The 288358-nt window shown below is 44.2% G+C and overlaps 1 protein-coding gene across 1 annotated transcript; it reads left to right on the forward strand.

The window, feature by feature from the left end:
• Positions 1–24227: 24227 nt before the first annotated feature.
• On the forward strand, positions 24228–151876 carry LOC144890757 (uncharacterized). The gene is made up of 12 exons (XM_078772566.1): positions 24228–24427; positions 24576–24671; positions 36349–36459; positions 116827–116988; positions 119588–119677; positions 120286–120381; positions 130069–130164; positions 132313–132474; positions 144478–144555; positions 145219–145314; positions 149724–149915; positions 151550–151876. Exons 1-12 carry the CDS (start codon positions 24374–24376, stop codon positions 151874–151876), a joined length of 1560 nt encoding a protein of 519 aa, XP_078628692.1. The 5' UTR covers positions 24228–24373.
• Positions 151877–288358: the final 136482 nt, after the last annotated feature.

The raw sequence follows: 288358 nt of genomic DNA on the forward strand, positions 1-288358 counted from the left end.
AAGACCGTCTGGCTCACCCTTACATTAACTTTCAAAACAAACCTCTTGAAGATGTTATGTCACTCCACCTTACAGGCTTTACCATCAGCAAAGATCTTTCTTGGACAGCCCACATTTACAAGAGGGCCTCCAAAGGCAGGCGCCGACTGGGCATCCTCCATCGTGCAAGGTCTTTCCTTGGCCAATCTGAACTTTAAACAACCTACAAGGCCTTCATTTGTAGCTTGATAAAGTACTGCTCTCCCATTTGGACTGGCACCGCTGACTCGCAGCTTGCCTTTCTTGATGTCGTGGAAAGCAAGGCCCTCAAAATCATCGGGATCTCCTGTGATGAAGCTGTTTGTCCAGGCATGTTATCTCTTCATCACAGATAGGTTGTTGGAGAAGAAAATAAGAGTATATATTAAAAGATTGACGATTTTAGGTTTGAGCTTTGGTTTTAGGCTTGACCTTGACCTTTTGACCTCAAAAGCAAAAGGCTTCAGTGATCCAATATGCAAACCTTGCTCAAATTTCAAGGCAATCAAATGGAAATTGATGATTTTGTGAACTTGACCTTCGACCTTCTTGACAGAACACAGATTACACTCAATTAATTTGGTCATATTGGGTTAATGACATATTGATATGACTGAATGAATGAATGAATGAATATGAATGAATGATCGTTTTAAGGCCATTTTCCCCGCTAGAGCGGGGGTTAGCCTTGCGGTCCCCATGACAATCATGGTTCCCTGTTTGAGGCAATGTTTTTATGGCCGGATGCCCTTCCTGACGCCAACCGCCAACCCTTGGTCACGCTCTTCGATGCGCATGGATACGGTGTACCTATTCTGAATCGGGGTACACACCGTGATCATTCATCCCAGCAAGCTGGTACTCAATTTGCCGACCTCGGAGGGATGACAGGCTGAGTCAACCCCCCTGGCGTTAATTCAGCGATCGACCGGGATTCGAACCCAGGATCCTAGGATCCCAAGCCAACGCCCAAACCGCTAAGCCAATGCCAGGCTACATATTGATATGACTGATGTACTGATATTTATTTGACCTTTTGATCTAAAAAAAAAACAATTGGCTTCTAACTTTTGATTGATGAACTAATTTTAGTGACCCAATATGCAAATTCTTTAAATTTCAGGTCAATAGGATGGAAATTGAAGATTTTATATGACATTGACCTTTGACCTTTTGCCCAAATTATTAATTTGTCTTCTCAATATTCTCATTAAAAAAACTGTTGAAAATTTGATGACAAAAGCTCAAATGGTATAAAAAAGTTTATATTTCATTTCACACACCCTCCCACATGACACCTCTCAGATTTGCCGGGAAAAAAAATAGAAAATACCTCTTCATGCCAAACAAAGGAATCCAAAGTTTCAGCTCAATATCGCCAACAGTTTTCGAGGTATAGCCCCTCAAAATATTGGTACTACACTTCTTTTTCACACTCGTGAATTCCACATTTGTTTTATTTCCGTTTTTGAAGGCCCAGATCTTCTGTTCCAATCGAGACAGAAAGCTGAGAATTGGTTTCTGAGCTAATTCTGGCCCAGGCTTTTACATTCTACAGCCAGAAAATGCTAATCTCTTAGACTTTGGAAGTTATGGACCCCCAAAATCCTTATTTTGGTTTGGCGCTAAATTGATTTTTGAGATTTGGGGGGATCATAATATTGATCCTTTTGAAGTTTTTTTGATTACAAATGGTTTTTCCTATATATTTTGGAACTGGACTGTGCACCCAGAGTTTTAGGGTCAGCTCTGATTTAATGGGGCTATGGCAGACACCTAAACATCATCATGGGATAAAACCACCCTTACGGACCTCCCAATTCAGGTCACCGGTTGAGCCCTTGGGCACGTGTTCGGGGAACTGAGATTTTAACCACCTTACTTTCATTCACCAAATGTCTGTCCGTCCGTCCGTTCGAAGGTACCGCAAAAACGGCTCAACCGATCGCAACGATATTTTGGGTGGGTATTCCTGGGATCCCCTGGAGTAAAATAGGCGATATTGTTTTTCCAATTCTTCCAATTTTCCCAATTTTCCAGTTTTTCCAAACACGATGGAATAATATTTACCGATATGAACAGTGATGTGGCTTTTGTTGAAATTCTGCAAATACTGTTTATTCCACGTACCAGGAGAGAGCAGATCGACTCCTGACGAACTCTTCCTATATAAACGTGCGGCTCCGAAGTAACATGGCAGCGTGTGCAAAGCGACTGAGAAACAGGTGTAGCGGCGGCTTCCGTGTTACAGATTCGGCGTGCACTCTTCACACATAAACGTGCGACTGAGAAAGACGTGTCGCGGCCGCTTCCGTGTTACAGATTCGGCGTGCACTCTTCACACATGAACGTGCGACTGAGAAAGACGTGTCGTGGCCGCTTCCGTGTTACAGATTCGGCGCGCACTCTTCACACATAAACGTGCGACTGAGAAAGATGTGTAGCGGCCGCTTCCGTTTTGCAGAATTCAATCTTTTTTCAAAATGGGCGACATGTACTGTTTAGATTTTGATGATTTGCATGTGATATGATTCAACGGATGTTTATATGAATCGTTTAAAATTTTTTAAAAAGCCTTCAATTTCTGATATTTTGCCTTTTCATATGGACTTCCCAATTGAAGCCCCGCCCATAGGGTGGGTGCCGTTGCTAGTCTGATAAATACATGGTATAATAACAGTGTTTTAACCGAAAGGTTTTGAAGCCATCTTTTGCGCCCAGCAATGACATCATGTAACGCCATGAGATGGATTAGGGGGGGAACGGTGTACAAAAATGAACAAGATTGTAAATAATCAAACATTATATGTGGGAAAAGTTGTGGTTCAGGATGCAAAAACCAAAGTTTAAATCCCATATCCCATAGGCTTTTGTCCATTGTCGATTACAGGCCTTGGAATTCCTGCAATAGTACACCATCGTTAATGCGTGTCATGGTCTTTGTGTGTCATTGTTAATGCGGTCAAAGACTTATAGGTCTATAACTTGAGAACAGCTGAAGTGACCCAATTCAAACTTGGTACAGGTATTTATAATGATGAAAAGGTTAACTGATTACAATTTGGAGTCAAGAGTTCAAAGGTCAAAGTCTGTAATAGGTCTATAATTTGAGAACAGCTTAAGTAATCCAATTCAAACTTGGTACAAGTATATATAATGATGAAAAGGTTAACTGATTACAATTTGGAGTCAAGAGTTCAAAGGTCAAAGTCTGCAATAGGTCTATAACTTGAGAACAGTTGAAGTAATCCAATTCAAACTTGGTACAAGTATATATAATGATGAAAAGGTTAACTGATTACAATTTGGAGTCACGAGTTCAAAGGTCAAAGTCTGCAATAGGTCTATCATTTGAGAACGGCTGAAGTGATCTAATTCAAACTTGGTACAGGTATGTATAATGATGAAAAGGTTAACTGATTAGAATTTGGAGTCAAGAGTTCAAAGGTCAAAGTCTGTAATAGGTCTATAACTTGAGAACAGCTGAAGTAATCTAATTCAAACTTGGTACAGGTATGTATAATGATGAAAAGGTTAACTGATTACAATTTGGAGTCAAGAGTTCAAAGGTCAAAGTCTGTAATTGGTCTATAATTTGAGAACAGCTGAAGTAATCTAATTCAAACTTGGTACAGGTATGTATAATGATGAAAAGGTTAACTGATTACAATTTGGAGTCAAGAGTGCAAAGGTCAAAGTCTGTAATAGGTCTATAATTTGAGAACAGCTGAAGTGACCCAATTCAAACTTGGTACAGGTATGTATAATGATGAAAAGGTTAACTGATTACAATTTGGAGTCAAGAGTTCAAAGGTCAAAATCTGTAATTGGTCTATAATTTGAGAACAGCTGAAGTGATCCAATTCAAACTTGGTACAGGTATGTATAATGATGAAAAGGTTAACTGATTACAATTTGGAGTCAAGAGTTCAAAGGTCAAAGTCTGTAATAGGTCTATAATTTGAGAACGGCTGAAGTGATCTAATTCAAACTTGGTACAGCTATGTATAATGATGAAAAGGTTAACTGATTACAATTTGGAGTCAAGAGTGCAAAGGTCAAAGTCTGTAATAGGTCTATAATTTGAGAAAAGCTGAAGTAATCTAATTCAAACTTGGTACAGGTATGTATAATGATGAAAAGGTTAACTGATTACAATTTGGAGTCAAGAGTTCAAAGGTCAAAATCTGTAATTGGTCTATAATTTGAGAACAGCTGAAGTAATCGAATTCAAACTTGGTACAGGTATGTATAATGATGAAAAGGTTAACTGATTACAATTTGGAGTCGAGAGTTCAAAGGTCAAAGTCTGTAATAGGTCTATAATTTGAGAACGGCTGAAGTGATCTAATTCAAACTTGGTACAGGTATGTATAATGATGAAAAGGTTAACTGATTACAATTTGGAGTCAAGAGTTCAAAGGTCAAAGTCTGCAATAGGTCTATAATTTGAGAACGGCTGAAGTGATCTAATTCAAACTTGGTACAGGTATGTATAATGATGAAAAGGTTAACTGATTACAATTTGGAGTCAAGAGTGCAAAGGTCAAAGTCTGTAATAGGTCTATAATTTGTGAACAGCTGAAGTAATCTAATTCAAACTTGGTACAGGTATGTATAATGATGACAAGGTTAACTGATTACAATTTGGAGTCAAGAGGTCAAAGGTCAAAGTCTGTAATAGGTCCATAATTTGAGAACGGCTGAAGTGATCTAATTCAAACTTGGTGCAGGTATGTATAATGATGAAAAGGTTAACTGATTACAACTTGGAGTCAAGAGTTCAAAGGTCAAAGTCTGTAATAGGTCTATAATTTGAGAACAGCCGAAGTAATCTAATTCAAACTTGGTACAGGTTTGTATAATGATGAAAAGGTTAACTGATTACAATTTGGCGTCAAGAGATCAAAGGTCAAAGTCTGTAATAGGTCTATAATTTGAGAACAGCTGAAGTAATCTTATTCAAACTTGGTACAGGTATGTATAATGATGAAAAGGTTAACTGATTACAATTTGGACTCAAGAGTGCAAAGGTCAAAGTCTGTAATAGGTCTATAATTTGAGAACAGCTGAAGTAATCTCATTCAAACTTGGTACAGGTATGTATAATGATGAAAAGGTTAACTGATTACAATTTGGAGTCAAGAGTTCAAAGGTCAAAGTCTGTAATAGGTCTATAATTTGAGAACAGCTGAAGTAATCTAAATCAAACTTGGTACAGGTATGTATAATGATGAAAAGGTTAACTGATTACAATTTGGCGTCAAGAGTTCAAAGGTCAAAGTCTGTAATAGGTCTATAATTTGAGAACAGCTGAAGTAATCTTATTCAAACTTGGTACAGGTATGTATAATGATGAAAAGGTTAACTGATTACAATTTGGAGTCAAGAGTGCAAAGGTCAAAGTCTGTAATAGGTCTATAACTTGAGAACGGCTGAAGTGATCCAATTCAAACTTGGTACAGGTATGTATAATGATGAAAAGGTTAACTGATTACAATTTGGAGTCAAGAGTTCAAAGGTCAAAATCTGTAATAGGTCTATAACTTGAGAACAGCTGAAGTAATCTCATTCAAACTTGGTACAGGTATGTATAATGATGAAAAGGTTAACTGATTACAATTTGGAGTCAAGAGTTCAAAGGTCAAAGTCTGTAATAGGTCTATAATTTGAGAACGGCTGAAGTGATCTAATTCAAACTTGGTACAGGTATGTACATTGATGAAAAGGTTAACTGATTACAATTTGGAGTCAAGAGTTCAAAGGTCAAAGTCTGCAATAGGTCTATAATTTGAGAACGGCTGAAGTGATCTAATTCAAACTTGGTACAGGTATGTATAATGATGAAAAGGTTAATTGATTACAATTTGGAGTCAAGAGTTCAAAGGTCAAAGTCTGTAATAGGTCTATAATTTGAGAACAGCTGAAGTAATCTCATTCAAACTTGGTACAGGTATGTATAATGATGAAAAGGTAACCTGATTCCAATTTGGAGTCAAGAGGAGGTCCTCAATGCCAAACAGGAAATCAGAGCTGTCTCCCTCGACACATCACGTGCCTTCGATACGGTCTGGCACCCCGCTCTGCTCACCAAACTCTCCTCCTATGGTATCCATGGAAATCTCCACGCATGGCTTGCGGACGTCCTCTCTGGTCGTAGTCAACGTGTGGCCCTGAATGGATTTCTCTCATCTCCCCTACCTGTTCAGGCTGGAGTTCCCCAAGGCAGTGTTCTGGGCCCTATGCTTTTTCTGGTCTTTATCAATGATCTCTCCGACTCTCTGGAAAATCCTCTCTATCTTTTTGCTGATGACTCCACTCTCTGCCGCTCCATTCCTCTTCCCTCAGATCGGCAGTCTGCAGCCTCCTCACTCTCTGAAGACTTGGACAAAATCACAGACTGGTCAAACAAGTGGAACATGTCTTTCAATCCTGACAAATCTCACACTCTTACGATGTCTCTCCGAAAAGATCGACTGGACAACCCTCTCATCTACTTTCTCAACAATCCTCTCCAAGAAGTTCTGTCGCTCAAGCTTTTGGGTCTCACTATCTGCCATGATCTTTCTTGGGAAAACCACATTTCCAAGCTGGCCTCCAAAGCCAGTCGCCGACTGGGCATCCTCCGTCGTGCGAATTCCTTCCTCGGCACACCTGAGCTCCTCACCACATACAAGGCTTTCATCCACAGCTCAATGGAATACTGTTCTCCCCTATGGGCCGGTGCTCCTGCCTCACACCTAGCTCGGCTTCACGCTGTCGAAACCAAAGCTTTCAGAATTATTGGAATCTCTCGCGATGAAGCTATCTCTGAGGGCCTTTCACTCACTCACCGCAGGCAGGTAGGTGGTCTTTCTGTCTTCTACCCACTCCTCTCCGGCCTTGCACCCCCAGCTCTCTCTGTGCTCTGTCCCCCAAATATTCCTACAGGTCGCACAAGATCTGCCAGCAAGCCTCTGATGGTTAAACTGCCGAAATCTCGGCTCTCTCCTCACCTTCACTCTTTCATTCCTCTTTTCTCCCACCTCTGGAACAAACTCCCTCACTCCCTTCAATCCCACTGTCCCTCCAGGTCTTTAAAACAGCTGTTCACCACCATCTCTTATCTTCCCCCATCCAAAACCTTGATCTTTTCTACCCCCACTAATTCACCCCAGATCCACCTTGTTTGAAATTCCAACTTCTTTCCTGGAAGTCCTGGCAGTGTCCATATGTTTTATACCTCTCCCAACTCCCCCTTCCCATGCCCCCCCCCCCCCAATGCCCTCTCCCTCTCACAGATCTCTCGATGTTTCCATGTCTCTCGGTCCCTGCTCTCAAATGTTGTGTTTGTGTCCTTCCCCCTCTCTCCCCATCTTGTCTACCGCTCCCGATGTTATATGTTTTATGTGTCGGTTTGTCTTTCTGTGTGATTAATGTTCGCTCTTTCACGAGCCTCGATCTTGTATACAAAAAAAAGAAGAAATAAAAAAGAGTGCAAAGGTCAAAGTCTGTAATAGGTCTATAATTTGAGAACGGCTGAAGTGATCTAATTCAAACTTGGTGCAGGTATGTTTCATGATGAAAAGGTTAACTGATTACAATTTGGAGTCAAGAGTTCAAAGGTCAAAGTCTGTAATAGGTCCATAATTTGAGAACGGCTGATATGATCTAATTCAAACTTGGTACAGGTATGTATAATGATGCAAAGGTTAACTGATTACAATTTGGAGTCAAGAGTTCAAAGGTCAAAGTCTGTAATTGGTCCATAATTTGAGAACAGCTGAAGTGATCTAATTCAAACTTGGTACAGGTATGTATATTGATGAAAAGGTTAACTGATTACAATTTGGAGTCAAGAGTTCAAAGGTCAAAGTCTGTAATAGTTCTATAATTTGAGAACGGCTGAAGTGATCTAATTTAAACTTGGTACAGGTATGTATAATGATGCAAAGATTAACTGATTACATTTTGGGGTCAAAAGGTCAAAGGTAAAAATCTGTAATGGGTCTATAACTTGAGAATGGCGAAAGTGATCTAATTCAAACCTGGTACAGATATGTATAATAATGTAAAGATTAGCTCATTCGATTTTGGGGTCCCGATGTCAAAGGTCAGAGGCCATGTCAGGTAAAAATGTGATAACTTGAGAACAGCTGAATGGATTTAAAGCAAACTTGGTACAAGTATTATAATGATGTAATAATGTGGGCGGTGGCATTTCGGTCGACGTCGTGATGTCGAAGTGTGTTGTTCTAGTTCACTTTGTATCCGATTCAATATTTCTGGGCAATATTTCTTTCACAAAAACATTACGGGAAAAAATGTTTTATCAGTGGCATGCACATTCATATTTTCAAAATCATAATTTTATTGTGGAACTTATGAAACCTCCTAACTACCTTACAACATCCGCTGGGATTTCAAAACGTTCCACAGAGGGTTTGGCGTGGCTCGCTTCAAAACTGAGGGAGTAGTATCGGGGCAGACGGACAGATAGTCACTCCTGATTTATAATATAGATCTATCAATTAATACAAAACCCCTTAGAAACCGTCAACTGAATGGAAAAACAAAACCTACCAATGTGTAATGGTCAAATGTAATGTGTAATGTAAGGTCAAAGTCTGTAATAGGTCTATAATTTGAGGTAAATTCCATAAATCCGAGACGGCCTCTGGTGGCCACATTGCAAATTTAACTTTGGAACCGTTTGTCCTAGAATGATGTATAATACCTCTTTTAAGGGGTTTTGGGAAGTGTAGAATCCATTTCCGATGTTATTTTTTCGGTTCAAGGTGAAGATCAGGGCAAGATCAAAGGACAAGGTATGACATGGTCCTGTTTTTGACTCTCAGAGGACAAATCGTATTATTTTAGTCATTACGTGGATAATTTGATCAAATTTCAAGATGGCCTACATATGTCCCTATAATTTTGGGAGTACAGGTCAATGAAAGCTTCAACTAAATAATATTTTTGTATTTATTCATGCACAAGTCTTGAAACACATCCTAACATTTTACGCACTGTAAAATAAAGATTAAATTTTACGGATGTTAATGTATCCGGATGTTACAAGGATTGGTATCTATACTATCGGTACAAGATACTACCTACAGGTACTAAAGATGCTACGTGAATACTACAGATATCGCCTAATGATCTTCACCTTTCTCATTCTGCCACTCATCAACCAGGTAATCAGGATCAGCCAGACCATCCTCAACCTCTTCACGGCCTTCAGCCTCCTCCGCTTCCTCAAAATCATCCTCCTTAACATCCTCATCGTCAACATCCTCCATCTCAACACCCTCCCCGTCCCCAGCCTCAGCCTCTTCTGTTTTAGTGTACGGATTGCTGCAGCCCCTGCCAAAGCAGTTGCAGTATGATCTGCAAGAAAGATGTTCTTTGTGGCAGCCACAAACTTGAGTGCTGCACTTCTTGCCCTGTGCCATACACTGACACTGAATCACGTCAATCAGCTCTGGTGGAGCAGGGTTACCCTGAGCAATGACAGGAGCGGGACCGCCATCCCGGATCTCCCAGTCGAAGTGAGTGATATCGGCCGACTCTTCGGGAGGGGCTTGCTGGTTTGCCGCTTTCCACAGCATGACCTGCAGATGGGCCCGCAGTGCGTGCTGGAACAGGTTGGTGGATGTTGGAGGCAGGGCCATGACTTTGGGACTTTTCTTCTTCTTTATGAAGAGTGCGAAGTGTGCAGTCTCCATGAATGTCCCCGGTGGCTAACCATACACAGCGAGGAAGAAGGTTTTCGCCACCTCCCGTAGATCTGTCTGCGTGGTTCCACCTCCCCCAGCACATCAGCCAAACATGGGAAGTCCCCAGCAAGCAAGGTGTTCAGTGCGCTGATCTTGCCTTTGCCATACGGATATGAGACAGTATCGCACCCGCTGAGGGCGTGCATGCCAAGCAGCTGCAGACACTTTGGCCCTAGGTCAGCGCAGGTGGTGTTGATATCCAGCACTGTCCCATCCCACCGCTCCATCTGCACCTTGCACTCCAGCCCCTCCCGATACACATACACCAAATATACCAGTAGAACAAACACATCTGTGTCGTGGCTAAGTACACGGATTATGCTCTTGCCAGATTTTGCAGCCTGAAGGACATAGGAGATCATGGTGATGTCCGCCTCATCATGACCAAACCATCGTCCCGAGTATCCATCGTAACGTTCTCTCCTAGACTGAATGTACACAATACGCTTGCCAGCCTCTGCTTGTTATTCGTGCACTTCAAGACTGCATCCCTTTTGGGCAGAGGACTGGTGATGAGAGCTCGTAGTCGATGGTAACTTCACCAGCCTGCCGCATTCTCTTGTGATCCTTGGCAGATACATATTTGTACTTGTCGAAGACAATGATTTTCTCAGTACAATTTCGATAGTGACTCAGACGACCCTCAGTGGACGCGATCAGATCTCAGTGACTGTTGCCATGTGGCACACGATACAGTAGGGTAGCTGCTGAACATCCACGATGACAATGTCAGCAGCTGTTGGCGAGATCTCGAGCACAACGATGCGCTTGACCAGGCATGACTTGTTACCTTTGTGGAGACAACCATGCTCGTCGATGAGCGATGGAGGCACTGCACACAGCTCGAAGGTGGACAGAGGCCCAAGCTCCATCTGCCGCCGCTGACCAATTATCAAGAGCCGGAGAAAGATGTTTTCAAGGTCGATGACTCGCCTGACCTTGCTGCCCTTGACCTGCTTCTTGAGAACGTTCATCGTCTTGATGGGGACTACTGACAGGGTCGTAAAACCCATCAAGGAGACTGGTGCTGTACTTGCTCTCCATCTTTTCTCCAATCACAATCGAATCAGCCACATTTACTTCAGCAGGGGCAATTTGGCCGGTGACGGGATTGTACAGATGAGGGCGGTGATCATCCAGGGAGTGAGTGCACTTGTCCCCCTCCACATCAATGAGACCCCAATCCTCCGCATCCAAGACATGCCGGTGCTTCAACTTCTCCTTGTGCTGTTTCTGCGGAGACTGCTCAGGTGGATCAGCAAAGTAGATGTAGTCCACACGGTCTGACACATGCATGGTGATGGGGAAGGCGTCAATCCACTCACAAACAAGCTCAGCAGATAGAGTCATGCCTTTGAGAGCTCCTTTGCCAATTTTGATGGCAGTCTGCTCGCCAAACTGGTCACCAGAAACAGCGTTCCAGTATCCTTCATGGTGCTGACAGACAAAAGCGCCGGACACAAAGCCCGTATTGGCCTCAGCAGGGAGTGCATGCATCTCCAGCAGGTACTGGGTGAGATAGCAGGCGTACTGTACATGACCAGCGAGGAATAAGTACTTCAGCATGCGCTCCATGGTCAGCTGCTTTAGGTAGAAGTCACCCTCTCTCTCTGCACGCTCATACTGGTGGACAAGGAGTGTGGGGAGAAGGAAGTTGTCCACCCAATGCCGGCCAGTAGGATGGAGGCGAGCAGTGTCCAGATCCTTCTTTATCTGCTCAAAGGTCTTTCTTTGGCCCTGATGATAGAAACCGCATCAAGAGCATTGCTGATACGCCCCGAAAGGACCGCATGGCTTTCACCTAGGACTTCCCATTGAAGATACCTGTCGGTCCCCCATGTGCTGCGGATACATATACATCCAATGCTGAACCTTTCATCAGCTTTGCGATGCAGCCAATGAACGATTGTACAATATGCATCCCACCAGGATGGGCGATTACGTTCTGGAACTGCACGGGCTGGTACCAGCACACATGTTTGGTTACTACAAACAACTGCATGTCAATGGAAAGATGAACGTATGTCATTCCCATGTCAAGCAGTGACCTCTGCATGTATGTGAGTGTTGTGAGGATGGTGTCTGAGTGCGAGGGTGGCGCATCAATCAATGGACCGAACATATAGGTGCTCGCAGGTTTGAGTACGCCCTGGTTCCTGGCTAGCTGATTGTTGAATCCATTCCACTCCATGGCATAGCATGTTGCCCCTGGCTCAGGCTGTTGAGCCACTATGTGTCCTTCTGTTGGGCAGCCAATATATTGGCCTGTCGACCACTAGCCTCGGTGTAGCTGATCCCGGTGGTCTTGCCAGTGCGCAGTGCAGGGAGTTTCACCTTCTTAGGGCCAGTCCAGTGCATAAGTGGTGCGGGCCTGTTATTTCCCACAGACTTGGCCTGCTTTGACGTGAGGCGAGGGATTATGAGAGTACCGATGCCAGGCTGAGCACTGCCGGCCTCGATAAATCCCAGCTGGTTGCCTCGGAAACTCTGTTGCCATGGCGTGGGTCTCACGGCGACCATTTGGAGTTGACACCAGCAAGTCGAAGTTGTCATACCAGCCAAATACGATTCCGACTGTCTGACAGAGCCCCATCATCCGATGTAGCGTGGCAGCATTGTCACCGACATACTTCGCCGCCGACTTCCGGAACCGCAGAACCTCGTAATATGACACAATGTACCCATGCTCATATAAGATCCAGATGAGATCACTGCTACCAAATGTGTGGTGTAGTTTGACACCCAACCCAAGCGTTGTTTGGTTACGTTCATTGGTAATGTGAGATTGTATGGATTGTGACAGGCTCAGTGACGCTTTTGTGATTTCACCTTTTGAGATGAGCTTTGAGACAAACCTAAGCAGTGTAGCACTTGTCTGTTGCTTTGGGTGAAATCACCAAGATCAAAGTTGTTATCGTTGATTGGAATGCCATGTGCCTCGGTTCAGTCGGTTGTGATCTTTCTCACCAAAGCATCCTCTTTCTCCTCATCCATAGTGTCCACTTTGACAATCTTACAGATTTTACCTACAAGCTCTTTGAATCCAACAATGGATGCACAACCCTCTATACGAAGAACCACAGCATCATCACCCAAATGCGTAACCAGCCTGGTAAACATTTGCTTACGCGTCAACTGACCACCATAACTCACACACTTATCATTTAGTTCAATGGATGTCCAAGTACATATAGCTTTCGATTAGCAAACATCTCATCAACAAGCAATTTCATAGCTTCATCATCAATCATCGAGGTCTGGCATACACAGGGATGTTCCTGAACTCATCATAGCAGCGACGATGATACTGTGCTTCAGCTGCAGCTAAATCATGCACACCATTGAAGGTGGAGCATTTGCGACACCCTTTCTTTCACACTGCACTACCTTGTCCCACCTCTCAGGACGTTTAGGATCTACAGGTTTACAAACTTCAGCACAAAACAAGCATCGCGTTTTAAAAGCAAAATGTTTCACTTGCGACCTTCCAATTTTGACCACTGGTGGTTCATCGCTGTCATCCTTGTGTCTCTTCGCAACCTTTCTGACACGGTCCTTCGAGGTATGAACAAGAAGACTTTTTATGAAGCACGACTGATGCTTGCTCGCTTTGAGAATCCAAAAATAGCCCGCATTCTATTCCGGGTCTCATCTCATCCCTCTCTGTTGCACACTGAATCATTTTCTTGACTCTTAGCTTGAATGCTTGTCGTGGTCCAGACCTGCTGCAGGTTGGGACGAGGCACTCCCCATCATCAACAGCTGAATCAGTCATCTCGAACTCTACTGCCGCAGAGAAAGACTGAATTAAAAATTAGAACGTGGAATTGATACTTTTCATTCCACACCAGATACACACTTTTCACCAGATTACACACTTTTCATTCCACACCAGATACACACTTTTCACCACATTACACACTTTTCATTCCACACCAGATACACACTTTTCACCACATTACACACTTTTCATTCCACACCAGATACACACTTTTCACCACATTACACACTTTTCATTCCACACCAGATACACACTTTTCACCAGATTACACACTTTTCATTCCACACCAGATTACACACTTTTCATTCCACACCAGATACATGCTTTTCACCAGATTACACACTTTTCATTCCACACCAGATGCACGCTTTTCACCAGATTACACACTTTTCATTCCACACCAGATACACTCTTTTCACCAGATACACACTTTTCACCACATTACACACTTTTCATTCCACACCAGATACACGCTTTTCACCAGACTACACACTTTTCATTCCACACCAGATACACACTTTTCACCAGATTACACACTTTTCATTCCACACCAGATACACACTCTTCATTAGATTACACACATTTCATTACACACCAGATACACGCTTTTCACCAGATTACACACTTTTCATTCCACACCAGATACACGCTTTTCACCAGATTACACACTTTTCATTCCACACCAGATACACACTTTTCACCAGATTACACACTTTTCATTACACACCAGATACACGCTTTTCACCAGATTACACACTTTTCATTCCACACCAGATACACACTTTTCACCAGATTACACACTTTTCATTCCACACCAGATACACACTTTTCACCAGATTACACACTTTTCATTCCACCCCAGATACACGCTTTTCACCAGATTACACACTTTTCATTCCACACCAGATACATACTTTTCATTAGATTACACACATTTCATTACACACCAGATACACGCTTTTCACCAGATTACACACTTTTCATTCCACACCAGATACACGCTTTTCACCAGATTACACACTTTTCATTACACACCAGATACACACTTTTCACCAGATTACACACATTTCATTACACACCAGATACACGCTTTTCACCAGATTACACACTTTTCATTCCACACCAGATACACACTTTTCACCAGATTACACCCTTTTCATTCCACACCAGATACACACTTTTCACCAGATTACACACTTTTCATTCCACACCAGATACACGCTTTTCACCAGATTACACACTTTTCATTACACACCAGATACACACTTTTCACCAGATTACACACTTTTCATTCCACACCAGATACACGCTTTTCACCAGATTACACACTTTTCATTCCACACCAGATACACTTTTCACCAGATTACACACTTTTCATTCCACACCAGATACACACTTTTCACCAGATTACACACTTTTCATTCCACACCAGATACACACTTTTCACCAGATTACACACTTTTCATTCCACACCAGATACACGCTTTTCACCAGATTACACACTTTTCATTCCACACCAGATACACTTTTCACCAGATTACACACTTTTCATTCCACACCAGATACATACTTTTCATTAGATTACACACTTTTCATTACACACCACTCTTCCTAATGCGCCATATTGTGTGCTGACTTTGCGGGCAGGGTATTCCCATTAGGAAGAAATTTGCAGCAATTCGTGTCAGAATTGGCGAGAACATGAATCCGTGTAAAATTCCCCTTCATTTGATCCGAATCTGAAGCCTCGATGACAATTTTGAACATTTTACCCCTGCGACCGCCGAGGTATTTTGGGACGCATCTTTGATTTATGCACATTACGAAAGTTGCCCAAGGATTCGCAAGGGCAACCAAACTGAATTTGTTCGAGGACCCCGTATGAGTGCAAATCAACAAAAAAAACTTCATGGGATAGAACATTTCTCAGTTGGGTATTGGGTACAGAGGAACGTCAAACCGACCATATTGTTGCCATCTTCGTCTGAATCGCTCCCATTAGGTTCAAAACGATGCGGCTCCATAATTCCCCCGAAAGCATTTCCATCGCTAATTTTGTCTCCAATAGTTTCTTGAAGATCACACAAATCAGTTTGAACATACTAAGAACCTCCTCCAGAGTTGCTCATGACGGTGAAATCAACGTCGGCATCCGAGCTCGAAATGCACTTTCTTAACGTAAGCTGCCATTTGGATCAAGGTGAGTTCTGAGTGTGACATCACTGGTGGAAATTGTACATCGACACCTAAGGGATTTTTTCGGTACTTTGTGAATTAGACCGTAGTGTAGCAGCATAGCAAACCTGTTGTGCATTTTGTGATACAAGCACCAAATTTGGCACAAATGTACATTAATATGTTGCGAACATTTTCAGATATTGGGCCACTTGAAATTCCGTAATTATTTTTTCAATTTTTTTCAAATTTCGTAATTTCAAATTTTTCGGGTGACACCGTCACAATTTCGGTCTTCGAGGCCGGTCGATATAGTGGGGCGGCTTAGCCCAAATATTCAAAAGAATTGTGCATTTTGTGATACAAGCACCAAATTTGGCACAAATGTACATTAATATGTTGCGAACATTGTGTGGTCAGCAATGAAGACGAGAGTCTGAATTACATGTATGCAAAAGACCTTGTGAACCAGTGAAGCAAATACACGGGTAAGCATGAATTAAATCTAGGGCATGATATAATTTCCATGATGTTTACCTCTACACTCAATGGTGGAAGGAGGTAATGTTTTGATCCCAGCTTGTCTGTATGTCTGTTTGTCTGTTAGTCCACAAAATTCCAGACAAAGCTTGTAGTAGTGGTAGTTGTAGTGGTAGTGGTGATAACAGAAATTGTTATATAGAACTGAACTTATATTATTATTATATGCAGAAAATAACTTCATTTCTATATGCCCTGCAGTGGACAGGTTAATTGGTTTATGCACTGAAGGGGTCACCCTGGTGTGCACTGCTGTGTTCTGCCTCACTGAGTTGTTCAGGTATGATGTACTCAGCACAAGCTTCCGGTCGGCCCGGAGGTGGGGGTGCGGGGCCTGTCACGGAACGTCAAAACAAACGGCCTGCCGGGGCCGCCCAAAAGTCGGGCGTGAGGGGCGCGTCCACTAATGGAACGCCTCTCGCTTCCCAGATCGAGGGCCGCGTGGTCAGGAGAACCTCGTCCCTTCCGGTCACACTTTGCCTATCGGCCGGCCTCGAAGACCGAAATTGTGACGGTGTCACCCGAAAAATTTGAAATTACGAAATTTGAAAAAATTTGAAAAAAAAAATTACGGAATTTCAAGTGGCCCAATATCTGAAAATGTTCGCAACATATTAATGTACATTTGTGCCAAATTTGGTGCTTGTTTCACAAAATGCACAATTCTTTTGAATATTTGGGCTAAGCCGCCCCACTACCGTGATTAATGATTTTCAATGGTTTTTATAAATAAAAAAAAATATATTTTTTTGAGTTCGCCTTTAGGAGAAAAGAAGAGGGGAGTTAATACGGCAGCAAGGCAGGGGTCTTTCACTTCAAGAGTGTTGAATACATGGAACGGTCTCTTTGCAAGGGGAGTGACAGTAGAATCAGTGGACAGTTATAAATTTGAGTTGGATCAATATTATGGAAGCAGTGGGAATGGGGGTGGTGAGGGAGGAGTACTAAGATGTTGGCATGATTACACAGGCATGATGGACCTCCTGCCCTCCTACTGTGTTGAAGTTCCTTGTAATTCATTTTAAGTCCTTGTAAGTAATGAAATTGGAACAAAGTTATCTTATTTAACCATAACTATTGAAGAATTCACAGATTGTGTGCAGCATATGCGGTCACAGCAAGTGTTTCAAGATGAAATTTAAATATTTCTCTCAGGCTTTGCAGCGCACTTCAGACCACAGGCTTGAGCTATGCCCAGGCCATCTTAGTCATGATCTGGCTATTTGAGTCCATGGTCTGAGGTGTGTTGTGAAGCCTATGGGCCAGTCTAGCCTGCCCAGGTGGCCTTCTGCATGTATAGACAACGTTGTTTAATTTACCCGTAAGTTGATATTACACCATTAATGTGGAATATGTCCAAGTTAGCTGCACACATTTCTAATGGTAGGGCTATCGGGATACTCTCAGAGGTAGACACACTTGCTTCTGAGCTGTCTGGTCTGGGTTCAAATCTTGGCGTAGCTAGAAACTGACACCCTGGTGTTTCATGTGCAGGGTGATTCATCAGTGCGTGTGCAGTCCTTCGGGTGGACGCTAAACTGGGTATCCCACTTGTTATCATTAGTTAGTGGATGTCAAAGAACCTACGGTGTCCTTTGCAAAGAGTAGGTGAGCTATGGCTGGCACCATGGAAAAAGTCCAAATTCCTGCTCCCTCAGTCGAGTATCAGATCATCAGACCATCAGAGTGGTGACGTATCCAGGCATCAGAGTAACCCTAGCCAATGAACAATAGCTTGGCAGCCTTATGCATCGAACAGTGTGAGGACAAGCGCAAATGTAAACAAACATTCCTGGTGGTGTTTATCCACACCTACATCTACACCTGTAGTCTATACAGTTCATTGTGTAACATTAATAAATTAAGTCACGTGCAGTTTCCTTGTGTAGCAATGAAAATGTGTTATGAATTTTGCATTGAAAATGTAATCTATATCCCACGGAGAAGCTCTGCAGAATGCAGAATGCTGCTCCACCCTTGGATGCAGAATACGGTACCTTCATTATGGATGTTCCTTCAGCTCAGTGAAGTTCAACTTTGTGCTCACACCAGCATCATGTGAGATGGAAAGTTGAAATTCTTTGGTGTAATCCATATCTTAGTAAGGAGACAAGGATGATATGCGCAAGTTATCTGCTCAGACAGCACACCAATGTCCCAATGTTGTTTCTCAGCTTTAGTTGGTTGCTGGGGGTTTTATCCTCCATCTGACCTTCCTTCAGCATCTGAGATATCTTATTTTGGCTAACCTACTGCTGGATCTTCAGTAAGATTATCTTCAGATTCATTAGTTGTTTCTGACTCCCTTGAAATACAGGAAATCGAACAAAGCATAAGAAATGTTGGAGAAGTACACAGATTGGTACAGGAGCATAAATTGGACGGGAAGATGTTTAAAATGCATTTTCGCTTCACGAAGACCCAGTTTGAGGAGCTCATCAAACAGCTTGGATCTTTAATTTGTAAACAAAACACAAAGATCAGGAAAGCAATATCTGTGAAGCAATGGCTGGCGATATGTTTGAGGTGAGGACTTTCCTTAAAGTCTCTATTGAAGTGCAAAGTGGAGGATATCTCACTCAGCAGCGCTTCCTCAACTTGTCTAGTCTGCGATTTTTCCATTGGTATGTCCTTAGTGTTGATCATTGGAATTGATTTTAAGATTCTCTGTACAGACACAAGATTCTAGCCAAGCATGTACAATCAAAAGGGTATAGGTCCATCTACAGAGACCTTGATGTTCCTGTGTCCACCGTACGCAATGCTATCAGGAAGTTTGAGGCCCATAGCACTTTAGACAACCTCCCTGGACGTGGCCGTAAGAGAAAACTTGATCGAAGATTGCAGCGAAGGATTGTTCAAATGGTGGAGAAAGCACCTCAATCAACTGCCAAACAGATTCAAGCTGGCCTTCACACACAAGGTACGACAGTTTCAACTTGCACCATCCATCGCCAACTCAATGAAAGGGGGTTCTTTGTTAGGAGACCCAGGAGGACCCCACTGCTAAAAGCCCAAGTGGAGTTTGCCAAAACACACATGAACAAGCCAAAATCCTTCTGGGAGAATGTCATATGGACAGATGAGACCAAATTAGAGCTTTTTGGTAAAGCACATCATCTCTATGTTTACAGAAAACAAAATTAAGCCTTCAAAGAAAAGGACACCTTCCTTACAGTCAAACATGGAGGAGGTTCAGTGATGTTTTGGGGTTGCTGTGCTGCCTCTGGCACCGGGTGCCTTGATTGTGTGCACGGCATCATGAAAGCAGGAGATTACCAAGGTATTTTGGAGTGCAATGTTCAACTCAGTGTCAGAAAGCTGGGTCTCCGTCGAAGGTCATGGGTCTGGCAGCAGGACAATGACCCCAAACGCACTTCAAAAGCACCCAGGAATGGTTCAAGACAAAACGCTGGACTGTTCTGAAGTGTCTAGCAATGAGTCCAGATCTAAATCCCATTGAACACATGTGGGGAGATCTGAAAACAGCAGTTTGGGGAAGGCACCCTTCAAATCTGGGAGAACGGGAGCAGTTTGCACAAGAAGAGTGGGACAACCTGCCAGTAGAGAGGTGGAGGAAGCCCATTCATGGCGACAGGAAGTGCTTGACTGCAGATATTTTGTCCAAAGTCTGTGCAACCAAATATTAAGTCTTGGGTGTCAATAAGTTTGTCATGGCCATTTCTTTTTATTTTCTGACTTAAAAGGATATATTCAGTTCTGAATCAAAAACAAAGGTTCTGTAATATGAACAGTGAAATAAAGAATTGTGGAGACCAAATAGTTTCGTAAATTTCAACTTATTTTTAGAGAAAATTGTGAGTTATTTGAAAAAAGTGCAAGGGTGCCAATATTTGTGGCCACGACTGTATATTTTAATAATCTCTGAGATATTCTCAATAACATGCAGCAATGATCACACAGAACGGGTTTTTTCGATGATGACCACCACTTGAATATCATCCTCTCTAATTGCTTCAGATCTTCGTTGGTGAGCTCTTCTCCATGTGATTGCAGAAGTTGTGTAGCATCGGCTTCTTTCACCTCATCAAATCCCGCTTTATTGCCCAAGCCGAGGATAACTTTCTTCATAGCAGGGACGACGTCTTAAAATCCTTTCATGAGCCTGGTGTTGGCTTAGCGGTTAGGGTGCCGGCTTGGGATCCTAGGATCCTGGGTTCGAATCCCGATCGATCGCTGAATTAATGCCAGGGGAGTTGACTCAGCCTGTCATCCTTCCGAGGTCGGCAAATTGAGTACCCGCTTGCTGGGATGAATCCCGGTGTATACCCCGATTTAGAATAGGTACACCGTATCTCTGCACATCGCAGGGAAATCGAATTGACCCGACGGATAAATATGACGGCGATTGGGGAGGGGAAAAAAATGCAAGAAACAACAAATAACTATGTGCAATGAGGTAAAATATATCTGAAGAAATCTAAGGCATCTCACTCCAGATTCAATCACAAACAGGGAAAGGGAAAATAACCGAGTGACTTATCTCTGGTGGTGCACACATCGAAGGAGGTGGGAGGGCTGGGGGGGTCGGGGAGGTTAGTGCTGAAGCAGCTATGACAGGTGGGACGAGCATGTGATGAGGAGACGGGCAGATTGACCAATAGGCAGCAGACAAATGAGAACAGGTACAGGCCGAAGGCAGGCAGGAAGATCTCCAAATGCTTTCCTCTCAATGTGATCCAGAAACACTCTCGGACACTCTCCAAATCCCCTCAGAACTTCTCAGAATCAGCGCGATCCTTCCACGCCTTTCAAACTCCTCCCTCCTGGCACATTGCTGATTTTCCTCAAACCAGCACGATCCTTCAACACACCGAACCCACACGATACAGTCTCCCCCCTTCACTCTTCGGAAAACACTCTGCCCCCTGGAGGTGTGCAGAGGTCTGACCCTCGAGACGACCATCGATCTGGCCCTTCCCCCCCTTGCCTGACAGGGCCCCATCTCAGTGTGCATCGCTGGAGATGTGCAGAGGTCTGACCCTCGAGACGACCATCGATCTGGCCCTTCCCCCCCTTGCCTGACAGGGCCCCATCTCAGTGTGCATCGCTCTCCCCTGCTCTTCTGTAGCCATCCGGTGGATTACAAGAAGTTTTACACATGTCTGACTTATGTTAAACCCTCACTATTTATTACAACGCACCACCCTCCATATGGTGCACATTCATACAAGACAATCCTTAAGCTGACGTGTCCCAGCTTGTTACATCGAGATCGGCTAACTACTCGCACAAGGACCTTACTACTCTATACAGTTCTATCTGTTCTAAGGTAATCTTTAACATCCCCTCCCGTCCCCCCGCCCCCTTAAAATGTTGCAATATTTTGACCATTTCCCAATTGCTTTTGAGAATGGATTGGATTGCTTTGAAATAGTCGTGATTGTTTTGTTTACCTTTTATTGTTTGCTGTGTTTGGTAGAAACAGGATGTTCTATTGAAATCCAATTTAAGTAAGATGGTAAATTACCATGTCTTATTTTGAAAATAATTAAATTTAAGTTTAAAGGCTAGTTTTTGAATAAGGTACACATAAGGCACGGCATGCATTTGATTTCCGGGCATTGCCACGTAGGACAGTTTCGAAAAGAGTCGAGTAACGAAGGAGGTTCATTATTAAGCTGCTTGAAGAGCGCTCGCCAAGCAGTTTAAGCATTCAAGCAAGCACTCCAACATTACTGTCGAGATGCCCAGAGTGTCCAACAATGTTCGAATTACATAAATGAACATTTTTTAATTGTTTAATGGTTTAATGGTAAAAATTGAAATTTGGTTCAGGTGAAGAGATTCTCGAGCTTTGCGGAAATTAAATAAAGGCACGAATGCTGCTGTTTATAAGCACTGCGATGTATACAGGAATACAGGAATTTGAAGATATGAAGATCAGCTATATTACCATTCTTAGGTATTTAGATCAGCTATGTTATCATTCATAGATATGAAGCTTTATTGTACAGAAACCAACCTGTTCTGAGGCTAGGCATACTTGAGTTGACCGGACAAAATGGCAGAATTAAGACCCCTAGCTGAGCGACATGAATACAGGATGACCAAAGGTAAGCCTGTTGGTGTAAATGATTTTCAAAAACATACTCAAACACCCAGTTTTCATTCATGCAATCGCTTGGAGGTCGAGAAGTATCCATGCAAATTATGGGGCCGCTAGGTTTTATGGTTTTTGAGTTAGGAAGGAGACACACACAGACAGACACACACAGACAGACAGACAGACACACACAGAGACAGATACGCACGCGCACACACACACACACACACACACACACACACACACACACACACACACACAGACACACACGCACACACACACAGACACACACGCACACACACTCTTGTAGCATCGATCATGATGTAGCATCTACACACTCTTGTAGTAGACAGCACACGATCCATGCAAATTATGGGGCCGCTAGGTTTTATGGTTTTTGAGTTATGAAGGAGAGACACACACACACACACACACACACACAGACAGACAGACACACACACAGACACACACGCACACATGCACACAGACACACACAGACACACACGCACACAGACACACATTAACACAGACACACACGCACACAGACACACACGCACACAGACACACACACACACACACACACACACAGACAGACAGACACACACACAGACACACACGCACACATGCACACAGACACACACAGACACACACGCACACAGACACACACGCACACAGACACACACGCACACAGACACACACGCACACAGACACACACACACACACACACACACACACACACACACACACACCACACACTGCTTTTTATTATCATAGATGTACGTATTATGATTGACTTCATTTTTCACTTTGTTGGACCACACAATGCAGAAGCTAAAAGGTGCTATCTGTGATCATCTGATGGAATGGGGCGGAGCCCAACGTCTGGAGGGGTGGGGGTTTGCCAACAGCGTGTCGAGGAGCGTGAGTTTTGTGAGGAAAACTGCATGAGTTCTGAGGAGAATTGAGGTGGAGAGCTTTAAGGAGGTCGTCCTGCCTGCCTGTCTTACTAATACTCTTAGGCCTGGTGCTGTCTCGTCTTGCCCCGTCTCCTGCTATGTTTTCTTGTAATTGTATCACTATCAGTCATCGATGTTTTTTTGTGTCATCTGGTACTCATTTTCCGACCTTGATATGATGAGAGGCTGAATTAACCCACCTGGAATTATTTAATGGCACGATAGGGGCCCGAACGCAGGACCCAAGTACCTCAACACCACACCACGCTTCGCATTCCATTGTTTCCATGAGATACGCCATGTTGTTAAGCGGTGTCGAGCGCTCCGTTCCAGCCAGTGCTTGCTTGAGTGCTTTGAATCACGTAAGCTGCTTGGCAAGCGATGGCAAGCTGCTTGCTAAAGGAACACACCCCAGATAGCATGAACCATCCACACACGAGCAAGTCAAAAGTTATCACTTTGATCGACCTAATGTCCTTCCGTGTTGAAATTCCTTTGTAGAGAATTCATATTACAATAAAATATTAACACAGTGCTGTACATGCTTGGGAGTACTGTACACCCAAAAGCACGCTCCTCACATTCATGCCGTTTGACACTGCTGTGCATTATACCGACATGGCCGTTAGTGCCAGCTTCAACAGTTGGAATGAATATCCTCCCTCCACTTGCACTGACGTGAAAAACTCCATACGCGACAACTTACTGGAATTATTATATTAATATTAATAGCAAAAACAAGACAATTACAATGTTTGAGGTTATTGTCGACAGAAGAGATACCTTACGTTTTACATCCATTAATATAGCCAGGTAAAACGATTCAAAATAAAACGTTAATGACGTCATAACTGCATTGCGTTCGTCACAGATTGTTCGCACATTTGATCCCTGCTTCCGTCTGTAACTAAGGGAGACAAATGACAATCACTCTGCTGAGAACGTAATAAAGCCGCTGGTTCACAAGCCAAGCACTGGCTCATTCGAGCGTTTAACAGAGCGAGGGTGAAGAGCTCTATTGAGCAAAGTGACTGATTTTTCGCGGATATTTCGCGGATTTTCGGTAAATGCGAAGATGGCGACTCGTGGGCGCCGAAATGTTGCGACAGGTGGTCCTCAGCGAACCCACGTGAGTTTCTGTTTTGTTTTCTCTCAAATAACGAAAATGCGCTTATTGTGTGTTCGGTCGTGGGTCGTTTGATGACGGGAAATGCAACTCGTCTATTACGATATTTCTCCTCCCTCTGACCTATTGCGATATTTCTCTTGCTGTACAGGAAGAAAAAAGGAATATTCTGCCGAAGATTGCCAAGCAGTGTTTGGACCCAAGGCCACCTCCTGGTAGGCCTACTCGTGCTGGCCTTGCTCAAAAGGTAAGTCCACTTTTTTCTCTTTTTTTGCCCTCAACAGCTGTCAAGGCTCTTGGAAGAGTGAAACGACAGGATGTGGCAGGCAAACAATAACGAGCAGATGCATCAATAACTTGAGGGTTGGTCGCCAGAGGAGGGGTCTGTATTCATCCCAATGTTTTTTGTCCGGCTCGTTTGGCTGTGTCTTGGTGGGTTTGGGTTTTTTAGGAGCAGCAGCTGAAATCCGAATCTAATCCATGTTCGTCCTGATGACTTTAGCTTTGCTATTTGCTTAGTTATATAACTCAGGCTCACCGTTTTCAGCCTTCAGCCCAAATTGGGCGAAAGGTTATTGTCGTCACGAGCGTCGTCGCGGGCGTGGGAGGGGGAGGGGAGAGGGAGGGGGAGGGGAGAGGGAGGGGAGGAGAGGGGGGAGGGATGGGAGGGGAGAGGAGTGGGAGGGGGAGGTGGAGGGGGAGGGGGGAGGGGAAGGGTAGGGGGAGGGGGAGGGGGGAAAGGGAGGGGGAGGAGGGAAGGGGAGGGGAGGGATATAGATGGTTACTGGTAATTGATCACATCCAGAAATGATGTAATGTAATCCACACAATTTATGTACTTTACATAACGTTAATAGGAATACATGGCCGTGTAGATGGGAAATACAGTTTGTTTGAAATAAATCACAAATATCAGATGAAAGTGAAAAAAAACCTATGTGGTGTGAATGGCAATGTTCCTCGCTGAAATGTGAAAAACTGAATTACGTGCGAACGCATAACTGTGAGATTATGGCGGCAAAGTTGGAACATCACGTGATCCTAGCAGAAGTACCCGGCATTGCCGGGTGGGGGAGGGGAGACCCATACATTCCCAACCCGTACATTCGCCCTCTCGACTCAAGCTCGTATTCGATTCGTATTCGAAATCGAAAGGGGAAATCCTTCGTATTCGAATTCGTAAACACGAAATATGAATTAAAATTTAATTCATATCGCACAAAATCGACACAAAACACGGTCGCATAAAGGTGAAAAACGCAATCGCTTTTCGCCCTGAATCACGTGCAAACGTGTGACGTGTGACGGGATGGAACATCACGTGATCGCTCTGAGCGAATCAACGAGCTGCTCGCACTGGCTGAGATTAGCGGGTACTTCACTGAAATGCGCTGAGGTAAATATGAATAAAAAATATGGATCTCGTCAAATATGGTCTCAGCCATGTTCGTCCCAGGCTCAATGGCCATGTCTATGCCAAATATCAAGCACGTGAGCCTCTCCGTTTCGGAGTCTATCGGTAACATTACACACACACGCACACACACACACACACAAACTGTGTTTTATATATACTAGGGCATGCCCGTACGTGGGTGCCCGTTCCTTGCCAAAAAAAAAAAAAAACGCTACCCGTACGCTCTACCCCGCCCGTACGCCCGTAAACAAAAAAAACAACGCTCTTCGCTTCCGCCCTTCGCTCTGACTGAATTGGGAGAAATAATGCGCATAAGAAATCGAGAAATTATTATTTTCTCCGGAAGAAATCGAATTACGAACCGTAATGGCGCACGCGCTGGGCTCGGCTCGCTGCTCGCTCTCACATCGGCCACGCCTACGCAATAACGCGTTCTGTGATTGGCTGCCGGAAGTGCAGTCCTCACTGTCCGGAAGGTCGCAAATCGCAGTTACGATGAATCGCAAATTAGTTTTAATTAGTTTTAAAACATAGTTTAACGGCAACATAGTTTGCCGACGGGAAATAAATGAATACGCTCTCAAATGTGCCATCCGAGGCAGAGTCTGTTCGCCACGTTCGGCACACGTGATAGCTCGCTGCTCTCTGATTGGTTGAATCGTTTTTTGGACATAGCTCGGTAACTACTTCTGCGATTAATTTAAAACCTTGAAAAGGCACATCCTCGGGTCCCCAGCAATATACCTGGCAAGTTTCAAGTATATCGGACCGGTAGTTGTCGAGAAACAGCGGTCACAGACAAACATACAAACATACAAACATACAAACAAACATACACACAGAGATTAGTGGAATTATAGATACTAGGGCATGCCCGTACTATATCTATATCTAAAATTATATCCCCCCCTCTATTTACATGAAATGGTTTGGTCCATGAAATGTTTTGGTTCATTCGCAACGCCAAAGCGAACGGCGAACGCTTTACATGAAATGGTTTGGTCCATGAAATGTGTTGGTTCATTCGCAACGCCAAAGCGAACGGCGAACGGCTTGCGAGTACAGTGACAATCCCCCCCCCCTCTATTTAGATGAAATGGTTTTTATTAGTTTTAAAACATAGTTTAACGCCAACATAGCGCCAACATAGTTTGCAAACGTGAAATAAATGAATACGCTCTCAAATGTGCCATCCGAGGCAGAGTGTGTCCGCCACGTTCGGCACACGCGATAGTTCGCTGCTCTCTGATTGGTTGAATCGTTTTTTGGACATAGCTCGGTAAGTAATTGTCCGATTAATATGAAACCTTGAAAAGGCACATCCTCGGGTCCCCAGCAATATACCTGGCAAGTTAAAAGTATATCGGACCCGTGGTTGTCGAGAAACAGCGGTCACAGACAAACAAACGTACAAACAGAGATTACTGGAATTATAGATAGATATATATATATATATATATATATATATATATATATATATATATATTGTTACGGATCTCAGAGACGGCACTCCCCTTAGCAAGGGGGGGTTAATCCCCTTGGCATGTTAAGCTGGCCGTCTCTAGTCCTGGTACTTATAACGTCCTTCCCGGCGCGGCGTTAGGTAGGGTTTGCTAGGCCTAGGAGTTCGCTGCTACCTAAGTACTAACGCCAGCCGGAAACGAGGGAATAACTCCCGCTCGAACCACGGATATGGTGGAAAATGCCGAGCGGATAGCAATCCGCGATCTGAGCTATTAACAATCGGACTAAACCTGATTCTAGCGGTTTCAATCGTGCCACGTTTACCCAATGATGGAAAGGACGGATGTGATCGGATGGAGAGGAAACCAGAAGGTAGGAAGAACAAAGATGGCTTTATTAACAAATATACAGAAAGAAGAGGAAACGAAAGGAATATACAAGAAAGGAAGAGGAAGAAGGACACAGGGCAGTCTTAAAAACAGTCTTAACCTAGGACCCCAGACAAACATACACTCACACGGGGATTGTAGCTGGTAGATGGTCAGGTAGAGGGTCCAGGCTCCAGTCGACTCCCGTCCAGGCTCCGGTTCCGCGGGCGAAACCCGGCAGGCAGCTCCGCGTATCGTTGGACCTTGTATATAGCGGGGGGAAAGCTGGTGTCCTTCGTACGTAATATTTGTACGGTCGTGCTAAACGCACCCTCTCCAAGTTCTCTTAGCGCCAGCGAGTGAGTCCTCTTCCAAATGTGCGCTCCGTATCAGTCTTTTGAAGCAACCAGCGCTCCCGACAAGTAGTCCGTTTTCAATGCACTCTCCCGACCAAGTCCGTCTGTCATGCACGCTGCCGACCAAGTCCGTTGCAAAAGTGCGCTCCTGGATAAGTCCGTGAAAGGGCTTTGCACTCGCCTTTTTATAACGCTCCGCGCGATCACTCCGCGAGCCAAAAAGCCACGCCTGCCAGCAATGTTACATCAGCCCTGGTTGGCTGGTGAGGGCTTACAGGCCACGCCTTTGATGGCTGGTTGACATGCCCACACCTTCTTCTTGCCGGTCCGCCCCTTTTCTCGGGCCTAACCACATGGCTTATGGCGTCGTTTGAGCGAGCTTCAGCTCAAGGCAGCGAACGCTGCTAACGCAGGCGCGTAATGGCGTCGCTTGGAGAGAGAGGTTGGCAAAATGGCCGGAATTGGATTGGGGACCTACTCTTATTTGATTAACGCAACGCAGATTCAACTATTGGAAACCCGGCCTTATCTAAAACACATAATAATGAAATAACTGGAATTTCTAAGGTGGCCTACGTGTTGCTTGTGGCCTAACTAGGGGTGCTACCTTTAACCGTTAATGTCATATATACAAGTGATGTCATATTTACAAGTGTGGGTTCTAAAACCGCAACAATATATATACTGTATATGTTTATATATATATGTTTATATATATACACCACCGGTCAAAAGTTTTAGAACACCTCAATTTTTCCAGTTTTTATTGAAATTTACGCAGTTTAATGTCTCAATGTACTCTGAAATTAAGCATAGAACAAATAAACAATTGGAGATAAAAAATAAATCATAGAATCATTTTGTTTAACAAAATTTCATTTAAATTTTAGACTCGGCAAAGTAGCCACCTTTTGCAGATATAACTGCCGAACACACTCGTGGCATTCTTTCTACAATGGAAATCAAATATTGTTCGGGAAGTTCTTCCCAACACTGTTGCAGAAGTTCCCACAAATGTGTTGCACTTGTAGGTTGCTTTGCTTTCACCTCTCCTCTCCGCTCCCACCTTTTGTTCATATGTGTTCTGTACCGTCCTCCAAACAGTGATGACTCCATTTACATTTCACTGTCTGACAGCATGGACCAACTTCTATCCACTCATCCCAACTCTCTCTTCCTCATACTTACCTCAAATGGCTACACAGTTGATATCGCACGTGACAAAGCCGAATGCCTCAACTCTGTGTTTGCCTCAAAATCTTTAGTCCCAAACCCATCTCTCTCTGTTCCCACCTTTCCCAGTCGAACCCAACTGCTCATGGACTCTGTGTCCTTCTCTCCTGACAAGGTGGAGGAGTTTTTGTCTAACCTCGACTCTGATTCTGCAACTGGACCAGACGGCATCAGCCCACGGGTCCTAAAATCCTGCTCTCCCGCTCTATCTCACCCTCTCTCTGTTCTTTTCACCCTCTCTTTTGCTCAAGGTCATCTGCCAGCATCCTGGAAATCAGCAAACATTACCGCTTTACACAAAAAGGTGCAAAAACAGATCCTTGCAACTACAGACCAATCAGCCTGCTCCCAATTATCAGCAAAGTCATGGAATCCATCATTGCTTCGGATATGAAATCTTTCCTCTTCTCCAATGGCTTGATCTCTGATCATCAATTTGGTTTCAGACCAGGTCACTCTACTCTTGACATGCTGCTTCTGCTGTCTCAACAATGGATGGAGGTCCTCAATGCCAAACAGGATATCAGAGCTGTCTCCCTTGACATATCACGTGCCTTCGATACGGTCTGGCACCCAGCTCTGCTCACCAAACTCTCCTCCTATGGTATCCATGGAAATCTCCATGCATGGCTTGTGGGCTTTTTCTATGGTCGTAGTCAACGTGTGGCCCTGAATGGATTTCTCTCATCTCCCCTTCCTGTTCAGGCTGGAGTTCCCCAAGGCAGTGTTCTGGGCCCTGTGCTTTTTCTGGTCTTTATCAATGATCTCTCTGACTCTCTGGAAAAGCCTCTCTATCTCTTTGCTGATGTCTCCACTCTCTGCCGCTCCATTCCTCTTCCCTCAGATCGGCAGTCTGCAGCCTCCTCACTCTCTGAAGACCTGGACAAAATCACAGACTGGTCGAACAACTGGAACATGTCTTTCAATCCTGACAAATCTCACACTCTTACTACGTCTCTCCGAAAGGATCGACTGGACAACCCTCCCATCTACTTTCTCAACAATCCTCTCCAAGAAGTTCTATCGCTCAAGCTTTTAGGTCTCACTATCTGCCATGATCTTTCTTGGGAAAACCACATTTCCAAGCTGGCCTCCAAAGCCAGTCGCTGACTGGGCATCCTCCGTTGTGCGAAGTCCTTCCTAGGCACACCTGGGCTCCTCACCACATACAAGGCTTTCATCCGCAGCTCAATGGAATACTGTTCCCCCCTCTGGGCTGGTGCTCCTGCCTCACACCTTGCTCGGCTTCACGCTGTTGAGGCCAAAGCTTTCAGAATCATTGGAATCTCCTGCGATGTAGTCAACACCGAGGGCCTTTCACTCACTCACCGCAGGCAGGTTGGTGGTCTTTCTGTCTTCTACCGACTCCTCTCCGGCCTTGCTCCCCCAGCTCTCTCTGTGCTCTGTCCCCCCAATATTCCTTCAGGTCGCACAAGATCTGCCTGCAACCCTCTTATGGTTAAACTGCCAAAGTCTAGGCTCTCTGCTCACCTTCACTCTTTCATTCCCCTTTTCTCCCGCCTCTGGAACAAACTCCCCCACTCCCTTCAATCCCACTCCTCCCTCCAGGTCTTTAAAACAGCTGTTCACCACCATCTCTTATCTTCCCCCATTGAAAACCTTGATCTTTTCTACCCCCGGTAATTCACCCCAGAGCCCTTGCAGTGTTCATATGTTTTATTCCTCTCCCACCTCCCCCCAAGTCCTCCCGATGTCCCTGCTCTCAAATGTTGTGTTTGTGTCCTCCCCCCTCTTCCCCCTCTCTTTTGTGTCCTTCCCCCTCTCTCCCCATCTTGTCTGCCGCTCCCCTTGTTTTTTGTGTTTTGTGTGTCGGTTTGTCTTTTTGTGTAATTAAAGTTAGCTCTTTCACGAGCCTCGATCTTGTATACAACAACAACAACAACAACAAGAACAACAACAACAAAAACAAATAAAAAAATTAAGTGAAGCGCAGCTTAGTTATCGTTCGCGTTACAGTTCGGTGCACGTGCATATACAAATATAGAGATACGTAAACACACAAGCATATATTCATATACCATTTATATTCATATAATAAAGTTATATATTTATTTACATATTTATATAAATGACATAAAGGTAGAATGAAAGAATGAGTGAATGAATGAATGAATGGGTTACGGGTAATGATTTGATTGGGTTGATGTAGGAACATTCTTTAATCATCAAAATTTATGCCATGAGGGATTTTTGTCCGAAGTTTACGTATCCAAAAGGACTCGCGTTTCAGAATCGTGGTGTGTGATCGATTTGTGATTGATTCAATGGCAGAGATTTGAATGTCATTTATAGAGTGATCCGGTTGATTAAAGTGTATCGTGTAAGGTAGAGATTTGCCCTGACTGGTGTGGAAGTTATTGATTTCTGACCGGGTGTTATTAAATCGTGTGTAGAGTGTATTCTCAGTTTTTCTAACATATTGTTTGGTGCACTTTTGGCAAGTGATTAGGTATATGACCCATGTAGATTTGCAGTTCATATAGGAGGTGATGGGGAATTTTTACCAGTGCTGGAACTACAAAATTTGTTTACTTCTCGTAAATGCTTGTGAATAATACATTTTTTTGCTGTGCATTTATAGAAGCCAGGGATCCTAGTTTGTTTGTTGTGGGGCTGTGGGTGCTTTGCTTTTACCAAGAGGTCCCTGAGTGTCCGACCACGTCAAAATGATGTTAGTGGAGGGTGAGGAAATGTGGTGCCGAGTGTTTCTGATTGATGGAGGAGAAGAAGGGCCTTATTCAGAATACTTGGCAATTGGGATGAGGTCGGAGAGTAGGTGGTTACCAGTGGAACACGGTTAGTTGCAGGTTTGGGTTTGTAAATCAGAAGGTCTGCTCTCGGTATGCGTTTTGCTCGGTTTATTGCTTCTTTCACAGAGTGAGGGTCATAGTTTCTTGCAATGAAGTGTGTTTCTATTTGGCAGAGAGAAGTTTCTTCTGCCATTTTTGTTCAGCAAATGCGTCTTACTCTGAGTGCTTGACTGTTTGGTATGCTTGCAGTTGTATGTTTAGGATGAGATGAAGAAGGGAGAAGGTAAGAGTTTGGTGTATAGTTGTGTTTCGAGTCAGTTATTTTGAAGCGTGAGTGATGTGTCGAGAAAGTGAACTTCGGACTGTGAGCTGTTGAATGTAAACTTGATGGTCGGATGAATCAAATTTAATTCATTTTGGAATTGTGTGAGACCACGGGGGATTTTGACCAGATGAACTGGATGTCATCAATATAACGTACCCAGGATTTTTCCAGGATGCCGTGATGAGGTTGTGCATAGATCTTGGCCTCGATCATTCCCATGAAGATGTTAGCGTACGATGGTGCAACAGGGGTACCCACAGCGAGCGGTACCTTGAGTTTGAATGTAATGTTGTCCGTTGAATTGGAAATTATTCAGTTTGAGTGTCAGTTCTAATAGGCGCATAAGGTCTTGAGTAGGTGGTATTGGGACTTGTCGTGTATCTAGTGCTTTGTGGCATGCAGACAGGCCTTCTGAATGTGGAATATTAGTGTAGAGGGATGTAACATCTGCTGTGACTAAAATAGTTTGGGAGTTGAAAGGTGAGTATATTCTGTTCAATCCTTGGATGTGGGTCAGAAAACTGGTTGTGTCCTTGAGGTATGAGGAGAGATTCATCACGAGAGGACATAAATGACAACACAACAACATGCATTTTAAGGCCATTTTCCCTGCTAGAGCGGGGGTTAGCCTTGCGGTCCCCATGACAATCTTCTCCATCTTGCCCTATTTTCTGCATCTCTCCTTGTTAACCCCCTTGCCCGCATTTCTTCTTCCACAATCTTTAGCCAAGTCTTTCTCGGTCTTCCCCGTCCTCGACTTCCTTCTACATTCATTTCCACCACTCTTCTCAACCAGTCACTTTCATCCTTCCTCAACACATGACCAAACCATCTCAACCTGATCCTCTTCACAACATCAAGCACAGGCTCTATTCCCATCATTTTTCGCAATTCATCATTTGTCTTCCTCTCTCTCAACGATACATCGAACCATTCGCATTTCCACCCTTTCCAACCTTCGTTGCTGCTCTACGTTCATTACCCATGTCTCGCTCCCATAAATCAAAACACTTCTCACACATGCAGCATACACGTTTCCCTTCAGCTTCAACGACACTCCCCTCCTCATCAGCACGCCATTCAGTTCCCGAAACTTCTTCCATGCACATCTCACTCTAGCAACCGTTGCGGTGTCTGATCCACCTTCTCCATTCAGCATGTCTCCGAGGCAGCAAAATGTTTTCACACCTTCCAGCTTCACGCCGTCTCCAAGATCAACTCAACATTTCCTCCATCTGCAGCTCCCTCTGTGCACACCTTACATTTGAATGTAGCTGCCACACTGGTTAATGACCCTCTCAGACCACTACATTTTTGATGAACCCACTCAGCGCACATTGTACATTGAATGGAGTTCACTCCGACACCCTTCCTGCACACAGCACAGGGCCACTTCCCAGTTATTTCCACCTTCCCAGTTATTTCCACCAATCTGTGCATGAGAGGAAGAGGAGATGAGAGAAACCCATTCAGGGCCACACGTTGACGACGACTAGAGAGGAAGTCTGCCAGCCATGCGTGGAGATTTCCATGGATACCAAAGGAGGAGAGTTTGGTGAGCAGAGCGGGGTGCCAGACCGTGTCGAAGGCACGTGATATGTCGAGGGAGACAGCTCTAATTTCCTGTTTGGCATTGAGGACCTCCATCCATTGTTGAGACAGCAGAAGCAGCATGTCCAGAGTAGAGTGACCTGGTCTGAAACCAAATTGATGATCAGAGATCAAGCCATTGGAGAAGAGGAAAGATTTCATATCCGAAGCAATGATGGATTCCATGACTTTGCTGATAATTGGGAGAAGGCTGATTGGTCTGTAGTTGCTAGGATCTGTTTTTGCACCTTTTTTGTGCAAAGCGGTGATGTTGGCTGATTTCCAAGCAGATGGCAGTTGACCTTGAGCAAAAGAGAGGGTGAAGAGAACAGAGAGAGGGTGAGATAGAGCAGCAGAGCAGGATTTTAGGACCCGTGGGCTGATGCCGTCGGGTCCAGTTGCAGAATCAGAGTCGAGGGTTGACAGAAACTTTTCCACCTTGTCAGGAGGAAAGGACACGGAGTCCAGGAGCAGCAGGGTACGACTGGGTATGGTGGGTACAGAGAGGGATGGGTTTGGGACACAAGATTTAGAGGCAAACACAGAGTTGAGGCATTCAGCTTTTTCACGTGCGGAGTCAGCTGTGTAGCCGTTTGAGGTAAGGGAGGGGATGGAGGGGGAACAAACACCAGAAACGGATTTGACCAGACGCCACCAGGATTTGGAAGAGGGAGACAGATAAGAGAGTTCGGTCTTGAGAATGGAGAGATATTGTTTCCTGGCTCTCCTGAGGGTGGACACACACTTGTTTCGGGCTTTGTGAAAGGAAATGAGATTTCCTTCCGTTGGATTTGCTTTCCAGGAGACGAAGGCAAGTTGTTTCTGGGCAACAGCCTCACCACAAGATTCCGTGTACCATGGACGGGAGGAAGGGTATGACAACTGAAGACGAGATGGGATAAATCTGTGCATGAGAGAGAGCAATTTACTTTGGAAGAATTCCCAGGATGAGTTGATGTCAGAGGTGGTAGAGATGGGAGACCAGTCCAGATGATTGATGGCTGCTTGAAGACCATGCCAGTTGGCCTGAGTGAAATGCCAGACTCGTCGACGCTGAGCAGGCTCCCTGAGGATGGTCAGAGAGATGTCCACTTTAACAAGGACATGATCAGATGATCCGATCGGAGCAGAAGAAGAGCAGCAGACATTTTCAGGGAAGTTAGTCATAACCAAGTCCAGAAGAGAAGATGTTCCGTTGACTGAGATCCGGGTCGGGAAATTGACAGATTGTGTCAGTCCCAGTGAGTCGCAGAAGTCCTTTGCTGAAGAGCCATGGCTGGTGAGAGAGGTACCCACACCCAGCCAACTGGCATGGTGACAATTGAAATCACCACATATGAGGAAGAGAGAGTTGGGATGAGTAGATAGAAGTTGGTCCATATCATCAGACAGCGAGATGTAGATGGAGTCATCACTGTTTGGTGGACGGTACAACACACATATGAACAAGAGGTGGGAGCGAAGGGGAAGCCGTAGCCAGAGGTATTCCTGGGGGTGAGGTGGAGAGAGTGCAGTGCAGGGCGAGTGAGGAAGAGAGTTTTTGATAAAGATAGCAACCCCGCCTCCAGGACGAGGCTCAGGTCTATCATACCGGAGGAGGGAGTAGCCCGGGAGAGATACTATGGAATCAGAGACATCATAAAGGAGGAAAGTTTCTGTTAAGCAGATCACGTCTGGTTTGACAGAAGCAACCTGTATGGAGAGATCAGTTAAGTTTGAACGAAGGCCCCGGATGTTTGAGGTCCATACCGTTAATGAAGAGGAAGGGGGAGCATCAGATACAGAACAGGGGGGAGGAGGGGTAGGGTAAGATGTGGAAGAGGTGGAAGAGATAGGGAGAGCTGTTGAAGGTGTGTCAGAGATTTCAGAATAGCTCGGAGAAAGGGAAGGATGGGGCGGACAAAAGGTTTGATGGTGATTGGGTGAGCCACAATGAGGTGTTATTTGAGGAGGGGGAAGAGCGAGGCAGAAGGTTGGGGGAGATGGAGGTGAGAGTTTGAAGGGGGAAGAAGCGGGGAGGACGCTTTGAGGAGGGGGAGTGAGATGGGGGAAATTGAGAAGCAATGAGGGTGGGGAGATTTGAAGGGGAGGGGTGAGGGGGGAGTTTGGGAGGGAAGGGACAAGGGGAGGGATTTGAAAGGGATGGGATATGGGGGAGATTTGGAGGGGAAGGGTGAGGCAGGAGTCTAGGAGGGGAGGGGCGAGGGGGCGTCTTGGTGGGGAGGGGTTATGGGGAAGATTTGGAGGGGAGGGGTGAGATTGGATTTTTGAAAGTGTACGATTTATGGGAAAAAATTTGTGACAGAATTACCAAAACCCATAATTTTATCACTCCTGCCAAATTGCGTTTTTGTTATTTGTTCCATTGACTTAATGTAACATCCCTTTTGTGCCTTGCAGAAACAACCAATGCAATTTTTACCACCGTTGGTCAAGCAGCCAATAGGTGTGAAGGTGTCGGTGAAGCCGACATGGAAGACAACATTCTGTCGTGCTGGTTTGTCACACAAGGTAAACGAATATATTTTTTAATTCTGTCACTATCTCTCTCTATCTCCTTCTATCTCCCTCTATCCCCCTCTATCCTGCTCTATCTCTCTTTCACCAAATATATACAGTGCATTCAGAAAGTATTCAGACCACTTCACTTTTTTCACATTTTGTTATGTTGCAGCCTTATGCTGAAATCGTTTAAATTCGTTTTTTCCCTCATCAATCTACACTCAATACCCAATAATGACAAAGAGAAAACAGGATTTTAGAAAGTTTTGCAAATTTATTAAAAAGAAAAAACTGAATTATCACATTGACATAAGTATTCATACCCTTTGCTATGACACTTGAAATTTAGCTCAGGTGCCTCCCATTTCTCTTGATCATCTTTGAGATGTTTCTACACCTTGATGGGAGTCCACCTGTGGTAAATTCAATTGATTGGACATGATTTGGAAAGGCACACACCTGTGTATATAAGGTCTCACAGCTGACAATGCATATCAGAGCAAAAACCAAGCCATGAGGTTGAAGGAACTGCCTGCAGAGCTGAGAGACAGGATTGTGTCGAGGCACAGATCTGGGGAAGCCTACAAAAAAATCTCTGCTGCATTGAAGGTTCCCAAGAGCACAGTGGCCTCCATAATTCTTAAATGGAAGAAGTTTGGAACAGCCAGGACTCTTCCTAAAGCTGGCCGCCCGGCCAAACTGAGCAATCGGGGGAGAAGGGCCTTGGTAATAGAGGTGACCAAGAACCCGATGGTCACTCTGGCTGAGCTCCAGAGATCCTGTGTGGAGATGGGAGAAACTTCCAGACGGACAACCATCACTGCAACCCTCCACCGATCTGGGCTTAATGGCAGAGTGGCCAGACGGAAGCCTCTCCTCGGTGAAAGACACATGAAAGCCCGCTTTGAGTTTGCAAAAAAGCACCTAAAGGACTCTCAGACTGTGTGAAACAAGATTCTGTGGTTCTACCGAGTGCCCGTTCTAGTTTATAATATATTATTGTTTGTTTATAACCTGGTGTGGGTTTTTTTTTTTTTTTTTTTTTTTTGTATACAAGATCGAGGCTCGTGAAAGAGCGAACATTAATCACACAGAAAGACAAACCGACACATAAAACATATAACATCGGGAGCGGTAGACAAGATGGGGAGAGAGGGGGAAGGACACAAACACAACATCAGGGACCGAGAGACATGGAGACATGGAGAGATCTGAGAGAGGGCGAGGGCTTTGGGGGGGAGGGGGGGGGGCATGGGAAGGGGGCGGTGGGAGAGGTATAAAACATATGGACACTGCCAGGACTTCCAGGAAAGAAGTTGGAATTTCAAACAAGGTGGATCTGGGGTGAATTAGCGGGGGTAGAAAAGATCAAGGTTTTGGATGGGGGAAGATAAGAGATGGTGGTGAACAGCTGTTTTAAAGACCTGGAGGGAGGAGTGGGATTGAAGGGAGTGAGGGAGTTTGTTCCAGAGGCGGGAGAAAAGAGGAATGAAAGAGTGAAGGTGAGCAGAGAGCCGAGATTTCGGCAGTTTAACCATCAGAGGGTTGCTGGCAGATCTTGTGCGACCTGTAGGAATATTTGGGGGACAGAGCACAGAGAGAGCTGGGGGTGCAAGGCCGGAGAGGAGTCGGTAGAAGACAGAAAGACCACCTACCTGCCTGCGGTGAGTGAGTGAAAGGCCCTCAGAGATAGCTTCATCGCGGGAGATTCCAATAATTCTGAAAGCTTTGGTTTCAAAAGCGTGAAGCCGCATTATTGATTTGACTGTTTCATTTGCTGGTTCCATTGAGGGTTTCATTATTTGCTGGATTTCAACTAAGGATAACACATCTTTCTGCCGGGGACCCTCTCGGGGTTCGGAGGTCTACATCTACCAGAGGTAAGGGGGGGACCCCGTAACATATGTAACAAGCTTATTATCCCCTTTCTGGAACTGAGTGTTACAAATCAACAAATCAGCTCCATCAGCAAACTCCAAAATCCTTTCACCTTCTCCATTTCTCACACCATATCCGTAACCCCCATGAACTCCCTCAAAACCGTCCATACTCCTTCCCACATGTCCATTTAGGTCTCCTCCTCCCACAACAACTTCCTCATCTTTCACGTTTTCCATCAGCTTCTCTATCGCACACCAGAACTTGTCCTCTTCATCGCTCCGACCAACCTGCGGAGCGTATCCCGAGATGACGTTCAGCAAGAGCTTTCCAATCATCATTTTCACCATCCACAACCTATCACTCACTCTAGTCACATTCACCACACTGTCTACAAACTCCTCAGAAAACAGGACACCAACACCATTCACGCCCTCCGGGCACCCTTGCCACACAAACTTGTATTTCTGTCCCTGCCTACCCTTCACCATTCTCACACCACTTCCCTTCCATCTCGTCTCTTGCATTGATATAAATAAAAAAAAAACCACCGTTTAGAGGCCATTTTTCCCCGCAAAGCGGGTGTTGGCCTTTTCGGGGACCGTGGTAGTTGTTGTTTTATTTGGTCCCCTTTTTGAAGCAATGTTTTACGGCCGGATGCCCTTCCTGACGCCAACCCTTTTTGCCGCCTTCAACGACAAACAGGGAATTACCAGTGAGCTGGTACTCAATTAGCCGACCTCGGAAGGATGACAGGCTGAGTCAACCCCCCTGGCATTAATTCGGCGATCGACCGAGATTCGAACCCAGGATTCGAGGATCCTAAGCCGGCACCCTAGCCGCTAGCCCAACACCAGGGATTTCTTGCATTGATATAGATGTTTGAAAATTGATAATAAACTTATCAATGACAATTTGAAAATTATCGTTTTTTTTTTTTGCCCTTCACGTGACTCGTGGTGGTCCCTCTCGGCTCTCCCCCCGTTGGTATTTTTGTGCACATAAGATTGTTCACGGTTCTGTTTAAATATTATTTAAATATGTATAACCTTTCCCCTTCAGTGTTTTACTCAGTGGTATTTTACAACACGCTGTTTTTCTTCCTATTTAAAAGGCTTTTCTCAATTTCCTCTCCAACTCATTCCACCTCAAAAAAAAGAAATTCAATATCTTATACGTCTCCCTCACTACATGGTCTAAATTCACAATCATTCCATCCCTCCTCCATCATTCTGAACCGGATTGCTAACTTGAAAATCACAACAAACCCAATTTGTTTTCAATGTTCGTCTTTCATTAATCATCCACTTTCTAAACTCCTCTCTTGCCCCTCCCATCCAAATCCCCTCCCCTTGCACCTACACTCCTAAACTCCCCCCTTGCCCCACCACTCTTAAACTCCCCCCCTACCCCTCCACTCCTGAACTCCCCCCTTGCCCTTCCCCTCCTAAACTCCCCCCTTGCCCTTCCCCTCCTAAACTCCCCCCTCACTCCTCCCCTTCAAAACTCCCCCCCAACCCCTCCCATTCAAATCTCCCCCCATACCATTCCTCTCCAATTCTCCCTCCTCTCCCCTCCTCCTCAAAGCTGCCTCCTCCCCACTTTGTCTCCCTTCTATCTCATACTTCCACCCCCCCCAACCTTCTTCTTTCCTCTGCCCCCCCTCAAACAACCCCTCACTGTGCCTCATCCCTTCACCTTCAAACCTTTCATCCTCCTCATCCTTCCCTTTCTTGGAACTCTTCTGCAATCGCTGACACACTAACAACTGCTCTCCCTACCTCACCCTCTCATCCTTCATCTTACCCTACTCCTCCCCTCCCCTGTCCTGTACCCGATGCTCCCCCTCTCTCTTCATTAACGGTATGGACCTCAAACATCCGGGGCCTTCGCTCAAACCTGACTGATCTCTCCATACAGGTTGCTTCTGACAATCCAGACTTGATCTGCTTAACAGAGACTTTCCTCCTTCAAGATGTCTCTGATTCCTTAATATCTCTTCCTGGTTACTCCCTCCTCCGGTATGATAGACCTGAGCCTCGGCCTGGTGGTGGGGTGGCTATCTTTATCAAAAACTCTCTTCCTCACTCTCCTTGCACTGCCCTCTCTCCTCCTCACCCCCAGGAGTACCTCTGGCTACGGCTTCCTCTCCGCTCCCACCTTTTGTTCATATGTGTTCTGTACCGTCCCCCAAACAGTGATGACTCCATCTACATTTCACTGTCTGACAACATGGACCAACTTCTATCCACTCATCCCAACTCTCTCTTCCTCATATGTGGTGACTTCAATTGTCATCATGCCACCTGGTTGGGTGTGGGTTCCTCTCTCACCAGTCATGGCACCTCAGCAAAGGACTTCTGTGACTCACTGGGATTGACACAATCTGTCAATTTCCCGACCCGGATCTCAGCCAATGGAGTATCTTCTCTTCTAGACTTGGTTATGACTAACTTCCCTGCTAATGTCTGCTGCTCTTCTTCTGCTCCAATCGGTTCTTCTGATCATGTGCTTGTCAAAGTGGACATCTCTCTGGCCATTCTCAGAGAGCCTCCTCAGCGTCGACGAGTCTGGCATTTCACTCAGGCCGACTGGGACGGTCTTCAAGCAGCCATCAATCGTCTGGATTGGTCTCGCATCTCCACTGCCTCTGACATCAATTCTTCCTGGGAATTCTTCCAAAGCAAACTGATCTCTCTCATGCACAGATTTATCCCATCTCGCCTTCAGTTGTCTTACCCTTCCTCCCGTCCATGGTACACTGAATCTTGTGGTGAGGCAGTTGCCCTGAAACAACTTGCCTTTGCCTCTTGGAAGGCTAATCCAACTGAAGGAAATCTCAGTTCCTTCCACCAAGCTCGGAACAAGTGTGTGTCTACCCTCAGGAGTGCCAGGAAGCACTATCTCTCCTCACTCAAGAATGAACTCTCAAACCTGTCTCCTTCCTCCAAATCCTGGTGGCGTCTGGTCAAATCCGTTTCTGGTGTTTGTTCCCCCTCCATCCCCTCCCTTACCTCAAATGGCCACACAGTTGACATCGCACGTGACAAAGCCGAATGCCTCAACTCTGTGTTTGCCTCAAAATCCTTAGTCCCAAACCCATCTCTCTCTGTTCCCACCTTTCCCAGTCGAACCAAACTGCTCCTGGACTCTGTGACCTTCTCTCCTGACAAGGTGGAGGAGTTTTTGTCAAACCTCGACTCTGATTCTGCAACTGGACCAGATGGCATCAGCCCACGGGTCCTAAAATCCTGCTCTGCCGCTCTATCTCACCCTCTCTCTGTTCTTTTCACCCTATCTTTTGCTCAAGGTCATCTGCCAGCATCCTGGAAATCAGCAAACATTACCGCTTTACACAAAAAAGGTGCAAAAACAGATCCTTGCAACTACAGACCAATCAGCCTGCTCCCAATTATCAGCAAAGTCATGGAATTCATCATTGCTTCGGATATGAAATCTTTCCTCTTCTCCAATGGCTTGATCTCTGATCATCAATTTGGTTTCAGACCAGGTCACTCTACTCTGGACATGCTGCTTCTGCTGTCTCAACAATGGATGGAGGTCCTCAATGCCAAACAGGAAATCAGAGCTGTCTCCCTTGACATATCACGTGCCTTCGATACGGTCTGGCACCCAGCTCTGCTCACCAAACTCTCCTCCTATGGTATCCATGGAAATCTCCATGCATGGCTTGCGGACTTCCTCTCTGGTCGTAGTCAACGTGTGGCCCTGAATGGATTTCTCTCATCTCCCCTTCCCGTTCAGGCTGGAGTTCCCCAAGGCAGTGTGCTGGGCCCTGTGCTTTTTCTGGTCTTTATCAATGATCTCTCCGACTCTCTGGAAAATCCTCTGTATCTCTTTGCTGATGACTCCACTCTCTGCCGCTCCATTCCTCTTCCCTCAGATCGGCAGTCTGCAGCCTCCTCACTCTCTGAAGACCTGGACAAAATCACAGACTGGTCAAACATGTGGAACATGTCTTTCAATCCTGACAAATCTCACACTTTTACTATGTCTCTATGACGGAAGCCTCTCCTCAGTGAAAAACACATGAAAGCCCGCTTGGAGTTTGCAAAAAAGCACCTAAAGGACTCTCAGACTGTGTGAAACAAGATTCTGTGGGCTTTCTCTTTTACGTTTCCGTTTTACGATCCGTTTCTCTTTTACGTGTAACCTGTCCCGCTTTTACATAGTATTGTTCCCCCAGTGTGGTCGGTATTCTTCTTCCTCCTCTATCGTAGTGTTGTGGGTGGTAACTGAGACACGTGCATACAGTGCTGCACTGTACCTATCTCTCTCCACATCAACATTCCACTCCGTGGAATTCTAATAATTGCTTTATTTTCGGTTATTGTTGCCCTTTGTGATTTCAACCATGGCTGCCAAGTGGAAAACTGTTGTTAGTAATGGACCAAGGGCAAAAAGGTCGAGGAAAGTGATGTTTTTGATACAGAAAGTGGAGGTTTTTGATGAGCTTGGTCAAGGTGAGGGTGCAGCTTCACTGGGCAGATATTACGGTGTTGACGAGTCCAGTGTCATGAAATAAAGAAACACGCACAAAACGTAATGTGTCGTGAATGCTCTGGTTTTACGCTGTGCGTGAGGGTGACTCTCGTAATCCGCTCCAGCACCTGACAGGTTAGTTTATAGGTGAGGTCACTGAGTATGGAACCTAACCCCATTTTTTCCAGAGGTCCTTCGTCTTGTTTTATGTGGATTTTGGTTCCACGGGTTTCAAGAAATGTAGCCTTGGGTATAACTGTGCTGGGCTGCACTCTTGAGGGATTGGCCGAACGAGAGTAAGAAAACGGGCACTGGGTGAAAAAGCAAAAACAAAGTGTGATCCCAAGCCTGGTGTTGGTTTAGCTGTTAGGGTGCGGCTTGGGATTCTAGGATCCTGGGTTCGAATCCTGGTCTATCGCTGAATTAACGCCAGGGGGGGTTGATTCAGCCTGTCATCCTTCCGAGGTCGGCAAATTGAGTACCAGTTCACTGGTAATTCCCTGTGTGTCGCAAGAGGCGACTAACAGGGTTGGCGGCAGGAAGGGCATCCGGGCATGAAACATTGCTTCAACAAAGGCCAACCACCGCTCTGCGGGGAAAAATGTCCTCTAAAGGTGGTTCTTCTTCTAAAATGTGATCCCAACCTTTATACATTCATCGCCACTGCAATGATTTGATTTTTTTCAATATATTGATCATTTGATGACTAATCTTTTACAATTGTGTTTGTAATTTTCACCAATTTCAATTTGCCCTTTGAGGTGGAAATGCGGAAAGTTTTCCTTTCCTTTGTCTAAATACAGACTTGGCATTTAATATGGAATATTTTTTTGTGGGGGTGAACTTACTTTTCAAGATGACTTAGAACCAAAAGTTCATTGGAATTATGTTGAAATTATTCTAGATTTTGTTCATGTGACCTTTAAAAGAAACAAAAACGACATTTCACATTTCGAAGCAATTGTATTGATCCTTGAAAGTGATGTAAACTGATATCGAACTCAATTCATGGACAGTACTGTGTTAAACTTCTGTGCGTTTTCCAGAAGTATCTCTTTATTTTGCACATTAGCCAAAAAATTTTTTGAACAAAAACAAAAGTTAAATTACGACTGGGATTACATACAGTAAAATTACAGTTCAGTACTTCGTGTAACCCCCACGAGCATTCAGGAGAGCACGTACACGTTGAGGCATGCTGTTCACGAGTTTTCCAAGGTTTGGACAGGAATCGCTTGCCATGCAGTGATAATAGCCTGCTGCAATTCATGCACAGAGGTCGGCTGCTGGTCCAAGTGGTCGATTTGATGCATTAATTCTGCCCACAAGTTCTCTATCGGATTCATATCCGGGGACATGGCAGGCCACTCCATATGCTCTACACCACGGTCAGCAAGAAAGTGTTGGATCATGCGAGCACGATGAGGCCGTGCATTGTCATCTTGGAAGACAAAGTTTCCTCGAAAGGCTGCACGAGCAAATGGAAGCAATGTTTCTTCCAGAATGGCCCTGTACTTGAACTGGTTCAGGTTTCCATTCAGAACAACCAGGTCAGTTTTGCCCCCTGCATGAAAAGCAGCCCAAACGGTCACCCCACCACCTCCAGCTTGGACTCTTGGCACGATACAATCTTTGTTGTAGGCTTCATGCACTTGTCTGCGCACTCGGGCGTGGCCATCTTGACGATAGACCAGAAATCTAGACTCGTCACTGAAGATCATGTGATTCCAGTGTCCTGGCTGCCATTGATGGTGCTCTCTGGCCCACTGCAATCGGCCCTGGCGGTGTTGTCTGGTCAGGCGTGGCTTTCTCAGGGGACGCCTGGCACGATAGCCTGCTTGAACCAGTCGTTGGTTGACTACCCTTCTGGATACAGGCACATTTGTCAGTTGCTGCCACTCAGCCCTAAGCCGATTAGCTGACTTGGTACGGCCATTGCGGACTAACCGGTGCAGCTGATAATCATCCCTCCTTGTGGTTCTGTGGGGACGTCCTGACCTCGGTATTGGAGTAGGGACACCCCTCTGAGCATTTCGTTTCACGATTTTTGACACCTGACCTTGAGTGATGCCATACTGCCGAGCAATAGCACGCTGTTTCATGCCGTAATTTCGTAAAGCCACCACTCCAAGACAAACAGCATTGTCGAGTTGACGGACCATCTCCAGAGGAAGCGGCAATAACTTTTGGAGATGTGCAGCAGTTGTTTTCCACTAATACAGAACGCAACAACCCTTGTATACCCGACTGTGAAGCCCATCATCAAATGCACCTGTCCGTACATTTTGCCACGCCACCTGTGATATAATCCTGTTGTTGACTTCTTGCTGCGACAGACAATCAGTGACATGGTTCTTTTAACAAATAAATCACCAAAGTGTAAAAGAAACTCACCAGATTGATATACTGAGTTAAGAAAGTAAACCCAAGTCAAGAAAAAATATATAATCCATATTAAAGGCCAAGTCTGTAGAACAACAGAGTTTCCTTCATCAGGAGACGACATGAGGTGTTATTTTGCTTCTTCGTTGTGGGGTATACAACAACACAACACAACATGCATTTTAAGGCCATTTTCCCTGCTAGAGCGGGGGTTAGCCTTGCGGTCCCCATGACAATCTTCTCCATATTGCCCTATTTTCTGCATCTCTCCTTGTTAACCCCCTTGCCCGCATTTCTTCTTCCACCACCTTTAGCCAAGTCTTTCTCGGTCTTCCCCGTCCTCTACTTCCTTCTACATTCATTTCCATCGCTCTTCTCAACCAGTCACTTTCATCCTTCCTCAACACATGAACCATCTCAAACCATGAACTTCCCAAACCATCTCAACCTGGTCCTCTTCACAGCATCAATCACAGGCTCTATTCCCATCATCTTTCGCAATTCATCATTTGTCTTCCTCTCTCTCAACGATACTCTGCACATCCACCGAACCATTCGCATTTCCACCCTTTCCAGCCTCCGTTGCTGCTCTACATTCATGACCCATGTCTCGCTCCCATAAATCATAACACTTCTCACACATGCAGCATACACCTTTCCCTTCAGCTTCAACGACACTCCCCTGCTCATCAGCACGCCACTCAGTTCCCGAAACTTCTTCCATGCACATCTCACTCGAGCAACCGTTGCCGTGTCTGATCCACCTTCTCCATTCAGCATGTCTCCGAGGTAGCAAAATGTTTTCACACCTTCCAGCTTCACGCCGTCTCCAAGATCCAACTCAACATTTCCTCCATCTGCAGCTCCCTCTGTGCACACCTTACATTTTAATGTAGCTGCCACACTGGTTAATGACCCTCTCAGACCACTACATTTTTAATGAACCCACTCAGCGCACATTGTACATTGAATGGAGTTCACTCCGACACCCTTCCTGCACACAGCACATGGCCACTTCCCAGTTCTTTCCACCTCACCACATGCTTTACCACTTGCCATCACCTTCGTCTTTCCTATATTCACCTTCAGACCTTTTGTCTCAATACATTCCTTCCAGTTGTTCATCTTTTCCTTCAGTCCATCCATACTTTCCGCAATCAACACCAGATCATCTGCATTCAACAACTCCCACGGTAAACCCTCCTTTACGTTCTGAGCCAGCACCTCCATCACAACTACAAATAGTAGTGGACTTAGTACCGACCCCTGATGCACTCCCACCTTCACCTCAAACTCACCACTGTTCCCGTCCTTCGTCCTTACAGCTGTGCGCGCTCTTTTGTACATTGCCATCACTACTCTGATCAACCATTCCTCCACTCCTAACTTCCTCAATGCCCATGTCAATACTTCGCGTGGAACCCTATCGAATGCTTTCTCCAGATCAACAAACCCAAGAAACAACTTCTCCCTCTTCTCCATGTACTTCTCCTGCAACTGCCTCACAATAAAGAGCGCATCTGTCGTTCCTCTTCCTGGCATAAATCCAAACTGCATTTCGTCGATCTTCACCTTCTTCCTTATCCTCCTCTCCAACACCCTTTCCAACACCTTCATTCCATGCTCCAATAACTTTATCGCTCGGTACGAGCCACACTCCAGAGGGTCACCTTTCTCCTTGTATAGAGGGACGAGGGTACTCAGTTCCCAAGCCACTGGAATGCGGCCTTCTTTCACCACCAGATTACAGATCTCTGTCATTCTCTTCACACCCAAACTTCCTGCTGCCTTCAACATATCTCCCACAACTCCCGTCGGCCCTCCCGCTTTTCTACTCTTCATTGCTTTTATCGCTTCCTCAACTTCCTTCTCAGTTATCTTCTCTGCCGGTCCTAAAACTGGGTTACTCTCCATGTTGCCATCCCAATCATTCTCTGTATTCAACTGCATTTCCATATATCTTTTCCATCTTCCTTTAATTCCATCTGGGTCCACAACGATTTGTCCCACTTCATCCTTCAAGCAACTCACCCCCATCACATCACACCTCTCTTTCGCTATCTGCTTTGCCATCCTGAATACCGCTCTCTGACCCTCCACCGAATCCAAGCGTTCTCCGAACATTTTCCTGCATGCCTCCTGCGCCTTTGCTACCTCTTTCTTTGCAGCCTTCTTGGCTGCCTTATAACTTTCATGCTCTGCTTTTTCTGCTCCCGTACGCTTCGCCTTCTGCCACTCCTTGAACTTCTTCCTCTTCTCGTCAATCCTCTTTCCAACTTCATCATCCCACCACCATGTTTCCGAGTGCCTCGGTGGTCCTTTTGTCCATTCACAAACCTCACCAACGGCTCCCAACAGACTATCTTTCATTGACATCCAACCACGTTCAAGCTCAACCACATCATCCTCGACCCTACTCAGCCTCTCTTTTAATGCCTCCCTTACTGTCACCTGTTTCAACCTCCACACCTTCATTCTCGGTTGGTATTTCACCCGCCGAGCTCTCCTCGCACCTTTCACCCTTATGTCGCAGACAACCAAGTGTTGCTGTGAAACAGCCTCCTCCCCCGGGATCACCTTTGTGTCCCGGAGGTGCCCCCTATCTCGCCTACGCACCATCAGGTAGTCAACGGTTGTCGTCGACCCACCTGACGTGTATGTGTTACGGATTCGGCCCTAATGACTGTTGTTATGATTATTGTTGTTGGTTCGAAGTATTCTGGTGATTGTGGTTGAAGGGAAAGGGTTATTATAGTTAAAAGATTTAAAAGCGCTCCTGGAAAAATGTGGCCGAAAATCCGGATCGTGACAGGAAGAGGTGGAGCGAGGGGAAAAGAGGCGGGAGGAGATCGTGAACAGACGTTGTTGTTGAAGCTCCGGACTGAGCGTTCGACGTACAGTGCGAGTGAACTTTGCGTCCTTGAAGGGAAGTTCGGGCGATAAGAGTTATCGCCGGAGTGCGTGGAGCCTGTGTCGTCGGGTATCCTCATTGAAGCTCCGGAGGATCCTGGCCTCAAAGCCCGGGTTCGAGGGAAAGCCGTCCGCCATCTTCGCCATGCGAGCAACCGGCTGTGAACCGGTTTTGGTCGTGTCGGCTGGGCATTATTCCCCGGTGGTTTGCCGGGGACGGCTGTGCCAGAAAGGGCACGTGACAATTATACGGAGGCTCGCGGATTGAACCGCAACGAGTACGTCGGAGCGCGTCTTTATGAGGTTCCTTTCCACCGCTGTGTTGCTGGGTGCTGAACAAAGTGACCTCGGGGTCGTCTCACTCGCCTACGCCTCAATTGACCATCGGGCCTTGACTCCCCGATCACGGGAGCGCACAGACATTGGGACTTCGCCTTGGAGGGGTGCAGAGACATTGGGGAGGTGCCGTGAGTTTGGGGTTAAGGGGCTTGATAAGGATATCATCGTAAGATTTGAAAGTAGGGGTGATTGCCCCCATTGTTGTATGGCTCTTTGTGTGTGATTTATAATATATTATTGTTTGTTTATAACCTGGTGTGGTTGCATTATTAACGCACAGGTTGTAAACCTGTGCGTTATAGCGTTTGCCTGGGAATTTCGGGCGCTCAAAAGTGAAGCTAGTTTCTGTCACCCATTTCTGTCGCTCATTTCTGTCGCTCATTTCTGTCGCTCAGATGTGTAAACATGACGTCATCAAATCTATATTTATAGGATAGGTTATAGGAGATATATATGTTACTAGCGGGGTCACCCGTGGGAATCCCACGGGCATGGATGTGTGTGACATTTCGACATATTGAGTTCGATGCTGCACCTGCACATTCAGTTATATAAAATGGTTTAAAAAACTTTCTTCTGATATTTGTGATTTATTTCAAACAAACTGTATTTCCCATCTACACGGGCATGTATTCCTATTAACGTTATGTAAAGTACATAAATTGTGTGGATTACATCATTTGTGGATGTGATCAATTGCCAGTAACCATCTTATATAACTGAATGTGCAGGCGCAGCATGTAACTCAATATGTCGAAATGTCACACACATCCATGCCCGTGGGATTCCCGCATGGATGTGTATGGCGAATTTTAAATATATGTCGACTGTTATTTTAGGCGGTGTATTTTCGTTTATCATCATGGCGCGATTTAAAAAAATATGCATTTTCCTCTCCAATACCTCCTCACACTTTACACACACACCGGCCCATGTTTACATATACACACACACACACATATACACCCACACACATATACACATACACACATACGTACATCGACACACATGCACACACACACACACACACACACACACACACACACACACACACACACACACACACACACACACACACACACACGTACAGACACATATACACATATGCACATATGCAAATATGTATACACATATGTATCCACATATACACATATATACATCTCCACACACACACACACACACACACACACACACACACACACACACACACACACACACACACACACACACACACACAAAAACAGACACACACACACACACGTACAGACACATATACACACAAACACACACACACAGACATGTATATACACATACAACAACAACATGCATTTTAAGGCCATTTTCCCTGCTAGAGCGGGGGTTAGCCTACATACACATACACACACATATATACACACACACACATATTCACGCGCACACACACACACACACACACGTACACACGTACACACACGTACACATGTCCCACATGTATATATCCCACATCCCACATGTATATACATGTTTAAAGTGTACGTGCCCTTCCCCCCTCCCCCGCCCGGCAACGCTGGGTACTTCTGCTGGTAACGAATAAAATAAAAACGAAGAAATAGGTGGAATTGGCTGAAATTCGCTCGGTGAATTCACGCGGTGTATTCGATTCGGCTCGGTTCACTCGGTTTAAAGAAAAAGCGATAATGTCGACATGTTGCTGTCTGTGTCATGTTGGGCGGTGTATGATACTCGTTGGCTGTTGGGCGGTGTATGATACTTGTTGGCTGTTGGGCGGTGTATGATACTTGTTGGCTGTTGGGCGGTGTTGTGCGGTGATATGGTGTATTTTAAAAAATATATCTCTGCATTTTCCCGCGTTGGTGACACCGAGTCGTTCTTCATCGATCGTCTCATTCATTTTGGAAATGGAAGTTTCCACGCAACGCATGAATTGTCACGATCCTCAAGAGGAATTTGTCTCGTAATCATCAAATGATAAATGGCAAGTAAATTATATTGTGGAAAATTAAAGATTTCAAATAAACCTATTTAAAGTGTATGCGCACATAACTAATAAAAAAAACGAAGAAATATCTCTCGGTAATTTCCTGAAACATATTTTACTTCCGGCTAATATGTTGAATGAAATAAAAACGAAGAAATATATGTCGGCATCATTGTTGACGTTTTTGTGACGACTATCATCAAACGAAATAGTAATACAGTATATCATAACGGAAAAGCAAAAGCGAATTTTTAATATATATCGACACATTGCCGTCGGTGTCATGTTGGGCGGTGTATGATACCAAAGGTGGGCGGTCCGCTTCGAAAGTCCGCTTATCCGCTTATCCGCTGCAGCGGACTAACGTTTTCGAAGCGGATAAGCGAATCGGAACAACCCCCGGAAACCGAAGCGGATAAGCGTAAGCGGACTACCGAAAAATTAAAGCGCATCGCGATTCGCCAAATCAGCTGTTAGCCTGAGCCGTTACTCTAGAATTGTGAATATTTATTTAAGTGAATAATAAGTGAAAACTGAATATTTTATTGGACGCTAGAGCGGCAATAACGTCAAGATGGAGAGATTTCTGACTCTCCAGCCCAGCGGCAGTGCCAGGGACAGGCACACGAGCGACGCAAACCAGCAGTCCCAGCACAGCGACATCCACAACCCGGCGGTCAACATGATGGGGGACGTGGAGGACAGTCAGGAGATCTGCGCCCTGACCCCTCAGCTCACGCGCAGCGAGAGCAGGATGTCGCTGGACTCAATCGAGTCGGCTGAGATCAACGTGACAATGGACACAGACAATTCCAGCCTCAGCCAGAAGTGGAGGCACATCGCCCCCTTCTTCAAGGTCGTGGACAGCAAGGCCACGTGCACCAAGTGCTCAAAGACACTCAAAGCCCAGCCCGGATCAAGTTCAAACTTGAAGGTGCACAACCACGCCCTGGCTGCACCGAACTTCGAGGCCCTCGTCTTCATGAAGGGCAACCTCCAAATCCTCAAGAAGGCCCACGAGGTGGAGGAGGAAGACGAGGACTAGTCAACAGACTGCTAGTCTGTTGACTAGTAGACTCTCTTGTCAAAGAAAGGACGGGCAAATTGATTTTTCTTTAATGTAACTTGCATATATTAAAATTATATTTAAATTAACTGTAGAGTAGAGTAGAGTCGAGTGGAAAACTTTATTTCAATAAATTTTGAATAAATTTTATTTAAATAAAAATGTATATTTTTGATCTTAAAAGCTTTGTTTGTCTTTGTAGTAGTTAGAAATGGCTATTTAGGCTTAAAAAGCATTAAATTCCCTTTAGAAACGTCAAAAATCGCTTTAAAAACGTCGAAGCGCTTTTTAAAAATCGAATCGAAGCGGATAAGCGGATAACCGGTAAGCGGCCTAAGATTTTCGGCCGCTGAAGCGGATAAGCGAATCGGACTACACGGGCTGGCGGAGCGGATAAACGGGAAGCGGACTTAAAATTTTCCGAATCGCGCCCACCTTTATATGATACACCATGACGCGATTTTAAAAAATATATCTCTGCATTTTCCCGCGTGTGTGGATTGTTCTCAATTATTGCTGACACCGAGTCTAAAAGTAAAACCATCGATTAAAAATGAAATCATATGGTGAGTTAGATTGGAGATAAAGGCGTGAGAGAGACTCAATGGCCTTGAAGTTACAGGCCTTTGAGAATTCATTTCGTTCTATAAACGGCAACTTTCATCGGATTTTCTTCCCGTTTTTTTTCAACCGAGTCTAAAACTATGTTAGCGACTGTGAAAAATGAAATGATTTATCGAATTTGATTTGAAATAAAACTGGGGGAGAGCAAGACACCACGGGCCTACAAAACAGGACTCAAAGCTATGCGAGTTAATAAAATGGTGGATATTTGTTTATAGCCACTCCCAGAATGGGTGGAGCTATGGGTGGAGCTACTCTGCAAACCGAGTAAGCCACACCCCGGACAGACACCCAACAGATAGACAGACAGACAGAATCATCTACGGCTATTATAATAAATCATTATATATAAATCATCTACACCTCTACATCTACCAGAGGTAAGGGGGGGACCCCGTAACATATGTAACAAGCTTATTATCCCCTTTCTGGAACTGAGTGTTACAAATCAACAAATCAGCTCCATCAGCAAACTCCAAAATCCTTTCACCTTCTCCATTTCTCACACCATATCCGTAACCCCCATGAACTCCCTCAAAACCGTCCATACTCCTTCCCACATGTCCATTTAGGTCTCCTCCTCCCACAACAACTTCCTCATCTTTCACGTTTTCCATCAGCTTCTCTATCGCACACCAGAACTTGTCCTCTTCATCGCTCCGACCAACCTGCGGAGCGTATCCCGAGATGACGTTCAGCAAGAGCTTTCCAATCATCATTTTCACCATCCACAACCTATCACTCACTCTAGTCACATTCACCACACTGTCTACAAACTCCTCAGAAAACAGGACACCAACACCATTCACGCCCTCCGGGCACCCTTGCCACACAAATTTGTATTTCTGTCCCTGCCTACCCTTCACCATTCTCACACCACTTCCCTTCCATCTCGTCTCTTGCATTGATATAAATAAAAAAAAACCCACCGTTTAGAGGCCATTTTTCCCCGCAAAGCGGGTGTTGGCCTTTTCGGGGACCGTGGTAGTTGTTGTTTTATTTGGTCCCCTTTTTGAAGCAATGTTTTACGGCCGGATGCCCTTCCTGACGCCAACCCTTTTTGCCGCCTTCAACGACAAACAGGGAATTACCAGTGAGCTGGTACTCAATTAGCCGACCTCGGAAGGATGACAGGCTGAGTCAACCCCCCTGGCATTAATTCGGCGATCGACCGAGATTCGAACCCAGGATTCGAGGATCCTAAGCCGGCACCCTAGCCGCTAGCCCAACACCAGGGATTTCTTGCATTGATATAGATGTTTGAAAATTGATAATAAACTTATCAATGACAATTTGAAAATTATCGTTTTTTTTTTTGCCCTTCACGTGACTCGTGGTGGTCCCTCTCGGCTCTCCCCCCGTTGGTATTTTTGTGCACATAAGATTGTTCACGGTTCTGTTTAAATATTATTTAAATATGTATAACCTTTCCCCTTCAGTGTTTTACTCAGTGGTATTTTACAACACGCTGTTTTTCTTCCTATTTAAAAGGCTTTTCTCAATTTCCTCTCCAACTCATTCCACCTCAAAAAAAAGAAATTCAATATCTTATACGTCTCCCTCACTACATGGTCTAAATTCACAATCATTCCATCCCTCCTCCATCATTCTGAACCGGATTGCTAACTTGAAAATCACAACAAACCCAATTTGTTTTCAATGTTCGTCTTTCATTAATCATCCACTTTCTAAACTCCTCTCTTGCCCCTCCCATCCAAATCCCCTCCCCTTGCACCTACACTCCTAAACTCCCCCCTTGCCCCACCACTCTTAAACTCCCCCCCTACCCCTCCACTCCTGAACTCCCCCCTTGCCCTTCCCCTCCTAAACTCCCCCCTTGCCCTTCCCCTCCTAAACTCCCCCCTCACTCCTCCCCTTCAAAACTCCCCCCCAACCCCTCCCATTCAAATCTCCCCCCATACCATTCCTCTCCAATTCTCCCTCCTCTCCCCTCCTCCTCAAAGCTGCCTCCTCCCCACTTTGTCTCCCTTCTATCTCATACTTTCACCCCCCCCCAACCTTCTTCTTTCCTCTGCCCCCCCTCAAACAACCCCTCACTGTGCCTCATCCCTTCACCTTCAAACCTTTCATCCTCCTCATCCTTCCCTTTCTTGGAACTCTTCTGCAATCGCTGACACACTAACAACTGCTCTCCCTACCTCACCCTCTCATCCTTCATCTTACCCTACTCCTCCCCTCCCCTGTCCTGTACCCGATGCTCCCCCTCTCTCTTCATTAACGGTATGGACCTCAAACATCCGGGGCCTTCGCTCAAACCTGACTGATCTCTCCATACAGGTTGCTTCTGACAATCCAGACTTGATCTGCTTAACAGAGACTTTCCTCCTTCAAGATGTCTCTGATTCCTTAATATCTCTTCCTGGTTACTCCCTCCTCCGGTATGATAGACCTGAGCCTCGGCCTGGTGGTGGGGTGGCTATCTTTATCAAAAACTCTCTTCCTCACTCTCCTTGCACTGCCCTCTCTCCTCCTCACCCCCAGGAGTACCTCTGGCTACGGCTTCCTCTCCGCTCCCACCTTTTGTTCATATGTGTTCTGTACCGTCCCCCAAACAGTGATGACTCCATCTACATTTCACTGTCTGACAACATGGACCAACTTCTATCCACTCATCCCAACTCTCTCTTCCTCATATGTGGTGACTTCAATTGTCATCATGCCACCTGGTTGGGTGTGGGTTCCTCTCTCACCAGTCATGGCACCTCAGCAAAGGACTTCTGTGACTCACTGGGATTGACACAATCTGTCAATTTCCCGACCCGGATCTCAGCCAATGGAGTATCTTCTCTTCTAGACTTGGTTATGACTAACTTCCCTGCTAATGTCTGCTGCTCTTCTTCTGCTCCAATCGGTTCTTCTGATCATGTGCTTGTCAAAGTGGACATCTCTCTGGCCATTCTCAGAGAGCCTCCTCAGCGTCGACGAGTCTGGCATTTCACTCAGGCCGACTGGGACGGTCTTCAAGCAGCCATCAATCGTCTGGATTGGTCTCGCATCTCCACTGCCTCTGACATCAATTCTTCCTGGGAATTCTTCCAAAGCAAACTGATCTCTCTCATGCACAGATTTATCCCATCTCGCCTTCAGTTGTCTTACCCTTCCTCCCGTCCATGGTACACTGAATCTTGTGGTGAGGCAGTTGCCCTGAAACAACTTGCCTTTGCCTCTTGGAAGGCTAATCCAACTGAAGGAAATCTCAGTTCCTTCCACCAAGCTCGGAACAAGTGTGTGTCTACCCTCAGGAGTGCCAGGAAGCACTATCTCTCCTCACTCAAGAATGAACTCTCAAACCTGTCTCCTTCCTCCAAATCCTGGTGGCGTCTGGTCAAATCCGTTTCTGGTGTTTGTTCCCCCTCCATCCCCTCCCTTACCTCAAATGGCCACACAGTTGACATCGCACGTGACAAAGCCGAATGCCTCAACTCTGTGTTTGCCTCAAAATCCTTAGTCCCAAACCCATCTCTCTCTGTTCCCACCTTTCCCAGTCGAACCAAACTGCTCCTGGACTCTGTGACCTTCTCTCCTGACAAGGTGGAGGAGTTTTTGTCAAACCTCGACTCTGATTCTGCAACTGGACCAGATGGCATCAGCCCACGGGTCCTAAAATCCTGCTCTGCCGCTCTATCTCACCCTCTCTCTGTTCTTTTCACCCTATCTTTTGCTCAAGGTCATCTGCCAGCATCCTGGAAATCAGCAAACATTACCGCTTTACACAAAAAAGGTGCAAAAACAGATCCTTGCAACTACAGACCAATCAGCCTGCTCCCAATTATCAGCAAAGTCATGGAATTCATCATTGCTTCGGATATGAAATCTTTCCTCTTCTCCAATGGCTTGATCTCTGATCATCAATTTGGTTTCAGACCAGGTCACTCTACTCTGGACATGCTGCTTCTGCTGTCTCAACAATGGATGGAGGTCCTCAATGCCAAACAGGAAATCAGAGCTGTCTCCCTTGACATATCACGTGCCTTCGATACGGTCTGGCACCCAGCTCTGCTCACCAAACTCTCCTCCTATGGTATCCATGGAAATCTCCATGCATGGCTTGCGGACTTCCTCTCTGGTCGTAGTCAACGTGTGGCCCTGAATGGATTTCTCTCATCTCCCCTTCCCGTTCAGGCTGGAGTTCCCCAAGGCAGTGTGCTGGGCCCTGTGCTTTTTCTGGTCTTTATCAATGATCTCTCCGACTCTCTGGAAAATCCTCTGTATCTCTTTGCTGATGACTCCACTCTCTGCCGCTCCATTCCTCTTCCCTCAGATCGGCAGTCTGCAGCCTCCTCACTCTCTGAAGACCTGGACAAAATCACAGACTGGTCAAACATGTGGAACATGTCTTTCAATCCTGACAAATCTCACACTTTTACTATGTCTCTATGACGGAAGCCTCTCCTCAGTGAAAAACACATGAAAGCCCGCTTGGAGTTTGCAAAAAAGCACCTAAAGGACTCTCAGACTGTGTGAAACAAGATTCTGTGGGCTTTCTCTTTTACGTTTCCGTTTTACGATCCGTTTCTCTTTTACGTGTAACCTGTCCCGCTTTTACATAGTATTGTTCCCCCAGTGTGGTCGGTATTCTTCTTCCTCCTCTATCGTAGTGTTGTGGGTGGTAACTGAGACACGTGCATACAGTGCTGCACTGTACCTATCTCTCTCCACATCAACATTCCACTCCGTGGAATTCTAATAATTGCTTTATTTTCGGTTATTGTTGCCCTTTGTGATTTCAACCATGGCTGCCAAGTGGAAAACTGTTGTTAGTAATGGACCAAGGGCAAAAAGGTCGAGGAAAGTGATGTTTTTGATACAGAAAGTGGAGGTTTTTGATGAGCTTGGTCAAGGTGAGGGTGCAGCTTCACTGGGCAGATATTACGGTGTTGACGAGTCCAGTGTCATGAAATAAAGAAACACGCACAAAACGTAATGTGTCGTGAATGCTCTGGTTTTACGCTGTGCGTGAGGGTGACTCTCGTAATCCGCTCCAGCACCTGACAGGTTAGTTTATAGGTGAGGTCACTGAGTATGGAACCTAACCCCATTTTTTCCAGAGGTCCTTCGTCTTGTTTTATGTGGATTTTGGTTCCACGGGTTTCAAGAAATGTAGCCTTGGGTATAACTGTGCTGGGCTGCACTCTTGAGGGATTGGCCGAACGAGAGTAAGAAAACGGGCACTGGGTGAAAAAGCAAAAACAAAGTGTGATCCCAAGCCTGGTGTTGGTTTAGCTGTTAGGGTGCGGCTTGGGATTCTAGGATCCTGGGTTCGAATCCTGGTCTATCGCTGAATTAACGCCAGGGGGGGTTGATTCAGCCTGTCATCCTTCCGAGGTCGGCAAATTGAGTACCAGTTCACTGGTAATTCCCTGTGTGTCGCAAGAGGCGACTAACAGGGTTGGCGGCAGGAAGGGCATCCGGGCATGAAACATTGCTTCAACAAAGGCCAACCACCGCTCTGCGGGGAAAAATGTCCTCTAAAGGTGGTTCTTCTTCTAAAATGTGATCCCAACCTTTATACATTCATCGCCACTGCAATGATTTGATTTTTTTCAATATATTGATCATTTGATGACTAATCTTTTACAATTGTGTTTGTAATTTTCACCAATTTCAATTTGCCCTTTGAGGTGGAAATGCGGAAAGTTTTCCTTTCCTTTGTCTAAATACAGACTTGGCATTTAATATGGAATATTTTTTTGTGGGGGTGAACTTACTTTTCAAGATGACTTAGAACCAAAAGTTCATTGGAATTATGTTGAAATTATTCTAGATTTTGTTCATGTGACCTTTAAAAGAAACAAAAACGACATTTCACATTTCGAAGCAATTGTATTGATCCTTGAAAGTGATGTAAACTGATATCGAACTCAATTCATGGACAGTACTGTGTTAAACTTCTGTGCGTTTTCCAGAAGTATCTCTTTATTTTGCACATTAGCCAAAAATTTTTTTGAACAAAAACAAAAGTTAAATTACGACTGGGATTACATACAGTAAAATTACAGTTCAGTACTTCGTGTAACCCCCACGAGCATTCAGGAGAGCACGTACACGTTGAGGCATGCTGTTCACGAGTTTTCCAAGGTTTGGACAGGAATCGCTTGCCATGCAGTGATAATAGCCTGCTGCAATTCATGCACAGAGGTCGGCTGCTGGTCCAAGTGGTCGATTTGATGCATTAATTCTGCCCACAAGTTCTCTATCGGATTCATATCCGGGGACATGGCAGGCCACTCCATATGCTCTACACCACGGTCAGCAAGAAAGTGTTGGATCATGCGAGCACGATGAGGCCGTGCATTGTCATCTTGGAAGACAAAGTTTCCTCGAAAGGCTGCACGAGCAAATGGAAGCAATGTTTCTTCCAGAATGGCCCTGTACTTGAACTGGTTCAGGTTTCCATTCAGAACAACCAGGTCAGTTTTGCCCCCTGCATGAAAAGCAGCCCAAACGGTCACCCCACCACCTCCAGCTTGGACTCTTGGCACGATACAATCTTTGTTGTAGGCTTCATGCACTTGTCTGCGCACTCGGGCGTGGCCATCTTGACGATAGACCAGAAATCTAGACTCGTCACTGAAGATCATGTGATTCCAGTGTCCTGGCTGCCATTGATGGTGCTCTCTGGCCCACTGCAATCGGCCCTGGCGGTGTTGTCTGGTCAGGCGTGGCTTTCTCAGGGGACGCCTGGCACGATAGCCTGCTTGAACCAGTCGTTGGTTGACTACCCTTCTGGATACAGGCACATTTGTCAGTTGCTGCCACTCAGCCCTAAGCCGATTAGCTGACTTGGTACGGCCATTGCGGACTAACCGGTGCAGCTGATAATCATCCCTCCTTGTGGTTCTGTGGGGACGTCCTGACCTCGGTATTGGAGTAGGGACACCCCTCTGAGCATTTCGTTTCACGATTTTTGACACCTGACCTTGAGTGATGCCATACTGCCGAGCAATAGCACGCTGTTTCATGCCGTAATTTCGTAAAGCCACCACTCCAAGACAAACAGCATTGTCGAGTTGACGGACCATCTCCAGAGGAAGCGGCAATAACTTTTGGAGATGTGCAGCAGTTGTTTTCCACTAATACAGAACGCAACAACCCTTGTATACCCGACTGTGAAGCCCATCATCAAATGCACCTGTCCGTACATTTTGCCACGCCACCTGTGATATAATCCTGTTGTTGACTTCTTGCTGCGACAGACAATCAGTGACATGGTTCTTTTAACAAATAAATCACCAAAGTGTAAAAGAAACTCACCAGATTGATATACTGAGTTAAGAAAGTAAACCCAAGTCAAGAAAAAATATATAATCCATATTAAAGGCCAAGTCTGTAGAACAACAGAGTTTCCTTCATCAGGAGACGACATGAGGTGTTATTTTGCTTCTTCGTTGTGGGGTATACAACAACACAACACAACATGCATTTTAAGGCCATTTTCCCTGCTAGAGCGGGGGTTAGCCTTGCGGTCCCCATGACAATCTTCTCCATATTGCCCTATTTTCTGCATCTCTCCTTGTTAACCCCCTTGCCCGCATTTCTTCTTCCACCACCTTTAGCCAAGTCTTTCTCGGTCTTCCCCGTCCTCTACTTCCTTCTACATTCATTTCCATCGCTCTTCTCAACCAGTCACTTTCATCCTTCCTCAACACATGAACCATCTCAAACCATGAACTTCCCAAACCATCTCAACCTGGTCCTCTTCACAGCATCAATCACAGGCTCTATTCCCATCATCTTTCGCAATTCATCATTTGTCTTCCTCTCTCTCAACGATACTCTGCACATCCACCGAACCATTCGCATTTCCACCCTTTCCAGCCTCCGTTGCTGCTCTACATTCATGACCCATGTCTCGCTCCCATAAATCATAACACTTCTCACACATGCAGCATACACCTTTCCCTTCAGCTTCAACGACACTCCCCTGCTCATCAGCACGCCACTCAGTTCCCGAAACTTCTTCCATGCACATCTCACTCGAGCAACCGTTGCCGTGTCTGATCCACCTTCTCCATTCAGCATGTCTCCGAGGTAGCAAAATGTTTTCACACCTTCCAGCTTCACGCCGTCTCCAAGATCCAACTCAACATTTCCTCCATCTGCAGCTCCCTCTGTGCACACCTTACATTTTAATGTAGCTGCCACACTGGTTAATGACCCTCTCAGACCACTACATTTTTAATGAACCCACTCAGCGCACATTGTACATTGAATGGAGTTCACTCCGACACCCTTCCTGCACACAGCACATGGCCACTTCCCAGTTCTTTCCACCTCACCACATGCTTTACCACTTGCCATCACCTTCGTCTTTCCTATATTCACCTTCAGACCTTTTGTCTCAATACATTCCTTCCAGTTGTTCATCTTTTCCTTCAGTCCATCCATACTTTCCGCAATCAACACCAGATCATCTGCATTCAACAACTCCCACGGTAAACCCTCCTTTACGTTCTGAGCCAGCACCTCCATCACAACTACAAATAGTAGTGGACTTAGTACCGACCCCTGATGCACTCCCACCTTCACCTCAAACTCACCACTGTTCCCGTCCTTCGTCCTTACAGCTGTGCGCGCTCTTTTGTACATTGCCATCACTACTCTGATCAACCATTCCTCCACTCCTAACTTCCTCAATGCCCATGTCAATACTTCGCGTGGAACCCTATCGAATGCTTTCTCCAGATCAACAAACCCAAGAAACAACTTCTCCCTCTTCTCCATGTACTTCTCCTGCAACTGCCTCACAATAAAGAGCGCATCTGTCGTTCCTCTTCCTGGCATAAATCCAAACTGCATTTCGTCGATCTTCACCTTCTTCCTTATCCTCCTCTCCAACACCCTTTCCAACACCTTCATTCCATGCTCCAATAACTTTATCGCTCGGTACGAGCCACACTCCAGAGGGTCACCTTTCTCCTTGTATAGAGGGACGAGGGTACTCAGTTCCCAAGCCACTGGAATGCGGCCTTCTTTCACCACCAGATTACAGATCTCTGTCATTCTCTTCACACCCAAACTTCCTGCTGCCTTCAACATATCTCCCACAACTCCCGTCGGCCCTCCCGCTTTTCTACTCTTCATTGCTTTTATCGCTTCCTCAACTTCCTTCTCAGTTATCTTCTCTGCCGGTCCTAAAACTGGGTTACTCTCCATGTTGCCATCCCAATCATTCTCTGTATTCAACTGCATTTCCATATATCTTTTCCATCTTCCTTTAATTCCATCTGGGTCCACAACGATTTGTCCCACTTCATCCTTCAAGCAACTCACCCCCATCACATCACACCTCTCTTTCGCTATCTGCTTTGCCATCCTGAATACCGCTCTCTGACCCTCCACCGAATCCAAGCGTTCTCCGAACATTTTCCTGCATGCCTCCTGCGCCTTTGCTACCTCTTTCTTTGCAGCCTTCTTGGCTGCCTTATAACTTTCATGCTCTGCTTTTTCTGCTCCCGTACGCTTCGCCTTCTGCCACTCCTTGAACTTCTTCCTCTTCTCGTCAATCCTCTTTCCAACTTCATCATCCCACCACCATGTTTCCGAGTGCCTCGGTGGTCCTTTTGTCCATTCACAAACCTCACCAACGGCTCCCAACAGACTATCTTTCATTGACATCCAACCACGTTCAAGCTCAACCACATCATCCTCGACCCTACTCAGCCTCTCTTTTAATGCCTCCCTTACTGTCACCTGTTTCAACCTCCACACCTTCATTCTCGGTTGGTATTTCACCCGCCGAGCTCTCCTCGCACCTTTCACCCTTATGTCGCAGACAACCAAGTGTTGCTGTGAAACAGCCTCCTCCCCCGGGATCACCTTTGTGTCCCGGAGGTGCCCCCTATCTCGCCTACGCACCATCAGGTAGTCAACGGTTGTCGTCGACCCACCTGACGTGTATGTGTTACGGATTCGGCCCTAATGACTGTTGTTATGATTATTGTTGTTGGTTCGAAGTATTCTGGTGATTGTGGTTGAAGGGAAAGGGTTATTATAGTTAAAAGATTTAAAAGCGCTCCTGGAAAAATGTGGCCGAAAATCCGGATCGTGACAGGAAGAGGTGGAGCGAGGGGAAAAGAGGCGGGAGGAGATCGTGAACAGACGTTGTTGTTGAAGCTCCGGACTGAGCGTTCGACGTACAGTGCGAGTGAACTTTGCGTCCTTGAAGGGAAGTTCGGGCGATAAGAGTTATCGCCGGAGTGCGTGGAGCCTGTGTCGTCGGGTATCCTCATTGAAGCTCCGGAGGATCCTGGCCTCAAAGCCCGGGTTCGAGGGAAAGCCGTCCGCCATCTTCGCCATGCGAGCAACCGGCTGTGAACCGGTTTTGGTCGTGTCGGCTGGGCATTATTCCCCGGTGGTTTGCCGGGGACGGCTGTGCCAGAAAGGGCACGTGACAATTATACGGAGGCTCGCGGATTGAACCGCAACGAGTACGTCGGAGCGCGTCTTTATGAGGTTCCTTTCCACCGCTGTGTTGCTGGGTGCTGAACAAAGTGACCTCGGGGTCGTCTCACTCGCCTACGCCTCAATTGACCATCGGGCCTTGACTCCCCGATCACGGGAGCGCACAGACATTGGGACTTCGCCTTGGAGGGGTGCAGAGACATTGGGGAGGTGCCGTGAGTTTGGGGTTAAGGGGCTTGATAAGGATATCATCGTAAGATTTGAAAGTAGGGGTGATTGCCCCCATTGTTGTATGGCTCTTTGTGTGTGATTTATAATATATTATTGTTTGTTTATAACCTGGTGTGGTTGCATTATTAACGCACAGGTTGTAAACCTGTGCGTTATAGCGTTTGCCTGGGAATTTCGGGCGCTCAAAAGTGAAGCTAGTTTCTGTCACCCATTTCTGTCGCTCATTTCTGTCGCTCATTTCTGTCGCTCAGATGTGTAAACATGACGTCATCAAATCTATATTTATAGGATAGGTTATAGGAGATATATATGTTACTAGCGGGGTCACCCGTGGGAATCCCACGGGCATGGATGTGTGTGACATTTCGACATATTGAGTTCGATGCTGCACCTGCACATTCAGTTATATAAAATGGTTTAAAAAACTTTCTTCTGATATTTGTGATTTATTTCAAACAAACTGTATTTCCCATCTACACGGGCATGTATTCCTATTAACGTTATGTAAAGTACATAAATTGTGTGGATTACATCATTTGTGGATGTGATCAATTGCCAGTAACCATCTTATATAACTGAATGTGCAGGCGCAGCATGTAACTCAATATGTCGAAATGTCACACACATCCATGCCCGTGGGATTCCCGCATGGATGTGTATGGCGAATTTTAAATATATGTCGACTGTTATTTTAGGCGGTGTATTTTCGTTTATCATCATGGCGCGATTTAAAAAAATATGCATTTTCCTCTCCAATACCTCCTCACACTTTACACACACACCGGCCCATGTTTACATATACACACACACACACATATACACACACACACACATATACACCCACACACATATACACATACACACACACGTACATCGACACACATGCACACACACACACACACACACACACACACACACACACACACACACGTACAGACACATATACACATATGCACATATGCAAATATGTATACACATATGTATCCACATATACACATATATACATCTCCACACACACACACACACACACACACACACACACACACACACACACACACACACACACACACACACACACACACACACACACACACAAAAACAGACACACACACACACACACGTACAGACACATATACACACAAACACACACACACAGACATGTATATACACATACAACAACAACATGCATTTTAAGGCCATTTTCCCTGCTAGAGCGGGGGTTAGCCTACATACACATACATATATACACACACACACATATTCACGCGCGCGCGCACACACACACACACACACACACACACACACACACACACACACACACACACACACACACACACACGTACACACGTACACACGTACACACACGTACACATGTCCCACATGTATATATCCCACATCCCACATGTATATACATGTTTAAAGTGTACGTGCCCTTCCCCCCTCCCCCGCCCGGCAACGCTGGGTACTTCTGCTGGTAACGAATAAAATAAAAACGAAGAAATAGGTGGAATTGGCTGAAATTCGCTCGGTGAATTCACGCGGTGTATTCGGTTCGGCTCGGTTCACTCGGTTTAAAGAAAAAGCGATAATGTCGACATGTTGCTGTCTGTGTCATGTTGGGCGGTGTATGATACTCGTTGGCTGTTGGGCGGTGTATGATACTTGTTGGCTGTTGGGCGGTGTTGTGCGGTGATATGGTGTATTTTAAAAAATATATCTCTGCATTTTCCCGCGTTGGTGACACCGAGTCGTTCTTCATCGATCGTCTCATTCATTTTGGAAATGGAAGTTTCCACGCAACGCATGAATTGTCACGATCCTCAAGAGGAATTTGTCTCGTAATCATCAAATGATAAATGGCAAGTAAATTATATTGTGGAAAATTAAAGATTTCAAATAAACCTATTTAAAGTGTATGCGCACATAACTAATAAAAAAAACGAAGAAATATCTCTCGGTAATTTCCTGAAACATATTTTACTTCCGGCTAATATGTTGAATGAAATAAAAACGAAGAAATATATGTCGGCATCATTGTTGACGTTTTTGTGACGACTATCATCAAACGAAATAGTAATACAGTATATCATAACGGAAAAGCAAAAGCGAATTTTTAATATATATCGACACATTGCCGTCGGTGTCATGTTGGGCGGTGTATGATACACCATGACGCGATTTTAAAAAATATATCTCTGCATTTTCCCGCGTGTGTGGATTGTTCTCAATTATTGCTGACACCGAGTCTAAAAGTAAAACCATCGATAAAAATGAAATCATATGGTGAGTTAGATTGGAGATAAAGGCGTGAGAGAGACTCAATGGCCTTGAAGTTACAGGCCTTTGAGAATTCATTTCGTTCTATAAACGGCAACTTTAATCGGATTTTCTTCCCGTTTTTTTTCAACCGAGTCTAAAACTATGTCGGCGACTGTGAAAAATGAAATGATTTATCGAATTTGATTTGAAATAAAACTGGGGGAGAGCAAGACACCACGGGCCTACAAAACAGGACTCAAAGCTATGCGAGTTAATAAAATGGTGGATATTTGTTTATAGCCACTCCCAGAATGGGTGGAGCTATGGGTGGAGCTACTCTGCAAACCGAGTAAGCCACACCCCGGACAGACACCCAACAGATAGACAGACAGACAGACAGAATCATCTACGGCTATTATAATAAACTAGCGGGGTCACCCGTGGGAATCCCACGGGCATGGATGTGTGTGACATTTCGACATATTGAGTTCGATGCTGCACCTGCACATTCAGTTATATAAAATGGTTTAAAAAACTTTCTTCTGATATTTGTGATTTATTTCAAACAAACTGTATTTCCCATCTACACGGGCATGTATTCCTATTAACGTTATGTAAAGTACATAAATTGTGTGGATTACATCATTTGTGGATGTGATCAATTGCCAGTAACCATCTTATATAACTGAATGTGCAGGCGCAGCATGTAACTCAATATGTCGAAATGTCACACACATCCATGCCCGTGGGATTCCCGCATGGATGTGTATGGCGAATTTTAAATATATGTCGACTGTTATTTTAGGCGGTGTATTTTCGTTTATCATCATGGCGCGATTTAAAAAAATATATCTCTGCATTTTCCTCTCCAATACCTCCTCACACTTTACACACACACCGGCCCATGTTTACATATACACACACACACACATATACACCCACACACATATACACATACACACACACGTACATCGACACACATGCACACACACACACACACACACACACACACACACACACACACACACACACACACACACACACACACACACACACACACGTACAGACACATATACACATATGCACATATGCAAATATGTATACACATATGTATCCACATATACACATATATACACATATATACATCTCCACACACACACACACACACACACACACACACACACACACACACACACACACACACACACACACACACACACACACACACACACACACACACACAAAAACAGACACACACACACACACGTACAGACACATATACACACAAACACACACACACAGACATGTATATACACATACAACAACAACATGCATTTTAAGGCCATTTTCCCTGCTAGAGCGGGGGTTAGCCTACATACACATACACACACATATATACACACACACACATATATTCACGCACACACACACACACACACACACACGTACACACACGTACACATGTCCCACATGTATATACATGTTTAAAGTGTACGTGCCCTTCCCCCCTCCCCCGCCCGGCAACGCTGGGTACTTCTGCTGGTAACGAATAAAATAAAAACGAAGAAATAGGTGGAATTGGCTGAAATTCGCTCGGTGAATTCACGCGGTGTATTCGGTTCGGCTCGGTTCACTCGGTTTAAAGAAAAAGCGATAATGTCGACATGTTGCTGTCTGTGTCATGTTGGGCGGTGTATGATACTCGTTGGCTGTTGGGCGGTGTATGATACTTGTTGGCTGTTGGGCGGTGTTGTGCGGTGATATGGTGTATTTTAAAAAATATATCTCTGCATTTTCCCGCGTTGGTGACACCGAGTCGTTCTTCATCGATCGTCTCATTCATTTTGGAAATGGAAGTTTCCATGCAACGCATGAATTGTCACGATCCTCAAGAGGAATTTGTCTCGTAATCATCAAATGATAAATGGCAAGTAAATTATATTGTGGAAAATTAAAGATTTCAAATAAACCTATTTAAAGTGTATGCGCACATAACTAATAAAAAAAACGAAGAAATATCTCTCGGTAATTTCCTGAAACATATTTTACTTCCGGCTAATATGTTGAATGAAATAAAAACGAAGAAATATATGTCGGCATCATTGTTGACGTTTTTGTGACGACTATCATCAAACGAAATAGTAATATATCATAACGGAAAAGCAAAAGCGAATTTTTAATATATATCGACACATTGCCGGCGGTGTCATGTTGGGCGGTGTATGATACACCATGACGCGATTTTAAAAAATATATCTCTGCATTTTCCCGCGTGTGTGGATTGTTCTCAATTATTGCTGACACCGAGTCTAAAAGTAAAACCATCGATAAAAATGAAATCATATGGTGAGTTAGATTGGAGATAAAGGCGTGAGAGAGACTCAATGGCCTTGAAGTTACAGGCCTTTGAGAATTCATTTCGTTCTATAAACGGCAACTTTAATCGGATTTTCTTCCCGTTTTTTTTCAACCGAGTCTAAAACTATGTTAGCGACTGTGAAAAATGAAATGATTTATCGAATTTGATTTGAAATAAAACTGGGAGAGAGAGCAAGACACCACGGGCCTACAAAACAGGACTCAAAGCTATGCGAGTTAATAAAATGGTGGATATTTGTTTATAGCCACTCCCAGAATGGGTGGAGCTATGGGTGGAGCTACTCTGCAAACCGAGTAAGCCACACCCCGGACAGACACCCAACAGATAGACAGACAGACAGACAGACAGAATCATCTACGGCTATTATATTATAATAAACTAGCGGGGTCACCCGTGGGAATCCCACGGGCATGGACGTGTGTGACATTTCGACATATTGAGTTAGATGCTGCACCTGCACATTCAGTTATATAAAATGGTTACTGGTAATTGATCACATCCACAAATGATGTAATCCACACAATTTATGTACTTTACATAACGTTAATAGGAATACATGCCCGTGTAGCTGGGAAATACAGTTTGTTTGAAATAAATCACAAATATCAGAAGAAAGTTTTTTAAATTTAGAACTATTCTCAGAGTTAAACATCACCGTAATATTATGCGGTTGCTTCAACGTTTTCGGTGAATTATATGTCATTCCCATCTACACGGGCATGTATTCCTATTAACGTTATGTAAAGTACATAAATTGTGTGGATTACATCATTTGTGGATGTGATCAATTGCCAGTAACCATCTTATATAACTGAATGTGCAGGCGCAGCATGTAACTCAATATGTCGAAATGTCACACACATCCATGCCCGTGGGATTCCCGCATGGATGTGTATGGCGAATTTTAAATATATGTCGACTGTTATTTTAGGCGGTGTATTTTCGTTTATCATCATGGCGCGATTTAAAAAAATATATCTCTGCATTTTCCTCTCCAATACCTCCTCACACTTTACACACACACCGGCCCATGTTTACATATACACACACACACACATATACACCCACACACATATACACATACACACACACGTACATCGACACACATGCACACACACACACACACACACACACACACACACACACACACACACACACACACGTACAGACACATATACACATATGCACATATGCAAATATGTATACACATATGTATCCACATATACACATATATACACATATATACATCTCCACACACACACACACACACACACACACACACACACACACACACACACACACACACACACACACACACACACACACACACACACAAAAACAGACACACACACACACACGTACAGACACATATACACACAAACACACACACACAGACATGTATATACACATACAACAACAACATGCATTTTAAGGCCATTTTCCCTGCTAGAGCGGGGGTTAGCCTACATACACATACACACACATATATACACACACACACATATATTCACGCACACACACACACACACACACACACACGTACACACACGTACACATGTCCCACATGTATATACATGTTTAAAGTGTACGTGCCCTTCCCCCCTCCCCCGCCCGGCAACGCTGGGTACTTCTGCTGGTAACGAATAAAATAAAAACGAAGAAATAGGTGGAATTGGCTGAAATTCGCTCGGTGAATTCACGCGATGTATTCGGTTCGGCTCGGTTCACTCGGTTTAAAGAAAAAGCGATAATGTCGACATGTTGCTGTCTGTGTCATGTTGGGCGGTGTATGATACTCGTTGGCTGTTGGGCGGTGTATGATACTTGTTGGCTGTTGGGCGGTGTTGTGCGCACGGAGGTATATAATAAACTGGAGAGCCAATGACGGCTGTCGGCTGAAGCTAGCGGAAGTTGCATGGCGGCCATATTGGGAAGCCGATTGTGACATTCGTCCACATCCATCAGGGCAAGTAATACAATACACCGGACTCGAACATGCAACTAAATTGGAAGTTTATTGTTCAATAGTTGTTATTTTTCCTTAGCTATCTGATGCCAATAACTGCAAATGAGGGTTGTATAAATTACAGCACTAGGTGGTTTGCCATTGCCTTCCCACTTCGCAGTAGCAGTAGGTAGGGCAGGAAGTTGTTCAGGGTCCTGGTACGAATCCCGATCCTGGTATTTCACGGGCAGGGCGACTGATCATCCTGGCGAACGTTAAGCCGGCTGTCTTGTCTGCTAGTGAAGGAGCTGGGGCTCCCACGTCGATCGGGGAATCGGAATCGGGGAATGGAAGCTGAATGACAGTTGGAAAGTGCCTGTAGCATACTTTATGATAAATGGATTGTCGGGGAAGGAACAGGCGAATTTGGTGACACAATGTCTACTAAAATTGCATGATATCGGTGCAGAGGTGGTTTCCTTAACTTGCGATGGACCGTCCGCTCATTTGACAATGTTACGTGAGCTAGGTGCCGACATCACGCCGCAGAATGTGAAACCAACATTTCCCCACCCAGCAAATCCCGAAAAGAAAATTTGTGTTGCACTCGATGCATGTCACATGCTTAAACTTGCAAGAAACTGTCTTGGATCCATGAAAATGATGGAGGATGGCAACAAAAAAGTCATCGCGTGGAAATACATCCAGGCACTCTTTGATCTGCAGAAGAGGGAAGGCTTGCGTCTGGGAAATAAGCTCTCCCGGAAACACATCGAGTGGAAGAGCAATGTCATGAAGGTGGACACAGCTGCTCAGACATTGAGCACTAGTGTGGCAGATGCAATTCGGTTTTGCAGGGACACTTTGCAACAATCAGAATTTCAGGGCAGTGAGGCTACCTGCCAATACATTGAAACATTGGACAAACTGTTTGACATTCTAAATTCTCGCAATCCATTGGCACGAAACTACAAGGCACCACTCATGACATCACGAGAAGGACTTTTCCTGCCATTCCTGGATACTGCCTACAGTTACTTGTCCAACATCAAAAACATGAATGGTCAAGTTATGACCAATACGCGTTTGAAAACCCCCTTCATTGGTTTCATGATCTGCATAGAGAGTGTCAAAATTTTGTATTTCACATATGTCAAACCTGCCTCATCTCCCCTGCGATACCTGCTCACGTACAAAATGAGCCAAGACCACATTGAACTTTTCTTTGGAGCGGTCCGCATTGCATGTGGAAGTGGGAATAACCCAACGGCCCGGCAGTTTGTTGCCGCATATAAGCGCCTCTTGATGCGACATGACATCAAGTCTGCAAGTGGGAACTGTTCTGCACAGGACTCAACCAGAATCCTGAATGCGGCTTCCTTCAAGTGCGTTGCAAAGCAGGCTGTGCCTGACGAGAGTCACGACATGTTGGTGGCCAGACGATACGACCTGGAGTTGAGATCGCCGGCAAAAGAGGACCACGACTATGCGGATATTCCAAATTTTGAGCAACTTTCCATCTTTACAGAGTCATGTGTTGGCTCTATTGCCGGCTATGTGGTGAGGATGGTGAGGAAGACTCTGAAGTGTAGCCAATGTCTTTCTGCATTGACCAGTAACAACGAAGAATGGCAAACCACACCAATGTACAGCCTGATTGTTACCAAGAACAGGGGTGGCCTCATAGTTCCCTCGCACAGTGTTGTTCGTGTCTGTGAGGCGACTGAACGCTGTGTCAAGAGGCTCCTGGCTATAAGCAATGGCAAAATGCCTCGTGAAAGTGGGATAAGAGTGGCAATTTCCACTTCTGTCCTTTCTGAGGTCGGTCGGTCTACATTTGCTTCCTTGGATCGGCACATGTTTGACTGTGAGGCAGACAGCAACCATGTGTTTGCTTTAATACATTCTGTATCACAATCATACAGCAAGATACGTTTCCATCATGTTGTGAGAACACTCGATGATGACATGAAGGAAGAGCGCATCAGGAAAAAATATTGCAAACTGGTCCTGTTTGCTCACCAGTGAGGCAACACCAGAGCAAGCTGAAATATAAGAGCGACCTCATCTCTACATGGTGTGGGTGTGTTTTGTGGGTTAACTGTGAATTGTGTGGGTTAACTACATGACAGCGTTTCATGTCATTTATGTGACTGACTCACTGTTGATGTGTTGCTGACCCATGTCAGTGTAGAATAAACTCTGGTTATCATTATATCTGCGTGGTTTCTAACATCTCAGTAATAGAAACATACACATCTTAGTTACAATATAATGACTGAATTAAGTAACATCATATAACATGACAACAAATCAGATCTTTATATTGAGGAATATTATAGAACAAGCCAAAGAATGGCAAACGACGATGTACCTCAATTTTATAGATTTCTAGAAAGCTTTCGACTCCTTGCCCAGAGAAAGTCTGGGTCATAATGAAGAAATACAGCATACCTGGAAAATTAGTAAACCTTGTAAAAGCCCTTTACCAAGACTTTCAATGTGCGGTCGTCGACCAAGGTGAAACAACAGAATGGTTCCAGGTGAAGACAGGAGTTAAACAGGGGTGTAACATGTCAGGATTCTTATTCCTACTAGTGGGTGATTGGGTCATGAGAAGAACGATAAAGAACACCGAGCGGTAATTTTGGGCACTTTTTTTTCAAACAAGCTCTAAACCATTGGATTCCCCAGGAAAAATGCGTCTAGAACCAACTTCAAACTTAATGAACACCATTTCCTTAAAGAACGGGATTCTGAGCCCGAATATCAGTTCAAATATTAGTATTCTATATTAATTAAATAGTCGGCGGTCCTAAAATTCGCTCCAGCTGCAGCATCAGTGCGCCACGCCTTTGCTTTGACAGGCTTACGATCGGCTTCCCAATATGGCCGCCAGACTATTTCCGGTGGCTTCACGGCGGCTAATGCTGCGAGGTGGCCAATTGGCTCTCCATATTATATACCTCCGTGGTTGTGCGGTGATATGGTGTATTTTAAAAAATATATCTCTGCATTTTCCCGCGTTGGTGACACCGAGTCGTTCTTCATCGATCGTCTCATTCATTTTGGAAATGGAAGTTTCCATGCAACGCATGAATTGTCACGATCCTCAAGAGGAATTTGTCTCGTAATCATCAAATGATAAATGGCAAGTAAATTATATTGTGGAAAATTAAAGATTTCAAATAAACCTATTTAAAGTGTATGCGCACATAACTAATAAAAAAAACGAAGAAATATCTCTCGGTAATTTCCTGAAACATATTTTACTTCCGGCTAATATGTTGAATGAAATAAAAACGAAGAAATATATGTCGGCATCATTGTTGACGTTTTTGTGACGACTATCATCAAACGAAATAGTAATATATCATAACGGAAAAGCAAAAGCGAATTTTTAATATATATCGACACATTGCCGGCGGTGTCATGTTGGGCGGTGTATGATACACCATGACGCGATTTTAAAAAATATATCTCTGCATTTTCCCGCGTGTGTGGATTGTTCTCAATTATTGCTGACACCGAGTCTAAAAGTAAAACCATCGATAAAAATGAAATCATATGGTGAGTTAGATTGGAGATAAAGGCGTGAGAGAGACTCAATGGCCTTGAAGTTACAGGCCTTTGAGAATTCATTTCGTTCTATAAACGGCAACTTTAATCGGATTTTCTTCCCGTTTTTTTTCAACCGAGTCTAAAACTATGTTAGCGACTGTGAAAAATGAAATGATTTATCGAATTTGATTTGAAATAAAACTGGGGGAGAGCAAGACACCACGGGCCTACAAAACAGGACTCAAAGCTATGCGAGTTAATAAAATGGTGGATATTTGTTTATAGCCACTCCCAGAATGGGTGGAGCTATGGGTGGAGCTACTCTGCAAACCGAGTAAGCCACACCCCGGACAGACACCCAACAGATAGACAGACAGACAGACAGAATCATCTACGGCTATTATAATATAGACTAGCGGGGTCACCCGTGGGAATCCCACGGGCATGGATGTGTGTGACATTTCGACATATTGAGTTCGATGCTGCACCTGCACATTCAGTTATATAAAATGGTTTAAAAAACTTTCTTCTGATATTTGTGATTTATTTCAAACAAACTGTATTTCCCATCTACACGGGCATGTATTCCTATTAACGTTATGTAAAGTACATAAATTGTGTGGATTACATCATTTGTGGATGTGATCAATTGCCAGTAACCATCTTATATAACTGAATGTGCAGGCGCAGCATGTAACTCAATATGTCGAAATGTCACACACATCCATGCCCGTGGGATTCCCGCATGGATGTGTATGGCGAATTTTAAATATATGTCGACTGTTATTTTAGGCGGTGTATTTTCGTTTATCATCATGGCGCGATTTAAAAAAATATGCATTTTCCTCTCCAATACCTCCTCACACTTTACACACACACCGGCCCATGTTTACATATACACACACACACACATATACACCCACACACATATACACATACACACACACGTACATCGACACACATGCACACACACACACACACACACACACACACACAAATCATTATATATAAATCATCTACACCTCTACATCTACCAGAGGTAAGGGGGGGGACCCCGTAACATATGTAACAAGCTTATTATCCCCTTTCTGGAACTGAGTGTTACAAATCAACAAATCAGCTCCATCAGCAAACTCCAAAATCCTTTCACCTTCTCCATTTCTCACACCATATCCGTAACCCCCATGAACTCCCTCAAAACCGTCCATACTCCTTCCCACATGTCCATTTAGGTCTCCTCCTCTCACAACAACTTCCTCATCTTTCACGTTTTCCATCAGCTTCTCTATCGCACACCAGAACTTGTCCTCTTCATCGCTCCGACCAACCTGCGGAGCGTATCCCGAGATGACGTTCAGCAAGAGCTTTCCAATCATCATTTTCACCATCCACAACCTATCACTCACTCTAGTCACATTCACCACACTGTCTACAAACTCCTCATAAAACAGGACACCAACACCATTCACGCCCTCCGGGCACCCTTGCCACACAAACTTGTATTTCTGTCCCTGCCTACCCTTCACCATTCTCACACCACTTCCCTTCCATCTCGTCTCTTGCATTGATATAAATAAAAAAAAACCCACCGTTTAGAGGCCATTTTTCCCCGCAAAGCGGGTGTTGGCCTTTTCGGGGACCGTGGTAGTTGTTGTTTTATTTGGTCCCCTTTTTGAAGCAATGTTTTACGGCCGGATGCCCTTCCTGACGCCAACCCTTTTTGCCGCCTTCAACGACAAACAGGGAATTACCAGTGAGCTGGTACTCAATTAGCCGACCTCGGAAGGATGACAGGCTGAGTCAACCCCCCTGGCATTAATTCGGCGATCGACCGAGATTCGAACCCAGGATTCGAGGATCCTAAGCCGGCACCCTAGCCGCTAGCCCAACACCAGGGATTTCTTGCATTGATATAGATGTTTGAAAATTGATAATAAACTTATCAATGACAATTTGAAAATTATCGTTTTTTTTTTTGCCCTTCACGTGACTCGTGGTGGTCCCTCTCGGCTCTCCCCCCGTTGGTATTTTTGTGCACATAAGATTGTTCACGGTTCTGTTTAAATATTATTTAAATATGTATAACCTTTCCCCTTCAGTGTTTTACTCAGTGGTATTTTACAACACGCTGTTTTTCTTCCTATTTAAAAGGCTTTTCTCAATTTCCTCTCCAACTCATTCCACCTCAAAAAAAAGAAATTCAATATCTTATACGTCTCCCTCACTACATGGTCTAAATTCACAATCATTCCATCCCTCCTCCATCATTCTGAACCGGATTGCTAACTTGAAAATCACAACAAACCCAATTTGTTTTCAATGTTCGTCTTTCATTAATCATCCACTTTCTAAACTCCTCTCTTGCCCCTCCCATCCAAATCCCCTCCCCTTGCACCTACACTCCTAAACTCCCCCCTTGCCCCACCACTCTTAAACTCCCCCCCTACCCCTCCACTCCTGAACTCCCCCCTTGCCCTTCCCCTCCTAAACTCCCCCCTTGCCCTTCCCCTCCTAAACTCCCCCCTCACTCCTCCCCTTCAAAACTCCCCCCCAACCCCTCCCATTCAAATCTCCCCCCATACCATTCCTCTCCAATTCTCCCTCCTCTCCCCTCCTCCTCAAAGCTGCCTCCTCCCCACTTTGTCTCCCTTCTATCTCATACTTCCACCCCCCCCAACCTTCTTCTTTCCTCTGCCCCCCCTCAAACAACCCCTCACTGTGCCTCATCCCTTCACCTTCAAACCTTTCATCCTCCTCATCCTTCCCTTTCTTGGAACTCTTCTGCAATCGCTGACACACTAACAACTGCTCTCCCTACCTCACCCTCTCATCCTTCATCTTACCCTACTCCTCCCCTCCCCTGTCCTGTACCCGATGCTCCCCCTCTCTCTTCATTAACGGTATGGACCTCAAACATCCGGGGCCTTCACTCAAACCTGACTGATCTCTCCATACAGGTTGCTTCTGACAATCCAGACTTGATCTGCTTAACAGAGACTTTCCTCCTTCAAGATGTCTCTGATTCCTTAATATCTCTTCCTGGTTACTCCCTCCTCCGGTATGATAGACCTGAGCCTCGGCCTGGTGGTGGGGTGGCTATCTTTATCAAAAACTCTCTTCCTCACTCTCCTTGCACTGCCCTCTCTCCTCCTCACCCCCAGGAGTACCTCTGGCTACGGCTTCCTCTCCGCTCCCACCTTTTGTTCATATGTGTTCTGTACCGTCCCCCAAACAGTGATGACTCCATCTACATTTCACTGTCTGACAACATGGACCAACTTCTATCCACTCATCCCAACTCTCTCTTCCTCATATGTGGTGACTTCAATTGTCATCATGCCACCTGGTTGGGTGTGGGTTCCTCTCTCACCAGTCATGGCACCTCAGCAAAGGACTTCTGTGACTCACTGGGATTGACACAATCTGTCAATTTCCCGACCCGGATCTCAGCCAATGGAGTATCTTCTCTTCTAGACTTGGTTATGACTAACTTCCCTGCTAATGTCTGCTGCTCTTCTTCTGCTCCAATCGGTTCTTCTGATCATGTGCTTGTCAAAGTGGACATCTCTCTGGCCATTCTCAGAGAGCCTCCTCAGCGTCGACGAGTCTGGCATTTCACTCAGGCCGACTGGGACGGTCTTCAAGCAGCCATCAATCGTCTGGATTGGTCTCGCATCTCCACTGCCTCTGACATCAATTCTTCCTGGGAATTCTTCCAAAGCAAACTGATCTCTCTCATGCACAGATTTATCCCATCTCGCCTTCAGTTGTCTTACCCTTCCTCCCGTCCATGGTACACTGAATCTTGTGGTGAGGCAGTTGCCCTGAAACAACTTGCCTTTGCCTCTTGGAAGGCTAATCCAACTGAAGGAAATCTCAGTTCCTTCCACCAAGCTCGGAACAAGTGTGTGTCTACCCTCAGGAGTGCCAGGAAGCACTATCTCTCCTCACTCAAGAATGAACTCTCAAACCTGTCTCCTTCCTCCAAATCCTGGTGGCGTCTGGTCAAATCCGTTTCTGGTGTTTGTTCCCCCTCCATCCCCTCCCTTACCTCAAATGGCCACACAGTTGACATCGCACGTGACAAAGCCGAATGCCTCAACTCTGTGTTTGCCTCAAAATCCTTAGTCCCAAACCCATCTCTCTCTGTTCCCACCTTTCCCAGTCGAACCAAACTGCTCCTGGACTCTGTGACCTTCTCTCCTGACAAGGTGGAGGAGTTTTTGTCAAACCTCGACTCTGATTCTGCAACTGGACCAGATGGCATCAGCCCACGGGTCCTAAAATCCTGCTCTGCCGCTCTATCTCACCCTCTCTCTGTTCTTTTCACCCTATCTTTTGCTCAAGGTCATCTGCCAGCATCCTGGAAATCAGCAAACATTACCGCTTTACACAAAAAAGGTGCAAAAACAGATCCTTGCAACTACAGACCAATCAGCCTGCTCCCAATTATCAGCAAAGTCATGGAATTCATCATTGCTTCGGATATGAAATCTTTCCTCTTCTCCAATGGCTTGATCTCTGATCATCAATTTGGTTTCAGACCAGGTCACTCTACTCTGGACATGCTGCTTCTGCTGTCTCAACAATGGATGGAGGTCCTCAATGCCAAACAGGAAATCAGAGCTGTCTCCCTTGACATATCACGTGCCTTCGATACGGTCTGGCACCCAGCTCTGCTCACCAAACTCTCCTCCTATGGTATCCATGGAAATCTCCATGCATGGCTTGCGGACTTCCTCTCTGGTCGTAGTCAACGTGTGGCCCTGAATGGATTTCTCTCATCTCCCCTTCCCGTTCAGGCTGGAGTTCCCCAAGGCAGTGTGCTGGGCCCTGTGCTTTTTCTGGTCTTTATCAATGATCTCTCCGACTCTCTGGAAAATCCTCTGTATCTCTTTGCTGATGACTCCACTCTCTGCCGCTCCATTCCTCTTCCCTCAGATCGGCAGTCTGCAGCCTCCTCACTCTCTGAAGACCTGGACAAAATCACAGACTGGTCAAACATGTGGAACATGTCTTTCAATCCTGACAAATCTCACACTTTTACTATGTCTCTATGACGGAAGCCTCTCCTCAGTGAAAAACACATGAAAGCCCGCTTGGAGTTTGCAAAAAAGCACCTAAAGGACTCTCAGACTGTGTGAAACAAGATTCTGTGGGCTTTCTCTTTTACGTTTCCGTTTTACGATCCGTTTCTCTTTTACGTGTAACCTGTCCCGCTTTTACATAGTATTGTTCCCCCAGTGTGGTCGGTATTCTTCTTCCTCCTCTATCGTAGTGTTGTGGGTGGTAACTGAGACACGTGCATACAGTGCTGCACTGTACCTATCTCTCTCCACATCAACATTCCACTCCGTGGAATTCTAATAATTGCTTTATTTTCGGTTATTGTTGCCCTTTGTGATTTCAACCATGGCTGCCAAGTGGAAAACTGTTGTTAGTAATGGACCAAGGGCAAAAAGGTCGAGGAAAGTGATGTTTTTGATACAGAAAGTGGAGGTTTTTGATGAGCTTGGTCAAGGTGAGGGTGCAGCTTCACTGGGCAGATATTACGGTGTTGACGAGTCCAGTGTCATGAAATAAAGAAACACGCACAAAACGTAATGTGTCGTGAATGCTCTGGTTTTACGCTGTGCGTGAGGGTGACTCTCGTAATCCGCTCCAGCACCTGACAGGTTAGTTTATAGGTGAGGTCACTGAGTATGGAACCTAACCCCATTTTTTCCAGAGGTCCTTCGTCTTGTTTTATGTGGATTTTGGTTCCACGGGTTTCAAGAAATGTAGCCTTGGGTATAACTGTGCTGGGCTGCACTCTTGAGGGATTGGCCGAACGAGAGTAAGAAAACGGGCACTGGGTGAAAAAGCAAAAACAAAGTGTGATCCCAAGCCTGGTGTTGGTTTAGCTGTTAGGGTGCGGCTTGGGATTCTAGGATCCTGGGTTCGAATCCTGGTCTATCGCTGAATTAACGCCAGGGGGGGTTGATTCAGCCTGTCATCCTTCCGAGGTCGGCAAATTGAGTACCAGTTCACTGGTAATTCCCTGTGTGTCGCAAGAGGCGACTAACAGGGTTGGCGGCAGGAAGGGCATCCGGGCATGAAACATTGCTTCAACAAAGGCCAACCACCGCTCTGCGGGGAAAAATGTCCTCTAAAGGTGGTTCTTCTTCTAAAATGTGATCCCAACCTTTATACATTCATCGCCACTGCAATGATTTGATTTTTTTCAATATATTGATCATTTGATGACTAATCTTTTACAATTGTGTTTGTAATTTTCACCAATTTCAATTTGCCCTTTGAGGTGGAAATGCGGAAAGTTTTCCTTTCCTTTGTCTAAATACAGACTTGGCATTTAATATGGAATATTTTTTTGTGGGGGTGAACTTACTTTTCAAGATGACTTAGAACCAAAAGTTCATTGGAATTATGTTGAAATTATTCTAGATTTTGTTCATGTGACCTTTAAAAGAAACAAAAACGACATTTCACATTTCGAAGCAATTATATTGATCCTTGAAAGTGATGTAAACTGATATCGAACTCAATTCATGGACAGTACTGTGTTAAACTTCTGTGCGTTTTCCAGAAGTATCTCTTTATTTTGCACATTAGCCAAAAATTTTTTTGAACAAAAACAAAAGTTAAATTACGACTGGGATTACATACAGTAAAATTACAGTTCAGTACTTCGTGTAACCCCCACGAGCATTCAGGAGAGCACGTACACGTTGAGGCATGCTGTTCACGAGTTTTCCAAGGTTTGGACAGGAATCGCTTGCCATGCAGTGATAATAGCCTGCTGCAATTCATGCACAGAGGTCGGCTGCTGGTCCAAGTGGTCGATTTGATGCATTAATTCTGCCCACAAGTTCTCTATCGGATTCATATCCGGGGACATGGCAGGCCACTCCATATGCTCTACACCACGGTCAGCAAGAAAGTGTTGGATCATGCGAGCACGATGAGGCCGTGCATTGTCATCTTGGAAGACAAAGTTTCCTCGAAAGGCTGCACGAGCAAATGGAAGCAATGTTTCTTCCAGAATGGCCCTGTACTTGAACTGGTTCAGGTTTCCATTCAGAACAACCAGGTCAGTTTTGCCCCCTGCATGAAAAGCAGCCCAAACGGTCACCCCACCACCTCCAGCTTGGACTCTTGGCACGATACAATCTTTGTTGTAGGCTTCATGCACTTGTCTGCGCACTCGGGCGTGGCCATCTTGACGATAGACCAGAAATCTAGACTCGTCACTGAAGATCATGTGATTCCAGTGTCCTGGCTGCCATTGATGGTGCTCTCTGGCCCACTGCAATCGGCCCTGGCGGTGTTGTCTGGTCAGGCGTGGCTTTCTCAGGGGACGCCTGGCACGATAGCCTGCTTGAACCAGTCGTTGGTTGACTACCCTTCTGGATACAGGCACATTTGTCAGTTGCTGCCACTCAGCCCTAAGCCGATTAGCTGACTTGGTACGGCCATTGCGGACTAACCGGTGCAGCTGATAATCATCCCTCCTTGTGGTTCTGTGGGGACGTCCTGACCTCGGTATTGGAGTAGGGACACCCCTCTGAGCATTTCGTTTCACGATTTTTGACACCTGACCTTGAGTGATGCCATACTGCCGAGCAATAGCACGCTGTTTCATGCCGTAATTTCGTAAAGCCACCACTCCAAGACAAACAGCATTGTCGAGTTGACGGACCATCTCCAGAGGAAGCGGCAATAACTTTTGGAGATGTGCAGCAGTTGTTTTCCACTAATACAGAACGCAACAACCCTTGTATACCCGACTGTGAAGCCCATCATCAAATGCACCTGTCCGTACATTTTGCCACGCCACCTGTGATATAATCCTGTTGTTGACTTCTTGCTGCGACAGACAATCAGTGACATGGTTCTTTTAACAAATAAATCACCAAAGTGTAAAAGAAACTCACCAGATTGATATACTGAGTTAAGAAAGTAAACCCAAGTCAAGAAAAAATATATAATCCATATTAAAGGCCAAGTCTGTAGAACAACAGAGTTTCCTTCATCAGGAGACGACATGAGGTGTTATTTTGCTTCTTCGTTGTGGGGTATACAACAACACAACACAACATGCATTTTAAGGCCATTTTCCCTGCTAGAGCGGGGGTTAGCCTTGCGGTCCCCATGACAATCTTCTCCATATTGCCCTATTTTCTGCATCTCTCCTTGTTAACCCCCTTGCCCGCATTTCTTCTTCCACCACCTTTAGCCAAGTCTTTCTCGGTCTTCCCCGTCCTCTACTTCCTTCTACATTCATTTCCATCGCTCTTCTCAACCAGTCACTTTCATCCTTCCTCAACACATGAACCATCTCAAACCATGAACTTCCCAAACCATCTCAACCTGGTCCTCTTCACAGCATCAATCACAGGCTCTATTCCCATCATCTTTCGCAATTCATCATTTGTCTTCCTCTCTCTCAACGATACTCTGCACATCCACCGAACCATTCGCATTTCCACCCTTTCCAGCCTCCGTTGCTGCTCTACATTCATGACCCATGTCTCGCTCCCATAAATCATAACACTTCTCACACATGCAGCATACACCTTTCCCTTCAGCTTCAACGACACTCCCCTGCTCATCAGCACGCCACTCAGTTCCCGAAACTTCTTCCATGCACATCTCACTCGAGCAACCGTTGCCGTGTCTGATCCACCTTCTCCATTCAGCATGTCTCCGAGGTAGCAAAATGTTTTCACACCTTCCAGCTTCACGCCGTCTCCAAGATCCAACTCAACATTTCCTCCATCTGCAGCTCCCTCTGTGCACACCTTACATTTTAATGTAGCTGCCACACTGGTTAATGACCCTCTCAGACCACTACATTTTTAATGAACCCACTCAGCGCACATTGTACATTGAATGGAGTTCACTCCGACACCCTTCCTGCACACAGCACATGGCCACTTCCCAGTTCTTTCCACCTCACCACATGCTTTACCACTTGCCATCACCTTCGTCTTTCCTATATTCACCTTCAGACCTTTTGTCTCAATACATTCCTTCCAGTTGTTCATCTTTTCCTTCAGTCCATCCATACTTTCCGCAATCAACACCAGATCATCTGCATTCAACAACTCCCACGGTAAACCCTCCTTTACGTTCTGAGCCAGCACCTCCATCACAACTACAAATAGTAGTGGACTTAGTACCGACCCCTGATGCACTCCCACCTTCACCTCAAACTCACCACTGTTCCCGTCCTTCGTCCTTACAGCTGTGCGCGCTCTTTTGTACATTGCCATCACTACTCTGATCAACCATTCCTCCACTCCTAACTTCCTCAATGCCCATGTCAATACTTCGCGTGGAACCCTATCGAATGCTTTCTCCAGATCAACAAACCCAAGAAACAACTTCTCCCTCTTCTCCATGTACTTCTCCTGCAACTGCCTCACAATAAAGAGCGCATCTGTCGTTCCTCTTCCTGGCATAAATCCAAACTGCATTTCGTCGATCTTCACCTTCTTCCTTATCCTCCTCTCCAACACCCTTTCCAACACCTTCATTCCATGCTCCAATAACTTTATCGCTCGGTACGAGCCACACTCCAGAGGGTCACCTTTCTCCTTGTATAGAGGGACGAGGGTACTCAGTTCCCAAGCCACTGGAATGCGGCCTTCTTTCACCACCAGATTACAGATCTCTGTCATTCTCTTCACACCCAAACTTCCTGCTGCCTTCAACATATCTCCCACAACTCCCGTCGGCCCTCCCGCTTTTCTACTCTTCATTGCTTTTATCGCTTCCTCAACTTCCTTCTCAGTTATCTTCTCTGCCGGTCCTAAAACTGGGTTACTCTCCATGTTGCCATCCCAATCATTCTCTGTATTCAACTGCATTTCCATATATCTTTTCCATCTTCCTTTAATTCCATCTGGGTCCACAACGATTTGTCCCACTTCATCCTTCAAGCAACTCACCCCCATCACATCACACCTCTCTTTCGCTATCTGCTTTGCCATCCTGAATACCGCTCTCTGACCCTCCACCGAATCCAAGCGTTCTCCGAACATTTTCCTGCATGCCTCCTGCGCCTTTGCTACCTCTTTCTTTGCAGCCTTCTTGGCTGCCTTATAACTTTCATGCTCTGCTTTTTCTGCTCCCGTACGCTTCGCCTTCTGCCACTCCTTGAACTTCTTCCTCTTCTCGTCAATCCTCTTTCCAACTTCATCATCCCACCACCATGTTTCCGAGTGCCTCGGTGGTCCTTTTGTCCATTCACAAACCTCACCAACGGCTCCCAACAGACTATCTTTCATTGACATCCAACCACGTTCAAGCTCAACCACATCATCCTCGACCCTACTCAGCCTCTCTTTTAATGCCTCCCTTACTGTCACCTGTTTCAACCTCCACACCTTCATTCTCGGTTGGTATTTCACCCGCCGAGCTCTCCTCGCACCTTTCACCCTTATGTCGCAGACAACCAAGTGTTGCTGTGAAACAGCCTCCTCCCCCGGGATCACCTTTGTGTCCCGGAGGTGCCCCCTATCTCGCCTACGCACCATCAGGTAGTCAACGGTTGTCGTCGACCCACCTGACGTGTATGTGTTACGGATTCGGCCCTAATGACTGTTGTTATGATTATTGTTGTTGGTTCGAAGTATTCTGGTGATTGTGGTTGAAGGGAAAGGGTTATTATAGTTAAAAGATTTAAAAGCGCTCCTGGAAAAATGTGGCCGAAAATCCGGATCGTGACAGGAAGAGGTGGAGCGAGGGGAAAAGAGGCGGGAGGAGATCGTGAACAGACGTTGTTGTTGAAGCTCCGGACTGAGCGTTCGACGTACAGTGCGAGTGAACTTTGCGTCCTTGAAGGGAAGTTCGGGCGATAAGAGTTATCGCCGGAGTGCGTGGAGCCTGTGTCGTCGGGTATCCTCATTGAAGCTCCGGAGGATCCTGGCCTCAAAGCCCGGGTTCGAGGGAAAGCCGTCCGCCATCTTCGCCATGCGAGCAACCGGCTGTGAACCGGTTTTGGTCGTGTCGGCTGGGCATTATTCCCCGGTGGTTTGCCGGGGACGGCTGTGCCAGAAAGGGCACGTGACAATTATACGGAGGCTCGCGGATTGAACCGCAACGAGTACGTCGGAGCGCGTCTTTATGAGGTTCCTTTCCACCGCTGTGTTGCTGGGTGCTGAACAAAGTGACCTCGGGGTCGTCTCACTCGCCTACGCCTCAATTGACCATCGGGCCTTGACTCCCCGATCACGGGAGCGCACAGACATTGGGACTTCGCCTTGGAGGGGTGCAGAGACATTGGGGAGGTGCCGTGAGTTTGGGGTTAAGGGGCTTGATAAGGATATCATCGTAAGATTTGAAAGTAGGGGTGATTGCCCCCATTGTTGTATGGCTCTTTGTGTGTGATTTATAATATATTATTGTTTGTTTATAACCTGGTGTGGTTGCATTATTAACGCACAGGTTGTAAACCTGTGCGTTATAGCGTTTGCCTGGGAATTTCGGGCGCTCAAAAGTGAAGCTAGTTTCTGTCACCCATTTCTGTCGCTCATTTCTGTCGCTCATTTCTGTCGCTCAGATGTGTAAACATGACGTCATCAAATCTATATTTATAGGATAGGTTATAGGAGATATATATGTTACTAGCGGGGTCACCCGTGGGAATCCCACGGGCATGGATGTGTGTGACATTTCGACATATTGAGTTCGATGCTGCACCTGCACATTCAGTTATATAAAATGGTTTAAAAAACTTTCTTCTGATATTTGTGATTTATTTCAAACAAACTGTATTTCCCATCTACACGGGCATGTATTCCTATTAACGTTATGTAAAGTACATAAATTGTGTGGATTACATCATTTGTGGATGTGATCAATTGCCAGTAACCATCTTATATAACTGAATGTGCAGGCGCAGCATGTAACTCAATATGTCGAAATGTCACACACATCCATGCCCGTGGGATTCCCGCATGGATGTGTATGGCGAATTTTAAATATATGTCGACTGTTATTTTAGGCGGTGTATTTTCGTTTATCATCATGGCGCGATTTAAAAAAATATGCATTTTCCTCTCCAATACCTCCTCACACTTTACACACACACCGGCCCATGTTTACATATACACACACACACACATATACACACACACACACATATACACCCACACACATATACACATACACACACACGTACATCGACACACATGCACACACACACACACACACACACACACACACACACACACACACACGTACAGACACATATACACATATGCACATATGCAAATATGTATACACATATGTATCCACATATACACATATATACATCTCCACACACACACACACACACACACACACACACACACACACACACACACAAAAACAGACACACACACACACACGTACAGACACATATACACACAAACACACACACACAGACATGTATATACACATACAACAACAACATGCATTTTAAGGCCATTTTCCCTGCTAGAGCGGGGGTTAGCCTACATACACATACATATATACACACACACACACATATTCACGCGCGCGCACACACACACACACACACACACACACACACACACACACACACACACACACACACACACGTACACACGTACACACGTACACACACGTACACATGTCCCACATGTATATATCCCACATCCCACATGTATATACATGTTTAAAGTGTACGTGCCCTTCCCCCCTCCCCCGCCCGGCAACGCTGGGTACTTCTGCTGGTAACGAATAAAATAAAAACGAAGAAATAGGTGGAATTGGCTGAAATTCGCTCGGTGAATTCACGCGGTGTATTCGGTTCGGCTCGGTTCACTCGGTTTAAAGAAAAAGCGATAATGTCGACATGTTGCTGTCTGTGTCATGTTGGGCGGTGTATGATACTCGTTGGCTGTTGGGCGGTGTATGATACTTGTTGGCTGTTGGGCGGTGTTGTGCGGTGATATGGTGTATTTTAAAAAATATATCTCTGCATTTTCCCGCGTTGGTGACACCGAGTCGTTCTTCATCGATCGTCTCATTCATTTTGGAAATGGAAGTTTCCACGCAACGCATGAATTGTCACGATCCTCAAGAGGAATTTGTCTCGTAATCATCAAATGATAAATGGCAAGTAAATTATATTGTGGAAAATTAAAGATTTCAAATAAACCTATTTAAAGTGTATGCGCACATAACTAATAAAAAAAACGAAGAAATATCTCTCGGTAATTTCCTGAAACATATTTTACTTCCGGCTAATATGTTGAATGAAATAAAAACGAAGAAATATATGTCGGCATCATTGTTGACGTTTTTGTGACGACTATCATCAAACGAAATAGTAATACAGTATATCATAACGGAAAAGCAAAAGCGAATTTTTAATATATATCGACACATTGCCGTCGGTGTCATGTTGGGCGGTGTATGATACACCATGACGCGATTTTAAAAAATATATCTCTGCATTTTCCCGCGTGTGTGGATTGTTCTCAATTATTGCTGACACCGAGTCTAAAAGTAAAACCATCGATAAAAATGAAATCATATGGTGAGTTAGATTGGAGATAAAGGCGTGAGAGAGACTCAATGGCCTTGAAGTTACAGGCCTTTGAGAATTCATTTCGTTCTATAAACGGCAACTTTAATCGGATTTTCTTCCCGTTTTTTTTCAACCGAGTCTAAAACTATGTCAGCGACTGTGAAAAATGAAATGATTTATCGAATTTGATTTGAAATAAAACTGGGGGAGAGCAAGACACCACGGGCCTACAAAACAGGACTCAAAGCTATGCGAGTTAATAAAATGGTGGATATTTGTTTATAGCCACTCCCAGAATGGGTGGAGCTATGGGTGGAGCTACTCTGCAAACCGAGTAAGCCACACCCCGGACAGACACCCAACAGATAGACAGACAGACAGACAGAATCATCTACGGCTATTATAATAAACTAGCGGGGTCACCCGTGGGAATCCCACGGGCATGGATGTGTGTGACATTTCGACATATTGAGTTCGATGCTGCACCTGCACATTCAGTTATATAAAATGGTTTAAAAAACTTTCTTCTAATATTTGTGATTTATTTCAAACAAACTGTATTTCCCATCTACACGGGCATGTATTCCTATTAACGTTATGTAAAGTACATAAATTGTGTGGATTACATCATTTGTGGATGTGATCAATTGCCAGTAACCATCTTATATAACTGAATGTGCAGGCGCAGCATGTAACTCAATATGTCGAAATGTCACACACATCCATGCCCGTGGGATTCCCGCATGGATGTGTATGGCGAATTTTAAATATATGTCGACTGTTATTTTAGGCGGTGTATTTTCGTTTATCATCATGGCGCGATTTAAAAAAATATGCATTTTCCTCTCCAATACCTCCTCACACTTTACACACACACCGGCCCATGTTTACATATACACACACACACACATATACACCCACACACATATACACATACACACACACGTACATCGACACACATGCACACACACACACACACACACACACACACACACAAATCATTATATATAAATCATCTACACCTCTACATCTACCAGAGGTAAGGGGGGGGACCCCGTAACATATGTAACAAGCTTATTATCCCCTTTCTGGAACTGAGTGTTACAAATCAACAAATCAGCTCCATCAGCAAACTCCAAAATCCTTTCACCTTCTCCATTTCTCACACCATATCCGTAACCCCCATGAACTCCCTCAAAACCGTCCATACTCCTTCCCACATGTCCATTTAGGTCTCCTCCTCCCACAACAACTTCCTCATCTTTCACGTTTTCCATCAGCTTCTCTATCGCACACCAGAACTTGTCCTCTTCATCGCTCCGACCAACCTGCGGAGCGTATCCCGAGATGACGTTCAGCAAGAGCTTTCCAATCATCATTTTCACCATCCACAACCTATCACTCACTCTAGTCACATTCACCACACTGTCTACAAACTCCTCATAAAACAGGACACCAACACCATTCACGCCCTCCGGGCACCCTTGCCACACAAACTTGTATTTCTGTCCCTGCCTACCCTTCACCATTCTCACACCACTTCCCTTCCATCTCGTCTCTTGCATTGATATAAATAAAAAAAAACCCACCGTTTAGAGGCCATTTTTCCCCGCAAAGCGGGTGTTGGCCTTTTCGGGGACCGTGGTAGTTGTTGTTTTATTTGGTCCCCTTTTTGAAGCAATGTTTTACGGCCGGATGCCCTTCCTGACGCCAACCCTTTTTGCCGCCTTCAACGACAAACAGGGAATTACCAGTGAGCTGGTACTCAATTAGCCGACCTCGGAAGGATGACAGGCTGAGTCAACCCCCCTGGCATTAATTCGGCGATCGACCGAGATTCGAACCCAGGATTCGAGGATCCTAAGCCGGCACCCTAGCCGCTAGCCCAACACCAGGGATTTCTTGCATTGATATAGATGTTTGAAAATTGATAATAAACTTATCAATGACAATTTGAAAATTATCGTTTTTTTTTTTGCCCTTCACGTGACTCGTGGTGGTCCCTCTCGGCTCTCCCCCCGTTGGTATTTTTGTGCACATAAGATTGTTCACGGTTCTGTTTAAATATTATTTAAATATGTATAACCTTTCCCCTTCAGTGTTTTACTCAGTGGTATTTTACAACACGCTGTTTTTCTTCCTATTTAAAAGGCTTTTCTCAATTTCCTCTCCAACTCATTCCACCTCAAAAAAAAGAAATTCAATATCTTATACGTCTCCCTCACTACATGGTCTAAATTCACAATCATTCCATCCCTCCTCCATCATTCTGAACCGGATTGCTAACTTGAAAATCACAACAAACCCAATTTGTTTTCAATGTTCGTCTTTCATTAATCATCCACTTTCTAAACTCCTCTCTTGCCCCTCCCATCCAAATCCCCTCCCCTTGCACCTACACTCCTAAACTCCCCCCTTGCCCCACCACTCTTAAACTCCCCCCCTACCCCTCCACTCCTGAACTCCCCCCTTGCCCTTCCCCTCCTAAACTCCCCCCTTGCCCTTCCCCTCCTAAACTCCCCCCTCACTCCTCCCCTTCAAAACTCCCCCCCAACCCCTCCCATTCAAATCTCCCCCCATACCATTCCTCTCCAATTCTCCCTCCTCTCCCCTCCTCCTCAAAGCTGCCTCCTCCCCACTTTGTCTCCCTTCTATCTCATACTTCCACCCCCCCCAACCTTCTTCTTTCCTCTGCCCCCCCTCAAACAACCCCTCACTGTGCCTCATCCCTTCACCTTCAAACCTTTCATCCTCCTCATCCTTCCCTTTCTTGGAACTCTTCTGCAATCGCTGACACACTAACAACTGCTCTCCCTACCTCACCCTCTCATCCTTCATCTTACCCTACTCCTCCCCTCCCCTGTCCTGTACCCGATGCTCCCCCTCTCTCTTCATTAACGGTATGGACCTCAAACATCCGGGGCCTTCGCTCAAACCTGACTGATCTCTCCATACAGGTTGCTTCTGACAATCCAGACTTGATCTGCTTAACAGAGACTTTCCTCCTTCAAGATGTCTCTGATTCCTTAATATCTCTTCCTGGTTACTCCCTCCTCCGGTATGATAGACCTGAGCCTCGGCCTGGTGGTGGGGTGGCTATCTTTATCAAAAACTCTCTTCCTCACTCTCCTTGCACTGCCCTCTCTCCTCCTCACCCCCAGGAGTACCTCTGGCTACGGCTTCCTCTCCGCTCCCACCTTTTGTTCATATGTGTTCTGTACCGTCCCCCAAACAGTGATGACTCCATCTACATTTCACTGTCTGACAACATGGACCAACTTCTATCCACTCATCCCAACTCTCTCTTCCTCATATGTGGTGACTTCAATTGTCATCATGCCACCTGGTTGGGTGTGGGTTCCTCTCTCACCAGTCATGGCACCTCAGCAAAGGACTTCTGTGACTCACTGGGATTGACACAATCTGTCAATTTCCCGACCCGGATCTCAGCCAATGGAGTATCTTCTCTTCTAGACTTGGTTATGACTAACTTCCCTGCTAATGTCTGCTGCTCTTCTTCTGCTCCAATCGGTTCTTCTGATCATGTGCTTGTCAAAGTGGACATCTCTCTGGCCATTCTCAGAGAGCCTCCTCAGCGTCGACGAGTCTGGCATTTCACTCAGGCCGACTGGGACGGTCTTCAAGCAGCCATCAATCGTCTGGATTGGTCTCGCATCTCCACTGCCTCTGACATCAATTCTTCCTGGGAATTCTTCCAAAGCAAACTGATCTCTCTCATGCACAGATTTATCCCATCTCGCCTTCAGTTGTCTTACCCTTCCTCCCGTCCATGGTACACTGAATCTTGTGGTGAGGCAGTTGCCCTGAAACAACTTGCCTTTGCCTCTTGGAAGGCTAATCCAACTGAAGGAAATCTCAGTTCCTTCCACCAAGCTCGGAACAAGTGTGTGTCTACCCTCAGGAGTGCCAGGAAGCACTATCTCTCCTCACTCAAGAATGAACTCTCAAACCTGTCTCCTTCCTCCAAATCCTGGTGGCGTCTGGTCAAATCCGTTTCTGGTGTTTGTTCCCCCTCCATCCCCTCCCTTACCTCAAATGGCCACACAGTTGACATCGCACGTGACAAAGCCGAATGCCTCAACTCTGTGTTTGCCTCAAAATCCTTAGTCCCAAACCCATCTCTCTCTGTTCCCACCTTTCCCAGTCGAACCAAACTGCTCCTGGACTCTGTGACCTTCTCTCCTGACAAGGTGGAGGAGTTTTTGTCAAACCTCGACTCTGATTCTGCAACTGGACCAGATGGCATCAGCCCACGGGTCCTAAAATCCTGCTCTGCCGCTCTATCTCACCCTCTCTCTGTTCTTTTCACCCTATCTTTTGCTCAAGGTCATCTGCCAGCATCCTGGAAATCAGCAAACATTACCGCTTTACACAAAAAAGGTGCAAAAACAGATCCTTGCAACTACAGACCAATCAGCCTGCTCCCAATTATCAGCAAAGTCATGGAATTCATCATTGCTTCGGATATGAAATCTTTCCTCTTCTCCAATGGCTTGATCTCTGATCATCAATTTGGTTTCAGACCAGGTCACTCTACTCTGGACATGCTGCTTCTGCTGTCTCAACAATGGATGGAGGTCCTCAATGCCAAACAGGAAATCAGAGCTGTCTCCCTTGACATATCACGTGCCTTCGATACGGTCTGGCACCCAGCTCTGCTCACCAAACTCTCCTCCTATGGTATCCATGGAAATCTCCATGCATGGCTTGCGGACTTCCTCTCTGGTCGTAGTCAACGTGTGGCCCTGAATGGATTTCTCTCATCTCCCCTTCCCGTTCAGGCTGGAGTTCCCCAAGGCAGTGTGCTGGGCCCTGTGCTTTTTCTGGTCTTTATCAATGATCTCTCCGACTCTCTGGAAAATCCTCTGTATCTCTTTGCTGATGACTCCACTCTCTGCCGCTCCATTCCTCTTCCCTCAGATCGGCAGTCTGCAGCCTCCTCACTCTCTGAAGACCTGGACAAAATCACAGACTGGTCAAACATGTGGAACATGTCTTTCAATCCTGACAAATCTCACACTTTTACTATGTCTCTATGACGGAAGCCTCTCCTCAGTGAAAAACACATGAAAGCCCGCTTGGAGTTTGCAAAAAAGCACCTAAAGGACTCTCAGACTGTGTGAAACAAGATTCTGTGGGCTTTCTCTTTTACGTTTCCGTTTTACGATCCGTTTCTCTTTTACGTGTAACCTGTCCCGCTTTTACATAGTATTGTTCCCCCAGTGTGGTCGGTATTCTTCTTCCTCCTCTATCGTAGTGTTGTGGGTGGTAACTGAGACACGTGCATACAGTGCTGCACTGTACCTATCTCTCTCCACATCAACATTCCACTCCGTGGAATTCTAATAATTGCTTTATTTTCGGTTATTGTTGCCCTTTGTGATTTCAACCATGGCTGCCAAGTGGAAAACTGTTGTTAGTAATGGACCAAGGGCAAAAAGGTCGAGGAAAGTGATGTTTTTGATACAGAAAGTGGAGGTTTTTGATGAGCTTGGTCAAGGTGAGGGTGCAGCTTCACTGGGCAGATATTACGGTGTTGACGAGTCCAGTGTCATGAAATAAAGAAACACGCACAAAACGTAATGTGTCGTGAATGCTCTGGTTTTACGCTGTGCGTGAGGGTGACTCTCGTAATCCGCTCCAGCACCTGACAGGTTAGTTTATAGGTGAGGTCACTGAGTATGGAACCTAACCCCATTTTTTCCAGAGGTCCTTCGTCTTGTTTTATGTGGATTTTGGTTCCACGGGTTTCAAGAAATGTAGCCTTGGGTATAACTGTGCTGGGCTGCACTCTTGAGGGATTGGCCGAACGAGAGTAAGAAAACGGGCACTGGGTGAAAAAGCAAAAACAAAGTGTGATCCCAAGCCTGGTGTTGGTTTAGCTGTTAGGGTGCGGCTTGGGATTCTAGGATCCTGGGTTCGAATCCTGGTCTATCGCTGAATTAACGCCAGGGGGGGTTGATTCAGCCTGTCATCCTTCCGAGGTCGGCAAATTGAGTACCAGTTCACTGGTAATTCCCTGTGTGTCGCAAGAGGCGACTAACAGGGTTGGCGGCAGGAAGGGCATCCGGGCATGAAACATTGCTTCAACAAAGGCCAACCACCGCTCTGCGGGGAAAAATGTCCTCTAAAGGTGGTTCTTCTTCTAAAATGTGATCCCAACCTTTATACATTCATCGCCACTGCAATGATTTGATTTTTTTCAATATATTGATCATTTGATGACTAATCTTTTACAATTGTGTTTGTAATTTTCACCAATTTCAATTTGCCCTTTGAGGTGGAAATGCGGAAAGTTTTCCTTTCCTTTGTCTAAATACAGACTTGGCATTTAATATGGAATATTTTTTTGTGGGGGTGAACTTACTTTTCAAGATGACTTAGAACCAAAAGTTCATTGGAATTATGTTGAAATTATTCTAGATTTTGTTCATGTGACCTTTAAAAGAAACAAAAACGACATTTCACATTTCGAAGCAATTATATTGATCCTTGAAAGTGATGTAAACTGATATCGAACTCAATTCATGGACAGTACTGTGTTAAACTTCTGTGCGTTTTCCAGAAGTATCTCTTTATTTTGCACATTAGCCAAAAAATTTTTTGAACAAAAACAAAAGTTAAATTACGACTGGGATTACATACAGTAAAATTACAGTTCAGTACTTCGTGTAACCCCCACGAGCATTCAGGAGAGCACGTACACGTTGAGGCATGCTGTTCACGAGTTTTCCAAGGTTTGGACAGGAATCGCTTGCCATGCAGTGATAATAGCCTGCTGCAATTCATGCACAGAGGTCGGCTGCTGGTCCAAGTGGTCGATTTGATGCATTAATTCTGCCCACAAGTTCTCTATCGGATTCATATCCGGGGACATGGCAGGCCACTCCATATGCTCTACACCACGGTCAGCAAGAAAGTGTTGGATCATGCGAGCACGATGAGGCCGTGCATTGTCATCTTGGAAGACAAAGTTTCCTCGAAAGGCTGCACGAGCAAATGGAAGCAATGTTTCTTCCAGAATGGCCCTGTACTTGAACTGGTTCAGGTTTCCATTCAGAACAACCAGGTCAGTTTTGCCCCCTGCATGAAAAGCAGCCCAAACGGTCACCCCACCACCTCCAGCTTGGACTCTTGGCACGATACAATCTTTGTTGTAGGCTTCATGCACTTGTCTGCGCACTCGGGCGTGGCCATCTTGACGATAGACCAGAAATCTAGACTCGTCACTGAAGATCATGTGATTCCAGTGTCCTGGCTGCCATTGATGGTGCTCTCTGGCCCACTGCAATCGGCCCTGGCGGTGTTGTCTGGTCAGGCGTGGCTTTCTCAGGGGACGCCTGGCACGATAGCCTGCTTGAACCAGTCGTTGGTTGACTACCCTTCTGGATACAGGCACATTTGTCAGTTGCTGCCACTCAGCCCTAAGCCGATTAGCTGACTTGGTACGGCCATTGCGGACTAACCGGTGCAGCTGATAATCATCCCTCCTTGTGGTTCTGTGGGGACGTCCTGACCTCGGTATTGGAGTAGGGACACCCCTCTGAGCATTTCGTTTCACGATTTTTGACACCTGACCTTGAGTGATGCCATACTGCCGAGCAATAGCACGCTGTTTCATGCCGTAATTTCGTAAAGCCACCACTCCAAGACAAACAGCATTGTCGAGTTGACGGACCATCTCCAGAGGAAGCGGCAATAACTTTTGGAGATGTGCAGCAGTTGTTTTCCACTAATACAGAACGCAACAACCCTTGTATACCCGACTGTGAAGCCCATCATCAAATGCACCTGTCCGTACATTTTGCCACGCCACCTGTGATATAATCCTGTTGTTGACTTCTTGCTGCGACAGACAATCAGTGACATGGTTCTTTTAACAAATAAATCACCAAAGTGTAAAAGAAACTCACCAGATTGATATACTGAGTTAAGAAAGTAAACCCAAGTCAAGAAAAAATATATAATCCATATTAAAGGCCAAGTCTGTAGAACAACAGAGTTTCCTTCATCAGGAGACGACATGAGGTGTTATTTTGCTTCTTCGTTGTGGGGTATACAACAACACAACACAACATGCATTTTAAGGCCATTTTCCCTGCTAGAGCGGGGGTTAGCCTTGCGGTCCCCATGACAATCTTCTCCATATTGCCCTATTTTCTGCATCTCTCCTTGTTAACCCCCTTGCCCGCATTTCTTCTTCCACCACCTTTAGCCAAGTCTTTCTCGGTCTTCCCCGTCCTCTACTTCCTTCTACATTCATTTCCATCGCTCTTCTCAACCAGTCACTTTCATCCTTCCTCAACACATGAACCATCTCAAACCATGAACTTCCCAAACCATCTCAACCTGGTCCTCTTCACAGCATCAATCACAGGCTCTATTCCCATCATCTTTCGCAATTCTTCATTTGTCTTCCTCTCTCTCAACGATACTCTGCACATCCACCGAACCATTCGCATTTCCACCCTTTCCAGCCTCCGTTGCTGCTCTACATTCATGACCCATGTCTCGCTCCCATAAATCATAACACTTCTCACACATGCAGCATACACCTTTCCCTTCAGCTTCAACGACACTCCCCTGCTCATCAGCACGCCACTCAGTTCCCGAAACTTCTTCCATGCACATCTCACTCGAGCAACCGTTGCCGTGTCTGATCCACCTTCTCCATTCAGCATGTCTCCGAGGTAGCAAAATGTTTTCACACCTTCCAGCTTCACGCCGTCTCCAAGATCCAACTCAACATTTCCTCCATCTGCAGCTCCCTCTGTGCACACCTTACATTTTAATGTAGCTGCCACACTGGTTAATGACCCTCTCAGACCACTACATTTTTAATGAACCCACTCAGCGCACATTGTACATTGAATGGAGTTCACTCCGACACCCTTCCTGCACACAGCACATGGCCACTTCCCAGTTCTTTCCACCTCACCACATGCTTTACCACTTGCCATCACCTTCGTCTTTCCTATATTCACCTTCAGACCTTTTGTCTCAATACATTCCTTCCAGTTGTTCATCTTTTCCTTCAGTCCATCCATACTTTCCGCAATCAACACCAGATCATCTGCATTCAACAACTCCCACGGTAAACCCTCCTTTACGTTCTGAGCCAGCACCTCCATCACAACTACAAATAGTAGTGGACTTAGTACCGACCCCTGATGCACTCCCACCTTCACCTCAAACTCACCACTGTTCCCGTCCTTCGTCCTTACAGCTGTGCGCGCTCTTTTGTACATTGCCATCACTACTCTGATCAACCATTCCTCCACTCCTAACTTCCTCAATGCCCATGTCAATACTTCGCGTGGAACCCTATCGAATGCTTTCTCCAGATCAACAAACCCAAGAAACAACTTCTCCCTCTTCTCCATGTACTTCTCCTGCAACTGCCTCACAATAAAGAGCGCATCTGTCGTTCCTCTTCCTGGCATAAATCCAAACTGCATTTCGTCGATCTTCACCTTCTTCCTTATCCTCCTCTCCAACACCCTTTCCAACACCTTCATTCCATGCTCCAATAACTTTATCGCTCGGTACGAGCCACACTCCAGAGGGTCACCTTTCTCCTTGTATAGAGGGACGAGGGTACTCAGTTCCCAAGCCACTGGAATGCGGCCTTCTTTCACCACCAGATTACAGATCTCTGTCATTCTCTTCACACCCAAACTTCCTGCTGCCTTCAACATATCTCCCACAACTCCCGTCGGCCCTCCCGCTTTTCTACTCTTCATTGCTTTTATCGCTTCCTCAACTTCCTTCTCAGTTATCTTCTCTGCCGGTCCTAAAACTGGGTTACTCTCCATGTTGCCATCCCAATCATTCTCTGTATTCAACTGCATTTCCATATATCTTTTCCATCTTCCTTTAATTCCATCTGGGTCCACAACGATTTGTCCCACTTCATCCTTCAAGCAACTCACCCCCATCACATCACACCTCTCTTTCGCTATCTGCTTTGCCATCCTGAATACCGCTCTCTGACCCTCCACCGAATCCAAGCGTTCTCCGAACATTTTCCTGCATGCCTCCTGCGCCTTTGCTACCTCTTTCTTTGCAGCCTTCTTGGCTGCCTTATAACTTTCATGCTCTGCTTTTTCTGCTCCCGTACGCTTCGCCTTCTGCCACTCCTTGAACTTCTTCCTCTTCTCGTCAATCCTCTTTCCAACTTCATCATCCCACCACCATGTTTCCGAGTGCCTCGGTGGTCCTTTTGTCCATTCACAAACCTCACCAACGGCTCCCAACAGACTATCTTTCATTGACATCCAACCACGTTCAAGCTCAACCACATCATCCTCGACCCTACTCAGCCTCTCTTTTAATGCCTCCCTTACTGTCACCTGTTTCAACCTCCACACCTTCATTCTCGGTTGGTATTTCACCCGCCGAGCTCTCCTCGCACCTTTCACCCTTATGTCGCAGACAACCAAGTGTTGCTGTGAAACAGCCTCCTCCCCCGGGATCACCTTTGTGTCCCGGAGGTGCCCCCTATCTCGCCTACGCACCATCAGGTAGTCAACGGTTGTCGTCGACCCACCTGACGTGTATGTGTTACGGATTCGGCCCTAATGACTGTTGTTATGATTATTGTTGTTGGTTCGAAGTATTCTGGTGATTGTGGTTGAAGGGAAAGGGTTATTATAGTTAAAAGATTTAAAAGCGCTCCTGGAAAAATGTGGCCGAAAATCCGGATCGTGACAGGAAGAGGTGGAGCGAGGGGAAAAGAGGCGGGAGGAGATCGTGAACAGACGTTGTTGTTGAAGCTCCGGACTGAGCGTTCGACGTACAGTGCGAGTGAACTTTGCGTCCTTGAAGGGAAGTTCGGGCGATAAGAGTTATCGCCGGAGTGCGTGGAGCCTGTGTCGTCGGGTATCCTCATTGAAGCTCCGGAGGATCCTGGCCTCAAAGCCCGGGTTCGAGGGAAAGCCGTCCGCCATCTTCGCCATGCGAGCAACCGGCTGTGAACCGGTTTTGGTCGTGTCGGCTGGGCATTATTCCCCGGTGGTTTGCCGGGGACGGCTGTGCCAGAAAGGGCACGTGACAATTATACGGAGGCTCGCGGATTGAACCGCAACGAGTACGTCGGAGCGCGTCTTTATGAGGTTCCTTTCCACCGCTGTGTTGCTGGGTGCTGAACAAAGTGACCTCGGGGTCGTCTCACTCGCCTACGCCTCAATTGACCATCGGGCCTTGACTCCCCGATCACGGGAGCGCACAGACATTGGGACTTCGCCTTGGAGGGGTGCAGAGACATTGGGGAGGTGCCGTGAGTTTGGGGTTAAGGGGCTTGATAAGGATATCATCGTAAGATTTGAAAGTAGGGGTGATTGCCCCCATTGTTGTATGGCTCTTTGTGTGTGATTTATAATATATTATTGTTTGTTTATAACCTGGTGTGGTTGCATTATTAACGCACAGGTTGTAAACCTGTGCGTTATAGCGTTTGCCTGGGAATTTCGGGCGCTCAAAAGTGAAGCTAGTTTCTGTCACCCATTTCTGTCGCTCATTTCTGTCGCTCATTTCTGTCGCTCAGATGTGTAAACATGACGTCATCAAATCTATATTTATAGGATAGGTTATAGGAGATATATATGTTACTAGCGGGGTCACCCGTGGGATTCCCGCATGGATGTGTATGGCGAATTTTAAATATATGTCGACTGTTATTTTAGGCGGTGTATTTTCGTTTATCATCATGGCGCGATTTTAAAAAATATGCATTTTCCTCTCCAATACCTCCTCACACTTTACACACACACCGGCCCATGTTTACATATACACACACACACACATATACACCCACACACATATACACATACACACATACGTACATCGACACACATGCACACACACACACACACACACACACACACACACACACACACACACACACACACACACACACACACACACACACACACACGTACAGACACATATACACATATGCACATATGCAAATATGTATACACATATGTATCCACATATACACATATATACATCTCCACACACACACACACACACACACACACACACACACACACACACACACACACACACACACACACACACACACACACACACACACACACAAAAACAGACACACACACACACACGTACAGACACATATACACACAAACACACACACACAGACATGTATATACACATACAACAACAACATGCATTTTAAGGCCATTTTCCCTGCTAGAGCGGGGGTTAGCCTACATACACATACACACACATATATACACACACACACATATTCACGCGCACACACACACACACACACACGTACACACGTACACACACGTACACATGTCCCACATGTATATATCCCACATCCCACATGTATATACATGTTTAAAGTGTACGTGCCCTTCCCCCCTCCCCCGCCCGGCAACGCTGGGTACTTCTGCTGGTAACGAATAAAATAAAAACGAAGAAATAGGTGGAATTGGCTGAAATTCGCTCGGTGAATTCACGCGGTGTATTCGGTTCGGCTCGGTTCACTCGGTTTAAAGAAAAAGCGATAATGTCGACATGTTGCTGTCTGTGTCATGTTGGGCGGTGTATGATACTCGTTGGCTGTTGGGCGGTGTATGATACTTGTTGGCTGTTGGGCGGTGTTGTGCGGTGATATGGTGTATTTTAAAAAATATATCTCTGCATTTTCCCGCGTTGGTGACACCGAGTCGTTCTTCATCGATCGTCTCATTCATTTTGGAAATGGAAGTTTCCACGCAACGCATGAATTGTCACGATCCTCAAGAGGAATTTGTCTCGTAATCATCAAATGATAAATGGCAAGTAAATTATATTGTGGAAAATTAAAGATTTCAAATAAACCTATTTAAAGTGTATGCGCACATAACTAATAAAAAAAACGAAGAAATATCTCTCGGTAATTTCCTGAAACATATTTTACTTCCGGCTAATATGTTGAATGAAATAAAAACGAAGAAATATATGTCGGCATCATTGTTGACGTTTTTGTGACGACTATCATCAAACGAAATAGTAATACAGTATATCATAACGGAAAAGCAAAAGCGAATTTTTAATATATATCGACACATTGCCGTCGGTGTCATGTTGGGCGGTGTATGATACACCATGACGCGATTTTAAAAAATATATCTCTGCATTTTCCCGCGTGTGTGGATTGTTCTCAATTATTGCTGACACCGAGTCTAAAAGTAAAACCATCGATTAAAAATGAAATCATATGGTGAGTTAGATTGGAGATAAAGGCGTGAGAGAGACTCAATGGCCTTGAAGTTACAGGCCTTTGAGAATTCATTTCGTTCTATAAACGGCAACTTTCATCGGATTTTCTTCCCGTTTTTTTTCAACCGAGTCTAAAACTATGTTAGCGACTGTGAAAAATGAAATGATTTATCGAATTTGATTTGAAATAAAACTGGGGGAGAGCAAGACACCACGGGCCTACAAAACAGGACTCAAAGCTATGCGAGTTAATAAAATGGTGGATATTTGTTTATAGCCACTCCCAGAATGGGTGGAGCTATGGGTGGAGCTACTCTGCAAACCGAGTAAGCCACACCCCGGACAGACACCCAACAGATAGACAGACAGACAGACAGAATCATCTACGGCTATTATAATAAATCATTATATATAAATCATCTACACCTCTACATCTACCAGAGGTAAGGGGGGGACCCCGTAACATATGTAACAAGCTTATTATCCCCTTTCTGGAACTGAGTGTTACAAATCAACAAATCAGCTCCATCAGCAAACTCCAAAATCCTTTCACCTTCTCCATTTCTCACACCATATCCGTAACCCCCATGAACTCCCTCAAAACCGTCCATACTCCTTCCCACATGTCCATTTAGGTCTCCTCCTCCCACAACAACTTCCTCATCTTTCACGTTTTCCATCAGCTTCTCTATCGCACACCAGAACTTGTCCTCTTCATCGCTCCGACCAACCTGCGGAGCGTATCCCGAGATGACGTTCAGCAAGAGCTTTCCAATCATCATTTTCACCATCCACAACCTATCACTCACTCTAGTCACATTCACCACACTGTCTACAAACTCCTCAGAAAACAGGACACCAACACCATTCACGCCCTCCGGGCACCCTTGCCACACAAACTTGTATTTCTGTCCCTGCCTACCCTTCACCATTCTCACACCACTTCCCTTCCATCTCGTCTCTTGCATTGATATAAATAAAAAAAAACCCACCGTTTAGAGGCCATTTTTCCCCGCAAAGCGGGTGTTGGCCTTTTCGGGGACCGTGGTAGTTGTTGTTTTATTTGGTCCCCTTTTTGAAGCAATGTTTTACGGCCGGATGCCCTTCCTGACGCCAACCCTTTTTGCCGCCTTCAACGACAAACAGGGAATTACCAGTGAGCTGGTACTCAATTAGCCGACCTCGGAAGGATGACAGGCTGAGTCAACCCCCCTGGCATTAATTCGGCGATCGACCGAGATTCGAACCCAGGATTCGAGGATCCTAAGCCGGCACCCTAGCCGCTAGCCCAACACCAGGGATTTCTTGCATTGATATAGATGTTTGAAAATTGATAATAAACTTATCAATGACAATTTGAAAATTATCGTTTTTTTTTTTGCCCTTCACGTGACTCGTGGTGGTCCCTCTCGGCTCTCCCCCCGTTGGTATTTTTGTGCACATAAGATTGTTCACGGTTCTGTTTAAATATTATTTAAATATGTATAACCTTTCCCCTTCAGTGTTTTACTCAGTGGTATTTTACAACACGCTGTTTTTCTTCCTATTTAAAAGGCTTTTCTCAATTTCCTCTCCAACTCATTCCACCTCAAAAAAAAGAAATTCAATATCTTATACGTCTCCCTCACTACATGGTCTAAATTCACAATCATTCCATCCCTCCTCCATCATTCTGAACCGGATTGCTAACTTGAAAATCACAACAAACCCAATTTGTTTTCAATGTTCGTCTTTCATTAATCATCCACTTTCTAAACTCCTCTCTTGCCCCTCCCATCCAAATCCCCTCCCCTTGCACCTACACTCCTAAACTCCCCCCTTGCCCCACCACTCTTAAACTCCCCCCCTACCCCTCCACTCCTGAACTCCCCCCTTGCCCTTCCCCTCCTAAACTCCCCCCTTGCCCTTCCCCTCCTAAACTCCCCCCTCACTCCTCCCCTTCAAAACTCCCCCCCAACCCCTCCCATTCAAATCTCCCCCCATACCATTCCTCTCCAATTCTCCCTCCTCTCCCCTCCTCCTCAAAGCTGCCTCCTCCCCACTTTGTCTCCCTTCTATCTCATACTTTCACCCCCCCCCAACCTTCTTCTTTCCTCTGCCCCCCCTCAAACAACCCCTCACTGTGCCTCATCCCTTCACCTTCAAACCTTTCATCCTCCTCATCCTTCCCTTTCTTGGAACTCTTCTGCAATCGCTGACACACTAACAACTGCTCTCCCTACCTCACCCTCTCATCCTTCATCTTACCCTACTCCTCCCCTCCCCTGTCCTGTACCCGATGCTCCCCCTCTCTCTTCATTAACGGTATGGACCTCAAACATCCGGGGCCTTCGCTCAAACCTGACTGATCTCTCCATACAGGTTGCTTCTGACAATCCAGACTTGATCTGCTTAACAGAGACTTTCCTCCTTCAAGATGTCTCTGATTCCTTAATATCTCTTCCTGGTTACTCCCTCCTCCGGTATGATAGACCTGAGCCTCGGCCTGGTGGTGGGGTGGCTATCTTTATCAAAAACTCTCTTCCTCACTCTCCTTGCACTGCCCTCTCTCCTCCTCACCCCCAGGAGTACCTCTGGCTACGGCTTCCTCTCCGCTCCCACCTTTTGTTCATATGTGTTCTGTACCGTCCCCCAAACAGTGATGACTCCATCTACATTTCACTGTCTGACAACATGGACCAACTTCTATCCACTCATCCCAACTCTCTCTTCCTCATATGTGGTGACTTCAATTGTCATCATGCCACCTGGTTGGGTGTGGGTTCCTCTCTCACCAGTCATGGCACCTCAGCAAAGGACTTCTGTGACTCACTGGGATTGACACAATCTGTCAATTTCCCGACCCGGATCTCAGCCAATGGAGTATCTTCTCTTCTAGACTTGGTTATGACTAACTTCCCTGCTAATGTCTGCTGCTCTTCTTCTGCTCCAATCGGTTCTTCTGATCATGTGCTTGTCAAAGTGGACATCTCTCTGGCCATTCTCAGAGAGCCTCCTCAGCGTCGACGAGTCTGGCATTTCACTCAGGCCGACTGGGACGGTCTTCAAGCAGCCATCAATCGTCTGGATTGGTCTCGCATCTCCACTGCCTCTGACATCAATTCTTCCTGGGAATTCTTCCAAAGCAAACTGATCTCTCTCATGCACAGATTTATCCCATCTCGCCTTCAGTTGTCTTACCCTTCCTCCCGTCCATGGTACACTGAATCTTGTGGTGAGGCAGTTGCCCTGAAACAACTTGCCTTTGCCTCTTGGAAGGCTAATCCAACTGAAGGAAATCTCAGTTCCTTCCACCAAGCTCGGAACAAGTGTGTGTCTACCCTCAGGAGTGCCAGGAAGCACTATCTCTCCTCACTCAAGAATGAACTCTCAAACCTGTCTCCTTCCTCCAAATCCTGGTGGCGTCTGGTCAAATCCGTTTCTGGTGTTTGTTCCCCCTCCATCCCCTCCCTTACCTCAAATGGCCACACAGTTGACATCGCACGTGACAAAGCCGAATGCCTCAACTCTGTGTTTGCCTCAAAATCCTTAGTCCCAAACCCATCTCTCTCTGTTCCCACCTTTCCCAGTCGAACCAAACTGCTCCTGGACTCTGTGACCTTCTCTCCTGACAAGGTGGAGGAGTTTTTGTCAAACCTCGACTCTGATTCTGCAACTGGACCAGATGGCATCAGCCCACGGGTCCTAAAATCCTGCTCTGCCGCTCTATCTCACCCTCTCTCTGTTCTTTTCACCCTATCTTTTGCTCAAGGTCATCTGCCAGCATCCTGGAAATCAGCAAACATTACCGCTTTACACAAAAAAGGTGCAAAAACAGATCCTTGCAACTACAGACCAATCAGCCTGCTCCCAATTATCAGCAAAGTCATGGAATTCATCATTGCTTCGGATATGAAATCTTTCCTCTTCTCCAATGGCTTGATCTCTGATCATCAATTTGGTTTCAGACCAGGTCACTCTACTCTGGACATGCTGCTTCTGCTGTCTCAACAATGGATGGAGGTCCTCAATGCCAAACAGGAAATCAGAGCTGTCTCCCTTGACATATCACGTGCCTTCGATACGGTCTGGCACCCAGCTCTGCTCACCAAACTCTCCTCCTATGGTATCCATGGAAATCTCCATGCATGGCTTGCGGACTTCCTCTCTGGTCGTAGTCAACGTGTGGCCCTGAATGGATTTCTCTCATCTCCCCTTCCCGTTCAGGCTGGAGTTCCCCAAGGCAGTGTGCTGGGCCCTGTGCTTTTTCTGGTCTTTATCAATGATCTCTCCGACTCTCTGGAAAATCCTCTGTATCTCTTTGCTGATGACTCCACTCTCTGCCGCTCCATTCCTCTTCCCTCAGATCGGCAGTCTGCAGCCTCCTCACTCTCTGAAGACCTGGACAAAATCACAGACTGGTCAAACATGTGGAACATGTCTTTCAATCCTGACAAATCTCACACTTTTACTATGTCTCTATGACGGAAGCCTCTCCTCAGTGAAAAACACATGAAAGCCCGCTTGGAGTTTGCAAAAAAGCACCTAAAGGACTCTCAGACTGTGTGAAACAAGATTCTGTGGGCTTTCTCTTTTACGTTTCCGTTTTACGATCCGTTTCTCTTTTACGTGTAACCTGTCCCGCTTTTACATAGTATTGTTCCCCCAGTGTGGTCGGTATTCTTCTTCCTCCTCTATCGTAGTGTTGTGGGTGGTAACTGAGACACGTGCATACAGTGCTGCACTGTACCTATCTCTCTCCACATCAACATTCCACTCCGTGGAATTCTAATAATTGCTTTATTTTCGGTTATTGTTGCCCTTTGTGATTTCAACCATGGCTGCCAAGTGGAAAACTGTTGTTAGTAATGGACCAAGGGCAAAAAGGTCGAGGAAAGTGATGTTTTTGATACAGAAAGTGGAGGTTTTTGATGAGCTTGGTCAAGGTGAGGGTGCAGCTTCACTGGGCAGATATTACGGTGTTGACGAGTCCAGTGTCATGAAATAAAGAAACACGCACAAAACGTAATGTGTCGTGAATGCTCTGGTTTTACGCTGTGCGTGAGGGTGACTCTCGTAATCCGCTCCAGCACCTGACAGGTTAGTTTATAGGTGAGGTCACTGAGTATGGAACCTAACCCCATTTTTTCCAGAGGTCCTTCGTCTTGTTTTATGTGGATTTTGGTTCCACGGGTTTCAAGAAATGTAGCCTTGGGTATAACTGTGCTGGGCTGCACTCTTGAGGGATTGGCCGAACGAGAGTAAGAAAACGGGCACTGGGTGAAAAAGCAAAAACAAAGTGTGATCCCAAGCCTGGTGTTGGTTTAGCTGTTAGGGTGCGGCTTGGGATTCTAGGATCCTGGGTTCGAATCCTGGTCTATCGCTGAATTAACGCCAGGGGGGGTTGATTCAGCCTGTCATCCTTCCGAGGTCGGCAAATTGAGTACCAGTTCACTGGTAATTCCCTGTGTGTCGCAAGAGGCGACTAACAGGGTTGGCGGCAGGAAGGGCATCCGGGCATGAAACATTGCTTCAACAAAGGCCAACCACCGCTCTGCGGGGAAAAATGTCCTCTAAAGGTGGTTCTTCTTCTAAAATGTGATCCCAACCTTTATACATTCATCGCCACTGCAATGATTTGATTTTTTTCAATATATTGATCATTTGATGACTAATCTTTTACAATTGTGTTTGTAATTTTCACCAATTTCAATTTGCCCTTTGAGGTGGAAATGCGGAAAGTTTTCCTTTCCTTTGTCTAAATACAGACTTGGCATTTAATATGGAATATTTTTTTGTGGGGGTGAACTTACTTTTCAAGATGACTTAGAACCAAAAGTTCATTGGAATTATGTTGAAATTATTCTAGATTTTGTTCATGTGACCTTTAAAAGAAACAAAAACGACATTTCACATTTCGAAGCAATTGTATTGATCCTTGAAAGTGATGTAAACTGATATCGAACTCAATTCATGGACAGTACTGTGTTAAACTTCTGTGCGTTTTCCAGAAGTATCTCTTTATTTTGCACATTAGCCAAAAATTTTTTTGAACAAAAACAAAAGTTAAATTACGACTGGGATTACATACAGTAAAATTACAGTTCAGTACTTCGTGTAACCCCCACGAGCATTCAGGAGAGCACGTACACGTTGAGGCATGCTGTTCACGAGTTTTCCAAGGTTTGGACAGGAATCGCTTGCCATGCAGTGATAATAGCCTGCTGCAATTCATGCACAGAGGTCGGCTGCTGGTCCAAGTGGTCGATTTGATGCATTAATTCTGCCCACAAGTTCTCTATCGGATTCATATCCGGGGACATGGCAGGCCACTCCATATGCTCTACACCACGGTCAGCAAGAAAGTGTTGGATCATGCGAGCACGATGAGGCCGTGCATTGTCATCTTGGAAGACAAAGTTTCCTCGAAAGGCTGCACGAGCAAATGGAAGCAATGTTTCTTCCAGAATGGCCCTGTACTTGAACTGGTTCAGGTTTCCATTCAGAACAACCAGGTCAGTTTTGCCCCCTGCATGAAAAGCAGCCCAAACGGTCACCCCACCACCTCCAGCTTGGACTCTTGGCACGATACAATCTTTGTTGTAGGCTTCATGCACTTGTCTGCGCACTCGGGCGTGGCCATCTTGACGATAGACCAGAAATCTAGACTCGTCACTGAAGATCATGTGATTCCAGTGTCCTGGCTGCCATTGATGGTGCTCTCTGGCCCACTGCAATCGGCCCTGGCGGTGTTGTCTGGTCAGGCGTGGCTTTCTCAGGGGACGCCTGGCACGATAGCCTGCTTGAACCAGTCGTTGGTTGACTACCCTTCTGGATACAGGCACATTTGTCAGTTGCTGCCACTCAGCCCTAAGCCGATTAGCTGACTTGGTACGGCCATTGCGGACTAACCGGTGCAGCTGATAATCATCCCTCCTTGTGGTTCTGTGGGGACGTCCTGACCTCGGTATTGGAGTAGGGACACCCCTCTGAGCATTTCGTTTCACGATTTTTGACACCTGACCTTGAGTGATGCCATACTGCCGAGCAATAGCACGCTGTTTCATGCCGTAATTTCGTAAAGCCACCACTCCAAGACAAACAGCATTGTCGAGTTGACGGACCATCTCCAGAGGAAGCGGCAATAACTTTTGGAGATGTGCAGCAGTTGTTTTCCACTAATACAGAACGCAACAACCCTTGTATACCCGACTGTGAAGCCCATCATCAAATGCACCTGTCCGTACATTTTGCCACGCCACCTGTGATATAATCCTGTTGTTGACTTCTTGCTGCGACAGACAATCAGTGACATGGTTCTTTTAACAAATAAATCACCAAAGTGTAAAAGAAACTCACCAGATTGATATACTGAGTTAAGAAAGTAAACCCAAGTCAAGAAAAAATATATAATCCATATTAAAGGCCAAGTCTGTAGAACAACAGAGTTTCCTTCATCAGGAGACGACATGAGGTGTTATTTTGCTTCTTCGTTGTGGGGTATACAACAACACAACACAACATGCATTTTAAGGCCATTTTCCCTGCTAGAGCGGGGGTTAGCCTTGCGGTCCCCATGACAATCTTCTCCATATTGCCCTATTTTCTGCATCTCTCCTTGTTAACCCCCTTGCCCGCATTTCTTCTTCCACCACCTTTAGCCAAGTCTTTCTCGGTCTTCCCCGTCCTCTACTTCCTTCTACATTCATTTCCATCGCTCTTCTCAACCAGTCACTTTCATCCTTCCTCAACACATGAACCATCTCAAACCATGAACTTCCCAAACCATCTCAACCTGGTCCTCTTCACAGCATCAATCACAGGCTCTATTCCCATCATCTTTCGCAATTCATCATTTGTCTTCCTCTCTCTCAACGATACTCTGCACATCCACCGAACCATTCGCATTTCCACCCTTTCCAGCCTCCGTTGCTGCTCTACATTCATGACCCATGTCTCGCTCCCATAAATCATAACACTTCTCACACATGCAGCATACACCTTTCCCTTCAGCTTCAACGACACTCCCCTGCTCATCAGCACGCCACTCAGTTCCCGAAACTTCTTCCATGCACATCTCACTCGAGCAACCGTTGCCGTGTCTGATCCACCTTCTCCATTCAGCATGTCTCCGAGGTAGCAAAATGTTTTCACACCTTCCAGCTTCACGCCGTCTCCAAGATCCAACTCAACATTTCCTCCATCTGCAGCTCCCTCTGTGCACACCTTACATTTTAATGTAGCTGCCACACTGGTTAATGACCCTCTCAGACCACTACATTTTTAATGAACCCACTCAGCGCACATTGTACATTGAATGGAGTTCACTCCGACACCCTTCCTGCACACAGCACATGGCCACTTCCCAGTTCTTTCCACCTCACCACATGCTTTACCACTTGCCATCACCTTCGTCTTTCCTATATTCACCTTCAGACCTTTTGTCTCAATACATTCCTTCCAGTTGTTCATCTTTTCCTTCAGTCCATCCATACTTTCCGCAATCAACACCAGATCATCTGCATTCAACAACTCCCACGGTAAACCCTCCTTTACGTTCTGAGCCAGCACCTCCATCACAACTACAAATAGTAGTGGACTTAGTACCGACCCCTGATGCACTCCCACCTTCACCTCAAACTCACCACTGTTCCCGTCCTTCGTCCTTACAGCTGTGCGCGCTCTTTTGTACATTGCCATCACTACTCTGATCAACCATTCCTCCACTCCTAACTTCCTCAATGCCCATGTCAATACTTCGCGTGGAACCCTATCGAATGCTTTCTCCAGATCAACAAACCCAAGAAACAACTTCTCCCTCTTCTCCATGTACTTCTCCTGCAACTGCCTCACAATAAAGAGCGCATCTGTCGTTCCTCTTCCTGGCATAAATCCAAACTGCATTTCGTCGATCTTCACCTTCTTCCTTATCCTCCTCTCCAACACCCTTTCCAACACCTTCATTCCATGCTCCAATAACTTTATCGCTCGGTACGAGCCACACTCCAGAGGGTCACCTTTCTCCTTGTATAGAGGGACGAGGGTACTCAGTTCCCAAGCCACTGGAATGCGGCCTTCTTTCACCACCAGATTACAGATCTCTGTCATTATCTTCACACCCAAACTTCCTGCTGCCTTCAACATATCTCCCACAACTCCCGTCGGCCCTCCCGCTTTTCTACTCTTCATTGCTTTTATCGCTTCCTCAACTTCCTTCTCAGTTATCTTCTCTGCCGGTCCTAAAACTGGGTTACTCTCCATGTTGCCATCCCAATCATTCTCTGTATTCAACTGCATTTCCATATATCTTTTCCATCTTCCTTTAATTCCATCTGGGTCCACAACGATTTGTCCCACTTCATCCTTCAAGCAACTCACCCCCATCACATCACACCTCTCTTTCGCTATCTGCTTTGCCATCCTGAATACCGCTCTCTGACCCTCCACCGAATCCAAGCGTTCTCCGAACATTTTCCTGCATGCCTCCTGCGCCTTTGCTACCTCTTTCTTTGCAGCCTTCTTGGCTGCCTTATAACTTTCATGCTCTGCTTTTTCTGCTCCCGTACGCTTCGCCTTCTGCCACTCCTTGAACTTCTTCCTCTTCTCGTCAATCCTCTTTCCAACTTCATCATCCCACCACCATGTTTCCGAGTGCCTCGGTGGTCCTTTTGTCCATTCACAAACCTCACCAACGGCTCCCAACAGACTATCTTTCATTGACATCCAACCACGTTCAAGCTCAACCACATCATCCTCGACCCTACTCAGCCTCTCTTTTAATGCCTCCCTTACTGTCACCTGTTTCAACCTCCACACCTTCATTCTCGGTTGGTATTTCACCCGCCGAGCTCTCCTCGCACCTTTCACCCTTATGTCGCAGACAACCAAGTGTTGCTGTGAAACAGCCTCCTCCCCCGGGATCACCTTTGTGTCCCGGAGGTGCCCCCTATCTCGCCTACGCACCATCAGGTAGTCAACGGTTGTCGTCGACCCACCTGACGTGTATGTGTTACGGATTCGGCCCTAATGACTGTTGTTATGATTATTGTTGTTGGTTCGAAGTATTCTGGTGATTGTGGTTGAAGGGAAAGGGTTATTATAGTTAAAAGATTTAAAAGTGCTCCTGGAAAAATGTGGCCGAAAATCCGGATCGTGACAGGAAGAGGTGGAGCGAGGGGAAAAGAGGCGGGAGGAGATCGTGAACAGACGTTGTTGTTGAAGCTCCGGACTGAGCGTTCGACGTACAGTGCGAGTGAACTTTGCGTCCTTGAAGGGAAGTTCGGGCGATAAGAGTTATCGCCGGAGTGCGTGGAGCCTGTGTCGTCGGGTATCCTCATTGAAGCTCCGGAGGATCCTGGCCTCAAAGCCCGGGTTCGAGGGAAAGCCGTCCGCCATCTTCGCCATGCGAGCAACCGGCTGTGAACCGGTTTTGGTCGTGTCGGCTGGGCATTATTCCCCGGTGGTTTGCCGGGGACGGCTGTGCCAGAAAGGGCACGTGACAATTATACGGAGGCTCGCGGATTGAACCGCAACGAGTACGTCGGAGCGCGTCTTTATGAGGTTCCTTTCCACCGCTGTGTTGCTGGGTGCTGAACAAAGTGACCTCGGGGTCGTCTCACTCGCCTACGCCTCAATTGACCATCGGGCCTTGACTCCCCGATCACGGGAGCGCACAGACATTGGGACTTCGCCTTGGAGGGGTGCAGAGACATTGGGGAGGTGCCGTGAGTTTGGGGTTAAGGGGCTTGATAAGGATATCATCGTAAGATTTGAAAGTAGGGGTGATTGCCCCCATTGTTGTATGGCTCTTTGTGTGTGATTTATAATATATTATTGTTTGTTTATAACCTGGTGTGGTTGCATTATTAACGCACAGGTTGTAAACCTGTGCGTTATAGCGTTTGCCTGGGAATTTCGGGCGCTCAAAAGTGAAGCTAGTTTCTGTCACCCATTTCTGTCGCTCATTTCTGTCGCTCATTTCTGTCGCTCAGATGTGTAAACATGACGTCATCAAATCTATATTTATAGGATAGGTTATAGGAGATATATATGTTACTAGCGGGGTCACCCGTGGGAATCCCACGGGCATGGATGTGTATGGCGAATTTTAAATATATGTCGACTGTTATTTTAGGCGGTGTATTTTCGTTTATCATCATGGCGCGATTTAAAAAAATATATCTCTGCATTTTCCTCTCCAATACCTCCTCACACTTTACACACACACCGGCCCATGTTTACATATACACACACACACACATATACACCCACACACATATACACATACACACACACGTACATCGACACACATGCACACACACACACACACACACACACACACACACACACACACACACACACACACACACACACACACACACACACACACACACACACGTACAGACACATATACACATATGCACATATGCAAATATGTATACACATATGTATCCACATATACACATATATACACATATATACATCTCCACACACACACACACACACACACACACACACACACACACACACACACACACACACACACACACACACACACACACACACACACACACACACACACACACACACACAAAAACAGACACACACACACACACGTACAGACACATATACACACAAACACACACACACAGACATGTATATACACATACAACAACAACATGCATTTTAAGGCCATTTTCCCTGCTAGAGCGGGGGTTAGCCTACATACACATACACACACATATATACACACACACACATATATTCACGCACACACACACACACACACACACACACACGTACACACACGTACACATGTCCCACATGTATATACATGTTTAAAGTGTACGTGCCCTTCCCCCCTCCCCCGCCCGGCAACGCTGGGTACTTCTGCTGGTAACGAATAAAATAAAAACGAAGAAATAGGTGGAATTGGCTGAAATTCGCTCGGTGAATTCACGCGGTGTATTCGGTTCGGCTCGGTTCACTCGGTTTAAAGAAAAAGCGATAATGTCGACATGTTGCTGTCTGTGTCATGTTGGGCGGTGTATGATACTCGTTGGCTGTTGGGCGGTGTATGATACTTGTTGGCTGTTGGGCGGTGTTGTGCGGTGATATGGTGTATTTTAAAAAATATATCTCTGCATTTTCCCGCGTTGGTGACACCGAGTCGTTCTTCATCGATCGTCTCATTCATTTTGGAAATGGAAGTTTCCATGCAACGCATGAATTGTCACGATCCTCAAGAGGAATTTGTCTCGTAATCATCAAATGATAAATGGCAAGTAAATTATATTGTGGAAAATTAAAGATTTCAAATAAACCTATTTAAAGTGTATGCGCACATAACTAATAAAAAAAACGAAGAAATATCTCTCGGTAATTTCCTGAAACATATTTTACTTCCGGCTAATATGTTGAATGAAATAAAAACGAAGAAATATATGTCGGCATCATTGTTGACGTTTTTGTGACGACTATCATCAAACGAAATAGTAATATATCATAACGGAAAAGCAAAAGCGAATTTTTAATATATATCGACACATTGCCGGCGGTGTCATGTTGGGCGGTGTATGATACACCATGACGCGATTTTAAAAAATATATCTCTGCATTTTCCCGCGTGTGTGGATTGTTCTCAATTATTGCTGACACCGAGTCTAAAAGTAAAACCATCGATAAAAATGAAATCATATGGTGAGTTAGATTGGAGATAAAGGCGTGAGAGAGACTCAATGGCCTTGAAGTTACAGGCCTTTGAGAATTCATTTCGTTCTATAAACGGCAACTTTAATCGGATTTTCTTCCCGTTTTTTTTCAACCGAGTCTAAAACTATGTTAGCGACTGTGAAAAATGAAATGATTTATCGAATTTGATTTGAAATAAAACTGGGAGAGAGAGCAAGACACCACGGGCCTACAAAACAGGACTCAAAGCTATGCGAGTTAATAAAATGGTGGATATTTGTTTATAGCCACTCCCAGAATGGGTGGAGCTATGGGTGGAGCTACTCTGCAAACCGAGTAAGCCACACCCCGGACAGACACCCAACAGATAGACAGACAGACAGACAGACAGAATCATCTACGGCTATTATAATAGAGAAGATAGGAAGATAGGATAGGATAGGATAGGATAGGAATATAGGACCCAAATGACCCAGAGGACCCAAATGACCCAGAGGACCCAAATGACCCAGAGGACCCAAATGACCCAGAGGACCCAAATGACCCAGAGGACCCAAATGACCCAGAGGACCCAAATGACCCAAATGACCCAGAGGACCCAAATGACCCAGAGGACCCAAATGACCCAGAGGACCCAAATGACCCAGAGGACCCAAATGACCCAGAGGACCCAAATGACCCAGAGGACCCAGAGGACCCAAATGACCCAGAGGACCCAGAGGACCCAAATGACCCAGAGGACCCAAATGACCCAGAGGACCCAAATGACCCAGAGGACCCAAATGACCCAAATGACCCAGAGGACCCAAATGACCCAGAGGACCCAAATGACCCAAATGACCCAAATGACCCAGAGGACCCAAATGACCCAAATGACCCAAATGACCCAAATGACCCAGAGGACCCAAATGACCCAGAGGACCCAAATGACCCAGAGGACCCAAATGACCCAGAGGACCCAAATGACCCAGAGGACCCAAATGACCCAGAGGACCCAAATGACCCAGAGGACCCAAATGACCCAAATGACCCAAATGACCCAGAGGACCCAAATGACCCAGAGGACCCAGAGGACCCAAATGACCCAAATGACCCAGAGGACCCAAATGACCCAAATGACCCAGAGGACCCAAATGACCCAAATGACCCAGAGGACCCAAATGACCCAAATGACCCAGAGGACCCAAATGACCCAAATGACCCAAAGGACCCAGAGGACCCAAATGACCCAAATTACCCAAATGACCCAGAGGACCCAAATGACCCAGAGGACCCAAATGACCCAGAGGACCCAAAGGACCCAGAGGACCCAAATGACCCAAATGACCCAAATGACCCAGAGGACCCAAATGACCCAGAGGACCCAAATGACCCAGAGGACCCAAATGACCCAGAGGACCCAAATGACCCAGAGGACCCAAATGACCCAGAGGACCCAAATGACCCAGAGGACCCAAATGACCCAGAGGACCCAAATGACCCAGAGGACCCAAATGACCCAGAGGACCCAAATGACCCAAATGACCCAGAGGACCCAGAGGACCCAAATGACCCAAAGGACCCAGAGGACCCAAATGACCCAGAGGACCCAAATGACCCAGAGGACCCAAATGACCCAGAGGACCCAAATGACCCAGAGGACCCAAATGACCCAGAGGACCCAAATGACCCAGAGGACCCAAATGACCCAGAGGACCCAAATGACCCAGAGGACCCAAATGACCCAGAGGACCCAAATGACCCAGAGGACCCAAATGACCCAGAGGACCCAAATGACCCAGAGGACCCAAATGACCCAGAGGACCCAAATGACCCAGAGGACCCAAATGACCCAGAGGACCCAAATGACCCAGAGGACCCAAATGACCCAGAGGACCCAGAGGACCCAGAGGACCCAGAGGACCCAAATGACCCAAATGACCCAAATGACCCAGAGGACCCAAATGACCCAAATGACCCAGAGGACCCAAATGACCCAAATGACCCAGAGGACCCAAATGACCCAAATGACCCAGAGGACCCAAATGACCCAAATGACCCAGAGGACCCAAATGACCCAAATGACCCAGAGGACCCAAATGACCCAGAGGACCCAAATGACCCAGAGGACCCAAATTCTATGTATGTTTCTATGATGATGTATGTTTTGGTGAAAGTACATAATGTGAATACTAGTAGCAATTTTACAAAAACCATGGCATAATTTCAAATTTTGACCCGAGATGATAATTATGCTACATCATAATTTCCATGTGCCAACCTGGGCGGAATCCAAGTGGATTCACTTGACTTGTTGATTTGACTGTTTCATTTGCTGGTTCCATTGAGGGTTTCATTATTTGCTGGATTTCAACTAAGGATAACACATCTTTCTGCCGGGGACCCTCTCGGGGTTCGGAGGTCTACCGAGACCAGAGGTAAGGGGGGGACCCCGTAACATATGTAACAAGCTTATTTTCCCCTTTCTGGAACTGAGTGTTACAAATCAACAAATCAGCTCCATCAGCAAACTCCAAAATCCTTTCACCTTCTCCATTTCTCACACCATATCCGTAAACCCCATGAACTCCCTCAAAACCGTCCATGCTCCTTCCCACATGTCCATTTAGGTCTCCTCCTCCCACAACAACTTCCTCATCTTTCACGTTTTCCATCAGCTTCTCTATCGCACACCAGAACTTGTCCTCTTCATCGCTCCGACCAACCTGCGGAGCATATCCCGAGATGACGTTCACCAAGAGCTTTCCAATCATCATTTTCACCATCCACAACCTATCACTCACTCTAGTCACATTCACCACACTGTCTACAAACTCCTCAGAAAACAGGACACCAACACCATTCACGCCCTCCGGGCACCCTTGCCACACAAAGTTGTATTTCTGTCCCTGCCTACCCTTCACCATTCTCACACCACTTCCCTTCCATCTCGTCTCTTGCATTGATATAGATGTTTGAAAATTGATAATAAACGCTCGTTCTTTTGTGTTTTATTTTCCTCCTTCAACATTGATCCTTCAGCAAGATTGCCAACATCATGACCACTCACTCATTCATTCGTAACATCCCGGATGAGTTTTTCCACTTTTTCAAAACTTGAAGTTGAAAGTCGCAAATGTAATTTATTTTCTGGAGGAAAGGAATTGCATCAAGATGAACCACCTTTAGACCCCATTTTTCCCCGCAGAGCAGGGGGTTGGCCTTTTTCGGGCACCGTGGTCCCCTTTTTGAAGCAATGTTTTATGGCCGGATGCCCTTCCTGCCGCCAACCCTGTTAGTCGCCTCTTGCGACACACAGGGAATTACCAGTGAACTGGTACTCAATTTGCCAAGCTTGGAAGGATGACAGGCTGAGTCACCTTCCCTGGTGTTAATTAAGCGATCGACCGGGATTCGAACCCAGGATCCTGGATCGCAAGCCGGCACCCTAACCGCTAAGCCAACGAACCCAGGATCCTGGGATCCCAAGCCGGCACCCTAACCGCTAAGCCAACGAATCCAGGATCCTGGCATCCCAAGACGGCACCCTAACTGCTAAGCCAACGAACCCAGGATCCTAGGATCCCAAGCCGGCACCCTAATCGCTAAGCCAACGAACCCAGGATCCTGGGATCCAAAGCCAGCACCCTAACTGCTAAGCCAACGAACCCAGGATCCTGGGATCACAAGCCGGCACCCGAATCGCTAAGCCAACGAACCCAGGATCCTGGGATCCCAAGCCAGCACCCTAACCGCTAAGCCAACTAACCCAGTATCCTGGGATCCCAAGCCGGCACCCTAATCGCTAAGCCAACAAACCCAGGATCCTGGGATCCCAAGCTGGCACCCTAACTGCTAAGCCAACAAACCCAGGATCCTGGGATCTCAAGCCGGCACCCTAATCGCTAAGCCAACAAACCCAGGATCCTGGGATCCTAAGCCGGCACCCTAACTGCTAAGCCAACAAACCCAGGATCCTGGGATCTCAAGCCGGCACCCTAATCGCTAAGCCAACAAACCCAGGATCCTGGGATCCCAAGCCGGCACCCTAACCGCTAAGCCAACAAACCCAGGATCCTGGGATCCTAAGCCGGCACCCTAACCGCTAAGCCAACACCAGGCTAATTGCATCAAGATGGACGGATTGAAAACGATGACGTGTTTCTGTGCGGAGTTGACGATCTTGGGCTGCGACTGCAAAATACAGGAGGTGGATCACATGTTCAATACATATCGCACTTTTGTAACATGTGTGCACATCCAAATGTTTCTTTGTCATCCATGTGCAAAACAGCCATTTGGAAATTAAATCTTCATTCAAGGTTTTAAAATGTTTAAAATGATCTTCCAGCTTATTTATGAATTTTTTTTCTTCATAATGAGTAAGAAAAACATTGTCCATGACATGGCGGAATAATTTTAACTGTGCTTCTTCCACACTTTACAGCTTTACAAGCCTTCAAAAGAATTCAACCTGGAGGATCCCACCATGCTGTTGTTGAAGCCAGAATACAACGGCTTGCATGATCCAATTCTTGAAAATTATTTCAAGGAACCATGGCGGCTGAAGCATCTGAAAAAGGAAGGCTATATAACAAGTGATAACCAGGTGCGATAGCATACCCGACCCACCCTCCCTCCCCTGCACTAACAATAATGTGCGACTACTTCATGTGAATTTCAGTTTACATTTCCAGATTTTTAGGCCACCCAGAACGAAGTTCAGGGAAGCTTATGCGATGGCTCGTCGTCGTCCGTCAGTCTGTCCGTAAACACTTGCAACTTCTTATCCGAAACCGATGATGGGATTGCGACCAAATTTGGCACAAATTATATTTGTTTTGTTGTGACTAAAGTTTGTTCACGGCGTAAAAAAAATCGGGTTCTAAGGGGGTTTACCGGGGTCAAAGTGGATCCAGGTTTGACCCTCCAAAATAGGAATTTGCTTTTTCCACTGAGACTACAAACACTATTTCAATGAAACTTGACCACAACCTTCATCACCCGTGATGTACCAAAGTTTGTTCACTGCACTGAGAAAATTGAAGTCTATGGGGATATATGGGGAGTCAAAGGGGGTCTAGGTTTGACCCCTCAAAATAGATATTTCCTTTCTTCTCTGAAACTACACACACTATTTCGATGAAACTTGACCACAACCTTCACCACCCATGCTGTACCAAAGTTTGTTCACGACATAAAGAAAAATCTGCCCCTTTAGGGGTCTACAGGGGGGGGGGGGGGGTGGTTGCCCCCTGAAATAGGTATTTGCTTTCTTCTCAGAAACTACACACGCAATTTCAAGGAAACTTCACCACAACCTTCATCACCCATCATGTACCAATGTTTGTTCAAGGCATTAGAAAAATTGGAGTCTGAGGAGGTATGTGGGGTTAAAGGGGGTGCGGGGAGGGGGGAGAGTGGGTCCCCAAAATAGGTATTTTTTGGTTTGTCTGTTTAAAGTCTTATGATTATGTTAGTATGATTCTATATGCTCCCCTGTCTTCTAGCAATCATTGAAATTGGTTGAACATACCTTTAGTCAGTGCAGTATATTGTTTGTTCTACCAGGTGAGTGCCAGGGGTATTGCCCCTATCTTTGGATGTGTGGTTATGTTTATTGGAGAGGGGTGTGGGGAGGAGGTGGGCTGTGGAGGGTTGTTTAGTGGCAGTTATTGGAAGTAACGCGTTGGCACCAGATATGTTCATGTCAGGTTTATTAGCGCTGAGGAAGCGCCTCTAGCGAATGACTTCCAGCCAGTGTAACGCGAATTCCTGTCACAGGAATTCTGAGATCATATAAGTGTGACGTGGCAGTTCCTGATTGGTTCGTGTTGGGGAACCCCTTCTCGCTGCCGACGTGACGTAAATTCGCGCACGCGCACTGGTGAAGCGCGAGGTTCGGCCCAAGGTTCTTATTATTATTATTATTATTATTATTATTTTTGTATACAAGATCGAGGCTCGAACCATGATCGAGGCTCGAAATTCCATGCCCGAACCTCAGCGCAATCCAAGAGGATTCACTTGTTGTCCGCTAGCAAAGGTACCCGGCTGGCAATAGAGTCGCTTCACTGACGGGAATACTAAGGGAGGCGGGGAGGGGGATGAGGGCACCGGTAAGGTGGAGAGGAGGGGAAGTGTAGGACTGGGGGTGGGGGGGGGGGGGGAGGGGAGAGAGCAGGACATGGGGTGAGCAGAGAGCAGAAGGAATGGTGAGCAGAGAGCAGAAGGAATGGTGAGCAGAGAGCAGGATGAGATAGTCAGGTGGATCGGTGAAATTACCGTTACCGGGCAGATAAAAGCACAATATTTGGAATGAGGCTCCCCTTGGGGCCTACTAATTAATGTTAGCCTAGGAGCCCTCCAGAGTTTAAAAAAGAAATTCATGTAAAACACTAAAATTCAAGATGGCCGAAATAGATGACAAAATATAGTTTTTCTCGAATCCTGGTAATCATAAGAAACCCAGGGTGGTTGCCAAATTTGGGATTTTGAGGTCGTTGAATTTTATTGTGGACATTATAATAGTACCCAATACATTGTGAAATATTATAAAGACCGTTATTATTCCAATAAATGGCAAATTTCAAATAAACATCCACCCTCTTCTGGAAGGGAAATATTATCACCCAATAAAGTGAATAATAGTGAATCATGTATTTCAGTAACTGGCCTTGTGCTCGTCAAGACGATATTAAAAAGTCCAAGGCATTTATTGGAATAACTACAGTAATTTGAATTGTACAGACAAAACTCAATTTTCAAGCAAATAACATCACTATGCTTTATTCGTCGGTCTCCAAGTAGTTCTCAATTTCCCTTACTCCCTCACATTATGGAGACAATAGTAGGCCATTTCATGGAGTTGAGTTGGAATGCAATTTATTTTTAATAACAGTCACAGTTTCTTACAAAGTATGTGGCATTGTCCTGTGATGTCTCTTGCAGTAACACACAGTTTGCAATGCTCTATGGAGTACATTTGCACTTGCAAAGTGGTGAGCAGTGCAGTGGTGAGAGTCCAGAATGTGGTATTGTGATAGGTGGTCTGCTTTGAGAATGAAAACCTTCCTGAACTGATAAAAACATCGCTCTCCCATAATAGTTAAACTGTGAATGCAACAGTATTCGGCATAAGTGGTGCAATGTGTATTCAGAGTAAATGTGCATATTCCCTGACACTTTTGGAACCTCCTTTATTTCAGGTCACTTGCTCTTTGGAGGAATACAACAAGTATTGCGACTACTCGAAGAGGGTGGGCATGTTTAATGCGAAAAAATGTGGTGAAACTAAGGTGAGTTAAAACTACTATTTTTACCTCTGCCACCAGAGGTGGACGGAAGTTGTGTGTTCATCTTCATTTGTCTGTTTGTTTGTGAGGATATCTCAAAAATGTAGGGAGGAATTCGGCCGAGACATGGTGGACAGGTTGGGTGTGTGAAAAGGCCGATTTGTTTCAATTTTGGTGAAGATCTGGATCTGAATCTGGATAGAAGAATTTTTTTGGGTGATTCTTCGCCATTGAGAGATGGGGCCAAAATCGATATATAGCACAATATCTCAAAAAGTTGTGGACGGATTATGACAAATCTTGGTGGATGAGTTGGGGAGGTGACAATAACGAGCTGATTCCGATTTTGGTTAAGGTCTGGATTCAGATCAGGCCCATCAGTGGGATACAAAATGTAAACTGTTCAGCCTGGTGGAGGTATGCGCTCCACTGTGTGCTGTTATAGTTAAAACATGCATTCTCCCCAAATGTAGGGTTGAAAGTTTATGGAGCTCGTGCTAGACCGTCAGTGTGACCTGTTTTTGTGTGAATGTAATGCTTAAGCAAACATTTTGTTGATACTTAACGATGAGATGCTGTTGGTTTATATATAAAGCTTGCTTCCATTACAGAATGACTGCCATTTGGCGATGGCGAGAGAGAATGAGGCTTTGAAAAAGAAGGCTCTTTCAAACAAAGAGAAGAAAAGTGCAGAAATGAATGTCACGGTAAAATGAGAGGGCACTGTCATATTCTATGGCACTGCTTTAGCCTCCCATCCCTTTACGCGTCCCGCTTCCCTCTTCCCAAACCCCTCCCCTTCACCCACCCTTCATCCATCCTTGTTCAACTCTCCTCTCCTCTCCCCGCCCCCATTTTCCCCTTGCCTTCCACCTTTTGCCCTGTTCAAGTGACTCGTGGTCGTCGCGCTAGGCTTCCTCTCCCCATTGGTATTTTTGTGAATATACGATTGTTCTTCACAGTTCTGTTTAAATATGTTTCAACTATCCCCTTCATTGTTTTATTCAGTGGTTTATTACAACACGCTGTTTTTCTTCTTATTTAAAAGGCTCCTTTCAATTTCCTCTTCATCTCATTCCATTTCAAAAAAATATTCAATCTCTTATGATTCCAAATCACTCCATGCTCTAAATTCTCATTCATTCCATCCCTCCTCCATCGTTCTTAAACGAATCGCTAACTTGAAAATCACAACAAACCCAATTTGTTATATATGTGCATCTTTCATTAATCATCCACTTTCTAAACTCCCACCTTGCCCCTCCCCTTCAAATCTCCCCCCCAACCATCCCTCCCAAATTCTCCCTCCTCCCACCTCCTTCTCAAAGCTGCCTCCTCCCCACTTCCTCTCCCTCCTATGTCATACCCCCACCTCCCCCAACCTTCTACTTTCCTCTGCCCCCCCTCAAACAAACTCTCACTGTGCCTCATTCCATCACCATCAAACCTTTCGTCCTCCTCATCCTTCCCTTTCTTGTAACTCCTCTGTAATCTCTGACACACTATCAACTGCTCTTCCTACATCCCCCTCTCACCCTTCATCTGACCCTACCCCTCCCCTCCCCTGTCCTGCACCCGATGCTCCCCATCTCTCCTCACTAACGGTATGGACCTCAAACATCCGGGGCCTTCGCTCAAACCTGATTGATCTCTCCATTCAGGTTGCTTCTGAAAATCCAGACTTGATCTGCTTAACAGAAACTTTCCTCCTTCAAGATGTCTCTGATTCCTTAATATCTCTTCCTGGTTACTCCCTCCTCCGGTACGATAGACCTGATCCTCGTCCTGGTGGTGGGGTGGCTATCTTTATCAAAAACTCTCTTCCTCACTCTCCCTGCACTGCCCTCTCTCCACCCCACCCACAGGAGTACCTCTGGCTACGGCTTCCTCTCCGCTCCCACCTTTTGTTCATATGTGTTCTGTACCGTCCTCCAAACAGTGATGACTCCATTTACATTTCTCTGTCGGACAACATGGACCAACTTCTATCAACTCATCCAAACTCTCTCTTCCTCATATGTGGTGACTTCAACTGTCATCATGCCAGCTGGCTGGGTGTGGGTTCATCTCTCACCAGCCATGGCACCTCAGCAAAGGACTTCTGCGACTCATTGGGACTGACACAATCTGTCAATTTCCCAACCCGGATCTCAGTCAATGGAGTATCTTCTCTTCTGGACTTGGTTATGACTAACTTCCCTGCAAATGTCTGCTGCTCTTCTTCTGCTCCAATCGGTTCTTCTGATCATGTGCTTGTTAAAGTGGACATCTCACTGGCCATTCTCAGAGAGCCTCCTCAGCGCCGACGAGTCTGGCATTTCACTCAGGCCGACTGGCACGGTCTGCAAGCAGCCATCAATCAACTGGACTGGTCTCCCATCTCTAATGCCTCTGACATCAATTCTTCCTGGGAATTCTTCCAAAGCAAACTGCTCTCTCTCATGCACAGATTTATCCCATCTCGTCTTCAGTTGTCTTACCCTTCCTCCCGTCCATGGTACACTGAATCTTGTGGTGAGGCAGTTGCCCTGAAACAACTTGCCTTTGCCTCTTGGAAGGCAAATCCAACTGAAGGCAATCTCAGTTCCTTCCACCAAGCTCGAAACAAGTGTGTTTCTACCCTCAGGAGTGCCAGGAAGCACTATCTCTCCACACTCAAGTTTGAACTCTCAAACCTGTCTCCTTCCTCCAAATCCTGGTGGCGTCTGGTCAAATCCGTTTCTAGTGTTTGTTCCCCCTCCATACCCTCCCTTACCTCAAATGGCTACACAGTTGACACCGCACGTGACAAAGCCGAATGCCTCAACTCTGTGTTTGCCTCAAAATCTTGTGTCTCAAACCCATCTCTCTCTGTTCCCACCTTTCCCAGTCGAACCCAACTGCTCCTGGACTCTGTGTCCTTCTCTCCTGACAAGGTGGAGAAGTTTTTATCAAACCTCGACTCTGATTCTGCAACTGGCCCAGATGGCATCAGCCCTCGGGTCCTAAAATCCTGCTCTGCCGCTCTATCTCACCCTCTCTCTGTTCTTTTCACCCTCTCTTTTGCTCAAGGTCATCTGCCAGCATCTTGGAAATCAGCAAACATTACCGCTTTACACAAAAAAGGTGCAAAAACAGATCCTTGCAACTACAGACCAATCAGCCTGCTCCCAATTATCAGCAAAGTCATGGAATCCATCATTGCTTCAGATATCAAATCCTTCCTCTTCTCCAATGGCTTGATCTCTGATCATCAATTTGGATTCAGACCAGGTCATTCTACTCTGGACATGTTGCTTCTGCTGTCTCAACAATGGATGGAGGTCCTCAATGCCAAACAGGAAATCAGAGCTGTCTCACTTGACATATCACGTGCCTTCGATACAGTCTGGCACCCAGCTCTGCTCACCAAACTCACCTCCTATGGTATTCAGGGAAATCTCCACTCATGGCTTGCGGATTTCCTCTCTGGTCGTAGGCAACGTGTGGCCCTGAATGGATTTCTCTCATCTTCCCTTCCTGTTCTGGCTGGAGTTCCCCAAGGCAGTGTTCTGGGCCCTGTGCTATTTCTGGTCTTCATCAATGACCTCTCCGACTCTCTGGAAAATCCTCTCTATCTCTTTGCTGATGACTCCACTATCTGCCGCTCCATTCCTCATCCCTCAGATCGGCAGTCTGCAGCCTCCTCACTCTCTGCAGACCTGGACAAAATCACAGACTGGTCAAACAAGTGGAACATGTCTTTCAATCCTGACAAATCTCACACTCTTACAATGTCTCTCCGAAAGGACCGACTGGACAACCCTCCCATCTACTTTCTCAACAATCCTCTCCAAGAAGTTCTGTCGCTCAAGCTTTTGGGTCTCACTATCTGCCATGATCTTTCTTGGGAAAACCACATTTCCAAGCTGGCCTACAAAGCCAGTCGCCGACTGGGCATCCTCCGTCGTGCGAAGTCCTTCCTTGGCACACCTGAGCTCCTCACCACATACAAGGCTTTCATCCGCAGCTCAATGGAATACTGTTCCCCCCTCTGGGCTGGTGCTCCTGCCTCACACCTTGCTCGGCTTCACGCTGTTGAGGCCAAAGCTTTCAGAATCATTGGAATCTCCTGCGATGTAGTCAACTCCGAGGGCCTTTCACTCGCTCACCGCAGGCAGGTTGGTGGTCTTTCTGTCTTCTACCGACTCCTCTCTGGCCTTGCTCCCCCAGCTCTCTCTGTGCTCTGTCCCCCAAATATTCCTTCAGGTCGCACAAGATCTGCCTGCAACCCTCTTATGGTTAAACTGCCAAAGTCTAGGCTCGCTGCTCACCTTCACTCTTTCATTCCCCATTTCTCCCGCCTCTGGAACAAACTCCCCCACTCCATTCAATCCCACTCCTCCCTCCAGGTCTTTAAAACAGCTGTTCACCACCATCTCTTATCTTCCCCCATCGAAAACCTTGATCTTTTCTACCCCCGGTAATTCACCCCAGAGTCCTTGCAGCGTTCATATGTTTTATTAACGCACAGGTTGTAAACCTGGTGCGTTATAGCGTTTGCCTGGGAATTTCGGGCGCTCAAAAGTGAAGCTAGTTTCTGTCACCCATTTCTGTCGCTCATTTCTGTCGCTCATTTCTGTCGCTCAGATGTGTAAACATGACGTCATCAAATCTATATTTATAGGATAGGTTATAGGAGATATATATGTTATAGGATAGGAATATAGGACCCAAATGACCCAGAGGACCCAAATGACCCAGAGGACCCAAATGACCCAGAGGACCCAAATGACCCAGAGGACCCAAATGACCCAGAGGACCCAAATGACCCAAATGACCCAGAGGACCCAAATGACCCAGAGGACCCAAATGACCCAGAGGACCCAAATGACCCAGAGGACCCAAATGACCCAGAGGACCCAAATGACCCAGAGGACCCAAATGACCCAGAGGACCCAAATGACCCAGAGGACCCAAATGACCCAAATGACCCAGAGGACCCAAATGACCCAGAGGACCCAAATGACCCAGAGGACCCAAATGACCCAGAGGACCCAAATGACCCAGAGGACCCAAATGACCCAGAGGACCCAAATGACCCAGAGGACCCAAATGACCCAGAGGACCCAGAGGACCCAAATGACCCAGAGGACCCAAATGACCCAGAGGACCCAAATGACCCAGAGGACCCAAATGACCCAGAGGACCCAAATGACCCAGAGGACCCAAATGACCCAGAGGACCCAAATGACCCAGAGGACCCAAATGACCCAGAGGACCCAAATGACCCAGAGGACCCAAATGACCCAGAGGACCCAAATGACCCAGAGGACCCAAATGACCCAGAGGACCCAAATGACCCAGAGGACCCAAATGACCCAGAGGACCCAAATGACCCAGAGGACCCAAATGACCCAGAGGACCCAAAGGACCCAAATGACCCAGAGGACCCAGAGGACCCAAATGACCCAGAGGACCCAAATGACCCAGAGGACCCAAATGACCCAGAGGACCCAAATGACCCAGAGGACCCAAATGACCCAGAGGACCCAAATGACCCAGAGGACCCAAATGACCCAGAGGACCCAAATGACCCAGAGGACCCAGAGGACCCAGAGGACCCAAATGACCCAGAGGACCCAAATGACCCAGAGGACCCAAATGACCCAGAGGACCCAAATGACCCAGAGGACCCAGAGGACCCAGAGGACCCAGAGGACCCAGAGGACCCAAATGACCCAGAGGACCCAAATGACCCAGAGGACCCAAATGACCCAGAGGACCCAAATGACCCAGAGGACCCAAATGACCCAGAGGACCCAAATGACCCAGAGGACCCAAATGACCCAGAGGACCCAAATGACCCAGATGACCCAAATGACCCAGAGGACCCAAATGACCCAGAGGACCCAAATGACCCAGAGGACCCAAATGACCCAGAGGACCCAAATGACCCAGGGGACCCAAATGACCCAGGGGACCCAAATGACCCAGAGGACCCAAATGACCCAGAGGACCCAAATGACCCAGAGGACCCAAATGACCCAGAGGACCCAAATGACCCAGAGGACCCAAATGACCCAGAGGACCCAGAGGACCCAAATGACCCAGAGGACCCAAATGACCCAGAGGACCCAAATGACCCTCTGGGTCAATAAAAGTTGAAACTGGGCAAATGTCAATGAAAATTTGCCAGACCCAGACCAGAAAATGACCCAGAGGACCCAAATGCCCAGAGGACCCAGAGGACCCTGTGAATGTGAATGAATATGAACATAATGTGAATACTAGTCGCAATTTTACAAAAACCATGGCATAATTTCAAATCTTGACCCGAGATGATAATTATGCTCCATCATAATTTCCATGTGCCAACCTGGGCGGAATCCAAGTGGATTCACTTGTTCCTCTCCCACTTCCCCCCAAGTCCTCCCGATGTCCCTGCTCTCAAATGTTGTGTTTGTGTCCTTCCCCCTCTCTCCCCATCTTGTCTGCCGCTCCCCTTGTTTTTTTGTGTTTTGTGTGTCGGTTTGTCTTTTTTGTGATTATTGTTAGCTCTTTCACGAGCCTCGATCTTGTATACAAAAAAAAAGAAAAAAAAAAAAGTGTTTGTGCCTTTATTTAATTGCAACTAAATTCGCGAAACTCTGGAATATCTTAACCTGAGCTAAATTTCGAAATTTAAACTGTGGGAATGAGCTTGGCAACAGTTCTGACTTCTCAAAAAAAAGTGTTCATTTGATAAATAAATTCCAAAAAATAAAAATAATAAGTGTTTCTGGGCATCTGCAGGTGGTGTTTTGTATGACTGGGCATATCTTAATACTAGAGTAGCTCATGGTGGTTGAGTATGCACTTTATTGTACAGACCTAAACTCTTCAGGAATCCACTAATTGAAGGTCCAGGAACAATATTTGGTTGGTAACACATTTGCCACTGACGGCGAAATAGCTGAAATGGCCACACCCCTTTTTGGGCCACGCCCCCTTTTTTGCCGTGACTGTATCTACAGAACCGTTGGACCTAGGAGGTTGCTCGACCACTCAAAATTTGCGCAATGGCCACATTATGGGGGGTCAGTAATACATTTTCATATCCAAAAGTCAATGGTTTTTAAGATAATTGCCAAAAACCGATTTCAACATGTTACGAACTACAATATTATTCGTAATTGTTCCTGTTCCTGTTCCTATTGCTCAATTACTTGATTCCTGAAGAGTCTAGACTAGACTAGAGTCTAGACTAGAGTCAAGACTAGAGTCTAGACATGGCTAGAAATTCCGGTCATGGGTGTTTTGTCGTTGAGCCTGCATGCAGGCAGCGGTATCCCATAAAACAACATGGCGTCGCACCGAGAAGCAAGTAGAGGCCGAAGAGGCCTAGATTACAGGCAATTTAACTCTTTCTCCTCTGTTCTTAGGTGAAGGTGTTTAGGTGAAGTGTTAAAGTGTTCTCTGATGGCCCGGGTATCTACAGATGCTTTACAGATGGTGGATGGGTGATGTACCACACTACCCGACAAGGCAGTGCAGTAGGATTTGACATGGCACTCGAGAAGTGTTACAATAAACCCGCCAAGGTTGCTGGAGGTATCATTGGGATGACCAGACAGAAAGAAGCAGTAGCCTTATGGAATCTCCTAAAGCATGAGAAAGATCTTCATGTGGCACAGCTGCTGGAATGGTGCAACTTGGGAGACAAAGATGACAGTGAGCTGAGCCTACACCATGAGTTCAATCCAAGTTCTACGAAGATTGGCCATGTTCGTGCAAAGGCCCTTCTGGATTACATAAAATCCATCAACAATCCGTTCGACGCTGGAATCAGACTTCAGAACATCTCTACTGGAGCTGACATTCCCCAGGAGGTTGTCGACGGATTACTTGAATGCCTGGAAATTGGTGAGAAGAGTTATGAAGAGTTTGTTGAGACCAGATTTCAGGATAAGGAGAAGCACCTACATGATACAATCCCTACCAACCGCAAGACTGTTTTCGTGAAACGTACTTCTACTCCGTTCACAGCGAAGAAATCGATGGCGAAAAAGGATGCAGCGGAAACGGTTAGGTACATTGACTATGCTAGAGAAAGAGGGTACAGCATGCTAGAACTCCTGAAGTATGAATTGACCAGCACATCCCAGTTCCTCACCACTGAATGTAAAGATGGCATCAAATTGAAGAAGCCCGATAAAGCCTCCTTAGCCAGGGAACTTGTCAGTCGCCTTCCACAGGAGACGAGGAATGTAAAGAGTGACGCTCAGATGACAATAGTGGACTTCATGGCACTTGTGCGTAAACTACCGATGAAAAAGATGGGCCTTCACACATTCGGGGAATTGGCTGAGAGTCTTTCCAACAGGATTCTTGCTACAGGCTCCGTGTCCACAAGAATAGACATTATTTTTGATGTTTATCAAAAATCATCAATCAAGCAAATGGAACGGGCACAGCGAAGTTCCTCAGAACAAATCACAATCACCATTGGGTCTGACAATCAGAAACTCCCTGTCGATCTTGATATGTTCTGGAGCTCAATGTTGAACAAAGTTCGGTTGCAGGAGTATGTCTTCAAGTGGATGCTGCAGAATGTCGAGTCGGACAAGGAAATATTCTTTGGAGGAGTATATGGGGGTGAATGCAGGAAACTGTTAGCTGGCACTGAAACACAGATCGCAGAGCTCTCAAGCAACCAAGAAGAAGCCGACGACAGAATCATGTTCCATATTAATGATGGTGTTGTGAAACACGGGGTTCAATCAGTCTTGGTCGACTCGCCTGACACAGATGTCTTTGTCAACCTCATCTTCCACTTCAACACAACCTGGCAACTACAAAAGCTGTACGTGAAGCTTGGTAACCGGAAAACAAAGAAAACTGTACCAGTCCACATGTTGGTTGATCAACTGGACAACGGTTTGGTGTCGTGTCTCCCAGCCATTCATGCTCTCAGCGGTTGCGACAGTACCAGCAAGGTGGGTCCAAAGCTGTCTGGCCTGAAAGCATCCATCGATCTCTCCCTACTGGAAGGGTTTGGTGTAGAAGAACTGTCACCACAGATAACAAGCAATGCTGAAAAGTTCCTTGTGTCTGGATTAAAGAAGACCGACTGTTCCACTTTCGATGAATATCGATGGGAGCAGTACCACAACTCCAAGAAAGAACTGGACTTCAACCAGCTTGTGTGCTGTTCATCAACGCTACGAGAACACATAAAGCGAGCATTTCTTCAGTGTAAGATGTGGTTGCAAGCCCCAACTCCTGCCGTCACCAAACCAGATCCACTCCAGTATGGGTATGAAGCAACGGACGTTGGCATAACACCAGTGATACTGCCAGTATCGTGCAGGCCCGATGACCTGCCTCCTCCATGCAAATGCCCAAGAGCATGTATGAGTACCAAAACGTGCACTTGCAGAGACAGGAACATTAAATGTGTCACGTTTTGTGGCTGTAGTAAAGGCGAAAAGTGTAGAAATCCAAATAAGTAAATTCCAAAATAGGATGATGCAAAAGGTATAAGTGTCATATAATGTTGTGGCCTTGGTGGTATCATACAATTGTAGTTCGTAACATGTTGAAATCGGTTTTTGGCAATTATCTTAAAAACCATTGACTTTTGGATATGAAAATGTATTACTGACCCCCCATAATGTGGCCATTGCGCAAATTTTGAGTGGTCGGGCAACCTCCTAGGTCCAACGGTTCTGTAGATACAGTCACGGCAAAAAAGGGGGCGTGGCCCAAAAAGGGGTATGGCCATTTCAGCTATTTCGCCGTCAGTGGCAAATGTGTTACCAACCAAATATTGTTCCTGGACCTTCAATTAGTGGATTCCTGAAGAGTTTAGGTCTGTACAATAAAGTGCATACTCAACCACCATGAGCTACTAGAGTACTAGTATTCTGTGTTTGCTTGTTCATTTGATTTATTAATACATTGGTGACTGTTAATTGTCTGTTCAAAAAGATAGTGCAGAGGAAGCACACTGATCTTTGCACTGTCTTGTCTGAGTTTGATTCTGTTTCAACTATCGAAATGGTGCTTCCCAAGCAAGGTTCACCGTCCCTTGGATGGATGTTAGCTTGGGGAGATGTCTGCTAGCATTTGGTGTTGGATATACAGTATGTGATCCCACAGTATCTTTATATACAGAGTTGTGAGTTATTTATAGCACCTTTTCTTCATTCAGAAACTGTATAATTAGTTACTCAAGTTAAGTATTTACCTGAAGTGGCAATGATTTAACAATTGTTTACCGTTTCTGTGATTGTTTTATCGTCTCAGCTATGAACTGTCATTTTGATGTTTCACAAGCAGGGCGAGGTGTCAGTGTGACCTGTTTTTGTGTGAATGTAATGCTTAAGCAAACATTTTGTTGATACTTAACGATGAGATGCTGTTGGTTTATATAAAGGTTTTTGCCATTACAGAATTATTGCCATTTGGCGATGGCGAGAGAGAAGGAGGCTTTGAAAAAGAAGGCTCTTTCAAACAAAGATAAGAAAATTGCAGACATGAATCTCAAGGTAATGAGAGAGAGCCAGATTGTGGATTGAGATGAGGAAATGTGTTTTTGTATTTATTTCTTGCAAATTGTTATTTATGTGAAAGTATTTTATTGTACACCATTCCATTCCGATTCCATCTCCAGGCGCTGCATGACGTCATCACCGGGCACCAAAGGGAGGCCGGTGATGTGAAGCATGCCAAAAGCGACGACTCGGTTTTCACTCCGTTTGTTTGTTTGTTTGTCCGGGTGATATCTCAGCCCCTTCTTTGAGCTCGGAAGCTGAAATTTGGGCACAATAGTGAGCAAGTACTTTGGGGAAAATGGTATTTTTTTGTTTTAGAATTGCTCTTATTTGCCCGATTTGTGCAGCGGGCGCGGCTACCGCGGCCACGTGTGAGGCGCCGCCATCTTGTGCTGCCGAGACCACGTGCGAGGCGCCGCCATCTTGTGCGCCTGCAACCCCCTCTACCGCACCTTCTTCAACCTCCTCCTCTATCTCTCCCATCTCCTCCCTGGGTTGACTAACCCCTCTTCTATCTCCCCCACCGGCATCTGACCGCCTTGATCATCCATGGCACGATTATAATTTGGATATTATAACAAAATTTCGGCCGCTCGTAATTTTGACCAAATCTTTTCCGATGGATTAAAATTTGGTTCGGGCTTCAAATCCCACTCCCCGACACCAATTGTTACGGATCTCAGAGTACGGCACTCCCGTTAGCAAGGGGGGGTGTGGGGGGGGTTAATCCCCTTGTCTTGTTAAGCTGGCCATCTCCGGTCCTGGAACTATCCCGCTTCTTTGCGGGGTGAGATTTGCCAGGGTGATTGGTCAACGGTTTCCCAAATACCTTCACCAATCTCTCCGCAAAGCAGGGAGATGAGTCCCTGCTCGAACCCGCGGATGTGATGGTAATTGCCGAGCGGATGGCAATCCGCGATCCGAGCCGTTAACAATGAGACTAAACCCGATTCTGAGCGGTTGCGATCGTGCCACATTTACCCAATGGAAGAAAGGACGGATGCGATCGGATTAGGGAAAACCAAGAAAGAACAAGGTAATTTATTTACAAATATACAGAAAGAAGAGGAAACAAAAGAATGTAAAGGAAAGGCAGAGGAAGAAGCAGGACACAGGGCAGTCTTAAAAACAGTCTTATCTTATTACCCCGGACAAACACACACACTCACACGGGGATTGTAGCTGGTAGGGTGGAAGGTCCAGGTAGATGGGGTCCGGGCTCCAGTTGGCTCCAGTCCAGGCTCTGGTTCCGCGGGCAAAAACCCGGCAGGCAGCTCCGCGTATCGTGGAACGCGTGTGGACCTTACATATAGCGGGGGGACTGGGATGCTTCGTACGTAATAACTGTACGTTCGCGCCAAACGCTCGCCCTCTCAAAGTCCTTTCAATGTGCGCGCCTCCAACAAGTCCATTAAGTTCTTTGCAAATGTGCGCGCCTTCAACACCGCGTAAGTCCTCCGAAAGAAGTCCGTGAAAGGGCTTTGCGCTCGCGCTTATATAACGCGCGCCAAGATCACTCCACGCTCTGCCAAGCCATGCCCGTCGGTCATATTACATCAGCCCTGGTTGGCTGGTGGGGGCCACGCCTTTGACGGCTAGTTGACAGGCCACACCTTGTTCTTGGCGTCCCGCCCCCTTTTTCCTCGGGCCTGACCGCATGGTTAATGGCGTCGTTTGAGCAAACGCTAAGGCGGCTGCTGCTGGCAGAGGCGCGTAATGGCGTCGCTTGGAGAGAGAGGTTGGCAAAATGGCCGGAATTGGGACCTACTCTTATTTAATTGACGCAACGCAGAATCAACTATTGGAAACACGGCCTTAACTAAACACATAATAATGAAATAACTGGAATTCCTATGGTGACTTACGTGTTGCTGTGGCCTAACTAAGGGTGCTACCTTTAACCTTTAATGTCATATTTACAAGTGATTATTTATTTACAAGTGTGGGTTCTAAAACCGCAACAATATATATATATTTGATATTTGTTGTTCTGATGTTCCATCAATCAATTTGCATATTTGAGTTTATGTACATTGACATCACATGATTCAGAACAATCGGGTGTCCATGTCATCACAGAGTGATTTTTTTTCAACCTTATGCTCCTGTTCACTGAGTCTGTGTGCACCTTTCACACATCAGCTTTGCCAGCTTTCAGCGACTATGAATATTGAAGACCCCAACATGCATTTTCTGAGACCTGATTACCACTGCTTGCATGACGAACAACTCACCACGTTTTTCCAGAATCCAAGCCGACGGAAGCGTCTTATAAAAAACGGGGAGTTGACACATGATAACCAGGTAAGCGACTATAACTCTCCATCCACCTTTGTGGATAAGAATGTGCTTTTTATTCTAGGTTATCCGGTGTCATTTATATTTCCAGACCTTCACTATTTTTCGTATTTAATTTGTAGAAGAGCTGAATAAAAATAGATGTGAACTTGGAATCATAAGCAGGTTCATTTTTTATGTGTTTGTAAACAATCCTGGGTCATGATTGAGTAGGGTTAGAAAATGGAAATGATGTCGTGTGTGTACCCCCCTCCCCACTCCCCGCTATGCGATACAATCGGGGTACTCCCCCACCCTAAGACATGGGTCAACTTTTTGTCTGACTTAGTGGGGCATTTCAGCAGGAGGAATCTTTAGGTCCTCAACCCTCCCCGAACCCTCCTCCCCAGGTTCAACCCCCAACTTTCAACGCGTTGTATTGAGCAGTTCTGGAGTGCAAAGGAGTCAAATAGACATATGCGAACACACGCACAAGCAAACGTACGCTTATCAAAAACAAGACCGAAAGTCTAACAGCGGCGTAGCCGGGCTTGTTTGATACTTTAGTTGAAGAGGATAGTATGACCTGGGTGGAGATACCAGTTAGCAAATAATGTAATTATTAAATTATTTTTAAGTACTGTAAATCTCCAAGCTGTCTGTCACCATGGAAGTGAAGAGATTGTATTGAGACCCTTGTTTATTCTTTATGTTTTGAGTCAACAATGGACCAAACATACACCGCTTCAATCCAGTAACTTTGCAGTCAAGACAAAAGGATTGCATTGTTATGATTATATTTACTATATTATTATTATTATTATTATTATTATTAATACTAGGGCATGCCCGTACTATATCTATATCTAAAATATATCCCCCCCTCTATTTACATGAAATGGTTTGGTCCATTAAATGTTTTGGTCCATTCGCAACGCCAAAGCGAACGGCGAACGCTTTACATGAAATGGTTTGGTCCATGAAATGTTTTGGTCCATCCATTCGCAACGCCAAAGCGAACGGCGAACGGCTTGCGAGTACAGTGACAATCCCCCCCCCCTCTATTTACATGAAATGGTTTTAATTAGTTGTAAAACATAGTTTAACGCCAACATATGGCATGCACGTACCCGTACTATCCGTAATGGCGCACGCTCTCACAGGAGCTCCGGAAGGTCGCATATCGCAGGAAAGCGAAAGAATCGCAAATTCGTTTTAATTCGTTTTAAAACATAGTTTAACGCCAACATAGCGCCAACATAGTTTGCCGACGGGAAATAAATGAATACGCTCTCAAATGTGCCATCCGAGGCAGAGTGTGTTCACCACGTTCGGCACACGTGATAGCTCGCTGCTCTCTGATTGGTTGAATCGTTTTTTGGACATAGCTCGGTAACTACTTCTGCGATTAATTTAAAACCTTGAAAAGGCACATCCTCGGGTCCCCAGCAATATACCTGGCAAGTTTCAAGTATATCGGACCCGTGGTTGTCGAGAAACAGCGGTCACAGACAAACAAACATACACACAGAGATTACTGGAATTATAGATAGATTACTATTATTATGATAACAATAATACTGTACTAAGAAATCTGGGCTAATTTTTCAAAGCGACCTGAAGGTGAGGCATGTAGGCATGAAGGCCTATATGTACTATGTAGTTGGAAGACCCGTAACACCGATTCTTTTGATATTTAATGGTCATTTTAAGAATCGGGTTGTTTGTATTTAACACTGAATGAAAAACATAACGGTAGAGCATGGCGTCTGTGACATGTGTTACATATTTATGTGAAGGTATCGTAGTTCAAAGTTCAAAAGATTGAAAGAACACCTGGAGGGAACAAGGTGAGTTAAAATGATCTATTTTGAAATAATTTACTTTGATGATTTTTATAATCATTTATTATGTCCAAAACCAATATTGAATAACCCTGAAGTCTTCAAGAGTGATGCCCATCCTCCACTGAAATTCTTCTGTAAAAATTGAGCATTTGTGGGAAGTTGCCAAAAGCAAAGAAAAGGTTAAATTTGGTTGCTGAGGATTTTCATTTCCCTAACCATGGTAACATATCAACACATATCAATGTAATTGCTGAAATTTGAGCATGGATTGTTCAATATTTGGTAAAATCAAGTGTATTTGGTAAAAAGTATACAAATAATGTGTGAAAACACCAAAGGATGAAATGAGGTCACAGGTGTACACCTCGATGTCTTCACACAGGGATTGTGAAACATTAAATGGTATCCCTAACTTCTCAAAAGTGGAGCAGTTCACTTTGCTTGTGATAAGTACCTTCACTCTCCTCACATTCCCCATTCCATATGGAGCACTTACTTTGTCACAACCTGAGAGATATTGTGAAATTCATGGGGTGCAGCACATACAGGTAGTGCACAAAATGCGCCGTGGTATGGAATCTACCCTCATATGGAATTCCGCAGGAGGGATGCGGCACCATTCTTCCATGAGAAAGTCGGTCAACTCACACCTGTTTTGAGGTGGAAATCGCACTCTGGCGTCGTTCCAGCATGTCCTATAAATGCTCGATTGGGTTCAGATTTGGTGACTGAGAAGGCCATGACCTATGGATAACATCAGTGTTATGCTCATCAAACCATTGGGTGAGCACACATGCTCTGTGGATGGGTTGTTCGGGCGTAGGGTCTCCTCTTGCAGCCACTCCAGCCATAATTTTTGGCAACCAAGCCTGTGCAGCATTTTTATATATGACCCTAAGCAGGCTGGGATGTTATTTGCATCTTAGCACATGGACCACAACGTTGTGGAAGACGTTGCTTTCAATATACTTGGTGTCCTTCGTTTAACCAGGTGTTTACTTTTTTTCGTCCACTACCTGCACAACTTTGCTAAAATGGTCGAAGATTAGAGGAACATCAACTGTGTGAGTGTTGTCTCCTCTGCCCATTTGGAAGTAGTTCGGCTTCAAAGTCCTGGCAGAATGCCATGTACAGCACAAAGACATCCATGTCCGGACTGTTAATGATGACGTGCCCACTGAAATTAGCAGCATATGCACTGTGAAGCAGCAGTCTCCTTCCTCCTTGATGGAAAGCCATTCTGGGATTTGTACTTCGTACACCGCTGTTCTTGCAGGTATTCTGAAAGATTGGATGACACTCCTTCCATGTCCAACAAAGATGGTGATGTCATCAATCGGCTCCTTTCCAGAATTACACAATCTTTGAAAGCAGAATCTGACAAGATTTTCCTTGTTTCCCCACTTGTCAGAAATGTTTTCCAATGCTTTGGGATTTATTTGGTCAGGAGAGAATATCTTTGTGATTTGTGTGTCGGGAGACCCCCCCCCCCCCCACCCGCCCCCTGGAACTCAAGAAGAGGCACCTTTGAAGCAGCAAGTGAGGTTTAATAATCGAGCAAACACAATTGTGGAGCACGTCTTGAAATCGCAGGGCCTTGTCACACAAGACCGTGCAAGTCCAAGCCGCACTGAAAACTCAAGAAAAGACAAGTTGTTTTATAGATGGAATAACAGAAAAAACGCTGCGCTGAAGTAATGACCTCAGACAAGAGAGATTACGTTTGAAGGCACAGATGTGTGAAAGTAAGATATTTCTCAAGCCACTTTTCCCAACAAGCTGGGCTTTCAAGGCCCAGGGATGTGTTTCTCATAATAAAGTTCAATGGTGTGAACATTTGGCAGTAAAACATATTGAGCCAAGCACATACAAACCAAAAGAACAAATCAATGGATACATCTTACATCATACTCTGTTCGAGGTTAACTGGCATCTATTCCCATAACTTTCTCCCTTTAGAAGATGCTGAAAAAACGTCTCCCAGGCTGGATCTGACCGAGCCGTAAAACAACATGTTTTGCAGTTCAATCTAGCTTTTTTGAAGCAAGCAAAAGAAAGACACAATTAAATATATATATTTCAGGTGCCCTGTGTCACGTGGTGTGCCCCCCCCCAACCCCCCTGCTGCTGACCGACATATATCTCCCTTTTGTCTTTGAGACAACACCTCGAAAAATACAATGTATCAACCCCAGTGGGTCAGCACCCTCCCCCCCCCCCCCCCCCCGTCACATGCCAGGCGCGCAATGCGTCACGCATGCTCGGGGAGGGATACCGGCCCCTGTTTGTGGCCGTCTGACATTTAACGCATGAATTGTTAGCCATAATTCGCGACGAAGACCCCTGGTTCGGAGATAGCTGAGGCCCGGCTAGGTTCCGAATCCACCCTTCCTCCAGCGTAGGTGCGACCCAGTCGCCGGCCTGATTAGGGGCGCTCCTTACGCAGGTGCGATCCTCGCGAATCAGGGCAAACGATCCACGTCCAATGCCATCAAGCCTTGCACATGTGATTGTTCTGTGGGAGAGAGGGTGGCACATCCATCATCACAAATCTCCTTCTCATTGTCTGAATCAGCGTCAGTATCCGTGGTGTCGGGTGACTTATACAGAGGGGGTAATCCAAAAATGTTCTTTACAAATGGTGGTACCCCTGGACATTCATTCGTCTTTTCGTCCTCGCTGTTTGCATAATAGCTCTTAAAATAACCTCTACTATTAAAATCAAAGGAATTCCAGTCAGGATCGGCATGGTCATTGGTGCCATGCCAGGAGTCGTAGAAAGCCATATCCTCCTGCCATGAGTCGTCTAGGTCGACGATCCAGTCGTGGGTGTTCGAATCTTGCCACGAAGTGACAGAATTGGCCGGTTCGCCGAAGGCCTTTGGGTCCTTTCCATGTGGCGAGAGGACCATCTCGGTAGCAGCAGTTGGTGTGGTCCATCCTGTGAAACATTTTCTCACACACACCATGATCAAGGCCTTTATTATAACCAGGGTGAGTACGATTCCTGCGATTATGGCCAGGCCTGTCAACAGCCATTTTACTACGATTCCCGTCCATCCCTGGAACCAGGCTGCTATCCCGGACCTTACACTGTTGGCTTTTTCCTTTCCCTCTGCCCTCTTCCTTACCACTATTGGGGCCCGTGGTGTCACTATGTATGTGACGCATGGTGGCCGGGAAGTCAATAATTGTATGGTCGTAACTTCACATATCAATATCAGGGTGGTATTTCTGTCTAGTAAAGCGTGCGTGGTTAAATTGTTCGAGCCTTTTCCCCATTCGAATCCTGCGTTGGCGGAACTTGCTGTTGGTCCAAACTTTCCTCCCCGTTGCACTTGCCTCTGACGAGTGAGGGCAACTTGTGTTGACTTCGTTCCATTTGAATTTGCCATGACAGCCCTCCATACTATATAAATCCACGGGGGGTCCTTTGATGGTATTAGACAACATGGTACGTTTATCTCCTGGCCCCAGATAGCGCTTTGATAGTGGACGTGTGACTTAGAGGTTAGGTTGTCATATAATCCTTCAACATATGTCACCATGTCCGCCCACTTGGGGTGTGGCGTGGTGGGCGCGGTGCTGGCGAGGTGTTTTAAACATAGCAGTGCAAGTGTAATTATTCCTCTATGTCTATGGCATATCGGTTGGTGCAGCTCCTGCCCCATCCTATGTGACGATGGGTGTGGTCGGTGGGACTTCAGTGACCGTGGGTGCAGGGAGGGCCAACTTACAATGCGTGGCGTGTACCCAGGACGACTTGCCCTCACAAAACACCGCTGTTGGTGTGGTCAGGAGAACCTGGAACGGTCTCGTCCACCTTGGTCCTTGTGGGTGAGGTGCTCCACGAGCACCTGGTCACTGGCTGGTGGAGTTCTGTTCACCTGGTCTGCAGAGCCGTGATCCAATCTGCACCAGCACCCAATCACCTCTTCGATTGGGGTCAACCTGCCTGTAGCAATCTAACGCAATTTTGTTAAACGAAATTCACAACTTTACATTCATTGGTCCCCCCAGGGCAAGCCAACCACTTGTATCACCTTCTTATCACAAAAACAACATTCCACAACCACTTTCTCTTATTCCCTGCCTTTGCCATCAACTTTTACCAACCTTTTCCCCTTCTTCCTCAGCAAATCTTGCAAAGTCACTTGTCATTGACAAATAATCCATCTGATCCGACTTTCCTTTATCATCTTCGCACTTTCCCAAAACATTATTCACACTTACTCCAAAACCATGTCTTCAGACACAACCCAGACGGGTTGTGAATACACTTTCCCTTTCCAGGCGCATCTGCCTAGCCATTCACGGATTGTCCACAAGACAAAATCACCATATTTCACACCTCAGCTCTCGAGACCACCCAGGGGTCCCTTGAGAGGTGCATCCTAATGTTAAAATCACCTCAGCTCTCGGAGCTCAATTTTGGCCCATGAGCTCGCTCCATGGACTTCATGAACACAAATTGGACAGACAGACAGGGGTGAAACCAGGCACGGGGTAGGGTGGAATCAACAACAACCACAATTACCTTCTGCCAAGCAAGAGGCAAGAGCAGTATCACTCCCTCTTCCCTCTGCCCACCATAACTGGCAGACAGACAATGGCGAGCCACAAGCCCAACCCAACAAGGCTCCAGCTCCCATCCAAAGGACACAACCACCCTATTGCACCCTATTGGCAGAATTCACTTCAGCTCTCCACCACTCCTGTGTCGAGTGGTGCCCCAAAATGACATTGCACGAACCCTTTCAATACCTGTCTCAACCTACTGCCATTTAACTACTTCCCAAATGACGGTTCCCCATACGCTATTCTGGCACAAAATTGTTGCATGCCACAGATGCCACGATTATTTTAACAAACCCATTTTCCTAATCCACATTTTCAATTTAATTTCAATTTAAAGTCAATTCAATGTCCTCTAATACCTCTCCTCTTAGCATCACATGCACCTGTTGTAGGCACCTGTTTTAGCCTCTGGCCCAATAGCTGCCCAATATTATGAATATTCCCAATATCCCAATAAACAAATAATAAAAAGAAAATAACCTGATCTATTTATTGAAATAAAAATAGTTCTCATATGTCTTACTGTCTGGCCAATTTTTCTCACCCACTGTGACTCACTCAAAATAGATTCTCACTGTTGTTATGTCTGAAATTCGTCTCATGAAAACCCATCCAAGAGTCCAGTGTAACAGACAGACAAACACATAGACACACTGAAGATCCCAGGGTCCCATTAAACTAGCTTGTCCCAAGATTGTCATTCCCTGTGCAAATTAAAGCACTCCGGACAATGTGCAGCCAACGTCCTCAACTGAACTCCCAAGACAACAACGATAAAACATCCAATCCACCTCAATGGCTCGCCAAGCAGCTCATTGTGTCCCTGTCTCTCTTCTTGCATCTACACTGTTCACAATCACAATTACTCACTCATACACTGCTTCATCACCTCCTTCCCACACACTGCATCATCTAAGCTGACTACTCCCTTCTGAGACTTGCGCTTCCCAGTCACCCCTTATACTATTGCGCTCCCCCGTCATTATAATCCACTAATCTGCTACGTCCCCTACTACAGGTAACTTTCCCTCGGCGAGCTTACACTGCCATATTTCCATGACCTATAGCTTATGCTATATTTCACACCTTATCTCCATGGAACAGCTGGTGGACCTCCGAAAGGTGCATTCCGATGTTAATCACTTCAAAACTCTCAACCCTCCTTGGAATCGCACCTTTAACACCACCGGCACTGCCCTCTCTTGGATCAAATCTTACCTCTGACAGACACCAATTCATCTCTATCAATAACTGCAAATCCTCCACTGCTCCCATTCTATCCTGACAAACTGCAGCACTGAAATAAAATCCTGGCTTCAAATCATCTTCCTCAAACTTAACTATGATAAATCTGAAATTTAACACAAGGCCTCCACCACGAACAACACGGTTCACACCACCTTCCAACCACCGCAGGTGCACCTGAGCTCCGTGGCACACCCGGAATCCCCTCAAAATCAGTGTTCAGAAACATGACTCCATGGACGGCCAGAAAGCCAGACAGACACGGATACACACACACAGGGATAGACATAGGTGGGTTATCGCCGGCATTCTGAACAAATTCCCCATTCCTGCCCTAATTTCTGTTGTAAACGGCAACGGCAGCCCATCACCTTGAGTATCTCCCTTTTGTCCAACGCATTCCACAATCCCAAGTCGGTCGAGTACAAGACCCGGCCATGCCGTTGAATGAACACCCAGTCGGTTGACTCAGCCTATCATCTTTGACTTTTACTCCCATGCTAAATCTGGAAAGCTGGTAATGTGGGGATGTAATTAAATACTTGTTTTAAAACCCTGTCTACACATGCTCTCCATACAGGCTCATTTTTGCCTGCCATTTTCCCAAGCAGACTGAATCCCACATTGAATCTCAATAAAGTCAATTCAAACTGACATCTTTTATTTCTTAGCCCCCATATTTACTCAATTTAATTTTTTACATCATATAATATCATTCCATCATACCCAATGTGGTCAGGTTGCAACAACAGGATATCTCACCCTTGACCTCTGACCCAAAAATGCATACTCATCCAATACACATATACAATACACAAGTAGCCAGTACTCACCGACCTTGCCTAATTGCTGCAGGCAATGTAGGGAACCCCTCGTCAATCAATCACACGTCAATGAAACACATCAATGACACACACACAATAAACACAAATACACACTTCAATGACAGACACTTCGTACCGGCTCGCATTCCACACCACTGCGCACACCCAGTGTTGTCGACTCGTAAAATTCAAAGCACGTCGACTTGAATGAGTCGTGTATGACACGCCTGCCCGACCAACTTGTATACATTCTCCATAACATACAGCATAAATTCACGCACACGGGATTGTTCTCAATCTTGTTCTCATGCACACTCATGCACACTTTGTACAATCTTGTTCTCAATATTTCAAGAACCTCTCCAATCCTTCCTACCTGTGAACTTACCTGGCCCCTTGCTGTGAGCCTATTCACCCCCTCTTCAGGCTCACCTGTCCTGTTTCCTGCGCTCCACCTGCCTCAGCACTTCTCCTGCCTACCAGGTTTCTCCCACCTGGTACCTGCGCTCTTCTGATTCCAGTGTAATTTATCCTTCTCCAAAAATCACATAAACATTTCCAAATATTACAATCACCGAAATCTCCCTCGAAATGCAAAACAAAAACGCTTCCAACTCTGGCATCCCACAGCCCTCCTTGGAAGCATGCTCTACAATGCAGCACCACTTCCACTCAGCACACAACATACATGTGCTCACTCCACACAATGTTATCACTCACGTTGTTCACAAAGGTGCAACCACAATGCCTGGCTGCATCATTTTCCTTTCATGTCTCACGGTTTTAATCATTGTCTCTGGCTTGTTATAATCCGCCCTCGCCTGCCTCGGACAACACGAATGCATTCATGCCGTGCACAGCATGGGATATCCGCATTCCCGTCTCGCTTCCCCCTGCCTCGCGGTTCACCGCGGGGGCCGTTACCCCGTTGCCACGGCGACCTGCCTGCACGTCTCGGCTCGCGTGTTCACAGCTGGATTCCACACACCTCGTGCATTATAATCCTCTCTGTTATTTCTCCAGATCTAACCTCATCTCTTGTCTGGAAAGAGCTAATACCTGCTGCCTGTGGCATATTGTCAGAACTCCCTCCTTTGGGTAAAACGCACTGGATGTGCATGCCTTAAATCCTGGGACAGGACGAAGAAGGCCTTGGGAGAGGTGGGGATTCCTTAAAGGGGTTCTCCCTTCTTTTCCTAGCTTAACTTACTTATCCAACCCTACGCCGGGGTCTAGTCTTTATACCTATGACTTATTCTTATCCACCCACGCTAGTCTAGGCTAGCTACTCCTACGCCGGGGTCACTATACCTTAACCTGAGGGCTATCCCTCCTTGCTCGATTCATTAATCCACCGGTGGTTCGAGATACATGCTCAGGTACAGTCGACAGAGGCCCCACACATCCAAAGGGAAGGGAAGAGGCTTTAAATTTAGGTGTGCAAATATGCTTACCTCAGCCCATTATTGCCAGCGCTGGCCTTTTGCCTCTCCCCGACCTGAGGAGCATGCCCCCCTCGACCTGCAGCTGGATGATCCTACTTCTGACACCAGATTGTTGGGAGCCCCCCCCCCCCCGGAACTCAAGAAGAGGCACCTTTGAAGCAGCAAGTGAGGTTTAATAATCGAGCAAACACAATTGTGGAGCACATCTTGAAATGGCAGGGCCTTGTCACACAAGACCGTGCAAGTCCAAGTCGCACTGAAAACTCAAGAAAAGACAAGTTGTTTTATAGATGGAATAACAGAAAAAACGCTGCGCTGAAGTAATGACCTCAGACAAGAGAGATTACGTTTGAAGGCACAGATGTGTGAAAGTAAGATATTTCTCAAGCCACTTTTCCCAACAAGCTGGGCTTTCAAGGCCCAGGGATGCGTTTCTCATAATAAAGTTCAATGGTGTGAACATTTGGCAGTAAAACATATTGAGCCAAGCACATACAAACCAAAGGAACAAATTAAAGGATACATCTTACATCATACTCTGTTCGAGGTTAACTGGCATCTATTCCCATAACTTTCTCCCTTTAGAAGATGCTGAAAAAACGTCTCCCAGGCTGGATCTGACCGAGCCATAAAACAACATGTTTTGCAGTTCAATCTAGCTTTTTTGAAGCAAGCAAAAGAAAGACACAATTAAATATATATATTTCAGGTGCCCTGTGTCACGTGGTGTGCCCCCCCCCCACCCCCACCCCCTGCTGCTGACCGACATGTGTTCCACCAACTCACCTTTGTCATCTTTTACTATTTTTACCTCTGCCACCAAAGGTGGACAGAGGTTATGTTTTCACCTGTCTGTGGTTTGTTTGGTTGTCTGTGAACAGGATATTGCAAGGAGTTGTGGACAGATTCGGACGAAATTTGGTGAACAGGTTCGGTGTGTGACAGGGACTAAATAAATGATTAGACTTTGGTGAGGATCTGGATCCGAATCCCAAAAAATAAAATAAATTTGTATACGTTGTCGAGGCTCCATAAGAGCTAACACAGAACATATACCAAAGGGAGCAGGAGACAAGAGTGGGTGATAGAGGGAAGCACCACAACAGTAGGGACAACAGGGACATGAAGAGATTGGTGGAAGAGAGAGCTGGGACAGCTTACACAGGATAAACAAGATGAACACTCTAGTGACTTTCAGGAGGAAAACAGGGAATTTGACCGAGGTGGGTTTTGGGCAGAATAATGGGGGTAAAAAGGATCGTGGAATTGGATGGCAGAAGATAGGTGGTGGTGGTGAACAGCTGTATTGAAAACCTGGAGGGAGGAATGTGATTCAAGAGAGTGTGGGAGTTTGTTCTGGAGGTGGGAAAAAAGAGGAATGAAAGAGTGAAGGTGAGCAGTGATTCTTTATTGTCGCAGTTTTTCCTTGAGCACCCTGCAGAAATGTTGAGGCGGTTTTGGGGGGGGGGGGGGGGGGAGAGCAGTGGGAGCAAGGCCAGAGAGCAGTCGGCAGATGTCAGAAAGACCATCGATCTGCCTGCAGTGAGAGAGTGAAAGACCCATTGACTCAGCCTCAGAGCAGCAGATACCAATGATCCTAACATATCAGCATCGGTTACCACAGCGTGAAGCCGAGCTAGATGTGAGACTGGAGCACCAGCCCAGAAGGGATAGCAGTCCATCAAACTGCGGATGAAAGCATTGAATGTGGTTGAGAGCTCAGTCGTGCCAAGGAAGGATGTTGCATGACAAAGTACGCCTTGTCGGCGACTGGCTTTGGGGCCATCTTGGAAATGTGGCTTTCCCAGGAAAGAGCATGTGAGACCCAAAGATAGTGAGACCCAAAAACTTGAGTGACAGAACTTCTTCAAGAGGATTGTTGAGAATGTATATGGGAATAGGGGGGTGGGGGGGGGGGGGGGGGGGGAAGAAGGGGAAAGAGTACGCTCGGTGTGTGTGCTTCGCTCCCGTCCTCCATTTTACTTTTCACTAATAATGATTTAGAATCTAAAATGAATGTTTTTTTTGTTTGCTTGTTTTTTTTTGACTTTTGGGTGGTGTTGATTTCTATAATGTTTGCTTACATTGCAGAACTATTGCCATTTGATGATGGCAAGGCAGAAGGAGTTGCAGAAGAAGAACGCTGTTCCGCAACAAAAGGACTCTAAGGTAAAGTGAAAGGGTCTGGAAAAATGAAATGAGATGGATAAATGTAGTTTTGCATTTTCCATTCAGTACACTGAGCACAGCAACCTAAATAGTTTATAAACACCTGAAAGGATGATACAGAAAAATAAGGAAATAAATAAGGGTTTCGGGTTTCCTCGGGTTTGAAATATGGTTTCCCTTGCGGTCCTTTTGGAGAGAGTGAGGGAGTCAGGGTGTGAGATTTATCAGGATTGAAAGACATTCCAAGAGTTAATTGACCAGCTTGTTATTTTGTTCTTCTGAAGAGAGGGAAGAGGCTGCTGCTTGCCGACCTGAAGGATAGAGGGATGTCTATTCAGAGAGTGCAGTCTTCAGTGATGGTCAGTCGTGTGATGAGCGATGGTCAGTTGTTTGATATGGGGAAATGGTCGGTCGTTTAATGAGGGGCGATGGTGGGTTATGTGCTGAGGGGCGATGGTCGGTCGGAATAGAAATCGAACAATATTTTGAGAGGAATGTATCGGCCTATCTCATGGAGTGGTGTCAGTCGTATGACCGTCACTGATGCTCTGAGGTCATGTGATTTTCATGCAACTCATCTATTTCAAATTCATCTTTCTCTGTAATGATGATACTTTGATGTTTGTCCCACTGACCTATTGCTATGTTTCTCTTGCTGTACAGGAAGAAAAAATGAATATTCTGCCAAAGATTACCAAACAGTCTTTGGGCCCAAAGCCACCTTGTGGTACCATGTCTCGTGCTGGCCTTTCTCAAAAGGTAAGTCCTCTTTTTTTCTTCTTCTTTGCTTTCAACAGCTGTCAAGGCTCTTGGAAGAGTGAAACGACAGGATGTTGCAGGCAAACAATAACGAACAGATCTATCAAGAACTTGAGGTCAAGAGGTCAAAGGTCAGAGTCTAATAGGTTTTTGTTACCACGATAACTTAAGAACAGCTGAAGCGAACTCGGTCAAACTTGGCACAAGTAATGTATAATGACGCAAAGGTGAACTGATTAGATCATGGGGTCACGCAAAGCGGTAAGAGGTCATGGCTGGTAAACATGTGATACATGAAAACAGCTGAAGGGATTTAAATCAAACTTGGTACAAGTATGTATAATAATGTAATAATGTGGGCGCATGCATATCGGTCATTGTCACAAAATCAGAGTGCCGTTCCAGTTCTCAATTCCGTGAACAAATTTAGTCCATCACGGGAGATGAAGGCTGTGCTCAAATTCCACTGAAATTGTGTAGTTTCGGAGAAGAAAGCAAATAGCTGTTTTGGGGGGTGAGGGGGTCAAACCTGGACCCACTTTGACCCTCCGCAAAGTACCCGAGACCCTGATTTTAGCACACTTTGGTACATCATAGATGATGAAGGTTGTGGTCAAGTTTCATTGAAATTGTGTGTTTAATTTCAGAGAAGAATATCCGAGTGATTACATTCCACTGACTGACGACTAACTGACTCATTTATGGACACGGCGTGATACGAATACCTCACCTGAACAATTTTTTGTTCCAGGTTAGCTAAAACTTGATGGATGAGTCATGCTTACTTGACACCCAAGATGACATCTTCTGGTTTTGCACTTGTCAAGCAACTCAAAGTTATTGAATTAGAAGAGAAGCATGAGTGAACTGTTAAATAAATAGTCCTCGCAAAATAGTGAAAGACCTTATGGTCATCAAAACTCAAATTCAGAACATTTTGGACAAAAATGCAGTCTTCTCAAGAGCGACGTGTCAAACCATGTCTCCTGTGACCAAAACAGATGACCAGTGTGTTCAAGATGCAGTAGCCATGCAACAAAATGCTACTGCACAAATTGCTGAAGGATAAGGCCTCAGTTTGCCACTGAATTAGACTTCACAACATTTAAGGTTTTGAACGGATTATTGGACTCATTTTTGGGAACACACAACATAATGTTTGGGAAAAGGAGTGGTGAGAGAGAGGAATAAGTCAATGACAGCCATGGGTTGGGTTCCTATGTTTGTTTTTCCCTTTTTTTTTTTGCTTGCCTCGACAGATAGGTTTCAGCTTGCTTGGAATAATAATTTCTTTTTTGCCTTGGCTGTATTAGGAGACCACCTGCATTCAAATACCACATTTTGGGGTTCCCTTTGCACTGCTCTCTTTCCTCCTCACCCGCAGGAGTACCTCTGGTTACGGCTTCCTCTCCGCTCCCACCTTTTGTTCATATGTGTTCTGTACCGTCCCCCAAACAGTGATGACTCCATCTACATTTCACTGTCTGACAACATGGACCAACTTCTATCCACTCATCCCAACTCTCTCTTCCTCATATGTGGTGACTTCAACTGTCATCATGCCACCTGGTTGGGTGTGGGTTCCTCTCTCACTAGTCATGGCATCTCAGCAAAGGACTTCTGTGACTCACTGGGATTGACACAATCTGTCAATTTCCCGACCCGGATCTCAGCCAATGGAGTATCTTCTCTTCTAGACTTGGTTATGACAAACTTCCCTGCTAATGTCTGCTGCTCTTCTTCTGCTCCAATCGGTTCTTCTGATCATGTGCTTGTCAAAGTGGACATCTCTCTGGCCATTCTCAGAGAGCCTCCTCAGCGTCGTCGAGTCTGGCATTTCACTCAGGCCGACTGGGACGGTCTTCAAGCAGCCATCAATCGTCTGGATTGGTCTCCCATCTCCACTGCCGCTGACATCAATTCTTCCTGGGAATTCTTCCAAAGCAAACTGATCTCTCTCATGCACAGATTTATCCCATCTCGCCTTCAATTGTCTTACCCTTCCTCCCGTCCATGGTACACTGAATCTTGTGGTGAGGCAGTTGCCCTGAAACAACTTGCCTTTGCCTCTTGGAAGGCTAATCCAACTGAAGGAAATCTCAGTTCCTTCCACCAAGCTCGGAACAAGTGTGTGTCTACCCTCAGGAGTGCCAGGAAGCACTATCTCTCCTCACTCAAGAATGAACTCTCAAACCTGTCTCCTTCCTCCAAATCCTGGTGGCGTCTGGTCAAATCCGTTTCTGGTGTTTGTTCCCCCTCCATCCCCTCCCTTACCTCAAATGGCCACACAGTTGACATCGCACGTGACAAAGCCGAATGCCTCAACTCTGTGTTTGCCTCGAAATCCTTAGTCCCAAACCCATCTCTCTCTGTTCCCTCCTTTCCCAGTCGAACCCAACTGCTCCTGGACTCTGTGTCCTTCTCTCCTGACAAGGTGGAGGAGTTTTTGTCAAACCTCGACTCTGATTCTGCAACTGGACCAGACGGCATCAGCCCACGGGTCCTAAAATCCTGCTCTGCCGCTCTATCTCACCCTCTCTCTGTTCTTTTCACCCTATCTTTTGCTCAAGGTCATCTGCCAGCATCCTGGAAATCAGCTAACATTACCGCTTTACACAAAAAAGGTGCAAAAACAGATCCTTGCAACTACAGACCAATCAGCCTGCTCCCAATTATCAGCAAAGTCATGGAATCCATCATTGCTTCGGATATGAAATCTTTCCTCTTCTCCAATGGCTTGATCTCTGATCATCAATTTGGTTTCAGACCAGGTCACTCTACTCTGGACATGCTGCTTCTGCTGTCTCAACAATGGATGGAGGTCCTCAATGCCAAACAGGAAATCAGAGCTGTCTCCCTTGACATATCAAGAGCCTTTGATACGGTCTGGCACCCAGCTCTGCTCACCAAACTCTCCTCCTATGGTATCCATGGAAATCTCCATGCATGGCTTGCGGACTTCCTCTCTGGTCGTAGTCAACGTGTGGCCCTGAATGGATTTCTCTCATCTCCCCTTCCTGTTCAGGCTGGAGTTCCCCAAGGAAGTGTGCTGGGCCCTGTGCTTTTTCTGGTCTTTATCAATGATCTCTCTGACTCTCTGGAAAATCCTCTCTATCTCTTTGCTGATGACTCCACTCTCTGCCGCTCCATTCCTCTTCCCTCAGATCGGCAGTCTGCAGCCTCCTCACTCTCTGAAGACCTGGACAAAATCACAGACTGGTCAAACAAGTGGAACATGTCTTTCAATCCTGCCAAATCTCACTCTCTTACTATATCTCTCCGAAAAGATCGACTGGACAACCCTCCCATCTACTTTCTCAACAATCCTCTCCAAGAAGTTCTGTCACTCAAGCTTTTGGGTCTCACTATCTGCCATGATCTTTCTTGGGAAAACCACATTTCCAAGCTGGCCTCCAAAGCCAGTCGCCGACTGGGCATCCTCCGTCGTGCGAAGTCCTTCCTCGGCACACCTGAGCTCCTCACCACATACAAGGCTTTCATCCGCAGCTCTATGGAATACTGTTCTCCCCTATGGGCTGGTGCTCCTGCCTCACACCTGGCTCGGCTTCACGCTGTTGAATCCAAAGCTTTCAAAATCATTGGAATCTCCCGCGATGAAGCTATCTCTGAGGGCCTTTCACTCACTCACCGCAGGCAGGTAGGTGGTCTTTCTGTCTTCTACCGACTCCTCTCCGGCCTTGCTCCCCCAGCTCTCTCTGTGCTCTGTCCCCCAAATATTCCTACAGGTCGCACAAGATCTGCCAGCAACCCTCTGATGGTTAAACTGCCGAAATCTCGGCTCTCTGCTCACCTTCACTCTTTCATTCCTCTTTTCTCCCGCCTGTGGAACAAACTCCCACACTCCCTTCAATCCCTCTCCTCCCTCCAGGTCTTTAAAACAGCTGTTCACCACCATCTCTTATCTTCCCCCATCCATAACCTTGATCTTTTCTACCCCCACTAATTCACCCCAGATCCACCTTGTTTGAAATTCCAACTTATTTCCTGGAAATCCTGGCAGTGTCCATATGTTTATACCTCTCCCACCCCCCCCCCCTTCACATGCCTCCCCCCCTTCACATGCCTCCCCCCCAAAGCCCTCTCCCTCCCACAGATCTCTCGATGTCTCCATGTCTCTCGGTCCCTGCTCTCAAATGTTGTGTTTGTGTCCTTCCCCCTCTCTCCCCATCTTGTCTACCGCTCCCGATGTTATTTGTTTTATGTGTCTGTTTGTCTTTCTGTGTGATTAATGTTCGCTCTTTCACGAGCCTCGATCTTGTATACAAAAAAAAAACAAAAAAAAAACAAAAAAAAAAAAAAAAAAAAAATCCCTGTGTGGAAGTTTAAACCATGTTTGACTGTATCTTGTCCTTTGCCATTAATTTACAAAAAAAATGTTTGTTTTTCAGAAAGAAAAGAGCGACTTTTCAAAATGTAAAAATGCTCTCTTACTGAGAGATAAACAAAAAGGGTTTCTTCGAAAACATTTCCATGATAACAAGAATATCAAGAACGATGTAGAAAAAGAGCTGGAAGACTATTTGAAAGCTCGATTGAAGGAAACAACATTTTCCCCTCTCGACCACTTGAAGTTTGCAAGGGTAGGAAGGCTTTGCTCAAAAACTACATGCTGTTATTTATGTGAATGTGCTGTGTTCAAATTTCAACACTGAAACCTAAAAAACTTGTAAGTCTTATAACTTAGATATATTAGAATGAATTTGTGTGTGAGTTGTCGGAAAGTGATCAAATTGTGCTCGTTAATGTCCATTTAGATGCTGTTACAATGGTAAGAGTCAGACCAGAGTTCTGATCCAAATCCTGACTACCGATGTTGCGGTGGACCGTAGGTCGACGTGTGTGTAGTTTCAGAGAAGTTAAATGTTCCACCCGGACAGATGGAATTTAGCGATGCACAGTCTTCAGGGACCGTACGCCATCCACCAGGAAAGCGAAACAAATCTTTACTTCGAATTCTAAGATGTATAGAAGCTGTAACGAGATATCTCACTTCGTCTGAAAGGACAGGGGCTGAGTGATGACCCAGGACAAACTGTTTGTTTTAAACCTCCTAACGAGGGTTTGGCCTTTGGTGACTCTTACCTTTGCAGGGTCGTGCTTTTTCCCTTCTTCTCAGAAAGAGACACGTGTGTCACGCCTCGCCTCGTTGATAAACCCGCAAGGTCGCTCCGTGGAGCAGCCTGCACGTATTGCACTGTGTGAATTATATAAATTGTTACCAACTCACGGTCTGAGGTACTAGCGATTCAAGAGATATCCATTTTTTTTTTTTTCCTTTAATTAACGATATCTGCCAAATCACGTGCCCTATCGCAAATTCCAAAAGGACATTTTAGTAGACTGACATGCTGAACAGATTTGTGAAGTTTCCCCTCAATTGGATCACAAATGAGGGAGGAGCTCGGCTTTAAAGGTTCATGCTTAAAAACGTCATAACTCTGAAACCATGAGACGCATGACGTCATGCTCGCTGACTTTTTTGTTCGTCATGGGTATGCGATTCTGCCTGCAAAGTTTGGCCTCGATCTGTTCTGCCGTTGCAGAGAAAAAGGAAAAAACAATATGGCGGCCGAACCACGTGACCTGTGACGTCATAATTACCATTAAAATATTCTACAGACCGAGTCCATCATATGGTGAAAATTTTATCTCAATCAGTCCTATTATTGCAGAGAAAATGTTTTTTAAAGGAAATTAAAACTTAAAATGGCACTGAGTTAAAGATCATCAGAATTATCAGAATTCCCAAAGTTCAAAGTGCCATAACTTTGTTAAAAATGATCGAAACGTCGTGAAGTTCGAACTTGATCTGTATCTTATCATGAGGAAACCATGTGCCAAGTTTGAAATCATTAGTATTAAGCGTTTAGAAAGAAAGTCTGGAAAACTGTTCTTTGCGTGACGGACTGACAGACTGACGGACAGACTGACGGACTGACTGACGGACTGACTGACGGACTGACTGACGGACTGACTGACGGACTGACGGACGGAGGGACGGCGTGCAAACCTATAGTCCCCTCCGGTGTACACCGGTAGGGGACTAATAAGCCACTCAAACTTTTGTGCCTCACCATCAGCCATGATCTTTCTTGGACCGATTATATTTCCAAGATGGCCTCCAAAGCCAGCCGACCAGGCTTATCTTTCGTCTTTGAAGGTCTTTCCTTGGCCAATATGAACTTTTGACAACACATGAGTCATTTATTTCCAGTTTGATGGAGATCCCCTTTGGGCTGGTGGCCTTATCTCACACCTTTCGCTTCTTGATGCCGTGGAAAGCAAGGCCCTCAAAATAATTGGGAATGCCCATGACAAAACTGAGTGTTTATGCCTGTTACTCTCACATGAGCTTGGTGGCATCCCTGCATTCCACTGCCTTCCTTTTGGTCGTGCACCCTCTGCCCTCTCTTGGCTTTGCCCCTCCCAGGTTTTTACAGGGTGTACCAAGTCTGCCAGTAACCCTATTCTTCTTAAACCACGAAAGTCCAGGCTCACTGGTCACCTCGACTCATTTGTTCCTCTTTTCTCTCACATGTGATACCATCTTCCAGAATATATTCAGTCCCATTCTTCCTTCCAAGGCTTTAATACATCTGTTCACCACTATCTCAGGCAAGGGGGGGGAAAGATTCCGGCAAGTATGTTGATCTGTTCGTTTGTTTGTTACTTGCCGGAAAAGATTCCGGCAAGTATGTTGATCTGTTCGTTTGTTACTTGCCGGAAAAGATTCCGGCAAGTATGTTGATCTGTTCGTTTGTTACTTGCCGGAAAAATTTTCCGGCAAGTATGTTGATCTGTTCGTTTGTTACTTGCCGGAAAAGATTCCGGCAAGTATGTTGATCTGTTCGTTACTTGCCGGAAAAGATTCCGGCAAGTATGTTGATCTGTTCGTTTGTTTGTTACTTGCCGGAAATTTTTTTCCGGCAAGTATGTTGATCTGTTCGTTTGTTACTTGCCGGAAAAGATTCCGGCAAGTATGTTGATCTGTTCGTTTGTTACTTGTCGGAAAAATTTTCCGGCAAGTATGTTGATCTGTTCGTTTGTTACTTGCCGGAAAAGATTCCGGCAAGTATGTTGATCTGTTCGTTTGTTACTTGCCGGAAAAATTTCCGGCAAGTATGTTGATCTGTTCGTTTGTTACTTGCCGGAAAAAAATTTCCGGCAAGTATGTTGATCTGTTCGTTTGTCTGTTTGTCTGTTTGTCTGTCTGTCTGTCTGTTTGCAGCACTGCGTCTACACCGTTGCACGTAGAATCGCCAAACTTTGCACACATATTGGTCTTGCCCTGGAATAGACTGTGCCCAATTGATGACGTCATCGGTGACGTGGTTCGGCCGCCATCTTGGAAAAACCGAAAAACTTTGCACCTCTATATCTCCGAAAGTACTGAACAGAAAAAATTGAGACATGGCTCATTGTAAAGAACTCTCCATGGGGAATAAAATATGTTAATGATGACGTCATCAGTCACGTGGTCGGCCACCATCTTGGAAAAACAGCAAAACTTTGCAGCACTATATCTCCAAAAGTGCTGAACAGAAAAAATTGAGACATGGCTCATTGTAAAGAACTCTCCATGGGGAATAAAATATGTTAATGATGATGTCATATGTCACGTGGTCGGCCGCCATCTTGGAAAAACGGCAAAACTTTGCACCACTATATTTCCAAAAGTGCTGAACAGAAAAAATTGAGACATGGCTCATTGTAAAGAACTCTCCATGGGGAATAAAATATGTTAATGATGACGTCATATGTCACGTGGTCGGCCGCCATTTTGGAAAAACGGCAAAACTTTGCACCACTATATCTCCAAAAGTGCTGAACAGAAAAAATTGAGACATGGCTCATTGTAAAGAACTCTCCATGGGGAATAAAATATGTTAATGATGACGTCATCAGTCACGTGGTCGGCCGCCATCTTGGAAAAACGGCAAAACTTTGCACCACGAAATCTCCAAAAGTGCTGAACAGAAAAAATTGAGACATGGCTCATTGTAAAGAACTCTCCATGGGGAATAAAATATGTTAATGATGATGTCATATGTCACGTGGTCGGCCGCCATCTTGGAAAAACGGCAAAACTTTGCACCACTATATCTCCAAAAGTGCTGAACAGAAAAAATTGAGACATGGCTCATTGTAAAGAACTCTCCATGGGGAATAAAATATGTTAATGATGATATCATCGGTCACGTGGTTCGGCCGCCATCTTGGAAAAACCGAAAAACGTAGCACCTCCATATCTCCAAAAGTGCTGAATAGAAAAAGTTGAGACATGGCTCTTTGTGAAGAACTCTCCATGGGGAATAATATATGTTAATGATGACGTCATCTATCACGTGGTTCGGACGCCATATTTGTCTTAAATGGCCGATAAAAGAGTACATTCCGGCAAGTCCTCGGTCTCTGACCGATTTTTCATCTGTTTGTCTGTTTGTCTGTCTGTCTGTCTGTTTGCAGCACTGCGTCTACACCGTTGCACGTAGAATCGCCAAACTTTGCACACATATTGGTCTTGCCCTGGAATAGACTGTGCCCAATTGATGACGTCATCGGTGACGTGGTTCGGCCGCCATCTTGGAAAAACCGAAAAACTTTGCACCTCTATATCTCCGAAAGTACTGTAGAGAAAAAATTGAGACATGGCTCATTGTAAAGAACTCTCCATGGGGAATAAAATATGTTAATGATGATGTCATATGTCACGTGGTCGGCCGCCATCTTGGAAAAACGGCAAAACTTTGCACCACTATATTTCCAAAAGTGCTGAACAGAAAAAATTGAGACATGGCTCATTGGAAAGAACTCTCCATGGGGAATAAAATATGTTAATGATGACGTCATCAGTCACGTGGTCGGCCGCCATCTTGGAAAAACCGAAAAACCTAGCACCTCCATATCTCCGAAAGTGCTGAATAGAAAAAATTGTGACATGGCTCATTGTAAAGAACTCTCCATGGGGAATAAAATATGTTAATGATGATGTCATCGGTCACGTGGTTCGGCCGCCATCTTGGAAAAACCGAAAAACTCTGCACCTCCACATCTCCAAAAGTCCTGAATAGAAAAAATTGAGACATGGCTCAATGTAAAGAACTCTCCATGGGGAATAAAATATGTTAATGATGACGTCATCAGTCACGTGGTTCGGCCGCCATATTTGTCCTAAATGGCCAATAAAAAAGTACATTCCGGCAAGTCCTCGGTCTCTGACCGATTTTTCATTTGTTACTTGCCGGAAAAGATTCCGGCAAGTATGTTGATCTGTTCGTTTGTTACTTGCCGGAAAAGATTCCGGCAAGTATGTTGATCTGTTCGTTACTTGCCGGAAAAATTTTCCGGCAAGTATGTTGATCTGTTCGTTACTTGCCGGAAAAATTTTCCGGCAAGTATGTTGATCTGTTCGTTTGTTTGTCTGTCTGTCTGTCTGTCTGTCTGTTTGTCTGTCTGTCTGTTTGCAGCACTGCGTCTACACCGTTGCACGTATAATCGCCAAACTTTGCACACATATTGGTCTTGCCCTGGAATAGACTGTGCCCAATTGATGACGTCATCGGTGACGTGGTTCGGCCGCCATCTTGGAAAAACCGAAAAACGTTGCACCTCTATATCTCCGAAAGTACTGAACAGAAAAAATTGAGACATGGCTCATTGTAAAGAACTCTCCATGCGGAATAAAATATGTAAATGATGACGTCATCAGTCACGTGGTTCGGTCGCCATCTTGGAAAAACGGCAAAACGTTGCGCCACGATATCTCCAAAAGTGCTGAACAGAAAAAATTGAGACATGGCTCATTGTAAAGAACTCCACATGGGGAATAAAATATGTTAATGATGACGTCATCAGTCACGTGGTCGGCCGCCATCTTGGAAAAACGGCAAAACTTTGCACTACGAAATCTCCAAAAGTGCTGAACAGAAAAAATTGAGACATGGCTCATTGTAAAAAACTCTCCATGGGGAATAAAATATGTTAATGATGTCATATGTCACGTGGTCGGCCGCCATCTTGGAAAAACGGCAAAACTTTGCACCACTATATCTCCAAAAGTGCTGAACAGAAAAAATTGAGACATGGCTCATTGTAAAGACCTCTCCATGGGGAATAAAATATGTTAATGATGATGCCATCGGTCACGTGGTTCGGCCGCCATCTTGGAAAAACGGCAAAAACTTTGCACCACTATATCTCCAAAAGTGCAGAATGGAAAAAATTGAGACATGGCTCATTGTAAAGACCTCTCCATGGGGAATAAAATTTGTTAATGATGACATCATATGTCACGTGGTTCGGCCGCCATCTTGGAAAAACCGAAACCTCCACATCTCCGAAAGTGCTGAATAGAAAAAATTGAGACATGGCTCATTGAAAAGAACTCTCCATGGGGAATAAAATATGTTAATGATGACGTCATCGGTCACGTGGTTCGGCCGCCATATTTGTCCTAAATGGCCAATAAAAAAGTACATTCCGGCAAGTCCTCGGTCTCTGACCGATTTTTCATTACTTGCCGGAAAAATTTTCCGGCAAGTATGTTGATCTGTTCGTTTGTTTGTCTGTCTGTCTGTTTGTCTGTCTGTTTGTCTGTCTGTTTGTCTGTTTGCAGCACTGCGTCTACACCGTTGCACGGAGAATCGCCAAACTTTGCACACATAATGGTCTTGCCCTCTAATATACTGTGCCTCAATGATGACGTCATCAGTGACGTGGTTCGGCCGCCATCTTGGATAAACCGAATAAATTTGCACCTCTATATCTCCGAAAGTACTGAACAGAAAAAATTGAGACATGGCTCATTGTAAAGAACTCTCCATGGGGAATAAAATATGTTAATGATGACGTCATATGTCACGTGGTCGGCCGCCATCTTGGAAAAACGGCAAAAATTTGCACCACTATATCTCCAAAAGTGCTGAACAGAAAAAATTGAGACATGGCTCATTGTAAAGAACTCTCCATGGGGAATAAAATATGTAAATGATGACGTCATCAGTCACGTGGTTCGGTCGCCATCTTGGAAAAACGGCAAATCGTTGCGCCACTATATCTCCAAAAGTGCTGAACAGAAAAAATTGAGACATGGCTCATTGGAAAGAACTCTCCATGGGGAATAAAATATGTTAATGATGACGTCATATGTCACGTGGTCGGCCGCCATCTTGGAAAAACGGCAAAACTTTGCACCACTATATCTCCAAAAGTGCTGAACAGAATAATTGAGACATGGCTCATTGTAAAGAACTCTCCATGGGGAATAAAATATGTTAATGATGACGTCATCAGTCACGTGGTCGGCCGCCATCTTGGAAAAACGGCAAAACTTTGCACCACAAAATCTCCAAAAGTGCTGAACAGAAAAAATTGAGACATGGCTCATTGTAAAGAACTCTCCATGGGGAATAAAATATGTTAATGATGACGCCATCGGTCACGTGGTTCGGCCGCCATCTTGGAAAAATGGGAAAACTTTGCACCTCAACATCTCCGAAAGTGCTGAAATGAAAAAATTGAGACATGGCTCATTGTAAAGAACTCTCCATGGGGAATAAAATATGTTAATGATGACGTCATATGTCACGTGGTCGGCCGCCATCTTGGAAAAACGGCAAAACGTTGCGCCACTATATCTCCAAAAGTACTGAACAGAAAAAATTGAGACATGGCTCATTGTAAGGAACTCTCCATGGGGAATAAAATATGTTAATGATGATGTCATTGGTCACGTGGATCGGCCGCCATCTTGGAAAAACCGAAAACCTCTGCACCTCCACATCTCCAAAAGTGCTGAATAGAAAAAATTGAGACATGGCTCATTGTAAAGAACTCTCCATGGGGAATAAAATATGTTAATGATGACGTCATCGGTCACGTGGTTCGGCCGCCATATTTGTCCTAAATGGCCGATAAAAAAGTACATTCCGGCAAGTCCTCGGTCTCTGACCGATTTTTCATTTGTCTGTTTGTCTGTTTGTCTGTCTGTCTGTCTGTTTGCAGCACTGCGTCTACACCGTTGCACGTAGAATCGCCAAACTTTGCACACATATTGGTCTTGCCCTGGAATAGACTGTGCCCAATTGATGACGTCATCGGTGACGTGGTTCGGCCGCCATCTTGGAAAAACCGAAAAACTTTGCACCTCTATATCTCCGAAAGTACTGTAGAGAAAAAATTGAGACATGGCTCATTGTAAAGAACTCTCCATGGGGAATAAAATATGTTAATGATGATGTCATATGTCACGTGGTCGGCCGCCATCTTGGAAAAACGGCAAAACTTTGCACCACTATATTTCCAAAAGTGCTGAACAGAAAAAATTGAGACATGGCTCATTGGAAAGAACTCTCCATGGGGAATAAAATATGTTAATGATGACGTCATCAGTCACGTGGTCGGCCGCCATCTTGGAAAAACCGAAAAACCTAGCACCTCCATATCTCCGAAAGTGCTGAATAGAAAAAATTGTGACATGGCTCATTGTAAAGAACTCTCCATGGGGAATAAAATATGTTAATGATGATGTCATCGGTCACGTGGTTCGGCCGCCATCTTGGAAAAACCGAAAAACTCTGCACCTCCACATCTCCAAAAGTCCTGAATAGAAAAAATTGAGACATGGCTCAATGTAAAGAACTCTCCATGGGGAATAAAATATGTTAATGATGACGTCATCAGTCACGTGGTTCGGCCGCCATATTTGTCCTAAATGGCCAATAAAAAAGTACATTCCGGCAAGTCCTCGGTCTCTGACCGATTTTTCATCTGTCTGTTTGTCTGTTTGCAGCACTACGTCTACACCGTTGCACGTAGAATCGCCAAACTTTGCACACGTATTTGTCTTGCCCTCTAATATATTGTGCCCAAATGATGACGTCATCGGTCACGTGGTTCGGCCGCCATCTTGGAAAAACCGAAAAACGTTGCACCTCTATATCTCCAAAAGTAATTAACAGACAAAATCGAGACATGGCTCATTGTAAATAATTCTCCATGGGGAATAAAATATGTTAATGATGACGTCATCGGTCACGTGGTTCGACCGCCATCTTGGAAAAACGGCAAAACTTTGCACCACTATATCTCCAAAAGTGCTGAACAGAAAAAATTGAGACATGGCTCATTGTAAAGAACTCTCCATGGGGAATAAAATATGTAAATGATGACGTCATCAGTCACGTGGTTCGGGCGCCATCTTGGAAAAACGGCAAAACGTTGCGCCACTATATCTCCAAAAGTGCTGAACAGAAAAAATTGAGACATGGCTCATTGTAAAGAACTCTCCATGGGGAATAAAATATGTTAATGATGACGTCATATGTCACGTGGTCGGCCGCCATCTTGGAAAAACGGCAAAAATTTGCACCACTATATCTCCAAAAGTGCTGAACAGAAAAAATTGAGACATGGCTCATTGTAAAGAACTCTCCATGGGGAATAAAATATGTTAATGATGACGTCATCAGTCACGTGGTCGGCCGCCATCTCGGAAAAACCGAAAAACTTTGCACCTCCATATCTCTGAAAGTGCTGACATGGATCTGGTGTTACAGGATCTGGTGTTACAGGAAGACTGACAGGAGCTGGTGGGAAGACTGACAGGAGCTGGTGGGAAGACTGACAGGAGCTGGTGGGAAGACTGACAGGAGCTGGTGGGAAGACTGACAGGAGCTGGTGGGAAGACTGACAGGAGCTGGTGGCAAGACTGACAGGAGCTGGTGGGAAGACTGACAGGAGCTGGTGGGAAGACTGACAGGAGCTGGTGGGAAGAATGACAGGAGCTGGTGGGAAGATTGACAGGAGCTGGTGGGAAGACTGACAGGAGCTGGTGGGAAGATTGACAGGAGCTGGTGGGAAGAATGACAGGAGCTGGTGGGAAGAATGACAGGAGCTGGTGGGAAGAATGACAGGAGCTGGTGGGAAGAATGACAGGAGCTGGTGGGAAGAATGACAGGAGCTGGTGGGAAGAATGACAGGAGCTGGTGGGAAGAATGACAGGAGCTGGTGGGAAGAATGACAGGAGCTGGTGGGAAGAATGACAGGAGCTGGTGGGAAGATTGACAGGAGCTGGTGGGAAGAATGATAGGAGCTGGTGGGAAGAATGACAGGAGCTGGTGGGAAGAATGAATCATTTGTCTGGCTGTCTGTCTGTTTGCAGCACTGCGTCTACACCGTTGCACGTAGAATCGCCAAACTTTGCACACATATTGGTCTTGCCCTGGAATAGACTGTGCCCAATTGATGACGTCATCGGTGACGTGGTTCGGCCGCCATCTTGGAAAAACCGAAAAACTTTGCACCTCTATATCTCCGAAAGTACGGAACACAAAAAATTGAGACATGGCTCATTGTAAAGAACTCTCCATGGGGAATAAAATATGTTAATGATGACCTCATCAGTCACGTGGTTCGGCCGCCATATTTATCCTAAATGGTCGATAAAAAAGTACATTCCGGCAAGTCCTCGGTCTCTGACCGATTTTTCATCTGTTTGTCTGTCTGTTTGTCTGTCTGTTTGTCTGTCTGTCTGTTTGCAGCACTGCGTCTACACCGTTGCACGTAGAATCGCCAAACTTTGCACACATATTGGTCTTGCCCTGGAATAGACTGTGCCCAATTGATGACGTCATCGGTGACGTGGTTCGGCCGCCATCTTGGAAAAACCGAAAAACTTTGCACCTCTATATCTCCGAAAGTACTGAACAGAAAAAATTGAGACATGGCTCATTGTAAAGAACTCTCCATGGGGAATAAAATATGTTAATGATGACGTCATCAGTCACGTGGTCGGCCGCCATCTTGGAAAAACGGCAAAAAGTTGCGCCACTATATCTCCAAAAGTGCTGAACAGAAAAAATTGAGACATGGCTCATTGTAAAGAACTCTCCATGGGGAATAAAATATGTTAATGATGACGTCATATGTCACGTGGTCGGCCGCCATCTTGGAAAAACGGCAAAACTTTGCACCACTATATCTCCAAAAGTGCTGAACAGAAAAAATTGAGACATGGCTCATTGTAAAGAACTCTCCATGGGGAATAAAATATGTTAATGATGACGCCATCGGTCACGTGGTTCGGCCGCCATCTTGGAAAAACCGAAAACTTTGCACCTCAACATCTCCAAAAGTCCTGAATAGAAAAAATTGAGGTATGGCTCATTGTAAAGAACTCTCCATGGGGAATAAAATATGTTAATGATGACGTCATCGGTCACGTGGTTCGGCCGCCATCTTGGAAAAACCGAAAAATTGTGCACCTCCATATCTCTGAAAGTGCTGAATTGAAAAAATTGAGACATGGCTCATTGTAAAGAACTCTCCATGGGGAATAAAATATGTTAATAATGACATCATAGGTCATGTGGTTCGGACGCCATATTTGTCTTAAATGGCCGATAAAAGAGTACATTCCGGCAAGTCCTCGGTCTCTGACCGATTTTTCATTTGTTACTTGCCGGAAAAGATTCCGGCAAGTATGTTGATCTGTTCGTTTGTCTGTTTGTCTGTTTGTCTGTTTGTCTGTTTGCAGCACTACATCCACACCGTTGCACGTAGAATCGCCAAACTTTGCACACGTATTTGTCTTGCCCTCTAATATACTGTGCCCAAACGATGACGTCATCAGTCACGTGGTTCGGCCGCCATCTTGGAAAAACGGCAAAACTTTGCACCACTATATCTCCAAAAGTGCTGAACAGAAAAAATTGAGACATGGCTCATTGTAAAGAACACTCCATGGAGAATAAAATATGTTAATGATGACGTCATAGATAACGTGGTTCGGCCGCCATTTTGGAAAAACCGAAAAACTTAGCACCTCCATATCTCCGAAAGTGCTGAATAGAAAAAATTGAGACATGGCTCATTGAAAAGAACTCTCCATGGGGAACAAAATATGTTAATGATGACGTCATCAGTCACGTGGTTCGGTCGCCATCTTGGAAAAACGTCAAAAATTTGCACCACCATATCTCCAAAAGTGCTGAACAGAAAAAATTGAGACATGGCTCATTGTAAAGAACACTCCATGGAGAATAAAATATGTTAATGATGACGTCATAGATAACGTGGTTCGGCCGCCATTTTGGAAAAACCGAAAAACTTAGCACCTCCATATCTCCGAAAGTCCTGAATAGAAAAAATTGAGACATGGCTCATTGTAAAGAAATCTCCATGGGGAATAAAATATGTTAATGATGATGTCATCAGTCACGTGGTTTGGCCGCCATCTTGGAAAAACCGAAAAACTTTGCACGTCCATATCTCCGAAAGTGCTGAATAGAAAAAATTGAGACATGGCTTATTGAAAAGAACTCTCCATGGGGAATAAAATATGTTTATGATGACGTCATCGTTCACGTGTTTCGGCCGCCATATTTGTCCAAAATGGCCGATAAAAAGTACATTCCGGCAAGTCTTCGGTCTCTGACCGATTTTTCATCTGTCTGTTTGTCTGTTTGTTACTTGCCGGAAAAATTTTCCGGCAAGTATGTTGATCTGTTCGTTTGTTTGTCTGTCTGTCTGTTTGTCTGTCTGTTTGTCTGTCTGTTTGTCTGTTTGCAGCACTGCGTCTACACCGTTGCACGGAGAATCGCCAAACTTTGCACACATAATGGTCTTGCCCTCTAATATACTGTGCCTCAATGATGACGTCATCAGTGACGTGGTTCGGCCGCCATCTTGGATAAACCGAATAAATTTGCACCTCTATATCTCCGAAAGTACTGAACAGAAAAAATTGAGACATGGCTCATTGTAAAGAACTCTCCATGGGGAATAAAATATGTTAATGATGACGTCATATGTCACGTGGTCGGCCGCCATCTTGGAAAAACGGCAAAAATTTGCACCACTATATCTCCAAAAGTGCTGAACAGAAAAAATTGAGACATGGCTCATTGTAAAGAACTCTCCATGGGGAATAAAATATGTAAATGATGACGTCATCAGTCACGTGGTTCGGTCGCCATCTTGGAAAAACGGCAAATCGTTGCGCCACTATATCTCCAAAAGTGCTGAACAGAAAAAATTGAGACATGGCTCATTGGAAAGAACTCTCCATGGGGAATAAAATATGTTAATGATGACGTCATATGTCACGTGGTCGGCCGCCATCTTGGAAAAACGGCAAAACTTTGCACCACTATATCTCCAAAAGTGCTGAACAGAATAATTGAGACATGGCTCATTGTAAAGAACTCTCCATGGGGAATAAAATATGTTAATGATGACGTCATCAGTCACGTGGTCGGCCGCCATCTTGGAAAAACGGCAAAACTTTGCACCACAAAATCTCCAAAAGTGCTGAACAGAAAAAATTGAGACATGGCTCATTGTAAAGAACTCTCCATGGGGAATAAAATATGTTAATGATGACGCCATCGGTCACGTGGTTCGGCCGCCATCTTGGAAAAATGGGAAAACTTTGCACCTCAACATCTCCGAAAGTGCTGAAATGAAAAAATTGAGACATGGCTCATTGTAAAGAACTCTCCATGGGGAATAAAATATGTTAATGATGACGTCATATGTCACGTGGTCGGCCGCCATCTTGGAAAAACGGCAAAACGTTGCGCCACTATATCTCCAAAAGTACTGAACAGAAAAAATTGAGACATGGCTCATTGTAAGGAACTCTCCATGGGGAATAAAATATGTTAATGATGATGTCATTGGTCACGTGGATCGGCCGCCATCTTGGAAAAACCGAAAACCTCTGCACCTCCACATCTCCAAAAGTGCTGAATAGAAAAAATTGAGACATGGCTCATTGTAAAGAACTCTCCATGGGGAATAAAATATGTTAATGATGACGTCATCGGTCACGTGGTTCGGCCGCCATATTTGTCCTAAATGGCCGATAAAAAAGTACATTCCGGCAAGTCCTCGGTCTCTGACCGATTTTTCATTTGTCTGTTTGTCTGTTTGTCTGTCTGTCTGTCTGTTTGCAGCACTGCGTCTACACCGTTGCACGTAGAATCGCCAAACTTTGCACACATATTGGTCTTGCCCTGGAATAGACTGTGCCCAATTGATGACGTCATCGGTGACGTGGTTCGGCCGCCATCTTGGAAAAACCGAAAAACTTTGCACCTCTATATCTCCGAAAGTACTGTAGAGAAAAAATTGAGACATGGCTCATTGTAAAGAACTCTCCATGGGGAATAAAATATGTTAATGATGATGTCATATGTCACGTGGTCGGCCGCCATCTTGGAAAAACGGCAAAACTTTGCACCACTATATTTCCAAAAGTGCTGAACAGAAAAAATTGAGACATGGCTCATTGGAAAGAACTCTCCATGGGGAATAAAATATGTTAATGATGACGTCATCAGTCACGTGGTCGGCCGCCATCTTGGAAAAACCGAAAAACCTAGCACCTCCATATCTCCGAAAGTGCTGAATAGAAAAAATTGTGACATGGCTCATTGTAAAGAACTCTCCATGGGGAATAAAATATGTTAATGATGATGTCATCGGTCACGTGGTTCGGCCGCCATCTTGGAAAAACCGAAAAACTCTGCACCTCCACATCTCCAAAAGTCCTGAATAGAAAAAATTGAGACATGGCTCAATGTAAAGAACTCTCCATGGGGAATAAAATATGTTAATGATGACGTCATCAGTCACGTGGTTCGGCCGCCATATTTGTCCTAAATGGCCAATAAAAAAGTACATTCCGGCAAGTCCTCGGTCTCTGACCGATTTTTCATCTGTCTGTTTGTCTGTTTGCAGCACTACGTCTACACCGTTGCACGTAGAATCGCCAAACTTTGCACACGTATTTGTCTTGCCCTCTAATATATTGTGCCCAAATGATGACGTCATCGGTCACGTGGTTCGGCCGCCATCTTGGAAAAACCGAAAAACGTTGCACCTCTATATCTCCAAAAGTAATTAACAGACAAAATCGAGACATGGCTCATTGTAAATAATTCTCCATGGGGAATAAAATATGTTAATGATGACGTCATCGGTCACGTGGTTCGACCGCCATCTTGGAAAAACGGCAAAACTTTGCACCACTATATCTCCAAAAGTGCTGAACAGAAAAAATTGAGACATGGCTCATTGTAAAGAACTCTCCATGGGGAATAAAATATGTAAATGATGACGTCATCAGTCACGTGGTTCGGGCGCCATCTTGGAAAAACGGCAAAACGTTGCGCCACTATATCTCCAAAAGTGCTGAACAGAAAAAATTGAGACATGGCTCATTGTAAAGAACTCTCCATGGGGAATAAAATATGTTAATGATGACGTCATATGTCACGTGGTCGGCCGCCATCTTGGAAAAACGGCAAAAATTTGCACCACTATATCTCCAAAAGTGCTGAACAGAAAAAATTGAGACATGGCTCATTGTAAAGAACTCTCCATGGGGAATAAAATATGTTAATGATGACGTCATCAGTCACGTGGTCGGCCGCCATCTCGGAAAAACCGAAAAACTTTGCACCTCCATATCTCTGAAAGTGCTGACATGGATCTGGTGTTACAGGATCTGGTGTTACAGGAAGACTGACAGGAGCTGGTGGGAAGACTGACAGGAGCTGGTGGGAAGACTGACAGGAGCTGGTGGGAAGACTGACAGGAGCTGGTGGCAAGACTGACAGGAGCTGGTGGGAAGACTGACAGGAGCTGGTGGGAAGACTGACAGGAGCTGGTGGGAAGAATGACAGGAGCTGGTGGGAAGATTGACAGGAGCTGGTGGGAAGACTGACAGGAGCTGGTGGGAAGATTGACAGGAGCTGGTGGGAAGAATGACAGGAGCTGGTGGGAAGAATGACAGGAGCTGGTGGGAAGAATGACAGGAGCTGGTGGGAAGAATGACAGGAGCTGGTGGGAAGAATGACAGGAGCTGGTGGGAAGAATGACAGGAGCTGGTGGGAAGAATGACAGGAGCTGGTGGGAAGATTGACAGGAGCTGGTGGGAAGAATGATAGGAGCTGGTGGGAAGAATGACAGGAGCTGGTGGGAAGAATGAATCATTTGTCTGGCTGTCTGTCTGTTTGCAGCACTGCGTCTACACCGTTGCACGTAGAATCGCCAAACTTTGCACACATATTGGTCTTGCCCTGGAATAGACTGTGCCCAATTGATGACGTCATCGGTGACGTGGTTCGGCCGCCATCTTGGAAAAACCGAAAAACTTTGCACCTCTATATCTCCGAAAGTACGGAACACAAAAAATTGAGACATGGCTCATTGTAAAGAACTCTCCATGGGGAATAAAATATGTTAATGATGACCTCATCAGTCACGTGGTTCGGCCGCCATATTTATCCTAAATGGTCGATAAAAAAGTACATTCCGGCAAGTCCTCGGTCTCTGACCGATTTTTCATCTGTTTGTTACTTGCCGGAAAAATTTTCCGGCAAGTATGTTGATCTGTTCGTTACTTGCCGGAAAAATTTTCCGGCAAGTATGTTGATCTGTTCGTTTGTTTGTCTGTCTGTCTGTTTGTCTGTCTGTTTGTCTGTCTGTTTGTCTGTTTGCAGCACTGCGTCTACACCGTTGCACGGAGAATCGCCAAACTTTGCACACATAATGGTCTTGCCCTCTAATATACTGTGCCTCAATGATGACGTCATCAGTGACGTGGTTCGGCCGCCATCTTGGAAAAACCGAATAAATTTGCACCTCTATATCTCCGAAAGTACTGAACAGAAAAAATTGAGACATGGCTCATTGTAAAGAACTCTCCATGGGGAATAAAATATGTTAATGATGACGTCATATGTCACGTGGTCGGCCGCCATCTTGGAAAAACGGCAAAAATTTGCACCACTATATCTCCAAAAGTGCTGAACAGAAAAAATTGAGACATGGCTCATTGTAAAGAACTCTCCATGGGGAATAAAATATGTAAATGATGACGTCATCAGTCACGTGGTTCGGTCGCCATCTTGGAAAAACGGCAAATCGTTGCGCCACTATATCTCCAAAAGTGCTGAACAGAAAAAATTGAGACATGGCTCATTGGAAAGAACTCTCCATGGGGAATAAAATATGTTAATGATGACGTCATATGTCACGTGGTCGGCCGCCATCTTGGAAAAACGGCAAAACTTTGCACTACGAAATCTCCAAAAGTGCTGAACAGAAAAAATTGAGACATGGCTCATTGTAAAAAACTCTCCATGGGGAATAAAATATGTTAATGATGTCATATGTCACGTGGTCGGCCGCCATCTTGGAAAAACGGCAAAACTTTGCACCACTATATCTCCAAAAGTGCTGAACAGAAAAAATTGAGACATGGCTCATTGTAAAGACCTCTCCATGGGGAATAAAATATGTTAATGATGATGCCATCGGTCACGTGGTTCGGCCGCCATCTTGGAAAAACGGCAAAAACTTTGCACCACTATATCTCCAAAAGTGCAGAATGGAAAAAATTGAGACATGGCTCATTGTAAAGACCTCTCCATGGGGAATAAAATTTGTTAATGATGACATCATATGTCACGTGGTTCGGCCGCCATCTTGGAAAAACCGAAACCTCCACATCTCCGAAAGTGCTGAATAGAAAAAATTGAGACATGGCTCATTGAAAAGAACTCTCCATGGGGAATAAAATATGTTAATGATGACGTCATCGGTCACGTGGTTCGGCCGCCATATTTGTCCTAAATGGCCAATAAAAAAGTACATTCCGGCAAGTCCTCGGTCTCTGACCGATTTTTCATTTGTTTGTCTGTCTGTCTGTTTGTCTGTCTGTTTGTCTGTCTGTTTGTCTGTTTGCAGCACTGCGTCTACACCGTTGCACGGAGAATCGCCAAACTTTGCACACATAATGGTCTTGCCCTCTAATATACTGTGCCTCAATGATGACGTCATCAGTGACGTGGTTCGGCCGCCATCTTGGAAAAACCGAATAAATTTGCACCTCTATATCTCCGAAAGTACTGAACAGAAAAAATTGAGACATGGCTCATTGTAAAGAACTCTCCATGGGGAATAAAATATGTTAATGATGACGTCATATGTCACGTGGTCGGCCGCCATCTTGGAAAAACGGCAAAAATTTGCACCACTATATCTCCAAAAGTGCTGAACAGAAAAAATTGAGACATGGCTCATTGTAAAGAACTCTCCATGGGGAATAAAATATGTAAATGATGACGTCATCAGTCACGTGGTTCGGTCGCCATCTTGGAAAAACGGCAAATCGTTGCGCCACTATATCTCCAAAAGTGCTGAACAGAAAAAATTGAGACATGGCTCATTGGAAAGAACTCTCCATGGGGAATAAAATATGTTAATGATGACGTCATATGTCACGTGGTCGGCCGCCATCTTGGAAAAACGGCAAAACTTTGCACCACTATATCTCCAAAAGTGCTGAACAGAATAATTGAGACATGGCTCATTGTAAAGAACTCTCCATGGGGAATAAAATATGTTAATGATGACGTCATCAGTCACGTGGTCGGCCGCCATCTTGGAAAAACGGCAAAACTTTGCACCACAAAATCTCCAAAAGTGCTGAACAGAAAAAATTGAGACATGGCTCATTGTAAAGAACTCTCCATGGGGAATAAAATATGTTAATGATGACGCCATCGGTCACGTGGTTCGGCCGCCATCTTGGAAAAATGGGAAAACTTTGCACCACTATATCTCCAAAAGTGCAGAATGGAAAAAATTGAGACATGGCTCATTGTAAAGAACTCTCAATGGGGAATAAAATATGTTAATGATGACGTCATATGTCACGTGGTTCGGCCGCCATCTTGGAAAAACCGAAAAATTGTGCACCTCCATATCTCTGAAAGTGCTGAATAGAAAAAATTGAGACATGGCTCATTGTAAAGAACTCTCCATGGGGAATAAAATATGTTAATGATGACATCATAGGTCACGTGGTTCGGCTGCCATCTTGGAAAAACCGAAAAACGTAGCACCTCCATATCTCCAAAAGTGCTGAATAGAAAAAGTTGAGACATGGCTCTTTGTGAAGAACTCTCCATGGGGAATAATATATGTTAATGATGACGTCATCTATCACGTGGTTCGGACGCCATATTTGTCTTAAATGGCCGATAAAAGAGTACATTCCGGCAAGTCCTCGGTCTCTGACCGATTTTTCATCTGTTTGTCTGTTTGTTACTTGCCGGAAAAATTTTCCGGCAAGTATGTTGATCTGTTCGTTTGTTACTTGCCGGAAAAATTTTCCGGCAAGTATGTTGATCTGTTCGTTTGTTTGTCTGTCTGTCTGTTTGTCTGTCTGTTTGTCTGTCTGTTTGTCTGTTTGCAGCACTGCGTCTACACCGTTGCACGGAGAATCGCCAAACTTTGCACACATAATGGTCTTGCCCTCTAATATACTGTGCCTCAATGATGACGTCATCAGTGACGTGGTTCGGCCGCCATCTTGGAAAAACCGAATAAATTTGCACCTCTATATCTCCGAAAGTACTGAACAGAAAAAATTGAGACATGGCTCATTGTAAAGAACTCTCCATGGGGAATAAAATATGTTAATGATGACGTCATATGTCACGTGGTCGGCCGCCATCTTGGAAAAACGGCAAAAATTTGCACCACTATATCTCCAAAAGTGCTGAACAGAAAAAATTGAGACATGGCTCATTGTAAAGAACTCTCCATGGGGAATAAAATATGTAAATGATGACGTCATCAGTCACGTGGTTCGGTCGCCATCTTGGAAAAACGGCAAATCGTTGCGCCACTATATCTCCAAAAGTGCTGAACAGAAAAAATTGAGACATGGCTCATTGGAAAGAACTCTCCATGGGGAATAAAATATGTTAATGATGACGTCATATGTCACGTGGTCGGCCGCCATCTTGGAAAAACGGCAAAACTTTGCACCACTATATCTCCAAAAGTGCTGAACAGAATAATTGAGACATGGCTCATTGTAAAGAACTCTCCATGGGGAATAAAATATGTTAATGATGACGTCATCAGTCACGTGGTCGGCCGCCATCTTGGAAAAACGGCAAAACTTTGCACCACAAAATCTCCAAAAGTGCTGAACAGAAAAAATTGAGACATGGCTCATTGTAAAGAACTCTCCATGGGGAATAAAATATGTTAATGATGACGCCATCGGTCACGTGGTTCGGCCGCCATCTTGGAAAAATGGGAAAACTTTGCACCACTATATCTCCAAAAGTGCAGAATGGAAAAAATTGAGACATGGCTCATTGTAAAGAACTCTCAATGGGGAATAAAATATGTTAATGATGACGTCATATGTCACGTGGTTCGGCCGCCATCTTGGAAAAACCGAAAAATTGTGCACCTCCATATCTCTGAAAGTGCTGAATAGAAAAAATTGAGACATGGCTCTTTGTAAAGAACTCTCCATGGGGAATAAAATATGTTAATGATGACATCATAGGTCACGTGGTTCGGCTGCCATCTTGGAAAAACCGAAAAACGTAGCACCTCCATATCTCCAAAAGTGCTGAATAGAAAAAGTTGAGACATGGCTCTTTGTGAAGAACTCTCCATGGGGAATAATATATGTTAATGATGACGTCATCTATCACGTGGTTCGGACGCCATATTTGTCCTAAATGGCGGATAAAAAAGTACATTCCGGCAAGTCCTCGGTCTCTGACCGATTTTTCATCTGTTTGTCTGTTTGTCTGTCTGTCTGTCTGTTTGCAGCACTGCGTCTACACCGTTGCACGAAGAATCGCCAAACTTTGCAAACATATTGGTCTTGCCCTGGAATAGACTGTGCCCAATTGATGACGTCATCGGTGACGTGGTTCGGCCGCCATCTTGGAAAAACCGAAAAACTTTGCACCTCTATATCTCCGAAAGTACTGAACAGAAAAAATTGAGACATGGCTCATTGTAAAGAACTCTCCATGGGGAAAACAATATGTTAATGATGACGTCATATGTCACGTGGTCGGCCGCCATCTTGGAAAAACGGCAAAACTTTGCACCACTATATCTCCAAAAGTGCAGAACAGAAAAAATTGAGACATGGCTCATTCTAAAGAACTCTCCATGGGGAATAAAATATGTTAATGATGACGTCATCAGTCACGTGGTCGGCCGCCATCTTGGAAAAACGGCAAAACTTTGTACCACGAAAGCTCCAAAAGTGCTGAACAGAAAAAATTGAGACATGGCTCATTGTAAAGAACTCTCCATGGGGAATAAAATATGTTAATGATGATGTCATATGTCACGTGGTCGGCGGCCATCTTGGAAAAACCGAAAAACGTTGCACCTCCATATCTCCGAAAGTGCTCAATAGAAAAAATTGAGACATGGCCCATTGTAAAGAACTCTCCATGGGGAATGAAATATGTTAATGATGATGTCATCAGTCACGTGGTTCGCCCGCCATCTTGGAAAAACCGAAAAACTTTGCAATTCCAAATCTCCAAAAGTCCTGAATAGAAAAAATTGAGACATGGCCCATTGTAAAGAACTCTCCATGGGGAATAAAATATGTTAATGATGACGTCATCAGTCACGTGGTCGGCCGCCATCTTGGAAAAACGGCAAAACTTTACACCTCCATATCTCCGAAAGTGCTGAACAGAAAAAATTGAGACATGGCTCATTGTAAATAACTCTCCATGGGGAATAAAATATGTTACTGATGAAGTCATCAGTCACGTGGTTCGGCCGCCATCTTGGAAAAACCGAAAAACTTTGCACCTCCATATCTCCGAAAGTGCTGAACAGAAAAAATTGAGACATGGCTCATTGTAAAGAACTCTCCATGGGGAATAAAATATGTTAATGATGACGTCATCAGTCACGTGGTCGGCCGCCATCTTGGAAAAACGGCAAAACTTTGCACCACGATATCTCCAAAAGTGCTGAACAGAAAAAATTGAGACATGGCTCATTGTAAAGAACTCTCCATGGCGAATAAAATATGTTAATGATGACGTCATATGTCACGTGGTCGGCCGCCATCTTGGAAAAACCGAAAAACTTTGCACCTCCATATCTCCGGAAGTGCTGAACAGAAAAAATTGAGACATGGCTCATTGGTAAGAACTCTCCATGGGGAATAAAATATGTTAATGATGACGTCATTTGTCACGTGGTCGGCCGCCATCTTGGAAAAACCGAAAAACTCTGCACCTCCACATCTCCAAAAGTCCTGAACAGAAAAAATTGAGGTATGGCTCATTGTAAAGAACTCTCCATGGGGAATAAAATATGTTAATGATGACGTCATGTATCACATAGTTCGGCCGCCATATTTGTTCTAAATGGCCGATAAAAAAGTACATTCCGGCAAGTCCTCGGTCTCTGACCGATTTTTCATCTGTTTGTCTGTTTGTCTGTTTGTTACTTGCCGGAAAAGATTCCGGCAAGTATGTTGATCTGTTCGTTTGTTACTTGCCGGAAAAATTTTCCGGCAAGTATGTTGATCTGTTCGTTTGTTTGTCTGTCTGTCTGTTTGTCTGTCTGTTTGTCTGTCTGTTTGTCTGTTTGCAGCACTGCGTCTACACCGTTGCACGGAGAATCGCCAAACTTTGCACACATAATGGTCTTGCCCTCTAATATACTGTGCCTCAATGATGACGTCATCAGTGACGTGGTTCGGCCGCCATCTTGGAAAAACCGAATAAATTTGCACCTCTATATCTCCGAAAGTACTGAACAGAAAAAATTGAGACATGGCTCATTGTAAAGAACTCTCCATGGGGAATAAAATATGTTAATGATGACGTCATATGTCACGTGGTCGGCCGCCATCTTGGAAAAACGGCAAAAATTTGCACCACTATATCTCCAAAAGTGCTGAACAGAAAAAATTGAGACATGGCTCATTGTAAAGAACTCTCCATGGGGAATAAAATATGTAAATGATGACGTCATCAGTCACGTGGTTCGGTCGCCATCTTGGAAAAACGGCAAATCGTTGCGCCACTATATCTCCAAAAGTGCTGAACAGAAAAAATTGAGACATGGCTCATTGGAAAGAACTCTCCATGGGGAATAAAATATGTTAATGATGACGTCATATGTCACGTGGTCGGCCGCCATCTTGGAAAAACGGCAAAACTTTGCACCACTATATCTCCAAAAGTGCTGAACAGAATAATTGAGACATGGCTCATTGTAAAGAACTCTCCATGGGGAATAAAATATGTTAATGATGACGTCATCAGTCACGTGGTCGGCCGCCATCTTGGAAAAACGGCAAAACTTTGCACCACAAAATCTCCAAAAGTGCTGAACAGAAAAAATTGAGACATGGCTCATTGTAAAGAACTCTCCATGGGGAATAAAATATGTTAATGATGACGCCATCGGTCACGTGGTTCGGCCGCCATCTTGGAAAAATGGGAAAACTTTGCACCACTATATCTCCAAAAGTGCAGAATGGAAAAAATTGAGACATGGCTCATTGTAAAGAACTCTCAATGGGGAATAAAATATGTTAATGATGACGTCATATGTCACGTGGTTCGGCCGCCATCTTGGAAAAACCGAAAAATTGTGCACCTCCATATCTCTGAAAGTGCTGAATAGAAAAAATTGAGACATGGCTCATTGTAAAGAACTCTCCATGGGGAATAAAATATGTTAATGATGACATCATAGGTCACGTGGTTCGGCTGCCATCTTGGAAAAACCGAAAAACGTAGCACCTCCATATCTCCAAAAGTGCTGAATAGAAAAAGTTGAGACATGGCTCTTTGTGAAGAACTCTCCATGGGGAATAATATATGTTAATGATGACGTCATCTATCACGTGGTTCGGACGCCATATTTGTCTTAAATGGCCGATAAAAGAGTACATTCCGGCAAGTCCTCGGTCTCTGACCGATTTTTCATTACTTGCCGGAAAAATTTTCCGGCAAGTATGTTGATCTGTTCGTTTGTTTGTCTGTCTGTTTGTCTGTCTGTCTGTCTGTTTGCAGCACTGCGTCTACACCGTTGCACGTAGAATCGCCAAACTTTGCACACATATTGGACTTGCCCTGGAATAGACTGTGCCCAATTGATGACGTCATCGGTGACGTGGTTCGGCCGCCATCTTGGAAAAACCGAAAAACTTTGCACCTCTATATCTCCGAAAGTACTGAACAGAAAAAATTGAGACATGGCTCATTGTAAAGAACTCTCCATGGGGAATAAAATATGTAAATGATGACGTCATCAGTCACGTGGTTCGGTCGCCATCTTGGAAAAACGGCAAAACGTTGCGCCACTATATCTCCAAAAGTGCTGAACAGAAAAAATTGAGACATGGCTCATTGAAAAGAACTCTCCATGGGGAATAAAATATGTTAATGATGACGTCATATGTCACGTGGTCGGCCGCCATCTTGGAAAAACGGCAAAATTCTGCAGCACGAAATCTCCAAAAGTGCTGAACAGAAAAAATTGAGACATGGCTCATTGTAAAGAACTCTCCATGGGGAATAAAATATGTTAATGATGATGTCATATGTCACGTGGTCGGCCACCATCTTGGAAAAACGGCAAAACTTTGCACCACTATATCTCCAAAAGTGCTGAACAGAAAAAATTGAGACATGGCTCATTGTAAAGAACTCTCCATGGGGAATAAAATTTGTTAATGATGATGTCATATGTCACGTGGTTCGGCCGCCATCTTGGAAAAACGGCAAAACTTTGCACCACGATATCTCCAAAAGTGCTGAACAGAAAACATTGAGACATGGCTCATTGTAAAGAACTCTCCATGGGGAATAAAATATGTTAATGATGACTTCATCAGTCACGTGGTTCGGCCGCCATCTTGGAAAAACCGAAAAACTTTACACCTCAATATCTCTGAAAGTGCTGAACAGAAAAAATTGAGACATGGCTCATTGTTAATAACTCTCCATGGGGAATAAAATTTGTTACTGATGACGTCATCAGTCTCGTGGTTTGGCCGCCATCTTGGAAAAACCGAAAAACTTTGCACCTCCATATCTCCGAAAGTGCTGAATAGAAAAAATTGAGACATGGCTCATTGTAAAGAACTCTCCATGGGGAATAAAATATGTTAATGATGATATCATCGGTCACGTGGTTCGGCCGCCATATTTGTCATAAATGGCCGATAAAAAGTAAATTCCGGCAAGTCCTCGGTCTCTGACCGATTTTTCATTTGTCTGTTTGTCTGTTTGTCTGTTTGTCTGTTTGTCTGTTTGCAGCACTGCGTCTACACCGTTGCACGGAGAATCGCCAAACTTTGCACACATAATGGTCTTGCCCTCTAATATACTGTGCCCCAATGATGACGTCATCGGTGACGTGGTTCGGCCGCCATCTTGGAAAAACCGAATAAATTTGCACCTCTATATCTCCGAAAGTACTGAACAGAAAAAATTGAGACATGGCTCATTGTAAAGAACTCTCCATGGGGAATAAAATATGTAAATGATGACGTCATCAGTCACGTGGTTCGGTCGCCATCTTGGAAAAACGGCAAATCGTTGCGCCACTATATCTCCAAAAGTGCTGAACAGAAAAAATTGAGACATGGCTCATTGGAAAGAACTCTCCATGGGGAATAAAATATGTTAATGATGACGTCATATGTCACGTGGTCGGCCGCCATCTTGGAAAAACGGCAAAACTTTGCACCACTATATCTCCAAAAGTGCTGAACAGAAATAATTGAGACATGGCTCATTGTAAAGAACTCTCCATGGGGAATAAAATATGTTAATGATGACGTCATCAGTCACGTGGTCGGCCGCCATCTTGGAAAAACGGCAAAACTTTGCACCACAAAATCTCCAAAAGTGCTGAACAGAAAAAATTGAGACATGGCTCATTGTAAAGAACTCTCCATGGGGAATAAAATATGTTAATGATGATGGCATCGGTCACGTGGTTCGGCCGCCATCTTGGAAAAATGGGAAAACTTTGCACCACTATATCTCCAAAAGTGCAGAATGGAAAAAATTGAGACATGGCTCATTGCAAAGAACTCTCAATGGGGAATAAAATATGTTAATGATGACGTCATATGTCACGTGGTTCGGCCGCCATCTTGGAAAAACCGAAAAATTGTGCACCTCCATATCTCTGAAAGTGCTGAATAGAAAAAATTGAGACATGGCTCATTGTAAAGAACTCTCCATGGGGAATAAAATATGTTAATAATGACATCATAGGTCACGTGGTTCGGACGCCATATTTGTCTTAAATGGCCGATAAAAGAGTACATTCCGGCAAGTCCTCGGTCTCTGACCGATTTTTCATCTGTCTGTTTGTCTGTTTGCAGCACTGCGTCTACACCGTTGCACGGAGAATCGCCAAACTTTGCACACATAATGGTCTTGCCCTCTAATATACTGTGCCCCAATGATGACGTCATCGGTGACGTGGTTCGGCCGCCATCTTGGAAAAACCGAATAAATTTGCACCTCTATATCTCCGAAAGTACTGAACAGAAAAAATTGAGACATGGCTCATTGTAAAGAACTCTCCATGGGGAATAAAATATGTAAATGATGACGTCATCAGTCACGTGGTTCGGTCGCCATCTTGGAAAAACGGCAAATCGTTGCGCCACTATATCTCCAAAAGTGCTGAACAGAAAAAATTGAGACATGGCTCATTGTAAAGAACTCTCCATGGGGAATAAAATATGTTAATGATGACGTCATCAGTCACGTGGTCGGCCGCCATCTTGGAAAAACGGCAAAACTTTGCACCACAAAATCTCCAAAAGTGCTGAACAGAAAAAATTGAGACATGGCTCATTGTAAAGAACTCTCCATGGGGAATAAAATATGTTAATGATGACGCCATCGGTCACGTGGTTCGGCCGCCATCTTGGAAAAATGGGAAAACTTTGCACCACTATATCTCCAAAAGTGCAGAATGGAAAAAATTGAGACATGGCTCATTGCAAAGAACTCTCAATGGGGAATAAATATGTTAATGATGACGTCATATGTCACGTGGTTCGGCCGCCATCTTGGAAAAACCGAAAAATTGTGCACCTCCATATCTCTGAAAGTGCTGAATAGAAAAAATTGAGACATGGCTCATTGTAAAGAACTCTCCATGGGGAATAAAATATGTTAATAATGACATCATAGGTCACGTGGTTCGGACGCCATATTTGTCTTAAATGGCCGATAAAAGAGTACATTCCGGCAAGTCCTCGGTCTCTGACCGATTTTTCATTTGTCTGTTTGTCTGTTTGTTACTTGCCGGAAAAATTTTTCCGGCAAGTATGTTGATCTGTTCGTTTGTTTGTCTGTCTGTTTGTCTGTTTGTCTGTTTGCAGCACTGCGTCTACACCGTTGCACGTAGAATCGCCAAACTTTGCACACATATTGGTCTTGCCCTGGAATAGATTGTGCCCAATTGATGACGTCATCGGTGACGTGGTTCGGCCGCCATCTTGGAAAAACCGAAAAAATGTACACCTCTATATCTCCGAAAGCACTGAACAGAAAAAATTGAGACATGGCTCATTGTAAAGAACTCTCCATGGGGAATAAAATATGTAAATGATGACGTCATCAGACACGTGGTTCGGTCGCCATCTTGGAAAAACGGCAAAACGTTGCGCCACTATATCTCCAAAAGTGCTGAACAGAAAAAATTGAGACATGGCTCATTGTAAAGAACTCTGCATGGGGAATAAAATATGTTAATGATGACGTCATCAGTCACGTGGTTCGGCCGCCATCTTGGAAAAACCGAAAATTTTTGCACCTCGATATCTCAAAGTGCTGACAGAAAAAATTGAGACATGGCTCATTGTAAAGAACTCTCCATGGGGAATAAAATATGGTAATGATGACGTCATCAGTCACGTGGTTCGGCCGCCATCTTGGAAAAACCGAAAATTTTTGCACCTCCATATCTCCGAAAGTCCTGAACAGAAAAAATTGAGACATGGCTCATTGTAAAGAACTCTCCATGGGGAATAAAATATGTTAATGATGACGTCATCAGTCACGTGGTTCGGCCGCCATCTTGGGAAAACCGAAAAAATTTGCACCGCTATATCTCCGAAAGTACTGAACAGAAAAAATTGAGACATGGCTCATTGTGCAGAACTCTCCATGGGGAATAAAATGTGTTAATGATGACGTCATCAGTCACGTGGTCGGCCGCCATCTTGGAAAAACGGCAAAACTTTGCACCTCCATATCTCTGAAAGTACTGAATAGAAAAAATTGAGACATGGCTCATTGGAAAGAACTCTCCATGGGGAATAAAATATGTGAATTATGACGTCATCAGTCACGTGGTCGGCCGCCATCTTGGAAAAACGGCAAAACTTTGCACCACTATATCTCCAAAAGTGCTAAATAGAAAAAATTGAGACGTGGCTCATTGGAAAGAACTCTCCATGGGGAATGAAATATGTTGATGATGACGTCATCGGTCACGTGGTTCGGCCGCCATCTTGGAAAAACTGAAAAACCTTGCACCTCCATATCTCCAAAGGTGCTAAATAGAAAAAATTGAGACGTGGCTCATTGGAAAGAACTCTCCATGGGGAATGAAATATGTTGATGACGTCATCGGTCACGTAGTTCGGCCGTCATATTTGTCCTAAGTGGCCGATAAAAAAGTAAATTCCGGCAAGTCCTCGGTCTCTGACCGATTTTTCATTACTTGCCGGAAAAATTTTTCCGGCAAGTATGTTGATCTGTTCGTTTGTCTGTTTGTTACTTGCCGGAAAAATTTTTCCGGCAAGTATGTTGATCTGTTCGTTTGTTACTTGCCGGAAAAATTTTTCCGGCAAGTATGTTGATCTGTTCGTTTTTACTTGCCGGAAAAATTTTCCGGCAAGTATGTTGATCTGTTCGTTTGTTACTTGCCGGAAAAGATTCCGGCAAGTATGTTGATCTGTTCGTTTGTTACTTGCCGGAAAAATTTTCCGGCAAGTATGTTGATCTGTTCGTTTGTTTGTTACTTGCCGGAAAAATTTTCCGGCAAGTATGTTGATCTGTTCGTTTGTCTGTTTGTCTGTTTGTTACTTGCCGGAAAAATTTTCCGGCAAGTATGTTGATCTGTTCGTTTGTTTGTCTGTCTGTCTGTCTGTCTGTCTGTTTGTCTGTTTGCAGCACTGCGTCTACACCGTTGCACGTAGAATCGCCAAACTTTGCACAAATATTGGTCTTGCCCTGTAATAGACTGTGCCCAATTGATGACGTCATCAGTGACGTGGTTTGGCCGCCATCTTGGAAAAACCGAAAAAGTTTGCACCTCTATATCTCCGAAAGTACTGAACAGAAAAAATTGAGACATGGCTCATTGTAAAGAACTCTCCATGGGGAATAAAATATGTAAATGATGATGTCATCAGTCACGTGGTTCAGTCGCCATCTTGGAAAAACGGCAAAACGTTGCGCCACTATATCTCCAAAAGTGCTGAACAGAAAAAATTGAGACCTGGCTCATTGTAAAGAACTCTCCATGGGGAATAAAATATGTTAATGATGACGTCATATGTCACGTGGTCGGCCGCCATCTTGGAAAAACCGAAAAACTTTGCACCTCCATATCTCCGAAAGTACGCAACAGAAAAAATTGAGACATGGCTCATTGTAAAGAACTCTCCATGGGGAATAAAATATGTTAATGATGACGTCATCAGTCACGTGGTTCGGCCGCCATCTTGGAAAAACCGAAAAAATTTGTGCCACTATATCTCCGTAAGTACTGAACAGAAAAAATTGAGACATGGCTCATTGTAAAGAACCCTCCATGGGGAATAAAATATGTTAATGATGACGTCATCAGTCACGTGGTCGGCCGCCATCTTGGAAAAACGGCAAAACTTTGCACCACTATATCTCCAAAAGTGCTGAACAGAAAAAATTGAGACATGGCTCATTGAAAAGAAATCTCCATGGGGAATAAAATATGTTAATGATGATGTCATATGTCACGTGGTCGGCCACCATCTTGGAAAACGGCAAAACTTTGCACCACTATATCTCCAAAAGTGCTGAACAGAAAAAATTGAGACATGGCTCATTGTAAAGAACTCTCCATGGGGAATAAAATATGTTAATGATGACGTCATCGGTCACGTGGTTCGGCCGCCATATTTGTCCTAAATGGCCGATAAAAAAGTACATTCCGGCAAGTCCTCGGTCTCTGACCGATTTTTCATCTGTCTGTTTGTCTGTTTGTTACTTGCCGGAAAAATTTTCCGGCAAGTATGTTGATCTGTTCGTTTGTTACTTGCCGGAAAAATTTTCCGGCAAGTATGTTGATCTGTTCGTTTGTTTGTCTGTCTGTCTGTTTGTCTGTCTGTTTGTCTGTCTGTTTGTCTGTTTGCAGCACTGCGTCTACACCGTTGCACGGAGAATCGCCAAACTTTGCACACATAATGGTCTTGCCCTCTAATATACTGTGCCTCAATGATGACGTCATCGGTGACGTGGTTCGGCCGCCATCTTGGAAAAACCGAAAAACTTTGCACCTCTATATCTCCAAAAGTACTGAACAGAAAAAATTGAGACATGGCTCATTGTAAAGAACTCTCCATGGGGAATAAAATATGTTCATGATGACGTCATATGTCACGTGGTCGGCCGCCATCTTGGAAAAACCGAAAAACCTAGCACCTCCATATCTCCGAAAGTGCTGAATAGAAAAAATTGAGACATGGCTCATTGTAAAGAACTCTCCATGGGGAATAAAATATGTTAATGATGACGTCATCAGTCACGTGGTCGGCCGCCATCTTGGAAAAACGGCAAAACTTTGCACCACGAAATCTCCAAAAGTGCTGAACAGAAAAAATTGAGACATGGCTCATTGTAAAGAACTCTCCATGGGGAATAAAATATGTTAATGATGATGTCATATGTCACGTGGTCGGCCGCCATCTTGGAAAAATGGCAAAACTTTGCACCACTATATCTCCAAAAGTGCTGAACAGAAAAAATTGAGACATGGCTCATTGTAAAGAACTCTCCATGGGGAATAAAATTTGTTAATGATGACGTCATATGTCACGTGGTTCGGCCGCCATCTTGGAAAAACCGAAAAACTTAGCACCTCTATGTGTCCAAAAGTGCTGAATAGAAAAAATTGAGACATGCCTCATTGTAAAGAACTCTCCATGGGGAATAAAATATGTTAATGATGACGTCATCGGTCACGTGGTTCGGCCGCCATATTTGTCCTAAATGGCGGATAAAAAAGTACATTCCGGCAAGTCCTCGGTCTCTGACCGATTTTTCATTTGTCTGTTTGTCTGTCTGTCTGTCTGTTTGCAGCACTGCGTCTACACCGTTGCACGTAGAATCGCCAAACTTTGCACACATATTGGTCTTGCCCTGGAATAGACTGTGCCCAATTGATGACGTCATCGGTGACGTGGTTCGGCCGCCATCTTGGAAAAACCGAAAAACTTTGCACCTCTATATCTCCGAAAGTACTGAACAGAAAAAATTGAGACATGGCTCATTGTAAAGAACTCTCCATGGGGAATAGAATATGGAAATGATGACGTCATCAGTCACGTGGTTCGGTCGCCATCTTGGAAAAACGGCAAAACGTTGCGCCACTATATCTCCAAAAGTGCTGAACAGAAAAAATTGAGACATGGCTCATTGTAAAGAACTCTCCATGGGGAATAAAATATGTTAATGATGACGTCATCAGTCACGTGGTCGGCCGCCATCTTGGAAAAACGGCAAAACTTTGCACCACGAAATCTCCAAAAGTGCTGAACAGAAAAAATTGAGACATGGCTCATTGTAAAGAACTCTCCATGGGGAATAAAATATGTTAATGATGACGTCATCAGTCACGTGGTCGGCCGCCATCTTGGAAAAACGGCAAAACTTTGCACCACGAAATCTCCAAAAGTGCTGAACAGAAAAAATTGAGACATGGCTCATTGTAAAGAACTCTCCATGGGGAATAAAATATGTTAATGATGATGTCATATGTCACGTGGTCGGCCGCCATCTTGGAAAAACGGCAAAACTTTGCACCACTATATCTCCAAAAGTACTGAACAGAAAAAATTGAGACATGGCTCATTGTAAAGTACTCTCCATGGGGAATAAAATATGTTAATGATGAGGTCATATGTCACGTGGTTCGGCCGCCATCTTGGAAAAACCGGAAAACGTTACACCTCCATATCTCCGAAAGTCCTGAATAGAAAAACTTGGGACGTGGCTCAATGTAAAGACCTCTCCATGGGGAATAAAATATGTTAATGATGACGTCATCAGTCACGTGGTTCGGCCGCCATATTTGTCCTAAATGGCCAATAAAAAAGTACATTCCGGCAAGTCCTCGGTCTCTGACCGATTTTTCATCTGTCTGTTTGTCTGTTTGCAGCACTGCGTCTACACCGTTGCACGGAGAATCGCCAAACTTTGCACACATAATGGTCTTGCCCTCTAATATACTGTGCCCCAATGATGACGTCATCGGTGACGTGGTTCGGCCGCCATCTTGGAAAAACCGAATAAATTTGCACCTCTATATCTCCGAAAGTACTGAACAGAAAAAATTGAGACATGGCTCATTGTAAAGAACTCTCCATGGGGAATAAAATATGTAAATGATGACGTCATCAGTCACGTGGTTCGGTCGCCATCTTGGAAAAACGGCAAATCGTTGCGCCACTATATCTCCAAAAGTGCTGAACAGAAAAAATTGAGACATGGCTCATTGGAAAGAACTCTCCATGGGGAATAAAATATGTTAATGATGACGTCATATGTCACGTGGTCGGCCGCCATCTTGGAAAAACGGCAAAACTTTGCACCACTATATCTCCAAAAGTGCTGAACAGAAATAATTGAGACATGGCTCATTGTAAAGAACTCTCCATGGGGAATAAAATATGTTAATGATGACGTCATCAGTCACGTGGTCGGCCGCCATCTTGGAAAAACAGCAAAACTTTGCACCACAAAATCTCCAAAAGTGCTGAACAGAAAAAATTGAGACATGGCTCATTGTAAAGAACTCTCCATGGGGAATAAAATATGTTAATGATGACGTCATCAGTCACGTGGTCGGCCGCCATCTTGGAAAAACGGCAAAACTTTGCACCACGAAATCTCCAAAAGTGCTGAACAGAAAAAATTGAGACATGGCTCATTGTAAAGAACTCTCCATGGGGAATAAAATATGTTAATGATGACGTCATCAGTCACGTGGTCGGCCGCCATCTTGGAAAAACGGCAAAACTTTGCACCACGAAATCTCCAAAAGTGCTGAACAGAAAAAATTGAGACATGGCTCATTGTAAAGAACTCTCCATGGGGAATAAAATATGTTAATGATGATGTCATATGTCACGTGGTCGGCCGCCATCTTGGAAAAACGGCAAAACTTTGCACCACTATATCTCCAAAAGTACTGAACAGAAAAAATTGAGACATGGCTCATTGTAAAGTACTCTCCATGGGGAATAAAATATGTTAATGATGAGGTCATATGTCACGTGGTTCGGCCGCCATCTTGGAAAAACCGGAAAACGTTACACCTCCATATCTCCGAAAGTCCTGAATAGAAAAACTTGGGACGTGGCTCAATGTAAAGACCTCTCCATGGGGAATAAAATATGTTAATGATGACGTCATCAGTCACGTGGTTCGGCCGCCATATTTGTCCTAAATGGCCAATAAAAAAGTACATTCCGGCAAGTCCTCGGTCTCTGACCGATTTTTCATCTGTCTGTTTGTCTGTTTGCAGCACTGCGTCTACACCGTTGCACGGAGAATCGCCAAACTTTGCACACATAATGGTCTTGCCCTCTAATATACTGTGCCCCAATGATGACGTCATCGGTGACGTGGTTCGGCCGCCATCTTGGAAAAACCGAATAAATTTGCACCTCTATATCTCCGAAAGTACTGAACAGAAAAAATTGAGACATGGCTCATTGTAAAGAACTCTCCATGGGGAATAAAATATGTAAATGATGACGTCATCAGTCACGTGGTTCGGTCGCCATCTTGGAAAAACGGCAAATCGTTGCGCCACTATATCTCCAAAAGTGCTGAACAGAAAAAATTGAGACATGGCTCATTGGAAAGAACTCTCCATGGGGAATAAAATATGTTAATGATGACGTCATATGTCACGTGGTCGGCCGCCATCTTGGAAAAACGGCAAAACTTTGCACCACTATATCTCCAAAAGTGCTGAACAGAAATAATTGAGACATGGCTCATTGTAAAGAACTCTCCATGGGGAATAAAATATGTTAATGATGACGTCATCAGTCACGTGGTCGGCCGCCATCTTGGAAAAACGGCAAAACTTTGCACCACAAAATCTCCAAAAGTGCTGAACAGAAAAAATTGAGACATGGCTCATTGTAAAGAACTCTCCATGGGGAATAAAATATGTTAATGATGACGCCATCGGTCACGTGGTTCGGCCGCCATCTTGGAAAAATGGGAAACTTTGCACCACTATATCTCCAAAAGTGCAGAATGGAAAAAATTGAGACATGGCTCATTGTAAAGAACTCTCAATGGGGAATAAAATATGTTAATGATGACGTCATATGTCACGTGGTTCGGCCGCCATCTTGGAAAAACCGAAAAATTGTGCACCTCCATATCTCTGAAAGTGCTGAATAGAAAAAATTGAGACATGGCTCATTGTAAAGAACTCTCCATGGGGAATAAAATATGTTAATAATGACATCATAGGTCACGTGGTTCGGCTGCCATCTTGGAAAAACCGAAAAACGTAGCACCTCCATATCTCCAAAAGTGCTGAATAGAAAAAGTTGAGACATGGCTCTTTGTGAAGAACTCTCCATGGGGAATAATATATGTTAATGGTGACGTCATCTATCACGTGGTTCGGACGCCATATTTGTCTTAAATGGCCGATAAAAGAGTACATTCCGGCAAGTCCTCGGTCTCTGACCGATTTTTCATCTGTCTGTTTGTCTGTTTGCAGCACTGCGTCTACACCGTTGCACGGAGAATCGCCAAACTTTGCACACATAATGGTCTTGCCCTCTAATATACTGTGCCCCAATGATGACGTCATCGGTGACGTGGTTCGGCCGCCATCTTGGAAAAACCGAATAAATTTGCACCTCTATATCTCCGAAAGTACTGAACAGAAAAAATTGAGACATGGCTCATTGTAAAGAACTCTCCATGGGGAATAAAATATGTAAATGATGACGTCATCAGTCACGTGGTTCGGTCGCCATCTTGGAAAAACGGCAAATCGTTGCGCCACTATATCTCCAAAAGTGCTGAACAGAAAAAATTGAGACATGGCTCATTGGAAAGAACTCTCCATGGGGAATAAAATATGTTAATGATGACGTCATATGTCACGTGGTCGGCCGCCATCTTGGAAAAACGGCAAAACTTTGCACCACTATATCTCCAAAAGTGCTGAACAGAAATAATTGAGACATGGCTCATTGTAAAGAACTCTCCATGGGGAATAAAATATGTTAATGATGACGTCATCAGTCACGTGGTCGGCCGCCATCTTGGAAAAACGGCAAAACTTTGCACCACAAAATCTCCAAAAGTGCTGAACAGAAAAAATTGAGACATGGCTCATTGTAAAGAACTCTCCATGGGGAATAAAATATGTTAATGATGACGCCATCGGTCACGTGGTTCGGCCGCCATCTTGGAAAAATGGGAAAACTTTGCACCACTATATCTCCAAAAGTGCAGAATGGAAAAAATTGAGACATGGCTCATTGTAAAGAACTCTCAATGGGGAATAAAATATGTTAATGATGACGTCATATGTCACGTGGTTCGGCCGCCATCTTGGAAAAACCGAAAAATTGTGCACCTCCATATCTCTGAAAGTGCTGAATAGAAAAAATTGAGACATGGCTCATTGTAAAGAACTCTCCATGGGGAATAAAATATGTTAATGATGACATCATAGGTCACGTGGTTCGGCTGCCATCTTGGAAAAACCGAAAAACGTAGCACCTCCATATCTCCAAAAGTGCTGAATAGAAAAATTTGAGACATGGCTCTTTGTGAAGAACTCTCCATGGGGAATAATATATGTTAATGGTGACGTCATCTATCACGTGGTTCGGACGCCATATTTGTCTTAAATGGCCGATAAAAGAGTACATTCCGGCAAGTCCTCGGTCTCTGACCGATTTTTCATCTGTCTGTTTGTCTGTTTGCAGCACTGCGTCTACACCGTTGCACGGAGAATCGCCAAACTTTGCACACATAATGGTCTTGCCCTCTAATATACTGTGCCCCAATGATGACGTCATCGGTGACGTGGTTCGGCCGCCATCTTGGAAAAACCGAATAAATTTGCACCTCTATATCTCCGAAAGTACTGAACAGAAAAAATTGAGACATGGCTCATTGTAAAGAACTCTCCATGGGGAATAAAATATGTAAATGATGACGTCATCAGTCACGTGGTTCGGTCGCCATCTTGGAAAAACGGCAAATCGTTGCGCCACTATATCTCCAAAAGTGCTGAACAGAAAAAATTGAGACATGGCTCATTGGAAAGAACTCTCCATGGGGAATAAAATATGTTAATGATGACGTCATATGTCACGTGGTCGGCCGCCATCTTGGAAAAACGGCAAAACTTTGCACCACTATATCTCCAAAAGTGCTGAACAGAAATAATTGAGACATGGCTCATTGTAAAGAACTCTCCATGGGGAATAAAATATGTTAATGATGACGTCATCAGTCACGTGGTCGGCCGCCATCTTGGAAAAACGGCAAAACTTTGCACCACAAAATCTCCAAAAGTGCTGAACAGAAAAAATTGAGACATGGCTCATTGTAAAGAACTCTCCATGGGGAATAAAATATGTTAATGATGACGCCATCGGTCACGTGGTTCGGCCGCCATCTTGGAAAAATGGGAAAACTTTGCACCACTATATCTCCAAAAGTGCAGAATGGAAAAAATTGAGACATGGCTCATTGTAAAGAACTCTCAATGGGGAATAAAATATGTTAATGATGACGTCATATGTCACGTGGTTCGGCCGCCATCTTGGAAAAACCGAAAAATTGTGCACCTCCATATCTCTGAAAGTGCTGAATAGAAAAAATTGAGACATGGCTCATTGTAAAGAACTCTCCATGGGGAATAAAATATGTTAATGATGATATCATAGGTCACGTGGTTCGGCTGCCATCTTGGAAAAACCGAAAAACGTAGCACCTCCATATCTCCAAAAGTGCTGAATAGAAAAATTTGAGACATGGCTCTTTGTGAAGAACTCTCCATGGGGAATAATATATGTTAATGATGACGTCATCTATCACGTGGTTCGGACGCCATATTTGTCTTAAATGGCTGATAAAAGAGTACATTCCGGCAAGTCCTCGGTCTCTGACCGATTTTTCATCTGTCTGTTTGTCTGTCTGTCTGTCTGTTTGCAGCACTGCGTCTACACCGTTGAACGTAGAATCGCCAAACTTTGCACACATATTGGTCTTGCCCTGGAATAGACTGTGCCCAATTGATGACGTCATCGGTGACGTGGTTCGGCCGCCATCTTGAAAAAACCCAAAAAATTAGCACCTCGATATCTCCGAAAGTGCTGAACAGAAAAAATTGAGACATGACTCATTGTAAAGAACTCTCCATGGGGAATAAAATATATAAATGATGACGTCATCAGTCACGTGGTTCGGTCGCCATCTTGGAAAAACGGCAAAACGTTGCGCCACGATATCTCCGAAAGTACTGAACAGACAAAATTGAGACATGGCTCATTGTAAACAACTCTCCATGGGGAATAAAATATGTTAATGATGACGTCATATGTCACGTGGTCGGCCGCCATCTTGGAAAAACGGCAAAACGTTGCGCCACTATATCTCCAAAAGTGCTGAACAGAAAAAATTGAGACATGGCTCATTGTAAAGAACTCTCCATGGGGAATAAAATATGTTAATGATGACGTCATCAGTCACGTGGTCGGCCGCCATCTTGGAAAAACCGAAAAACCTAGCACCTCCATATCTCCGAAAGTGCTGAATAGAAAAAATTGAGACATGGCTCATTGTAAAGAACTCTCCATGGGGAATAAAATATGTTAATGATGATGTCATCGGTCACGTGGTTCGGCCGCCATCTTGGAAAAACCGAAAAACTCTGCACCTCCACATCTCCAAAAGTCCTGAATAGAAAAAATTGAGGCATGGCTCATTGTAAAGAACTCTTCATCACGCTGGGAACATCTCCATCATCACTCCATGGGGAATAAAATATGTTAATGATGATATCATCGGTCACGTGGTTCGGCCGCCATATTTGTCCTAAATGGCCGATAAAAAAGTACATTCCGGCAAGTCCTCGGTCTCTGACCGATTTTTCATTACTTGCCGGAAAATTTTTTCCGGCAAGTATGTTGATCTGTTTGTTTGTCTGTCTGTCTGTCTGTCTGTCTGTTTGCAGCACTGCGTCTACACCGTTGCACAGAGAATCGCCAAACTTTGCACACATATTCGTCTTGCCCTGGAATAGACTGTGCCCAATTTATGACGTCATCGGTCACGTGTTTCGGCCGCCATCTTGGAAAAACCGAAAAACTTTGCACCTCTATATCTCCGAAAGTGCTGAATAGAAAAAATTGAGACGTGGCTCATTGTAAAGAACTCTCCATGGGGAATAAAATATGTTAATGATGATGTCATATGTCACGTGGTCGGCCGCCATCTTGGAAGAACTGCAAAACTTTGCACCACTATATCTCCAAAAGTGCTGAACAGAAAAAATTGAGACAAGGCTCATTGTAAAGAACTCTCCATGGGGAATAAAATATGTTAATGATGATGCCATTGGTCACGTGGTTCGGCCGCCATCGTGGAAAAACGGGAAAACTTTGCACCACTATAACTCCAAAAGTGCAGAATGGAAAAAATTGAGAGATGGCTCATTGTAAAGAACTCTCCATGGGGAATAAAATATGTTAATGATGACGTCATCTATCACGTAGTTCGGCCGCCATATTTGTTCTAAATGGCCGATAAAAAAGTACATTCCGGCAAGTCCTCGGTCTCTGACCGATTTTTCATTACTTGCCGGAAAAGATTCCGGCAAGTATGTTGATCTGTTCGTTTGTTACTTGCCGGAAAAGATTCCGGCAAGTATGTTGAGCTGTTCGTTTGTTTGTTACTTGCCGGAAAAATTTTCCGGCAAGTATGTTGATCTGTTCGTTTGTCTGTTTGTCTGTTTGTCTGTTTGTCTGTTTGCAGCACTACGTCTACACCGTTGCACGGAGAATCACCAAACTTTGCACACGTATTTGTCTTGCCCTGGAATAGACTGTGCCCAAATGATGACGTCATCGGTCACGTGGTTCGGCCGCCATCTTGGAAAAACCGAAAAATTTTGCACCTCCATATCTCCGAAAGTACTGTACAGAAAAAATTGAGACATGGCTCATTGTAAAGAACTCTCCATGGGGAATAAAATCTGTTAATGATGACGTCATATGTCACGTGGTCGGCCGCCATCTTGGAAAAACGGCAAAACTTTGCACCGCTATATCTCCAAAAGTGCTGAACAGAAAAAATTGAGACATGGCTCATTGTAAAGAACGCTCCATGGGTAATAAAATATGTTAATGATGACGTCATCAGTCACGTGGTTCGGCCGCCATCTTGGAAAATGGCAAAAATTTGCACCACTATATCTCCAAAAGTGCTGAACAGAAAAAATTGAGCTCATTGTAAAGAACTCTCCATGGGGAATAAAATGTTAGTGATGACGTCATTGGTCACGTGGTTCGGCCGCCATCTTGGAAAAAGTTTGCAACTCTATATCTCCGAAAGTGCTGAACAGAAAAAATTGAGACATGGCTCATTGTAAAGAACTCTCCATGGGGAATAAAATATGTTAATGATGACGTCATCAGTCACGTGGTTCGGCCGCCATCTTGGAAAAACCTAAAAACTTTGCACCTCCATATCTCTGAAAGTACTGAATAGAAAAAATTGAGACATGGCTCATTGTAAAGAACTCTTGATGGGGAATAAAATATGTTAATGATGACGTCATCAGTTACGTAGTTCGGCCGCCATCTTGGAAAAACCGAAAAACCTACCACCTCCATATCTCCCAAAGTGCTGAATAGAAAAAATTGAGATGTGACTCATTGTAAAGAACTCTCCATGGGGAATAAAATATGTTAATGATGACGTCATAGGTAACGTGGTTCGGCCGCCGTCTTGGAAAAACCGAAAAACGTTGCACCTCCATATCTCCAAAAATGCTCAATATAAAAAATTGAGACATGGCTCATTGTAAAGAACTCTCCATGGGGAATAAAATATGTTCATGATGACATCATCGGTCACGTGGTTCGGCCGCCATATTTGTCCTAAATGGCCGATAAAAAAGTAAATTCCGGCAAGTCCTCGGTCTCTGACCGATTTTTCATCTGTTTGTCTGTTTGTCTGTTTGTCTGTTTGCAGCACTACGTCTACACCGTTGCACGTAGAATCACCAAACTTTGCACACGTATTTGTCTTGCCCTCTAATATACTGTGCCCAAATGATGACGTCATCGGTCACGTGGTTCGGCCGCCATCTTGGAAAAACCGAAAAATTTTGCACCTCGATATCTCAAAGTGCTGAACAGAAAAAATTGAGACATGGCTCATTGTAAAGAACTCTCCATGGGGAATAAAATATGTTAATGATGACGTCATCGGTCACGTGGTTCGGCCGCCATCTTGGAAAAAACGAAAATTTTTGCACCTCCATATCTCCGAAAGTCCTGAACAGAAAAAATTGAGACATGGCTCATTGTAAAGAACTCACCATGGGGAATAAAATATGTTAATGATGACGTCATCGTTCACGTGATTCGGCCGCCATCTTGGAAAATCCGAAAAACTTTGCACCTCCATATCTCCGAAAGTGCTGAATAGAAAAAATTGAGACATGGCTCATTGTAAAGAACTCTCCATGGGGAATAAAATATGTTAATGATGACGTCATATGTCACGTGGTCGGCCGCCATCTTGGAAAAACGGCAAAACTTTGCACCACTATATCTCCAAAAGTGCTGAACAGAAAAAATTGAGACATGGCTCATTGGAAAGAACTCTCCATGGGGAATAAAATATGTTAATGATGACGTCATATGTCACGTGGTTCGGCCGCCATCTTGGAAAAAAATTGCACCTCCATATCTCTGAAAGTGCTGAATATAAAAAATTGAGACATGGCTCATTGAAAAGAACTCTCCATGGGGAATAAAATAAGTTACTGATGACGTCATCTATCACGTGTTTCGGCCACCATATTTGTCCTAAATGGCCGATAAAAAAGTACATTCCGGCAAGTCCTCGGTCTCTGACCGATTTTTCATTTGTTTGTCTGTCTGTTTGTCTGTCTGTCTGTCTGTTTGCAGCACTGCGTCTACACAGTTGCACGTAGAATCGCCAAACTTTGCACACATATTGGTCTTGCCCTGGAATAGACTGTGCCCAATTGATGACGTCATCGGTGACGTGGTTCGGCCGCCATCTTGGAAAAACCGAAAAACTTTGCACTTCTATATCTCCGAAAGTACTGAACAGAAAAAATTGAGACATGGCTCATTGTAAAGAACTCTAGATGGGGAATAAAATATGTTAATGATGACGTCATTGGTCACGTGGTTCGGCCGCCATCTTGGAAAAACCGGAAAACTTTCTATATGTAGAATCTTTCTATACGTAGAATAGCCAAACTTTGCACACTTATTTGTCTTGCCCTCTAATATACTGTGCCCAAATGATGACGTCATCGGTCACGTGATTCGGCCGCCATCTTGGAAAAAATTTGCACCTCCATATCTCCGAAAGTGCTGAATAGAAAAAATTGAGACATGGCTCATTGTAAAGAACTGTGCATGGGGAATAAAATATGTTAATGATGACGTCATCAGTCACGTGGTTCGGCGGCCATCTTGGAAAAACCGAAAAAATTTTGCACCTCTATATCTCCGAAAGTACTGAACAGAAAAAATTGCGACATGGCTCATTGTAAAGAACTCTCCATGGGGAATAAAATATGTAAATGATGACGTCATCAGTCACGTGGTTCGGTCGCCATCTTGGAAAAACGGCAAAACGTTGCGCCACTATATCTCCAAAAGTGCTGAACAGAAAAAATTGAGACATGGCTCATTGTAAAGAACTCTCCATGGGGAATAAAATATGTTAATGATGACGTCATTGGTCACGTGGTTCGGCCGCCATCTTGGAAAAAGTTTGCAACTCTATATCTCCGAAAGTGCTGAACAGAAAAAATTGAGACATGGCTCATTGTAAAGAACTCTCCATGGGGAATAAAATATGTTAATGATGACGTCATCAGTCACGTGGTTCGGCCGCCATCTTGGAAAAACCTAAAAACTTTGCACCTCCATATCTCTGAAAGTACTGAATAGAAAAAATTGAGACATGGCTCATTGTAAAGAACTCTTGATGGGGAATAAAATATGTTAATGATGACGTCATCAGTTACGTAGTTCGGCCGCCATCTTGGAAAAACCGAAAAACCTACCACCTCCATATCTCCCAAAGTGCTGAATAGAAAAAATTGAGACGTGACTCATTGTAAAGAACTCTCCATGGGGAATAAAATATGTTAATGATGACGTCATAGGTCACGTGGTTCGGCCGCCATCTTGGAAAAACCGAAAAACGTTGCACCTCCATATCTCCAAAAATGCTCAATATAAAAAATTGAGACATGGCTCATTGTAAAGAACTCTCCATGGGGAATAAAATATGTTCATGATGACATCATCGGTCACGTGGTTCGGCCGCCATATTTGTCCTAAATGGCCGATAAAAAAGTAAATTCCGGCAAGTCCTCGGTCTCTGACCGATTTTTCATTACTTGCCGGAAAAGATTCCGGCAAGTATGTTGATCTGTTCGTTACTTGCCGGAAAAAATTTTCCGGCAAGTATGTTGATCTGTTCGTTACTTGCCGGAAAAATTTTTCCGGCAAGTATGTTGATCTGTTCGTTTGTCTGTCTGTTTGTCTGTCTGTCTGTCTGTCTGTCTGTCTGTCTGTTTGCAGCACTGCGTCTACACCGTTGCACGTAGAATCGCCAAACTTTGCACACATATTGGTCTTGCCCTGGAATAGACTGTGCCCAATTGATGACGTCATCGGTGACGTGGTTCGGCCGCCATCTTGGAAAAACCGAAAAACTTTGCACCTCTATATCTCCGAAAGTACTGAACAGAAAAAATTGAGACATGGCTCGTTGTAAAGAACTCTCCATGGGGAATAAAATACGTAAATGATGACGTCATCAGTCACGTGGTTCTGGCGCCATCTTGGAAAAACCGAAAAACGTTGCGCCACTATATCTCCAAAAGTGCTGAACAGAAAAAATTGAGACTTGGCTCATTGTAAAGAACTCTCCATGGGGAATAAAATATGTTAATGATGACGTCATATGTCACGTGGTCGGCCGCCATCTTGGAAAAACGGCAAAAATTTTCACCACTATAACTCCAAAAGTGCTGAACAGAAAAAATTGAGACATGGCTCATTGTAAAGAACTCTCCATGGGGAATAAAATATGTTAATGATGACGTCATCAGTCACGTGGTCGGCCGCCATCTTGGAAAAACCGAAAAACTCTGCACCTCCACATCTCCAAAAGTCCTGAACAGAAAAAATTGAGGTATGGCTCATTGTAAAGAACTCTCCATGGGGAATAAAATATGTTAATGATGACGTCATGTATCACATAGTTCGGCCGCCATATTTGTTCTAAATGGCCGATAAAAAAGTACATTCCGGCAAGTCCTCGGTCTCTGACCGATTTTTCATTACTTGCCGGAAAAATTTCCGACAAGTATGTTGATCTGTTCGTTTGTCTGTTTGTCTGTCTGTCTGTTTGTCTGTCTGTCTGTTTGCAGCACTGCATCTACACCGTTGCACGTAGAATCGCCAAACTTTACACACATATTGGTCTTGCCCTGGAATAGACTGTGCCCAATTGATGACGTCATCGGTGACGTGGTTCGGCCGCCATCTTGGAAAAACCGAAAAACTTTGCACCTCTATATCTTCGAAGGTACTGAACAGAAAAAATTGAGACATGGCTCATTGTAAAGAACTCTCCATGGGGAATAAAATATGTAAATGATGACGTCATCAGTCACGTGGTTCGGTCGCCATCTTGGAAAAACGGCAAAACGTTGCGCCACTATATCTCCAAAAGTGCTGAACAGAAAAAATTGAGACATGCCTCATTGTAAAGAACTCTCCATGGGGAATAAAATATGTTAATGCTGACATCATCAGTCACGTGGTCGGCCGCCATCTTGGAAAAACGGCAAAACTTTGCACCACAAAATCTCCAAAAGTGCTGAACAGAAAAAATTGAGACATGCCTCATTGTAAAGAACTCTCCATGGGGAATAAAATATGTTAATGATGATGTCATATGTCACGTGGTCGGCCGCCATCTTGGAAAAACGGCAAAAATTTGCACCACTATATCTCCAAAAGTGCTGAACAGAAAAAATTGAGACATGGCTCATTGTAAAGAACTCTCCATGGGGAATAAAATATGTTAATGATGACGTCATATGTCACGTGGTTCGGCCGCCATCTTGGAAAAACCGAAAAACCTAGCACCTCTATGTGTCCAAAAGTGCTGAATAGAAAAAATTGAGACATGGCTCATTGTAAAGAATGCTCCATGGGGAATAAAATATGTTAATGATGACGTCATCGGTCACGTGGTTCAGCCGCCATCTTGGAAAAAACAAAAAACCTTGCACCTCGATATCTCCAAAAGTGCTGAATAGAAAAAATTGAGACATGGCTCATTGTAAAGAACTCTCCATGGGGAATAAAATATGTTAATGATGACGTCATCGGTCACGTGATTCGGCCGCCATCTTGGAAAAACCGAATAAACTAGCACCTCCATATCTCCGAAAGTGCTGAATAGAAAAAATTGAGACATGGCTCATTGTAAAGAACTCTCCATGGGGAATAAAATATGTTAATGATGACCTCATCGGTCACGTGGTTCGGCCGCCATATTTATCCTAAATGGTCGATAAAAAAGTACATTCCGGCAAGTCCTCGGTCTCTGACCGATTTTTCATTTGTCTGTTTGTCTGTTTGTCTGTTTGTCTGTCTGTTTGCAGCACTGCGTCTACACCGTTGCACGGAGAATCGCCAAACTTTGCACACATATTGGTCTTGCCCTGGAATAGACTGTGCCCAATTGATGACGTCATCGGTGACGTGCTTCGGCCGCCATCTTGGAAAAACCGAAAAACTTGGCACCTCTATATCTCCGAAAGTACTGTACAGAAAAAATTGAGACATGGCTCATTGTAAAGAACTCTCCATGGGGAATAAAATATGTTACTGATGACGTCATATGTCACGTGGTCGGCCGCCATCTTGGAAAAACGGCAAAAATTTGCACCACTATAGCTCTAAAAGTGCTGAACAGAAAAAATTGAGACATGGCTCATTGGAAAGAACTCTCCAGGGGGAATAAAATATGTTAATGATGACGTCATCGGTCACGTGGTTCTGCCGCCATCTTGGAAAATCCGAAAAACTTTGCACCTCCATATCTCCGAAGGTGCTGAATAGAAAAAATTGAGACATGGCTCATTGGAAAGAACTCTCCGTGGGGAATAAAATATGTTAATGATGACGTCATCGGTCACGTGGTTCGGCCGCCATCTTGGAAAATCCGAAAAACGTTGCACCTCTATCTCCAAAAGTGCTGAACAGAAAAAATTGAGACATGGCTCATTGTAAAGAACTCTCCGTGGGGAATAAAATATGTTAATGATGACGTCATATGTCACGTGGTCGGCCGCGATCTTGGAAAAACGGCAAAAATTTGCACCACTATATCTCCAAAAGTGCTGAACAGAAAGAATTGAGACATGGCCCATTGGAAAGAACTCTCCATGGGGAATAAAATATGTTAATAATGACGTCATCTATCACGTGGTTCAGCCGCCATATTTGTTCTAAATGGCCGATAAAAAAGTACATTCCGGCAAGTCCTCGGTCTCTGACCGATTTTTCATCTGTCTGTTTGTCTGTCTGTCTGTCTGTTTGTCTGTCTGTTTGCAGCACTGCGTCTACACCGTTGCACGTAGAATCGCCAAACTTTGCACACATATTGGTCTTGCCCTGGAATAGACTGTGCCCAATTGATGACGTCATCGGTGACGTGGTTCGGCCGCCATCTTGGAAAAACCGAAAAAATTTGCACTTCTATATCTCCGAAAGTACTGAACAGAAAAAATTGAGACATGGCTCATTGTAAAGAACTCTCCATGGGGAATAAAATATGTTAATGATGACATCATCAGTCACGTGGTCGGCCGCCATCTTGGAAAAACGGCAAAACTTTGCACCACGAAATCTCCAAAAGTGCTGAACAGAAAAAATTGAGACATGGCTCATTGTAAAGAACTCTCGATGGGGAATAAAATATGTTAATGATGACATCATCAGTCACGTGGTCGGCCGCCATCTTGGAAAAACGGCAAAATTTTGCACCTCCATATCTCTGAATGTGCTGAATAGAAAAAATTGAGACATGGCTCATTGTAAAGAACTCTCCATGGGGAATAAAATATGTTAATGATGATGTCATTGGTCACGTGGTTCGGCCGCCATCTTGGAAAAACCGAAAAATTCTGCACCTCCACATCTCCAAAAGTCCTGAATAGAAAAAATTGAGGCATGGCTCATTGTAAAGAACTCTCCATGGGCAATAAAATATGTTAATGATGACGTCATCGGTCACGTGGTTCGGCCGCCATATTTGTCCTAAATGGCCGATAAAAAAGTACATGCCGGCAAGTCCTCGGTCTCTGACCGATTTTTCATCTGTCTGTTTGTCTGTTTGCAGCACTGCGTCTACACCGTTGCACGTAGAATCGCCAAACTTTGCACACATATTGGTCTTGCCCTGGAATAGACTGTGCCCAATTGATGACGTCATCGGTGACGTGGTTCGGCCGCAATCTTGGAAAAACCGAAAAACTTTGCACCTCTATATCTCCGAAAGTACTGTACAGAAAAAATTGAGACATGGCTCATTGTAAAGAACTCTCCATGGGGAATAAAATATGTTTATGATGACGTCATCAGTCACGTGGTTCGGTCGCCATCTTGGAAAAACGGCAAAACGTTGCGCCACTATATCTCCAAAAGTGCTGAACAGAAAAAATTGAGACATGCCTCATTGTAAAGAACTCTCTATGGGGAATAAAATATGTTAATGATGATGTCATATGTCACGTGGTCGGCCGCCATCTTGGAAAAACGGCAAAACTTTGCACCACTATATCTCCAAAAGTGCTGAACAGAAAAAATTGAGACATGGCTCATTGTAAAGAACTCTCCATGGGGAATAAAATTTGTTAATGATGACGTCATATGTCACGTGGTTCGGCCGCCATCTTGGAAAAACCGAAAAACTTAGCACCTCTATGTGTCCAAAAGTGCTGAATAGAAAAAATTGAGACATGCCTCATTGTAAAGAACTCTCCATGGGGAATAAAATATGTTAATGATGACGTCATCGGTCACGTGGTTCGGCCGCCATATTTGTCCTCAATGGCCAATAAAAAAGTACATTCCGGCAAGTCCTCGGTCTCTGACCGATTTTTCATTACTTGCCGGAAAAGATTCCGGCAAGTATGTTGATCTGTTCGTTACTTGCCGGAAAAGATTCCGGCAAGTATGTTGATCTGTTCGTTTGTTTGTCTGTTTGTCTGTTTGTCTGTTTGTCTGTTTGTCTGTTTGCAGCACTGCGTCTACACCGTTGCACGTAGAATCGCCAAACTTAGCACACATATTGGTCTTGCCCTCTAATATACTGTGCCCAAATGATGACGTCATCGGTCACGTGGTTCGGCCGCCATCTTGGAAAAACCGAAAAAATTTGCACCTCGATATCTCAAAGTGCTGAACAGAAAAAATTGAGACATGGCTCATTGTGAAGAACTCTCCATGGGGAATAAAAGATGTTAATGATGACGTCATCAGTCGCGTGGTTCGGCCGCCATCTTGGAAAAACCGAAAAAATTTGCACCTCCATATTTCCAAAAGTACTGAACCAAAAAAATTGAGACATGGCTCATTGTAAAGAACTCTCCATGGGGAATCAAATATGTTAATGATGACGTCATCAGTCACGTGGTTCGGCCGCCATCTTGGAAAAACTTTGCACCTCTATATCTCCGAAAGTGCTGAACAGAAAAAATTGAGACATGGCTCATTGTAAAGAACTCTCCATGGGGAATAAAATATGTAAATGATGATGTCATATGTCACGTGGTCGGCCGCCATCTTGGAAAAACGGCAAAAAATTTGCACCACTATATCTCCAAAAGTGCTGAACAGAAAAAATTGAGACATGGCTCATTGTAAAGAACTCTCCATGGGGAATAAAATTTGTTAATGATGACGTCATATGTCACGTGGTTCGGCCGCCATCTTGGAAAAACCGAAAAACCTAACACCTCCATATCTCTGAAAGTGCTGAATAGAAAAAATTGAGACATGACTCATTGTAAAGAACTCTCCATGGGGAATACAATATGTTAATAATGACGTCATCGGTCACGTGGTTTAGCCGCCATCTTGGAAAAACCTAGCACCTCCATATCTCCGAAAGTGCTGAATAGAAAAAATTGAGACATGGCTCATTGTAATGAACTCTCCATGGGGAATAAAATATGTTAATAATGACGTCATCGGTCACGTGGGTTAGCCGCCATCTTGGAAAAACCTAGCACCTCCATATCTCCGAAAGTGCTGAATAGAAAAAATTGAGACATGACTCATTGTAAAGAACTCTCCATGGGGAATAATATATGTTAATGATGACGTCATCGGTCACATGGTTCGGCCGCCATATTTGGCCTAAATGGCCGATAAAAAAGTACATTCCGGCAAGTCCTCGGTCTCTGACCGATTTTTCATTTGTTTGTCTGTCTGTTTGTCTGTTTGTCTGTCTGTTTGTCTGTTTGCAGCACTACGTCTACACCGTTGCACGTAGAATCGCCAAACTTTGCACACGTATTTGTCTTGCCCTCTAATATATTGTGCCCAAATGATGACGTCATCGGTCACGTGGTTCGGCCGCCATCTTGGAAAAACCGAAAAACGTTGCACCTCTATATCTCCAAAAGTAATTAACAGACAAAATCGAGACATGGCTCATTGTAAATAATTCTCCATGGGGAATAAAATATGTTAATGATGACGTCATCGGTCACGTGGTTCGACCGCCATCTTGGAAAAACGGCAAAACTTTGCACCACTATATCTCCAAAAGTGCTGAACAGAAAAAATTGAGACATGGCTCATTGTAAAGAAGTCTCCATGGGGAATAAAATATGTAAATGATGACGTCATCAGTCACGTGGTTCGGGCGCCATCTTGGAAAAACGGCAAAAAGTTGCGCCACTATATCTCCAAAAGTGCTGAACAGAAAAAATTGAGACATGGCTCATTGTAAAGAACTCTCCATGGGGAATAAAATATGTTAATGATGACGTCATATGTCACGTGGTCGGCCGCCATCTTGGAAAAACGGCAAAAATTTGCACCACTATATCTCCAAAAGTGCTGAACAGAAAAAATTGAGACATGGCTCATTGTAAAGAACTCTCCATGGGGAATAAAATATGTTAATGATGACGTCATCAGTCACGTGGTCGGCCGCCATCTCGGAAAAACCGAAAAACTTAGCACCTCCATATCTCCAAAAGTGCTGAATAGAAAAAATTGAGACATGGCTCATTGTAAAGAACTCTCCATGGGGAACAAAATATGTTAATGATGATGTCATCGGTCACGTGGTTCGGCCGCCATCTTGGAAAACCCGAAAAACTCTGCACCTCCACATCTCCAAAAGTCCTGAATAGAAAAAATTGAGGTATGGCTCATTGGAAAGAACTCTCCATGGGGAATAAAATATGTTAATGATGACGTCATCGGTCACGTGGTTCGGCCGCCATATTTGTCCTAAATGGCCGATAAAAAAGTACATTCCGGCAAGTCCTCGGTCTCTGACCGATTTTTCATTTGTCTGTTTGTCTGTTTGTCTGTTTGCAGCACTACGTCTACACCGTTGCACGTAGAATCACCAAACTTTGCACACGTATTTGTCTTGCCCTCTAATATACTGTGCCCAAATGATGACGTCATCGGTCACGTGGTTCGGCCGCCATCTTGGAAAAACCGATAATTTTTGCACCTCGATATCTCAAAGTGCTGAACAGAAAAAATTGAGACATGGCTCATTGTAAAGAACTCTCCATGGGGAATAAATATGTTAATGATGACGTCATCGGTCACGTGGTTCGGCCGCCATCTTGGAAAAAACGAAAATTTTTGCACCTCCATATCTCCGAAAGTCCTGAACAGAAAAAATTGAGACATGGCTCATTGTAAAGAACTCTCCATGGGGAATAAAATATGTTAATGATGACGTCATCAGTCACGTGATTCGGCCGCCATCTTGGAAAAACCGAAAATTTTTGCACCTCCATATCTCCGAAAGTCCTGAACAGAAAAAATTGAGACATGGCTCATTGTAAAGAACTCTCCATGGGGAATAAAATATGTCAATGATGACGTCATCAGTCACGTGGTCGGCCGCCATCTTGGAAAAACGGCAAAACTTTGCACCACGATATCTCCAAAAGTGCTGAACAGAAAAAATTGAGACATTGCTCATTGTAAAGAACTCTCCATGGGGAATAAAATATGTTAATGATGACGTCATATGTCACGTGGTTCGGCCGCCATCTTGGAAAAACCGAAAAATTTTGCACCTCCATTTCTCTGAAAGTGCTGAATAGAAAAAATTGAGACATGGCTCATTGTAAAGAACTCTCCATGGGGAATAAAATATGTTAATGATGATGCCATCGGTCACGTGGTTCGGCCGCCATCTTGGAAAAACGGGAAAACTTTGCACCACTATATCTCCAAAAGTGCAGAATGGATAAAATTGAGACATGGCTCATTGTAAAGAACTCTCCATGGGGAATAAAATATGTTAATGATGACGTTATCGGTCACGTGGTTCGGCCGCCATATTTGTCCTAATGGCCGATAAAAAAGTAAATTCCGGCAAGTCCTCGGTCTCTGACCGATTTTTCATTTGTCTGTTTGTTACTTGCCGGAAAAATTTTCCGGCAAGTATGTTGATCTGTTCGTTTGTTTGTCTGTCTGTCTGTCTGTCTGTCTGTCTGTCTGTTTGTCTGTTTGCAGCACTACGTCTACACCGTTGCACGTAGAATCGCCAAACTTGGCACACATATTGGTCTTGCCCTCTAATATACTGTGCCCAAATGATGACGTCATCGGTGACGTGGTTCGGCCGCCATCTTGGAAAAACCGAAAAACTTTACACCTCCATATCTCTGAAAGTGCTGAACAGAAAAAATTGAGACATGGCTCATTGTAAATAACTCTCCATGGGGAATAAAATATGTTACTGATGAAGTCATCAGTCACGTGGTTCGGCCGCCATCTTGGAAAAACCGAAAAACTTTGCACCTCCATATCTCCGAAAGTGCTGAACAGAAAAAATTGAGACATGGCTCATTGTAAAGAACTCTCCATGGGGAATAAAATATGTTAATGATGACGTCATATGTCACGTGGTCGGCCGCCATCTTGGAAAAACCGAAAAACTTTGCACCTCCATATCTCCGGAAGTGCTGAACAGAAAAAATTGAGACATGGCTCATTGGTAAGAACTCTCCATGGGGAATAAAATATGTTAATGATGACGTCATATGTCACGTGGTCGGCCGCCATCTTGGAAAAACCGAAAAACTTTGCACCTCCATATCTCCGAAAGTGCTGAATAGAAAAAATTGAGACATGGCTCATTGTAAATAACTCTCCATGGGGAATAAAATATGTTACTGATGAAGTCATCAGTCACGTGTTTCGGCCGCCATCTTGGAAAAACCGAAAAACTTTGCACCTCCATATCTCCGAAAGTGCTGAACAGAAAAAATTGAGACATGGCTCATTGTAAAGAACTCTCCATGGGGAATAAAATATGTTAATGATGACGTCATATGTCACGTGGTCGGCCGCCATCTTGGAAAAACCGAAAAACTTTGCACCTCCATATCTCCGGAAGTGCTGAACAGAAAAAATTGAGACATGGCTCATTGGTAAGAACTCTCCATGGGGAATACAATATGTTAATGATGACGTCATATGTCACGTGGTCGGCCGCCATCTTGGAAAAACCGAAAAACTTTGCACCTCCATATCTCCGAAAGTGCTGAATAGAAAAAATTGAGACATGGCTCATTGTAAAGAACTCTCCATGGGGAATAAAATATGTTGATGATATCATCGGTCACGTGGTTCGGCCGCCATATTTGTTCTAAATGGCCGATAAAAAGTACATTCCGGCAAGTCCTCGGTCTCTGACCGATTTTTCATCTGTCTGTCTGTTTGCAGCACTGCATCTACACCGTTGCACGTAGAATCGCCAGACTTTACACACATATTGGTCTTGCCCTGGAATAGACTGTGCCCAATTGATGACGTCATCGGTGACGTGGTTCGGCCGCCATCTTGGAAAAACCGAAAAACTTTGCACCTCTATATCTTCGAAAGTACTGAACAGAAAAAATTGAGACATGGCTCATTGTAAAGAACTCTCCATGGGGAATAAAATATGTAAATGATGACGTCATCAGTCACGTGGTTCGGTCGCCATCTTGGAAAAACGGCAAAACGTTGCGCCACTATATCTCCAAAAGTGCTGAACAGAAAAAATTGAGACATGCCTCATTGTAAAGAACTCTCCATGGGGAATAAAATATGTTAATGATGACGTCATCAGTCACGTGGTCGGCCGCCATCTTGGAAAAACGGCAAAACTTTGCACCACAAAATCTCCAAAAGTGCTGAACAGAAAAAATTGAGACATGGCTCATTGTAAAGAACTCTCCATGGGGAATAAAATATGTTAATGATGATGTCATATGTCACGTGGTCGGCCGCCATCTTGGAAAAACGGCAAAACTTTGCACCACTATATCTCCAAAAGTGCTGAACAGAAAAAATTGAGACATGGCTCATTGTAAACAACTCTCCATGGGGAATAAAATATGTTAATGATGACGTCATATGTCACGTGGTTCGGCCGCCATCTTGGAAAAAACGAAAAACCTAGCACCTCTATGTGTCCAAAAGTGCTGAATAGAAAAAATTGAGACATGGCTCATTGTAAAGAATGCTCCATGGGGAATAAAATATGTTAATGATGACGTCATCGGTCACGTGGTTCAGCCGCCATCTTGGAAAAAACAAAAAACCTTGCACCTCGATATCTCCAAAAGTGCTGAATAGAAAAAATTGAGACATGGCTCATTGTAAAGAACTCTCCATGGGGAATAAAATATGTTAATGATGACGTCAACGGTCACGTGATTCGGCCGCCATCTTGGAAAAACCGAATAAACTAGCACCTCCATATCTCTGAAAGTGCTGAATAGAAAAAATTGAGACATGGCTCATTGTAAAGAACTCTCCATGGGGAATAAAATATGTTAATGATGACGTCATCGGTCACGTGGTTCGGTCGCCGTCTTGGAAAAACCGAAAAATTTTGCACCTCCACATCTCCAAAAGTCCTGAATAGAAAAAATTGAGACATGGCTCATTGTAAAGAACTCTCCATGGGGAATAAAATATGTTAATGATGACCTCATCGGTCACGTGGTTCGGCCGCCATATTTATCCTAAATGGTCGATAAAAAAGTACATTCTGGCAAGTCCTCGGTCTCTGACCGATTTTTCATCTGTCTGTCTGTCTGTTTGCAGCACTGCGTCTACACCGTTGCACGTAGAATCGCCAAACTTTGCACACATATTGGTCTTGCCCTGGAATAGACTGTGCCCAATTGCTGACGTCATTGGTCACGTGGTTCGGCCGCCATCTTGGAAAAACTTTGCACCTCTATCTCCGAAAGTGCTGAACAGAAAAAAATTGAGACATGGCTCAATGTAAAGAACTCTCCATGGGGAATAAAATATGTTAATGATGACGTCATCAGTCACGTGGTTCGGCCGCCATCTTGGAAAAACCGAAAAAATTTGTACTTCTGTATCTCCAAAAGTGCTGAATAGAAAAAATTGAGACATGGCTCATTGTAAAGAACTCTCCATGGGGAATAAAACATGTTAATGATGACGTCATCAGTCACGTGGTCGGCCGCCATCTTGGAAAAACGGGAAAACTTTGCACCACTATATCTCCAAAAGTGCAGAATGGAAAAAATTGAGACATGGCTCATTGTAAAGAACTCTCCATGGGGAATAAAATTTGTTAATGATGACGTCATCTATCACGTGGTTCAGCCGCCATATTTGTTCTAAATGGCCGATAAAAAAGTACATTCCGGCAAGTCCTCGGTCTCTGACCGATTTTTCATTTGTCTGTTTGTCTGTCTGTTTGTCTGTCTGTCTGTCTGTTTGCAGCACTGCGTCTACACTGTTGCACGTAGAATCGCCAAACTTTGCACACATATTGGTCTTGCCCTGGAATAGACTGTTACCAATTGATGACGTCATCGGTGACTTGGTTCGGCCGCCATCTTGGAAAAACCGAAAAACTTTGCACCTCTATATCTCCGAAAGTACTGAACAGAAAAAATTGAGACATGGCTCATTGTAAAGAACTCTCCATGGGGAATAAAATATGTAAATGATGACGTCATCAGTCACGTGGTTCGGTCGCCATCTTGGAAAAACGGCAAAACGTTGCGCCACTATATCTCCAAAAGTGCTGAACAGAAAAAATTGAGACATGGCTCATTGTAAAGAACTCTCCATGGGGAATAAAATATGTTGATGATGACGTCATATGTCACGTGGTCGGCCGCCATCTTGGAAAAACGGCAAAACTTTGCACCACTATATCTCCAAAAGTGCTGAACAGAAAAAATTGAGACATGGCTCATTGTAAAGAACTCTCCATGGGGAATAAAATATGTTAATGATGACGTCATCGGTCACGTGGTTCGGCCGCCATCTTGGAAAAACTGAAAAGCGTTGCACCTCCACATCTCCGAAAGTGCTGAATAGAAAAAATTGAGACATGGCTCATTGTAAAGAACTCTCCATGGGGAATAAAATATGTTAATGATGACGTCATATGTCACGTGGTCGGCCGCCATATTTGTTCTAAATGGCCGATAAAAAGTACATTCCGGCAAGTCCTCGGTCTCTGACCGATTTTTCATTTGTTTGTCTGTCTGTTTGTCTGTCTGTCTGTCTGTCTGTCTGTCTGTCTGTTTGCAGCACTGCGTCTACACCGTTGCACGTAGAATCGCCAAACTTTGCACACATATTGGTCTTGCCCTGGAATAGACTGTGCCCAATTGATGACGTCATCGGTGACGTGGTTCGGCCGCCATCTTGGAAAAACGGCAAAACTTTGCACCACTATATCTCCAAAAGTGCTGAACAGAAAAAATTGAGACATGGCTCATTGTAAAGAACTCTCCATGGGGAATAAAATTTGTTAATGATTATGTCATATGTCACGTGGTTCGGCCGCCATCTTGGAAAAACCGAAAAACTTAGCACCTCTATGTGTCCAAAAGTGCTGAATAGAAAAAATTGAGACATGGCTCATTGTAAAGAACTCTCCATGGGGAATAAAATATGTTCATGATGACATCATCGGTCACGTGGTTCGGCCGCCATATTTGTCCTAAATGGCCGATAAAAAAGTAAATTCCGGCAAGTCCTCGGTCTCTGACCGATTTTTCATTACTTGCCGGAAAATTTTTTCCGGCAAGTATGTTGATCTGTTCGTTTGTCTGTTTGTCTGTCTGTCTGTCTGTCTGTTTGCAGCACTGCGTCTACACCGTTGCACGTAGAATCGCCAAACTTTGCACACATATTGGTCTTGCCCTGGAATAGAATGTGCCCAATTGATGACGTCATCGGTGACGTGGTTCGGCCGCCATCTTGGAAAAACCGAAAAAACTTGCACCTCTATATCTCCGAAAGTACTGAACAGAAAAAATTGAGACATGGCTCATTGTAAAGAACTCTCCATGCGGAATAAAATATGTAAATGATGACGTCATCAGTCACGTGGTTCGGTCGCCATCTTGGAAAAACGGCAAAACGTTGCGCCACTATATCTCCAAAAGTACTGAACAGAAAAAATTGAGACATGGCTCATTGTAAAGAACTCTCCATGGGGAATAAAATATGTAAATGATGACGTCATCAGTCACGTGGTTCGGTCGCCATCTTGGAAAAACGGCAAAACGTTGCGCCACTATATCTCCAAAAGTGCTGAACAGAAAAAATTGAGACATGGCTCATTGTAAAGAACTCTCCATGGGGAATAAAATATGTTAATGATGACGTCATATGTCACGTGGTCGGCCGCCATCTTGGAAAAACGGCAAAACTTTGCACCACTATATCTCCAAAAGTGCTGAACAGAAAAAATTGAGACATGGCTCATTGTAAAGAACTCTCCATGGGGAATAAAATATGTTAATGATGACGTCATCAGTCACGTGGTCGGCCGCCATCTTGGAAAAACGGCAAAACTTTGCACCACGAAATCTCCAAAAGTGCTGAACAGAAAAAATTGAGACATGGCTCATTGTAAAGAACTCTCCATGGAGAATAAAATATGTTAATGATGATGTCATATGTCACGTGGTCGGCCGCCATCTTGGAAAAATGGCAAAACTTTGCACCACTATATCTCCAAAAGTGCTGAACAGAAAAAATTAAGACATGGCTCATTGTAAAGAACTCTCCATGGGGAATAAAATTTGTTAATGATGACGTCATATGTCACGTGGTTCGGCCGCCATCTTGGAAAAACCGAAAAACTTAGCACCTCTATGTGTCCAAAAGTGCTGAATAGAAAAAATTGAGACATGCCTCATTGTAAAGAACTCTCCATGGGGAATAAAATATGTTAATGATGACGTCATCGGTCACGTGGTTCGGCCGCCATATTTGTCCTAAATGGCGGATAAAAAAGTACATTCCGGCAAGTCCTCGGTCTCTGACCGATTTTTCATCTGTCTGTTTGTCTGTTTGTCTGTTTGTCTGTCTGTTTGCAGCACTGCGTCTACACCGTTGGACGTAGAATCGCCAAACTTTGCACACATATTGGTCTTACCCTGGAATAGACTGTGCCCAATTGATGACGTCATCCGTGACGTGGTTCGGCCGCCATCTTGGAAAAACCGAAAAAAATTTGCACCTCTATATCTCCGAAAGTACTGAACAGACAAACTTGAGACATGGCTCATTGTAAAGAACTCTCCATGGGGAATAAAATATGTAAATGATGACGTCATCAGTCACGTGGTTCGGGCGCCATCTTGGAAAAACGGCAAAACGTTGCGCCACTATATCTCCAAAAGTGCTGAACAGAAAAAATTGAGACATGTCTCATTGTAAAGAACTCTCCATGGGGAATAAAATATGTTAATGATGACGTCATATGTCACGTGGTCGGCCGCCATCTTGGAAAAACGGCAAAACTTTGCACCACTATATCTCCAAAAGTGCTGAACAGAAGAAATTGAAAAATGGCTCATTGTAAAGAACTCTCCATGGGGAATAAACTATGTTAATGATGACGTCATCTGTCACGTGGTCGGCCGCCATCTTGGAAAAACGGCAAAACTGTGCACCACTATATCTCCAAATGTGCTGAACAGATAAAAATTGAGACATGGCTCATTGTAAAGAACTCTCAATGGGGAATAAAATATGTTAATGATGACGTCATATGTCACGTGGTTCGGCCGCCATCTTGGCAAAACCGAAAAATTTTGCACCTCCATATCTCTGAAAGTGCTGAATAGAAAAAATTGAGACATGGCTCGTTGTAAAGAACTCTCCATGGCGAATAAAATATGTTAATGATGACATCATAGGTCACGTGGTTCGGCCGCCATCTTGGAAAAACCGAAAAACGTAGCACCTCCATATCTCCAAAAGTGCTGAATAGAAAAAGTTGAGACATGGCTCTTTGTAAAGAACTCTCCATGGGGAATAATATATGTTAATGATGACGTCATCTATCACGTGGTTCGGCCGCCATATTTGTCCTAAATGGCCGATAAAAAAGTACATTCCGGCAAGTCCTCGGTCTCTGACCGATTTTTCATCTCTTTGTCTGTCTGTTTGTCTGTTTGCAGCACTGCGTCTACACCGTTGCACGGAGAATCGCCAAACTTTGCACACATAATGGTCTTGCCCTCTAATATACTGTGCCCCAATGATGACGTCATCGGTGACGTGGTTCGGCCGCCATCTTGGAAAAACCGAATAAATTTGCACCTCTATATCTCCGAAAGTACTGAACAGAAAAAATTGAGACATGGCTCATTGTAAAGAACTCTCCATGGGGAATAAAATATGTAAATGATGACGTCATCAGTCACGTGGTTCGGTCGCCATCTTGGAAAAACGGCAAATCGTTGCGCCACTATATCTCCAAAAGTGCTGAACAGAAAAAATTGAGACATGGCTCATTGGAAAGAACTCTCCATGGGGAATAAAATATGTTAATGATGACGTCATATGTCACGTGGTCGGCCGCCATCTTGGAAAAACGGCAAAACTTTGCACCACTATATCTCCAAAAGTGCTGAACAGAAATAATTGATACATGGCTCATTGTAAAGAACTCTCCATGGGGAATAAAATATGTTAATGATGACGTCATCAGTCACGTGGTCGGCCGCCATCTTGGAAAAACGGCAAAACTTTGCACCACAAAATCTCCAAAAGTGCTGAACAGAAAAAATTGAGACATGGCTCATTGTAAAGAACTCTCCATGGGGAATAAAATATGTTAATGATGACGCCATCGGTCACGTGGTTCGGCCGCCATCTTGGAAAAATGGGAAAACTTTGCACCACTATATCTCCAAAAGTGCAGAATGGAAAAAATTGAGACATGGCTCATTGCAAAGAACTCTCAATGGGGAATAAAACATGTTAATGATGACGTCATATGTCACGTGGTTCGGCCGCCATCTTGGAAAAACCGAAAAATTGTGCACCTCCATATCTCTGAAAGTGCTGAATAGAAAAAATTGAGACATGGCTCATTGTAAAGAACTCTCCATGGGGAATAAAATATGTTAATAATGACATCATAGGTCACGTGGTTCGAACGCCATATTTGTCTTAAATGGCCGATAAAAGAGTACATTCCGGCAAGTCCTCGGTCTGTGACCGATTTTTCATCTGTCTGTTTGTCTGTTTGTCTGTCTGTCTGTCTGTTTGCAGCACTGCGTCTACACCGTTGCACGGAGAATCGCCAAACTTTGCACACATATTCGTCTTGCCCTGGAATAGACTGTGCCCAATTGATGACGTCATCGGTGACGTGGTTCGGCCGCCATCTTGTAAAAACCGAAAAACCTTGCACCTCTATATCTCCGAAAGTACTGAACAGAAAAAATGGAGACATGGCTCATTGTAAAGAACTCTCCATGGGGAATAAAATATGTTAATGATGATGTCATATGTCACGTGGTCGGCCGCCATCTTGGAAAAACGGCAAAACGTTGCGCCACTATATCTCCAAAAGTGCTGAACAGAAAAAATTGAGACATGGCTCATTGTAAAGAACTCTCCATGGGGAATAAAATATGTTAATGATGACGTCATATGTCACGTGGTCGGCCGCCATCTTGGAAAAACGGCAAAACTTTGCACCACTATATCTCCAAAAGTGCTGAACAGAAAAAATTGAGACATGGCTCATTGTAAAGAACTCTCCATGGGGAATAAAATATGTTAATGATGACGTCATCAGTCGCGTGGTCGGCCGCCATCTTGGAAAAACCGAAAAACCTAGCACCTCCATATCTCCGAAAGTGCTGAATAGAAAAAATTGAGACATGGCTCATTGTCAAGAACTCTCCATGTGGAATAAAATATGTTAATGATGACGTCATCAGTCGCGTGGTCGGCCGCCATCTTGGAAAAACAGAAAAACCTAGCACCTCCATATCTCCGAAAGTGCTGAATAGAAAAAATTGAGACATGGCTCATTGGAAAGAACTCTCCAGGGGGAATAAAATATGTTAATGATGACGTCATCGGTCACGTGGTTCGGCCGCCATCTTGGAAAATCCGAAAAACGTTGCACCTCTATCTCCAAAAGTGCTGAACAGAAAAAATTGAGACATGGCTCATTGGAAAGAACTCTCCAGGGGGAATAAAATATGTTGATGATGATGTCATCGGTCAGGTGGTTCAGCCGCCATATTTGTCCTAAATGGCCGATAAAAAAGTAAATTCCGGCAAGTCCTCGGTCTCTGACCGATTTTTCATCTGTTTGTTACTTGCTGGAAAAAATTCCGGCAAGTATGTTGATCTGTTCGTTTGTTTGTTACTTGCCGGAAAAATTTTTCCGGCAAGTATGTTGATCTGTTCGTTTGTCTGTTTGTTACTTGCCGGAAAATTTTTTCCGGCAAGTATGTTGATCTGTTCGTTTGTTACTTGCCGGAAAAATTTTTCCGGCAAGTATGTTGATCTGTTCGTTTTTACTTGCCGGAAAAATTTTCCGGCAAGTATGTTGATCTGTTCGTTTGTTACTTGCCGGAAAAGATTCCGGCAAGTATGTTGATCTGTTCGTTTGTTACTTGCCGGAAAAATTTTCCGGCAAGTATGTTGATCTGTTCGTTTGTTTGTTACTTGCCGGAAAAATTTTCCGGCAAGTATGTTGAGCTGTTCGTTTGTCTGTTTGTCTGTTTGTTACTTGCCGGAAAAATTTTCCGGCAAGTATGTTGATCTGTTCGTTTGTTTGTCTGTCTGTCTGTCTGTCTGTCTGTTTGTCTGTTTGCAGCACTGCGTCTACACCGTTGCACGTAGAATCGCCAAACTTTGCACAAATATTGGTCTTGCCCTGTAATAGACTGTGCCCAATTGATGACGTCATCAGTGACGTGGTTTGGCCGCCATCTTGGAAAAACCGAAAAACTTTGCACCTCTATATCTCCGAAAGTACTGAACAGAAAAAATTGAGACATGGCTCATTGTAAAGAACTCTCCATGGGGAATAAAATATGTAAATGATGATGTCATCAGTCACGTGGTTCGGTCGCCATCTTGGAAAAACGGCAAAACGTTGCGCCACTATATCTCCAAAAGTGCTGAACAGAAAAAATTGAGACCTGGCTCATTGTAAAGAACTCTCCATGGGGAATAAAATATGTTAATGATGACGTCATATGTCACGTGGTCGGCCGCCATCTTGGAAAAACCGAAAAACTTTGCACCTCCATATCTCCGAAAGTACGCAACAGAAAAAATTGAGACATGGCTCATTGTAAAGAACTCTCCATGGGGAATAAAATATGTTAATGATGACGTCATCAGTCACGTGGTTCGGCCGCCATCTTGGAAAAACCGAAAAAATTTGTGCCACTATATCTCCGTAAGTACTGAACAGAAAAAATTGAGACATGGCTCATTGTAAAGAACCCTCCATGGGGAATAAAATATGTTAATGATGACGTCATCAGTCACGTGGTCGGCCGCCATCTTGGAAAAACGGCAAAACTTTGCACCACTATATCTCCAAAAGTGCTGAACAGAAAAAATTGAGACATGGCTCATTGAAAAGAAATCTCCATGGGGAATAAAATATGTTAATGATGATGTCATATGTCACGTGGTCGGCCACCATCTTGGAAAACGGCAAAACTTTGCACCACTATATCTCCAAAAGTGCTGAACAGAAAAAATTGAGACATGGCTCATTGTAAAGAACTCTCCATGGGGAATAAAATATGTTAATGATGACGTCATCGGTCACGTGGTTCGGCCGCCATATTTGTCCTAAATGGCCGATAAAAAAGTACATTCCGGCAAGTCCTCGGTCTCTGACCGATTTTTCATTACTTGCCGGAAAAATTTTCCGGCAAGTATGTTGATCTGTTCGTTTGTTTGTCTGTCTGTCTGTCTGTCTGTCTGTCTGTTTGTCTGTTTGCAGCACTACGTCTACACCGTTGCACGTAGAATCGCCAAACTTGGCACACATATTGGTCTTGCCCTCTAATATACTGTGCCCAAATGATGACGTCATCGGTGACGTGGTTCGGCCGCCATCTTGGAAAAACCGAAAAACTTTACACCTCCATATCTCTGAAAGTGCTGAACAGAAAAAATTGAGACATGGCTCATTGTAAATAACTCTCCATGGGGAATAAAATATGTTACTGATGAAGTCATCAGTCACGTGGTTCGGCCGCCATCTTGGAAAAACCGAAAAACTTTGCACCTCCATATCTCCGAAAGTGCTGAACAGAAAAAATTGAGACATGGCTCATTGTAAAGAACTCTCCATGGGGAATAAAATATGTTAATGATGACGTCATATGTCACGTGGTCGGCCGCCATCTTGGAAAAACCGAAAAACTTTGCACCTCCATATCTCCGGAAGTGCTGAACAGAAAAAATTGAGACATGGCTCATTGGTAAGAACTCTCCATGGGGAATAAAATATGTTAATGATGACGTCATATGTCACGTGGTCGGCCGCCATCTTGGAAAAACCGAAAAACTTTGCACCTCCATATCTCCGAAAGTGCTGAATAGAGAAAATTGAGACATGGCTCATTGTAAAGAACTCTCCATGGGGAATAAAATATGTTAATGATGACGTCATATGTCACGTGGTCGGCCGCCATCTTGGAAAAACCGAAAAACTTTGCACCTCCATATCTCCGGAAGTGCTGAACAGAAAAAATTGAGACATGGCTCATTGGTAAGAACTCTCCATGGGGAATACAATATGTTAATGATGACGTCATATGTCACGTGGTCGGCCGCCATCTTGGAAAAACCGAAAAACTTTGCACCTCCATATCTCCGAAAGTGCTGAATAGAAAAAATTGAGACATGGCTCATTGTAAAGAACTCTCCATGGGGAATAAAATATGTTAATGATGATATCATCGGTCACGTGGTTCGGCCGCCATATTTGTTCTAAATGGCCGATAAAAAGTACATTCCTGCAAGTCCTCGGTGTCTGACCGATTTTTCATTACTTGCCGGAAAAAATTTTCCGGCAAGTATGTTGATCTGTTCGTTTGTTACTTGCCGGAAAAATTTTTCCGGCAAGTATGTTGATCTGTTCGTTTGTTACTTGCCGGAAAAGATTCCGGCAAGTATGTTGATCTGTTCGTTTGTCTGTCTGTCTGTTTGTCTGTTTGTCTGTCTGTTTGCAGCACTGCGTCTACACCGTTGCACAGAGAATCGCCAAACTTTGCACACATATTGGTCTTGCCCTGGAATAGACTGTGCCCAAATGATGACGTCATTGGTCACGTGGTTCAGCCGCCATCTTGGAAAAACCGAAAATTTTTGCACCTCGATATCTCAAAGTGCTGACAGAAAAAATTGAGACATGGCTCATTGTAAAGAACTCTCCATGGGGAATAAAATATGATTATGATGACGTCATCAGTCACGTGGTTCGGCCGCCATCTTGGAAAAGCCGAAAATTTTTGCGCCTCCATATCTCCGAAAGTACTGAACAGAAAAAATTGAGACATGGCTCATTGTAAAGAACTCTCCATGGGGAATAAAATATGTTAATGCTGACGTCATATGTCACGTGGTCGGCCGCCATCTTGGAAAAACGGCAAAACTTTGCACCACGAAATCTCCAAAAGTGCTGAACAGAAAAAATTGAGACATGGCTCATTGTAAAGAACTCTCCATGGGGAATAAAATATGTTAATGATGATGTCATATGTCACGTGGTCGGCCGCCATCTTGGAAAAACGGCAAAACTTTGCACCACTATATCTCCAAAAGTGCTGAACAGAAAAAATTGAGACATGGCTCATTGTAAAGAACTCCATGGGGAATAAAATATGTTAATGATGACGTCATCAGTCACGTGGTTCGGCCACCATCTTGGAAAAACCGAAAAACTTTGCACCTCCATATCTCTGAATGTGCTGAATAGAAAAAATTGAGACATGGCTCATTGTAAAGAACTCTGCATGGGGAATAACATATGTTCATGATGACGTCATCGGTCTCGTGGTTCGGCCGCCATATTTGTCCTAAATGGCCGATAAAAAAGTAAATTCTGGCAAGTCCTCGGTCTCTGACCGATTTTTCATCTGTTTGTCTGTCTGTTTGTCTGTTTGCAGCACTGCGTCTACACCGTTGCACGGAGAATCGCCAAACTTTGCACACATAATGGTCTTGCCCTCTAATATACTGTGCCTCAATGATGACGTCATCGGTGACGTGGTTCGGCCGCCATCTTGGAAAAACCGAATAAATTTACACCTCTATATCTCCGAAAGTACTGAACAGAAAAAATTGAGACATGGCTCATTGTAAAGAACTCTCCATGGGGAATAAAATATGTTAATGATGACGTCATATGTCACGTGGTCGGCCGCCATCTTGGAAAAACGGCAAAAATTTGCACCACTATATCTCCAAAAGTGCTGAACAGAAAAAATTGAGACATGGCTCATTGTAAAGAACTCTCCATGGGGAATAAAATATGTTAATGATGACGTCATCAGTCACGTGGTCGGCCGCCATCTTGGAAAAACCGAAAAACTTAGCACCTCCATATCTCCGAAAGTGCTGAATAGAAAAAATTGAGACATGGCTCATTGTAAAGAACTCTCCATGGGGAACAAAATATGTTAATGATGACGTCATCGGTCACGTGGTTCGGCCGCCCTATTTGTCCTAAATGGCCGATAAAAAAGTACATTCCGGCAAGTCCTCGGTCTCTGACCGATTTTTCATTACTTGCCGGAAAAGATTCCGGCAAGTATGTTGATCTGTTCGTTTGTTTGTCTGTTTGTCTGTCTGTCTGTTTGTCTGTTTGTCTGTCTGTTTGCAGCACTGCGTCTACACCGTTGCACGGAGAATCGCCAAACTTTGCACACATATTGGTCTTGCCCTGGAATAGACTGTGCCCAATTGATGACGTCATCGGTGACGTGGTTCGGCCGCCATCTTGGAAAAACCGAAAAACTTTGCACCTCTATATCTCCGAAAGTACTGAACAGAAAAAATGGAGACATGGCTCATTGTAAAGAACTCTCCATGGGGAATAAAATATGTTAATGATGACGTCATATGTCACGTGGTCGGCCGCCATCTTGGAAAAACGGCAAAAATTTGCACCACTATATCTCCAAAAGTGCTGAACAGAAAAAATTGAGACATGGCTCATTGTAAAGAACTCTCCATGGGGAATAAAATATGTTAACGATGACGTCCTATGTCACGTGGTCGGCCGCCATCTTGGAAAAACGGCAAAAATTTGCACCACTATATCTCCAAAAGTGCTGAACAGAAAAAATTGAGACATGGCTCATTGTAAAGAACTCTCCATGGGGAATAAAATATGTTAATGATGACGTCATCAGTCACGTGGTCGGCCGCCATCTTGGAAAAACGGCAAAACTTTGCACCACGATATCTCCAAAAGTGCTGAACAGAAAATATTGAGACATGGCTCATTGTAAAGAATGCTCCATGGGGAATAAAATATGTTAATGATGACGTCATATGTCACGTGGTCGGCCGCCATCTTGGAAAAACGGCAAAACTTTGCACCACTATATCTCCAAAAGTGCTGAACAGAAAAAATTGAGACATTGCTCATTGTAAAGAACTCTCCATGGGGAATAAAATATGTTAATGATGACGTCATCGGTCACGTGGTTCAGCCGCCATATTTGTCCTAAATGGCCGATAAAAAAGTAAATTCCGGCAAGTCCTCGGTCTCTGACCGATTTTTCATCTGTTTGTCTGTTTGTCTGTCTGTCTGTCTGTTTGCAGCACTGCGTCTACACCGTTGCACGTAGAATCGCCAAACTTTGCACACATATCGGTCTTGCCCTGGAATAGACTGTGCCCTATTGATGACGTCATCGGTCACGTGGTTCGGCCGCCATCTTGGAAAAACGGCAAAAATTTGCACCACTATATCTCCAAAAGTGCTGAACAGAAAAAAATTGAGACATGGCTCATTGTAAAGAACTCCCGATGGTGAACAAAATATGTTAATGATGACGTCATCAGTCACGTGGTTCGGCCGCCATCTTGGAAAAACCGAAAATATTTGCACTGCTATATCTCCGAAAGTACTGAACAGAAAAAATTGAGACATGGCTCATTGCAAAGAACTCTCCATGGGGAATAAAATATGTTAATGATGATGTCATCAGTCACGTGGTCGGCCGCCATCTTGGAAAAACGGCAAAACTTTGCTCCACTATATCTCCAAAAGTGCTGAATAGAAAAAATGGAGACATGGCTCATTGTAAAGAACTCTCCATGGGGAATAAAATATGTTATTGATGACGTCATCGGTGACGTGGTTCGGCCGCCATCTTGGAAAAACCGAAAAACTTTGCGCCTCCATATCTCCGAAAGTCCTGAACAGAAAAAATTGAGACATGGCTCATTGTAAAGAACTCTCCATGGGGAATAAAATATGTTAATGATGACGTCATCAGTCACGTAGTTCGGCCGCCATCCTGGGAAAACCGAAAAACTTTGCACCACTATATCTCCAAAAGTGCTGAATAGAAAAAATGGAGACATGGCTCATTGTAAAGAACTCTCCATGGGGAATAAAATATGTTATTGATGACGTCATCGTTCACGTGTTTCGACCGCCATCTTGGAAAAACCGAAAAACTTAGCACCTCCATATCTCCGAAAGTGCCGAATAGAAAAAATTGAGACATGGCTCATTGTAAAGAACTCTCCATGGGGAATAAAATATGTTAATGATGATGTCATCGGTCACGTGGTTCGGCCGCCATCTTGGAAAAACCGAAAAACTCTGCACCTCCACATCTCCAAAAGTCCTGAATAGAAAAAATTGAGGTATGGCTCATTGTAAAGAACTCTCCATGGGGAATAAAATATGTTAATGATGACGTCATCGGTCACGTGGTTCGGCCGCCATATTTGTCCTAAATGGCCGATAAAAAAGTACATTCCGGCAAGTCCTCGGTCTCTGACCGATTTTTCATCTGTCTGTTTGTTACTTGCCGGAAAAGATTCCGGCAAGTATGTTGATCTGTTCGTTTGTTTGTTACTTGCCGGAAAAAAATTTTCGGCAAGTATGTTGAGCTGTTCGTTTGTCTGTCTGTCTGTCTGTTTGTCTGTTTGTCTGTCTGTCTGTTTGCAGCACTGCGTCTACACCGTTGCACGTGGAATCGCCAAACTTTGCACACATATTGTTCTTGCCCTGGAATAGACTGTGCCCAATTGATGACGTCATCGGTGACGTGGTTCGGCCGCCATCTTGGAAAAACCGAAAAACTTTGCACCTCTATATCTCCAAAAGTGCTGAACAGAAAGAATTGAGACATGGCTCATTGTAAAGAACTCTCCATGGGGAATAAAATATGTAAATGATGACGTCATCAGTCACGTGGTTCGGTCGCCATCTTGGAAAAACGGCAAAACGTTGCGCCACTATATCTCCAAAAGTGCTGAACAGAAAAAATTGAGACATGGCTCATTGTAAAGAACTCTCCATGGGGAATAAAATATGTTAATGATGACGTCATCTGTCACGTGGTTCTGCCGCCATCTTGGAAAATCCGAAAAACTTTGCACCTCCATATCTCCGAAAGTGCTGAATAGAAAAAATTGAGACATGGCTCATTGGAAAGAACTCTCCATGGGGAATAAAATATGTTAATGATGACGTCATCGGTCACGTGGTTCGGCCGCCATCTTGGAAAAACTTTGCACCTCAATATCTCCGAAAGTGCTGAACAGAAAAAATTGAGACATGGCTCATTGTGAAGAACTCTCCATGGGGAATAAAATATGTTAATGATGACGTCATCGGTCACGTGGTTCAGCCACCATATTTGTCCTAAATGGCCGATAAAAAAGTAAATTCCGGCAAGTCCTCGGTCTCTGACCGATTTTTCATCTGTCTGTTTGTCTGTCTGTCTGTTTGCAGCACTGCGTCTACACCGTTGCACGTAGAATCGCCAAACTTTGCACACATATTGGTCTTGCCCTGGAATAGACTGTGCCCAATTGATGACGTCATCGGTGACGTGGTTCGGCCGCCATCTTGGAAAAACCGAAAAACGTTGCACCTCTATATCTCCGAAAGTACTGAACAGAAAAAATTGAGACATGGCTCATTGTAAAGAACTCTCCATGCGGAATAAAATATGTAAATGATGACGTCATCAGTCACGTGGTTCGGTCGCCATCTTGGAAAAACGGCAAAACGTTGCGCCACGATATCTCCAAAAGTGCTGAACAGAAAAAATTGAGACATGGCTCATTGTAAAGAACTCTCCATGGGGAATAAAATATGTTAATGATGACGTCATATGTCACGTGGTCGGCCGCCATCTTGGAAAAACGGCAAAACTTTGCACCACTATATCGCCAAAAGTGCTGAACAGAAAAAATTGAGACATGGCTCATTGTAAAGAACTCCACATGGGGAATAAAATATGTTAATGATGACGTCATCAGTCACGTGGTCGGCCGCCATATTTGTTCTAAATGGCCGATAAAAAAGTACATTCCGGCAAGTCCTCGGTCTCTGACCGATTTTTCATTTTGTTGTTTGTAAGTTGTTATATTAAGGAATTGTTTGTAAGGACCGGCAGAGAAAATAACTGAGAAGGAAGTTTGATTTGGGTCATTGGGTCATTGGGTCATTTGGGTCATTTGGGTCCTCTGGGTCATTTGGGTCCTCTGGGTCATTTGGGTCCTCTGGGTCATTTGGGTCCTCTGGGTCATTTGGGTCCTATATTCCTATCCGATAACATATATATCTCCTATAACCTATCCTATAAATATAGATTTGATGACGTCATGTTTACACATCTGAGCGACAGAAATGAGCGACAGAAATGAGCGACAGAAATGGGTGACAGAAACTAGCTTCACTTTTGAGCGCCCGAAATTCCCAGGCAAACGCTATAACGCACCAGGTTTACAACCTGTGCGTTAATAATGATAATATTGTGATGTTTGTTAAATCAAAGGGAAGGAAACAGAAAAGGAACAAACCAATAAACAACTTACAAACAACAACAACAACAACAACATGCATTTTAAGGCCATTTTCCCTGCAAGAGCAGGGGTTATCCTTGCGGGCCCCATGACAATCTTCTCCATTTTGCCCTATTTTCTGCATTTCCCCTAGTTAACCCCCTTGCCGGCATTTCTTCTTCCACCACCTTTAGTCAAGTCTTTCTTGGTCTTCCCCATCCTCTACTTCCTGCTTCATTCATTTCCATCATTCTTCTCAACCAGTCACTTTCATCCTTCCTCAACACAGGACCAAACCATCTCAACCTGTTTCTCTTCACAGCATCCATCACAGGCTCGATTCCCATCATCTTTCGCAATTCATTTGTCTTCCTCTCTCTCTCAACGATAGTCCACACATCCACTGAACCATTCGCATTTCCACCCTTTCCAGCCTTCGTTGCTGCTCTACGTTCATTACCCATGTCTCGCTCCAATAAATCATAACACTTCTCACACATGCAGCATACACCTTTCCCCTTCAGCTTCAACGACACTCCTCTCCTTGACAGCACGCCACTGAGTTCCCGAAACTTCTTCCATGCACATCTCACTCCAGCAACCGTTGCCGAGTCTGATCCACCTTCTCCATTCAACATGTCCCTGAGGTAGCAAAATGTTTTCACACCTTCCAGCTTCACGCCATCTCCAAGATCCAACTCAGCATTTCCTACGTCTGCAGCTCCCTCTGTGCACACCTTTCACTTTAATGTAGCTGCCACACTGGTGAATGACCCTCTCAGACCACTACATTTTTGATGAACACACTCAGCGCACATTGTACATTGAATGGAGTTCACTCCGACACCCTTCCTGCACACAGCACACGGCCACTTCCCAGTTCTTTCCACCTCACCACATGCTTTTCCACTTGCCATCATCTTCGTTTTTCTGATACTCACCTTCAGACCTTCTATCTCCATACATTCCTTCCACTTGTTCATCTTCTCCTTCAGTCCATCCATACTTTCCGCAATCAACACCTGATCATCTGCATACAACAACTCCCGCAGTAAACCCTCCTTTACATTCCGAGCCAGCACCTCCATCACAGCTACAAATAGTAGTGGACTTAGTACTGACCCCTGATGCACTCCCACCTTCACCTCAAACTCACCACTGTTCCCGTCCTTCGTCCTTACAGCTGTGCGCGCTCTCTCGTACATTGCCATCACGACTCTGATCAACCATTCCTCCACTCCTAACTTCCTCAATGCCCATGTCACTCCTTCGCGTGGAACCCCATCGAATGCTTTCGCCAGATCAACAAACCCAAGAAACAACTTCTTCCTTTTCTCCATGTACTTCTCCTGCAACTGCCTCACAATAAAAAGCGCGTCTGTCATTCCTCTTCCTGGCCTAAATCCAAACTGCATTTCGTCGATCTTCACTTTCTTCCTTTTCCTCCTCTCCAACACCCTTTCCAATACCTTCATTCCATGCTCCAATAACTTTATCGCTCGATACGAGCCACAGTCCAGAGGGTCACATTTCCCCTTGTATAGAGGGACGAGGGTACTCAGTTCCAAAACCACTGGAATGCGGCCTTCTTTCACCACCAGATTACAGATCTCTGTCATTCTCTTCACACCCCAACTTCCTGCTGCCTTCAATATATGTCTCACAACTCCCGTCGGCCCTCCTGCTTTTCTACTCTTCATTGCTTTTATCGCTTATCAAACTTCCTTCTCAGTTATTTTCTCTGCCGGTCCTTACAAACAATTCCTTAATATAACAACTTACAAACAACAAAATGAAAAATCGGTCAGAGACCGAGGACTTGCCGGAATGTACTTTTTTATCGGCCATTTAGAACAAATATGGCGGCTGAACCACGTGATAGATGACGTCATCATTAACATATTTTATTCCCCATGGAGAGTTCTTTACAATGAGCAATGTCTCAATTTTTTCCATTCTGCACCTTTGGAGATATCGTGGTGCAAAGTTTTGCCGTTTTTCCAAGATGGCGGCCGACCACGTGACTGATGACGTCATCATTAACATGTTTTATTAACGCACAGGTTGTAAACCTGGTGCGTTATAGCGTTTGCCTGGGAATTTCGGGCGCTCAAAAGTGAAGCTAGTTTCTGTCACCCATTTCTGTCGCTCATTTCTGTCGCTCATTTCTGTCGCTCAGATGTGTAAACATGACGTCATCAAATCTATATTTATAGGATAGGTTATAGGAGATATATATGTTATAGGATAGGAATATAGGACCCAAATGACCCAGAGGACCCAAATGACCCAGAGGACCCAAATGACCCAGAGGACCCAAATGACCCAGAGGACCCAAATGACCCAGAGGACCCAAATGACCCAGAGGACCCAAATGACCCAGAGGACCCAAATGACCCAAATGACCCAGAGGACCCAAATGACCCAGAGGACCCAAAGGACCCAAATGACCCAGAGGACCCAAATGACCCAGAGGACCCAAATGACCCAAATGACCCAGAGGACCCAAATGACCCAGAGGACCCAAATGACCCAGAGGACCCAAATGACCCAGAGGACCCAAATGACCCAGAGGACCCAAATGACCCAGAGGACCCAAATGACCCAAATGACCCAGAGGACCCAAATGACCCAGAGGACCCAAATGACCCAGAGGACCCAAATGACCCAGAGGACCCAAATGACCCAGAGGACCCAAATGACCCAAATGACCCAGAGGACCCAAATGACCCAGAGGACCCAAATGACCCAGAGGACCCAAATGACCCAGAGGACCCAAATGACCCAGAGGACCCAAATGACCCAGAGGACCCAAATGACCCAGAGGACCCAAATGACCCAGAGGACCCAAATGACCCAGAGGACCCAAATGACCCAGAGGACCCAAATGACCCAGAGGACCCAGAGGACCCAAATGACCCAGAGGACCCAAATGACCCAGAGGACCCAGAGGACCCAAATGACCCAGAGGACCCAGAGGACCCAGAGGACCCAAATGACCCAGAGGACCCAAATGACCCAGAGGACCCAAATGACCCAGAGGACCCAAATGACCCAGAGGACCCAAATGACCCAGAGGACCCAAATGACCCAGAGGACCCAAATGACCCAGAGGACCCAGAGGACCCAAATGACCCAGAGGACCCAGAGGACCCAAATGACCCAGAGGACCCAAATGACCCAGAGGACCCAAATGACCCAGAGGACCCAAATGACCCAGAGGACCCAAATGACCCAGAGGACCCAAATGACCCAGAGGACCCAAATGACCCAGAGGACCCAAATGACCCAGAGGACCCAAATGACCCAGAGGACCCAAATGACCCAGAGGACCCAAATGACCCAGAGGACCCAAATGACCCAGATGACCCAAATGACCCAGAGGACCCAAATGACCCAGAGGACCCAAATGACCCAGAGGACCCAAATGACCCAGAGGACCCAAATGACCCAGAGGACCCAAATGACCCAGGGGACCCAAATGACCCAGAGAACCCAAATGACCCAGAGGACCCAAATGACCCAGAGGACCCAAATGACCCAGAGGACCCAAATGACCCAGAGGACCCAAATGACCCAGAGGACACAAATGACCCAGAGGACCCAGAGGACCCAAATGACCCAGAGGACCCAAATGACCCAGAGGACCCAAATGACCCTCTGGGTCAATAAAAGTTGAAACTGGGCAAATGTCAATGAAAATTTGCCAGACCCAGACCAGAAAATGACCCAGAGGACCCAAATGCCCAGAGGACCCAGAGGACCCTGTGAATGTGAATGAATGTGAACATAATGTGAATACTAGTAGCAATTTTACAAAAACCATGGCATAATTTCAAATCTTGACCCGAGATGATAATTATGCTACATCATAATTTCCATGTGCCAACCTGGGCGGAATCCAAGTGGATTCACTTGTTTACAATGAGCCATGTCTCAATTTTTTCTGTTCAGCACTTTCGGAGATATGGAGGTGTAAATTTTTTCGGTTTTTCCAAGATGGCGGCCGAACCACGTCACCGATGACGTCATCATTTGGGCACAGTATATTAGAGGGCAAGACCAATATGTGTGCCAAGTTTGGCGATTCTACGTGCAACGGTGTAGACGTAGTGCTGCAAACAGACAAACAGATGAAAAATCGGTCAGAGACCGAGGACTTGCCGGAATGTACTTTTTTATTGGCCATTGAGGACAAATATGGCGGCCGAACCACGTGACCGATGACGTCATCATTAACATATTTTATTCCCCATGGAGAGTTCTTTACAATGAGGCATGTCTCAATTTTTTCTATTCAGCACTTTTGGACAAATAGAGGTGCTAAGTTTTTCGGTTTTTCCAAGATGGCGGCCGAACCACGTGACATATGACGTCATCATTAACAAATTTTATTCCCCATGGAGAGTTCTTTACAATGAGCCATGTCTCAATTTTTTCTGTTCAGCACTTTTGGAGATATAGTGGCGCAACGTTTTGCCGTTTTTCCAAGATGGCGACCGAACCACGTGACTGATGACGTCATCATTAACATATTTTATTCCCCATGGAGAGTTCTTTACAATGAGCCATGTCTCAATTTTTTCTATTCAGCACTTTCGGAGATACGGAGGTGCTAGGTTTTTCGGTTTTTCCAAGATGGTGGCCGAACCACGTGACCTATGACGTCATCATTAACATATTTTATTCCCCATGTAGAGTTCTTTACAATGAGCCATGTCTCAATTTGTTCTATTCAGCACTTTCAGAGATATGGAGGTGCAAAAATTTTCGGTTTTTCCAAGATGGCGGCCGAACCACGTGACATATGACATCATCATTAACATATTTTATTCCCCATGGAGTTCTTTACAATGAGCCATGTCTCAATTTTTTCTGTTCAGCACTTTTGGAGATATAGTGATGCAAAGTTTTGCCGTTTTTCCAAGATGGCGGCCGACCACGTGACATATGACGTCATCATTAACATTTTATTCCCCATGGAGAGTTCTTTACAATGAGCCATGTCTCAATTTTTTCTATTCAGTACTTTCAGAGATATGGAGGTGCAAAGTTTTGCCGTTTTTCCAAGATGGCGGCCGACCACGTGACTGATGACGTCATCATTATCATATTTTATTCCCCATGGAGAGTTCTTTCCATTGAGCCATGTCTCAATTTTTTCTGTTCAGCACTTTCGGAGATATAGTGGTGCAAAGTTTTGCCGTTTTTCCAAGATGGCGGCCGACCACGTGACTGATGACGTCGTCATTAACATATTTTATTCCCTATGGAGAGTTCTTTACAATGAGCCAGGTCTCAATTTTTTCGGTTGAGCACTTTTGGAGATATAGTGGCGCAACGTTTTGCCGTTTTTCCAAGATGACGACCGAACCACGTGACTGATGACGTCATCATTTACATATTTTATTCCCCATCGAGAGTTCTTTACAATGAGCCATGTCTCAATTTTTTCTGTTCAGTACTTTCGGAGATATAGAGGTGCAAAGTTTATCTGTTTTTCCAAGATGGCGGCCGAACCACGTCACCGATGACGTCATCAATTGGGCACAGTCTATTCCAGGGCAACTCCAATAAGTGTGCAAAGTTTGGCGATTCTACGTGCAACGGTGTAGACGCAGTGCTGCAAACAGACAGACAGACAGACAAACAGACAAACAGACAAATGAAAAATCGGTCAGAGACCGAGGACTTGCCGGAATGTACTTTTTTATCGGCCATTTAGGACAAATATGGCGGCCGAACCACGTGACCGATGACATCATCATTAACATATTTTGTTCCCCATGGAGAGTTCTTTACAATGAGCCATGTCTCAATTTTTTCTATTCAGCACTTTCGGAGATATGGAGGTGCTAAGTTTTTCGGTTTTTCCGAGATGGCGGCCGACCACGTGACTGATGACGTCATCATTAACATATTTTATTCCCCATGGAGAGTTCTTTACAATGAGCCATGTCTCAATTTTTTCTATTCAGCACTTTTGGAGATATAGTGGCGCAACGTTTTGCCGTTTTTCCAAGATGGCGCCCGAACCACGTGACTGATTACGTCATCATTTACATATTTTATTCCCCATGGAGAGTTCTTTACAATGAGCCATGTCTCAATTTTTTCTGTTCAGCACTTTTGGAGATATAGTGGTGCAAAGTTTTGCCGTTTTTCCAAGATGGCGGTCGAACCACGTGACCGATGACGTCATCATTAACATATTTTATTCCCCATGGAGAATTATTTACAATGAGCCATGTCTCGATTTTGTCTGTTAATTACTTTTGGAGATATAGAGGTGCAACGTTTTTCGGTTTTTCCAAGATGGCGGCCGAACCACGTGACCGATGACGTCATCATTTGGGCACAATATATTAGAGGGCAAGACAAATACGTGTGCAAAGTTTGGCGATTCTACGTACAACGGTGTAGACGTAGTGCTGCAAACAGACAAACAGACAGATGAAAAATCGGTCAGAGACCGAGGACTTGCCGGAATGTACTTTTTTATCGGCCATTTAGAACAAATATGGCGGCTGAACCACGTGATAGATGACGTCATTATTAACATATTTTATTCCCCATGGAGAGTTCTTTCCAATGGGCCATGTCTCAATTCTTTCTATTCAGCACTTTTGGAGATATAGTGGTGCAAATTTTTGCCGTTTTTCCAAGATGGCGGCCGACCACGTGACATATGACGTCATCATTAACATATTTTATTCCCCACGGAGAGTTCTTTACAATGAGCCATGTCTCAATTTTTTCTGTTCAGCACTTTTGGAGATAGAGGTGCAACGTTTTTCGGATTTTCCAAGATGGCGGCCGAACCACGTGACCGATGACGTCATCATTAACATATTTTATTCCCCACGGAGAGTTCTTTCCAATGAGCCATGTCTCAATTTTTTCTATTCAGCACCTTCGGAGATATGGAAGTGCAAAGTTTTTCGGATTTTCCAAGATGGCGGCAGAACCACGTGACCGATGACGTCATCATTAACATATTTTATTCCCCCTGGAGAGTTCTTTCCAATGAGCCATGTCTCAATTTTTTCTGTTCAGCACTTTTGGAGCTATAGTGGTGCAAATTTTTGCCGTTTTTCCAAGATGGCGGCCGACCACGTGACATATGACGTCATCAGTAACATATTTTATTCCCCATGGAGAGTTCTTTACAATGAGCCATGTCTCAATTTTTTCTGTACAGTACTTTCGGAGATATAGAGGTGCCAAGTTTTTCGGTTTTTCCAAGATGGCGGCCGAACCACGTCACCGATGACGTCATCAATTGGGCACAGTCTATTCCAGGGCAAGACCAATATGTGTGCAAAGTTTGGCGATTCTCCGTGCAACGGTGTAGACGCAGTGCTGCAAACAGACAGACAAACAGATGAAAAATCGGTCAGAGACCGAGGACTTGCCGGAATTTACTTTTTTATTGGCCATTTAGGACAAATATGGCGGCTGAACCACCTGACCGATGACATCATCATTAACATATTTTATTCCCCCTGGAGAGTTCTTTCCAATGAGCCATGTCTCAATTTTTTCTGTTCAGCACTTTTGGAGATAGAGGTGCAACGTTTTTCGGATTTTCCAAGATGGCGGCCGAACCACGTGACCGATGACGTCATCATTAACATATTTTATTCCCCATGGAGAGTTCTTTCCAATGAGCCATGTCTCAATTTTTTCTATTCAGCACTTTCGGAGATATGGAGGTGATTTTTTTCCCGTTTTTCCAAGATGGCGGCCGCACCACGTGACCGATGACGTCATCATTAACATATTTTATTCCACATGGAGAGTTCTTGACAATGAGCCATGTCTCAATTTTTTCTATTCAGCACTTTCGGAGATATGGAGGTGCTAGGTTTTTCGGTTTTTCCAAGATGGCGGCCGACCACGTGACTGATGACGTCATCATTAACATATTTTATTCCCCATGGAGCGTTCTTTACAATGAGCCATGTCTCAATTTTTTCTGTTCAGCACTTTTGGAGATATCGTGGTGCAAAGTTTTGCCGTTTTTCCAAGATGGCGGCCGACCACGTGACTGATGACGTCATCATTAACATATTTTATTCCCCATGGAGAGTTCTTTACAATGAGCCATGTCTCAATTTTTTCTGTTCAGCACTTTTGGAGATATAGTGGTGCAAATTTTTGCCGTTTTTCCAAGATGGCGGCCGACCACGTGACATATGACGTCATCGTTAACATATTTTATTCCCCATGGAGAGTTCTTTACAATGAGCCATGTCTCAATTTTTTCTGTTCAGCACTTTTGGAGATACAGTATAGTGGTGCAAATTTTTGCCGTTTTTCCAAGATGGCGGCCGACCACGTGACATATGACGTCATCATTAACATATTTTATTCCCCATGGAGAGTTCTTTACAATGAGCCATGTCTCCATTTTTTCTGTTCAGTACTTTCGGAGATATAGAGGTGCAAAGTTTTTCGGTTTTTCCAAGATGGCGGCCGAACCACGTCACCGATGACGTCATCAATTGGGCACAGTCTATTCCAGGGCAAGACCAATATGTGTGCAAAGTTTGGCGATTCTCCGTGCAACGGTGTAGACGCAGTGCTGCAAACAGACAGACAAACAGACAAACAGACAGACAGACAAACAGACAAACAAACGAACAGATCAACATACTTGCCGGAATCTTTTCCGGCAAGTAACAAACAGACAAACAGATGAAAAATCGGTCAGAGACCGAGGACTTGCCGGAATGTACTTTTTTATTGGCCATTTAGGACAAATATGGCGGCCGAACCACGAGACCGATGACGTCATCATTAACATATGTTATTCCCCATGCAGAGTTCTTTACAATGAGCCATGTCTCAATTTTTTCTATTCAGCACATTCAGAGATATGGAGGTGCAAAGTTTTTCAGTTTTTCCAAGATGGTGGCCGAACCACGTGACTGATGACGTCATCATTAACATATTTTATTCCCCATGGAGTTCTTTACAATGAGCCATGTCTCAATTTTTTCTGTTCAGCACTTTTGGAGATATAGTGGTGCAAAGTTTTGCCGTTTTTCCAAGATGGCGGCCGACCACGTGACATATGACATCATCATTAACATATTTTATTCCCCATGGAGAGTTCTTTACAATGAGCCATGTCTCAATTTTTTCTGTTCAGCACTTTTGGAGATTTCGTGGTGCAAAGTTTTGCCGTTTTTCCAAGATGGCGGCCGACCACGTGACATATGACGTCAGCATTAACATATTTTATTCCCCATGGAGAGTTCTTTACAATGAGCCATGTCTCAATTTTTTCTGTTCAGCACTTTTGGAGATATAGTGGCGCAACGTTTTGCCGTTTTTCCAAGATGGCGACCGAACCACGTGACTGATGACGTCATCATTTACATATTTTATTCCCCAGGGAGAGTTCTTTACAATGAGCCATGTCTCAATTTTTTCTGTTCAGTACTTTCGGAGATATGGAGGCGCAAAAATTTTCGGTTTTTCCAAGATGGCGGCCGAACCACGTGACTGATGACGTCATCATTATCATATTTTATTCCCCATGGAGAGTTCTTTACAATGAGCCATGTCTCAATTTTTTCTGTCAGCACTTTGAGATATCGAGGTGCAAAAATTTTCGGTTTTTCCAAGATGGCGGCCGAACCACGTGACCAATGACGTCATCATTTGGGCACAGTCTATTCCAGGGTAAGACCAATATGTGTGCAAAGTTTGGCGATTCTCCGTGCAACGGTGTAGACGCAGTGCTGCAAACAGACAGACAAACAGACAGACAGACAAACGAACAGATCAACATACTTGCCGGAATCTTTTCCGGCAAGTAACAAACGAACAGATCAACATACTTGCCGGAAAATTTTTCCGGCAAGTAACAAACGAACAGATCAACATACTTGCCGGAAAAATTTTTCCGGCAAGTAATGAAAAATCGGTCAGAGACCGAGGACTTGCCGGAATTTACTTTTTTATCGGCCATTTAGGACAAATATGGCGGCCGAACCACATGGCCGATGACGTCATCATTAACATATTTTATTCCCCATGGAGAGTTCTTTACAATGAGCCATGTCTCAATTTTTTCTGTTCAGCACTTTTGGAGATATAGTGGTGCAAAGTTTTGCCGTTTTTCCAAGATGGCGGCCGAACCACGTGACTGATGAGGTCATCATTAACATATTTTATTCCCCATGGAGAGTTCTTTACAAAGAGCCATGTCTCAATTTTTTCTATTCAGCACTTTCGGAGATATGGAGGTGCAAAGTTTTTCGGATTTTCCAAGATGGCGGCCGAATCACGTGACCGATGACGTCATCATTAACATATTGTGTTCTACATGGAGAGTTCTTTGCAATGAGCCATGTCTCAATTTTTTCTATTCAGTACATTCAGAGATATGGATGTGCAAAGTTTTTCGGTTTTTCCAAGATGGCGGACGAACCACGTGACTGATGACGTCATCATTAACATATTTTATTCCACATGGAGAGTTCTTCACAATGAGCCATGTCTCCATTTTTTCTGTTCAGCACTTTTGGAGATATAGTGGTGCAAAGTTTTTCGGTTTTCCCAAGATGGCGGCCGAACCACGTGACTGATGACGTCATCATTAACATATTTTATTCCCCATGGAGAGTTCTTTACAATGAGCCATGTCTCAATTTTTTCTGTTCAGGACTTTCGGAGATATGGAGGTGCAAAAATTTCCGATTTTTCCAAGATGGCGGCCGAACCACGTGACTGATGACGTCATCATTAACAAATTTTATTCCCCATGGAGAGTTCTTTACAATGAGCCATGTCTCAATTTTTTCTGTTCAGGACTTTCGGAGATATGGAGGTGCAAAAATTTTCGTTTTTTCCAAGATGGCGGCCGAACCACGTGACCGATGACGTCATCATTAACAGATTTTATTCCCCATGGAGAGTTCTTTACAATGAGCCATGTCTCAATTTTTTCTGTTCAGCACTTTGAGATATCGAGGTGCAAAATTTTTCGGTTTTTCCAAGATGGCGGCCGAACCACGTGACCGATGACGTCATCATTTGGGCACAGTATATTAGAGGGCAAGACAAATACGTGTGCAAAGTTTGGTGATTCTACGTGCAACGGTGTAGACGTAGTGCTGCAAACAGACAAACAGACAAACAGACAGACAAACAGACAAACGAACAGATCAACATACTTGCCGGAAAAAATTTTCCGGCAAGTAACAAACAGATGAAAAATCAGTCAGAGGCCGAGGACTTGCCGGAATGTACTTTTTTATCGGCCATTTAGAACAAATATGGCGGCTGAAACACGTCATAGATGACGTCATCATTAACATATTTTATTCCCCATGGAGAATTCTTTACAATGAGCCATGTCAATTTTTTCCATTCTGCACTTTTGGAGATTTAGTGGTGCAAAGTTTTCCCATTTTTCCAAGATGGCGGCCGAACCACGTGACCGATGGCATCATCATTAACATATTTTATTCCCCATGGAGAGTTCTTTCCAATGAGCCATGTCTCAATTTTTTCTATTCAGGACTTTTGGAGATGTGGAGGTGCAGAGTTTTTTGGTTTTTCCAAGATGGCGGCCGAACCACGTGACCGATGACATCATCATTAACATATTTTATTCCCCATGGAGAGTTCTTTACAATGAGCCATGTCTCAATTTTTTCTGTTCAGCACTTTTGGAGATATAGTGGTGCAAAGTTTTGCCGTTTTTCCAAGATGGCGGCCGACCACGTGACATATGACGTCATCATTAACATATTTTATTCCCCATGGAGTTCTTTACAGAGCCATGTCACAATTTTTTCTGTTCAGCACTTTTGGATATAGTGGCGTAACGTTTTGCCGTTTTTCCAAGATGGCGACCGAACCACGTGACTGATGACGTCATCATTTACATATTTTATTCCCCATGGAGAGTTCTTTACAATGAGCCATGTCTCAATTTTTTCTGTTCAGTACTTTCGGAGATATAGAGGTGCAAATTTTTTCGGTTTTTCCAAGATGGCGGCCGAACCACGTCACCGATGACGTCATCAATTGTGCACAGTCTATTCCAGGGCAAGACCAATATGTGTGCAAAGTTTGGCGATTCTACGTGCAACGGTGTAGACGCAGTGCTGCAAACAGACAGACAGACAAACAGACAGACAGACAGACAGACAGACAAACAAATGAAAAATCGGTCAGAGACCGAGGACTTGCCGGAATGTACTTTTTTATCGGCCATTTAGGACAAATATGGCGGCCGAACCATGTGACCGATGACGTCATCATTAACATATATTATTCCCCATGGAGAGTTCTTTACAATGAGCCATGTCTCAATTTTTTCTGTTCAGCACTTTTGGAGATATAGTGGTGCAAAAGTTTTGCCGTTTTTCCAAGATGGCGGCCGACCACGTGACATATGACATCATCATTAACATATTTTATTCCCCATGGAGAGTTCTTTACAATGAGCCATGTCTCAATTTTTTCTGTTCAGCACTTTTGGAGATATAGTGCTGCAAAGTTTTGCCGTTTTTCCAAGATGGCGGCCGACCACGTGACCGATGACGTCATCATTAACATATTTTATTCCCCATGGAGAGTTCTTTACAATGAGCCATGTCTCAATTTTTTCTGTTCAGCACTTTTGGAGATATAGTGGCGCAACGTTTTGCCGTTTTTCCAAGATGGCGGCCGACCACGTGACTGATGATGTCATCATTCACATATTTTATTCCCCATGGAGTTCTTTACAATGAGCCATGTCTCCATTTTTTCTATTCAGTACTTTCAGAGATAGGGAGGTGCAAAGTTTTGCCGTTTTTCCAAGATGGCGGCCGACCACGTGACATATGACGTCATCATTAACATATTTTATTCCCCATGGAGAGTTCTTTACAATGAGCCATGTCTCAATTTTTTCTGTTCAGTACTTTCGGAGATATAGAGGTGCAAAGTTTTTCGGTTTTTCCAAGATGGCGGCCGAACCACGTCACCGATGACGTCATCAATTGGGCACAGTCTATTCCAGGGCAAGACCAATATGTGTGCAAAGTTTGGCGATTCTACGTGCAACGGTGTAGACACAGTGCTGCAAACAGACAGACAGACAGACAAACAGACAGACAAACAGACAAATGAAAAATCGGTCAGAGACCGAGGACTTGCCGGAATGTACTCTTTTATCGGCCATTTAAGACAAATATGGCGTCCGAACCACGTGATAGATGACGTCATCATTAACATATATTATTCCCCATGGAGAGTTCTTCACAAAGAGCCATGTCTCAACTTTTTCTATTCAGCACTTTTGGAGATATGGAGGTGCTACGTTTTTCGGTTTTTCCAAGATGGCAGCCGAACCACGTGACCTATGATGTCATCATTAACATATTTTATTCCCCATGGAGAGTTCTTTACAATGAGCCATGTCTCAATTTTTTCTATTCAGCACTTTCAGAGATATGGAGGTGCACAATTTTTCGGTTTTTCCAAGATGGCGGCCGAACCACGTGACATATGACGTCATCATTAACATATTTTATTCCCCATTGAGAGTTCTTTACAATGAGCCATGTCTCAATTTTTTCCATTCTGCACTTTTGGAGATATAGTGGTGCAAAGTTTTCCCATTTTTCCAAGATGGCGGCCGAACCACGTGACCGATGGCGTCATCATTAACATATTTTATTCCCCATGGAGAGTTCTTTACAATGAGCCATGTCTCAATTTTTTCTGTTCAGCACTTTTGGAGATTTTGTGGTGCAAAGTTTTGCCGTTTTTCCAAGATGGCGGCCGACCACGTGACTGATGACGTCATCATTAACATATTTTATTCCCCATGGAGAGTTCTTTACAATGAGCCATGTCTCAATTATTCTGTTCAGCACTTTTGGAGATATAGTGGTGCAAAGTTTTGCCGTTTTTCCAAGATGGCGGCCGACCACGTGACATATGACGTCATCATTAACATATTTTATTCCCCATGGAGAGTTCTTTCCAATGAGCCATGTCTCAATTTTTTCTGTTCAGCACTTTTGGAGATATAGTGGCGCAACGATTTGCCGTTTTTCCAAGATGGCGACCGAACCACGTGACTGATGACGTCATCATTTACATATTTTATTCCCCATGGAGAGTTCTTTACAATGAGCCATGTCTCAATTTTTTCTGTTCAGCACTTTTGGAGATATAGTGGTGCAAATTTTTGCCGTTTTTCCAAGATGGCGGCCGACCACGTGACATATGACGTCATCATTAACATATTTTATTCCCCATGGAGAGTTCTTTACAATGAGCCATGTCTCAATTTTTTCTGTTCAGTACTTTCGGAGATATAGAGGTGCAAATTTATTCGGTTTTTCCAAGATGGCGGCCGAACCACGTCACTGATGACGTCATCATTGAGGCACAGTATATTAGAGGGCAAGACCATTATGTGTGCAAAGTTTGGCGATTCTCCGTGCAACGGTGTAGACGCAGTGCTGCAAACAGACAAACAGACAGACAAACAGACAGACAAACAGACAGACAGACAAACAAACGAACAGATCAACATACTTGCCGGAAAATTTTTCCGGCAAGTAATGAAAAATCGGTCAGAGACCGAGGACTTGCCGGAATGTACTCTTTTATCGGCCATTTAAGACAAATATGGCGTCCGAACCACGTGATAGATGACGTCATCATTAACATATATTATTCCCCATGGAGAGTTCTTCACAAAGAGCCATGTCTCAACTTTTTCTATTCAGCACTTTTGGAGATATGGAGGTGCTACGTTTTTCGGTTTTTCCAAGATGGCAGCCGAACCACGTGACCTATGATGTCATCATTAACATATTTTATTCCCCATGGAGAGTTCTTTACAATGAGCCATGTCTCAATTTTTTCTATTCAGCACTTTCAGAGATATGGAGGTGCACAATTTTTCGGTTTTTCCAAGATGGCGGCCGAACCACGTGACATATGACGTCATCATTAACATATTTTATTCCCCATTGAGAGTTCTTTACAATGAGCCATGTCTCAATTTTTTCCATTCTGCACTTTTGGAGATATAGTGGTGCAAAGTTTTCCCATTTTTCCAAGATGGCGGCCGAACCACGTGACCGATGGCGTCATCATTAACATATTTTATTCCCCATGGAGAGTTCTTTACAATGAGCCATGTCTCAATTTTTTCTGTTCAGCACTTTTGGAGATTTTGTGGTGCAAAGTTTTGCCGTTTTTCCAAGATGGCGGCCGACCACGTGACTGATGACGTCATCATTAACATATTTTATTCCCCATGGAGAGTTCTTTACAATGAGCCATGTCTCAATTATTCTGTTCAGCACTTTTGGAGATATAGTGGTGCAAAGTTTTGCCGTTTTTCCAAGATGGCGGCCGACCACGTGACATATGACGTCATCATTAACATATTTTATTCCCCATGGAGAGTTCTTTCCAATGAGCCATGTCTCAATTTTTTCTGTTCAGCACTTTTGGAGATATAGTGGCGCAACGATTTGCCGTTTTTCCAAGATGGCGACCGAACCACGTGACTGATGACGTCATCATTTACATATTTTATTCCCCATGGAGAGTTCTTTACAATGAGCCATGTCTCAATTTTTTCTGTTCAGCACTTTTGGAGATATAGTGGTGCAAATTTTTGCCGTTTTTCCAAGATGGCGGCCGACCACGTGACATATGACGTCATCATTAACATATTTTATTCCCCATGGAGAGTTCTTTACAATGAGCCATGTCTCAATTTTTTCTGTTCAGTACTTTCGGAGATATAGAGGTGCAAATTTATTCGGTTTTTCCAAGATGGCGGCCGAACCACGTCACTGATGACGTCATCATTGAGGCACAGTATATTAGAGGGCAAGACCATTATGTGTGCAAAGTTTGGCGATTCTCCGTGCAACGGTGTAGACGCAGTGCTGCAAACAGACAAACAGACAGACAAACAGACAGACAAACAGACAGACAGACAAACAAATGAAAAATCGGTCAGAGACCGAGGACTTGCCGGAATGTACTTTTTATCGGCCATTTAGAACAAATATGGCGGCCGACCACGTGACATATGACGTCATCATTAACATATTTTATTCCCCATGGAGAGTTCTTTACAATGAGCCATGTCTCAATTTTTTCTATTCAGCACTTTCGGAGATGTGGAGGTGCAACGCTTTTCAGTTTTTCCAAGATGGCGGCCGAACCACGTGACCGATGACGTCATCATTAACATATTTTATTCCCCATGGAGAGTTCTTTACAATGAGCCATGTCTCAATTTTTTCTGTTCAGCACTTTTGGAGATATAGTGGTGCAAAGTTTTGCCGTTTTTCCAAGATGGCGGCCGACCACGTGACATATGACGTCATCATCAACATATTTTATTCCCCATGGAGAGTTCTTTACAATGAGCCATGTCTCAATTTTTTCTGTTCAGCACTTTTGGAGATATAGTGGCGCAACGTTTTGCCGTTTTTCCAAGATGGCGACCGAACCACGTGACTGATGACGTCATCATTTACATATTTTATTCCCCATGGAGAGTTCTTTACAATGAGCCATGTCTCAATTTTTTCTGTTCAGTACTTTCGGAGATATAGAGGTGCAAAGTTTTTCGGTTTTTCCAAGATGGCGGCCGAACCAAGTCACCGATGACGTCATCAATTGGTAACAGTCTATTCCAGGGCAAGACCAATATGTGTGCAAAGTTTGGCGATTCTACGTGCAACAGTGTAGACGCAGTGCTGCAAACAGACAGACAGACAGACAAACAGACAGACAAACAGACAAATGAAAAATCGGTCAGAGACCGAGGACTTGCCGGAATGTACTTTTTTATCGGCCATTTAGAACAAATATGGCGGCTGAACCACGTGATAGATGACGTCATCATTAACAAATTTTATTCCCCATGGAGAGTTCTTTACAATGAGCCATGTCTCAATTTTTTCCATTCTGCACTTTTGGAGATATAGTGGTGCAAAGTTTTCCCGTTTTTCCAAGATGGCGGCCGACCACGTGACTGATGACGTCATCATTAACATGTTTTATTCCCCATGGAGAGTTCTTTACAATGAGCCATGTCTCAATTTTTTCTATTCAGCACTTTTGGAGATACAGAAGTACAAATTTTTTCGGTTTTTCCAAGATGGCGGCCGAACCACGTGACTGATGACGTCATCATTAACATATTTTATTCCCCATGGAGAGTTCTTTACATTGAGCCATGTCTCAATTTTTTTCTGTTCAGCACTTTCGGAGATAGAGGTGCAAAGTTTTTCCAAGATGGCGGCCGAACCACGTGACCAATGACGTCAGCAATTGGGCACAGTCTATTCCAGGGCAAGACCAATATGTGTGCAAAGTTTGGCGATTCTACGTGCAACGGTGTAGACGCAGTGCTGCAAACAGACAGACAGACAGATGAAAAATCGGTCAGAGACCGAGGACTTGCCAGAATGTACTTTTTTATCGACCATTTAGGATAAATATGGCGGCCGAACCACGTGACCGATGAGGTCATCATTAACATATTTTATTCCCCATGGAGAGTTCTTTACAATGAGCCATGTCTCAATTTTTTCTATTCAGGACTTTTGGAGATGTGGAGGTGCAAAATTTTTCGGTTTTTCCAAGACGGCGACCGAACCACGTGACCGATGACGTCATCATTAACATATTTTATTCCCCATGGAGAGTTCTTTACAATGAGCCATGTCTCAATTTTTTCTATTCAGCACTTTCAGAGATATGGAGGTGCTAGTTTATTCGGTTTTTCCAAGATGGCGGCCGAATCACGTGACCGATGACGTCATCATTAACATATTTTATTCCCCATGGAGAGTTCTTTACAATGAGCCATGTCTCAATTTTTTCTATTCAGCACTTTTGGAGATATCGAGGTGCAAGGTTTTTTGTTTTTTCCAAGATGGCGGCTGAACCACGTGACCGATGACGTCATCATTAACATATTTTATTCCCCATGGAGCATTCTTTACAATGAGCCATGTCTCAATTTTTTCTATTCAGCACTTTTGGACACATAGAGGTGCTAGGTTTTTCGTTTTTTCCAAGATGGCGGCCGAACCACGTGACATATGACGTCATCATTAACATATTTTATTCCCCATGGAGAGTTGTTTACAATGAGCCATGTCTCAATTTTTTCTGTTCAGCACTTTTGGAGATATAGTGGTGCAAAGTTTTGCCGTTTTTCCAAGATGGCGGCCGACCACGTGACATATGACATCATCATTAACATATTTTATTCCCCATGGAGAGTTCTTTACAATGAGCCATGTCTCAATTTTTTCTGTTCAGCACTTTTGGAGATTTTGTGGTGCAAAGTTTTGCCGTTTTTCCAAGATGGCGGCCGACCACGTGACTGATGACGTCATCATTAACATATTTTATTCCCCATGGAGAGTTCTTTACAATGAGCCATGTCTCAATTTTTTCTGTTCAGTACTTTCGAAGATATAGAGGTGCAAAGTTTTTCGGTTTTTCCAAGATGGCGGCCGAACCACGTCACCGATGACGTCATCAATTGGGCACAGTCTATTCCAGGGCAAGACCAATATGTGTGTAAAGTCTGGCGATTCTACGTGCAACGGTGTAGATGCAGTGCTGCAAACAGACAGACAGATGAAAAATCGGTCAGAGACCGAGGACTTGCCGGAATGTACTTTTTATCGGCCATTTAGAACAAATATGGCGGCCGAACCACGTGACCGATGATATCATCAACATATTTTATTCCCCATGGAGAGTTCTTTACAATGAGCCATGTCTCAATTTTTTCTATTCAGCACTTTCGGAGATATGGAGGTGCAAAGTTTTTCGGTTTTTCCAAGATGGCGGCCGACCACGTGACATATGACGTCATCATTAACATATTGTATTCCCCATGGAGAGTTCTTACCAATGAGCCATGTCTCAATTTTTTCTGTTCAGCACTTCCGGAGATATGGAGGTGCAAAGTTTTTCGGTTTTTCCAAGATGGCGGCCGACCACGTGACATATGACGTCATCATTAACATATTTTATTCCCCATGGAGAGTTCTTTACAATGAGCCATGTCTCAATTTTTTCTGTTCAGCACTTTCGGAGATATGGAGGTGCAAAGTTTTTCGGTTTTTCCAAGATGGCGGCCGAAACACGTGACTGATGACTTCATCAGTAACATATTTTATTCCCCATGGAGAGTTATTTACAATGAGCCATGTCTCAATTTTTTCTATTCAGCACTTTCGGAGATATGGAGGTGCAAAGTTTTTCGGTTTTTCCAAGATGGCGGCCGACCACGTGACATATGACGTCATCATTAACATATTTTATTCCCCATGGAGAGTTCTTACCAATGAGCCATGTCTCAATTTTTTCTGTTCAGCACTTCCGGAGATATGGAGGTGCAAAGTTTTTCGGTTTTTCCAAGATGGCGGCCGACCACGTGACATATGACGTCATCATTAACATATTTTATTCCCCATGGAGAGTTCTTTACAATGAGCCATGTCTCAATTTTTTCTGTTCAGCACTTTCGGAGATATGGAGGTGCAAAGTTTTTCGGTTTTTCCAAGATGGCGGCCGAACCACGTGACTGATGACTTCATCAGTAACATATTTTATTCCCCATGGAGAGTTATTTACAATGAGCCATGTCTCAATTTTTTCTGTTCAGCACTTTCAGAGATATGGAGGTGTAAAGTTTTTCGGTTTTTCCAAGATGGCGGCCGAACCACGTCACCGATGACGTCATCATTTGGGCACAGTATATTAGAGGGCAAGACCAATATGTGTGCCAAGTTTGGCGATTCTACGTGCAACGGTGTAGACGTAGTGCTGCAAACAGACAAACAGACAGACAGACAGACAGACAGACAGACAGATGAAAAATCGGTCAGAGACCGAGGACTTGCCGGAATGTACTTTTTTATCGGCCATTTAGGACAAATATGGCGGCCGAACCATGTGACCGATGACATCATCATTAACATATATTATTCCCCATGGAGAGTTCTTTACAATGAGCCATGTCTCAATTTTTTCTGTTCAGCACTTTTGGAGATATAGTGGTGCAAAAGTTTTGCCGTTTTTCCAAGATGGCGGCCGACCACGTGACATATGACATCATCATTAACATATTTTATTCCCCATGGAGAGTTCTTTACAATGAGCCATGTCTCAATTTTTTCTGTTCAGCACTTTTGGAGATATAGTGGTGCAAAGTTTTGCCGTTTTTCCAAGATGGCGGCCGACCACGTGACATATGACGTCATCATTAACATATTTTATTCCCCATGGAGAGTTCTTTACAATGAGCCATGTCTCAATTTTTTCTGTTCAGCACTTTTGCAGATATCGTGGCGCAACGTTTTGCCGTTTTTCCAAGATGGCGACCGAACCACGTGACTGATGACGTCATCATTTACATATTTTATTCCCCATGGAGAGTTCTTTACAATGAGCCATGTCTCAATTTTTTCTGTTCAGTACTTTCGGAGATATAGAGGTGCAAAGTTTTTCGGTTTTTCCAAGATGGCGGCCGAACCACGTCACCAATGACGTCATCAATTGGGCACAGTCTATTCCAGGGCAAGACCAATATGTGTGCAAAGTTTGGCGATTCTACGTGCAACGGTGTAGACGCAGTGCTGCAAACAGACAGACAAACAGACAGACAGACAGACAGACAAACAAACGAACAGATCAACATACTTGCCGGAAAATTTTTCCGGCAAGTAACAAACAGACAAATGAAAAATCGGTCAGAGACCGAGGACTTGCCGGCATGTACTTTTTTATCGGCCATTTAGGACAAATATGGCGGCCGAACCACGTGACCGATGACGTCATCATTAACATATTTTATTGCCCATGGAGAGTTCTTTACAATGAGCCATGCCTCAATTTTTTCTATTCAGGACTTTTGGAGATGTGGAGGTGCAGAATTTTTCGGTTTTTCCAAGATGGCGGCCGAACCACGTGACCAATGACATCATCATTAACATATTTTATTCCCCATGGAGAGTTCTTTACAATGAGCCATGTCTCAATTTTTTCTATTCAGCACATTCAGAGATATGGAGGTGCAAAATTTTGCCGTTTTTCCAAGATGGCGGCCGACCACGTGACTGATGATATCATCATTAACATATTTTATTCCCCATCGAGAGTTCTTTACAATGAGCCATGTCTCAATTTTTTCTGTTCAGCACTTTTGGAGATTTCGTGGTGCAAAGTTTTGCCGTTTTTCCAAGATGGCGGCCGACCACGTGACTGATGATGTCATCATTAACATATTTTATTCCCCATGGAGAGTTCTTTACAATGAGCCATGTCTCAATTTTTTCTGTTCAGTACTTTCGGAGATATAGAAGTGCAAATTTTTTCGGTTTTTCCAAGATGGCGGCCGAACCACGTCACCGATGACGTCATCAATTGGGCACAGTCTATTCCAGGGCAAGACCAATATGTGTGCAAAGTTTGGCGATTCTACGTGCAACGGTGTAGACGCAGTGCTGCAAACAGACAGACAAACAGACAGACAGACAGACAAACAGACAGACAAACAAACGAACAGCTCAACATACTTGCCGGAATCTTTTCCGGCAAGTAACAAACGAACAGATCAACATACTTGCCGGAATCTTTTCCGGCAAGTAATGAAAAATCGGTCAGAGACCGAGGACTTGCCGGAATGTACTTTTTTATCGGCCATTTAGAACAAATATGGCGGCCGAACTACGTGATAGATGACGTCATCATTAACATATTTTATTCCCCATGGAGAGTTCTTTACAATGAGCCATCTCTCAATTTTTTCCATTCTGCACTTTTGGAGTTATAGTGGTGCAAAGTTTTCCCGTTTTTCCACGATGGCGGCCGAACCACGTGACCAATGGCATCATCATTAACATATTTTATTCCCCATGGAGAGTTCTTTACAATGAGCCTTGTCTCAATTTTTTCTGTTCAGCACTTTTGGAGATATAGTGGTGCAAAGTTTTGCAGTTCTTCCAAGATGGCGGCCGACCACGTGACATATGACATCATCATTAACATATTTTATTCCCCATGGAGAGTTCTTTACAATGAGCCACGTCTCAATTTTTTCTATTCAGCACTTTCGGAGATATAGAGGTGCAAAGTTTTTCGGTTTTTCCAAGATGGCGGCCGAAACACGTGACCGATGACGTCATAAATTGGGCACAGTCTATTCCAGGGCAAGACGAATATGTGTGCAAAGTTTGGCGATTCTCTGTGCAACGGTGTAGACGCAGTGCTGCAAACAGACAGACAGACAGACAGACAAACAGACAAACAAACAGATCAACATACTTGCCGGAAAAAATTTTCCGGCAAGTAATGAAAAATCGGTCAGAGACCGAGGACTTGCCGGAATGTACTTTTTTATCGGCCATTTAGGACAAATATGGCGGCCGAACCACGTGACCGATGATATCATCATTAACATATTTTATTCCCCATGGAGAGTTCTTTACAATGAGCCATGTCTCAATTTTTTCTATTCAGCACTTTCGGAGATATGGAGGTGCTAGGTTTTTCGGTTTTTCCAAGATGGCGGCCGACCACGTGACTGATGACGTCATCATTAACATATTTTATTCCCCATGGAGAGTTCTTTACAATGAGCCATGTCTCAATTTTTTCTGTTCAGCACTTTTGGAGATATAGTGGCGCAACGTTTTGCCGTTTTTCCAAGATGGCGGCCGACCACGTGACATATGACGTCATCATTAACATATTTTATTCCCCATGGAGAGTTGTTTACAATGAGCCATGTCTCAATTTTGTCTGTTCAGTACTTTCGGAGATATCGTGGCGCAACGTTTTGCCGTTTTTCCAAGATTGGCGACCGAACCACGTGACTGATGACGTCATCATTTATATATTTTATTCCCCATGGAGAGTTCTTTACAATGAGTCATGTCTCAATTTTTTCTGTTCAGCACTTTCGGAGATATCGAGGTGCTAATTTTTTGGGTTTTTTCAAGATGGCGGCCGAACCACGTCACCGATGACGTCATCAATTGGGCACAGTCTATTCCAGGGCAAGACCAATATGTGTGCAAAGTTTGGCGATTCTACGTTCAACGGTGTAGACGCAGTGCTGCAAACAGACAGACAGACAAACAGACAGATGAAAAATCGGTCAGAGACCGAGGACTTGCCGGAATGTACTCTTTTATCAGCCATTTAAGACAAATATGGCGTCCGAACCACGTGATAGATGACGTCATCATTAACATATATTATTCCCCATGGAGAGTTCTTCACAAAGAGCCATGTCTCAACTTTTTCTATTCAGCACTTTTGGAGATATGGAGGTGCTACGTTTTTCGGTTTTTCCAAGATGGCAGCCGAACCACGTGACCTATGATGTCATCATTAACATATTTTATTCCCCATGGAGAGTTCTTTACAATGAGCCATGTCTCAATTTTTTCTATTCAGCACTTTCAGAGATATGGAGGTGCACAATTTTTCGGTTTTTCCAAGATGGCGGCCGAACCACGTGACATATGACGTCATCATTAACATATTTTATTCCCCATTGAGAGTTCTTTACAATGAGCCATGTCTCAATTTTTTCCATTCTGCACTTTTGGAGATATAGTGGTGCAAAGTTTTCCCATTTTTCCAAGATGGCGGCCGAACCACGTGACCGATGGCGTCATCATTAACATATTTTATTCCCCATGGAGAGTTCTTTACAATGAGCCATGTCTCAATTTTTTCTGTTCAGCACTTTTGGAGATTTTGTGGTGCAAAGTTTTGCCGTTTTTCCAAGATGGCGGCCGACCACGTGACTGATGACGTCATCATTAACATATTTTATTCCCCATGGAGAGTTCTTTACAATGAGCCATGTCTCAATTATTTCTGTTCAGCACTTTTGGAGATATAGTGGTGCAAAGTTTTGCCGTTTTTCCAAGATGGCGGCCGACCACGTGACATATGACGTCATCATTAACATATTTTATTCCCCATGGAGAGTTCTTTCCAATGAGCCATGTCTCAATTTTTTCTGTTCAGCACTTTTGGAGATATAGTGGCGCAACGATTTGCCGTTTTTCCAAGATGGCGACCGAACCACGTGACTGATGACGTCATCATTTACATATTTTATTCCCCATGGAGAGTTCTTTACAATGAGCCATGTCTCAATTTTTTCTGTTCAGTACTTTCGGAGATATAGAGGTGCAAATTTATTCGGTTTTTCCAAGATGGCGGCCGAACCACGTCACCGATGACGTCATCATTGGGGCACAGTATATTAGAGGGCAAGACCATTATGTGTGCAAAGTTTGGCGATTCTCCGTGCAACGGTGTAGACGCAGTGCTGCAAACAGACAAACAGACAGATGAAAAATCGGTCAGAGACCGAGGACTTGCCGGAATGTACTTTTTTATTGGCCATTTAGGACAAATATGGCGGCCGAACCACGTGACTGATGACGTCATCATTAACATATTTTATTCCCCATGGAGAGGTCTTTACATTGAGCCACGTCCCAAGTTTTTCTATTCAGGACTTTCGGAGATATGGAGGTGTAACGTTTTCCGGTTTTTCCAAGATGGCGGCCGAACCACGTGACATATGACCTCATCATTAACATATTTTATTCCCCATGGAGAGTTCTTTACAATGAGCCATGTCTCAATTTTTTCTGTTCAGTACTTTTGGAGATATAGTGGTGCAAAGTTTTGCCGTTTTTCCAAGATGGCGGCCGACCACGTGACATATGACATCATCATTAACATATTTTATTCCCCATGGAGAGTTCTTTACAATGAGCCATGTCTCAATTTTTTCTGTTCAGCACTTTTGGAGATTTCGTGGTGCAAAGTTTTGCCGTTTTTCCAAGATGGCGGCCGACCACGTGACTGATGACGTCATCATTAACATATTTTATTCCCCATGGAGAGTTCTTTACAATGAGCCATGTCTCAATTTTTTCTGTTCAGCACTTTTGGAGATTTCGTGGTGCAAAGTTTTGCCGTTTTTCCAAGATGGCGGCCGACCACGTGACTGATGACGTCATCATTAACATATTTTATTCCCCATGGAGAGTTCTTTACAATGAGCCATGTCTCAATTTTTTCTGTTCAGCACTTTTGGAGATATAGTGGCGCAACGTTTTGCCGTTTTTCCAAGATGGCGACCGAACCACGTGACTGATGACGTCATCATTTCCATATTCTATTCCCCATGGAGAGTTCTTTACAATGAGCCATGTCTCAATTTTTTCTGTTCAGTACTTTCGGAGATATAGAGGTGCAAAGTTTTTCGGTTTTTCCAAGATGGCGGCCGAACCACGTCACCGATGACGTCATCAATTGGGCACAGTCTATTCCAGGGCAAGACCAATATGTGTGCAAAGTTTGGCGATTCTACGTGCAACGGTGTAGACGCAGTGCTGCAAACAGACAGACAGACAAACAGACAAACAAACGAACAGATCAACATACTTGCCGGAAAATTTTTCCGGCAAGTAACAAACAGACAAACAGACAGATGAAAAATCGGTCAGAGACCGAGGACTTGCCGGAATGTACTTTTTTATCGGCCATTTAGGACAAATATGGCGGCCGAACCACGTGACCGATGACGTCATCATTAACATATTTTATTCCCCATGGAGAGTTCTTTACAATGAGCCATGTCTCAATTTTTTCTGTTCAGCACTTTTGGAGATATAGTGGTGCAAAGTTTTGCCGTTTTCCAAGATGGTGGCCGACCACGTGACATATGACATCATCATTAACATATTTTATTCCCCATGGAGATTTCTTTTCAATGAGCCATGTCTCAATTTTTTCTGTTCAGCACTTTTGGAGATATAGTGGTGCAAAGTTTTGCCGTTTTTCCAAGATGGCGGCCGACCACGTGACTGATGACGTCATCATTAACATATTTTATTCCCCATGGAGGGTTCTTTACAATGAGCCATGTCTCAATTTTTTCTGTTCAGTACTTACGGAGATATAGTGGCACAAATTTTTTCGGTTTTTCCAAGATGGCGGCCGAACCACGTGACTGATGACGTCATCATTAACATATTTTATTCCCCATGGAGAGTTCTTTACAATGAGCCATGTCTCAATTTTTTCTGTTGCGTACTTTCGGAGATATGGAGGTGCAAAGTTTTTCGGTTTTTCCAAGATGGCGGCCGACCACGTGACATATGACGTCATCATTAACATATTTTATTCCCCATGGAGAGTTCTTTACAATGAGCCAGGTCTCAATTTTTTCTGTTCAGCACTTTTGGAGATATAGTGGCGCAACGTTTTGCCGTTTTTCCAAGATGGCGACTGAACCACGTGACTGATGACATCATCATTTACATATTTTATTCCCCATGGAGAGTTCTTTACAATGAGCCATGTCTCAATTTTTTCTGTTCAGTACTTTCGGAGATATAGAGGTGCAAAGTTTTTCGGTTTTTCCAAGATGGCGGCCAAACCACGTCACTGATGACGTCATCAATTGGGCACAGTCTATTACAGGGCAAGACCAATATTTGTGCAAAGTTTGGCGATTCTACGTGCAACGGTGTAGACGCAGTGCTGCAAACAGACAAACAGACAGACAGACAGACAGACAGACAAACAAACGAACAGATCAACATACTTGCCGGAAAATTTTTCCGGCAAGTAACAAACAGACAAACAGACAAACGAACAGATCAACATACTTGCCGGAAAATTTTTCCGGCAAGTAACAAACAAACGAACAGATCAACATACTTGCCGGAAAATTTTTCCGGCAAGTAACAAACGAACAGATCAACATACTTGCCGGAATCTTTTCCGGCAAGTAACAAACGAACAGATCAACATACTTGCCGGAAAATTTTTCCGGCAAGTAAAAACGAACAGATCAACATACTTGCCGGAAAAATTTTTCCGGCAAGTAACAAACGAACAGATCAACATACTTGCCGGAAAAATTTTTCCGGCAAGTAACAAACAGACAAACGAACAGATCAACATACTTGCCGGAAAAATTTTTCCGGCAAGTAATGAAAAATCGGTCAGAGACCGAGGACTTGCCGGAATTTACTTTTTTATCGGCCACTTAGGACAAATATGACGGCCGAACTACGTGACCGATGACGTCATCAACATATTTCATTCCCCATGGAGAGTTCTTTCCAATGAGCCACGTCTCAATTTTTTCTATTTAGCACCTTTGGAGATATGGAGGTGCAAGGTTTTTCAGTTTTTCCAAGATGGCGGCCGAACCACGTGACCGATGACGTCATCATCAACATATTTCATTCCCCATGGAGAGTTCTTTCCAATGAGCCACGTCTCAATTTTTTCTATTTAGCACTTTTGGAGATATAGTGGTGCAAAGTTTTGCCGTTTTTCCAAGATGGCGGCCGACCACGTGACTGATGACGTCATAATTCACATATTTTATTCCCCATGGAGAGTTCTTTCCAATGAGCCATGTCTCAATTTTTTCTATTCAGTACTTTCAGAGATATGGAGGTGCAAAGTTTTGCCGTTTTTCCAAGATGGCGGCCGACCACGTGACTGATGACGTCATCATTAACACATTTTATTCCCCATGGAGAGTTCTGCACAATGAGCCATGTCTCAATTTTTTCTGTTCAGTACTTTCGGAGATATAGCGGTGCAAATTTTTTCGGTTTTCCCAAGATGGCGGCCGAACCACGTGACTGATGACGTCATCATTAACATATTTTATTCCCCATGGAGAGTTCTTTACAATGAGCCATGTCTCAATTTTTTCTGTTCAGGACTTTCGGAGATATGGAGGTGCAAAAATTTTCGGTTTTTCCAAGATGGCGGCCGAACCACGTGACTGATGACGTCATCATTACCATATTTTATTCCCCATGGAGAGTTCTTTACAATGAGCCATGTCTCAATTTTTTCTGTCAGCACTTTGAGATATCGAGGTGCAAAAATTTTCGGTTTTTCCAAGATGGCGGCCGAACCACGTGACTGATGACGTCATCATTAACATATTTTATTCCCCATGCAGAGTTCTTTACAATGAGCCATGTCTCAATTTTTTCTGTTCAGCACTTTTGGAGATATAGTGGCGCAACGTTTTGCCGTTTTTCCAAGATGGCGACCGAACCACGTGTCTGATGACGTCATCATTTACATATTTTATTCCCCATGGAGAGTTCTTTACAATGAGCCATGTCTCAATTTTTTCTGTTCAGTGCTTTCGGAGATATAGAGGTGTACATTTTTTCGGTTTTTCCAAGATGGCGGCCGAACCACGTCACCGATGACGTCATCAATTGGGCACAATCTATTCCAGGGCAAGACCAATATGTGTGCAAAGTTTGGCGATTCTACGTGCAACGGTGTAGACGCAGTGCTGCAAACAGACAAACAGACAGACAAACAGACAAACAGACAGATGAAAAATCGGTCAGAGACCGAGGACTTGCCGGAATGTACTTTTTTATTGGCCATTGAGGACAAATATGGCGGCCGAACCACGTGACCGTTGACGTCATCATTAACATATTTTATTCGCCATGGAGAGTTCTTTACAATGAGCCATGTCTCAATTTTTTCTATTCAGCACTTTTGGAGATATGGAGGTGCAAAGTTTTTCGGTTTTTCCAAGATGGCGGCCGAACCACGTGACCGATGACGTCATCAGTAACATATTTTATTCCCCATGGAGAGTTATTTACAATGAGCCATGTCTCAATTTTTTCTGTTCAGCACTTTCGGAGATATGGAGGTGTAAAGTTTTTCGGTTTTTCCAAGATGGCGGCCGAACCACGTCACCGATGACGTCATCAATTGGGCACAGTCTATTCCAGGGCAAGACCAATAAGTGTGCAAAGTTTGGCGATTCTACGTGCAACGGTGTAGACGCAGTGCTGCAAACAGACAGACAAACAGACAAACAGACAAACAGACAGATGAAAAATCGGTCAGAGACCGAGGACTTGCCGGAATGTACTTTTTATCGGCCATTTAGAACAAATATGGCGGCCGAACCACGTGACCGATGATATCATCATTAACATATTTTATTCCCCATGGAGAGTTCTTTACAATGAGCCATGTCTCAATTTTTTCTATTCAGCACTTTTGGAGATATAGTGGTGCAAATTTTTGCCGTTTTTCCAAGATGGCGGCCGACCACGTGACATATGACGTCATCATTAATATATTTTATTCCCCATGGAGAGTTCTTTACAATGAGCCATGTCTCAATTTTTTCTGTTCAGCACTTTTGGAGATTTTGTGGTGCAAAGTTTTGCCGTTTTTCCAAGATGGCGGCCGACCACGTGACTGATGACGTCATCATTAACATATTTTATTCCCCATGGAGAGTTCTTTACAATGAGCCATGTCTCAATTTTTTCTGTTCAGCACTTTTGGAGATATAGTGGTGCAAAGTTTTGCCGTTTTTCCAAAATGGCGGCCGACCACGTGACATATGACGTCATCATTAACATATTTTATTCCCCATGGAGAGTTCTTTACAATGAGCCATGTCTCAATTTTTTCTGTTCAGCACTTTTGGAGATATAGTGGTGCAACGTTTTGCCGTTTTTCCAAGATGGCGACCGAACCACGTGACTGATGACGTCATCATTTACATATTTTATTCTGCATGGAGAGTTCTTTACAATGAGCCATGTCTCAATTTTTTCTGTTCAGTACTTTCGGAGATATAGAGGTGCAACGTTTTTTGGTTTTTCCAAGATGGCGGCCGAACCACGTCACCGATGACGTCATCAATTGGGCACAGTCTATTCCAGGGCAAGACCAATGTGTGTGCAAAGTTTGGCGATTCTACGTGCAACGGTGTAGACGCAGTGCTGCAAACAGACAGACAGACAGACAGACAAACAGACAGACAGACAGACAGACAAACAAACGAACAGATCAACATACTTGCCGGAAAATTTTTCCGGCAAGTAACAAACAAACGAACAGATCAACATACTTGCCGGAAAAATTTTTCCGGCAAGTAACAAACAGACAAACAGACAAATGAAAAATCGGTCAGAGACCGAGGACTTGCCGGAATGTACTCTTTTATCGGCCATTTAAGACAAATATGGCGTCCGAACCACGTGACCTATGATGTCATTATTAACATATTTTATTCCCCATGGAGAGTTCTTTACAATGAGCCATGTCTCAATTTTTTCTATTCAGCACTTTCAGAGATATGGAGGTGCACAATTTTTCGGTTTTTCCAAGATGGCGGCCGAACCACGTGACATATGACGTCATCATTAACATATTTATTCCCCATTGAGAGTTCTTTGCAATGAGCCATGTCTCAATTTTTTCCATTCTGCACTTTTGGAGATATAGTGGTGCAAAGTTTTCCCATTTTTCCAAGATGGCGGCCGAACCACGTGACCGATGGCATCATCATTAACATATTTTATTCCCCATGGAGAGTTCTTTACAATGAGCCATGTCTCAATTTTTTCTGTTCAGCACTTTTGGAGATTTTGTGGTGCAAAGTTTTGCCGTTTTTCCAAGATGGCGGCCGACCACGTGACTGATGACGTCATCATTAACATATTTTATTCCCCATGGAGAGTTCTTTACAATGAGCCATGTCTCAATTTTTTCTGTTCAGCACTTTTGGAGATATAGTGGCGCAACGATTTGCCGTTTTTCCAAGATGGCGACCGAACCACGTGACTGATGACGTCATCATTTACATATTTTATTCCCCATGGAGAGTTCTTTACAATGAGCCATGTCTCAATTTTTTCTGTTCAGTACTTTCGGAGATATAGAGGTGCAAATTTATTCGGTTTTTCCAAGATGGCGGCCGAACCACGTCACCGATGACGTCATCATTGGGGCACAGTATATTAGAGGGCAAGACCATTATGTGTGCAAAGTTTGGCGATTCTCCGTGCAACGGTGTAGACGCAGTGCTGCAAACAGACAAACAGACAGACAAACAGACAAACAGACAAACAGATGAAAAATCGGTCAGAGACCGAGGACTTGCCGGAATTTACTTTTTTATCGGCCATTTAGGACAAATATGGCGGCTGAACCACCTGACCGATGACATCATCATTAACATATTTTATTCCCCACGGAGAGTTCTTTACAATGAGCCATGTCTCAATTTTTTCTGTTCAGCACTTTTGGAGATAGAGGTGCAACGTTTTTCGGATTTTCCAAGATGGCGGCCGAACCACGTGACTGATGACGACATCATTAACATATTTTATTCCCCCTGGAGAATTCTTTCCAATGAGCCATGTCTCAATTTTTTCTGTTCAGCACTTTTGGAGATAGAGGTGCAACGTTTTTCGGATTTTCCAAGATGGCGGCCGAACCACGTGACCGATGACGTCATCATTAACATATTTTATTCCCCCTGGAGAGTTCTTTCCAATGAGCCATGTCTCAATTTTTTCTATTCAGCACTTTCGGAGATATGGAGGTGAATTTTTTTCCCGTTTTTCCAAGATGGCGGCCGCACCACGTGACCGATGACGTCATAATTAACATATTTTATTCCACATGGAGAGTTCTTGACAATGAGCCATGTCTCAATTTTTTCTATTCAGCACTTTCGGAGATATGGAGGTGCTAGGTTTTTCGGTTTTTCCAAGATGGCGGCCGACCACGCGACTGATGACGTCATCATTAACATATTTTATTCCCCATGGAGAGTTCTTTACAATGAGCCATGTCTCAATTTTTTCTGTTCAGCACTTTTGGAGATATAGTGGTGCAAAGTTTTGCCGTTTTTCCAAGATGGCGGCCGACCACGTGACATATGACGTCATCATTAACATATTTTATTCCCCATGGAGAGTTCTTTACAATGAGCCATGTCTCAATTTTTTCTGTTCAGCACTTTTGGAGATATAGTGGCGCAACGTTTTGCCGTTTTTCCAAGATGGCGACCGAACCACGTGACTGATGACGTCATCATTTACATATTTTATTCCCCATGGAGAGTTCTTTACAATGAGCCATGTCTCAATTTTTTCTGTTCAGTACTTTCGGAGATATAGAGGTGCAAGGTTTTTCGGTTTTTCCAAGATGGCGGCCGAACCACGTCACCGATGACGTCATCAATTGGGCACAGTCTATTCCAGGGCAAGACCAATATGTGTGCAAAGTTTGGCGATTCGCCGTGCAACGGTGTAGACGCAGTGCTGCAAACAGACAGACAGACAGACAGACAGACAGACAAACAGACAGATGAAAAATCGGTCAGAGACCGAGGACTTGCCGGAATGTACTTTTTTATCGGCCATTTAGAACAAATATGGCGGCCGAACTATGTGATACATGACGTCATCATTAACATATTTTATTCCCCATGGAGAGTTCTTTACAATGAGCCATACCTCAATTTTTTCTGTTCAGGACTTTTGGAGATGTGGAGGTGCAGAGTTTTTCGGTTTTTCCAAGATGGCGGCCGACCACGTGACTGATGACGTCATCATTAACATATTTTATTCCCCATGGAGAGTTCTTTACAATGAGCCATGTCTCAATTTTTTCTGTTCAGCACTTTTGGAGTTATAGTGGTGAAAATTTTTGCCGTTTTTCCAAGATGGCGGCCGACCACGTGACATATGACGTCATCATTAACATATTTTATTCCCCATGGAGAGTTCTTTACAATGAGCCATGTCTCAATTTTTTCTGTTCAGTACTTTCGGAGATATAGAGGTGCAAAGTTTTTCGGTTTTTCCAAGATGGCGGCCGAACCACGTCACCGATGACGTCATCAATTGGGCACAGTCTATTCCAGGGCAAGACCAATATGTGTGCAAAGTTTGGCGATTCTACGTGCAACGGTGTAGACGCAGTGCTGCAAACAGACAGACAGACAGACAGACAGACAGACAGACAGACAAACAGACAGACAAACGAACAGATCAACATACTTGCCGGAAAAAATTTTCCGGCAAGTAATGAAAAATCGGTCAGAGACCGAGGACTTGCCGGAATGTACATTTTTATTGGCCATTGAGGACAAATATGGCGGCCGAACCACGTGACCGATGACATCATCATTAACATATTTTATTCCCCATGGAGAGTTCTTTACAATGAGGCATGTCTCAATTTTTTCTATTCAGCACTTTTGGACACATAGAGGTGCTACGTTTTTCGGTTTTTCCAAGATGGCGGCCGAACCACGTGACACATGACGTCATCATTAACAAATTTTATTCCCCATGGAGAGTTCTTTACAATGAGCCATGTCTAAATTTTTTCTGTTCAGCACTTTTGGAGATATAGTGGTGCAAAGTTTTGCCGTTTTTCCAAGATGGCGGCCGACCACGTGACATATGACATCAGCATTAACATATTTTATTCCCCATGGAGAGTTCTTTACAATGAGCCATGTCTCAATTTTTTCTGTTCAGCACTTTTGGAGATTTCGTGGTGCAAAGTTTTGCCGTTTTTCCAAGATGGCGGCCGACCACGTGACTGATGACGTCATCATTTACATATTTTATTCCCCATGGAGAGTTCTTTACAATGAGCCATGTCTCAATTTTTTCTGTTCAGCACTTTTGGAGATATGGTGGTGCAAAGTTTTGCCGTTTTTCCAAGATGGCGGCCGACCACGTGACATATGACGTCATCATTAACATATTTTATTCCCCATGGAGAGTTCTTTACAATGAGCCATGTCTCAATTTTTTCTGTTCAGCACTTTTGGAGATAGTGGCACAACGTTTTGCCGTTTTTCCAAGATGGCGACCGAACCACGTGACTGATGACGTCATCATTAACACATTTTATTCCCCATGGAGAGTTCTTCACAATGAGCCATGTCTCAATTTTTTCTGTTCAGTACTTTCGGAGATATAGCGGTGCAAATTATTTCGGTTTTTCCAAGATGGCCGCCGAAACACGTGACCGATGACGTCATATATTGGGCACAGTCTATTCCAGGGCAAGACGAATATGTGTGCAAAGTTTGGCGATTTTCCGTGCAACGGTGTAGACGCAGTGCTGCAAACAGACAGACAAACAGACAGACAAACAGACAAACAGACAGACAAACAAACGAACAGATCAACATACTTGCCGGAAAAATTTTTCCGGCAAGTAACGAACAGATCAACATACTTGCCGGAAAATTTTTCCGGCAAGTAACAAACGAACAGATCAACATACTTGCCGGAATCTTTTCCGGCAAGTAACGAACAGATCAACATACTTGCCGGAATCTTTTCCGGCAAGTAATGAAAAATCGGTCAGAGACCGAGGACTTGCCGGAATGTACTTTTTTTATCGGCCATTTAGGACAAATATGGCGGCCGAACCACGTGATAGATGACGTCATCATTAACATATATTATTCCCCATGGAGAGTTCTTTACAAAGAGCCTTGTCTCAACTTTTTCTATTCAGCACTTTTGGAGATATGGAGGTGCTACGTTTTTCAGTTTTTCCAAGATGGCGGCCGAACCACGTGACCTATGATGTCATCATTAACATATTTTATTCCCCATGGAGAGTTCTTTACAATGAGCCATGTCTCAATTTTTTCTATTCAGAACTTTCAGAGATATGGAGGTGCAAAATTTTTCGGTTTTTCCAAGATGGCGGCCGAACCACGTGACATATGACGTCATCATTAACATATTTTATTCCCCATTGAGAGTTCTTTACAATGAGCCATGTCTCAATTTTTTCTGTTCAGCACATTTGGAGATATAGTGGTGCACAGTTTTGCCGTTTTACCAAGATGGCGGCCGACCACGTGACTGATGACGTCATCATTAACATATTTTATTCCCCATGGAGAGTTCTTTACAATGAGCCATGTCTCAATTTTTTCTGTTCAGCACTTTTGGAGATATAGTGGTGCAAAGTTTTGCCGTTTTTCCAAGATGGCGGCCGACCACGTGACTGATGATGTCATCATTAACATATTTTATTCCCCATGGAGAGTTCTTTACAATGAGCCATGTCTCAATTTTTTCTGTTCAGTACTTTCGGAGATATAGAAGTGCAAAGTTTTTCGGTTTTTCCAAGATGGCGGCCGAACCACGTCACCGATGACGTCATCAATTGGGCACAGTCTATTCCAGGGCAAGACCAATATGTGTGCAAAGTTTGGCGATTCTCCGTGCAACGGTGTAGACGCAGTGCTGCAAACAGACAGACAGACAAACAGACAGACAAACAGACAGACAAATGAAAAATCGGTCAGAGACCGAGGACTTGCCGGAATGTACTTTTTTATCGGCCATTTAGAACAAATATGGCGGCCGAACTATGTGATACATGACGTCATCATTAACATATTTTATTCCCCATGGAGAGTTCTTTACAATGAGCCATACCTCAATTTTTTCTGTTCAGGACTTTTGGAGATGTGGAGGTGCAGAGTTTTTCGGTTTTTCCAAGATGGCGGCCGACCACGTGACTGATGACGTCATCATTAACATATTTTATTCCCCATGGAGAGTTCTTTACAATGAGCCATGTCTCAATTTTTTCTGTTCAGCACTTTTGGAGTTATAGTGGTGAAAATTTTTGCCGTTTTTCCAAGATGGCGGCCGACCACGTGACATATGACGTCATCATTAACATATTTTATTCCCCATGGAGAGTTCTTTACAATGAGCCATGTCTCAATTTTTTCTGTTCAGTACTTTCGGAGATATAGAGGTGCAAAGTTTTTCGGTTTTTCCAAGATGGCGGCCGAACCACGTCACCGATGACGTCATCAATTGGGCACAGTCTATTGCAGGGCAAGACCAATATGTGTGCAAAGTTTGGCGATTCTACGTGCAACGGTGTAGACGCAGTGCTGCAAACAGACAGACAGACAGACAGACAGACAGACAGACAGACAGACAAACAGACAGACAAACGAACAGATCAACATACTTGCCGGAAAATTTTTTCCGGCAAGTAACGAACAGATCAACATACTTGCCGGAATCTTTTCCGGCAAGTAATGAAAAATCTGTCAGAGACCGAGGACTTGCCGGAATTTACTTTTTTATTGGCCATTGAGGACAAATATGGTGGTCGAACCACGTGACCGATAACGTCATCATTAACATATTTTATTCCCCATGGAGCGTTCTTTACAATGAGCCATGTCTCAATTTTTTCTATTCAGCACTTTCGGAGCTGTTGAGTTGCAAAGTTTTCGGTTTTTCCAAGATGGCGGCCGAACCACGTGACATATGACGTCATCATTAACAAATTTCATTCCCCATGGAGAGTTCTTTACAATGAGCCATGTCTCAATTCTTTCTGTTCAGCACTTTTGGAGATATAGTGGTGCAAATTTTTGCCGTTTTTCCAAGATGGCGGCCGACCACGTGACATATGACATCATCATTAACATATTTTATTCCCCATGGAGAGTTCTTTACAATGAGCCATGTCTCAATTTTTTCTGTTCAGCACTTTTGGAGATTTCGTGGTGCAAAGTTTTGCCGTTTTTCCAAGATGGCGGCCGACCACGTGACTGATGACGTCATCATTAACATATTTTATTCCCCATGTGGAGTTCTTTACAATGAGCCATGTCTCAATTTTTTCTGTTCAGCACTTTTGGCGATATAGTGGTGCAAAGTTTTGCCGTTTTTCCAAGATGGCGGCCGACCACGTGACATATGACGTCATTATTAACATATTTTATTCCCCATGGAGAGTTCTTTACAATGAGCCATGTCTCAATTTTTTCTGTTCAGTACTTTCGGAGATATAGAGGTGCAAAGTTTTTCGGTTTTTCCAAGATGGCGGCCGAACCACGTCACCGATGACGTCATCAATTGGGCACAGTCTATTCCAGGGCAAGACCAATATGTGTGCAAAGTTTGGCGATTCTACGTGCAACGGTGTAGACGCAGTGCTGCAAACAGACAGACAAACAGACAAACAGACAAACAGATGAAAAATCGGTCAGAGACCGAGGACTTGCCGGAATGTACTTTTTTATCGGCCATTTTGGACAAATATGGCGGCCGAAACACGTGAACGATGACGTCATCAATAACATATTTTATTCCCCATGGAGAGTTCTTTACAATGAGCCATGTCTCAATTTTTTCTATTCAGCACTTTCGGAGATAGAGGTGCTAACCTTTTCGGATTTTCCAAGATGGCGGCCGAAACACGTGAACGATGACGTCATCAATAACATATTTTATTCCCCATGGAGAGTTCTTTACAATGAGCCATGTCTCAATTTTTTCTGTTCAGCACTTTTGGAGATATGGTGGTGCAACGTTTTGCCGTTTTTCCAAAATGGCGGCCGAAGCACGTGACTGATGACGTCATCATTAACATATTTTATTCCCCATGGAGAGTTCTTTCCAATGAGCCATGTCTCAATTTTTTCTATTCAGCACTTCCGGAGATATGGAGGTGCAAAGTTTTTCGGTTTTTCCAAGATGGCGGCCGAAACACGTGACCGATGACGTCATCATTAACATATTTTATTCCCCATGGAGAGTTCTTTCCAATGAGCCATGTCTCAATTTTTTCTATTCAGCACTTCCGGAGATATCGAGGTGCAAAGTTTTTCCAAGATGGCGCCCGAACCACGTGACCGATGACGTCATCATTAACATATTTTATTCCCCATGGAGAGTTCTTTACAATGAGCCATGTCTCAATTTTTTCTATTCAGCACTTCCGGAGATATCGAGGTGCAAAGTTTTTCCAAGATGGCGGCCGACCACGTGACTGATGACGTCATAATTCACATATTTTATTCCCCATGGAGAGTTCTTTACAATGAGCCATGTCTCAATTTTTTCTGTTCAGCACTTTTGGAGATATAGTGGTGCAAAGTTTTGCCGTTTTTCCAAGATGGCGGCCGACCACGTGACATATGACATCATCATTAACATATTTTATTCCCCATGGAGAGTTCTTTACAATGAGCCATGTCTCAATTTTTTCTGTTCAGCACTTTTGGAGATTTTGTGGTGCAAAGTTTTGCCGTTTTTCCAAGATGGCGGCCGACCACGTGACATATGACGTCATCATTAACATATTTTATTCCCCATGGAGAGTTCTTTACAATGAGCCATGTCTCAATTTTTTCTGTTCAGCACTTTTGGAAATATAGTGGTGCAAAGTTTTGCCGTTTTTCCAAGATGGCGGCCGACCACGTGACATATGACATCATCATTAACATATTTTATTCCCCATGGAGAGTTCTTTACAATGAGCCACGTCTCAATTTTTTCTGTTCAGCACTTTTGGAGATATAGTGGTGCAAAGTTTTGCTGTTTTTCCAAGATGGCGGCCGACCACGTGACTGATGACGTCATCATTAACATATTTTATTCCCCATGGAGAGTTCTTTACAATGAGCCATGTCTCAATTTTTTCTCTGCAGTACTTTCGGAGATATAGAGGTGCAAAGTTTTTCGGTTTTTCCAAGATGGCGGCCGAACCACGTCACCGATGACGTCATCAATTGGGCACAGTCTATTCCAGGGCAAGACCAATATGTGTGCAAAGCTTGGCGATTCTACGTGCAACGGTGTAGACGCAGTGCTGCAAACAGACAGACAGACAGACAAACAGACAAACAGACAAACAAACGAACAGATCAACATACTTGCCGGAAATTTTTCCGGCAAGTAACAAACAGACAAACAAACGAACAGATCAACATACTTGCCGGAAAATTTTTCCGGCAAGTAACAAACAAACGAACAGATCAACATACTTGCCGGAAAATTTTTCCGGCAAGTAACAAACGAACAGATCAACATACTTGCCGGAAATTTTTCCGGCAAGTAACAAACAGACAAACAGATGAAAAATCGGTCAGAGACCGAGGACTTGCCGGGATGTACTTTTTTATCGACCATTTAGGACAAATATGGCGGCCGAACCAAGTGACCGATGACGTCATCATTAACATATTTAATTCCCCATGGAGAGTTCTTTACAATGAGCCATGTCTCAATTTTTTCTATTCAGCACTTTCGGAGATATGGAGGTGCTAGGTTTTTCGGTTTTTCCAAGATGGCGGCCGAACCACGTGACCTATGACGTCATCATTAACATATTTTATTCCCCATGTAGAGTTCTTTACAATGAGCCATGTCTCAATTTGTTCTGTTCAGCACTTTCAGAGATATGGAGGTGCAAAAATTTTCGGTTTTTCCAAGATGGCGGCCGAATCACGTGACATATGACGTCATCATTAACATATTTTATTCCCCATGGAGTTCTTTACAATGAGCCATGTCTCAATTTTTTCTGTTCAGCACTTTTGGAGATATAGTGATGCAAAGTTTTGCCGTTTTTCCAAGATGGCGGCCGACCACGTGACATATGACGTCATCATTAACATTTTATTCCCCATGGAGAGTTCTTTACAATGAGCCATGTCTCAATTTTTTCTATTCAGTACTTTCAGAGATATGGAGGTGCAAAGTTTTGCCGTTTTTCCAAGATGGCGGCCGACCACGTGACTGAGGACGTCATCATTAACATATTTTATTCCCCATGGAGAGTTCTTTACAATGAGCCACGTGTCAATTTTTTCTATTCAGTACTTTCGGAGATATAGAGGTGAAAAGTTTTTCGGTTTTTCCAAGATGGCGGCCGAACCACGTGACCTATGACGTCATCATTAACATGTTTTATTCCCATTGGAGAGTTCTTTACAATGAGCCATGTCGCAATTTTTTTTATTCAGTACTTTCGGAGATATAGAGGTGCAAAATTTTTTCGGTTTTTCCAAGATGGCGGCCGAACCACGTGACCGATGACGTCATAAATTGGGCACAGTCTATTCCAGGGCAAGGTGAATATGTGTGAAAAGTTTGGCGATTCTCCGTGCAACGGTGTAGACGCAGTGCTGCAAACAGACAGACAGACAGACAAACAGACAAACAGACAAACGAACAGTTCAACATACTTGCCGGAAATTTTTCCGGCAAGTAACGAACAGATCAACATACTTGCCGGAATCTTTTCCGGCAAGTAACAAACAGACAAACGAACAGATCAACATACTTGCCGGAAAAAAATTTCCGGCAAGTAACAAACGAACAGATCAACATACTTGCCGGAAAAAACAAACGAACAGATCAACATACTTGCCGGAATCTTTTCCGGCAAGTAACAAACGAACAGATCAACATACTTGCCGGAATCTTTTCCGGCAAGTAACAAACAGACAGACAAACAGACAAATCAGAGACCGAGGACTTGCCGGAATGTACTTTTTATCGGCCATTTAGAACAAATATGGCGGCCGAACCACGTGACCAATGATATCATCATTAACATATTTTATTCCCCATGGAGAGTTCTTTACAATGAGCCATGTCTCAATTTTTTCTGTTCAGCACTTTTGGAGATATAGTGGTGCAAAGTTTTGCCGTTTTTCCAAGATGGCGGCCGACCATGTGACATATGACATCATCATTAACATATTTTATTCCCCATGGAGAGTTCTTTACAATGAGCCATGTCTCAATTTTTTCTGTTCAGCACTTTTGGAGATTTCGTGGTGCAAAGTTTTGCCGTTTTTCCAAGATGGCGGCCGACCACGTGACATATGACGTCATCATTAACATATTTTATTCCCCATGGAGAGTTCTTTACAATGAGCCATGTCTCAATTTTTTCTGTTCAGCACTTTTGGAGATATCGTGGCGCAACGTTTTGCCGTTTTTCCAAGATGGCGACCGAACGACGTGACTGATGACGTCATCATTTACATATTTTATTCCGCATGGAGAGTTCTTTACAATGAGCCATGTCTCAATTTTTTCTGTTCAGTACTTTCGGAGATATAGAGGTGCAACGTTTTTCGGTTTTTCCAAGATGGCGGCCGAACCACGTCACCGATGACGTCATCAATTGGGCACAGTCTATTCCAGGGCAAGACCAATATGTGTGCAAAGTTTGGCGATTCTCCGTGCAACGGTGTAGACGCAGTGCTGCAAACAGACAAACAGACAAACAGACAAACAGACAAACAGATGAAAAATCGGTCAGAGACCGAGGACTTGCCGGAATTTACTTTTTTATCGGCCATTTAGGACAAATATGGCGGCTGAACCACCTGACCGATGACATCATCATTAACATATTTTATTCCCCACGGAGAGTTCTTTACAATGAGCCATGTCTCAATTTTTTCTGTTCAGCACTTTTGGAGATAGAGGTGCAACGTTTTTCGGATTTTCCAAGATGGCGGCCGAACCACGTGACCGATGACGTCATCATTAACATATTTTATTCCCCATGGAGAGTTCTTTCCAATGAGCCATGTCTCAATTTTTTCTATTCAGCACCTTCGGAGATATGGAGGTGCAAAGTTTTTCGGATTTTCCAAGATGGCGGCAGAACCACGTGACTGATGACGTCATCATTAACATATTTTATTCCCCCTGGAGAGTTCTTTCCAATGAGCCATGTCTCACTTTTTTCTGTTCAGCACTTTTGGAGCTATAGTGGTGCAAATTTTGCCGTTTTTCCAAGATGGCGGCCGACCACGTGACATATGACGTCATCAGTAACATATTTTATTCCCCATGGAGAGTTCTTTACAATGAGCCATGTCTCAATTTTTTCTGTACAGTACTTTCGGAGATATAGAGGTGCCAAGTTTTTCGGTTTTTCCAAGATGGCGGCCGAACCACGTCACCGATGACGTCATCAATTGGGCACAGTCTATTCCAGGGCAAGACCAATATGTGTGCAAAGTTTGGCGATTCTCCGTGCAACGGTGTAGACACAGTGCTGCAAACAGACAGACAGACAGACAAACAGACAAACAGACAAACAGATGAAAAATCGGTCAGAGACCAAGGACTTGCCGGAATGTACTTTTTTATCGGCCATTTAGGACAAATATGGCGGCTGAACCACGTGACCGATGACGTCATCATTAACATATTTTATTCCCCATGGAGAGTTCTTTACAATGAGCCATGTCTCAATTTTTTCTGTTCAGCACTTTTGGAAATATAGTGGTGCAAAGTTTTGCCGTTTTTCCAAGATGGCGGCCGACCACGTGACTGATGACGTCATCATTAACATATTTTATTCCCCATGGAGAGTTATTTGCAATGAGCCATGTCTCAATTTTTTCTGTTCAGCACTTTTGGAGATATAGTGGTGCAAAGCTTTGCTGTTTTTCCAAGATGGTGGCCGACCACGTGACTGATGACGTCATCATTAACATATTTTATTCCCCATGGAGAGTTCTTTACAATGAGCCATGTCTCAATTTTTTCTGTTCAGCACTTTTGGAAATATAGTGGTGCAAAGTTTTGCCGTTTTTCCAAGATGGCGGCCGACCACGTGACTGATGACGTCAGCATTAACATATTTTATTCCCCATGGAGAGTTCTTTACAATGAGCCACGTCTCAATTTTTTCTGTTCAGCACTTTTGGAGATATAGTGGTGCAAAGTTTTGCTGTTTTTCCAAGATGGCGGCCGACCACGTGACTGATGACGTCATCATTAACATATTTTATTCCCCATGGAGAGTTCTTTACAATGAGCCATGTCTCAATTTTTTCTCTACAGTACTTTCGGAGATATAGAGGTGCAAAGTTTTTCGGTTTTTCCAAGATGGCGGCCGAACCACGTCACCGATGACGTCATCAATTGGGCACAGTCTATTCCAGGGCAAGACCAATATGTGTGCAAAGTTTGGCGATTCTACGTGCAACGGTGTAGACGCAGTGCTGCAAACAGACAGACAGACAGACAAACAGACAAACAGACAAACAGACAAACAAACGAACAGATCAACATACTTGCCGGAAATTTTTCCGGCAAGTAACAAACGAACAGATCAACATACTTGCCGGAAATTTTTTTCCAGCAAGTAACAAACGAACAGATCAACATACTTGCCGGAAAATTTTTCCGGCAAGTAATGAAAAATCGGTCAGAGACCGAGGACTTGCCGGAATGTACTTTTTTATCGGCCATTTAGAACAAATATGGCGGCCGAACTACGTGATACATGACGTCATCATTAACATATTTTATTCCCCATGGAGAGTTCTTTACAATGAGCCATCTCTCAATTTTTTCCATTCTGCACTTTTGGAGATATAGTGGTTCAAAGTTTTCCCGTTTTTCCAAGATGGCGGCCGACCACGTGACATATGACGTCATCATTAAGATATTTTATTCCCCATGGAGAGTTCTTTACAATGAGCCATGTCTCAATTTTTTCAATTCAGCACTTTCAGAGATATAGTGGTGCAAAGTTTTTCGGTTTTTCCAAGATGGCGGCCGACCACGTGACTGATGACGTCATCATTAACATATTTTATTCCCCATGGAGAGTTCTTTACAATGAGCCATGTCTCAATTTTTTCTGTTCAGCACGTTTGGAGATATAGTGGTGCAAAGTTTTGCCGTTTTTCCAAGATGGCGGCCGACCACGTGACATATGACGTCATCATTAACATATTTTATTCCCCATGGAGAGTTCTTTACAATGAGCCATGTCTCAATTTTTTCTGTTCAGCACTTTTGGAGATATAGTGGCGCAACGTTTTGCCGTTTTTCCAAGATGGCGACCGAACCACGTGACTGATGACGTCATCATTTACATATTTTATTCCCCATGGAGAGTTCTTTACAATGAGCCATGTCTCAAATTTTTTCTGTTCAGTACTTTCGGAGATATAGAGGTGCAAAGTTTTTCGGTTTTTCCAAGATGGCGGCCGAACCACGTCACCGATGACGTCATCAATTGGGCACAGTCTATTCCAGGGCAAGACCAATATGTGTGCAAAGGTTGGCGATTCTACGTGCAACGGTGTAGACGCAGTGCTGCAAACAGACAGACAGACAGACAGACAGACAAACAGACAAACAAATGAAAAATCGGTCAGAGACCGAGGACTTGCCGGAATGTACTTTTTTATCCGCCATTTAGGACAAATATGGCGGCCGAACCACGTGACCGATGACGTCATCATTAACATATTTTATTCCCCATGGAGAGTTCTTTACAATGAGGCATGTCTCAATTTTTTCTATTCAGCACTTTTGGACACATAGAGGTGCTAAGTTTTTCGGTTTTTCCAAGATGGCGGCCGAACCACGTGACATATGACGTCATCATTAACAAATTTTATTCCCCATGGAGAGTTCTTTACAATGAGCCATGTCTTAATTTTTTCTGTTCAGCACTTTTGGAGATATAGTGGTGCAAAGTTTTGCCATTTTTCCAAGATGGCGGCCGACCACGTGACATATGACATCATCATTAACATATTTTATTCTCCATGGAGAGTTCTTTACAATGAGCCATGTCTCAATTTTTTCTGTTCAGCACTTTTGGAGATTTCGTGGTGCAAAGTTTTGCCGTTTTTCCAAGATGGCGGCCGACCACGTGACTGATGACGTCATCATTAACATATTTTATTCCCCATGGAGAGTTCTTTACAATGAGCCATGTCTCAATTTTTTCTGTTCAGCACTTTTGGAGATATAGTGGTGCAAAGTTTTGCCGTTTTTCCAAGATGGCTGCCGACCACGTGACATATGACGTCATCATTAACATATTTTATTCCCCATGGAGAGTTCTTTACAATGAGCCATGTCTCAATTTTTTCTGTTCAGCACTTTTGGAGATATAGTGGCGCAACGTTTTGCCGTTTTTCCAAGATGGCGACCGAACCACGTGACTGATGACGTCATCATTTACATATTTTATTCCCCATGGAGAGTTCTTTACAATGAGCCATGTCTCAATTTTTTCTGTTCAGTACTTTCGGAGATATAGAGGTGCAAAGTTTTTCGGTTTTTCCAAGATGGCGGCCGAACCACGTCACCGATGACGTCATCAATTGGGCACAGTCTATTCCAGGGCAAGACCAATATGTGTGCAAAGTTTGGCGATTCTACGTGCAACGGTGTAGACGCAGTGCTGCAAACAGACAGACAGACAGACAGATGAAAAATCGGTCAGAGACCGAGGACTTGCCGGAATGTACTTTTTTATCGGCCATTTAGAACAAATATGGCGGCTGAACCACGTGATAGATGACGTCATCATTAACATATTTTATTCCCCATGGAGAGTTCTTTACAATGAGCCATGTCTCAATTTTTTCCATTCTGCACTTTTGGAGATATGGAGGTGCAACATTTTTCGGTTTTTCCAAGATGGCGGCTGAACCACGTGACATATGACGTCATCATTAACATATTTTATTCCCCATGGAGAGTTCTTTACAATGAGCCATGCCTCAATTTTTTCTGTTCAGCACTTTTGGAGATATAGTGGTGCAAAGTTTTGCCGTTTTTCCAAGATGGCGGCCGACCACGTGACATATGACATCATCATTAACATATTTTATTCCCCATGGAGAGTTCTTTACAATGAGCCATGTCTCAATTTTTTCTGTTCAGTACTTTCGGAGATATAGAGGTGCAAAGTTTTTCGGTTTTTCCAAGATGGCGGCCGAACCACGTCACCGATGACGTCATCAATTGGGCACAGTCTATTCCAGGGCAAGACCAATATGTGTGCAAAGTTTGGCGATTCTACGTGCAACGGTGTAGACGCAGTGCTGCAAACAGACAGACAGACAAACAGACAAACAGACAGACAGACAGACAAACGAACAGATCAACATACTTGCCGGAAATTTTTTTCCGGCAAGTAACGAACAGTTCAACATACTTGCCGGAAAAATGAAAAATCGGTCAGAGACCGAGGACTTGCCGGAATGTACTTTTTTATCCGCCATTTAGGACAAATATGGCGGCCGAACCACGTGACCGATGACGTCATCATTAACATATTTTATTCCCCATGGAGAGTTCTTCACAATGAGCCATGTCTCAATTTTTTCTGTTCAGCACTTTCGGAGATATCGAGGTGCAAAGTTTTTCCAAGATGGCGGCCGAACCACGTGACCCATGACGTCATCATTAACATATTTTATTCCCCATGGAGAGTTCTTTCCAATGAGCCATGTCTCAATTTTTTCTATTCAGCACTTTCGGAGATATGGAGGTGCAAAGTTTTTCGGATTTTCCAAGATGGCGGCAGAACCACGTGACAGATGACGTCATCATTAACATATTTTATTCCCCATGGAGAGTTCTTTACAATGAGCCATGTCTCAATTTTTTCTGTTCAGCACTTTTGGAGATATAGTGGCGCAACGTTTTGCCGTTTTTCCAAGATGGCGACCGAACCACGTGACTGATGACGTCATCATTTACATATTTTATTCCCCATGGAGAGTTCTTTACAATGAGCCATGTCTCAATTTTTTCTGTTCAGCACTTTTGGAGATATAGTGGCGCAACGTTTTTCGGTTTTTCCAAGATTGCGGCCGAACCACGTGACCTATGACGTCATCATTAACATGTTTTATTCCCAATGGAGAGTTCTTTACAATGAGCCATGCCTCAATTTTTTCTATTCAGTACTTTCGGAGATATGGAGGTGCAAATTTTCTTCGGTTTTTCCAAGATGGCGGCCGAACCACGTGACCTATGACGTCATCATTAACATGTTTTATTCCCAATGGAGAGTTCTTTACAAAGATCCATGTCTCAATTTTTTCTGTTCAGTACTTTCGGAGATATAGAGGTGCAAAGTTTTTCCAAGATGGCGGCCGAACCACGTGACCGATGACGTCATCATTTGGGCACAGTATATTAGAGGGCAAGACAAATACGTGTGCAAAGTTTGGTGATTCTACGTGCAACGGTGTAGACGTAGTGCTGCAAACAGACAAACAGACAAACAAACGAACAGATCAACATACTTGCCGGAATCTTTTCCGGCAAGTAATGAAAAATCGGTCAGAGACCGAGGACTTGCCGGAATGTACTTTTTTATCCGCCATTTAGGACAAATATGGCGGCCGAACCACGTGACCGATGACGTCATCATTAACATATTTTATTCCCCATGGAGAGTTCTTTACAATGAGCCATGCCTCAATTTTTTCTATTCAGGACTTTTGGAGATGTGGAGGTGCAGAGTTTTTCGGTTTTTCCAAGATGGCGGCCGACCACGTGACATATGACATCATTAACATATTTTATTCCCCATGGAGAGTTTTTTACAATGAGCCATGTCTCAATTTTTTCTGTTCAGCACTTTTGGAGATTTCGTAGTGCAAAGTTTTGCCGTTTTTCCAAGATGGCGGCCGACCACGTGACTGATGACGTCATCATTAACATATTTTATTCCCCATGTGGAGTTCTTTACAATGAGCCATGTCTCAATTTTTTCTGTTCAGCACTTTTGGCGATATAGTGGTGCAAAGTTTTGCCGTTTTTCCAAGATGGCGGCCGACCACGTGACATATGACGTCATCATTAACATATTTTATTCCCCATGGAGAGTTCTTTACAATGAGCCATGTCTCAATTTTTTCTGTTCAGCACTTTTGGAGATATCGTGGCGCAACGTTTTGCCGTTTTTCCAAGATGGCGACCGAACCACGTGACTGATGACGTCATCATTTACATATTTTATTCCGCATGGAGAGTTCTTTACAATGAGCCATGTCTCAATTTTTTCTGTTCAGTACTTTCGGAGATATAGAGGTGCAACGTTTTTCGGTTTTTCCAAGATGGCGGCCGAACCACGTCACCGATGACGTCATCAATTGGGCACAGTCTATTCCAGGGCAAGACCAATATGTGTGCAAAGTTTGGCGATTCTACGTGCAACGGTGTAGACGCAGTGCTGCAAACAGACAGACAGACAAACAGACAGACAGACAGATGAAAAATCGGTCAGAGACCGAGGACTTGCCGGAATTTACTTTTTTATCGGCCATTTAGGACAAATATGGCGGCTGAACCACGTGACCGATGACGTCATCATTAACATATTTTATTCCCCATGGAGAGTTCTTTACAATGAGTCATGTCTCAATTTTTTCTATTCAGCACTTTCAGAGATATGGAGGTGCTAGGTTTTACGGTTTTTCCAAGATGGCGGCCGCACCACGTGACCTATGACGTCATTATTAACATATTTTATTCCCCATGGAGAGTTCTTTACAATGAGCCATGTCTCAATTTTTTCTGTTCAGCACATTTGGAGATATAGTGGTGCAAAATTTTGCCGTTTTTCCAAGATGGCGGCCGACCACGTGACATATGACGTCATCATTAACATATTTTACTCCCCATGGAGAGTTCTTTACAATGAGCCATGTCTCAATTTTTTCTGTTCAGAACTTTTGGAGATAGAGGTGCAACGTTTTTCGGATTTTCCAAGATGGCGGCCGAACCACGTGACCGATGACGTCATAATTAACATATTTTATTCCCCATGGAGAGTTCTTTCCAATGAGCCATGTCTCAATTTTTTCTATTCAGCACCTTCGGAGATATGGAGGTGCAAAGTTTTTCGGATTTTCCAAGATGGCGGCCGAACCACGTGACCGATGACGTCATCATTAACATATTTTATTCCCCATGGAGAGTTCTTTACAATGAGCCATGCCTCAATTTTTTCTGTTCAGCACTTTTGGAGATATAGTGGTGCAAAGTTTTGCCGTTTTTCCAAGATGGCGGCCGACCACGTGACATATGACATCATCATTAACATATTTTATTCCCCATGGAGAGTTCTTTACAATGAGCCATGTCTCAATTTTTTCTGTTCAGTACTTTCGGAGATATAGAGGTGCAAAGTTTTTCGGTTTTTCCAAGATGGCGGCCGAACCACGTCACCGATGACGTCATCAATTGGGCACAGTCTATTCCAGGGCAAGACCAATATGTGTGCAAAGTTTGGCGATTCTACGTGCAACGGTGTAGACGCAGTGCTGCAAACAGACAGACAGACAAACAGACAAACAGACAGACAGACAGACAAACGAACAGGTCAACATACTTGCCGGAAAATTTTTTCCGGCAAGTAATGAAAAATCGGTCAGAGACCGAGGACTTGCCGGAATTTACTTTTTTATCGGCCATTTAGGACAAATATGGTGGCTGAACCACGTGACCGATGACGTCATCATTAACATATTTTATTCCCCATGGAGAGTTCTTCACAATGAGCCATGTCTCAATTTTTTCTGTTCAGCACTTTCGGAGATATTGAGGTGCAAAGTTTTTCCAAGATGGCGGCCGAACCACGTGACCGATGACGTCATCATTAACATATTTTATTCCCCATGGAGAGTTCTTTCCAATGAGCCATGTCTCAATTTTTTCTATTCAGCACTTTCGGAGATATGGAGGTGCAAAGTTTTTCGGATTTTCCAAGATGGCGGCAGAACCACGTGACAGATGACGTCATCATTAACATATTTTATTCCCCATGGAGAGTTCTTTACAATGAGCCATGTCTCAATTTTTTCTGTTCAGCACTTTTGGAGATATAGTGGCGCAACGTTTTGCCGTTTTTCCAAGATGGCGACCGAACCACGTGACTGATGACGTCATCATTTACATATTTTATTCCCCATGGAGAGTTCTTTACAATGAGCCATGTCTCAATTCTTTCTGTTCAGCACTTTTGGAGATATAGAGGTGCAAAGTTTTTCGGTTTTTCCAAGATGGCGGCCGAACCACGTCACCGATGACGTCATCAATTGGGCACAGTCTATTCCAGGGCAAGAACAATATGTGTGCAAAGTTTGGCGATTCCACGTGCAACGGTGTAGACGCAGTGCTGCAAACAGACAGACAGACAAACAGACAAACAGACAGACAGACAGACAAACGAACAGCTCAACATACTTGCCGAAAATTTTTTTCCGGCAAGTAACAAACAAACGAACAGATCAACATACTTGCCGGAATCTTTTCCGGCAAGTAACAAACAGACAGATGAAAAATCGGTCAGAGACCGAGGACTTGCCGGAATGTACTTTTTTATCGGCCATTTAGGACAAATATGGCGGCCGAACCACGTGACCGATGACGTCATCATTAACATATTTTATTCCCCATGGAGAGTTCTTTACAATGAGCCATACCTCAATTTTTTCTATTCAGGACTTTTGGAGATGTGGAGGTGCAGAGTTTTTCGGTTTTTCCAAGATGGCGGCCGAACCACGTGACCGATGACATCATCATTAACATATTTTATTCCCCATGGAGAGTTCTTTACAATGAGCCATGTCTCAATTTTTTCTATTCGGCACTTTCGGAGATATGGAGGTGCTAAGTTTTTCGGTTTTTCCAAGATGGCGGTCGAAACACGTGAACGATGACGTCATCAATAACATATTTTATTCCCCATGGAGAGTTCTTTACAATGAGCCATGTCTCCATTTTTTCTATTCAGCACTTTTGGAGATATAGTGGTGCAAAGTTTTTCGGTTTTCCCAGGATGGCGGCCGAACTACGTGACTGATGACGTCATCATTAACATATTTTATTCCCCATGGAGAGTTCTTTACAATGAGCCATGTCTCAATTTTTTCTGTTCAGGACTTTCGGAGATATGGAGGCGCAAAGTTTTTCGGTTTTTCCAAGATGGCGGCCGAACCACGTCACCGATGACGTCATCAATAACATATTTTATTCCCCATGGAGAGTTCTTTACAATGAGCCATGTCTCCATTTTTTCTATTCAGCACTTTTGGAGATATAGTGGAGCAAAGTTTTGCCGTTTTTCCAAGATGGCGGCCGACCACGTGACTGATGACATCATCATTAACATATTTTATTCCCCATGGAGAGTTCTTTGCAATGAGCCATGTCTCAATTTTTTCTGTTCAGTACTTTCGGAGATATAGCAGTGCAAATATTTTCGGTTTTTCCAAGATGGCGGCCGAACCACGTGACTGATGACGTCATCATTAACATATTTTGTTCACCATCGGGAGTTCTTTACAATGAGCCATGTCTCAATTTTTTTCTGTTCAGCACTTTTGGAGATATAGTGGTGCAAATTTTTGCCGTTTTTCCAAGATGGCGGCCGAACCACGTGACCGATGACGTCATCAATAGGGCACAGTCTATTCCAGGGCAAGACCGATATGTGTGCAAAGTTTGGCGATTCTACGTGCAACGGTGTAGACGCAGTGCTGCAAACAGACAGACAGACAGACAAACAGACAAACAGATGAAAAATCGGTCAGAGACCGAGGACTTGCCGGAATGTACTTTTTTATCGGCCATTTAGGACAAATAGGGCGGCCGAACCACGTGACCGATGACGTCATCATTAACATATTTTGTTCCCCATGGAGAGTTCTTTACAATGAGCCATGTCTCAATTTTTTCTATTCAGCACTTTCGGAGATATGGAGGTGCTAAGTTTTTCGGTTTTTCCAAGATGGCGGCCGACCACGTGACTGATGACGTCATCATTAACATATTTTATTCCCCATGGAGAGTTCTTTACAATGAGCCATGTCTCAATTTTTTCTGTTCAGCACTTTTGGAGATATAGTGGTGCAAATTTTTGCCGTTTTTCCAAGATGGCGGCCGACCACGTGACATATGACGTCATCATTAACATATTTTATTCCCCATGGAGAGTTCTTTACAATGAGCCATGTCTCAATTTTTTCTGTTCAGTACTTTCGGAGATATAGAGGTGTAAATTTATTCGGTTTTTCCAAGATGGCGGCCGAACCACGTCACCGATGACGTCATCATTGAGGCACAGTATATTAGAGGGCAAGACCATTATGTGTGCAAAGTTTGGCGATTCTCCGTGCAACGGTGTAGACGCAGTGCTGCAAACAGACAAACAGACAGACAAACAGATGAAAAATCGGTCAGAGACCGAGGACTTGCCAGAATTTACTTTTTTATCGGCCATTTAGGACAAATATGGCGGCCGAACCACGAGACCGATGACGTCATCATTAACATATGTTATTCCCCATGCAGAGTTCTTTACAATGAGCCATGTCTCAATTTTTTCTATTCAGCACATTCAGAGATATGGAGGTGCAAAGTTTTTCGGTTTTTCCAAGATGGTGGCCGAACCACGTGACTGATGACGTCATCATTAACATATTTTATTCCCCATGGAGTTCTTTACAATGAGCCATGTCTCAATTTTTTCTGTTCAGCACTTTTGGAGATATAGTGGTGCAAAGTTTTGCCGTTTTTCCAAGATGGCGGCCGACCACGTGACATATGACATCATCATTAACATATTTTATTCCCCATGGAGAGTTCTTTACAATGAGCCATGTCTCAATTTTTTCTGTTCAGCACTTTTGGAGATTTCGTGGTGCAAAGTTTTGCCGTTTTTCCAAGATGGCGGCCGACCACGTGACATATGACGTCAGCATTAACATATTTTATTCCCCATGGAGAGTTCTTTACAATGAGCCATGTCTCAATTTTTTCTGTTCAGTACTTTCGGAGATATGGAGGCGCAAAAATTTTCGGCTTTTCCAAGATGGCGGCCGAACCACGTGACTGATGACGTCATCATTATCATATTTTATTCCCCATGGAGAGTTCTTTACAATGAGCCATGTCTCAATTTTTTCTGTCAGCACTTTGAGATATCGAGGTGCAAAAATTTTCGGTTTTTCCAAGATGGCGGCTGAACCACGTGACCAATGACGTCATCATTTGGGCACAGTCTATTCCAGGGCAAGACCAATATGTGTGCAAAGTTTGGCGATTCTCTGTGCAACGGTGTAGACGCAGTGCTGCAAACAGACAGACAAACAGACAAACAGACAGACAGATGAAAAATCGGTCAGAGACCGAGGACTTGCCCGAATTTACTTTTTTATCGGCCATTTAGGACAAATATGGCGGCTGAACCACCTGACCGATGACATCATCATTAACATATTTTATTCCCCACGGAGAGTTCTTTACAATGAGCCATGTCTCAATTTTTTCTGTTCAGCACTTTTGGAGATAGAGGTGCAACGTTTTTCGGATTTTCCAAGATGGCGGCCGAACCACGTGACTGATGACGACATCATTAACATATTTTATTCCCCCTGGAGAATTCTTTCCAATGAGCCATGTCTCAATTTTTTCTGTTCAGCACTTTTGGAGATAGAGGTGCAACGTTTTTCGGATTTTCCAAGATGGCGGCCGAACCACGTGACCGATGACGTCATCATTAACATATTTTATTCCCCCTGGAGAGTTCTTTCCAATGAGCCATGTCTCAATTTTTTCTATTCAGCACTTTCGGAGATATGGAGGTGAATTTTTTTCCCGTTTTTCCAAGATGGCGGCCGCACCACGTGACCGATGACGTCATAATTAACATATTTTATTCCACATGGAGAGTTCTTGACAATGAGCCATGTCTCAATTTTTTCTATTCAGCACTTTCGGAGATATGGAGGTGCTAGGTTTTTCGGTTTTTCCAAGATGGCGGCCGACCACGCGACTGATGACGTCATCATTAACATATTTTATTCCCCATGGAGAGTTCTTTACAATGAGCCATGTCTCAATTTTTTCTGTTCAGCACTTTTGGAGATATAGTGGTGCAAAGTTTTGCCGTTTTTCCAAGATGGCGGCCGACCACGTGACATATGACGTCATCATTAACATATTTTATTCCCCATGGAGAGTTCTTTACAATGAGCCATGTCTCAATTTTTTCTGTTCAGCACTTTTGGAGATATAGTGGCGCAACGTTTTGCCGTTTTTCCAAGATGGCGACCGAACCACGTGACTGATGACGTCATCATTTACATATTTTATTCCCCATGGAGAGTTCTTTACAATGAGCCATGTCTCAATTTTTTCTGTTCAGTACTTTCGGAGATATAGAGGTGCAAGGTTTTTCGGTTTTTCCAAGATGGCGGCCGAACCACGTCACCGATGACGTCATCAATTGGGCACAGTCTATTCCAGGGCAAGACCAATATGTGTGCAAAGTTTGGCGATTCGCCGTGCAACGGTGTAGACGCAGTGCTGCAAACAGACAGACAGACAGACAGACAGACAGACAAACAGACAGACAAACGAACAGATCAACATACTTGCCGGAAAAATTTTTCCGGCAAGTAACAAACGAACAGATCAACATACTTGCCGGAATCTTTTCCGGCAAGTAACAAACGAACAGATCAACATACTTGCCGGAAAAATTTTTCCGGCAAGTAACAAACGAACAGATCAACATACTTGCCGGAAAATTTTTTCCGGCAAGTAATGAAAAATCGGTCAGACACCGAGGACTTGCAGGAATGTACTTTTTATCGGCCATTTAGAACAAATATGGCGGCCGAACCACGTGACCGATGATATCATCATTAACATATTTTATTCCCCATGGAGAGTTCTTTACAATGAGCCATGTCTCAATTTTTTCTATTCAGCACTTTCGGAGATATGGAGGTGCAAAGTTTTTCGGTTTTTCCAAGATGGCGGCCGACCACGTGACATATGACGTCATCATTAACATATTGTATTCCCCATGGAGAGTTCTTACCAATGAGCCATGTCTCAATTTTTTCTGTTCAGCACTTCCGGAGATATGGAGGTGCAAAGTTTTTCGGTTTTTCCAAGATGGCGGCCGACCACGTGACATATGACGTCATCATTAACATATTTTATTCCCCATGGAGAGTTCTTTACAATGAGCCATGTCTCAATTTTTTCTATTCAGCACTTTCGGAGATATGGAGGTGCAAAGTTTTTCGGTTTTTCCAAGATGGCGGCCGACCACGTGACATATGACGTCATCATTAACATATTTTATTCCCCATGGAGAGTTCTTACCAATGAGCCATGTCTCAATTTTTTCTGTTCAGCACTTCCGGAGATATGGAGGTGCAAAGTTTTTCGGTTTTTCCAAGATGGCGGCCGACCACGTGACATATGACGTCATCATTAACATATTTTATTCCCCATGGAGAGTTCTTTACAATGAGCCATGTCTCAATTTTTTCTGTTCAGCACTTTCGGAGATATGGAGGTGCAATGTTTTTCGGTTTTTCCAAGATGGCGGCCGAACCACGTGACTGATGACTTCATCAGTAACATATTTTATTCCCCATGGAGAGTTATTTACAATGAGCCATGTCTCAATTTTTTCTGTTCAGCACTTTCAGAGATATGGAGGTGTAAAGTTTTTCGGTTTTTCCAAGATGGCGGCCGAACCACGTCACCGATGACGTCATCATTTGGGCACAGTATATTAGAGGGCAAGACCAATATGTGTGCCAAGTTTGGCGATTCTACGTGCAACGGTGTAGACGTAGTGCTGCAAACAGACAAACAGACAGACAGACAGACAGACAGACAGACAAACAAACGAACAGATCAACATACTTGCCGGAAAATTTTTCCGGCAAGTAATGAAAAATCGGTCAGAGACCGAGGACTTGCCGGAATGTACTTTTTTATCGGCCATTTAGGACAAATATGGCGGCCGAACCACGTGACCGATGACGTCATCATTAACATATTTTATTCCCCATGGAGAGTTCTTTACAATGAGCCATGTCTCAATTTTTTCTGTTCAGCACTTTTGGAGATATAGTGGTGCAAAGTTTTGCCGTTTTCCAAGATGGTGGCCGACCACGTGACATATGACATCATCATTAACATATTTTATTCCCCATGGAGATTTCTTTTCAATGAGCCATGTCTCAATTTTTTCTGTTCAGCACTTTTGGAGATATAGTGGTGCAAAGTTTTGCCGTTTTTCCAAGATGGCGGCCGACCACGTGACTGATGACGTCATCATTAACATATTTTATTCCCCATGGAGGGTTCTTTACAATGAGCCATGTCTCAATTTTTTCTGTTCAGTACTTACGGAGATATAGTGGCACAAATTTTTTCGGTTTTTCCAAGATGGCGGCCGAACCACGTGACTGATGACGTCATCATTAACATATTTTATTCCCCATGGAGAGTTCTTTACAATGAGCCATGTCTCAATTTTTTCTGTTGCGTACTTTCGGAGATATGGAGGTGCAAAGTTTTTCGGTTTTTCCAAGATGGCGGCCGACCACGTGACATATGACGTCATCATTAACATATTTTATTCCCCATGGAGAGTTCTTTACAATGAGCCAGGTCTCAATTTTTTCTGTTCAGCACTTTTGGAGATATAGTGGCGCAACGTTTTGCCGTTTTTCCAAGATGGCGACCGAACCACGTGACTGATGACATCATCATTTACATATTTTATTCCCCATGGAGAGTTCTTTACAATGAGCCATGTCTCAATTTTTTCTGTTCAGTACTTTCGGAGATATAGAGGTGCAAAGTTTTTCGGTTTTTCCAAGATGGCGGCCAAACCACGTCACTGATGACGTCATCAATTGGGCACAGTCTATTACAGGGCAAGACCAATATTTGTGCAAAGTTTGGCGATTCTACGTGCAACGGTGTAGACGCAGTGCTGCAAACAGACAAACAGACAGACAGACAGACAGACAGACAAACAAACGAACAGATCAACATACTTGCCGGAAAATTTTTCCGGCAAGTAACAAACAGACAAACAGACAAACGAACAGATCAACATACTTGCCGGAAAATTTTTCCGGCAAGTAACAAACAAACGAACAGATCAACATACTTGCCGGAAAATTTTTCCGGCAAGTAACAAACGAACAGATCAACATACTTGCCGGAATCTTTTCCGGCAAGTAACAAACGAACAGATCAACATACTTGCCGGAAAATTTTTCCGGCAAGTAAAAACGAACAGATCAACATACTTGCCGGAAAAATTTTTCCGGCAAGTAACAAACGAACAGATCAACATACTTGCCGGAAAAATTTTTCCGGCAAGTAACAAACAGACAAACGAACAGATCAACATACTTGCCGGAAAAATTTTTCCGGCAAGTAACAAACAAACGAACAGATCAACATACTTGCCGGAATTTTTTCCAGCAAGTAACAAACAGATGAAAAATCGGTCAGAGACCGAGGACTTGCCGGAATTTACTTTTTTATCGGCCATTTAGGACAAATATGGCGGCTGAACCACCTGACCGATGACATCATCATCAACATATTTTATTCCCCCTGGAGAGTTCTTTCCAATGAGCCATGTCTCAATTTTTTCTGTTCAGCACTTTTGGAGATAGAGGTGCAACGTTTTTCGGATTTTCCAAGATGGCGGCCGAACCACGTGACCGATGACGTCATCATTAACATATTTTATTCCCCCTGGAGAGTTCTTTCCAATGAGCCATGTCTCAATTTTTTCTATTCAGCACTTTCGGAGATATGGAGGTGCTAGGTTTTTCTGTTTTTCCAAGATGGCGGCCGACCACGCGACTGATGACGTCATCATTAACATATTTTATTCCACATGGAGAGTTCTTGACAATGAGCCATGTCTCAATTTTTTCTATTCAGCACTTTCGGAGATATGGAGGTGCTAGGTTTTTCGGTTTTTCCAAGATGGCGGCCGACCACGCGACTGATGACGTCATCATTAACATATTTTATTCCCCATGGAGAGTTCTTTACAATGAGCCATGTCTCAATTTTTTCTGTTCAGCACTTTTGGAGATATAGTGGTGCAAAGTTTTGCCGTTTTTCCAAGATGGCGGCCGACCACGTGACATATGACGTCATCATTAACATATTTTATTCCCCATGGAGAGTTCTTTACAATGAGCCATGTCTCAATTTTTTCTGTTCAGCACTTTTGGAGATATAGTGGCGCAACGTTTTGCCGTTTTTCCAAGATGGCGGCCGACCACGTGACATATGACATCATCATTAACATATTTTATTCCCCATGGAGAGTTCTTTACAATGAGCCATGTCTCAATTTTTTCTGTTCAGTACTTTCGGAGATATAGAGGTGCAAGGTTTTTCGGTTTTTACAAGATGGCGGCCGAACCACGTCACCGATGACGTCATCAATTGGGCACAGTCTATTCCAGGGCAAGACGAATATGTGTGCAAAGTTTGGCGATTCTCCGTGCAACGGTGTAGACGCAGTGCTGCAAACAGACAGACAGACAGACAAACAGACAAACAGACAGATGAAAAATCGGTCACAGACCGAGGACTTGCCGGAATGTACTCTTTTATCGGCCATTTAAGACAAATATGGCGTTCGAACCACGTGACCTATGATGTCATTATTAACATATTTTATTCCCCATGGAGAGTTCTTTACAATGAGCCATGTCTCAATTTTTTCTATTCAGCACTTTCAGAGATATGGAGGTGCACAATTTTTCGGTTTTTCCAAGATGGCGGCCGAACCACGTGACATATGACGTCATCATTAACATGTTTTATTCCCCATTGAGAGTTCTTTGCAATGAGCCATGTCTCAATTTTTTCCATTCTGCACTTTTGGAGATATAGTGGTGCAAAGTTTTCCCATTTTTCCAAGATGGCGGCCGAACCACGTGACCGATGGCGTCATCATTAACATATTTTATTCCCCATGGAGAGTTCTTTACAATGAGCCATGTCTCAATTTTTTCTGTTCAGCACTTTTGGAGATTTTGTGGTGCAAAGTTTTGCCGTTTTTCCAAGATGGCGGCCGACCACGTGACTGATGACGTCATCATTAACATATTTTATTCCCCATGGAGAGTTCTTTACAATGAGCCATGTCTCAATTATTTCTGTTCAGCACTTTTGGAGATATAGTGGTGCAAAGTTTTGCCGTTTTTCCAAGATGGCGGCCGACCACGTGACATATGACGTCATCATTAACATATTTTATTCCCCATGGAGAGTTCTTTCCAATGAGCCATGTCTCAATTTTTTCTGTTCAGCACTTTTGGAGATATAGTGGCGCAACGATTTGCCGTTTTTCCAAGATGGCGACCGAACCACGTGACTGATGACGTCATCATTTACATATTTTATTCCCCATGGAGAGTTCTTTACAATGAGCCATGTCTCAATTTTTTCTGTTCAGTACTTTCGGAGATATAGAGGTGCAAATTTATTCGGTTTTTCCAAGATGGCGGCCGAACCACGTCACCGATGACGTCATCATTGGGGCACAGTATATTAGAGGGCAAGACCATTATGTGTGCAAAGTTTGGCGATTCTCCGTGCAACGGTGTAGACGCAGTGCTGCAAACAGACAAACAGACAGACAAACAGATGAAAAATCGGTCAGAGACCGAGGACTTGCCGGAATGTACTTTTTTATCGGCCATTTAGGACAAATATGGCGGCCGAACCACGTGATAGATGACGTCATCATTAACATATATTATTCCCCATGGAGAGTTCTTTACAAAGAGCCATGTCTCAACTTTTTCTATTCAGCACTTTTGGAGATATGGAGGTGCTACGTTTTTCGGTTTTTCCAAGATGGCGGCCGAACCACGTGACCTATGATGTCATCATTAACATATTTTATTCGCCATGGAGAGTTCTTTACAACGAGCCATGTCTCAATTTTTTCTATTCAGCACTTTCAGAGATATGGAGGTGCAAAATTTTTCGGTTTTGCCAAGATGGCGGCCGAACCACGTGACATATGACGTCATCATTAACATATTTTATTCCCCATTGAGAGTTCTTTACAACGAGCCATGTCTCAATTTTTATCTGTTCAGCACATTTGGAGATATAGTGGTGCACAGTTTTGCCGTTTTTCCAAGATGGCGGCCGACCACGTGACAGATGACGTCATCATTAACATAGTTTATTCCCCATGGAGAGTTCTTTACAATGAGCCATTTTTCAATTTCTTCTGTTCAGCACTTTTGGAGATATAGTGGTGCAAAGTTTTGCCGTTTTTCCAAGATGGCGGCCGACCACGTGACATATGACGTCATCATTAACATATTTTATTCCCCATGGAGAGTTCTTTACAATGAGACATGTCTCAATTTTTTCTGTTCAGCACTTTTGGAGATATAGTGGCGCAACGTTTTGCCGTTTTTCCAAGATGGCGCCCGAACCACGTGACTGATGACGTCATCATTTACATATTTTATTCCCCATGGAGAGTTCTTTACAATGAGCCATGTCTCAAGTTTGTCTGTTCAGTACTTTCGGAGATATAGAGGTGCAAATTTTTTTCGGTTTTTCCAAGATGGCGGCCGAACCACGTCACGGATGACGTCATCAATTGGGCACAGTCTATTCCAGGGTAAGACCAATATGTGTGCAAAGTTTGGCGATTCTACGTCCAACGGTGTAGACGCAGTGCTGCAAACAGACAGACAAACAGACAAACAGACAAACAGACAGATGAAAAATCGGTCAGAGACCGAGGACTTGCCGGAATTTACTTTTTTATCGGCCATTTAGGACAAATATGGCGGCCGAACCACGTGACCGATGATGTCATCATGAACATATTTTATTCCCCATGGAGAGTTCTTTACAATGAGCCATGTCTCAATTTTTTCTATTCAGCACTTTTGGACACATAGAGGTGCTAAGTTTTTCGGTTTTTCCAAGATGGCGGCCGAACCACGTGACATATGACATAATCATTAACAAATTTTATTCCCCATGGAGAGTTCTTTACAATGAGCCATGTCTCAATTTTTTCTGTTCAGCACTTTTGGAGATATAGTGGTGCAAAGTTTTGCCGTTTTTCCAAGATGGCGGCCGACCACGTGACATATGACATCATCATTAACATATTTTATTCCCCATGGAGAGTTCTTTACAATGAGCCATGTCTCAATTTTTTCTGTTCAGCACTTTTGGAGATATAGTGGTGCAAAGTTTTGCCGTTTTTCCAAGATGGCGGCCGACCACGTGACATATGACGTCATCATTAACATATTTTATTCCCCATGGAGAGTTCTTTACAATGAGCCATGTCTCAATTTTTTCTGTTCAGTACTTTCGGAGATATAGAGGTGCAAATTTTTTCGGTTTTTCCAAGATGGCGGCCGAACCACGTCACCGATGACGTCATCAATTGGGCACAGTCTATTCCAGGGCAAGACCAATATGTGTGCAAAGTTTGGCGATTCTACGTGCAACGGTGTAGACGCAGTGCTGCAAACAGACAGACAGACAGACAGACAGACAGACAGATGAAAAATCGGTCAGAGACCGAGGACTTGCCGGAATGTACTTTTTTATCCGCCATTTAGGACAAATATGGCGGCCGAACCACGTGACCGATGACGTCATCATTAACATATTTTATTCCCCATGGAGAGTTCTTTACAATGAGGCATGTCTCAATTTTTTCTATTCAGCACTTTTGGACACATAGAGGTGCTAAGTTTTTCGGTTTTTCCAAGATGGCGGCCGAACCACGTGACATATGACGTCATCATTAACAAATTTTATTCCCCATGGAGAGTTCTTTACAATGAGCCATGTCTTAATTTTTTCTGTTCAGCACTTTTGGAGATATAGTGGTGCAAAGTTTTGCCATTTTTCCAAGATGGCGGCCGACCACGTGACATATGACATCATCATTAACATATTTTATTCTCCATGGAGAGTTCTTTACAATGAGCCATGTCTCAATTTTTTCTGTTCAGCACTTTTGGAGATTTCGTGGTGCAAAGTTTTGCCGTTTTTCCAAGATGGCGGCCGACCACGTGACTGATGACGTCATCATTAACATATTTTATTCCCCATGGAGAGTTCTTTACAATGAGCCATGTCTCAATTTTTTCTGTTCAGCACTTTTGGAGATATAGTGGTGCAAAGTTTTGCCGTTTTTCCAAGATGGCTGCCGACCACGTGACATATGACGTCATCATTAACATATTTTATTCCCCATGGAGAGTTCTTTACAATGAGCCATGTCTCAATTTTTTCTGTTCAGCACTTTTGGAGATATAGTGGCGCAACGTTTTGCCGTTTTTCCAAGATGGCGACCGAACCACGTGACTGATGACGTCATCATTTACATATTTTATTCCCCATGGAGAGTTCTTTACAATGAGCCATGTCTCAATTTTTTCTGTTCAGTACTTTCGGAGATATAGAGGTGCAAAGTTTTTCGGTTTTTCCAAGATGGCGGCCGAACCACGTCACCGATGACGTCATCAATTGGGCACAGTCTATTCCAGGGCAAGACCAATATGTGTGCAAAGTTTGGCGATTCTACGTGCAACGGTGTAGACGCAGTGCTGCAAACAGACAGACAGACAGACAGATGAAAAATCGGTCAGAGACCGAGGACTTGCCGGAATGTACTTTTTTATCGGCCATTTAGAACAAATATGGCGGCTGAACCACGTGATAGATGACGTCATCATTAACATATTTTATTCCCCATGGAGAGTTCTTTACAATGAGCCATGTCTCAATTTTTTCCATTCTGCACTTTTGGAGATATGGAGGTGCAACATTTTTCGGTTTTTCCAAGATGGCGGCTGAACCACGTGACATATGACGTCATCATTAACATATTTTATTCCCCATGGAGAGTTCTTTACAATGAGCCATGCCTCAATTTTTTCTGTTCAGCACTTTTGGAGATATAGTGGTGCAAAGTTTTGCCGTTTTTCCAAGATGGCGGCCGACCACGTGACATATGACATCATCATTAACATATTTTATTCCCCATGGAGAGTTCTTTACAATGAGCCATGTCTCAATTTTTTCTGTTCAGTACTTTCGGAGATATAGAGGTGCAAAGTTTTTCGGTTTTTCCAAGATGGCGGCCGAACCACGTCACCGATGACGTCATCAATTGGGCACAGTCTATTCCAGGGCAAGACCAATATGTGTGCAAAGTTTGGCGATTCTACGTGCAACGGTGTAGACGCAGTGCTGCAAACAGACAGACAGACAAACAGACAAACAGACAGACAGACAGACAAACGAACAGATCAACATACTTGCCGGAAATTTTTTTCCGGCAAGTAACGAACAGTTCAACATACTTGCCGGAAAAATGAAAAATCGGTCAGAGACCGAGGACTTGCCGGAATGTACTTTTTTATCCGCCATTTAGGACAAATATGGCGGCCGAACCACGTGACCGATGACGTCATCATTAACATATTTTATTCCCCATGGAGAGTTCTTCACAATGAGCCATGTCTCAATTTTTTCTGTTCAGCACTTTCGGAGATATCGAGGTGCAAAGTTTTTCCAAGATGGCGGCCGAACCACGTGACCTATGACGTCATCATTAACATGTTTTATTCCCAATGGAGAGTTCTTTACAAAGATCCATGTCTCAATTTTTTCTGTTCAGTACTTTCGGAGATATAGAGGTGCAAAGTTTTTCCAAGATGGCGGCCGAACCACGTGACCGATGACGTCATCATTTGGGCACAGTATATTAGAGGGCAAGACAAATACGTGTGCAAAGTTTGGTGATTCTACGTGCAACGGTGTAGACGTAGTGCTGCAAACAGACAAACAGACAAACAAACGAACAGATCAACATACTTGCCGGAATCTTTTCCGGCAAGTAATGAAAAATCGGTCAGAGACCGAGGACTTGCCGGAATGTACTTTTTTATCCGCCATTTAGGACAAATATGGCGGCCGAACCACGTGACCGATGACGTCATCATTAACATATTTTATTCCCCATGGAAAGTTCTTTACAATGAGCCATGCCTCAATTTTTTCTATTCAGGACTTTTGGAGATGTGGAGGTGCAGAGTTTTTCGGTTTTTCCAAGATGGCGGCCGACCACGTGACATATGACATCATTAACATATTTTATTCCCCATGGAGAGTTTTTTACAATGAGCCATGTCTCAATTTTTTCTGTTCAGCACTTTTGGCGATATAGTGGTGCAAAGTTTTGCCGTTTTTCCAAGATGGCGGCCGACCACGTGACTGATGACGTCATCATTAACATATTTTATTCCCCATGTGGAGTTCTTTACAATGAGCCATGTCTCAATTTTTTCTGTTCAGCACTTTTGGCGATATAGTGGTGCAAAGTTTTGCCGTTTTTCCAAGATGGCGGCCGACCACGTGACATATGACGTCATCATTAACATATTTTATTCCCCATGGAGAGTTCTTTACAATGAGCCATGTCTCAATTTTTTCTGTTCAGCACTTTTGGAGATATCGTGGCGCAACGTTTTGCCGTTTTTCCAAGATGGCGACCGAACCACGTGACTGATGACGTCATCATTTACATATTTTATTCCGCATGGAGAGTTCTTTACAATGAGCCATGTCTCAATTTTTTCTGTTCAGTACTTTCGGAGATATAGAGGTGCAACGTTTTTCGGTTTTTCCAAGATGGCGGCCGAACCACGTCACCGATGACGTCATCAATTGGGCACAGTCTATTCCAGGGCAAGACCAATATGTGTGCAAAGTTTGGCGATTCTACGTGCAACGGTGTAGACGCAGTGCTGCAAACAGACAGACAGACAAACAGACAGACAGACAGATGAAAAATCGGTCAGAGACCGAGGACTTGCCGGAATTTACTTTTTTATCGGCCATTTAGGACAAATATGGCGGCTGAACCACGTGACCGATGACGTCATCATTAACATATTTTATTCCCCATGGAGAGTTCTTTACAATGAGTCATGTCTCAATTTTTTCTATTCAGCACTTTCAGAGATATGGAGGTGCTAGGTTTTACGGTTTTTCCAAGATGGCGGCCGCACCACGTGACCTATGACGTCATTATTAACATATTTTATTCCCCATGGAGAGTTCTTTACAATGAGCCATGTCTCAATTTTTTCTGTTCAGCACATTTGGAGATATAGTGGTGCAAAATTTTGCCGTTTTTCCAAGATGGCGGCCGACCACGTGACATATGACGTCATCATTAACATATTTTACTCCCCATGGAGAGTTCTTTACAATGAGCCATGTCTCAATTTTTTCTGTTCAGAACTTTTGGAGATAGAGGTGCAACGTTTTTCGGATTTTCCAAGATGGCGGCCGAACCACGTGACCGATGACGTCATAATTAACATATTTTATTCCCCATGGAGAGTTCTTTCCAATGAGCCATGTCTCAATTTTTTCTATTCAGCACCTTCGGAGATATGGAGGTGCAAAGTTTTTCGGATTTTCCAAGATGGCGGCCGAACCACGTGACCGATGACGTCATCATTAACATATTTTATTCCCCATGGAGAGTTCTTTACAATGAGCCATGCCTCAATTTTTTCTGTTCAGCACTTTTGGAGATATAGTGGTGCAAAGTTTTGCCGTTTTTCCAAGATGGCGGCCGACCACGTGACATATGACATCATCATTAACATATTTTATTCCCCATGGAGAGTTCTTTACAATGAGCCATGTCTCAATTTTTTCTGTTCAGTACTTTCGGAGATATAGAGGTGCAAAGTTTTTCGGTTTTTCCAAGATGGCGGCCGAACCACGTCACCGATGACGTCATCAATTGGGCACAGTCTATTCCAGGGCAAGACCAATATGTGTGCAAAGTTTGGCGATTCTACGTGCAACGGTGTAGACGCAGTGCTGCAAACAGACAGACAGACAAACAGACAAACAGACAGACAGACAGACAAACGAACAGGTCAACATACTTGCCGGAAAATTTTTTCCGGCAAGTAACAAACAAATGAAAAATCGGTCAGAGACCGAGGACTTGCCGGAATGTACTTTTTTATCGGCCATTTAGAACAAATATGGCGGCTGAACCACGTGATAGATGACGTCATCATTAACAAATTTTATTCCCCATGGAGAGTTCTTTACAATGAGCCATGTCTCAATTTTTTCCATTCTGCACTTTTGGAGATATAGTGGTGCAAAGTTTTCCCGTTTTTCCAAGATGGCGGCCGACCACGTGACTGATGACGTCATCATTAACATGTTTTATTCCCCATGGAGAGTTCTTTACAATGAGCCATGTCTCAATTTTTTCTATTCAGCACTTTTGGAGATACAGAAGTACAAATTTTTTCGGTTTTTCCAAGATGGCGGCCGAACCACGTGACTGATGACGTCATCATTAACATATTTTATTCCCCATGGAGAGTTCTTTACATTGAGCCATGTCTCAATTTTTTTCTGTTCAGCACTTTCGGAGATAGAGGTGCAAAGTTTTTCCAAGATGGCGGCCGAACCACGTGACCAATGACGTCAGCAATTGGGCACAGTCTATTCCAGGGCAAGACCAATATGTGTGCAAAGTTTGGCGATTCTACGTGCAACGGTGTAGACGCAGTGCTGCAAACAGACAGACAGACAGATGAAAAATCGGTCAGAGACCGAGGACTTGCCAGAATGTACTTTTTTATCGACCATTTAGGATAAATATGGCGGCCGAACCACGTGACCGATGAGGTCATCATTAACATATTTTATTCCCCATGGAGAGTTCTTTACAATGAGCCATGTCTCAATTTTTTCTATTCAGGACTTTTGGAGATGTGGAGGTGCAAAATTTTTCGGTTTTTCCAAGACGGCGACCGAACCACGTGACCGATGACGTCATCATTAACATATTTTATTCCCCATGGAGAGTTCTTTACAATGAGCCATGTCTCAATTTTTTCTATTCAGCACTTTCAGAGATATGGAGGTGCTAGTTTATTCGGTTTTTCCAAGATGGCGGCCGAATCACGTGACCGATGACGTCATCATTAACATATTTTATTCCCCATGGAGAGTTCTTTACAATGAGCCATGTCTCAATTTTTTCTATTCAGCACTTTTGGAGATATCGAGGTGCAAGGTTTTTTGTTTTTTCCAAGATGGCGGCTGAACCACGTGACCGATGACGTCATCATTAACATATTTTATTCCCCATGGAGCATTCTTTACAATGAGCCATGTCTCAATTTTTTCTATTCAGCACTTTTGGACACATAGAGGTGCTAGGTTTTTCGTTTTTTCCAAGATGGCGGCCGAACCACGTGACATATGACGTCATCATTAACATATTTTATTCCCCATGGAGAGTTGTTTACAATGAGCCATGTCTCAATTTTTTCTGTTCAGCACTTTTGGAGATATAGTGGTGCAAAGTTTTGCCGTTTTTCCAAGATGGCGGCCGACCACGTGACATATGACATCATCATTAACATATTTTATTCCCCATGGAGAGTTCTTTACAATGAGCCATGTCTCAATTTTTTCTGTTCAGCACTTTTGGAGATTTTGTGGTGCAAAGTTTTGCCGTTTTTCCAAGATGGCGGCCGACCACGTGACTGATGACGTCATCATTAACATATTTTATTCCCCATGGAGAGTTCTTTACAATGAGCCATGTCTCAATTTTTTCTGTTCAGTACTTTCGAAGATATAGAGGTGCAAAGTTTTTCGGTTTTTCCAAGATGGCGGCCGAACCACGTCACCGATGACGTCATCAATTGGGCACAGTCTATTCCAGGGCAAGACCAATATGTGTGTAAAGTCTGGCGATTCTACGTGCAACGGTGTAGATGCAGTGCTGCAAACAGACAGACAGATGAAAAATCGGTCAGAGACCGAGGACTTGCCGGAATGTACTTTTTATCGGCCATTTAGAACAAATATGGCGGCCGAACCACGTGACCGATGATATCATCAACATATTTTATTCCCCATGGAGAGTTCTTTACAATGAGCCATGTCTCAATTTTTTCTATTCAGCACTTTCGGAGATATGGAGGTGCAAAGTTTTTCGGTTTTTCCAAGATGGCGGCCGACCACGTGACATATGACGTCATCATTAACATATTGTATTCCCCATGGAGAGTTCTTACCAATGAGCCATGTCTCAATTTTTTCTGTTCAGCACTTCCGGAGATATGGAGGTGCAAAGTTTTTCGGTTTTTCCAAGATGGCGGCCGACCACGTGACATATGACGTCATCATTAACATATTTTATTCCCCATGGAGAGTTCTTTACAATGAGCCATGTCTCAATTTTTTCTGTTCAGCACTTTCGGAGATATGGAGGTGCAAAGTTTTTCGGTTTTTCCAAGATGGCGGCCGAAACACGTGACTGATGACTTCATCAGTAACATATTTTATTCCCCATGGAGAGTTATTTACAATGAGCCATGTCTCAATTTTTTCTATTCAGCACTTTCGGAGATATGGAGGTGCAAAGTTTTTCGGTTTTTCCAAGATGGCGGCCGACCACGTGACATATGACGTCATCATTAACATATTTTATTCCCCATGGAGAGTTCTTACCAATGAGCCATGTCTCAATTTTTTCTGTTCAGCACTTCCGGAGATATGGAGGTGCAAAGTTTTTCGGTTTTTCCAAGATGGCGGCCGACCACGTGACATATGACGTCATCATTAACATATTTTATTCCCCATGGAGAGTTCTTTACAATGAGCCATGTCTCAATTTTTTCTGTTCAGCACTTTCGGAGATATGGAGGTGCAAAGTTTTTCGGTTTTTCCAAGATGGCGGCCGAACCACGTGACTGATGACTTCATCAGTAACATATTTTATTCCCCATGGAGAGTTATTTACAATGAGCCATGTCTCAATTTTTTCTGTTCAGCACTTTCAGAGATATGGAGGTGTAAAGTTTTTCGGTTTTTCCAAGATGGCGGCCGAACCACGTCACCGATGACGTCATCATTTGGGCACAGTATATTAGAGGGCAAGACCAATATGTGTGCCAAGTTTGGCGATTCTACGTGCAACGGTGTAGACGTAGTGCTGCAAACAGACAAACAGACAGACAGACAGACAGACAGACAGACAGATGAAAAATCGGTCAGAGACCGAGGACTTGCCGGAATGTACTTTTTTATCGGCCATTTAGGACAAATATGGCGGCCGAACCATGTGACCGATGACATCATCATTAACATATATTATTCCCCATGGAGAGTTCTTTACAATGAGCCATGTCTCAATTTTTTCTGTTCAGCACTTTTGGAGATATAGTGGTGCAAAAGTTTTGCCGTTTTTCCAAGATGGCGGCCGACCACGTGACATATGACATCATCATTAACATATTTTATTCCCCATGGAGAGTTCTTTACAATGAGCCATGTCTCAATTTTTTCTGTTCAGCACTTTTGGAGATATAGTGGTGCAAAGTTTTGCCGTTTTTCCAAGATGGCGGCCGACCACGTGACATATGACGTCATCATTAACATATTTTATTCCCCATGGAGAGTTCTTTACAATGAGCCATGTCTCAATTTTTTCTGTTCAGCACTTTTGCAGATATCGTGGCGCAACGTTTTGCCGTTTTTCCAAGATGGCGACCGAACCACGTGACTGATGACGTCATCATTTACATATTTTATTCCCCATGGAGAGTTCTTTACAATGAGCCATGTCTCAATTTTTTCTGTTCAGTACTTTCGGAGATATAGAGGTGCAAAGTTTTTCGGTTTTTCCAAGATGGCGGCCGAACCACGTCACCAATGACGTCATCAATTGGGCACAGTCTATTCCAGGGCAAGACCAATATGTGTGCAAAGTTTGGCGATTCTACGTGCAACGGTGTAGACGCAGTGCTGCAAACAGACAGACAAACAGACAGACAGACAGACAGACAAACAAACGAACAGATCAACATACTTGCCGGAAAATTTTTCCGGCAAGTAACAAACAGACAAATGAAAAATCGGTCAGAGACCGAGGACTTGCCGGCATGTACTTTTTTATCGGCCATTTAGGACAAATATGGCGGCCGAACCACGTGACCGATGACGTCATCATTAACATATTTTATTGCCCATGGAGAGTTCTTTACAATGAGCCATGCCTCAATTTTTTCTATTCAGGACTTTTGGAGATGTGGAGGTGCAGAATTTTTCGGTTTTTCCAAGATGGCGGCCGAACCACGTGACCAATGACATCATCATTAACATATTTTATTCCCCATGGAGAGTTCTTTACAATGAGCCATGTCTCAATTTTTTCTATTCAGCACATTCAGAGATATGGAGGTGCAAAATTTTGCCGTTTTTCCAAGATGGCGGCCGACCACGTGACTGATGATATCATCATTAACATATTTTATTCCCCATCGAGAGTTCTTTACAATGAGCCATGTCTCAATTTTTTCTGTTCAGCACTTTTGGAGATTTCGTGGTGCAAAGTTTTGCCGTTTTTCCAAGATGGCGGCCGACCACGTGACTGATGATGTCATCATTAACATATTTTATTCCCCATGGAGAGTTCTTTACAATGAGCCATGTCTCAATTTTTTCTGTTCAGTACTTTCGGAGATATAGAAGTGCAAATTTTTTCGGTTTTTCCAAGATGGCGGCCGAACCACGTCACCGA

Source organism: Myxine glutinosa, chromosome 2 (genome assembly GCF_964187855.1).
Source record: "Myxine glutinosa chromosome 2, kmMyxGlut1.1, whole genome shotgun sequence".
Taxonomy (NCBI): domain Eukaryota; kingdom Metazoa; phylum Chordata; class Myxini; order Myxiniformes; family Myxinidae; genus Myxine; species Myxine glutinosa.

Excerpts from the sequence above, each read along its gene's own strand:
- LOC144890757 (XM_078772566.1), top strand. The coding sequence starts at position 24,374 with ATGGCGACTCGTGGGCGCCGAAATGTTGCGACAGGTGGTCCTCAGCGA. Across the intron at positions 116,989-119,587 it reads ATATAACAAGTGATAACCAG|GTCACTTGCTCTTTGGAGGA; the intron begins GTGCGATAGCAT and ends CCTTTATTTCAG. Across the intron at positions 120,382-130,068 it reads GTGCAGAAATGAATGTCACG|AATTATTGCCATTTGGCGAT; the intron begins GTAAAATGAGAG and ends TTGCCATTACAG.